General features: G+C 46.4%; 2 protein-coding genes across 3 annotated transcripts; both read right to left on the bottom strand.

Moving 5' to 3' along the window:
- Positions 1–8913: 8913 nt before the first annotated feature.
- On the bottom strand, positions 8914–72660 carry LOC139256029 (striatin-like). Its single transcript, XM_070874111.1, has 6 exons — positions 72086–72660; positions 30549–30652; positions 15755–15828; positions 11493–11571; positions 10753–10923; positions 8914–9088 (listed from the first exon to the last, which is right to left on the bottom strand). Exons 1-6 carry the CDS (start codon positions 72338–72340, stop codon positions 8929–8931), a joined length of 843 nt encoding a protein of 280 aa, XP_070730212.1. The 5' UTR covers positions 72341–72660; the 3' UTR covers positions 8914–8928.
- A 22586-nt stretch (positions 72661–95246) lies between these two features.
- heatr5b (HEAT repeat containing 5B) lies at positions 95247–258123 on the bottom strand. 2 transcript variants are annotated; one of them, XM_070874109.1, is made up of 35 exons: positions 257905–258123; positions 255660–255871; positions 252042–252150; positions 249105–249254; positions 248095–248266; positions 245359–245516; positions 242621–242870; positions 229303–229455; positions 223577–223827; positions 217149–217260; positions 214728–214880; positions 214487–214586; positions 201322–201431; positions 198507–198670; positions 164185–164360; positions 162063–162168; positions 161123–161313; positions 158375–158534; positions 158094–158283; positions 156103–156272; positions 152211–152355; positions 146088–146267; positions 145248–145499; positions 143084–143265; positions 136183–136251; positions 133919–134098; positions 132193–132430; positions 115540–115788; positions 114741–114868; positions 108351–108498; positions 105775–106047; positions 102653–102877; positions 100617–100768; positions 97316–97529; positions 95247–96055 (listed from the first exon to the last, which is right to left on the bottom strand). In XM_070874109.1, the coding sequence occupies exons 1-35, from the start codon at positions 258028–258030 to the stop codon at positions 95748–95750; spliced, it is 6156 nt and encodes a 2051-aa protein (XP_070730210.1). In that variant the 5' UTR covers positions 258031–258123; the 3' UTR covers positions 95247–95747. The 2 variants fall into 2 exon arrangements, with proteins under 2 accessions (XP_070730210.1, XP_070730211.1); XM_070874110.1 differs by having other exon boundaries at positions 100692–100768.
- Positions 258124–261437: the final 3314 nt, after the last annotated feature.

The raw sequence follows: 261437 nt of genomic DNA, 5'->3' as shown, positions 1-261437 counted from the left end.
GGGGGGGGGAGAGAGACGGGATCGAAGGGGGGGGGGGGGGAGAGACGGGATCGAAGGGCGGGGGGGAGAGACGGGATCAAAGGGGGGGGGGAGAGACGGGATCGAAGGGAGGGGAGAGACGGGATCGAAGGGAGGGGAGAGACGGGATCGAAGGGGGGGGGGGAAGAGAAAGGTGGGATTGGGGGGGGGTGTGTGTGTGTGGAGGCGGGATTGAATGGGGTGGGGGGGGAAGGGGAAGACAGGATTGGGGGGGGAGGGAGGGGAAGACGGGATTGAAGGCGGTGGGATCGAAGGGTGGGGTGATTGAATGGGGGGCAAGAGACGGGATGGGGGGTGAAAAGCGAGACGGGATTGAAGGGGGGGGTGAAAAGAGAGACGGGATTGAAGGGGGGGTGGAGGCGGGTTTGCGGGGGGGGGGGGGGAGAAAGAGAAGAGACGGGATTGAAAAGGGGGGGAGAATTGAAGGAGGCGGGGGGAAGAGACGGGATTGAAGGGGGGGGGGGGGGGATTGTCGGAGGGAGGAGACTTCCATCTTTGTTGAATGATGAGGATCCCTGAGTAATGCTAAATATTGCAACTCTGTAACTAGACCTCAAAAGAAGAGAATAGTGATTCAAACAGCCCTTCAGCCATAGGAACTCGGAGAGAATGTCAGGAACTTGGGAGGACTTGGGGAGCACAGTGAGAAAAGTCAGGGGGTGGGGTGAAGAGGGGAATGAGAGAAAGAACGTGATTCATATGGAAAGAATCACATTCTCCGGCCCTCAGTTATTAGGCCCGGATCACATTCTTCCGCCCCCACCACCTTTACACCTGCACCAAGTTCTCTGCTTAGTCCCTCACATGCGCTCCCTCCCTCTCCTCTCCTCTCCTCTCCTCTCCTCTCCTCCTCTCCTCTCCCTCTCCTCTCTCCTCTCCTCTCCTCCTCTCTCTCTCTCTCCTCTCCTCTCCTCTACCAACCCCCTGCCCCCCCCCCGCCTTCCAAGAAGGCAGCGCACTACAACCCTCTCAAGGGCAATAAATTAATTTGTAAAAAATGAGTGCATTCTGTGTTGGTACTGCAACATGCATATTTGTATTATTTGCTGGATTTGACTATTCTAATGCTCTCCTGGCTAGCCTCCCATCTTCCACCCTCAATGAACTTGAGCTCATCCAAAACTCTGCTACATGTATCCTAACACACACCAAGTCCCATTCACCCATCACCCTGTGCTTGCTAAGCTGAGCGGCTGCATAGCTGTCTGGAGGTCCCACGCTGTCCATTAAAAGGACAGCAAACCCAAAACAAAATTAGGGGGAACATTGACTACAAACACCTTGATTTTTAAAATTCTCATCATCATGTTAAAAGTCCCTTCATGGCCCCTCACCCCTTCCTATCTGACGTCGGCAGGGTGAGCGCTCCTAACCCAGGATGGTGAGTCCTGTCTGGTCTCTGAAAGCAGCAGTGTGAGCTATGGAGCTAGCCGGCAATGAAAGAATAGAATTACACATTGCAAACTACTTGATTACTCAGGCAGGCAGGATCCCATGACACATTCCAGACAAACTGCTGGGTGTGTCTTGTCCTCCAAGGGGACCAATCAGAACTCTGGTGTTACAAATAGTTGCAGCCTATTGGTAAAGGTGAGTAAACCAAAGTGTTTCTTTTTTTACTTTGTCGCCAGCCCTGCTCCCTCTCCCTATCCTCTCTCCCTTCCACCCTGCTTGATCTGAATTCTACATTTGGTCTTGATGCCCTGTATGCAAGGCCACAGGATATCGACATATTAAAATAAAATTCCCGTTAAGAATGTACACGTGAAAAATCAAATATTGTACAGTAAATATTATACTGTCCAAGCATTAGGTTCTCACTTCACAATTAAACATTAAAGTCCATTAGCTTATTGTTTCCGCTTTTCTAGGACTTGTCGTTCAATAGGAACCTCTTAGCTGGCAAGGACGGCTAATTCACAAGGTGAATCGCCATCAGTGTATTGCAAGTAAAGCGGTGGAGTCCCCAAGCTCTCTAGCATTGCCTTGGCTGCTGGCAACTCCATCATAGGGGAGATATAACTGCATCCACTGCCCATGTCCTTGTGCTGTGATCTGCGAGTTGGTCACTGCTGCTCAACTGTCACTTATGCCACAAAGTCCTTTCCAGCAGGCTGGTCAAGCAATTCTGGAAAGCACTGAGGTTTTCAGAGTTGTAAACATTAGCTGCTGGTTTCTTGAGTTGCACATTGCATAACAGCAGATGCTCTGTGATGCATCAGCATTAGCGAAGCAGCAACCTTGCAACAGGTCAACAGAAAATTTGGAGGTCCAACTGTACCTCTTGCTTGCACTGCAGACTACCAAGTAGTGTTTGAGGAGACGACCGTAATATTTGCCCGTAAAATTTCTGATGATGCCCATATCACAAGATTACGCTCAGTGACAGGCCAGGTATCTGCTGATAGGAGACAGCACAACTGCCCAGCAGCAGGAAATGTAGCACCATCCGACATGAGTCTCACTATTCGGGTGTTTCAGAAGCCTTAAATAGGTCACAGGTGATCCATCCATCCCTGGCTGTGTAATGATAAACAGAGCTGCTGGGGAAAACGGAAACAGCATTTCCCCCTCCCCCCATGACAAAGGGTCTGATTTGTGCACTGCCCTCTATTTTGCTGCACAGTAGCATAGCCACTCATTCCTTGGTCAGAAGTATAGGGTCTTGACAGGGAGCTGTGGAGATTGGGTCATTGAATATATTGAAGGTGGAGATCGACAGATTTTTGAGCGATAAGGGAGTAAAGGGTTATGGGGAGCGGGCAGGGAAGTGGAGCCGAGTCCATGATCAGATCAGCCATGATCTTACTAAATAGCAGAGTAGGCTCGAGGGGCCAAATGGCCGACTCCTGCTCCTATTTCTTATGTTCTTATACTGAGAGGCTGGTCACTGACATTTAAAAAGTCCCACAGCCTCTCCCACCAGCTATTCATGACATGTGGATCCAGGTGGCCTGCTTCACCACAGATATCTCTTTTGTACTATGGCATGTCTTCCACCTTCTGATCCACTTATTGGTGTCTTAACAGAACTTTCCACAACTGGTTTATCCTCCAGTAGCAAGCCGCTAATTGTCAGACTTTGAGGGTGTACCTAGCAAAACCAACCCAACAGGACCTCGCCCACACCTATACAGAAAGGACTGTGATTGAATAGGTTTTTTGTTATTGAGCATCATCAAGAGAGCGAGCTAGTGACAAACTGTTTTACAAACTCACTTATTTATTCTGCTCTGGCTTGCAATATTTGCATCTTCATGGGGAGAGTCTTTGTTCGCCATTTCTGATTGCCATTATCACCCGCCTCTCAAAAAATAATACTCTTGCAAAACTATCATCCCAACTCCAACCTTCCTTCCTTCTCCAAAGTCCTTCAACTTATCTCCTCCCAAATCCGTGCCCAACTTTCCGTCAACTCCGTTTGAACCCCTGCAATCAGATTCAAGTCCCTGCCACATCACCAAAACAGTCCTAACCAAAGTCACAAATGGCATTCTCTATGGCTGTGGTGCATTGTCCCTCCTCATGGCCAATCACACCATCCCCCTCCAACACCTCTCCTTTTGTCCAGCTCAGTGGGACTGCCCGCACTTGGTTCCAATCTTGCCTAGCAAATCATCAGAGGATCTGCAGTAATGGTTTATTCTTCCTGTCCCTGCACCATTACCTCCAGATCTGTCGTTGTCCCCCTCCTCTCCCTCATGTCTTGGATGAGCTGCAATTTCCTCCAGCTAAACAGGCTGACTAAAATCATTGTCTTTAGCTCTGTCATAATTTCCACACCCTTGGCACCGGTTACAAACCCCTCCCTATCCAATGTCTCAGGCTGAACCAGACTGCTGCAACCACTGTATCCTATTTTACCTCAAGCTGAGCATCCAATCCCGTATCGCCTCCATCACAAAAAATGCAAAACTTCCATCTCCTTAATATCACCCATCTCCATCCCTTCATGAGCTCATCTGTTGCTGAAATGATCACCTCCAGATTCAACTATTCCAAAGCTCTCCTGACCAATGTATCCCATCCTCCATAAAGTTCACTTGTATCCTATCCTAGATCAAATTTTACTCACCCATTAACCCGTTCTCGACACCGAAATGTAAATTGGTCATCCTAGTCTTCATGGCCTAGCTCCTCTCCATCTCAGAATTTCCTCAACACCCCCCCCCCCCCACCCCTTTGTTCCTCTGCCTGTGATTTCTTGTGCATCCTTCTTCCATTCAGTCCTTCCCTTCACCCCACTACTATTGGTCGACTACACCTCACGCTTCAATTTTCACCCTGCACCCCTCAGCCTCGCCACTTCCCTCTCTTTGATCAAGCTTTTGGTAACCCCTTATAATAGATTGTTTGGCTTGGCGTCTATTTTCTCAATTATGCCACCGAAGCGCATTGGGACTTTTTCTACATTAAAGGCACTTCATAACTGCAATTTGTTGTTGCCATAGGATAGTGCACATTCAGTACTTGGGATAGTCTTGGGTCATGTTAGCTATCTTTAGTAGGCAGTATTTCTTCTGTACCGATTTAATTTGAAGCATATTTTGTACAGAAGTCCAAAGCAGAAAATCCTCGCACAAGGAATATTTGTGAAAAGTGATTGTTATACATGGCTTCCACTGTGTACAATTCCAGTTTATTGTTCAAATTTATTAAGTTTCCACCACAGAAACATTTTAATAATTTGCCTAACAGTCTGCGTGTGTGGGGGGGGGGGGGGGTGGGGGAGGAGAAACGAGTGGAATACAGAATGTGAGAACATCAATCCTGGTGTAATAAAGCACGTCAAAATTCACACTGGCTGGGTTATTTTTGGTGTGATTGCTTTTTGCAAGTGATGACAGAGTTGGTTTGATTAATAAGCCGCTAATTAAGTGAGAGTACACTGGTGGACAAGTGTGTTTTGATTGGCTGTTTTCGAAGTGGTCGGTGTTTAAATTGATGCTCATGGTGCTCCTTAATTTGGGTTAAATAAGAGTATGCAAGCAAAAAGGCTTTTGAACGGGAGAATCCAACCGAGTGAATAGAGGGAGTGTGGGCTGAACTGAAGTTCAGCACTAAAATACAGTTGGCTTGAAGCTATTTTTATTTAGACCACTTCGTATGACAGGACAGTGGCAGCCAGTATTGCACAGAATTTGCATGATGTGGGAGCGTCTAGGGCAACCGCAGGTACAAGTTCCTCGAGGCAGACTCATTAAAGCTTAAAGTCACTGAGATTGTGAAACAGTTAGATACACTGTGTACTATAGAAATAATTTCTGGAGCGAAACATTGCAAGTGATCAACCGACAGTGAGAGAGGAATACCAAGGCAGAGCATGGGAAGTTGATCATCTGCTGGAAGGACTCTGGTGAAGACAGTACAGGAAACTCCAGAGGCTCTGAAGTAATGTGATAGGTGCTTAGATACTCGTGTTACAGACAACGACACTGACTCGGGGTGGGGGAGATCACAAGCAACACCGCTGAGCAAGGTTAGTCAGAAGGGACTGGAGTGAAGCAGTAGTAACGAGAAGAGGTAGACGTGGCAGATTCTATTATTCAAGTGGAAAAGTAACCTTTCCTGTAGCTATTAACAGAGTCCTAGATGAAGAGTTGCCTCCCAGATGCCAGGGTAAGGGCTACTGGGAAAGATTCTGGAAAGTGAGAGCGAGCAGCTATAAGTTGTGGTACATCAGATCCAATGACTTAGGAAAGAGCAAAATGAAAGTCTTCAAACCAAACTTTGAGGAGCTAAGTGCCAGGTTAAAGATCAAGGCCTCAAAAGTTGCAATCAGAGGATTACCCCAGACCATGTGGCAGTTCATTTAGAGGTAGACCAGATACAATAACTTGAAGATCGGTGGGGGAAAAGCAACTTGCAGGTAGTTTTGTTGAAGCATTGAAGATATTCAAGTGAATACATAAACAGGATTGCATAGTGATGTTCGAAGTTAACACCAGCTCCAGGACAAGGGAATATGACTGAAATTTTGTGGGAGAAAAAAAGTGAATACATGGAATAGCCTACCCAGAGAAGCAGTGCGACCACAAAAAGTTGTAACTTAAGGCGGCGAAGGATACATTTTGGGCAGACAGGACGTTGAAAAGGGATAAAGTGGGGCAAGAAGACCGAGCTTTGGAAATGGTCTTTTCTGTTCCTGTCCAATCCTGAAGGAAATTCAGATGTAGAGGATGTAACTATGTTTGGTCATGGGTAGCTATAATTTACTTAAGCTTGCTGGATTGTCTGAGAGAGTCTGGGAGGAATTTCCTATGTTTTTCCTGACTGATCCCAGTTAGCACGTCCAGCATTTAGAGGAAGGACAGGGAAGCACTGATGGAGCAGATTGTCTTTCCGTTTCCGAATATTTGGTGAAATGTATATACTGTAGCGGTTACACGGAGTAACGCTGAGTGTGTCTGAATAGTGGATTTAAAACTTGTAGAAACATAGAAAATAGGTGCAGGAGTAGGCCATAAGGCCCTTCGAGCCTGCACCACCATTCAATAAGATCATGGCTGATCATTCACCTCAGTACCCCTTTCCTGCTTTCTCTCCATACCCCTTGATCCCTTTAGCCATAAGGGCCATATCTAACTCCCTCTTGAATATATCCAATGAACTGGCATCAACAACTCTGCGGTAGGGAATTCCACAGGTTAACAACTCTCTGAGTGAAGAAGTTTCTCTTCATCTCAGTTCTAATTGGCTTACACCTTATCCTTAGACTGTGTCCCCTGGTTCTGGACTTCCCCAACATCGGGAACATTCTTCCTTCATCTAACCTGTCCAGTTCCGTCAGAATTTTATTTGTTTCTATGAGATCCCCTTTCATCCTTCTAAACTCCAGTGAATACAGGCCCAGTCGATCCAGTCTCTCCTCATATGTCAGTCCTGCCATCCCAGGAATCAGTCTGGTGAACCTTCGCTGTACTCCCTCAATAGCAAGAACGTCCTTTCTCAGATTAAGAGACCAAAACTGAACACAATATTCCAGGTGAGGCCTCACCAAGGCCCTGTACAACTGCAGTAAGACCTCCCTGCTCCTATACTTAAATCCCCTAGCTATGAAGGCCAACATACCATTTGCCTTCTTCACCACCTGCTGTACCTGCATGCCAACTTTCAATGACTAATGAACCATGACACCCAGGTCTTGTTGCACCTCCCCTTTTCCTAATCTGCCATCATTCAGATACTAATCTGTCTTTGCATTTTTGCCACCAAAGTGGATAACCTCATATTTATCCACATTATTCTGCATCTGCCATGCATTTGCCCACTCACCTAACCTGTCCAAGTCACTCTGCAGCCTCTTTGCGTCCTCCTCACAGCTCACACCGCCACCCAGCTTAGTGTCATCTGCAAACTTGGAGATATTACACTCCATTCCTTCATCTAAATCATTAATGCATATTGTAAATAGCTGGGGTCCCAGCACTGAGCCCTGCGGCACCCCACTAGTCACTGCCTGCCATTCTGAAAAGGACCTGTTTATCCCGACTCTCTGCTTCCTGTCTGCCAACCAGTTCTCTATCCATGTCAATATATTACCCCCAATACCACGTGCTTTAATTTTACACACCAATCTCTTGTGTGGGACCTTGTCAAAAGCCTTTACCTCTTGGTTGGTGCACAATTTCTTTTACTGACACTTCAGCCTTGAAAGATTGACCAGTCACTTACAACTACTCAGATGGTCAACGAGCACTATTTGAAATAGTTGTTTCAAAGCCAGGTTAAAAATTTTTAAAAGGCTGTTATAGTATGTTATATAATACAGCTATAAACAATCTTAAAATCTGCTAGATGTTGCATTTTTGTGCACAAGTTAGGTCCTCTAGAAATAAGGGAGTAAGTTTTACATCTATAGCATCAACTCCTTCACTTCTCTCGACCCCTCCACGGTCTCTAAATTGTCAGACTGCTTGTCCGACATCCAGTACTGGATGAGCAGAAATTTTCTCCAATTAAATATTGGAAAGTCCGAAGCCATTGTTTTCAGGCCATGCCTAGACACTGACTCCATCCCTCTCCCCAACATCTGTCTGAGGCTGAACCAGACTATTCGCAACCTTGGTGTCATATTTGACCCTTCCGACCATATATCTACAGTATAACTTAAGACCACCGATTTCCACATCAGTAACATCGCCCGTCTCCACCCAAGCCTCAGCTCTTCTGCTGCTGAAACCCTCATCCATGCCTTTGTTACCTCTAGACTTGACTACTCCAACGCACTCCTGGCTGGTCTCCCACGTTCTACCCTACGCACAGTTGAGGTCATCCAAGACTCGGCCGTGTTGTAACTCGCACCAAGTCCCGCTCACCCATCATCCCTGTGCTCGCTGACCTACATTGGCTCCCGGTTAAGTAACGCCTTGTTTTCAAAATTCTTCTCCGGGTTTACAAATCCCTCCATGGCCTCACCCCTCCCTATCTCTAATCTCTTTCATCCTCACAACCCTACGAGATGTCTGCGCTCCTGAACTTCTGCCCTCTGGAGTATCCCTAATTATAATCGCTCAACAATCGGAGGCTGTGCCTTTAGCTGCTTGGGCCCCAAGCTCTGGAATTCCCTCCCTAAACCACTCTGCCTCTCTACCCTCCTTTAAGACGCTCCTTAAAACCTACCTCTCTTTAACCAAGCTTTTGGTCATTTGCTGAAATTTCTTCTTCTGTGGCTCGGTGTCAAATTTATCTGTTTTTTCTTATATCACTACTATGAAGCACCTGGCGACGTTTCGCTACGTTAAAGGTGCTATATAAATAAAAGTTCTTGTTGTTGTGAACTCTTAAGAGTGCCTTCGGTAGAAAACTTTACAGAATTCATCATGCATATTTACCACAAATGCACCAACACACTACTACTTCACCATATTTATCCACGTGCCCAATCATTTAACCTACCGAACTATCAATAATTGTCCCATCTTTTCCATCATTCTCATCGTCTTCATCTTCATCACTAAATTCTGCTGCGGCATTTTCAAGGAAACTAAATGTTTCCAGCACATCTGCTGAATCAGTCGAAAGTGGTTTAACTTTCTCTCCGGAATTCCTTTAAAAAAACATTTATCATTATATTGTACAATCTTTAATTTTTTTTTGATACAAACAATTTACAACAGATTTGCGGCAAAAAAACCTTGTTATTCTGGTAAATGGTAAAAGGCAAAATTCTGTAGCATGCTGTGATTGAAATCATGCCCTTTATTTTCAATGGTTCTCTCCTCCTACCCCCATGCATCATTTCCCAGTCGATGAGCAGGTTGCTCCCAAATCTGATCATTCCTGCTTCGTAACAAAGCGTCAAGAGGTATCTGAAAAGCTTCTGGTGGGGACCTGCCCTTCAGTTTTCTTCTACTGTAATACAACATGTAAATTACCCTCCATGTATTTCTCACCTCTGAGAATGAGAGCATCAAGCTTATAGATGCAAAATAATATAAATGAGAGCCTGAAGTTTAATCAGACTTCTTGAACAGTTTTTGTTTGATTTACAAACTTGACTAAAAAGACTGTTGGCAAAAAATATAAAGCTGCAGGAATAGCTGTTTGCGTCAGAAGCATGCCACAAGATGTTCTCATCTAATCTTACAGCACAGGAGGCGGCCATTCGACCCATTGTGCCTATACCGGCTCTTTGAAGGAGCTATCCAATTAGTCCCACTTCCCTGCTCTTTCCCCATAGGCCTGTAAATTTTTCCTTTTCAAGTATATAACTCTGGATTAACGCAAAGCAAAATATCAATTAGCGAGTACCAGGTTCACTTAACAATTCTTAAATTCTTAAATTATAAATCCTTCCCGTTATAACAGGAGCATAATAATGTAGTCTCCTCACGATACAGAAATTGCACGTCCCTATGTAGTTTTCAATTGTGCAGTCCCTATATGAAGTATATGCGATATGAAAAAAAAGGAGTGAAAAATACACCCAATCCATTACTCTTCAATGTTGTGGAATTCACTTCTTGTACAATACTTAACATATCATAAACCCGCATCTTACCACGCCAGGCGCACACACTGAGTAACACCAGATCACACCACTACTTATTTTGATAAATATTAGATCAGTACCAGCAATAAAAGTAAAATCAGATGAACTTTGTTCAAACTATGGGAAAAACTGACCCAAGAAAGTTTTGGTCTATTCTGGGACTTGCTAGATTTATTCTGGGCAATTGAGTCAATAATTTTACTTTTCTTTGATATTAACGCTATAATTTTGGTTTTTGATTAATAACGAACAGAGCCAAAGATGACAGCCAATATGCAAGAGCAAAAAGAGGTCACACTGAGGTGTAACTATTCAAAGTTTTAGCTCAATGTCAAGCAATTTAGGCTTGTGGTCATTGCTCATATGATATCAAATAAAATACAGGAACACATCTATAAATCCAGTGGAAAAGGTAAAGGAATTTAACTGACTGGGCCAATATGCAAGTCTTGTCAATTCGGAGGGTAAAGCAGCCTGGTGCTACAGCACTGGAATACATCTGCCTTGGCTTATAAGGATCAAAAGTCTGTCTGTTAGACTCTGATGAAGCTTAAAAAACACCTGAATATTACACAAATGTAAAAATCAAAAAAGTGACTGAACATATTATTTCTACATTTTTTTTTTATAACGTGCAATGGATTGAACTCAAAAGAAATTAAACTGGGATTTTGACACAGAATAAATGTATACTGGTGCTATGAAGCGTCAGCACTTACCCGATCATGTCTGTTCCTTTTACTAGAGTTTCTCCACCATTTACAACAGGCTCCAGATTCTTGTTTTCCGATAGTTTATCTAGATCATCACTGGAGAGGCCAAGGAGTGCCCGTGCTCGCCTTGACTTCACGTCTATTATCGTGTCCGTGTAACCCACCTCCTGTAAGTATCTAGAGAAACACAGTTAAATGCTTAACTGCAGTGGGTACTAGCAAAAAAAGTCACTTGTACCAGCTGCAAGGTCAAAGTGTTGCGTTTCTTTCAGTACCAGCCTCTACAGTCACTAGGAAACTGAAAGCTCCCAGCACAGGGCCATTGTTAACAATTCACCATTCATTACATTGTCTGCACGAAGAAACCCAGCAGTTTCCTTGTTTAGCTTGGGGGGGGGGGGGGGGGGGGGTGACTTTCAAAAATGATCATTTACATCAAATACAGTAGCAAAAACATTAAAATATTTAAACATTGAGTTTTAATTTAGTAAGTGAACTGAACCCTCTAGGCCATTTAACACGAGAGGATAGCCAGCATCACATCCAAAATTATATTTCATTCTGATCCTGCGCACAATGATATTTAATGTTAACACTTTTAAACGATGCAGTTTAAATTAAGACCATATTCTGCCAATTTTAAACACCTGACTTTGAATAAGGAGGAACATTTCACAACTCTGACAGCACAAAGTACCAGAATCACAAAGTATTTTTGAAATAAAACAGTGACTGCAGATACTCACTGACGAAGCAGCTGCCGCCCTTGCTTCCATATTAACTGATTATTTTGTGTTGTCTGGATTTCATTTTCATTTCCTTCATCTGGAAAAGCAATGATTCAGACTAAATTCCTCACTCATATTCACCACGCTGCAGGCACAATTGGAGCCAGGCATCAGATGGAGAGTGGTGTGAGCAAACAGTAAAAGTAACACTTCCCCAATGACCCCTTTAGTCAGGGGAAAGCAGAGCTCTGGTCACCAGCCTCCTACTGACAGTTACATGGCTAATGTTAGAAAGAGCTGGTAGCAGTCAGGTCCCTTCCAGCACTACACTGTCCGGGCTTTCTTAAACTGCAAAACAGAAGTTAAATGCTCATTTTGCAGTGGTTGAGTTTATACTCAAAACCCAAATCATTAGGTTGTGTGTTCAAACCGCACTCCTGGACTTCAACACATAATCTGGACTGATATTTCGGTGCAATACAGGAGGAGAGCTGTATTGTTAGATAACTGTCTTTCAGATGGGATATTAAACAGAGTTCTTATCTGCCTGTTCAGGTGGACATAAACAATCCCATGACACTATTTGAAGAGCAGGGAGTTTTCCTTGTCCGGGCCAACATTAATCCCTCAACCAGCATCACTAAAGTAGATTGACTGGTCATTCATCTCATTTGCTGTTTGCAGACCTCGCTGGGCACAAATTGGCTTCACTATTTGCTTACATAACAGTGACTGCACTTCAAAGTCATTTATTCACCATGAACTGGTTTAGGACATCCTGAGAATGTGAAAAGCACGATATAAATGGAAATTCTCTCTTTACTACAAAGCTGCAATGGTACAACACTAGCTCTAAGGTATTTTTCATATGCAACCCCAAATGCCCAGTTGCAGTTACAATTCCTGTATTGCTACAAAGCAGACACCATTCCACAGAGAGTGCAGTAGAACTTTATTATATACAACTATATTTCCACTGTCAGAACACCCCAGTTGTTTCAGGTAATGTTCCATTGACTAGCTTAAATTTTTAACTAACCATTATAACTAATTTGAAGGTTTACACTTAATTTTTTAAACTGCTTAAATTTGTAGTTTCATATGCATTACTTCCTTGTACTTCACTCTCAGAATGCTGTATGTGTCTTTGCAAAGAAAATAAATGTATTTTTAAAAATCCTGGTGAAATTTATGCTCAAGATGATGGATGAATGCACTGGGAAATTAAACACTTTCAAAATCACCCGGTGTTGACACCGAGCGCTTCCATATTGGCTGGTTAGATGCACATTCTACTCTGCCCCATGAAAAACTGCACTAGTATGACAGTTTTTATTTCCCATGTCAGGCACCGTGTGGCTGGAGTAACACTATGAGCCTAGCTTATTTAACAGGACCTGAAAAGGTAGAGGTATCACTGGGCGCTGGGATTCTGCCCACGTAGTTCCATATATCCTGCAAGCCAATGTCTAATGGGTAGACTGGTCCGTGTTGGATAAGCAGTAGGAACCTCATCAGTGTTCTGTATTGGCAAGTAGCACTGTTTTAGCTGGTTACCACAAGCAGCATCCCTGTGCACACACGAGTTCCTGACAACTGGCTGTTGCCTTTGGATCTGGGTAAGTGGGGTGTGTTCCTATGAGGAAAGAGCATGGGCTCTTTAATACAAACAAACTCTAGATTTCTCAACAGCACAGTTTGAAGACAAAAACAGTGAGATAAATCTCTACACACATCAGACACCCAGCCGATCAAAAAAGATTTTCGGGTTGGTGTGCTGGAGGAGATGATCAAAAATGGCTGAAGGAACTCATCATCTGAATCTTGTGACCAATTTTAGTACCAATGAGTGGTGTAGCCCACACTTACTAGGAACTGGTTTGAGACAGCCCAAAGTCATTTCCATACTAACAGACAGAAGAGACGTTCATCTCATCAGTCTGGGCTGGATTCAAACCCACTTCCGAGGTGAAAGGCCAGTGTCTAATCAACTGTGGCACTTGTGCCCAAAACAGAATCATAAAACATTTACACAAGACAGCAGCTTGTACCAGTTCTTCGAAACAAGTTATAAATTATACTATCAGGTCCAACAATGTCATTTTTTTTTGGATTATAATCAAGCCTTTGAGTTTTGAGACTGGTGAGGAACATTACAAAAAGATAACGTAGCTTGCCATATTCTCTTGCAGATGCGATTCTAGTAAGGAGTGTGAATTTATCCTTACTCAGGGAAGGATTGTGAAAGCTACATTTTCACTAACAACTTGCACCATTTATTTGTTGCAGGTTTGATGTGTGTGGCAATGTGTAAGGTGCTGTGAAAGGATCGGGTGCACGGCCAAACTTTCATTTTCTTAAGTGTACCTCACATACAGGAAGACATCACAAAGTGCTGGAGAATTGTGGAGAATAAACTGTGAATTTGAAGGAAGAGGGGGAAAAAAAGAAAAATTGGGGAGGTGGAGAAAGGGGAAGGTTCTGAAATCCAGCAGGGTGGTGGCACAGTGGAGTTCAAGAAAAGAGAAGCATAGTAACTGAAAAAGCAGTTACCCACACAGTGAAGGTGGAAGAGTTAGTGGACTAAAGTGTGTTGCAGGAAGGTGGGGCAAGATCATAGAAGAAACTGAAACTGAGGACCAGGGTTCTGAAGTCAACTGGTTAGGGTACGAGGAGAGCTAGTGATGCTTGGAAAGGATGGAGCAGTTGGGACACTCTGCAGATGGAGCATTCTGAATCATTGTGGAGGCTAGGGGAAAGGAAGCGGCTAGGAGCACATTAGAGATGTTGAGCTTAAAGCAGATAAGGGTACAGCCTAAGGTTTTAATGGTGGCAGAGGAAGAGGCAGCAGCAGAGGGGGGCAAAGTTGTTGAGGTGCAGAATTGGTTAAGGAACAATTCTGGGAGATGGAAGCTCAGGGTGGGGGTCAGGCAGTGCACCAACGTTTCGCCCCTCCTGACTTAGCCAGAGGTGGCAGCCAGAACTCCGCCGACCATATATATTCCATACCAAAGCAAAATACTGCGGATGCTGGAATCTAAAATAAAAACAGAAAATGCTGGAAATCTCAGCGGGTCAAGACAGCATCTGTGGAGGGAAAAACAGAGTAACATTTCAGGTCACATTTGACAACTTTCTCCTTTAACTCCACTCATTTTCTCCAAATTAAAGGTGTTGCAATGGGAACCCGCATGGGTCCGAGCTATGCCTGCCTTTTCGTGGAACATTCTTTGTTCCAGTTCTACTCCGGTCCCCTCCCTCGCCTCTTTTTCCAGTACACTGATGACTATTCGGTGCCGTTTCCTGCTCTCGCCCCCCCCCCCCCCCAAAAAAGACCTGAAGAACGTTAACTCTGTTTTTCTCTATTCCACCTATTTATTCCAACTCATTTTGTAATTCCCATGCTGCTGCCTCAGATTTACCCCGAGTTTGATGCTGTTAGAAAATCTAACCAGTTGGCACCCAGCTTTTGAATCGAGATTGTTCATGTAAAATCAGACACAGTCCAATCTTTAGAACATAAGAAATAGGAGCAAGAGTAGGCCATACGGCCCCTCGAGCCTGCGCCACCATTTAATACGATCATGGCTGATCCGATCATGGACTCAGGTCCACTTCCCTGCCCACACCCCATAACCCCTTATTCCCTTTATGGCAATCCACTCAGCATAGGCCGTCCCTTGCCTCATCAATGTGTGGTCCCATGTTTCTGGAGCTATCACTCATGGGTAGCATATTAACGATTAAGAGGGAACCATAGATAAACCTGGGTACACCCATGGGTATAGCAGAGGTGACCGTAGAGAAGCAAGGAAAATAAGTCACTGAAAATGTTAAAGATTTTTTTTTTTTAAAAAGAGGGTACAAAAACTGAGAAAATGTAACTCCTACTGCTAAGTTTTCCTGAACTCTTACCAATATCATGTCAAACCTAAAGAACGACAAAGAATATTGCACCTTACTGTCCCACACAAATACATATTTAATAATGTTGAACCTATTCTTTTCTGAACAGAAACTCAGTATTACTATACAAAATGCTCTTCTAAACATCCTACACAATCTTCTGCAACTTCCCCCAAAGACAACTTTCAATGTAGTTCATGAATTCCTACTTACGCCAGGAGCCCAGAAACTTGAAGATTTAGATTTCACAGTCAAATCCAATGCCTTTCCATTAACACCTAGTTTCACAACTGAATTACAAAACTATTTGGTGATACTCACAGATGTGTTTGCTACCATTTTGTGAAATGCAATCTTCAGCACTCGTATCTTACCAGAGTCATAATTTGGAGGCTTCATATCCCCTTGATTCAGCTCGGTCCCGTATTTCAATTTATGGTGTTTAGCTCTGAAAGAAAGATGGAAAAAAATGTAGATTAGGTACCTAAAACACCCATAGAATTGATTTTTCATTCAAGACTAACAAGTTATGCTGAATTAATGTAGCACACACAAATCCTTCCAGGAATAAAGCAACATTCAAACCATCGACTGTGCACAAAAAAAATTACAGAGCATAGATTTGATCATGTCAAAACAAAATGAAAGAACAAGATAATTCAAACTTCAGAGAAGTGTTTTCAAAGACTGGAAGATTTAGCTAAATGAATCATCTAACACTTTGGTACACTGAATTCCATTTGCCATTTATCCACCCACTCTTATAAGCCTATTTATGTCTTCCTGTTGGAGGTGCAGTCCTCCACATTAGCTATTTCCTCCAATTTGATATCTGTAAATTTCAACATCATATTTCCAGTTTCCTAGTCCAAATCACATTTTTTTTTTTTTTACTCGTTCATGGCATGTGGGCATTGCTGGCAAGGGCCAGCATTTATTGCCCATCCCTAGTATATGGTGAACACTGATCCCAGCACAAATCCCCATGGGACACCACTTCTCGCCAGTCCAATAAACTTCCCTCAACTCCTACCCGCTGTTTTTAGCCAATTTTCAGTCTATTCTGATAACTGGCCCATGCCTTCAACCTTGTCACAAGTTTCTTTTGTGGCACTTTATCAAAGGCGTTCTGCAAGTCCATGTATATCACATCCACTGCAGTGTCCCGGTATACTCTGTTACTTCATCAAAGTATTCAGTAAGGTTGGTTCCACACAAGCTTCCTTTTAGAAATCCATGCTGATTTTTTTTTTAATTAAAAAAATGATCTCCATATGTTTTGTTATCTGATATTTTAGTAATATTTCTAGTATCTTTCCTACCACCGACATTAAGTTAACTGGTCCATAGTTCCCTGGGTTAGTTCTAGCTCCCTTTTTGAAGGTAGATTTCTATACCTATAGATAGATACATTTGTGGTCAGTCAGTCCTCTGGCACTATTCCTTTTTCTATCGAATTTTTATACATGGATACTACTGCCTCTTCTTTCTCCTCCCTCAAAGAAGCTCATGGGCTGGATTCTGTGGTCAGCGGCGAAGGAACGGCACTCACAGACATGCAGAGTCTAAACCAGGAGGTATAAAGCAGGAAATAAATTAGACTTAAGACATGTACAAAGAGCAGAATAAAGATTGGGAAAGAAAGATGCAGAGAGAGAGAGAGAGAGAGAGAGAGAGCGAGAGACTGAGAGAGACAGAGACAGATAAAAGAGACAGAGAGAAAAAGTAAAACATTTTTATTTTTTGAAAAATCTCCAATGCTAATTTATTTCTGAAGGATGAGACTCTACACTTGTAAAATCACATTTTTAGAACCAGACAGATTGTTTGGCAGTAATTATCAATTATCACATTCACTTACTCCTGAAAGCATCAGCGTTAAATGTTTATGATGTTATTAGTGGGGAACTAGTGGGCAAGTACCACAGCGTAACGCCATATCTTTCATGTCGAGTATATCAGTGAGGACAGTTACAGCGCACCTTGTGGCGGAGAAGGCTATCTCTGACAGCAACTTTCAGATTCCAATGTTTAAATGCGCATGTGCGGACGCAGAAGTTGCTGTCCGAGTTACTCCATAAAAACAGTTGTTAGCCGTACCATTATTATTATTAATGTAACATCCTGAGTATCTGTAGGTGCAATCCATCTTGACCCATGGTGAAGGCAGGGATGCTGCTGGTCTCACACACGTCTCTCAGTTTATTGAGTTATGCAAAAACAACATGCAACGGAGACCAGACTGGTATTAGTACCACTAGTTTATTGTTTGCTTCTGTGTATATTTAAATTGTAGCAAGAACTTGACTTGTAGATTTAGCCTGGATGTTATGTGGTGCTTATCTGACGATTGGAGGGAACAATTTTTGTAATGTGGAAAATTTTAGTTCTCAATTAAGGATGAATTTACCAGGTATCTAGATAAGTTAATGGTTAGAAGTAAACATATTGAATTTTAAAAAGGACAGTTGTGTTCAAGAAGCCTCAAGTTTCTTTTGAGGAGGTAACAAACATGATAGGTGGGAGAAATGTAGTGTATATGGACTTTAGGAGAGCTTTTAATGAGCTACCACATAGGAGCTTGCCAATGAAGATTGAAGAATTAGGGGGATGATAGCAAACTGTATTTAAAATTGGTTAGCTGGGAGCAAACAGAGGAAGGAGGAGGAGTTGAGGGTATTTTATCAGAGTCATTGGAGGTATTGCACAGAGTTCAGTTCTGGTGACACTTCTGTTCATTTGCATACATGCCATGATGGAGTGGTGTCCAAATTTGCCGATACCAAAATATAACCACAGTTAGAGTACTGAATGCTGTACTGGACTCCACACTATAGGAAGGATATTGAGGCTGTAGAGCGGTTTCAACACAGATTCAATAGGATGTTGCGTGGTATGAGGAAATAGAATTACTGTACAAATAAAAACTTAAAAAATGGGGCTTTTCTCATTAGAATAGAACCAATTACAGGCAATAGAAGTTTTTAGAATTCTGAAATGATGGGAAAAGGTAAATAAAAGCAGACTGTTTCCAGTAGATGAGCGGATAGATACCAGATTAATTGCAAGGGGGTAGGAAAAAATTCTTCACAAGGAAGTTGAGGCCTTTCCTCTACCTAATCTAAGTTGCCCCTTGGCGACATCATCGGAAGACATGGGGCCAGGTTCCATATCTACACTAACACCCAGCTCTACCTCACCACCACCTCTCTCAACTTCTTCACTTTCTGTATTGTCAGTCTGCTTCTTCAATATCCAGTCCTGCAGGAGTTCCAATCTCTTTCAGGTAAAAATTAGCTGGCTCAAAACCATCATCTTCAATGGCCACCAAACTCCATACATACCCTAGACACCAATTCGAATCCCCATTCCAGACACTGTCTCAGGTTGAACCAGACTGTTTTGTAAGCTTGGCGAACTATTTGACCCCGAGCCGAGCTACCAATCCCATATCACCTCCATCACAAGACCGTCCACTTCCACCCCTGCCTCAGCTCATCTGTTGCTGAAACCCTTATTCCTGTATTTGTCATCTCCAAACTCAACTGTGCCAAAGCTCTCCTAGTTAGCTTCCCATCCTCCACTCTCAAACTTCAGCTCATCCAAAATCCTGCAGCTTGTATCCTATTCCAAAATAAGTCCCACTCACCCATCATCTGTGTCATTTGTGACGTACATTGGCTCCCGGTCTCCCAAAGCTTCAAATTTTAAATTCTCATCTTCGTGTTTAAATCAATTCATTGCTTTGCCACCCGGCTCTCTAAACTCCTCCGGCCTTACAATCCCCCGCGAATGCAGTGTTTCTCTGACCTTGGTCTTGTGCATAAACCCCTCACTTCGCCCACTACGGTAAGCAGTGCCTTCAGTCGTCTAGGCCCGACGCTCTGGAATTCATTCCCTAAAGACCTCTGCCTCTCAACCCTCCTTAAAATACACCTCTTTGACCAGCTTTTAGTACCCTCCCAACATCTCCTTCATTGTCTCAGTGTCTATTTTTGTTTTTATTACACTTCTGTGAAGCGCCTTAGGATTTCTGTTCTACGATGAAGATGTTCTATAATTATAAATTGTTGTTGGTATTTAAAAAGAAAGGTACTTCAGGCAACTATAGTGTATTGGCCACAGTAATTCATCTGTAGCACTTGACACATTTAATACAAGTAGTGGCCATCCAAGATGAAGATGAAAGATTTTGTTTTGAAAAATGCCAAATTTGAATAATTATGAATAGCAAAGAATGAAGTACTGGTAGCCATTTTATAGCAAAACAAACTTTTGAGGTGGAATGGAAGCAACAACTCCATTTGTTGAGATCTGGCGCATTGTATTATTGCTTGGAGAAAACTCCTTTGAAAGATCTTCCATGCAGAGTTCCATTACAGTGCTCCAGTATTTGATAAAGCGTCCATGCAGAGCACTGAAATATTCTTCTCTAAATTCGGATAACCCTATACCTCAATGTTCACAATCACCCCGTAACCCAGAGATTCAGCTTTCTTCGCAGGGAGGAGAATACTGGACAGCACAAATTCTCCCACTGTCCACTGGGAAAATGGGTGTTGAAGGGAAAGGAAATCAGCCAGATATTCTTGGGTACTGTTCGAGACCAGGACAAGCAAGCTTGGAAGAATGTGTGTAGTGTTTACCATTTAAGATCACAAACATTCTTCAAGGAAACCAGAAATGCATATGTATGCACAGTTGCTGACTTAACTGTTGAACATCTTGAAATACCCAGATACTTGCCTGAGATTTACAAGCTTGCTCTATGCAAATTACGAGCTGGATGAAGTTCACCATTATTGATGTAAAGACTTAAAAAAAATCATTGCAATCATTCATCCAAGAGTAAATAATGTTAGCTAGAATACTAGTAATATGTATTTGTTTACTGAATAAGTTTGAAACATTACAGACATACGAGATCCATTATTGCATTCGAGCTGTGTTCACTGCCAGTGTGATAATGTGAAAATGTTTAACCTTCTCGATCGGATACAAGAGAAGTCCAAATCATTCTAACTTATTTAGAACAAAAGTAATAAAATCCACTTCCTTGTAAAGCAGGTAGCATTGCTTGGATTGCTCTGAACTGGAACCTAAAATATTTCAGTGAATTACATATTTTTAAGTATAGGGACTGCTGCACAGGCAAACATAGTAAATATTTTGCACTTGTGATCTTGCAAGTGGCAACAAGATGAATGAGCAGTTAATTTGTTACCGAGAATGTTGTTTGAGAGAGGAATGTTGGAAAGGAGAACTCCTGTGCTTTGAATAGTCCAGAGGACCAGCACCCAAACTGGTAGATGGTGGCTCAATTTGACACTAGTGCAGTACTGAGGGAGTGCTGCACTGCTGGAGGTGTTGTCCTTTGGATGAGACACCATTCCGAAGTCCCGTCTGCCCTCTCAGGTGGATGTAAAAGATCCCACGACACTATTTGAAGAAGAGCAGGGGAGTTCTCCAGATGACCTGGCCAACATTTATCTTTCAACCAACCCCATTAAAACAGTTTGAATTGTTCACTTATCTCATTGCAGTTTGTGGGAGCTTGTTGAGGCAAATTAGCTGCCGTGTTCCCCCTACACTACAACAGTAATTACACTTCAAAAAGTACTTTATTGGCTGTGAAGCGCTTTGGGACGTCCTGACATTGTCAGGGGTGCTACATAAATACACAAGTGCTTTCTTTCTAATCTGACAGCCAGCAACAGTTCAGCACACCCTCAGTAGTGCACTAGAATGTCAGTTTAGATTATGTGAGGTCCTTGATTAGGCCTTGAACCCACAACCTTCTGACTCAGATGAATCATTGCCACCAATTGAGTTTTTTTTTGAGTAGATCCAACAGAGAACAGTGACTTTAGAACTATTATGACACTATTTAGCTGTGTTTACACTGATAACACGCATTAGTGGGCATCGGGTCTGGATGTGCAGCTGGCCTAAGGTCAATGGTTGGGAACATCCACTTTTACTAAGTCTTGACAAATCCTGTTAAGTTTACCTTTGGTTACAGCTAGGTGTCCCAGACCCATCCATCAGGAGCCAGCACTATTAACACATGTCACATTATTAAAGCAGTTTTAGAAACTAGACCTGCTAGTTATAGCAAATAGCAATTGGTTTGTTGACTTATGGTAATCATGGCATTTTTACATCTCAGAGAATGTCTAATGGTCTTAGAATGTTTTTATTTGCAATTTCTTAAAAAGTAACTGGATTGTCTAAAATGTAAGAGAACATGGTTAATATGGATAGTTAAATTAATACCCAAATTTAATCTTGACATACAAAGGGGGCTTCCTGTGGGTTAGCTATAGTGAAGTCATATTATACAGATTACAATTTTACTACACCAGCACACAGAAGAAACCTCCCCTAATGTTACGAATCCTTTACCGTGTGTACCAATTACAGAATAACAAAACCAATTAGACTCCAACTTCTCTATAACAAAAAGCAAAATACTGATGCTGGAAATCAGAACTAAACACAGAAAATGCTGAAAATACTCAGCAGGTCAGGCAGCATTTGTGGAGAGAGACAAACAGGTCGATGACCTTTTGCTGCCTGACCTGCTGAGTGTTTCCAGCATTTTCTGTTTTCATTCCAACTTCTCTAAATTGGGTTGAAAATTAAGCTTAATTATTGAGGTGACCAGTTTTGCGTACATAAAGATTTGTGTGTACAGATCAGAAGCTGGGCATGCTGCGTGAGTAGTTCACCTCCCAACTCCACAAAGCCTCTCCACTACCAACAAGGGACAAATCAGGAGTGTGCTGGAATACTCTCCACTTACCTAGATGAGCGCAGTTGTAACACTCAAAGCTCAACACCATCCAGGATAAAGCAGTCAGCTTTATTTTCACCTCATCCACTAGCCTAAACATCAACCCCCTCCACTACTGGCATAGAGTGGCTACAGTGTGCACTATCTATAACATGTAGTTGCCAAGGTTTCTTCAGAGTCAGAAACCATCCTGGCTTGGACATATATCATTATTCATTCAACGTTGTTGGGTCAAAATCTTGGAACGCCCTACCTAACAGCATTGTGGGAACACCTTCACCATACTGACAGAAGCGGTTCAAGAAGAACCACATTTCGGGGCAACGAGGAATAGTCAAAAAATGCCAGCCCTGCTAGAAATCCCCACATGCCAATAATGAAGAACTTTTATAACAATACCCTAAATCAAAAACCCTCGACACTCACGAGCTGATAAAATAAGTCTAATTTTTGGAATACTATAAGGGCTAATTAGCAGCAACTTAAATGTGCACCAAACCAACCATCTCTGTGGGCCCAATTTTCCCCAATGACGTTTTTGACATACTGCCAGAGATACACCCATTTTTCTTGGCCCCAACTACTCCAAAAAAAAAGTAGCAAGTTTCCCCATTCTATTTTTTGAATTTGGCACCGCGCAGTCTGTCCTATATCTTCCGGGGGGGGGGGGGGGGGGGGGGGGGGGTGGAGCCTAACGTCTGTGCTGAAAAAACATTGAAACCAACTTGCAGAAGATTACTATGCAATGATGACCACCCCGCGGTCTGGAGGCCAGTGTAAAAAGTGGCAGGACCGTGGTCAACTAGTTAGTGTAAGCGGGGGGAAAAAAAGACGTTTTGGACTTGATTGCTTAGTACTCAGTTGCTCGCATGTCCAGTACAGCTCCCGGTCTGCATTCGGCTATTTTTAAAGAGCCAGTTATGTGTGAGAATTTTAATTCTCATTGGAAAAATCGGAGCTGCAATACAATATGCAATGCGGCTCAAGGACCAAGAATTTCTTACAGGATGAAGTGGAGGCACGAGTTACTGTAACTGAGGACAGATGCACGAGCTGGACACCAACAGAGGTCACATAAAAGTTTCACCAAAAGAAATGAAGAAACGCTGGAACCAACTCGCAGAAGATTACTGTGCAATGGTGACCACCCCGAGGTCGGGACCCCAGTGCATAAAGTGGCAGGACCATGGTCAAGTAGTTAGTGTAAGTAATATTTTCATTTATTCAATGGAATTGCAATTGTAAATGTGACCTGCTGTCTATGTTCCACCCAGCAGAAAGTCACCCTCTCTAAAAAGTTATATTTTCATCTTTGCAGAGGAAGGTGGCACATAACAAACGAGAAAGAACTCGAACAGGTGGAGGCCCGGCAAATCTGCACCCACTGACACCCTTGGAAGAGAGGGTCGCTGCTTTGATGGGTTCCACCTGGAAAAAAGCAATCAGTGCTGCACAAGCTGGGCCCACACTCGAGGGAGAGGGCAAGTCCTGCAAATTCCAGAGTTGGCTTTGCTAAGTGTTAAGTACTGCGCGGACTAGCCATGCTTCGGCTCATGAGGATGTCTTCGTCAGCTACGCTTAAGTTGATGCAATGTGCTATCATTCATCGGTGTCTTTCAAATTAGCCTGCTGCCTGAGCTGTGTGAGCCTACTCATGCCACCCTGCCCCCTCTTCTGTTGCTAACCATTTGTCTCTTCTGTTATATTTTGCAGAACTCAAGGACAACCCTGACGATGCAGAAGATTCAGATGCGGACAAGCCCGCAGAGGAGAACATCTTGCAATCCCACTTTCCAGACCAAGAGCATGGGGGTGAGGGGGGAGGTGATGGATGAAGCCCCTATTATTCTACTCATGCTGGAGGAGGTGCAGATGCTGCCCATTGAGGTACCAGCCCCTTTCCCGAGTGGGAGGTGATGCTGGGACATTCCACCGTTTCCCACAGTCCGAGGCTGGGGATTCCAGTGGGGTGCAGCGAGGCACACCCAGGGCCCCACCATCCGAGACTGCGGGGCCCAGTGGGGTGCAGCGAGGCATACCCAAGGCCCCGCCGTCCGAGGCTGAGGGTCCCAGTGGTGGGGTGCAGCGAGGCACACCCAGGGCCCCACCGCCCAAGGCTGCCGGTCCCAGTGGAGTGCAGTGAGGCACACCCAGGGCCCCACTGTCCCAGGCTGCAGGGCCCAATGGGATGCAGCGAGCCATACCCAGGGTGAGGAGGGGAAGGAGAGCTCAACAGCTCTCTCCTGAGATGCAGAATGTAATAGATGTGGTTCAGATGATGGTAATGAGTGCAGAGAGCATTGACCTTACATGATCACTCCTGGACATCATCAGTGGGGTGGGTGATGAGGTATCAGGACTGCCGGGAGAAGTAGCAACACTCACGAGAAATGGGAACTCTGTCCAGGAATGTCTCAGGCAGCGGATACAATGTTGGTGCACATGAGGGAGGGAATGTCGCAGGTAGCTGAGACACTGTCAGGGCACATGAGGGAAGGGATGTCAGAGTTAGCTGCGGCAATAAGGGTTAATGTCCAGATCCCGTGCCAATTGACTACCACTCCCACTCCAATCCCCAGACCACCTCTGAAGAGGCCCAAGCCACCCCACCCCACCCCATCAAGAAGTGCGCATTACCCGAGATGTTCTAAAGAATAAGCTTGGTACCAACACGAGAAGCACTGCGCCACCGCCTGAGGGCAGGGGTGGAGTCAACAAGACCAAGCGCAGGCTTCTCATGTCTTCAGTTCGCCTTCCACAACCCCCCCACACTTCATTTGATGCATAGTAGCATAGTGTAAGAGAGAGTGGAGAGCACCAGTTCCCACTGTCGCAGGACAGAGAGTGGAGAGCACCAGTTCCAACTGTCACAGGACAAGAGAGTGGAGAGCACCAGTTCCCACTGTCACAGGAGAGTGGAGAGCACCAGTTCCCACTGTCACAGGACAGAGAGTGGAGAGCACCAGTTCCCACTGTCACAGGACAGAGAGTGGAGAGCACCAGTTCCCACTGTCACAGGACAGAGAGTGGAGAGCACCAGTTCCCACTGTCACAGGACAGGAGAGTGGAGAGCACCAGTTCCAACTGTCACAGGATGGGAGAGTGGAGAGCACCAGTTCCCACTGTCGCAGGACAGAGAGTGGAGAGCACCAGTTCCCACTGTCACAGGACAGAGTGGAGAGCACCAGTTCCCACTGTCACAGGACAGAGAGTGGAGAGCACCAGTTCCCACTGTCACAGGACAGAGAGTGGAGAGCACCAGTTCAAACTGTCACAGGACAGAGAGTGGAGAGCACCAGTTCCCACTGTCACAGGACAGAGAGTGGAGAGCACCAGTTCCCACTGTCACAGGACAGAGAGTGGAGAGCACCAGTTCCCACTGTCACAGGACAGGAGAGTGGAGAGCACCAGTTCCAACTGTCACAGGATGGGAGAGTGGAGAGCACCAGTTCCAACTGTCACAGGACAGAGAGTGGAGAGCACCAGTTCCCACTGTCACAGGACAGAGAGTGGAGAGCACCAGTTCCCACTGTCACAGGACAGAGAGTGGAGAGCACCATTTCCATCTGTCACAGGACAGAGAGTGGAGAGCACCAGTTCCAACTGTCACAGGACAGAGAGTGGAGAGCACCAGTTCCCACTGTCACAGGACGGGAGAGCACCAGTTCCCACTGTCACAGGACGGGAGAGTGGAGAGCACCAGTTCCCACTGTCACAAGACAGAGAGTGGAGAGCACCAGTTCCCACTGTCACAGGACGGGAGAGCACCAGTTCCCACTGTCACAGGACGGGAGAGTGGAGAGCACCATTTCAAACTGTCACAGGACAGAGTGGAGAGCACCAGTTCCCACTGTCACAGGACAGAGAATGGAGAGCACCAGTTCCAACTGTCACAGGACAGAGACTGGAGAGCACCAGTTCCCAGTGTCACAGGACAGAGAGTGGAGAGCACCAGTTCCCAGTCACAGGACGGGAGACTGGAGAGCACCAGTTCCCACTGTCACAGGATGGGAGAGTGGAGAGCACCAGTTCAAACTGTCACAGGACGGGAGAGTGGAGAGCACCAGTTCAAATGTCACAGGACAGAGAGTGGAGAGCACCAGTTCAAACTGTCACAGGACAGAGAGTGGAGAGCACCAGTTCCCACTGTCACAGGACGGGAGAGTGGAGAGCACCAGTTCCAACTGTCACAGGACAGAGAGTGGAGAGCACCAGTTCCCACTGTCACAGGACAGAGAATGGAGAGCACCAGTTCAAACCATCACAGGACGGGAGAGTGGAGAGCACCAGTTCCCAGTGTCACAGGACAGAGAATGGAGAGCACACGTTCAAACTGTCACAGGACAGAGAGTGGAGAGCACCAGTTCCCAGTGTCACAGGACAGAGACTGGAGAGCACCAGTTCCCAGTGTCACAGGACAGAGAGTGGAGAGCACCAGTTCAAACTGTCACAGGACAGAGAGTGGAGAGCACCAGTTCCAACTGTCACAGGACAAGAGAGTGGAGAGCACCAGTTCCCACTGTCACAGGAGAGTGGAGAGCACCAGTTCCCACTGTCACAGGACAGAGAGTGGAGAGCACCAGTTCCCACTGTCACAGGACAGAGAGTGGAGAGCACCAGTTCCCACTGTCACAGGACAGAGAGTGGAGAGCACCAGTTCCCACTGTCACAGGACAGGAGAGTGGAGAGCACCAGTTCCAACTGTCACAGGATGGGAGAGTGGAGAGCACCAGTTCCCACTGTCGCAGGACAGAGAGTGGAGAGCACCAGTTCCCACTGTCACAGGACAGAGTGGAGAGCACCAGTTCCCACTGTCACAGGACAGAGAGTGGAGAGCACCAGTTCCCACTGTCACAGGACAGAGAGTGGAGAGCACCAGTTCAAACTGTCACAGGACAGAGAGTGGAGAGCACCAGTTCCCACTGTCACAGGACAGAGAGTGGAGAGCACCAGTTCCCACTGTCACAGGACAGAGAGTGGAGAGCACCAGTTCCCACTGTCACAGGACAGGAGAGTGGAGAGCACCAGTTCCAACTGTCACAGGATGGGAGAGTGGAGAGCACCAGTTCCAACTGTCACAGGACAGAGAGTGGAGAGCACCAGTTCCCACTGTCACAGGACAGAGAGTGGAGAGCACCAGTTCCCACTGTCACAGGACAGAGAGTGGAGAGCACCATTTCCAACTGTCACAGGACAGAGAGTGGAGAGCACCAGTTCCAACTGTCACAGGACAGAGAGTGGAGAGCACCAGTTCCCACTGTCACAGGACGGGAGAGCACCAGTTCCCACTGTCACAGGACGGGAGAGTGGAGAGCACCAGTTCCCACTGTCACAAGACAGAGAGTGGAGAGCACCAGTTCCCACTGTCACAGGACGGGAGAGCACCAGTTCCCACTGTCACAGGACGGGAGAGTGGAGAGCACCATTTCAAACTGTCACAGGACAGAGTGGAGAGCACCAGTTCCCACTGTCACAGGACAGAGAATGGAGAGCACCAGTTCCAACTGTCACAGGACAGAGACTGGAGAGCACCAGTTCCCAGTGTCACAGGACAGAGAGTGGAGAGCACCAGTTCCCAGTCACAGGACGGGAGACTGGAGAGCACCAGTTCCCACTGTCACAGGATGGGAGAGTGGAGAGCACCAGTTCAAACTGTCACAGGACGGGAGAGTGGAGAGCACCAGTTCAAATGTCACAGGACAGAGAGTGGAGAGCACCAGTTCAAACTGTCACAGGACAGAGAGTGGAGAGCACCAGTTCCCACTGTCACAGGACAGAGAATGGAGAGCACCAGTTCAAACCATCACAGGACGGGAGAGTGGAGAGCACCAGTTCCCAGTGTCACAGGACAGAGAATGGAGAGCACACGTTCAAACTGTCACAGGACAGAGAGTGGAGAGCACCAGTTCCCACTGTCACAGGACAGAGACTGGAGAGCACCAGTTCCCACTGTCACAGGACAGAGACTGGAGAGCACCAGTTCCCACTGTCACAGGACAGAGACTGGAGAGCACTAGTTCCCACTGTCACAGGACAGAGAGTGGAGAGCACCAGTTCCCACTGTCACAGGACAGAGACTGGAGAGCACCAGTTCCCACTGTCACAGGACAGAGACTGGAGAGCACCAGTTCCCAGTGTCACAGGACAGAGACTGGAGAGCACCAGTTCCCAGTGTCACAGGACAGAGAGTGGAGAGCACCAGTTCAAACTGTCACAGGACAGAGAGTGGAGAGCACCAGTTCAAACTGTCACAGGACAGAGAGTGGAGAGCACCAGTTCAAACTGTCGCAGGACAGAGAGTGGAGAGCACCAGTTCAAACTGTCGCAGGACAGAAAGTGGAGAGCACCAGTTCCCACTGTCACAGGACAGAGAGTGGAGAGCACCAGTTCAAACTGTCACAGGACAGAGAGTGGAGAGCACCAGTTCAAACTGTCACAGGACAGAGAGTGGAGAGCACCAGTTCAAACTGTCACAGGACAGAGAGTGGAGAGCACCAGTTCAAACTGTCGCAGGAGAGAGAGTGGAGAGCACCAGTTCCAATTGGAAATTGCACTCCGTTTCCATTGAGGGGTGGCAAGGCCAATTCTGCGGCGGGAGCAGGACTTCCACGCTCGGGGCTAAAATTCCCTGCCCCAGAAGGTTACCGCCCCCAAGATGGGAGCCTGTGTGGGGAGGCAGAGGGAAGTTATGGGGAGACGGGGGCGGGGGATGGAGGGGAGAGTGGTGGAGGGCGGAGAAACCCAGGGCGGGGGACAGGAGGGGCCACATTGCAGCGAAGGTCTGGGGGGGGTGGGGGGGGGGGGGCAAAGTGTGTTGGAGGTGCGGGCCTGGGGGCTCAGTGCCTCGGTGCGGGGAGTGTTCAGAGTGGGGTGGATGGGTTGACTGCGCAGATAGCGGTTGGTGGATGTGGTGTGGTTGGCGTCGCGGGGGCGTGGCTCCGGGCTCGACATCCGGGGGTGTTCGGCATTTGGGAAGGATTCTGAAGGGACGGGGCGGGTTGGGTGCGGGGGGAGTGTTCCCGGTGTTGGGTGGGTCCGGAGCCAGGGGTGGGCACGGTCTTGGGATGGGGGGTGAGCTGTTTGGGGCTGGGTTTGGGAGAGACTTCTTCACTCGGGGAGTTGTTGGCCTGTGGCATTCCCTGCCGCGGAGAGTTGTTGATGCCAGTTCATTGGATGTGTTCGGGAGGGAGTTGGATGTGGTCCTTGCGGCTGGGGGGGGGGGGGGGATGTGGAGGGGAGGTGTTGGGGTGGGTGATCAGCCATAATCTTGTTGAATGGCGGTGCAGGCTCGAAGGACCAAATGGCCTACTCCTGCACCTATTTTCTATGTAAGGCTTCTCATGCCTTCAGTTCGCCTTCCACACCCGGGCTTCTTTTCAAGCCGAGCCTGTGTCCGGGCGAGGGACCGATTCTGCTGGCCGACACTCCGACCCTCGAGCCCGATTTGGAGACATTCGGTGTTGGGGTGGCACTTAAAAAAAAAATAAAAACTTAAAGAATTCCATGAAACTTCCATTTTCTGCATCTTTAGTTTGAAAAATTTAAGCTTGATGATGCATATTAATGTGTTCTTGACTCCCTCCAAAACTTCGCCTAGAAACAATGGCGTCTTTCTGCGCCGATTTTCTTTCTTAAATGCCTAGATGATTTTTTGGGAGTGGTCACATACACTGTCCTAGGAGAAATGTAAGTTGGCCATAATTGTGCATAATTGTGAAAAACTGTCACAGACATCAGGTTACACCCCAATGACACAAAAAAAACTAACCTAAAAAAAATCGTAACTGAGTTACACTGGCGCACAATCTTTGGGGAAACTTGGATTTTTTAAATTTAGGCCAAAAAACGGCACAAATCATTCGGCAAAGTTGAGCCCTGTATCCCTACGTTATGAAACATGACGATGCAACTAAAGAGATTCTCTGCAGTACCAAAAGAACTTGAGCTTAATGTCTTGCATTTCAAAAGTTGCAAAACTGGTTTGCAGCCTGCTTCTGAATACTAAATAAAATGGAAACAGAAAAACATATAAAACCAATAGTTTTGAAATTCTTAGAGCGGATTTAAAATTTGTTTTAAGTATAGGAATACTACCACAGCCCTCAAATCATTAAACTGCACAGACTTACTATTTTTTATGATTACAAAAATAAAACTATCTATAACTCTATATTGAAACTGTTAAAACATTGTGTGGAAATCAGTTTAACCAGATATAAATCTATAGGAATAGTTTATAATATTTGTTTCACAGTATTGGGAAACTTCACCGGGAAGTATTTATAAACCAGTTTTTTACTATTGAAGTACAATTTTTAAAATTTAATTCTTTAACTAGATGACAGTGTGATTAACATGTTTAAAAGCCACACCTTTCCTGCTTTAAAGCATATTCAAGCATTTTAATTCTTCTGACCAAATCCTTCTTCAGGTTTTCTTGGCCTTTCCTCTCCCCTTGCAAGAAGGAAATCTGTGCCTGAAAGGAAAAAGCAGAAGAGGATCAACCATCTAAATTCAAAAGTCGGGAAAAGGTGCAGGTTAGCACATTTCTACATTTCAAAGCAATGAAAACATTTCACTAGCAGGGTAAAAATACACCATCTCGGGTCGAATTGGTAACAATGCACATGGTGTAAAGACAGGCCATGGTATCCGAGGTAATAAAAGATTAATTACACCGAGATTATTTGTCAACACAACTTTAGTCCCTTTCCATGGTCTAGCTCTTTTTCAGTATATATATTATATATATTCTTAAAATTATACTGACTGAATTTCTATTGGCAAGTTATTTTCGGTTAGTTTTAGGCTAGTGCACAAAGACCAGATAGTCCTTTAAACACGCTGTATACACATATACCAAATACATTAACCAAGACTGCAAATTTTAGTTGAGGTCAAATTTTAGTCACTTCAGTTGGGCACCTCCATCTACGATCAAGATTTCAGTAAAGTCTTGTTTAATTATAAGGTAAGCAGAAAGACAAGGCCATTAGTTCATGCCAATGGTGCTGTACCACCAGAATCTCGGAATAGCACTTCCTTATAGTGGAGAATAGAGTGCCTCCTCATAGGAAGGAAAACTACTGTTCATATAAATTGCTGGTAATATTTGTATAATTTGGTTCCACTTTCTTCATCAACCCACAAGGTATGGAAGGCAAGATGAAATGATTTCACCAACGGAACAGAGAATCTTTGTTTTCTATAGGATGCACATACAGCTTTAAATATACTGTTTTTTTAAAAATACACATACAAGCATTGAAAAATATATAGTTCACCAGGAACTGATACAAATTACAGTGTTGTATGGAATGACTACTGTAGACTTGGAGAAAGTGATGCATTACGTCAGTATTTTGTGCCATGATAGATGGGATCACTGGATATAGATTGTGCTTAATTTTGTATATATATTCTCTGTGAGAAGCTTTGGGTTGAGTTGAGTCATTCAGCGCAGTTCCCTCACCTCTTGCCCTGCCAATAATCAAGTATCTATGAAATAAGCCACAGTGTCAGCTGTGGCTCAGTGGGTAGCACACTCACCGCTGTATCAGAAGGTTGTGGGTTCAAGTCTCACTCCAGAGACTTGAGCACATAAATCTAGGCTGACACTCCCAGTGCAGTACTGAGGGAGCGCTGCACTGTTGGAGGTGCCATCTTTCAGATGAGACATTAAACCAAGGTCCTGTCTACTCTGTCAGGTGGATGTAAAAGATCCCATGGCGCTATTTCGAAGAAGAGCAGGGGAGTTCTCCCTGGGGTCCTGGCCAATATTTATCCCTCAATCAACAGATTATTTGGTCATGATCACATTACTGTTTGTGGAAGCTTGCTGTACACAAATTGGCTGTGACATTACAACAGTAACTGCACTCCAAAAGAACTTCTGCGCTTTGAGATGTCCGGTAGTCGTGAAAGGTGCTATATGAATGCAAGTCTTTCTTTGTATAAGTAGATGGATAATTGCATAACTAGAGCAATTCAAATATTCCTTCCTAAGGAAACAGTACATCAACCAAGCCTGACATAAATAGTAATCTGTTGCTGCCGAATCGGAATATTTATTTTGCATGAATAAAACATAGTGTAGATCAAAACTGACTCATATAAGCTTCAAACTAATTGCAAGATATAATGTATATCTGGAATAGGCAAAATTATTATATCTCGAAAAGGAGTGCATGTAAATCAGTGGCTAAAAATTCCACATCTACCTGCGACAGTGCATTTTATAACACCCGGTCATGGGCCATAAAAAGGATATTCGCCCCGCCCCAGTGACAATTCAGTGTAATTAACAGTTTACATCAAGTGCGTCAGCACCGATAATCCTCTGGGATTTTGTCACTGAGAAATTCATAATCCTGGAAGAGGCTTTTTGATCAACAGGACTCTCATTTTTGAAGGCACGCTATAAAGTGAAGTAGCTAGAAAACAATCCTTAGGAACATTCCTTTTTTCTTTCCACAATCCTCAATAGATCGGGACTGAATCCACAGGGTTAATCCCAGCAAAACCTTTGCAAAGTTTGATAGCTATCCACGATGGTTGAGGATATTTCAGACAGACTGCGATTCCAGGGGCAATAGGCAGAGGTTTTACAAGAGGCTACTAAATAGCAGGCACGATGGAACCAAGATGCAGTAACTGATCTGGTGTCACTGGAAGAGTGAGGTTTGAAATTTGCACTGTCAGCTACGTATCAGTCACTTCACTGACACAAATAAAAATGTGCCAACACTGAAAGCAACGGGGCGGTATTTATGGGTGCTAACACGGTCCCACAAGTGGCTGAGATGAATGGGGTTCTGTTACCCGAGCCCCACAAATGTGTGAAATGGATTGGGATTAACAAACTGCAAATTAATTAGGGCGAGTAGTTTAGGGAGGTTATTTCAAGAGTGTGGGACATCGGTAACAAATAATGCTGAGAAGGGGGATGTGCAATTAAGAGGAATAGAAAGATTGCCAGAGGCTCTAGGCGTTTATAGAGATTGGGAGGGGCAAAACCATGGACTGATTTAGGGATGAGAATTTTAAATTTGAGACGTTAGTCAGAGTAGGAATCGCAGGATAGCTCAGATGAATACGTGGCTTGAGCAGTGGTGCAGAAGGGAGGGATTCAAATTCCTGGGGCATTGGAACCGGTTCTGGGGGAGGTGGGATCAGTACAAACTGGACGGTCTGCACCTGGGCAGGACCGGAACCAATGTCCGAGGGGGAGTGTTTGCTAGTGCTGTTGGGGAGGAGTTAAACTAATGTGGCAGGGGGGTGGGAACCTATGCAGGGAGACAGAGGGAAATAAAATGGAATCAGAAGCAAAAGATAGAAAGGAGAATAGTAAAAGTGGAGGGCAGAGAAACCCAAGGCAAAAAACAAAAAGGGCCACATTACAGAAAAATTCTAAAGGGGCAAAGTGTGTTAAAAAGACAAACCTGAAGGCTCTGTGCCTCAATGCGAGGAGTATTCAGAATAAGGCGGACGAATTAACTGCGCAGATAGCAGTTAACGGGTATGATGTAATTGGCATCACGGAGACATGGCTCCAGGGTGACCAAGGCTGGGAACTCAACATCCAGGGGTATTCAACATTTAGGAAGGATAGACAGAAAGGAAAAGGAGGTGGGGTGGTGTTGCTGGTTAAAGAGGAAATTAATGCAATAGCCAGGATGATATGGAATCGGTATAGGTGGAGCTGCGGAATTCCAAAGGGCAAAAAACGCTAGTGGGAGTTGTGTACAGACCACCAAACAATAGTAGTGAGGTTAGGGACATCATCAAACAAGAAATAAGGGATGTGTGCAATAAAGGTACAGCAGTTATCATGGGCGACTTTAATCTACATATTGATGGGGCTAACCAAACTGGTAGCAATGCGATGGAGGAGGATTTCCTGGAGTGTATTAGGGATGGTTTTCTAGACCAATATGTTGAGGAACCAACGAGAGAGTTGGTCATCCTAGACTGGGTGATGTGTAATGAGAAGCGACTAATTAACAATCTTGTTGTGCGAGGCCCCTTGGGGAAGAGTGACCATAATATGGTGGAATTCTTTATTAAGATAGAGAGTGACACAGTTAATTCGGAAACTAGGGTCCTGAACTTAAGGAAAGGTAACTTTGACGGTATGAGGCGTGAATTGGCTAGAATAGACTGGAAAAGGATACTTAAAGGGTTGATGGTGGATAAGTAATGGCAACATTTAAAGATCACATGGATGAACTTCAGCAATTGTACATCCCTGTCTGGAGTAAAAATGAAATGGGGAAGGTGGCTCAACCATGGCTAACAAGGGAAATTAAGGATAGTGTTAAAGCCAAGGAAGAGGCATATAATTTGGCTAGAAAAAGCAATAAACTGGGAGAAATTTAGAATTCAACGAGGAAGACTAAGGGTTTAATTAAGAGGGGGAAAAATAGAGTACGAAGCTTGCAGAGAACATAAAAACTGACTGCAAAAGCTTCTATAGATATGTGAAGAGAAAAAGATTAGTGAAGACAAACGTAGGTCCCTTGCAGTCGGATTCAGGTGAATTTATAATGGGGAACAAAGAAATGGCAGACCAACTGAACAAATACTTCGGTTCTCTCTTCACGAAGGAAGACACAAATAACCTTCCGAATGTACTAGGGGACAGTGGGTCTAGTGAGGAGGAGGAACTGAAGGATATCCTTATTAGGCGGGAAATTGTGTTAGGGAAATTGATGGGATTGAAGGCCGATAAATCCCCGGGGCCTGATAGTCTGTTTCCAGAGTACTTAAGGAAGTGGCCCTAGAAATAGTGGATGCATTGGTGATCATTTTCCAACAGTCTATCGACTCTGGATCAGTTCCTATGGATTGTAAGGTAGCTAATGTAACACCACTTTTTTAAAAAGTAGGGAGAGAGAAAACGGATAATTATAGACCGAGTAGCCTGACATCAGTGGTGGGGAAAATGTTGGAATCAATCATTAAGGATGAAATAGCAGCGCATTTGGAAAGCAGTGACAGGATTGGACCAAGTCAGCATGGATTTATGAAAGGGAAATCATGCTTGAAGAATCTTTCGGAATTTTTTTGAGGATGAAACTAGCAGAGTGGACAAGGGAGAACCAGTGGATGTGGTGTATTTGGACTTTCAAAAGGCTTTTGACAAGGTCCTGCACAAGAGATTGGTGTGCAAAATCAAAGCACATGGTATTGGGTATAATGTACTGACATGGATAGAGAACTGGTTGGCAGACAGGAAGCAGAGAGTCGGGATAAACGGGTCCTTTTCAGAATGGCAGGCAGTGACTAGTGGAGTGCCGCAGGGCTCAGTGCTGGGACCTCAGCTCTTTACAATATACATTAACAATTTAGATGAAGGAATTGAGTGTAATATCTCCAAGTTTGCGGATGACACTAAACTGAGTGGCGGTGTGAGCTGTGAGGAGGACGCTAAGAGGCTGCAGGGTGACTTGGACAGGTTAGGTGAGTGGGCAAATGCAGTATAATGTGGATAAATGTGAGGTTATCCATTTTGGGGGCAACAACACAAAGGCAGAATATTATCTGGATGGCAGCAGATTAGGAAAAGGGGAGGTGCAACAAGACCTGGGGGTCATGGTTCATCAGTCACTGAAAGTGGGCATGCAGGTACAGCAGACGGTGAAGGCGGAAAATGGTATGTTGGCCTTCATAGCTAGGGGATTTGAGTAAAGGAGCAGGGAGGTCTTACTGCAATTTTACAGGGCCTTAGTGAGGCCTCACCTGGAATATTGTGTTCAGTTTTGGTCTCCTAATCTGAGGAAGGACGTTCTTGCTATTGAGTGCAGCGAAGGTTCACCAGACTGATTCCCAGGATGGCTGGGCTGTCATATGAGGAGAGACTGGATCAACTGGGTCTTTATTCACTGGAGTTTAGAAGGATAAGAGGGAATCTCATAGAAGCATATCAGATTCTGACGGGACTGGACAGGTTAGATGCGGGAAGAATGTTCCCGATGTTGGGGAAGTGCAGGACCAGGGGACATAGTCTTAGGTTAAGGGGTAGGCCATTTAGGACTGAGATGAGGAGAAACTTCTTCACTCAGAGAGTTGTTAACCTATGGAATTCCCTGCCAGAGAGCTGTTGATGCCAGTTCAGTGGATATATCCAAGAGGGAGTTAGATTGGATCCTTACGGCTAAGGGGATCAAGGGGTATGGAAAGAAAGCAGGAAAGGAATACTGAGGGAATGATCAGCCATGATCTTATTGAATGGCGGTGCAGGCTCGAACGGCCGAATGGCCTACTCCTGCACCTATTTTCTATGTTTCTATGTTTTTATGCTAGGGGGCTGAAAGACAATGTAGAGCAGCAAGAATGACGCAGGAGAGGAGGTGGTGATGAGTGAGCAGGATGATATAGGAAAGGATACAGGCAGCAGAGTTTTGATCAGCTGAAGTTTACAGAGCATGGAGCAGAGGCCAGCTCAGAGTGCTGGGTTGGCTCAGTCTGAGGTGACAGATGCCTCTATAAAGTGTTTCAGCAGATGGGTTGAGGTAAAGTTGTAAGTAGGATATGCGGTTGGAAGCTCAGCTTCGGGTCAAACAGGATGCTGAGGTTATGAACAATCTGGTTCAGCCTGAAGTATGTGCCAGGAAAGACACTGGAGCCAGTCATGGGGTACAGAGTTCATGGCGTTGGGCAAAGATGATTACTTCAATCTTTCGCTGAAGGAGGTTATGACTCAACCAGGACTGGATGTCAGACAAGCAGTCCGACAGCACAAAGGAAATGGAGGGTTGAGATGTGGCGGAGAGGCAGCACTAGGTGGCAGTTTACATGCGGAAACGGATTCCGCATGTACACTGATCCCATGTCTTGGCAGATGGTGTTACCAAGGGGCAACACATAGATATGGAAGGAATGAGGTGAAGAATAGATCCTTGAGGGACTCTGGAGGTGGCAGTGCAAGCCTGGGAAGCCAGTGCTGGAGATGCTTTGGCTACTAGCACATATACAAATGGAACCAAGTGAGGGCAGTTCCACTCTGCTGGACAAAAGAGGGACAGGTGTTGGAGGATTATGGTGTGGTTGACTGTGCTGAAGGCTGCAAACAGGTCGAGAATGATAAGGAGGGATAATAGATCACAGTCACAGAGAATGTAATTCGTGGCTTTAGTATGAGCCATTTGATGCAGTAGAAGAGGTGGATACCTCATTGGAAGGATTCAAACACGGAGTTGGGGAGGTGGGCATGGATCTGGGAAATGACATGTGCAATTCCTATGTCGGCCAAGGGGGTCCAAATGTCAATTCAGAAGATGAAATGGCGAAAGATTGCCATATATTTTCCAGTACAAAAAACCTGTCATTAAAATTCAAACAACAGTTTACCTCATCACAAAATCATGTGACATCCCTCTGTTCACATCTCATTCAAACCTCATTTATCTATTAATACTTTGTGTATAATTCAATTAGAACTTGGGCTAAAAGCTTCTTCCCCCTGGCTAATCTACATATCAACGAACTGTCTGCATCTTGCAGACAGCTCGTCTCATAGAAAATGTGGATGAATCAGTATAGTTTCATTTATTTGCCACGTCCAAAGACAAAGGAATTATGTTATAGGCAGTTATCAAAGCCAATTTGTAATTCACATTTACCCTTTCTACAGTTAGATTAAAAGAAAATGCATGAACCTTTTCATTTGAAATCTCTGCTTTCGTCATATCTCATCTAAATTATTCTATCCTGGCCTGTTGTCCTCCAGGCAATACCCCTCTTTGGCCCAGCAGCATAGGAGTAGCGTGTCATAATCTCAATCCAAACCTATTTCTAAAACCAATTACATTCACAACTAGATATTCAGGCAACTTCTTGAAAAGGAACAGTGATGATTTATATTGCAGGACTACATTCATTGGATGCACTTCAACAATACATTAAAGATGATGGTGCGCTATATTCATCCTATTTACATTGTGGGACTGCATTCAGAATGTAGCTACAAAAAGACTTTTTATATTAGCCACTCTGTTGTTGTGCCTCCTTTCCCCTTCCCCAATTGTCAAATTATGGGCAGAGATACTGATTTATGGTCTTCATATGATTTACTTGATTCCCCAAAACACTGGTTAAAAACCCTAAAATCATAAAAACGGAGCTTACTCAGCTAAAAACAACATAAATAAGTCATCATTTTATATCTAAGTTAATGAAAACATCAAGAATACAATGCCCAAAAGACCATGTTTTAAAAACAGAATTTAACAGTCATTGTAATTAGTGCTCCGGATTGAGTTTATTGCTCTCTCAGGAGTCGTAAACACTCAATACTAATTTAGCATTGGAATTATGTACAGAGCTAATTTCACAAGTGAAATAATTTGTTTATATAAAGTTTATCTGAAGGTGACGGATGGTTGAAATCAAGAATTCTATGGCTGAATTCCCTGGTACAGTGGACAGGGATGATAAGTTACAAGCATTCTGGTTACACGAGATGAATAAAAATCTTTGAGATCAATGACTTGTTTTTTTTTCTGTTGAGTTAGTCAGCAAAATATCCAAATGATCCCACTGGCAGAGATTTGAAAACCTAATAGGATATGTTTAACCTGTGCAATACTGGGCTAAACTGGTTCAGAGATATGAAACAGAGCATGCAAGAATCAGGCATCTTACTAGCTTCAAGTCATATTCCCTGTGTTGCAGTTCAGCTAGAAGTAAAAATCTGAATATACCTTTACGATAGTATTTACCTACTTACATATCTCTAGAAAGATCACTTCTCAGTTGCCTTATTGCAAAGCTGAAAACCCCAAGTTTCACCAGTCTTTTGTCTCTTTCTTGAACCACCTCGAGGATTTGAACAACTCCCTTGTACCGGTGACTCGAAATGGATATGGAATTCACTGGGTAGTCTGAGTAAGGCACTATACTGTTTGAGCTCGATTTCCTCTTGTACTCTACTGTTAAGGTTTATAGTTCAACATTCTATTTGCTCTGCAGTGCTTGGCCATGTTGATCATAGAGCCTACTAAAATCCCTAGGTACCTCAACTTCATCTTTAGCTATTTCAACGCCATTCATAAGAACACAAGAAATAGGAACAGGAATAGGCCATACGGTCCCTCGAGCCTGCTCCGCCATTCAATAAGATCATGGCTGATCTGATCATGGACTCAGCTCCACTTTCCTGTCCGCTCCCCATAACCCCTTATCGTTTGAATAAATTTAAGACAGAAATACAGTTTCTTAATGTCCCAGCTTCCACAGCTCTGAGGCAGCGAATTCCAGAGATTTACAACCCTCAGAGAAGAAATTTCTCTTCATCTCAGTTTTAAATGGGCGGCCCCTCATTCGAAGATCATGCCCTCTAGTTCTAGTCTCCCCCATCAGTGGAAACATCCTCTCTGCATCCACCTTGTCAAGCCCCCTCAATCTTATACGTTTTGATAAGATCACACCTCATTTGTCTGAATTCCAATGAGTAGAGGCCCAAGCTACTCAACCTTTCCTCATAAGTCGATCCCCTCATCCCCGGAATCAACCTAGTGAACCTTCTCTGAACTGCCTCCAAAGCAAATACATCCTTTCGTAAATATGGGAACCAAAACTGCACGCAGTATTTATTCTAGGTGTGGCCTCACCAATACCTTGTATAGCTGTAGCAATACTTCCCTGCTTTTATACTCCATCCCCTTTGCAATGGGGATAGAGTACCTGGATCACCTTTTCCTTCCTATTTTACACGGCCTTATTAAATTTCATGTGCAATTATTCCACCCATTTAGATATTACATTATAGGTATGGTAGCCTAGTGGTTATGTTGCTGGACTAATAATGCAGAGGCCGAGACTTCAAATCCCACCATGGCAGTTTGAAGTGAAATTCAATTTTTTTTAAAATCTGGAAATAAAAAACTAGCGTCAGTAAAAGTGACCAGAAAGCATCAGATGGTCATAAAAACTCACTGGTTCACTGATGTCCTTTAGGGGATGAAACCTGCCGTCCTTACCGGGACTGGCCTTGATGTGAATCCAGTCCCATGCTAATGTGCTCGACTCTGAAGTGATCAGTTGTATCAAGATGCCCAAGGGCAACTAGAGATGAGCAATAAATACCACCCTTGCCTGCAATGCCCACATCCCAAGAAAAAGTTTGACACTAGTTCCCAAACTGTCTTGGTCTTGTCTGTAAATATGATCAGTTTGCATTTAGCTTCTAAATCCAAGGCATTAGGATTCCCAACACTGAATGTTACTGGAGCTCATAGTTAAGTGTGGGTGTTTTGTGAGTAATAAATGGTTTGAAAATGTTATTGTAGCGGTGTACTGTGCGGTGAATATGAAAGTAATAGGGCATCAAAGGATTTGAAAAGAATTTTGAGAGATGTGCTCAGAAAAGTAGTAAAGTATTTTTTGATGGGTTCAGGCTTTTTCAACCCATCAGGATGTTTCCTGAGCTGATAGCGAGAGATACTGAATAACATTAATATGCAACAAGGCAACAGTTCAGTATTTATGAGGTTCCTGCTAAAGTTTAAGTCCCTATTTTAGGCATGGAGTGACAGTGAAGCTTGCAGGTTTCCACAGTAGGCAACAGAACTCGTGTACAATGAATCATCATCATCATCATCTTATTCATCGCTGCCAAAAAAACTGTGGGAGGCATAGAATGTGACAAAGTTCAAACATGCCTCCTAGTGGTTTGCCACAGAACACAGTACTGATGGCATCCACGGAAGCATTCAAGCTGTACTGTAACAGTTCACAATGTGACATCACGGGTGTGTCAAGCATTGGCGCAAGTGCAGAAAAAGTGTAAAATTAATAACTGGTGTTTATGAAAAGAATATAACATTATTCATTGTACATGCTGCAAGAAAAAGACATTTGCTAAGGTCCATACAATTTGGATCTCTCTGTAACCAAAATTTCAACAAAATTTATATGCTTCGCTATAGCAATTGAAAACCAGTAATCGTGACAATGCCACTGATCCATTCTGTTCAAGCTGCGTGTCTATGCTTTGTTAATCTTTTAGTGAACCACACATTTTATCCCACTATTTTATACAGGTTTGTGTAGTTTTAGTTGGATGGTCCATGTTCTTTGCAGCCAATATTGAATAAAAGCACAATTAAACATAGATTGAATAAACCAGTTTTGAAATAAGACTTATCTAAAATTAGTGCACAGACAGAACAACCTTATGACTATCTGCTTTTGTCTTGGCCCTCGTCATTTAACTGAATCATGAGGGGATTAGTTAATATGCACTATCCACATTTCAATAGCTAGTCATAGAGTCACAAAAAATAATTTTAGAACTATCACCATCTAGAAGACTAAGTCAATCTCTGTCTCCATTTGATCTATTTTGTTTGAACCAATAAGTGGCATTTGCCACAAAATAATCGTCAATTTCTGACAAATGTCACTTTCACCACTAAAAAATTCCGTTGCTCACAAAAGCTACAACGTTTAGAATACACAAGAACATAAGAAATAGGAGCAGGAGTTGACCACACAGCCCTGATCTCTCTTAACTGGAAGGAGGAAAGCATGCCAGGGGACCTCAGACGCTGTAATTGTGATCATCTTCAAGAAAGGTGACAAGTCTGATTGCGGTAATTAGAGGAGTTTTCCTGCTGTCTGCCACAGGGCAAGTCATTGCAAGAATCCTCCTCAATCGCGTTCTCCAATTGGTTGAAGAGGTCCTCCCAGAGTCGCAATGCAGATTCTGCCCACTAAGGGGTACAATGGACATGATCTTCACTGCGCGTCAATCGAAGAAAAATGTCGGGAGCAGCATCAACCTCTGTACATGGCCTTCTTTGACCTCACAAAGGCCTTCAACTCTGTCAACCATGAGGAATTATGGAGTGTCCTTCTAAAATTCAGCTGCCCTCAAAAATTTGTCACCATCCTCCACCTGCTTCACGACGACACGCAAGCCGTGATCCTTACCAACGGATCCACCACAGACCCAATACATGTGCAGATTGGTATCAAGCAAGGCTGTGTCATTGCACCAACGCTCTTCTCAATCTTCCTCGCTGCAATGCTCCATCTCACCCTCAACAAGTTCCCTGCTGGAGTGGATCTAATCTACAGGACAAATGGGAAATTGTTTAATCCCCGTCGCCTCCAGTCCAGATCTAAGGTCGTTCCATCCTCTGTCATTGAATTACAGTATGCAGACGCGCTTGCGTTTGTGCATACTCGGAGGTCGAACTCCAAACCATCGTTGACACCTTCACCGAAGTGTACGAGAGTCTGGGCCCAACATTAAACATCTGTAAGACAAAGGTTTTCTACCAACCTGCCCCGCACACACTACTGCCCTCCAATTTATCAAGCATCATGACGAGACCTTGGACAATGTGGGCCGCTTTCCATACCTTGGGAGCCTACTGTCAACAAGGACAGACATCGATGACGAAGTCCAACACCGCCTTCAGTGTGCCAGTGCAGCCTTCGGCCGCCTGAGGAAGAGAGTGTTTGAAGACCATGACCTCAAGCATCAAGCTCATGGTCTACAGAGCAGTAGTGATACCCACCCTCCTATATGCTTCAGAGACATGGACTACATACAGTAGGCACCTCAAAGCACTGGAGAAGTACCACCAACACTGCCTCCGCAAAATCCTGCAAATTCATTGGCAGGATAGGCGGACTAACGTCAGCGTTCTCGCACAGGCCAACATCCCCAGCATCGAAGCATTGTCCACATGCCCGATACTAGACTCCCGAAACAAGCACTGTACTCCAAGCTACATCACGGCAAGCGAGTTTCAGGAGGGTAGAGAAAACCCTCAAATCCTCCATGAAAAAGTACAACATTCCCACCGACACGTGGGAATCCCTGGCCCAAGACTACTCAAAGTGGAGAAGCATCCAGGAAGGCATCGAATACTTTGAGTCTCTTAGTTGGGAGCACACGGAAGCCAAGCACAAACAGTGGAAAGAGAGCATGACAACCCACAAATAACAGAGATGCAGCAAACCAGTCAAATGCTCAGAATAATTTTTAAACAATGCTTTTGTCTATCATTTTTAGTCCGCAGCTTGGCAAGTATGGGAAAGTTATATACACCATAGATAACTAAATTCAGCATAAAGTTTTCCATGTGTTGGATAGCTTTATGATTTTTTTTTAATGTAAAGATCTCAGCCTCTCTCAACAGCTTGAGCTTGAAATTGATATTTTGACACAGTTAGCCGATAGCTTCAGGCATATGGTGCAACCTGAGCTTGTGCAGAATTTACGTCAGTAAGATTGTCAGTGCAGTGATAGGCTGACTCATAGTCGAAGAGTACATCTCCTCATGGTGCAAAAGGATTTTTGCATTTCTCGAGTTTTTCCACATTAGAAGCTAAGGTGCAAAATTAATTTTCAGGTAAAAATTTTACAATATCAAGTGTAACATTTATCGCTCAGACAGAATAAAAGTCCAAATATATAAACAGTCCCTTGTGCCCACCACCCCAATGCCCACTTCCAACTACACATTACCCCTCCCCACCCTCTACATTGTTCACACACTCTCAACTGACCACCACACACCACTCAGAGGCACTACATCCCCCCAACTCCAATTATTCACTCGCCCAATTTGCCCCAATATATCATGTATTTAATGACTTACTGCTACTCTCTGCCGCTTCACTACTCACTCCTCTATCCCACCCTCTACTTTACCAAAGTATTCGCAATCCCCAATGCATCTAATCAATCTTAAACCACCTCGCAAACCCTTAGAAACCGAGCACACCTCAGACTGCTGATGCCACCTTGCCTACCGACTCTGATGCATGCCTGCCTGCTACTTAATCCACCAACCAATGTGTTTGCAATTGGGCATCCTACCTACCTGACTCCATTTAATCATAGATGGAAGGCGGCCTTATGGCCCATTCAGCCCGTGCCAGCTCTCTGCAAGAGCACCTCAGCTAGTCTCACTTCCCCCGCCCTTTCCCCGTAGCCCTGCGATTTTTTTTTTTCTTTCAGGTACTTATCCAATTCCCTTTTGAAAGCTGCGATTGAATCCGCCACTCGTTCAGGCAGTGAATTCCAGATCCTAACCACTCACTGTGTAAAAAAAAGTTTTTCTTGTCTCGACTTTGGTTCTTTAGCCAATCACCTTAAATCCATGTCCTCTAGTGCTCGACCCTTCTGCCAATGGGAACAGTTTATCTCTATCTACTCTGTCCAGACCACTCATGATTTTGAACACCTCGATTGAATCTCCTCTGCTCTAAGGAGAACAATCCCAGCTTCTCCAGTCTATCCACGTAACTGAAGCCCGTCATAGAATCAGAAATTTACAGCATGGAAGGAGGCCATTTCGGCCCATCGTGTCCATGCCGGCCGACAAAGAGCTATCCAGCCGAATCCCACTTTCCAGCTCTAGGTCCATAGCTTGTAGGTTACGGCACTTCAAGTGCACATCCAAATACTTTTAAATGTGGTGAGGATTTCTGCCTCTACCACCCTTTCAGGCAGTGAATTCCAACCCCAACCACCCGCTGGGTGCAAAAATGTTCCCTCAAATCCCCTCTAAACCACCCCCAATTACTTGAAATCTATGCCCCCTGGTTGTTGACCATTCTGCTAAGGGAAATATGTCCTTCCTATTCACTCTATCTAGGCCCCTCATAATTTTGTGCACCTCAATAAGGTCTCCCTTCAGCCTCCTCTGTTCCAAAGAAAACAAACCCAGCCTATCCAATCTTTCCTCAAAGCTAAAATTCTCCAGTCCAGGCACAAATCTCCTCTGTACCCTCTCTAGTGCAATCACATCTTTCCTGTAATGTGGTGACCAGAACTGCACACAGTACTCCAGCTGTGGCCTAATCAGTGTTTTATTCAGTTCAAGCATAACCTCCCTGCTCTTGTATTCTATGCCTCGGCCAATAAAGGCAAGTATTCCGTATTCCTTCTTAACCACCTTATCTACCTGGCCTGCTATCTTCAGGGATCTGTGGACATGTTCCTCTACACTTCTCAGTGTTCTACCATTTATGTATTCCCTTGCCTTGTTAACCCTCCCGAAATGCATTACCTCACACTTTTCCAGGTTAAATTCCATTTGCCACTGTTCTGCCCACCTGACTAGTTCATTGATATCTCCCTGCAGTCTGCAGCTTTCTTCTTCATTATCAACCACACAGCCAATTTTTGTATTATCTACAAACTTCTTAATCATACCCCCTGCATTCAAGCCTAGATCATTGATATATACAGTACCACAAAAAGCAAGGGCCGTAGTACTGAGCCCTGCGGAACCCCACTGGAAACAGTTTTCCAGTCACAAAAACACACATCAACCATTATCCTTTGCTTCCTGCCTCTGTGCCAATTTTGGATCCAACTTGCCACTTTGCCTTGGATCCCATGGACCCTGGAATCGAGGCAGGAAATTGTGTTTGGGAAATTGATGGGATTGAAGGCCGATAAATCCCTGGGGCCTGATAGTTTGTTTCCAGAGTACTTAAGGAAGTGGCCCTAGAAATAGTGGATGCATTGGTGATCATTTTCCAACAGTCTATCGACTCTGGATCAGTTCCTATGGACTGGAGGGTAGCTAATGTAATACCACTTTTTAAAAAAGGAGGGAGAGAGAAAGCGGGTAATTATAGACCGGTTAGCCTGACATCAGTGGTGGGGAAAATGTTGGAAACAATTATTAAGGATGAAATAGCAGCACATTTGGAAAGCAGCGACAGGATCGGTCCAAGTCAGCATGGATTTATGAAGGGAAAATCATGCTTGACAAATCTTCTGGAATTTTGTGAGGGTGTAATTAGTAGAGTGGACAAGGGAGAACCAGTGGATGTGGTGTATTTGGACTTTCAAAAGGCTTTTGACAAGGCCCCACACAAGAGATTGGTGTGCAAAATCAAACCACGTGGTATTGGGGGTAATATACTTACGTGGATAGAGAACTGGTTGGCAGACAGGAAGCAGAGAGTCGGGATAAACGGGTCCTTTTCAGAATGGCAGGCAGTAACTAGTGGAGTGCCGGAGGGCTCAATGCTGGGACCCCAGCTCTTTACAATATACATCAATGATTTGGATGAAGGAATTGAGTGTAATATCTCCAAGTTTGCAGATGACACTAAACTGGGTGGCGGTGAGAGCTGTGAGGGGGACGCTAAGAGGCTGCAGGGTGACTTGGACAGGTTAGGTGAGTGGGCAAATGCATGGCAGATGCAGTATAATGTGGATAAATGTGAGGTTATCCACTTTGGAGGCAAAAACGTAAAGACAGATTATTATCTGAATGATGGCAGATTAGGAAAAGGGGAGGTGCAACGAGACCTGGGTGTCATGGTTGATCAGTCATTGAAAGTTGGCATACAGGTACAGCAGGCGGTAAAGAAGGCAAATGGTATATTGGCCTTCATAGCTAGGGGATTTGAGTATAGGAGCAGGGAGGTCTTACTGCAGTTGTACAGGGCCTTGGTGAGGCCTCACCTGAAATAGTGGTCTCCTAATCTGAGGAAGGACGTTCTTGCTATTGAGGGAGTGCAGCGAAGGTTCACCAGACTGATTCCCAGGATGGCAGGACTGACATATGAGAAACTGGATCAACTGGGCCTTTATACATTGGAGTTTAGAAGAATGAGAGATGATCTCATAGAAACATACAAGATTCTGACGGGACGGGACAGGTTAGATGCGGTAGATTGTTCCCGATGTTGGGGAAGTCCAGAACCAGGGGACACAGTCTAAGGATACGGGGTAGGCCATTTAGGACTGAGATGAGGAGAAATTTCCTCACTCAGAGTTGTTAACCTGTGGAATTCCCTACCGCAGAGTGTTGTTGATGCCAGTTCATTGAATATATTCAGGAGGGAGTTAGATATGGCCCTTACGGCTGAAGGGATCAAGGGGTATGGAGAGAAAGCAGGAAAGGGTTACTGAGGGAATGATCAGCCATGATCTTATCGAATGGTGGTGCAGGCTCGAAGGGCCGAATGGCCTACTCCTGCACCTATTTTCTATGTTTCTGCAGCCTCTCTAAGGCCTTCACTTCCCTCAAAGTGCGATGCCCAGAATTGGATACAGTATCCAATTGAGGCCGAACCAGTGTTTTATACAGGCTCATAATAATTTCCTACCTTTTACTTTATACCTCTATGGGATCCTGAAGCCCAGGATCCCATCAGCTTTTTAAAACGCTTTCATAGAATCATAGAAGTTTACAGCACGGAAGGAGGCCATTTTGACCCATCGTGTCCACACCAGCCAACAACAGGCTATCCAGCCTAAAATTTGCGGGCAAATGAGGGCTCTTCTGGGATTTGAACCCCGTACCCCTCACAAATTTCAAACATCAACACCGAAGCGTGAATCATACCTCTCGACTAACCGCTATAATGTTTCAACCTGCTCTGCCAGCTTCAATGATTTGTGCACATACATCCCCAGGTCTCTCTGTTCACACCCCATTTAGGATTGTACCATTTAGTTTATATTTCCTCTCCTTATTCTTTCTACAAAAATGTATCACTTCACACTTTTCTGCGTTAAATTTCACCTGCCATGCTCCCGCCCATTCCAGCAGCCTGTCTATGTCCTCTTGAACTCTATCACTCTCCCCCTCACTGTTCACTATACTTCTAAGTTTTTTGTCATCTGCAAATTTTGAAATTGCATCCTGTATACCCAAGTCCAAGTCATTAATATATATCAAGAAAAGCAGTGGTCCTAGAACCAAGCCCTGGGGAACACCACTGTATACCTTCCTCCAGTCCGAAAAACAACTGTTCACCACTACTCTCTGTTTCCTGTCACTTAGCCAATTCTGTATCCATCTGCAACTGTCCCTTTTATTCCATGGGCTTCAACTTTACTGGCAAGCCTATTATGTGGCACTTTGTCGAACGCCTTTTGGAAATCCATGTACACTACGTCAACCGCATTGCCCTCATCAACCGTCTGTTACCTCATCATAAAACTTGATCAAGTCGGTTAAACACGATTTGTCTTTTACAAATCCGTGCTGGCTTTCATTAATTAATCCACACTTGTTCAAGTCACTGTTAATTTTGTCCCTGATTATTGTTTCTAAAAGCTTCTCCACCACCAAGGTTAAATTGATCGGCCTATAGTTGCTGGACTTATCTTTAAACCCTCTGCGCCATTCCATCCCCCCTCCCCCCAATGGTCAATCTGCTTTGTGGCATGAAACTGCTTTTAGGCATTTCAAGTGCATCAATATTGAATCTGAGGTCCCTGTTCTCAGTACTCCTAGAAACTGTTCCCAAGCCCCAAGAACCCATGCCAATACTCCCAGATCATGGTATCCCCCTTCCCATTGCCTCCAGAATCTGCCTTCCTTCCCTCCTCCCAAAAAACTAGCAGAGTCCAGGATTTCCTCCTCACATCATTCCACAACTTCTAACTTTGACAGGAAGAATTATGGTCACTGTGTCTGAAACAGGAAAGTGTCACTCAGCAATGCCAAAATTCTTTCAGTTGATGAGCACATTTGTTTTTGAACCTACAAATGGTGGCTTTAAAAAAAAATCTAATTACCAGTAATTTCTTATTTTAAGTGCGTTTCCCAATATGCACATGCTCCTCTTTAAACCCTTTACCAAACCAGATTCATGTTACCCCTCCATACAGTAAGTGTCGTAACAAGATGAAACTCCTTGATGCCAAATAACACTGATCAGAACAAGTCTTTGTTTAGATTCTATATGAAACAAGTAAAGCATTTAATACAGTGGACTGAACATCTGAAACAATTGATGCCAACAGGATCTGATCTCATCGAACCAACAGTTAGCTTTTCCCCTGTAATCTGGTCTGGATGCATACCAATGTACTGTACTACAGATAGAATCAGAATGGTTACAGCCAGGAAGGAGGCCATTTGACCTGTCGAGCCCGTGCCGGCTCTCTGCAAGAGCACCTCAGTTCGTCTCACTCCCCCGCCCTTTCCCCGTAGCCCTGCAAATTTTCCTCTTTCAGGTACTTATCCAACTCCCTTTTGAAATCCGTGATCAAGTCTGTCTCCACCACCCTTTCAGGCAGTGATTCCAGATCCTAACCACTCGCTACGTAAAAAAGGTTTTTCTTACGTCGCCTTTGGTTCTTTTGCCAATCACCTTAAATCTGTGTCCTCTGGTTCTCGACCCTTCTGTCAGTGGGAACAATTTCTCTATCCAGACCCCTCATGATTTTGAACACCTCTATCAAATCTCCTCTCAATCTTCTCTGCTCGAAGGAGAACAACCCCAGCTTCTCCAGTCTATCCATGCAACTGAAGTCCCTCATTCCTGGAATCATTCTTGTAAATCTTTACTGCACCCTCTCTAAGGCCTTCACATCCTTCTTAAAGTGCGGTGCCTAGAATTGAACACAATACTCCAGTTGAGGCCAAACCCGAGTTTTATACAGATTGATCATAATTTCGGCACTTATGTACTCTATACCTCTATTCATGAAGCCCAGGATCCCCTAAGCTTATTTCGCCACTTTCTCAACCTCCTGTGCCACCTTCAGCGATTTGTGCACATATTTCCCGAGGTCTCTCTCCCCCTTTAGGATTGTACTCTGTAGTTTATATTTCCTCTCCTCATTCTTCGTACCAAAATGTGTCACTCCACACTTTTCTGCGTTAAATTTCATCTGCCACTTGTCCGCCCATGCAGATTCACATGAGTGACCTGTCTGTAAGGAAAAGGCTGAGAGTGGAACAGAGAACCTAACAATATAAAAGCCAACCTTTGTCACTAACTTTCAACCTAGTTTTTATGCACCATTTTCACTAAAAGCTTGGGGGAACATTGGATAGATCCCACTTCAGCAAGATAGAAAGAACTGTGTGTTGGGGCCTAAAATAAGAGTAGAGAAATTAGGTTCCAAGCATCTCCACTCAAACTTGCGTGCCCTACGCTCGGCATGTTTCTTTGGTGAGAGAAAGATGCACGCCATCTTGAGAGTCAAAAAAAATAACTTTTCTGACTGCCGCCACCAGCAGGTATTTCATTCAAACAATTGACTCCAGAACACATACAAAAGTGATACCAATAGCCACGTGTGGTGACTGTCAAATGCTGTTTAAGTCAGGGTTATCCTTAGATGTCATGTTATTCTTAGATGTCATGTTATTAGTTATTAGATACATGCTAGTTATTTCTAGCAGTTGGTGAGCGTTTACCCAAAACATACCTCTTTTACTTGACTGAATTTTTCTTATATATTTTGTGAAGTGAAGAGCTGAAAGAATAAAAACCACTCTTCCATTATACAGCTGTGGAAGCGATTTTGAGGGTGGCATCCTTCTTAAAAGAACAATTTTTAAGCTAAGAAACTCAGTAGAAAGAAAACCCAGAATCTACAGGCAAAAATACTCCATTACTGACAGAGTACTCCCTATTTAAAAACATCTTTCTAGGCTCTTTGGCCATGACTTTTACATATTATCTTACGGTGTCTGATGCTTCTGCTTTGCAGATACCACCAACTCTGCCACAGTACCATCTACTGTGCTCTTGGCTAGCACCCATGCTTCAGCCCGATGTCTGGCTGCTCTCAAACCTGGGCTCATACCCTGCAGCCTGCTTCCAATCTGCTTCTCCCCTTTAGTACTTCCACAATCCCATCCCGATCGCGCAATTATGCCAAGAACGTTCCACCCCACTTTGCCCATTGCGCAGCCAATCCTACAGCCCACAGTTCCCAGAATTCCGCCAGAACTTCAACCACTCGAGTTTTCTCAAGTTTCACAGTCTAAGCAGTTGGCCTGACCATGGTCAAACAAAATATGGCAGGTAACTGTTTATATTGCTCTTCAGGCCATAATGCACCCCAAAGGTATGTAGAAAAGCAACTTAAAGAGGTGGCTCTTCATTCCTCTGGAAACTTTTGCACTCCTTCTTTATTTATGAGCTATTTTTACATTCAGCATGTAAATGTTGAAGTTTCTTAGACACATTTTATAAACTGCTTTCTTTAATAACTTTTGAGCTGTCTGAAGTACAAATATAGAAAAGGATTCTTTGTCTAGTGGGGAAAACTTCAGAGAAGGAAGTGGAGAGAATGTGCACATTGTCAGATATTTCACAAGTTTCAAAGTCTGTTTGTTCAAGCACCCATGGAAGGCACACCTTCAAGGAGGGAACTACATAGTTACATATATTTTAAAAGAGTGGGTGTTCTTGGTTATGCAATGCCAACTGCAATACAAACACGGTGTTACAATCTTTCGTTTAGGCAGCTATCTAACCCACAGACTGCTACAAAGCCAAATCCTCTCATCACACCAGCTCCATTCTGAACTGCAGAATTTCTGGGCGACCTTTAAATATACTGTTCTAAACCATGCATTAGTGAATAGATTCCAATTGTATCATAGGGAACCAAACAGTTTTACAGCACAGAATGATGCCATTCAACTTATCATGTCTCTGCTCAGTGGAGCAATTCAAATCTAATCCTGCATCTTTCTCTGCTCCAAATGTTTTCCTTTCAAAGTGGACTTCTCTCTGCTTTAGTGCTCCCATGGCAAATCATTTCATGTTCCAACAACTGTGAGAGGGGGGAAGTGGAAGAGAAGAGGGAAGGGTCACTACTGATCCAGACAGTGGACAGTTGGAAAAAGCTGCATCTACCAAGAGACGATGCAATTCCACATTCTGTTGTCCTTTCTACCTTCATTCAGTTCTCCTTGCATGGTGAGGCAGCTTAAAAAAAAATGCCAAGCAACTAAAGAAGACAAGAAGAAATAGTAGAATTCTTATTCGGACGCTGAGAATTTTGAAAGCGCGGTAGGGACATCCCTACAACAGGCTGAAGTTATTAAACTGCAAAAGTCCTACTTGAAGCTTGGTAAGCTTCAACAGACGTAGGACAACGGCACAAAACTCCCTACATATTGGCAATCTTAATCAGGCTACAAGGATGCCTGGTGTGAAAAATAGCAACATCACACTGGTGTAAAAAAGGCAAGTATAACCTAAATGATAAAGATCCTTAGAGGGACTGAGACACTTATGAATGAGGATATATAAATCTTTAAAAAGGTAAGAGTACAGGCAAAAAGGACATACAAAGTCAAATATAATTCTGGGTTTTATTAGCAGGTCCATTTAATATAAAAGTAAGGATGTGGTGTGGAATTTGTACAAAGCATTGGTTAGAACATGGCTTGGAAATATTACTTTCAGTTCTGAGCACCCCATTATGTGTGAGAGAGAGAGAGAAAAGAGAAAAGAGAGAAAGAAAGCAGAAATAAATGAAAGGGCTTGCATTTCTCTAGCGCCTTTATGACCTCAGGATGTCACAAGTGCTTTACAGCCAATTAAGTACTTTTGAAGTATAGTCACTGTTGTAATGCAGGGAAACACGACAGCAAATTTGCACACAGTAAGCTCCCTAAATAGCAATGAGATAAATTAACAGAACATTTGTTTTTAAATGTTGATTGAGGGATAAATATTGGCCAGGATACCAGGAAGAGCCCCCCTGTTCTTCTTCAGATAGTGCCATGGGAACTTTTACATCCACCAGAGAGCAGATGGGGCTTATTCAGTTGAACTTATTTAAAATACAGCACGACCAAAAGTGCAGCACTCCCTTCGTACTGCACTGAAGTCAAAGGTACGGTACAGCAAATGATACCAGGAATAATAGGTTATAGTTTGGAAAAAGACTGAAAAATTGGGGTTTCCCCTTACCCAAACACAGAAAGTTAAGGAGATCTAACGGAGGTTTTCAAAATTGACAAAGATTTTGAGTGGCAAAGAATGTTTCCACTGGTTGGAAAATCGGTAACAAGAGGGGTATTGGCCAAGGAAGAAGAGGGAATTTCGGGGATTTTTTTCCCCACATAGAGGGTAATTGGGATATTGAATGCTTCATTCCAAGTGGCTATGGAGACATATGTATCTAAAATGGAATTGGAAAGGTATTTGAGAAATATACAAGGATACAGGTGAAGAGTAGGAAGATGGGATTAGGGAAAGTAGCTCTAGTTGAAAAGCCAGCACAGGTGCAATAGGCCAATGATTTAGTAGGTGTTACTCAGAGGCCGGGACCGAGACATACTTACGTGGACAGAATACAGGAACTAAGCATCCATCAGTATAATAGCTGATCTGGGAGTGCAGACACTAGCCAAAGTGGAAATATGTTTCCGTTTACAGTACAGTGAAAAACACAAATCTTAAAAAAAAAAGGGGCACTGATGGGAAGGTCAGTAATAAATTGTTTCAAAAGTGCTTAAGGACAGTGTAAGCAGTTTCCATATGCATGATGAAAAAGGGATAGTAAAACTCCAGAGTCAGGCACCAACTTGTTTTCAAAACAGTGATGAGACACCCAGAGGGGTCTTAAACCATTCTGGCATGGAGTATAACAGGATACTTTATCATGGGAGTTATTATCATGGGAATTGTTTCGCATGCGGAAATTCTCATCGACACAACGCATTTAAAATTTACCAGTTGGGAGAAGAGTGCTGTTCATATTTTAAACATGTATGCACAGAGCTCTCCCCTGGAGTGGAGAGTTGGGATTCACAGCTAGGTAGCACAAACTAGTAGCTACCGGATAGTGACCTCAATTGCAATGAATTGTAACTTGATTGGAGTTTCACCACCTCCTCCCCCAACCCCTCCTTTTATTTTCTAACCACATAAAGATGGAGATTCTCACTGGGGTTGCTTGGGACACAGGCACTGGTAACATAGAAACAGACATAGAAACATAGAAAATAGGTGCAGGAGTAGGCCATTCGGTCCTTCGAGCCTCCTGTATCTCCCCCAAAAGATCCTTCTTCACGTGTGACGCTGACGGAAAGTGCTGGCAGAATATTTGGCAGCAGTCGTCAGTGAACACCAACCATGCACTGGCCAACAGGATCCAATGGCCAGCAATCAAGAACAGGAACCATGATCTGGGGCAATCACAACAACCCTGCTGCTTCCTGAACAGACATCACCTAATTCAGCACAACACAGGGGTCAATGGAAATTTTCTATTCTATACTCATATGGTATTGTGCAAGAAGTTAGTGTAGAATCAGAGAAATTTACGACACTGAAGGAGGCCATTTGACCCATCGTGTCTGTGCCAGCCGAAACATAGCTATTCAGCCTAACACCACTTTCCAGCTCCCGGTCAAGTGCATATCCATTTTTTGTCCAAGTTTATTGTTAAATAGTAACACTTTGCCACTTTAACAGATTAAATTGTGGAAATAAAGAAGTGATGCGAACCAATTTTAAAATTATTTAAAAAAAAAAAAAAAATAAAACTTGGATAAATTGATACGTGAATTAGAATTAGTTAGACCTCCTGCCCCAAACCTTTATAAAACTTGACAAGTATAATCTCAATGGCATGTGTTACAAATAATTGGATTGTGTCATTGTTAAAGTTTTGAAGTGACAGCTATATATTGGAAATCAAGAGGTCCACCCAATACAGAAGCCAAACTTTTACATTTTACCCTTTATGGAAAAAGAAATTAAACAGTGCACTGATACTCTGTCAGTTGTTATTTTCAGATATGAATAATAGTCGACCCCTTGGTGATGGACAATTAAGGTTTAATTGACACATATGGGACCATTGGGAGAAGTTATCGAGGAGAAAAAGTTTTTAAAAACTAGTCATGTAGAATTGCTTCATTTTGCACCTTTTTAAGATCATCTGGTCTATCGAGCCTGTCCCACACAACTGCGATTCTTTGTGCATACACTCCACCCCAGCCAAAACAATGTGATCTCCTGGGAGAGGCAAAAAAAGATAAACAGATTTAACACACCCAGGCCAATTTGGGGGAAAAAGTATGGGAAATTCCTCTCCAACCCGGACTGGGAGCTGGAAAGTGGGATTAGGCTGGATAGCTCTGTTGCGATGTTGTTCAGCCATTTTTTGTTATTGTACCTCTCTCCCTGTAACTATCTTCTTGTCCGTTCAGGAAATGAGGTCCAACAACCAAATCTGCAATTCATCTCAATTTACAGTCTGAAACAATAAAGCAAATAATTTCACAAAGCTACATATGGGGGTGAGGAGCTGGGTGTCAAGAGCCTTAGTTGGGAAAGACTGGGGGCTTATAGGAATTGGTTCTTAACAACCACATGCTGTATCCATCACAATATATGAATTGCCATGCACTTTGTAAGAACAAGTTAGAAGTGAGGGATGTGACATAGAAACATAGAAAATAGGTGCAGGAGTAGGCTATTCGGCCCTTCTAGCCTGCACCGCCATTCAATGAGTTCATGGCTGAACATGCAACTTCAGTACCCCATTCCTGCTTTCGCGCCATACCCCTTGATCCCCCTAGTAGTAAGGACTTCATCTAACTCCCTTTTGAATATATTTAGTGAATTGGCCTCAACAACTTTCTGTGGTAGAGAATTCCACAGGTTCACCACTCTCTGGGTGAAGAAGTTTCTCCTCATCTCGGTCCTAAATGGCTTACCCCTTATCCTTAGACTGTGACCCCTGGTTCTGGACTTCCCCAACATTGGGAATATTCTTCCTGCATCTAACCTGTCTAAATCCGTCAGAATTTTAAACGTTTCTATGAGGTCCCCTCTCATTCTTCTGAACTCCAATGAATACAAGCCCAGTTGATCCAGTCTTTCTTGATAGGTCAGTCCCACCATCCCGGGAATCAGTCTGGTGAACCTTCGCTGCACTCCCTCAATAGCAAGAATGTCCTTCCTCAAGTTAGGAGACCAAAACTGTACACAATACTCCAGGTGTGGCCTCACCAAGGCCCTGTACAACTGTAGCAGCACCTCTCTGCCCCTGTACTCAAATCCCCTTGCTATGAAGGCCAACATGCCATTTGCCTTCTTAACCGCCTGCTGTACCTGCATGCCAACCTTCAATGACTGATGTACCATGACACCCAGGTCTCGTTGCACCTCCCCTTTTCCTAATCTGTCACCATTCAGATAATAGTCTGTCTCTCTGTTTTTACCACCAAAGTGGATAACCTCACATTTATCCACATTATACTTCATCTGCCATGCATTTGCCCACTCACCTAACCTATCCAAGTCACTCTGCAGCCTCATAGCATCCTCCTCGCAGCTCACACTGCCACCCAACTTAGTGGCATCCGCAAATTTGGAGATACTACATTTAATCCCCTCGTCTAAATCATTAATGTACAGTGTAAACAGCTGGGGCCCCAGCACAGAACCTTGCGGTACCCCACTAGTCACTGCCTGCCATTCTGAAAAGTACCCATTTACTCCTACTCTTTGCTTCCTGTCTGACAATCAGTTCTCAATCCACGTCAGCACACTACCCCCAATCCCATGTGCTTTAACTTTGCACATTAATCTCTTGTGTGGGACCTTGTCAAAAGCCTTCTGAAAGTCCAAATATACCACATCAACTGGTTCTCCCTTGTCCACTCTACTGGAAACATCCTCAAAAAATTCCAGAAGATTTGTCAAGCATGATTTCCCTTTCACAAATCCATGCTGACTTGGACCTATCATGTCACCTCTTTCCAAATGCGCTGCTATGATATCCTTAATAATTGATTCCATCATTTTACCCACTACTGAGGTCAGGCTGACCGGTCTATAATTCCCTGTTTTCTCTCTCCCTCCTTTTTTAAAAAGTGGGGTTACATTGGCTACCCTCCACTCGATAGGAACTGATCCAGAGTCGATGGAATGTTGGAAAATGACTGTCAATGCATCCGCTATTTCCAAGGCCACCTCCTTAAGTACTCTGGGATGCAGTCCATCAGGCCCTGGGGATTTATCAGCCTTCAATCCCATCAATTTCTCCAACACAATTTCCCGACTAATAAAGATTTCCCTCAGTTCCTCCTCCTTACAAGACCCTCTGACCCCTTTTATATCTGGAAGGTTGTTTGTGTCCTCCTTAGTGAATACCGAACCAAAGTACTTGTTCAATTGTTCCCAGTTATGACTTCCCCTGATTCTGACTGCAGGACCTACGTTTGTCTGTACTAACCTTTTTCTCTTTACATATCTATAGAAACTTTTGCAATCCGTCTTAATGTTCCCTGCAAACTTCTTCTCGTACTCCATTTTACCCTGCCCTAATCAAACCCTTTGTCCTCCACTGCTGAGTTCTAAATTTCTCCCAGTCCCCAGGTTCGCTGCTATTTCTGGCCAATTTGTATGCCACTTCCTTGGCTTTAATACTATCCCTGATTTCCCTTGATAGCCACGGTTGAGCCACCTTCCCTTTTTTATTTTTACGCCAGACAGGAATGTACAATTGTTGTAGTTCATCCATGCGGTCTCTAAATGTCTGCCATTGCCCATCCACAGTCAACCCCTTAAGTATCATTCGCCAATCTATCCTAGCCAATTCACGCCTCATACCTTCAAAGTTAGCCTTCTTTAAGTTCTGGACCATGGTCTCTGAATTAACTGTTTCATTCCCCATCCTAATGCAGAATTCCACCATATTATGGTCACTCTTCCCCAAGGGGCCTCGCACAACGAGATTGCTAATTAATCCTCTCATTACACAACACCCAGTCTAAGATGACCTCCCCCCTAGTTGGTTCCTCGACATATTGGTCTAGAAAACCATCCCTTATGCACTCCAGGAAATCCTCCTCCACCGTATTGCTTCCAGTTTGGCTAGCCCAATCTATGTGCATATTAAAGTCACCCATTATAACTGCTGCACCTTTATTGCATGCACTTCTAATTTCCTGTTTGATGCCCTCCCCAACATCACTACTACTGTTTGGAGGTCTGTACACAACTCCCACTAACGCTTTTTGCCCTTTGGTGTTCTGCAGCTCTACCCATATAGATTCCGCATCATCCAAGCTAATGTCTTTCCTAACTATTGCATTAATCTCCTCTTTAACCAGCAATGCTACCCCATCTTCTTTTCCTTTTATTCTATCCTTCCTGAATGTTGAATACCCCTGGATGTTGAGTTCCCAGCCCTGATCATTCTGGAGCCACATCTCCGTAATCCCAATCACATCATATTTGTTAACATCTATTTGCACAGTTAATTCATCCACCTTATTACGGATACTCCTTGCATTAAGACACAAAGCCTTCAGGGGCTTGTTTTTTTAACACCCTTTGTCCTTTTAGAATTTTTCTGTACAGTGGCCCTTTTTGTTCTTTTTCTTGGGTTTCTCTGCCCTCCACTTTTACTATTCTCCTTTCTGTCTTTTGCTTTTGTCTCCTTTTTGTTTCCCTGTCTCCCTGCATTGGTTCCCATCCCCCTGCCATATTAGTTTAACTCCTCCCCAACAGCACTAGCAAACACTCCCCCGAGGACATTGGTTCCGGTCCTGCCCAGGTGCAGACCGTCCGGTTTGTACTGGTCCCACCTCCCCCAGAACCGGTTCCAATGCCCCAGGAATTTGAATCCCTCCCTGCTGCACCACTGCTCAAGCCACGTATTCATCTGCGCTATCCTGAGATTCCTACTCTGACTAGCACGTGGCACTGGTAGCAATCCCGAGATTACTACTTTTGAGGTCCTATTTTTTAATTTAGCTCCTAACTCCTTAAATTCGTTTTGTAGGACCTCGTCCCTTTTTTTGCCTATGTCGTTGGTACCAATGTGCACCACGACAACTGGCTGTTCTCCCTCCCTTTTTAGAATGTCCTGCACCCGCTCCGAGACATCCTTGACCCTTGCACCAGGGAGGCAACATACCATCCTGGAGTCTCGGTTGCGGCCGCAGAAACGCCTATCTATTCCCCTCACAATTGAATCCCCTATCACTATCGCTCTCCCACTCTTTTTCCTGCCCTCCTGTGCAGCAGAGCCAGCCACGGTGCCATGAACTTGGCTGCTGCTGCCTTCCCCTGATGAGTCATCCCCCTCAACAGCACTCAAAGCAGTGTATCTGTTTTGCAGGGGGATGACCACAGGGGACCCCTGCACTACCTTCCTTACACTACTCTTCCTGCTGGTCTTCCATTCCCTAGCTGGCTGTGGATCCTTCTCCTGTGGTAAGACCAACTTGCTACATGTGCTACTCACGTCGTTCTCAGCATCGTGGATGCTCCAGAGTGAATCCACCCTCAGCTCCAACTCCGCAACAATTTTCTAAAATTTACATACTTGGAGATAGAGGCCAAACTGCTACTTCTAACTTCTCCCAACAAGAGAGGCAGATCAAAAATCAGGGCATGTGATCACCTTGACCCGTTTTCCTTATGCTACTGATAAATTGTCACAGTAGTCTGTTTATATGCAACTATTATAGCACACGGCCTATCTAAGTTTGGGACCATTGATTTGTTTCTTTTATTTTTAACGGTCATTCAGTTTCCTTCCCATCAAAGTTTTTTCTCATCTCTCCTTTTTCCCCCTCATCATAGAATGGTTACAGCACGTAGGCGGCCATTCAGCCCGTCGAGCCCATGCCGGCTCTCTGCAAGAGCACTTCAGCTGGTCCCGCTCCCCCGCCCTTTTCCCTGTAGCCCTGCAAATTTTTTCCTTCAAGCCGTGATCGAGTCTGCCTCCACCACCCCCTCAGGCAGTGATTCCAGATCCGCACCACTCGCTGTGTAAAAAGGTTTTTTCTTACGTCGCCTTTGGTTCTTTTGCCAATCACCTTAAATCTGTGCCCTCTGGTTCTCAACCCTTCCGCCCATGGGAAAGTTCTCTATCTACTCTGACTAGGCTCATGATTTTGAACACCTCTATAAAATCTCCTGCCAATCTTCTCTGTTCCAAGGAGAACAAGTCCAGTTTCTCCAGTTTATCAATGTAACTGAAGTCCTTCATCCCTGGAATCATTCTCATAAATCTTTTCTGCACTCTCTCATTCTTCACATCCTTCCTAAAGTGCAGTGACCAGAATTGGACACAATACTCTAGTTGAGGCCGAACCAGTGTTTCATCATAATTTCCGCGCTTTTGTACTCTATACCTCTATTTATGAAGCCCAGGATCTCATAAGCTTTTTTTAAAAACTGATTTCTCAACCGACCCTGCCACCTTCAACGATTTGTGCACATATACCCTAGGTCTCTCTGCTCATGCACGTACTTTATGATTGTACTCTTTAGTTTAGATTTCCTCTCCTCATTCTTTCTACCAAAATGCATCACTTCGCACTTTTCTGCATTAAATTTCATCCACACATTCCACCAGCCTGTTTATGTCCTCTTGAAGTCTATCACTATCCTCCTACCTGTTCACTTTACTTCCAAGTTTTGCGTCATCTGCAAAGAAAAGCAGGGGTCCGAGAACCAACCCCCGTGGAACACCACTGTATACCTTCCTCCAGTCCGAAAAACAACCGTTCACCACCACTCTGTTTCCTGTCACTTCGCCAATTTTGTATCGATGCTGCCACTGTCCCTTTTATTCCATGGGCTTCAACTGTGCTCGAAAGCCTATTATGTGGCACTTTGTCGAACATCATTTGGAAATCCATGTACATCAAATCAACCGCATTGACAGATTCAAAGTACTCATTTAGCACCTCAGCCATTTCCTCTGCCTCCATACATAGCTCTCCTTTTTGGTCCAAATCAGCCCGATTCATCCTCTTTACTATTTATATGCCTATAGAAGACTTTTGGCTTACCTTTTATGTTAGCTGCTATTCTATTCTCATACCCTCTCTTTGCCCCTCTTATTTTCTTATTCACTTCTCCTTTGAACTTTCTATATTTAGCCTGTTTCTCAGATGTATTCTCGACCTAACATCTGTCATACACGCTCTTTTTCTGCTTCATCTTATTCTATCTCTTTCGTCATCGAGGGAATTCTGACTTTAGCTACCCTACCTTTTCCCCTCGACTGTACCCAAACTATTTCCTCTTTAAAGGCAGTCATTGTTCCATTACAGTTTTGTCTGCCAATCTTTGATTCCAATTTACCCGGGCCAAATCCGTTCTCATCGTGCTGAAATTGGCCTTTCTCCAATTAAGTATTGCTCCCTCGCCTTTTCCATAGCAAATCTAAACCTTATGATACTATGTTCCCTTGTTATCCATGTCTCCTGACTGTTATCCAGTTTCTGCCACTCATGCACTTTTTCCCAATTGCTAAAACCTCGTTCTTCTGTTACCCATTTGACATCCTTCTCGACCTCTGCAGCCTTTGACACGGTTGACCACACTCTAGTCTTCTCCAACGCCTCTCCACCATCGTCCAGCTGGGTGGGACTGCACTCACCCGGTTCCATTCTTATCTATCTAATCGTAGTCAGAAAATCACCTGCAACGGCTTCTCTTCCCACTCCCGCATCGTTACCTCTGGTGTCCCCCAAGGATCTATCCTTAGCCCCCTCCGAATACACATCTATATGCTGCCCTCTTGGTGACCCCTTCACGTTCTCTAAATTGTCAGACTGCTTGTCGGACATCCATACTGAATGAGTTTAAATTTTCTTCAATGAAACATTGGGAACACCAAAACCATTGTCTTTGGTCCCCGCCACAAACTTCGTTCCCTAGCCACCGACTCCATACCTCTCCCTAGCATTTGTCTGAGACAGAACCAGACTGTTCGCAATCTTGGCGTCATATTTGACCCTGAAATGAGTTTCCAATCACATATCCCTAAATCCGCCTATTTCCACCTCCGCAACATTGCCCATTCTGCCCCAGCCTCACTTCATCTGCTGCTGAAACCCTCATCCATGCCTTTGATATCTCTAGACTTGACTATTCCAACGCACTCCTGGCTGGCCTCCCACATTCGACCATAAATAAACTTAAGCTCATCCAAAACTCGGCTGCCCGTGTCCTAATGCTGTGTCTGTTTGCAGGACAAAGGAAAAGAGGAAGCTGTCCTTGTGTTTTTTATTCTTGGGTTATGTTGACCAGTGGATTAATGTGAATGGAATATGATTGGGTAGAATCCTTTTAATGGAATATGATTTAAGAGAAAATTAAACTGTGACAGAAACTTGAACTTTGCTTGATACAATTGGTGAATACTGAAAGTAAGAAAGAACCATAGTTAGAGAGAAAAAAATAAACACAAAATTAGAAAAAATGACCAATGTCTTAGATGTCACAGCAAAAAAATAGTAATTGTAAACATACGTAGATTAACAGAATATTAAAAGTGGAGTGTCCATAATATGTCGGAATCGATGATTTATCAAAGAGGTCTCCAATTAAACCCCCAGAACCTGCCTATGGCCCCTTCGAACAGTCAGATACCAGGATCCTCCAGTCTGTGGTATCATAATACAGTTTGTGACATACAGATGCCATGACAGTTTTCCATTGCCCTGTTGGCTCCAGGACCTGCCGCCTGCCCTGTGCCACATCCTATATTTCATACCTTTAGAAGAATGGACAGTTAAGCAAGAGTGTTTGATTCCCAACAAAAAGCATTTTGTTGTGACAGTTATGACCGACATACACCTTTGCCACATGATGAATGCTTTCAGACTACCTGGGAAATAAACACCCTACACACCTATTCTGGAGTACTTTTCAAATGGGATTCCATGCACCTTATGCATACTTTTTCAATGTTTTTAGCTGGCCAAGTTACCAGGTATGCATCCCTTTAGCATCATCCAGGCTTTTGGCATCTGTAACTGGAGAATTTGATGGTGTTGCTACATCAATTTCTAAATATTTTTAACGGTCTCTCTGCTTCCAAGACGTACTGTGATGCTTGAAGAATTAATTCATAATACCCTCATGTGACAGGCATGCAATTTAAAATTGTGAAACTAGCTATTTGCAGAGGACATAGGATATCCAAAACAGAAACAGGCCATTCAGGTTCCACATTCTCACCACTCTTTGGGTAAAGAAGTTTCTTCTGAATTCCCAATTGGGTTTCTTGGTGACTATCTTATATTGATGGCCTCTAGTTTTGCTCTTCCCCACGAGTAGAAACATTCTCTCTGTATCCACTCTATCAAAACCTTTCATCATTTTAAAAAGACCTCTATTAGGTCACTCAGTGCCTCTATATCCTTTTTATAATATGGCGGCCAGAAGTGGTGTACGCAGTACTCCAAAGCATGGTCTAACCAAGTTCGAAACAAGTTTAGCATAACTTCCCTACTTTTCAATTCAATCTCTCTAGAAATAAACCCTGGTGCTTGGTTTGCATTTTTAATGACTTTGTTAACCTGCGTCACTACTTTTAGTAATTTGTGTATTTGTACTCGGAGATCCCTTTGCTCTTCTACTCCATTTAGATTTGTATTTTCCAAGTAATATGTGACCTCCGTATTTTTCTTACCAAAATGTAATACAGGTACCTCATTTATCTGTGTTGAGTTTAATTTGCCAATTATATGCTGTTCTGCAAGTTTATTAATGTCTTGTAATTTGTTGCAGTCCTCCTTAGTATTGACTAACGTCGCTGCCACCCCCCTTCAGTGATACAAAGTGAGGTTACTTTATTGAACTAAGTCTAAAGGGAGCAAGCTTGTTTTTGGATATTGGTTAAGTCAAGCATCAGAACACAATTTTCCTCAAAAATCAGGTTGCCATGTTTCTCAATGACCAGATACTGGTTTGGCAATAGATTGCATGTGTTCACAATTTTGATAAATTTTCCTCATCAGTTACTTTTCCACCAAAAGGTTCAAATTAACATTGTAGCCTTGCCACTTCTGAACCAGTCACAATCCATCACCTTGGAGAACTTGGGTCCTCAGTGAGGCCAACCACTGGAAATTGGTGTTCAAGAACATTTCTGCTTTGTCCTGTAAACAAGGGTGTCTGCCAAAAATTCTCAAACATCTGGATGTTCTTTTGTTAAACTTACTATATCTCTCATGTGCATGGTAAATATGATGCAACATAAAAACCATGGAGCAAGTTGGACTTCTGTTGCAGTGCACAAAGTTTACAGTGAAAGTCGCCTGCCACTTGATTCACAAACATTAGAATCGTGGCCTCTAGTGAAAATAGTCATTATAGTACTCAAGCTAAACACTGTTACACATCTTCCACAAAGATTAAATGTCAGTTCCTAATACTTAAGAGATTTCTTCAGCCATAAAAAGATACAACTTGCTTTTACCAACATCATTTTCATATTTGTATGCAAGCAAGTGCTCACACCAACATAACAACAACTTGTATTTATATAGCACCTTTAACATAGTGAAACATCCCAAGGCGCTTCACAGGAGTATTATTTGACACCGAGCCACATAAGGAGAAATTAGGGCAGGTGACCAAAAGATTGGTCAAAGAGGTAGGTTTTAAGGAGCATCTTGAAGGAGAGAGAGAGAGAGGTAGAGCGGTTTAGACAGGGAGTTCCAGAGCTTAGGGCCTAGGCAACAGAAGGCACGACCACCAATGGTTGAGTGATTAAAATCGAGATGCTCAAGAGACCAGAATTGGAGGAGTGCAGCTATCTAGGAGAGTTGTAGGGCTGGAGGAGGTTACAGAGATAGGAAGGGGCGAAGCCATGGAGGGATTTGAAAACAAGGATGAGAATTTTGAAATCGAGATGTTGCTTAACCGGGAGCCAATGTAGGTCAGCAAGCACAGAGGTGATGGGTGAGTGGGACTTGGTGCGAGTTAAGACACGGGCAGCCGAGTTTTGGATCACCTCTAGTTTACACAGGGTAGAATGTGGGCATAAATCATCCACTGGCTCCAGTTAGCCCTTTTCAACCATCTTGCAGGCACTTTCAGGACACCTTTCTGAAAATGTTCATTGTGGACAGTAACCATATTATAGGAACATTGGAACAGGCATAGGCCATTCAATTAAATTGTGGCCGATCTGCACCTCAGCTTAATTTTCCCACCTTTGCTCCATATCCTTTACCGTTACCTAACAAAAATCTGTCAATCTCAGTCTTCAAAATTTCAATTGACCCACAGCCTTTTGGAGAGTTCCAGATTTCCACTACTCTTTGAAGGAAAAAGTGCTTCCTGATTTCACTCCTGAATGGCCTAGCTCTAATTTTAAAATGTTGCCCTCTTGGTCTGGATTCCCCTACCAGAGGAAATGGGTTTGCTGTATCTAACCTATTGAATCCTTTAATTTTAAACTCCTCAATCAGATCAACTCCCAATCTTCTACACGCAAGGGAATACAATCTTGCATAATTTAACCCTCTAAGCCCAAGTATCATTTTAGTGAATCTCCGCTGAACCCCCTTCAAGGTCAATATATCCTTCCTGAGGTACGGTGCATTAATGCAAAATGATCATGTGGAAATTTCTAATAATTGAAGATTGCTTCTAAAATAAACCCCCTCAACTTAGTGTTCTGTATTATTATTGCTTATATGTGGCCTGCAAGCCTCTACAATATGAAACGAAATACTCCATTAAGACAAAAAGTTTGGACACTCCTACATCAGGAATGCTGCTGCAGATTCTCTGCACTGGACAGACAGCTTATTACATAAACAAATAATAAAGTGCTATGGAATACTTGTACAAAGTCTACTTTGAGACTTTTTCAGTTTATAACTTTTTTTTCCTCCTGGTTTTACACTCAACTGCTCTTCAAATGCAACTTATTAAAATTTATTTAAAAACTTGAAACTTAACCCCTGAATTATTTTTCTAAGAATATATTTAAAATCCATACCCTCTCTTTGCAAGTCTACGACCCAATCCACCAAATTATCTGTTGTTCCTTCCACTGCCACTAGAATTTTTTTCTTGATTCTTCCTGTGTGGTATTCACTGGCATCTACTTTGTGCTTCAGTACGAGGCCTGCTGTACAATAGGCTGGGCACTGCCCATCTGAGCCACTTGCCTTTTAGCAGGACCTATCATAAAGGCCTGAAACACAGTGTCCTCAAGCAAGTACTCTCTCTCCCCACTGAAGGAGCAGTGCTGTGAGCCAAAGTCATTTGTTCCAATTCCCAACTACACATACTTGCTTTTCAACGAAAAGTGGCTTAAAGGGAAATGTGCATTAGCTGCATAAATCATCTGGATATGTATTATTCATATTTTACTTTGGTCCATCCATTCTGCTGCACTGGAGCAAGTTCCAATTTAAGGCTGAATTCTGTAAATTTTATTGAAATGGCTCTGCAGACTTGGGTAGTTTCATCCAATCTCACTGGGCCCTTTATTGGTTTCCCCGAAACGTCTCGTGAAACCATTCAAATCACCTCAGTTTCCACACTATTGCACAATTCTCAAGGGAATACCGCAGAGATTCTATTCCACACTTTGTATCTCCTTCTGGGAGGAGGGCAAGTGCTCTTGGTAGAAGGATTTGTATGCAGGTCTTCACAACAACACTGAGGTGACCAGTAGTATCTCAACACCCTGCTGCAGGTTCATCCTGCACCAATAGTAGAATCCATTTTCCACATCGAGGTGCAGTGGGCACAGTTAGAAGTGTGCTTTTCTGTTGACATGCACCTTAAGATCATTTCTCAGGCAGGTCTGTAGCGTCAGCTCACACTACACTGTTTACAGCCTCTCTAGAACAGACTGAGCAGTAAAGGAGGTCCAAACTTGAAGGCCTCTATGAGCTGCGGCAACTATTTTCAGTGCCTGAAAAAAATATTTCCAACACAAAAACAGTATACCATGAGGGTGATGGTGAAGGTGAACTAGGCCCATTTTTGCGGAACAAAAACTACGCTTCCTGATCGGGAAACATCTTGATTTTTAGGTATGGCTATCAGGATTATTCAACCCGACAAAAATCAGTCGTATTAATCACCGTAGAAATGAAACTTCTATGACCTTTCATGCAATTTATCAGAAAGGAGGAATCTTGTTTTTGTTGAGTAGTTACTTGGCATCATAAAATTGTATACCATGCGTCAAAAACTCGGTAAATCCCAAATCTGCCCAAGACTTCAACATTGCTCCTCCATCTGGGAAGGCCCACTAGTACTTCCCTTACATTCCTGGACAAGATATTTAATTTTAAAATGGTCTGATTAGAGACCACAGCTGAGAGAAGCATTGCCTACCCCTTTCTCAACTCTCTATTACAGGGTCACTGCTCTCATGAACATTCCTCCCGTTCTTCCTATGCGCCAAATGCAATAACAGGCATACTTTTTACTCTTGCATCCTACCTAATTTGAAAATCATCATAGGCAGTCCCTCGAAATCGAGTGGGACCTGCTTCCACTCTTTAAAAAAAAAAAGTGAGTTCTCAGGTGGCTGCACAGTCCAATATAGGAATTACAGTCGCTGTCACAGATGGGACAGTGGTTGAAGGAAAGGGTGGGTGGGGAGCCTGAGTTACTGCACGTTCCTTCCACTGCCTGCGCTTGGTATCTGCATACTCTCGGCAATGAGACTCAAGGTGCTTAGCGCCTTCCCAGATGCTCTTCCTCCACTTAGGGCGGTCTTCGGCCAGGTGCCGGTGGAAATGTTACACTTTATCAAGGAGGCTTTAAGGCGCCCTTGAAACATTTCCTCTGCCCACCTGGGGCTCGCTTGCCGCGTAGGAGTTCCGAGTAGATCACTTGCTTCGGGAGTCTCGTGTCGGGCATGCGGACGATGTGGCCCGCCCAACGGAGCTGGTCGAGTGTGGTCAGTGCTTTGATGCTGGCCTGAGCGAGAACTAACATTGATGCATCTATCCTTCCAGTGGATTTGCAGGATCTTGCAGAGGCAGCGCTGGCAGTACTTCTCCAGCGCTTTGAGGTGCTTGCTGTACATAGTCCACATCTCTAAGCCATGTAGCAGGGCAGGTATCACTACTGCCCTGTAGACATAAGCTTGGTGCCAAGACTCAAAGCATCATCATCTGCTCACAATCATCCTTCTCAAGGCTCCAAAACAGTCTCCCTCTGTTTTCTTCATTCAATTTACAGGTCTTTAATACTCGCTAGGGTTCACCAAATCACTACTTCCTGATTTACCTGGTGCCCGCCCACCCCCCCATCCCATACCTCCAACACTCATTTGAAACTTGCTGCTCTTTACAACAGGCAAGAAGATCTGTTTGGTTTCAGTTAATGAGAAATGAGATATTTGATCTTTCATCACTATTAGAGAGTGAGTGAGATATCCCAAGTGGTGGCACATGTTCTTCAGTTTCCTATTTAGCTGTGCTGTTATACAGGTTGGGAGCTTAATAAAAGACTGTGATGTTCATTACTCATCTAAAGCTTTCTGTCATGGATTCATGACTCAAAATTACTGAAGAGAACAGATGGCATAAAGTTAAGTGACGTCCTGTAATCTATCTCCTGTTCCTTTTTTGCTTCTGAGTAACAGATCATAACTTAACTTTAACTAGTCGGTTATCCTGAGCGAAATAGCCCGTCGGAGGTGACATCCCATACTATTTCTGGATCCCACTCCAAAGGAGAATGGGTTCATCATTCACCCCATGCCCTATCAGATGTTTTGCACATATAGTCGCATTTCATTTCATAGGAAGCACAGACTTGTCCCTGGAAGCTGACTTGTGTGTAGAATAATAGAGCAGGAGGAAGTAATCTGAAATATTAACATTGCCGAAGGGCCAAGATCCAAATTAAAACCAACTCTTAAATATGCAGTTTAATCAGATATCAGGAAGTACACCCTTTTTATTTAACCAATAAGGAATAGTGTTACGATGGCGCAATACACGTTCAATGCATCTCTTTCCTGCTCTTTCTCCAGCAGTATTTCTGCTGCTCTGCAGCTGCTAGCAGGCTGATATGTCGCAAGTGCATGTGTTCAGCTGGCAACACTGCCAGAGGTTACAACTTTCACAAATGTGTCAATCAGGAGCCACCAACTGCACTGAAACCAGCATCAGCAGTGCTGTACACCAGAAAGAGGTGAAATTTAACTCTCCTCTTCCCCCAATGGAGACATGAAACAGCAGAGTTCAGATCTCTCACAGCGTATCAGTCTACAGTACTGTTACCATACTTCATTGGTAACAACATGCTCCAAGGACAAATCTAACTTAAGCCAAAACTCTTCAACGTTGTGCGATACTCGTAATTTATCACCAACTGCTCCCTCTGCATCCACTGTAACCACCAGCGACTTAACTACATGGCTCAAAATTCTCAGTCCACATACAGCTTAAGTTTAGGCAGACAATGTTTACAATTGTACACAAGACCCATATCCTGCTCCCTCAACCCTATACCACTGACCACCCAACTTCCCTTCCTAGCTCCCGTGTTAGCGGATTTTGCTAACGGTTCTGTCTCTTCAGGTGCTGTCCCCCTCTCCTTTCGATCTGCCATCATCACCGCCTCCCTAAAAAAAAATGTGACCCTCGATCCTTGTAAACAACTGCCCCATCTCCAACCTTCCTTCTCTCCAAAGTCCTTTGGCGTGTCGTGGCCTCCCAAATCCGTGCCTATCTTCGAGGTGGAAAGGACACACCCTTCATAAACTTGAGGTCATCCAGAACTCTGCTGCCCGTGTCCTGAATCGCATCAAGACCCGTTCACCCATCACCCCTGTGCTCGCTGACCTACATTGGCTCCCAGTCGAGCAACGCCGCAATTTTAAAATTCTCATCCTTGTTTTCAAATCCCTCCATGGCCTCGCACCTCTCTATCTCTGTAACCTCCTCCAGCTCCACAACTCTCCAATACAGCTGTGCTTCTCCAATTCTGGCCTCTTGAGCATCCCCGATTTTAGTTGCTCCACAATTGGTGGTCGTGCCTTCAGTTGCCTGGGCCCCAAGATCTGAAATTCCCTCCTTAAACCTCTCTGCCTCTCTTTCGTCCTTTGAGACATTCTTTAAAACCTACCTCTGCGACCAAGCGTTTGGTCATCTGTCCAAACATCTCCTAATGTGGCTCAGTGTCAAATTTTGTTTGATAATGCTCCTGTGAACCGCCTAAGGACGTTTTACTATGTTAAGGCACTATATAAATACAAGTTGTTGTTGTACTGCTGGGTGTTTTCCCGACAGTTCAAACAGGCTTAAATCCTAGCATCAATGCTGAACTAGAAGAGCTTTTTGGAAGGAACAGACAGAAAAACTGGGAGATATATACGTTAGAGGCACTGAAAATACTTGTTTCCAGAACAATTACTTGAAGCGTGCTGAATTGTAGAGGTAACTCAAGAATTTGCCTATTAAAGAGTCAGTAACTGCACTTGCACTGAATACTGCTAGAGATTACAACTAGTGTTGAAGTGCCAAAACAGACCTACTTAGTATATCATAAATCTAAAATCTATGCATATGATTATAGGAGCTGTGTTCAACATACTCAAGAGGGTAAATTGAAGTCTATTAGCTTTTCATTTATTGTTACTTTAATTTATACAACTAGAATAGCTGGGATTGCTTCATATCCTGCGGGATCCTGAAAACAATACAGCAGACATATTAATAGAACCAAGTGCATCAACAGTATCCCATGGTTACTTCCTGACAATATGCAAGTGATTGAGAGCTCACTCAAGATACATGTGCAATCAAGGTCTCCTTTTTAGGCCTGTTCTAATCAAAAATACCAAAGCAAAGATTTTTTAATACTTTCTTTATAACCTTGTTCTATTTCTTAAAACTTTCAACAACCTCGTCAAGTCTATCGGCAATTTTATGTCAGTTTCTCCCCCCAAAGTCCATTTGAAGCACCGTAAAAAAAAACTGCGTTACATTAAAGGCACATTGCAAGTTGTTGAATGTACAATCTTGAATTAGAAAGATGTTGTACGACATGCAAGATTCAGCAATGTCAGCATCTCCCACCATGGCATGGAAACGGTTAGATTATCACCCAAAATTAAACATTTTTGAGTGTTTAAGAGGAAGGTGTTCCAGTTGGTGCACCTTATCAAAAATCTCAGATTGTTTTCTGGAGGGTTGATTAACTTTGGATATGTAGTTCTGTTCTGGTGCGTCGTCAGGAACCCTCTGCACTACAGCAACAGCCACTATACCAACATCTAGCTATACAGAACTGTTTTACTTCCTCTGGAATGTCATTGTGTAACCTTTGGTTACAACGATTCACTGATAACATAACATATAAAACACTAACCATAGATTGCCAACCCATTGATATTTAAATCTGTAATGAGGCCAAAGGCCACTCTCCCTCTCCAATTATCAGAATACCAACTCCTCACTCGTTTACAAGCACATTTTAAATCTCTGACGCTCACAACAAAAAGCTGATACGACATTCCAACAGATGCAAATTGACTCAGATCGATCCACACAGATTGAATTACCAAGATTGGCACAGGAAACGAAAAGTGGATTTTGGGGAGGGGGGGGGGTGTGGGGGAGAGAAAGGGGGCGATTGTTCAGCTATGCGTTTTGCTCAACACTTCATTGAATTTTTATGATTCTATGAATCATATAAGCACAAGAGGCCATTCGTGCCAGCTCTTTGAAAGAGCGATCCAATTAGTTCCACTCCCTTGCTCTTTTCCCAGAACCCTGCACATTTTCCCCCAAGAAGTAGTTATCCAATTCCCTTTTGAAAGTTACTATTGAATCTGCTTCCACCACCCTTTCAGGCAGTCCGTTCCAGATCATAACAACTCTTTTTTTTTGCTCATCCACTTCTGGTTCTTTTGCCAATGATCTAAAATCTGTGTTCTCTGGTTACTGACCGACCTGACCAACTTCCTACAGTCACCTGCCCACACATATATATATATATATATATATAAAAACACTATTTATGTGACATTTCATAGAATGAATGCAGCACAGGAGGCCATTCGTCCCACAGTGCCTGTGCCGGCCCTTTGGCTAAAATCAGACCCACTCCCCCTTCTCTTCCTTCCCCCCCCCCCCATATGTTTCCTTGTCAAGTATTGATCCAAATCCCCTTTTGAAGGCGACGACTGAATCGGCTTCTTACGAAGGAAACTGCAGCTTTGCAAGGCTGCTCTCAATGTTAAAAAAATAGCAGCGCCAAGCGGGGAGCGGCGAGGGGCAGGCCAGGCAAGGCCCGGGTGTTTGACAGGAGGAGCAGGCGGGCCCGGAGTGACCGCCATCTTAAGATGCCGCCCGCCTCCTCACCCTGTGGTGATCGGGGAGTGGACAATAACAAGAGGTGCAGGCACGAAGCGCGGCCTAGAGAGAAAGGGGGGGTATCGATTTACCTGTAACTCCGCCCTGTCCACTTCCCACTGGGTCCGCTCCACCTCGAAGCGGGCCCACTCGTGCTGCAGGAAGTGCAGGATCCCCGGGATGTTGTACTGCGGCCTCTGCGCTTCGCCCTCGGCCCCCGGCGGCTGCTGCTGCTGCTGCTGCTGGAGGAGGCTCCTGCCGCCGATCCCCGGGCCTCCGCCTCCCCCGCCCGGGCTCAGCCCCGAGTTATTGCCGAAGAACACCCCGACTCCCGGGTGCTCATCCATGGCTGGGCCCCAAAACCCTTCTTCGTCCGTCGCCTCGGCCTCCACGCCGACGGCTGCCGCCCGCGGCGACGGTGACCCCGCCGAGCCGCCGCCGTCAGCCCCGCCGCTCCGGTACTGCAGCTCAGCCGCTTCCCCTCCCCTCACACCGCTTGGCTGCGCGCTGCGGGCCGGGCCGGGCCGTTAGAATTTAAACCACGGTCTGCGTTCCATGGAAGCGGCCGGCTCCGGAAGGCGATCGATGCTGCGGCCGTGCTGTGCCGTGCCGTGCTTCACCCCCTCAGCCGGGCCGCTGCTGCTGCTACCGCCGCTCGGCTCTCCCCTCCCCCACACACACACACACACGCCCACCCACCCACCGACCGTTCGTTCGTGCGCACGCGCGCGCCACACCCCGCCCCCTGTCCCACCCCGCGCGCGCCACACCCCGCCCCCCTGTCCCTCCAGACCCCGCCCTCTGTCCCACCCCGCGCGCCACACCCCGCCCCCTGTCTCTCCAGACCCCGCCCTCTGTCCCACCCCGCGCGCCACACCCCGCCCCTCCAGACCCCGCCCTCTGTCACACCCCGCTCCCCTGTCCCTCCAGACCCCGCCCTCTGTCCCACCCCGCGCGCCGCACCCCGCCCCTCCAGACCCCGCCCTCTGTCCCACCCCGCGCGCCGCACCCCGCCCCTCCAGACCCCGCCCTCTGTCCCACCCCGCGCGCCGCACCCCGCCTCCTGTCCGTCCAGACCCCACCTCCTGTCCCACCCCGCCCCCCTGTCCCTCCAGACCCCGCCCCCTGTCCCATCCCGCGCATCACACCCCGCCCCCTGTCCAGACCCCGCCTCTTTCCCCTCCCCGCGCGCTAATCGCCGCACGTCAGACTCCTCCTCCTCCTCCTTTCCTCCCGCACGCGCTCCACCTTTTAAAAGAAATTAATGTCCCTCTCTCACTGCCCCACCCAACGTCACGCACGCAAGCCGCGCCCCGTCAGCTGTCAGCATCAGGTGCCACCCTCCCGCGCCCCGCCCCCCGCCCCGTCCCTCTCTCGGTCCTTCAACAATCTCGCGCCTGCGCAACAGCGAGCCTTGCCCCCCCCCCGCCGGGCCGCGCGTTACGCGCCTGCGCACTTCGGTACCCCACCTCCGGCTGTCCCCGTACCGCTCTGATGTCATGATCGCCGGCCCCGCCCACAACTGTCAACATACGGGTGGAGGAGGCGCGTGCGTGCGCAGATCCGCTGGACGCGCAGGCCGCCCCACCGTCACCGGGATAGAGCGGTTTCTGGTGACGTCTCACTGGCCCCTGGCCCGCCCGCCATGTTGTGTGTAAAAAGGGACAATACTGCCTTGCTCACAGCCCAAACCTCCAAATATCGGAACAGCATTGGAAATCTGACATTTTAAACAAGCCCCTCTGTCCTCGGCCTCCTACATCAGCATCATCATAGGCAATCTCTCGGAACCGAGGAAGACTTGCTTCCACTCTTAAAGTGAGTTCTCAGGTGGCTGAACAGTCCAATACGGGAATTACAGTCTCTGTCACAGGTGGGACAGATAGTCGTTGAGGGTAAGGGAGGGTGGGACTGGTTTGCCGCACGATCCTTCTGCTGCCTGCGCTTGGTTTCTGCATGCTCTCGGCGACGAGCCATAGAAACATAGAAAATAGGTGCAGGAGTAGGCCATTCGGCCCTTCGAGCCTGCACCACCATTCAATAAGATCATGGCTGATCATTCCCTGAGTACCCCTTTCCTGCTTTCTCTTCATACTCCTTGATCCCTTTAGCCATAAGGAACATCTAACTCCCTTTTGAATATATCTAATGAGCTGGCCTCAACAACTTTCTGCGGCAGGGAATTCCACAGGTTCACAATTCTCTGAGTGAAGAAGTTTCTCCTCATCTCAGTCCTAAATGGCTTACCCTTTATCCTTAGACTGTGTCCCCTGGTTCTGGACTTCCCCAACATCGAAAACATTCTTCCTGCATCTAACCTGTCCAATCCCATCAGAATTTTATATGTTTCTATGAGATCCCCTCTCGAGGTGCTCAGCACCCTCCCGGATGCACTTCCTCCACTTAGGGCGGTCTTTGGCCGGATCTTTGTCGGTGGGGATGTTGCATTTTATCAAGGAGGCTTTGAGGGTGTCCTTGTAATGTTTCCTCTGCCCACCTGGGGCCCGCTTGCCTTGTAGGAGTACCGAATAGAGCACTTGCTTTAGGAGTCTCGGGTCAGGCATGCGGACAGTGTGGCTCGCCCAGTGGGGCTGGTCGAGTGAGGTCAGTGATTCGATGTTGGGGGTGTTGGCCTGATCGAGAACACTGACGTTGATGTGTCTATCCTCCCAGGGGATTTGCAGGATCTTGCGGAGGCATCGTTGGTGGTATTTATCCAGCGATTTGAGGTGTACATGGTCCATGTCTCTGAGCCACACAGCCCAAACCCTCAAATATCGGAACAGCATTGAAAATACTGCAAATGTGACATTTTAAACAAACCACTCTGACCTCTCCGTCCTCGGCCTCCGAAACTGTTCCAACGAAGCTCATCGCAAGTCGAGAAACAGCACCTCATCTTTCGTTTAGGCACTGCACTGCCTTCTGAACTCAACATCAAGTTCAACAATTTCAGACCATAACCTCTGCCCATATTTTGTTCCCTTTCCTCTCTTTTCTTTTACAAAAACTTCCCCCCCCCATTTTTTATTTTAATTTTTTTCTGTTTCCCATGGCAGCTGGTAATTATTCTGCGATTCACACCCGATCTAGACTCATCTTTTGTTTCTTAACTTGTGCCTTTACCATTTCAATTTGGCTCATCATCCCCTTTGTCTCTCAAATCTCTCCTGCCCACTACCCTATCACAGACCTTCCCTTTTGTTTCTCCACCACCCGCCCCCCTTTTTCAGGCCCCAAGCACTTCCTTAAGAATCTGTTACATTTCGAACTATTGCCAGTTCTAACGAAGGGTCATCAACCTGAAACATTAACTCTGTTTCTCTTTCCACAGATGCTTCCTGACCTCCTGAGATTTCCAGCATTTTCTGTTTTAATTTCATTGGCAGCAGTTGCATCCAAGTTTTAACCAAATTAGGTTGACACCGACTCATTGATACAGATTCTGAATTATCTTAATGTTTTTTTTTCTTACCATCTAATAATGGATCTGCTGTGAATTTCCAAAAAGTTCTGCTCTTTATTCAAAATTTCAGATCAACATAATTTTCAATTTTATTATTTATTGCACTTAAAAAAAAAAGCAGAAAATAAAATTTCAAATTCTGGAAATCTGAACTAAAAGAAAACAGAAGGTGGTGGGAATATGCTGCAGGTCATTCAGCCGCTGTAAAAGCCCAAGTCTTACATCCAAAATGTTAACTAATGTTTTCATAGATGCTGATTTTCCTGGTATGTAATGGCTACATTTTCTGTTTTTAGACAAACACACACTCACACGCAAACTAATAAGTGCTGCGTCTACTTCTAGGAAATGAACTGGGACAAGTAGATTATGTAAGGATCTGGGTACATCTAGGTAACAGTAACCAAAACATAATTAGGTTTGTAATGAAAATTGAAAAGGAGAAGGAACAGTCAAATATCAAGATGTTTAACTGGGGGAAAAGGTCCATTTTAATTCGATATAAATGGAACTAATCCAGATAAATTGGGGGAAGAATTGGCGGGTAAAAATGTGCACAATACTGGGAAACGTACAAAAAGGAGATGATTATAGTACAGATGAGACATAGCGCCACAAGAAGAAAAGGTGGATGAGTGGAAAAAAAACATTAAAATGAGACTTATAAAAGAGGCATTTGAAAAATCTTGGGATAATAATTAATAATTTAAAACCCAAATATAGATAATGTAGAGGAGAAGCAAATCATAAGGAGATTAGAAAGACTGGAAAGAAACTATTCTCACCTCTGAGTCAGAAGTCTGTGGGTTCAAGTCCCACTCCAGAGACTTAGCACAAAATCCAGGCTGATTCCGGAGATGAGGGGGTTACCTTATGATGATAGATTGAGTAGACTGGGTCTTTACTCGTTGGAGTTCAGAAGGATGAGGGGTGATCTTATAGAAACATTTAAAATAATGAAAGGGATAGACAAGATAGAGGCAGAGAGGTTGTTTCCACTGGTCGGGGAGACTAGAACTAGGGGGCACAGCCTCAAAATACGGGGGAGCCAATTTAAAACCGAGTTGAGAAGGAATTTCTTCTCCCAGAGGGTTGTGAATCTGTGGAATTCTCTGCCCAAGGAAGCAGTTGAGGCTAGCTCATTGAATGTATTCAAGTCACAGATAGATTTTTAACCAATAAGAGAATTAAGGGTTATGGGGAGTGGGCGAGTAAGTGGAGCTGAGTCCACGGCCAGATCAGCCATGATCTTATTGAATGGCGGAGCAGGCACGAGGGGCTAGATGGCCTACTCCTGTTCCTAATTCTTATGTTCTTATATTCTTATGTTCTTATGATACTCCAATGCAGTACTGAGGGAGTGCTGCACTGTTGGAGGTACCGTCTTTCGGATGAGACATTAAACCGAGGTCCCGACTGCCCTCTCAGGTGGACGTAAAAGATCCCATGGCACTATTTAAAAAAGAGCAGGGGAGTTCTCCCCGGTGTCCTGGGACCAATATTTATCCCTCAATCACATCACTAAATCAAATGATCTAGACATTATCACAGTGCTGTTTGTGGGAGCTTGCTGTGCACTAATTGGCTGCCGCGTTTCCCACATTACAACAGTGACTATATTGCAAAGGTACTTCAATGACTGTAAAGCGCTTTGGGACATCCTGAGGTCATGAAGCATGCTATGTAAATGCAAGTCTTTCTTTCTGTCTAAAGACATACTGGGTAAAATAGTTAAGGAAAGAGCAAGTTGATTAAAGATGAAAAAGGAAATCCAATAGAGGAGGAAGGAGATTGATGAAGATACTAAATGAGGACATTGCTTCAATTTTCACAGAAGAGTGTGGCAGTGGGAATCAATTATTGCAAGAAAACAGGCCAAGAATAGCATGGCTATACCTAAGAAACTACTATTGAATGCATTGGTGGAAATGAAGGTTGAAAAGACACTGGACCTGATGTTGGGATGTTGAGGGAAGTCAGTGAGCAAATAGCAGAGGCTCTGACCACAATCTTTCAAATATTGCAAGTTGTGGCAGAGGATTGGAGGTTCGCCAATGTAACACCTTTGTTCAAAAAGAGATAAAGGTGTTGCCTTTTGTGGACTTTTACCTGCGTGGTCATAAGGGATTTTGTTCCAATTTACATTTGATATTGTTTAAGGTTCGATTTAGCTTGTAATAGTTAATGCCCAGAAGTAAAAGATGTTTTCACGTAACATTTAAAGTCAGCAGAATGACACGAGGATGATTTGATTCGTTGAACGTGAGATGAGACACCATTAGACTGTTTACTGTTGCACATTACTCTAGCTTTGAGCCAATGAGGTTCATTAGGTTTGATTCAAAGCATTTCTCACTATTTTGATAGAATGCTGTTTACTCAACATGCCCTAAGGAGTTAGGGGGCTTAGCTAAACAGAAACACCAATCCATTATATCAAAGCATTTAGCTCAAAATGCTAATTTTGAGTGACAGCTCAGTGGCCAATCTCCTCCCCAGGCACAATTGAGGGAGGGCTAGAGAGCAATCATTGTCTCTCACTCTCTCTGGACAAACAGATTCCAGGATGGTATATGAATGCATACAGCCTGCAACATTAGCTTAAGACTTGGCAGCTCAAAAGGGAGTTTACATCTGGAATGAGAGCAGAGTTATATTTTTATTGTTTCTATGGAGTGAGAAGTGGGAGGAAATTAATGTATTTCACTCATGTATTTATATGAAGTATACCAACTTAAAAAAATTAATTCTCAGGATGTGGGCATCACTGGCAAGGCTGGCATTTATTATCCTTCCCTAATCGCCCTGAAATGATGGTGGTGCACCTTCTTTTTGAACCATTGCATTTAGTGGTTTGATAAAACAGAGGGGCTTGCTAGGCCACTTCAGAGGGCAGGTAAGAGACAACCGTGTGGTGCGGGACTGGAGTCACACATAGGCCCAGACAGGGTAAGGATGGCAGGTTTCCTTCCCTTCAGGACATCAGTGAACCAGTTGAGTTTTTATGACAATTGAAAGCTTCATCATCACTTTTACTGATACCAGCTTTTTTTTTTACCAGATTTTTAAACAATTCAAATCATCAAGCTGCTATGGTGGGATTTGAACTCACATTCTCTAGATTATTAGTTAAAACCTCTAGATTACTAGTCCAGTAACATAACCACTATACTACCATACCCAATTGGACCATGTCTCATTTGAGTGCTTTTAAGTCTTCACATCCCAGAGCCCAAAAAATGAATTTGGCAGCACATGTGAGATAACGGTCGCTAGTATGCACCAGTGATCAGTGTCACCACCTGAGTCACGCTATTATTTATTGGGCAGGAAAGGTGCGCTCCAGGTCATAAAGGACACAAGGTCCACTTGCAGAAGTGGTTGGCGGCACTGAACCCAAAAGAATATTGAATGCAAGACTCACAAAATCTGCAACACCCTAGAACAATAGACGAGTAAGCCTAACATCATTAGTTGGAACACTTCAATAGGCCACATTAAGGGATTAAATTAATGCTTTGCTGGTAAGATATGGGTTAATTAAGGATGCCTAGCATGGATTTATGTGATGGTACAGCACTTTGGGACATCCTGAGGTTGTGAAAGGGGTTATATAAATGTAAGTTCTTTCTTTCTATACCTGTTCCACCTTATCATGGTGAATGGAAGGCCAAAGGCTGGACAGTTTGGAGTTGATAAGTGCAGTTGTAATAGAGTCGGGAGAGAGGAGTTCCTCAGGGCAGTGTCCTGGGCCCAACCATCTTCAGCTGCTTCATCAATGACCTTCCCTCCATCATAAGGTCAGAAGTGGGGATGTTCGCTGATGATTGCACAGTGTTCAGTTCCATTCATAACTCCTCTGAAAATGAAGCTATCCGTACCATATGCAGCAAGACCTGGACAACATTCAGGCTTGGGCTGATAAGTGGCAAGTAACATTCGTGCCACACAAGTGCCAGGCATTGACTATCTCAAACAAGCGAGAGTCAAACCACCTCCCCTTGATATTCAAAGGCATCACCATCGCTGAATCCTCCACCATCAACATCTTGAGGTTCACCATTGACCAGAAACTTAACTAGACCAGCCACATAAATACTGTGGCTACAAGAGCAGGTCAGAGGCTGGGTATTCTGCAGTGAGTGTTTCATCTCCTGACTCCCCAAATCCTTTCCTCCACCTACACGGCACAGGTCAGGAGTGTGATGGAACACTCTCCACTTGCCTGGATGAATGCAGCTCCAGTAACATTCAAGCAGCTCGACACCATCCAGGACAAAGGAGCCCGCTTGATTGGCACCCTTTCAACATTCACTCCCTCCACCACCGGCGCACCGTGGCTGCAGTGTGCACCATCTACAAGATGCACTGCAGCAACTCGCCAAGGCTTGTTCAGCCGCACCTCCCAAACCCGCGACCTCTACCACCTAGAAGGACAAGAGCAACAGGCGCATGGGAACACCATCACCTCCGAGTTCCCCTCCAAGTCACGTATCATCCTGACTTGAAAATATATCACTGTTCCTTCATCGTTACTGGGTCAAAATCCTGGAACTCCCTCCTTAAAGCACTGTGGAATACCTTCACCACACAGACTGCAGCGGTTCAGGAAGGTGGCTCACCACCACCTTCTCGGGGCAATTAGCGATGGGCGATAGATGCTGGGCTTTGCCAGCGACGCCCACGTCCCAGGAACGAATATTTAAAAAAATTTGGGAGTTGATGGAATGCACTACCAGAGTTAATGATTGGAGAAGAAACCATGCCAACATTTCAGAATAGGTTAGATAGGAGGTTGAAGCGGGTTAGAGGAACAAAACGGGCAACATGGAATTAGAATAATGGTGATGCGCAGGACAACAACAATATGGACGGTTGAGTCGGAAGGTTTGTTCATGTGTTGTAATTTCTATTTCTATCTAAGTGCAAACAAATCGACAGCTCACCTGACAACAGTGACCGGATTTTGAAAGTAGCTGATTGGTTGTGGAGGGCTTTGAGAAGTGTTCAAGTGCAACAAAGGCAAGTTCTTACTTGCAGTTTGCAGTTCTGCCCACATCTACCTGCATGATGTTGTTACAACTCATTTTTCAGATGATGCCAAACAAGCTAAATCAGAGCAGGCACCCAGGATTTACGAAATTAGTTAGATAAAATATATAAGTGCGTGCAGCTGAAATTTAATATGGGTCAGCGGGAATTACAGCGCGCAGGAGGAAATGAAGGGCAACACGGAGAATCAAGAATAGCATCGAAATAATTTTAGTGGACTCCGAACCACATCAAATGCTGAATGATAAGACAGGTACAGTACAAGTCAGGGCAAACTGTACAATGCTCTGGTCAAATCCACCTTGAGCACTTCTAGTCAGATCCACCTTGAGCACTGTGTCCAGTTCTGGTCAGATCCACCTTGAGCACTGTGTCCAGTTCTAGTCAGATCCACCTTGAGCACTGTGTCCTGTTCTGGTCAGATCCACCTTGAGCACTGTGTCCTGTTCTAGTCAGATCCACCTTGAGCACTGTGTCCTGTTCTGGTCAGATCCACTTTGAGCACTGTGTCCAGTTCTAGTCAGATCCACCTTGAGCACCATGTCCTGTTCTAGTCAGATCCACCTTGAGCACCGTGTCCTGTTCTAGTCAGATCCACCTTGAGCACTGTGTCCTGTTCTAGTCAGATCCACCTTGAGCACTGTGTCCTGTTCTAGTCAGATCCACCTTGAGCACTGTGTCCTGTTCTAGTCAGATCCACCTTGAGCACTGTGTCCTGTTCTGGTCAGATCCACTTTGAGCACTGTGTCCTGTTCTAGTCAGATCCACCTTGAGCACTGTGTCCTGTTCTGGTCAGATCCACTTTGAGCACTGTGTCCAGTTCTAGTCAGACCCACCTTGAGCACTGTGTCCTGTTCTGGTCAGATCCACCTTGAGCACTGTGTCCTGTTCTGGTCAGATCCACCTTGAGCACTGTGTCCTGTTCTAGTCAGATCCACCTTGAGCACCGTGTCCTGTTCTAGTCAGATCCACCTTGAGCACCGTGTCCTGTTCTAGTCAGATCCACCTTGAGCACTGTGTCCTGTTCTGGTCAGATCCACTTTGAGCACTGTGTCCAGTTCTAGTCAGACCCACCTTGAGCACTGTGTTCTGTTCTAGTCAGACCCACCTTGAGCACTGTGTCCTGTTCTGGTCAGATCCACCTTGAGCACTGTGTCCTGTTCTGGTCAGATCCACTTTGAGCACTGTGTCCAGTTCTAGTCAGACCCACCTTGAGCACTGTGTCCTGTTCTAGTCAGATCCACCTTGAGCACTGTGTCCTGTTCTGGTCAGATCCACCTTGAGCACTGTGTCCTGTTCTGGTCAGATCCACCTTGAGCACTGTGTCCAGTTCTAGTCAGATCCACCTTGAGCACTGTGTCCTGTTCTGGTCAGACCCACCTTGAGCACTGTGTCCTGTTCTAGTCAGATCCACCTTGAGCACTGTGTCCAGTTCTGGTCAGACCCACCTTGAGCACTGTGTCCTGTTCTGGTCAGATCCACCTTAAGCACTGTGTCCTGTTCTGGTCAGATCCACTTTGAGCACTGTGTCCTGTTCTGGTCAGATCCACTTTGAGCACTGTGTCCTGTTCTAGTCAGATCCACCTTGAGCACTGTGTCCTGTTCTGGTCAGATCCACTTTGAGCACTGTGTCCAGTTCTAGTCAGACCCACCTTGAGCACTGTGTCCTGTTCTGGTCAGATCCACCTTGAGCACTGTGTCCTGTTCTGGTCAGATCCACCTTGAGCACTGTGTCCTGTTCTAGTCAGATCCACCTTGAGCACCGTGTCCTGTTCTAGTCAGATCCACCTTGAGCACCGTGTCCTGTTCTAGTCAGATCCACCTTGAGCACTGTGTCCTGTTCTAGTCAGATCCACCTTGAGCACTGTGTCCTGTTCTAGTCAGATCCACCTTGAGCACTGTGTCCTGTTCTGGTCAGATCCACTTTGAGCACTGTGTCCAGTTCTAGTCAGACCCACCTTGAGCACTGTGTCCTGTTCTAGTCAGACCCACCTTGAGCACTGTGTCCTGTTCTGGTCAGATCCACCTTGAGCACTGTGTCCTGTTCTAGTCAGATCCACCTTGAGCACTGTGTCCTGTTCTGGTCAGATCCACTTTGAGCACTGTGTCCAGTTCTAGTCAGACCCACCTTGAGCACTGTGTCCTGTTCTAGTCAGATCCACCTTGAGCACTGTGTCCTGTTCTGGTCAGATCCACCTTGAGCACTGTGTCCTGTTCTGGTCAGATCCACCTTGAGCACTGTGTCCAGTTCTAGTCAGATCCACCTTGAGCACTGTGTCCTGTTCTGGTCAGACCCACCTTGAGCACTGTGTCCTGTTCTAGTCAGATCCACCTTGAGCACTGTGTCCAGTTCTGGTCAGACCCACCTTGAGCACTGTGTCCTGTTCTGGTCAGATCCACCTTGAGCACTGTGTCCTGTTCTGGTCAGATCCACTTTGAGCACTGTGTCCTGTTCTGGTCAGATCCACTTTGAGCACTGTGTCCTGTTCTAGTCAGATCCACCTTGAGCACTGTGTCCTGTTCTGGTCAGATCCACTTTGAGCACTGTGTCCAGTTCTAGTCAGACCCACCTTGAGCACTGTGTCCTGTTCTGGTCAGATCCACCTTGAGCACTGTGTCCTGTTCTGGTCAGATCCACCTTGAGCACTGTGTCCTGTTCTAGTCAGATCCACCTTGAGCACCGTGTCCTGTTCTAGTCAGATCCACCTTGAGCACCGTGTCCTGTTCTAGTCAGATCCACCTTGAGCACTGTGTCCTGTTCTAGTCAGATCCACCTTGAGCACTGTGTCCTGTTCTAGTCAGATCCACCTTGAGCACTGTGTCCTGTTCTGGTCAGATCCACTTTGAGCACTGTGTCCAGTTCTAGTCAGACCCACCTTGAGCACTGTGTCCTGTTCTAGTCAGACCCACCTTGAGCACTGTGTCCTGTTCTGGTCAGATCCACCTTGAGCACTGTGTCCTGTTCTAGTCAGATCCACCTTGAGCACTGTGTCCTGTTCTGGTCAGATCCACTTTGAGCACTGTGTCCAGTTCTAGTCAGACCCACCTTGAGCACTGTGTCCTGTTCTAGTCAGATCCACCTTGAGCACTGTGTCCTGTTCTGGTCAGATCCACCTTGAGCACTGTGTCCTGTTCTGGTCAGATCCACCTTGAGCACTGTGTCCAGTTCTAGTCAGATCCACCTTGAGCACTGTGTCCTGTTCTGGTCAGACCCACCTTGAGCACTGTGTCCTGTTCTAGTCAGATCCACTTTGAGCACTGTGTCCTGTTCTGGTCAGATCCACTTTGAGCACTGTGTCCTGTTCTAGTCAGATCCACCTTGAGTACTGTGTCCTGTTCTGGTCAGATCCACTTTGAGCACTGTGTCCAGTTCTAGTCAGACCCACCTTGAGCACTGTGTCCTGTTCTGGTCAGATCCACCTTGAGCACTGTGTCCTGTTCTGGTCAGATCCACCTTGAGCACTGTGTCCTGTTCTAGTCAGATCCACCTTGAGCACCGTGTCCTGTTCTAGTCAGATCCACCTTGAGCACCGTGTCCTGTTCTAGTCAGATCCACCTTGAGCACTGTGTCCTGTTCTAGTCAGATCCACCTTGAGCACTGTGTCCTGTTCTAGTCAGATCCACCTTGAGCACTGTGTCCTGTTCTGGTCAGATCCACTTTGAGCACTGTGTCCAGTTCTAGTCAGACCCACCTTGAGCACTGTGTCCTGTTCTAGTCAGACCCACCTTGAGCACTGTGTCCTGTTCTAGTCAGATCCACCTTGAGCACTGTGTCCTGTTCTAGTCAGATCCACCTTGAGCACTGTGTCCTGTTCTGGTCAGATCCACTTTGAGCACTGTGTCCAGTTCTAGTCAGACCCACCTTGAGCACTGTGTCCTGTTCTAGTCAGATCCACCTTGAGCACTGTGTCCTGTTCTGGTCAGATCCACCTTGAGCACTGTGTCCTGTTCTGGTCAGATCCACCTTGAGCACTGTGTCCAGTTCTAGTCAGATCCACCTTGAGCACTGTGTCCTGTTCTGGTCAGACCCACCTTGAGCACTGTGTCCTGTTCTAGTCAGATCCACCTTGAGCACTGTGTCCAGTTCTGGTCAGACCCACCTTGAGCACTGTGTCCTGTTCTGGTCAGATCCACCTTGAGCACTGTGTCCTGTTCTAGTCAGATCCACCTTGAGCACTGTGTCCTGTTCTAGTCAGATCCACCTTGAGCACTGTGTCCTGTTCTAGTCAGATCCACCTTGAGCACTGTGTCCTGTTCTGGTCAGATCCACTTTGAGCACTGTGTCCAGTTCTAGTCAGACCCACCTTGAGCACTGTGTCCTGTTCTAGTCAGATCCACCTTGAGCACTGTGTCCTGTTCTGGTCAGATCCACCTTGAGCACTGTGTCCTGTTCTGGTCAGATCCACCTTGAGCACTGTGTCCAGTTCTAGTCAGATCCACCTTGAGCACTGTGTCCTGTTCTGGTCAGACCCACCTTGAGCACTGTGTCCTGTTCTAGTCAGATCCACCTTGAGCACTGTGTCCAGTTCTGGTCAGACCCACCTTGAGCACTGTGTCCTGTTCTGGTCAGATCCACCTTGAGCACTGTGTCCTGTTCTGGTCAGACCCACCTTGAGCACTGTGTCCTGTTCTGGTCAGATCTGTGTCCTGTTCTGGTCACTGTGACACTGGGGAGATTGTCAAGCGCTGGAGGTACTGCAGAGCGGAGCCAAGAAACTGATCCCCAGTATCAGAGGTCTGGGAAAGTCTAACGTTCCAACCATGAAAGGAAGCGACCGGCAGGAACTCAGAAACAAGAGATAGTAAACAGTATGCAAAAAAGGATGTAAACATGGAGAACTTCTTTAAAGTAAACTGTAACGATGCGATAAAGGAGATACAGGGCGAGGCGCATCTCGGGAACTTCACACGAGTGACCAACACATGGAATGGACTTCCACAAAGAGCTGTATTGCAAATCAGAAGTGATAAATAGTAAACATTCTTGTAATCATTTAATAGTTAGATGTTGGGATAGGAGAGCGGCATTCAGGTTCATTCTGGGTTACATAGATATATGTTACATAGAATTACATCGAAGTACAGCACAGAAACAGGCCATTCGGCCCAGGTGGTCTATGCCGGTGTTTATGCTTCACATGAGCCTTCCACCTCCCCTCATCATCTCACCACATCAGCATATCCTTCTATTCCTTTCACCCTCGTGCTTATCGAGCTTCCCCTAAAATACATCTCGCTATTCACCTCAACTACTCCTTATGGTAGCAAGGTACACGTTCTCACCACTCTCTGGGTAAAGATGTTTCTCCTCAATTCCCTATTGGATTTATTAGTGACCATCTGATATTTATGGTCCTAAGTTTTGGTCTCCCCCACAAGTGGAAACATTTTCTCTGCATCCACCCTGTTGAAACCTTTCATAGTCTTAAAGACCTCTATCTAGACAAGCAAATGGGTTGAATGGCCTTCCTCGTCCGTATCTATCTTATGGGTACATTCACTTCCTCCAGCACCAGCACACTGTGGGCCACTTTCCATACCTCGGGAGCCTATTATCAGCAAGGGCAGACATCAACGACAAGGTTCAACACCGCCTCCAGTGCGCCAGCGCAGCCTTAGGCCACCTGAGGAAGAAAGTGTTCGATGATCAGGCCCTCAAATCTGGCACCAAGCTTATGGTCTACAGGGCTGTAGTGATACCCGTTCTTCTGTATGGCTCAGAGAAGCGGACCATATACAGTAGACACCTCAAATCGCTGGAGAAATACCACCAACGATGTCTCTGCAAGATCCTGCAAATCTCCTGGGAGGACAGGCACGCCAATATTGGTATTCTCGATCAGGCAAACGTCCCCAGCATCGAAGCACTGACCATACTTGACCAGCTCCGTTGGGCGGGCCACATTGTTCAGATGCCTGACACAAGACTCCAAAAGCAAGCGCTCTACTCGGAACTCCGACACGGCAAGCGAGCCCCAGTTGGGCAGAGGAAACGTTTCAAGCACACCCTTAAAGCCTCATTGATAAAATGCAACATCCTCACCGACACCTGGGAGTCCCTGGCCAAAGACCACCCTAAGTGGAGGAAAAGCATCTGGGAGGGCGCAGAGCACCTCGAGCCTCGTCGCCGAGAGCATGCAGAAAGCAAGCGCAGGCAGCGGAAGGAGCGTGCGGCAAACCAGTCCCACCCACCTTTTCCTTCAATGACTGTCTGTCCCAACTGTGAGAGAGTTTGTAATTCCCATATTGGACTGTTCAGTCACCTGAGAACTCACTTTTAGAGTGGAAGCAAGTCTTCCTCGATTTCGAGGGACTGCCTATGATGTGGCTGCAGTGTGTACCATGTACAGGATGCACTGCAGCCCCAATCAACAAGATTTCTACGGCAGCATCTTCCAAACCCTGACTTCCACCACTGAGGATGGGGGCAGCAGGCACATGGGAACACCAACACCTCCAAGTCACACACCATCCTGACTTAGCAATGTATCGCAATTCTGTCATCGGCACTGGGTCAAAATCCTGGAACTCCCTACCCTAACAGCACTGTGGCAGCTCACCTTCTCAAGGGAAACTTGTGATGAACACTAAAAAATGCTGACTTTGCCAGCGATGCCCACATCCCCGAATACATTTTTTTAAATCCACGGCTTTTGGGCGGGGAAGAGATCCAGATTGCCACTAGCTTGGTGTGAAAAATGCTTCCAGACATCACCCTGAACGGCTTAGCTCTAATAAGATTATGTCCCCTTGTTCTGGATTCCCCCACCAGAAGAAACAGTTTTTCTATATCAACCATGTTAAATTCCTTTATCATTTTAAACAATGATCACATCTTAACCCTCTAAACTCGAGGGAATACAAAAAGACTTTATGCAGCCAGTCCTCATAATTTAGCCCAGTATCATTCTAGTGAATCTGTCTTGCACCCCATCCAGCACCAATATATCTTTCTTGAGGCCTGGTGCCCAAAACTGAACACAGTACTCCAGATCGGTCTGATTTTCATAATACTGGTGAATCTCCTGCAGTGTTGCAATGGTAAGCCAGATAATGTGATCTCTCTCTTCTTTCGCTGTTTTTCTCTCTCTCCTTCTGTGCACCACGCACTTTTCTTCTTTCCTTTCACCTGTGTTATAATGTTGCAAGTAAGTAAGCAGCTGGCAGCTTCAGGCTGCACTTCACAATGTAAGTTGAGAACATATGACCATAACAAATAGGAGCAGGAGTAGGCTATTTGGCCCCTCGAGCCTGCTCCGCCATTCAATGAGCGCGTGGCCTATCTTCTACCTCAACTCCACTTTCCTGTCCTATCCCCATATCCCTTGATTCCCTTAATATCCAAATATCTATGAATTACTTAACCACTGAGCCTCCACAGCCCTCTGGGCTGGAGAATTCCAAAGATTCACCACCCCCCGAGTGAAGAAATGTCTCCATATCTCAGTCCTAAATGGCCGGCCCCTTATTCTGAGACTGTGACCGCTGGTTCTAGACTCCCCAGCCCGGGGAAACATCCTCTCAGCATCTACCCTGTCAAGCCCTGTAAGAATTGTCAGTTTCAATGAGATCATCTCTCATTCTTCTAAACTCCAGAGAATATAGACCTAGTCTACTCAATCCCTCCTCATAGGACAATCCCGCCCCCACCCCCCCTCCCCGCAGGAAACAGTTTGGTGAACCCTTGTTGCACTCCCTCCATTGCAAGCATATTGCCATGTTCTTGCCCATTCACTTAGCTTGTCTATATTCCCTTGAAGTCTCTTTGCATCCTCCTCACAACTTACATTCCCACCTAGTTTGGTATCATCAGCAAAATTGGATAGATTACATTTGGTCCCCTCATCTAAATCATTGATATAGATTGTGAATAGCTGGGGCCCAAGCACTGATCCTTGCTGTTATGTATTCAACCAGCATTGTAACCCATGTATAAACTGACCTAAGTTGTACACCGTGAGAACACTGACCACTAGGTGGGAGACACTCCTAACCTGGACCTTCAGGTATAAAAGGGGAAGCTCCACCCACCTTCATCACTTGAGTGCTAAGAATAAAGGACAGGTCACAGACTGACCTTCTCTCAAGCATGGGCCTCGTGTGCATTTATATTGTGTAGTAAGGACGTATCAATGGCGACAAGAAACTTGGATTTAAACCACGCGAGCATGGCCACTAGCAGAACAGACGAGAGGTACTGTGTTAAAGAATGGTTGGGACAGAGATTCAACATTGTTAAAGCAGCACACAGTTCTCCAGGCAGACAAGGGCAGTCAGGCATGCCCCAACATGTAGTCGAACCCAGAGGGGGAGTTTGACAGAGACAATGGCAAACTGAACAGCAATTCACGCCATTGCAAGGGACAATGCGGCCAGTAATGGGGCCATCAACACCTGTTAATGGTGCACTCAAGGACAATAACAGGGGCAGTCAGGGACGATCGACTGGCAAGGGACCTTTTGTTTCAAACTGCAACTCATGCTGGAGGCGTGGAGGCACACATTCAGCCGGAGTTTGCAGAGATGAGCAAAATACCTGCAGAAATTGCAGAAATGAACACTGGGGGAAATCGCTGGAAGCTGAATTTCAGCGAGTTCATGTGGAGCACATATACAGTTCATACACCAGGACGCCACCGATAATGATGAAAGTGCTCCTCAATGGCATCCCAGTATCAATGGAGTTAGACACGGGTGCCAGCCAGTCCCTGATGGGTATCAAACAGTTCGAAAAGTTGTGGGCATCCAAGCCCAGGAGGCCAAAATTATCGCCGATTGACGCACAGCTACGGACTTACACAAAGCAGATCATTCCGGTGCTAGGCAGCGCCACGGTAGTCGTGACCCACAAAGATTCGGAGAACAGGTTGCCACTCTGGGTTGTCCTATGGGACGGTCCCGCACTACTGGGGAGGAGTTGGCTTGCTGTCATGAACTGGAAATGGGACGATGTCAATGCAATTTCCTCTGTGGAGCGAGTATCATGCTTACAGGTCCTGGACAAATTTGACTCATTATTTCAACCCGGCATTGGCACTTTCATGGGGGCCAAGGTAGTGATTCACATAAACCCAGACGCCAGACCAGTACACCACAAGGCCAGAGCGGTGCCGTACGTGATGCGGGAAAAGATAGAAGGCGAATTGGACCGCCTGTTGAGGGAAGGCATCATCTCGCCAGTCAAATTCAGTAACTGGGCGAGCCCGATTGTGCCGGTGCTCAAGGCGGATGGGTCGGTCAGGATATGTGGCGATTACAAGGCCACCATCAATCGGGTGTCACTCCAAGACCAGTACCCGCTACCGAGAGCGGAGGACCTCATTGCGACGCTATCCGGTGGCAAACTTTTTTCAAAATTGGACCTGACCTCAGCTTATATGACCCAGGAGCTGGCGAGTGAGTCAAAGAACCTGACCACCATCACGACACACAAGGGGTTGTTTGAGTACAACAGATGTCCGTTCGGGATTCGCTCGGCCGCCGCGATCTTCCAACGAAATATGGAAAGCCTCCTCAAGTTGATTCCAGGGACGGTGGTTTTTCAGGACGACATCCTCATTACGGGTTACGATACTGAAGAACACCTCCACAACCTGGAGGAGGTGCTACGCAGACTGGACCGGGTAGGTCTGCGACTGAAAAAGGCGAAGTGCGTCTTCCTAGCTCCAAAGGTAGAATTCCTGGGGATGAGGGTAGCAGCAGACGGGATCAGCCCTACTGCATCCAAGACAGAAGCGATCCAGAGAGCACCCAGACCCCGTAACACGACGGAGCTGCGTTCGTTCCTGGGACTCCTGAACTATTTTGGTAACTTCCTTTCCAAATTGAGCACACTGTTAGAGCCGCTACACGTGCTCCTACGCAAAGGTCGCGAATGGGTCTGGGGGGACAGCCAGGAAAGGGCTTTTAATAGAGCACGTAATTTGTTATGTTCCAACAATCTGTTAACGCTATATGACCCATGTAAGAAACTTGTGTTAACGTGCGACGCGTCGTCCTATGGTGTCGGGTGTGTGCTGCAGCATGTCAATGCCAAGGGTCAGTTACAGCCGGTAGCTTATGCCTCCAAGAGTCTGTCCCAGGCAGAAAGGGGCTACGGGATGGTAGAAAAGGAGGCGCTCGCATGTGTATATGCGGTAAAGAAAATGCACCAGTACCTGTTTGAGCTGGAGACAGATCACAAACCCCCAACGTCCCTTTTAGCCGACAACAAGGCCATAAATGCAAACGCATCGGCCCGCATACAGAGGTGGGCACTCACGTTAGCTGCCTATGACTACACAATTCAGCACAGACCGGGCACCGAAAACTGCGCCGATGCACTTAGCAGACTCCCACTAGCCACCACTGAGGGGGCTACCGAGCATGGTGCTGAGATGGTCATGGCTGTTGAAGCTTTCGGAAGCGAAGGCTCACCCGTGACAGCCCGTCAGATTAAAGTCTGGACAAATAGAGACCCGCTATTGTCTCTAGTCAAGAAATGTGTCCTGAATAGGGACTGGGCAGCCATGTACAGGGCATGCCCTGAGAAATTTAAACCATTTCACAGGCGCAAGGATGAACTCTCGATTCAGGCCGATTGCCTACTGTGGGGAAACCGCGTAGTCATTCCCCAGATGGGCAGAGAGGTGTTCATCAGAGAACTCCACAATGGGCACCCGGGCATTGTCACGACGAAGGCAATTGCCAGGTCACACGTTTGGTGGCCAGGGATAGATGCAGATCTGGAACTTTGTGTTCGCAGGTGCAACATGTGTGCCCAGCTGGGCCATGCGCCCAGGGAAGCCCCCCTTAGCCCCTGGCCCGCCAAGCCTTGGTCACGCATCCATGTGGACTATGCAGGTCCTTTCATGGGGAAAATGTTTTTAGTTGTAGTAGACGCCTACTCCAAATGGATCGAGTGTGACATTTTAAATTCAAGCACATCCGCTGCCACAGTAGAAAGTCTACGGGCAATGTTCGCCGCGCACGGTCTACTGGACATCTTGGTCAGCGACAATGGCCCGTGCTTCAGGACTTCATGGCAGGCAATGGAATTAACCATGTTAGAACGGCACCGTTCAAGCCAGCCTCAAACGGCCAGGCAGAACGAGCAGTGCAGATAATCAAACAGGGGATGCTCAGATTCCAAAGGGGTTCCCTACAAACCCACTTATCACGCCTCCTGTTGGCCAATAGATCCCGACCACACTCGCTCACAGAGATTCCACCCGCAGAGCTACTAATGAAAAGGACGCTCAAAACCCGGTTATCCCTTATACACCCCACCATGAAAGAAATTGTCGAGAACAGGCGCCAGTCACAATATCACTACCATGACAGGAATGCGAGGGCGCGATGTATTGATGTAAATGATCCTGTTTTTGTCCTCAACTACGCTGCAGGGCCCAAATGGCTCGCAGGCACTGTGGTTGCCAAAGAGGGAAACAGGATTCTGGTAGTTAAACTTACCAATGGACAAATCTGCCGCAAACATGTGGATCAAACAAAAAGGAGGTTCAGCAACCCCATAGAAGAAGCAGAGGAAGAACACGATATAGAGTTCACTCCACCACCGGAACCAAAAGGGAGGAGAGCCCAGTCACTGTGGGCAGTCCGGACAGGCCTGAGGCACTGCAAACAGCAGACACTCAGGCCAGCGCCCAACAACCGGAGCCCCAACTCAGGCGCTCTACAAGGGAGCGTAAACCACCAGAGAGACTCAACCTGTGATCCCAATAAGACTTTGCGGGGGGGGGGGAGGTGATGTCATGTATTCAACCAGCATTGTAACCCATGTATAAACTGACCTAAGTTGTACACCGTGAAAACACTGACCACTAGGTGGGAGACACTCCTAACCTGGACCTTCAGGTATAAAAGGGGAAGCTCCACCCACCTTCATCACTTGGAGTGCTAAGGAATAAAGGACAGGTCACAGACTGACCTTCTCTCAAGCATGGGCCTCTTGTGCATTTATACTATGTAGTAAGGACGTATCACTTGCGGCATCCCACTAGTTACAGACTGCCAACCCGAAATGGCCTGTTTATTCATACTCTGTTTTCTGTCCGTTAACCAATCCTCAATTCATGATAGTATATTACCCCCAATCCCATGAGCCCTAATTTTGTTTAAGAACCTCTTTTGTGGCACTTTATGGAATGCCTTCTGAAAATCCAAATACATCAAATCCACTGGTCCCCCCTTATCTATTAAGAACATAAGAAATAGGAACAGGAGTAGGCTATATGGCCCCTCGAGCCTGCTCCGCCATTCAATAAGATCATGGCTGATCTGATCATGGACTCAGCTCCACTTCCCCGCCCGCTCCCCATAACCCTTTATTCCCTTATCGTTTAAGAAACTGTCTATTTTTGCCTTAAATTTATTCAATGTCCCGGCTTCCACAGCTCTCTGAGGCAGCGAATTCCACAGATTTACAATCCTCAGAGAAGAAATTTCTCCTCATCTCTGTTTTAAATGGGCGGCCCCTTATTCTAAGATCATGCCCTCTAGTTCTAGTCTCCCACATCAGTGGAAACATCCACCTTGTCAAGCCCATTCATAATCTTATACGTTTCGATAAGATCACCTCTCATTCTTCTGAATTCCAATGAGGCCCAACCTACTCAACCTTTCCTCATAAGTCAAACCCCCTCATCCCCGGAATCAACCGAGTGAACCTTCTCTGAACTGCCTCCAGAGCAAGTATATATGGAATATGGAAACCAAAACTGTACGCAGTATTCCAGGTGTGGCCTCACCAATACCTTATATAGCTGTAGCAAGACTTCCCTGCTTTTAAACTCCATCCCCTTTGCAATAAAGGCCAAGATACCATTGGCCTTCCTGATCACTTGCTGTTCCTGCATACTATCCTTTTGTGTTTCATGCACAAGTACCCCCAGGATCTGCTGTACTGCAGCACTTTGCAATCTTTCTCCATTTAAATAATAACTTGCTCTTTGATTTTTTTCTGCCAAAGTGCATGACCTCACACTTTCCGACATTATACTCCATCTGCCAATTTTTTGCCCACTTAGCCTGTCTATGTCCTTTTGCAGATTTTTTGTGTCCTCCTCACACATTGCTTTTCCTCCCATCTTTGTATCGTCAGCAAACTTGGCTACGTTACACTATTCTGCTAGTTACAACCACAAAAACGAACAGATGTCAAACATGATTTCCCTTTCATAAATCCGTGTTGTCTGCCCAATCTTATTTTATAAGTGTCCTGTTACCACTAATAATAGATTCTAGCACTTTCCCGACGACAGGGATTACATTTGCTACCTTCCAATCCGCAAGAACCATTCTAGAATCTCTTTCAATTCCTTCTTCACTCAGAGGGCGGTGAATCCTTGGAATTCTCTACCCCAGAGGGCTGTAGAAACTCAGTTGTTGAGTCAGAGATTGATAGATTTTTAGATATTAAGTTATAGGGAAGATGTGGCCCTCAATGACCCCCTTGCATTTGTTCCCTTATCACTTGCAGTCATCCACCCCTTCACTCCAATTGCATCCCCTAGCCCTTTCACTCCCTTTTCTACTGCTAAATAGCCTTTGAAACTCTGTAATCTTCCTTCCCCCTAGCTCGCACTGTCACTCACCTCTAATCCTCCATCCACTCCCAAGGGTGGATGGAAGAGAGGCCAAAATAACCCCTCAAAGAGGCTTTGTTTGCATTCAAAATTCAACTTACTTGTAAGAGTGATCAAATTAGAATGAGGAAAGACTCCATGTCTCCCTCCCACAGTAATTATAACGTTTATGTTTTTGGCCAACAAAGCACAGGTGAGATAGAGATTTTGCTTCAAAGCTGAATTTTTTGATGAATGAACTAAAATGGAGATAGTCAGCCTCTCTCAGGTTAATGTGCTTTCTGAAAGTTATAGAAAATAAAAATTACAACAGGTGTGTAATGAGTAGTCATGTGACTTTACTTCACACAGCCACACACACATTCTCTTTTACAGTATGAACCTTACCTGAACCAAGTCCTGTTCTCGCTGATTGCTCCTGGTCTGGCAACATCTCGATCTTAAAATTCTCATTGTTCTCTTCAAACCTCTCCACGGCATGGCCCTTCCCCATCTCTGGAACCTCCTCCAGCCCTACAACCCTCTGAGATCTCTGCGCTCTTCCAATTTTGGCCTTTTGCATACCCCCGATTTCCATCGCTCTCCCATTGGTGACCGTGCCTTCAGCTGCCGTAAGTTCTGGAATTCTCTCCCTAAACCTCTCTTCCTCTCTCTCCTTCTTTAAGACGTCCCTTAAAACCTACCTCTTTACCGATCTTCTGGTCACCTGTCCTAATTTCTCCTTGTGTGGCTCAGTGTCAAATTTGTTTGAAAGTGCCTTGGGATATTTTAAAGGGGCTATATAAATACAAGTTGTTGCTGTTTATGATGAATAAAGCTGTTGAAATTTGTCCTCTAGCTTTTTAAAAATAATTTAAACAAAAAGACAACACAAACTGCTATAAGCCATAGAAAAAAAATTCAGCAGTTCAACTGACTTAATGGTACTGATACATTCTGGGAAACTGCACTCCCTGCACATGCTCAGACTGCACCATCTCCTTTCACAGCTCCAGGTTAAACAATCAAGTCTGAGCCCAGGTTTGTAGGAGAGGCTGACACTTTGAAGATAACACCTTTCGCAAAGGCATTAAAAAGGTGCAAAAGACAATGTAATAGACAAGTGCAATGTTTATGAAGTGCGACATTATTTTGAATTCAAAAATTTTTTATTTTGAAACTTTATTTTAGACATTAGAAATTTCAGTTACTGGCAAGAAAATGTGGGGGAAAGATAACAGTACCACGCGACAGTGTGACAGGGAATCGTGGCAAACCACTGCGGACATTTTTATTTTTACACGGAAAGTTTTCAATAGCCCGCAAAAAAAACTGAAATATATATTATAGATAGACTAACGCACTTTTGTTAAGGTTTATAGAAGCAGATTGCTCACTGTAAACGATAAAAAGATTCTCTTTTATTAAAAAAAACGCTCTTTATTTATAACGTACCTTGCGATATAATCTTGTGATGCCTATACACGCAGTTTTTGATTAATCAACCCAAATTGTTTTTTTTTTGTTCTTGAGCAATTTACATAACTAACAGAAACCATAAACCTGTACAGAAGACATCAGGGGAGCCAACTTGCACACTCACACAGCGGGAAGCGGGAGGTGGAGCTGTTCAACAGCTTTCCAAGTCGGTGTGAAAACACCTCTGACCCTCGCTTAGAAAAAGCTGGTCTTCAGCTTGATGGTGGGCGCAGCCTGTACGGCAGGCTTGGCTTGCTGGGCCGCAGCCTTGGCCCGGGAGCTGGCTTGGCTGGCTCGGATCGCAGCTTCCAGCTTGGATTTGAGTTCGGGCGCTGCCCCCATCACCGCCTTGAAGGCGCTGGGGTAGAGGGGACCAATGCGCATGAGATCCTGCAGCGCGAGTTCATGGAGACCCTTGGAGGCCGTGGAGGCCGAGCTGAAAGTCTTCTCACTCAGCAGATACGAGATGAGAGTGGGGACCAAAAGAGCAAGCAGCTGGGTTCCTGAGAAGAAAAAGGCTTTTCATTAGGGCAATATTCTTGAGCTCATATCTTCTAATTACAGTTAGTGTATATATAGAATTACATCCAAAGTGCAGCACAAAAACAGGTAATTTGCCAGTGTTTATGCTCCACATGAGCCTCCTCCCACTCCTCTTCATCTCACCCTATCAGCATATCCTTCTATTCCTTTCTCCCTGTGTAGCGAATCTTGGCCTCCGACTGGGTTCCTACGTTTCTCCAAGACCAACAGGTAGATTCGTAGATTTTTTTTCGGGTCGGAGGTGTTCATATGAAGGAAGCCTCCGACCTCAATTTTAGGCCCAATATGTGCGAAAGGGAAACTGCGGTCATCCTGAGCATCTCTGGGACTGAATGAAACCCAGTTAGGTGAGACCCAAGGTCAAACAACACAGGCACTCGAGAGTGGTTAATAACTGCCGGATGTCAGCTGCGGCTCAGTGGGTGGCGCTCTCGGCTCTGAATCAGAGGGTTGTGGGTTCAAGCACCACTCCAGAGATCTGAGTGCACAATCTAAGGCTATCACTCCTGAAGCCAGTGCTGAGGGAGCGCTGCACTGTCGGAGGTGCCGTCTTTTAGACATGACGTTAAACCGAGGCCCCGTCTACCCACTCAGGTGGACGTTAAAGCTCCGATTCCCCTATTTGAAGAAAAGCAGGGAAGTTTTCCTTGGTATCCCTCAACCAACATCACTAAAAATAGACATTAACACATCGCTGTGCGCAAATTGGCTGCAATGTTCCCTACATCATCATCATAGGCAGTCCCTCCAATCGAGGATGACTTGCTTCCACGTTATAAAGTTCACAGGTGTTTCAATGAAGGACCTAAAATTCCTGATCCCGAACTAAATCCTGAAGGGTGGAAGACGCCTGTGCATAGATTTTTTTAATGTGGGGTGACCGTTGTACACCAGCCACCACACGGGCTTGACATAAGCTAGGTCTCGGTCGAGTGGCAAGGATTAACCAAGACAACTGGAGACCTGCTCTGCTGCACGGACCTAGTGCGCACAGATATCGCAGTGTGGGCTGGGCCCGTGCTGCCCCTGGGCCCTCGCCTCTTCTGGGCCCCGATCGCATTCCTCTACAATCTCTCGCCACTCCTTCGCCTACACTACAATAGTGGCTACACTTCTAAAGCAGTTCAATGGCTGTGATGTCTCGCAGGTGTGAAAGGGGCTCCCGAGTTGCCTGACAGACAGCTCACACAGAGGCTACTTCACAGGAGGGATCCACTTACTGTTTTGCTCCTCTGCGAGGTTTACCAGAATCTCGAGGACTTTGATTCCTTCTTGTACTGCTTGAAGCTCTGCATTGTGGGCCGGTTTCTGATTTTCCACAGCTTTTAGCTTCTCGACCACCAGTGGAGCCAAGGCGTGGATGTAAGGGGTGGAGAGGGCACGGTTCGACTGCTGGAACACTGAAAGCAGAAGCTGGTAACATTTTTTTTGAACCTACAAAGGAGAGATGAGCCACTGGTCTTAGTCTCATGTCGTGCATTAGGCTTTCAACATCTGTAAACACGTCAAACCAACATTACATGTGGAAATGGCTGAGACTTAAACAATTATTTTGCTTCGGTCTTCACAGTGGAAGACACAAAAACCATGCCAAAAATTGCTGGTCACGGGAATGTGGGAAGGGAGGACCTTGAGATAATCACTATCACTAGGGGGGTAGTGCTGGACAGGCTAATGGGACTCAAGGTAGACAAGTCCCCTGGTCCTGATGAAATGCATCCCAGGGTATTAAAAGAGATGGCGGAAGTTATAGCAGATGCATTCGTTATAATCTACCAAAATTCTCTGGACTCTGGGGAGGTACCAGCGGATTGGAAAGCAGCTAATGTAACGCCTCTGTTTAAAAAAGGAGGCAGACAAAAGGCAGGTATCTATAGTCTGGTTAGTTTAACATCTGTAGTGGGGAAAATGCTTGAAGCTATCATTAAGGAAGAAATAGCGGGACATCTAGATAGGAATAGTGCAATCAAGCAGACGCAACATGGATTCATGAAGGGGAAATCATGTTTAACTAATTTACTGGAATTCTTTGAGGATATAACGAGCACGGTGGATAGAGGTGTACCGATGGACGTGGTGTATTTAGATTTCCAAAAGGCATTCGATAAGGAGCCACACAAAAGGTTACTGCAGAAGATAAAGGTACGCGGAGTCAGAGGAAATGTATTAGCATGGATAGAGAATTGGCTGGCTAACAGAAAGCAGAGAGTCGGGATAAATGGGTCCTTTTCAGGTTGGAAATCGGTGGTTAGTGGTGTGCCACAGGGATCGGTGCTGGGACCACAACTGTTTACAATATACATAGATGACCTGGAAGAGGGGACGGAGTGTAGTGTAACAAAATTTGCAGATGACACAAAGATTAGTGGGAAAGCGGGTTGTGTAGAGGACACAAAGAGGCTGCAAAGACATTTGGATAGGTTAAGCGAATGGGCTAAGGTTTGGCAGATAGAATACAATGGCGGAAAGTGTGAGGTCATCCATCTTGGAAAAAAAAACAGTAAAAGGGATTATTATTTGAATGGGGAGAAATTACAACATGCTGCGGTGCAGAGGGACCTGGGGGTCCTTGTGCATGAATCCCAAAAGGTGAGTTTGCAGGTGCAGCAGGTAATCAGGAAGGCGAATGGAATGTTGGCCTTCATTGCGAGAGGGATGGAGTACAAAAGCAGGGAGGTCCTGCTGCAACTGGACAGGGTATTGGTGAGCCGCACCTGGAGTACTGCGTGCAGTTTTGGTCACCTTGCTTAAGGAAGGATATACTAGCCTTGGAGGGGGTACAGAGACGATTCACGAGGCTGATTCCGGAGATGAGAGGGTTACCTTATGATGATAGATTGAGTAGACTGGGTCTTTACTCGTTGGAGTTCCGAAGGATGAGGGGTGATCTTAATAGAAACATTTAAAATAATGAAAGAGATAGACAAGATAGAGGCAGAGAGATTGTTTCCACTGGTCAGGGAGACTAGAACTAGGGGGCACAGCCTCAAAATACGGGGGAGCCAATTTAAAACCGAGTTGAGAAGGAATTTCTTCTCCCAGAGGGTTGTGAATCTGTGGAATTCTCTGCCCAAGGAAGCAGTTGAGGCTAGCTCATTGAATGTATTCATATCACAGATAGATAGATTTTTAACCAATAAGGGAATTAAGTGTTACGGGGAGCGGGCGGGTAAGTGGAGCTGAGTCCACGGCCAGATCAGCCATGATCTTGTTGAATGGCGGAGCAGGCTCGAGGGGCTAGATGGCCTACTCCTGTTCCTAATTCTTACGTTCTTATGTATATATCCAACATCAATAATAACAGACAATGCTGGAAACACTCAGCAGCGGAGAGAGAAACAGAGTTAATGTTTCAGGTCGATGACCTTTCGCCAGAACTGGAAGAAGTGGATGTACATATGTACATACTTGAAGACTTTCTTCTGCTGAGGGAGTCCAGAACAAGGGGGCACAACCTTCAAATTAGAGTTGGATCATTCAGGGGTGATGTCAAAAAGCACTTTTTCCCCCACACAAGGGGTAATGGAAATCTGGAACTCTCTCCCCACAAAAGGTTGTGGATGCTGGGGGGTCAGTTAAAATTATGACTGAGATCACTAGATTTTTGTTAGGTAATGGTATCAAAGGATATGGAGCAAAGGCAGGAAAATGGAACAGAGGTACAGAGCAGCAATGGTTTAATTGAACGGCAGAACAAGCTCGAGGGGCTAAATGGCATCCTCCAGTTCAGTAATGGATGAGCAGGGGAGGCTTTTGGGGGGGGAGCAGAGAGAGCGAGGTGACATGGGGCGGGGAAAAGAGGCCCAGGGAAAGGGGGGGGGGGCACAGAGGCTTGGGGAGGGGGGGGGGTGGGCGCGGAGAGAGGGGAGGCCGTTGGATAAGTGGAGCTTGGAGGTGGAGATGTGGATGAGGATGCAGGAACCAGTGAGGGCGATGTTCGGAATTGGGATCGGGGAATACCACGATGGGGCTGCAGGCCATTTTGGTGACAGGCTGGGAGTGGGGCTGGAACCTGGGGACAAACAGAACACCGAGATTTATACACTTTTGGGTTCAGCCCAAGTGAGCAGCAGGGGGAGTGGATGGAGGGGGCGGTCAGTGTCCAGTGGGAACCGGGCAGCGTGGCTTTGGTTTTGCCGGGGTTCAGGAGCAGCAGGTCTGGCTCATCCACGACTTGACATCGGTGAGGCGTTGTAGCGACGCCATGGAACGGAGTGCGTGGGCGGGGCAGGTGAAGCTGGGCATTATGAGCGTACACACGGAAGCTGGCATTGTGCTGATGGGTGCGCTCACTGGGATGCAGCACGTACATGGGGCCAAAGATGTGAACATTGGTGCAGTCTGGGGGAGGGGCGACCATGTAGATGGGGGAGGCAAGGAGAATCCATCACCAATGAAAATATTCCCAAATTAAAGGAGCATTTTTTCCCCCCCCTGGGGGAGAGGAAACCTAATTTCTGTTTTTCGCACTTGGTGCTGCGATTAATACGCTATCGCGACAAAGAGTTATGTACGTCTTACCCAGGGGTCACAGGAATTTAAAGCACTTCCGAATCTCTCAATGCAACAATTCTGGAGGGAGGAGATCCCAATCACCTGGTCGCTGGCGGACAGCAGGAAGAGGGTAATCGCTGTCAGCATACTCACTTCATCCACACTCGGCTTGGACTCGTCTGAAAGAGAGAGGAGCGGAGTGTCAACAGTTCCGGGAGTAAAGGGCACACCACTCACATATGCACCAAACTTTAGGACAATAGTTTGAGACGTCTAGGACGGTGAGCTCATACCTTTGCTCACATATGACAGCAGATACAAGTGGGATGAGCACAAGACGAGTGCAAAGAGAACAACAGCACCCTAAAAGCACCACAAAGAAATCGCATCTCTCTAACCCCTCACCTTCAGCTCAACCACAAGCTTGTGTGCCCACAATTGGTAGAAATATTGAGTAACTCAGAGAAGGGGTGTCTACAATACCAGGCACAGAGGAATATAGGCTAACAGTGTGTTCCCCAGAAACCTCACCATCACTTTGCCATCCAATGCCACAGTGAGGCAGTTCAGCAAGAGATGAAGCAGTGTGCCCTCACCATTGACCAATCAGGATCCCAATGTGCTCTCACCATCGACCAATCAGGATCCTAATGTGCCCTCATCATCTATCAATCAGGATCCCGATGTGCCCTCACCATCTGCCAATCCCAATGTGCCCTCACCATCTACCAATCAGGATCCCAATGTGCCCTAACCATCTGCCAATCAGGATCCCGATGTGTCCTCACCATCTGCCAATCAGGATCCCAATGTGCCCTCACCATCTGCCAATCAGGATCCCGATGTGCCCTCACCATCTGCCAATCCCAATGTGCCCTCACCATCTACCAATCAGGATCCCAATGTGCCCTCACCATCTGCCAATCAGGATCCCAATGTGCCCTCACCATCTGCCTATTCCAATGTGCCCTCACCATCTACCAATCAGGATCCCAATGTGCCCTCACCATCTGCCAATCAGGATCCCAATGTGCCCTCACCATCTGCCAATCAGGATCCCAATGTGCCCTCACCATCTGCCAATCCCAATGTGCCCTCACCATCTACCAATCAGGATCCCAATGTGCCCTCACCATCTGCCAATTAGGATCCCAATGTGCCCTCACCATCTGCCAATCAGGATCCCAATGTGCCCTCACCATCTGCCAATCAGGATCCTAATGTGCCCTCACCATCTACCAATCAGGATCCCAATGTGCCCTCACCATCTGCCAATCAGGATCCTAATGTGCCCTCACCATCTACCAATCAGGATCCCAATGTGCCCTCACCAATTGCCAATCAGGATCCCAATGTGCCCTCACCATCTGCCAATCAGGATCCCAATGTGCCCTCACCATCTGCCAATCCCAATGTGCCCTCACCATCTACCAATCAGGATCCCAATGTGCCCTCACCATCTGCCAATTAGGATCCCAATGTGCCCTCACCATCTGCCAATCAGGATCCCAATGTGCCCTCACCATCTGCCAATCAGGATCCCAATGTGCCCTCACCATCTACCAATCAGGATCCCAATGTGCCCTCACCATCTACCAATCAGGATCCCAATGTGCCCTCACCATCTGCCAATCAGGATCCTAATGTGCCCTCACCATCTACCAATCAGGATCCCAATGTGCCCTCGCCATCTGCCAATCAGGATCCCAATGCACCATCATCAGTTAGGATCCCTAATCTCTTCAAATTGCTGGGATTACGCGTGGGAGACCCTGGTAAAATGGCAGCCACTCCGACACACTGCTTCCCACTGCATCTGAAACACTCAAGCCTCCATATCTCAGCGCTTGGCTGCGGGAGCAGCTGAAGGAAATGAATGGCTTCGAGCGTTGGGTTATCCATTGCAAAAAAATGGTCCCGTCCTTAACTGGCCACGGCCACCTGACAGGTGGGTGCAACAAAAGGGAGCCATAGCTTTACCAGACCAGCCAGGAGGAGCCCAGGTAAATGTCCTTTACTAAAGGCCTACTGTCAAGTACTTGGCTGCACTTTACGTGCCCTACCTGGTTTGGAATACTCCAAGATGGAAGCCAGAGAGCTGCAGACCAGAGCTTTCCACTGCTTATGGATTTGATCCGCTTTGGCGAGTGGCGAGGTTATGATAGTTTTGATCCCCTGCAGTGCCGCACTGACCGGGTGCGACACGTGGTTACCTGCTGACTTGACCGCCGTTTCTCTCAGCACTCCCGTGATCAGGAAAAGGATGGTGGGCAGTACAGTCAAACTTCCTGTGAAAATTGAACCAAATTGCAAGCCGTTTAGCAGACATCGATCTTGAGGATGTGGGTCGCCTTACAACGAGTGGCCAAAGCAGGGACTGTAGCATCTTTTAAAGGGAACTGGGTAAGTGTTTGAAAAGGAAGAATATAAAAAGACAACGGGAGAGAGGGGGGGCAGGGAAACAGGATTGCGGTACACTGGTCCAGTTGGACAGCTAGAACCAGCACAGGCACGATGGGCTGAATGACCTCCTCCCATGTGCTGTAAACATTTATGAAGATTGAAAGATTTTAAATGTCATGTTCTGATGACGAAGTTTAGGCCAGGACAGCAAAAGTTAATAAAACGTATGAACTGATGTCCATTCCAAGTATGGATCACTATGGAGTAACATGGAATAATAATTAAACTGGAAAACACTAACAACTACCACCCCTCAGTTTAAAAAGTGTGGCTGCAACAGTTCACCACTTTAAATAGGGAATGGGACAATGTGTTATTGCAAACTAAGCATCTTTTGGGGCAATGGTCCCTTGCATTTCTTCCCCTTCCTATCATTGTAAATCAGGCAATCCAACATGGGAAATTTACACAGAACGCGAACGTCCTTAAGAGATTTTATTCAGAAGGTTGTGGTTTCAAGTCCCACTCCAGAGACTGGAGCACAAAACCCAGGCCGTTACTGCAGCTCAGCGCTGAGGGACAATGTTCCTGCAAAGCTGCGCGGCCGTGCTGCAATCTGGAGGTCCCGCGCAGGCCTCCGATTGGCTTTTCATTGGTAATAACCACGCATGCAGTTAACTGGCCCTTGCACGAATAAAAACACACAGGGAACATTGCTGAGGGAGTGCTATTGATGAGACGTTAACCCGAGGCCCCGTCTGCTCTATCGGGTGAATGTAAAAGATCCCATGGCATTATTTTAAAGAGGAGCAGGGAAGTTCTCCCTGGCCAATACTTATCCCTCAATCAACATCACTAAAACAGAATGGCCCAGAAATTCCGCCTTCTCCTTCCCGTGGGCGGTTGACTAGATTTGAGAGAAAAAAAGACGCACCTACCTGAAGGTGCTGTGCCCGCTCGACTTTCCGATGCACAGGCCTCCTCTTGCTGCGCATCGCAGCGCGTGCACGGCGGGACGTGCGCAGGCCTGGACCTGGAGTCACATGGCTCTGGGCAGCCAATCAAGTATAGTATATTCTCATTCATAGTAATAGGAGTTTCGTAAGTCTGAAGCTCCTATTACTTTGAATGAGAACCCCCCCAAATACCCAAAACACTAATAAAAAATAGAAAATATACACTGCATATTTAAGATTCATTTAAATTAAAGTTACTAATGTCTTATAAAAAAATATATTTTCCCGATTTTTAAAAAAGTTTTTTAAATTATGCCTTAAAATAAACTTACTGTTGTGGGCAGGGTTTTTAAACAATAAAATATGTTTTCATAACTTTATTTTATATGTTTTAAAAAACTTGTGCCTGTAAAAGTAGACTATGCGTCTGCTTTTTCAGGCGCAAGATATTTGAGGACATTTGTATGCATAAATATCACAGATTTGCACATACAAATGTCCTCGCTCCAGATATGCGCGAGATCTGTCAAGCCAGAAACTTGACAGATTGGAAAATCTGGTTTTCAGCGCATGCGCATTGAAACTCCGTACGGGCCCGGCGACGTCGGAATTTCAGGGTCACTATCTGGTTATTATCTCATTATTGTTTGTGGGATCTTGCTGTGTTTCCTATATTACAACAGTGACTACACTTCAAAATTGGCTGTAAAGTGCTTTGAGGTCGTGAAAGGCATTATATAAACCAAAGTTTTCCTTTTCATTACGCACATGCTTTTCCTTCTCTAATTCTTTCCATCACGACAGCACAGTTTGAGAATAAAGTTCACATCTCCCTTCTTCATCTTAAGTGCAAACTAGGTTGGTTAAATCTCTTCACCGGGATAAATGATCCCTGCTCTACCAACCCCAGCAGCCTGGCCCAGCAAACAACTCGACCCAGCACACTGCATGCGAAAATCCTGACCCAGCCTCGGGGTGTAGCTCTGTGCAGTTCACAAACATGCAGTGCATTAATAATCCCATGGGTTTATAAATTGCAGAAGAGCACTGTGCTCTGGGGAGTAAATCTGGCTCCTGCACAGCCCCGCCATTCATTGGACCACACTTAACAGTCCTGTGCTCAGTTCTGATCTCCATGTTATAAAAAGAATATAGAGGCACTGGAAAAGGTGCAAAAAAAGATTCACAAGGATTTATATCAGATCTGAGGGGTTAGAACTATCAGAAAAGTCTGAACAAGCTGGGGCCTTTTTCTCTAGGAAAGGGAAGACTGAAGGGTGACCTGAGAGGGGTCTTTAAAATTCTGAAAGAATTTGATAAGAGTAGACGTAGAGAAGATGTTTCCACTTGTGGGAGCCCAAAAATTTAAGATAGTCACTAATAAATCCAATCGGGAATTCAGGAGAAACTTCTTTACCCAGAGAGTGGTGAGAATGTGGAACTTGCTACCACAGGGAGTGGTTGAAGTGAATAGTATCGATGTATTTAAGGGGAAGCTATAGGAGGGAGAAAGGAATAGGAGGATGAAGCCGATAGAATGAAGAGAGGATGGGGTGGGAGAAGGGTCGTGTGGACTAGTTGGGCCGAATGGCCTGTTTCTGTGCTGCAGACGCTATGGAATTCTATCTGTGTAAAACTTAACTAAGTTAGGTTTAAGATTAAACACAAGGAAGCCAGGTCAGTTACTATCAACCGGACAGCGGGAGTCATTGAGATGTTACAACCTGTAGATTAAATTAATTGGTTCCTCCGACTAGACATTGCAGGATCATTCTGGGTATTAAATAATACTTATTTAGCACTTGTTTTTTTTAAGCTGCTCTTACCTGTTGGAGAACAAAGCGATGGCAAATCAGCTAGGATGGAAACAGTGACGGCTACAAGCTGTGCACTCTCCTCCGCTAAGGGCTGCGTCTTACTGAGAACGTGACTGGGCGAGTCTGTCACTTTAGGATTCAGCTGCGGGAGGTGGCGGACCAGGATGAACATGAGCAGCTCCAGCGCGGCAAACACGACCGATTTACCGGGAATCAGACCCCCGCTTTTCCCTCCTTCCCCTAAAGCGGTCAGCGAATCCTCCTCAGGCACATGTCCGTCATCTAGAAAACAACCGTGTCCACTTTAAACAAAGCAGCAACATAACGTTTTACTGAAAGGTAATGAGGGATTGACAGGGTAGATGCCGTGAGGCTATTTCCCCGGACTGGTGAGCTTAGAACTAGGTGTTATGGTCTCAGGATAAGGGGCTGGCCATTTAGGACTGAGATGAGGAGAAACCCTTTCACTCAGAGGATGGTGAATCTTTGGAATTCTCTACCCCAGAGGGCTGTGGAGGCTCAGTCTTTGAGTATATTCAAGACAGAGATCGGGCGGGAAAGTGGAGTTGGTGTAGAAGATTAGCGATGATCTTATTGAATGGTGGAGCAGGCTCGAGGGGCCAAGTGGCCTACTCCTGCTCCTAATTCTTATATGAACCATAACTTTTAGTTAGAACAGGCTAATAAATTATGGGAGTGGCATTTCATTTTATAAAGAGTCAGGAATGAAGAATCTGATTATAAGAACATAAGAACATAAGAATTAGGAACAGGAGTAGGCCATCTAGCCCCTCGAGCCTGCTCCGCCATTCAATAAGATCATGGCTGATCTGGTCGTGGACTCAGCTCCACTTACCTGCCCGCTCCCCGTAACCCTTAATTCCCTTATTGCTTAAAAATCTATCTATCTTTGACTTGAAAACATTCAATGAGCCAGCCTCAACTGCTTCCTTGGGCAGAGAATTCCACAGATTCACAACCCTCTGGGAGAAGAAATTCCTTCTCAACTCGGTTTTAAATTGGCTCCCCCGTATTTTGAGGCTGTGCCCCCTAGTTCTAGTCTCCCCGACCAGTGGAAACAACCTCTCTGCCTCTATCTTGTCTATCCCTTTCATGATTTTAAATGTTTCTATAAGATCACCCCTCATCCTTCTGAACTCCAAGGAGTAAAGAACCAGTCTACTCAATCTATCATCATAAGGTAACCCCCTCATTTCTCGAATCAGCCGAGTGAATCGTCTCTGTACCCCCTCCAAAGCTAGTATATCCCTCCTTAAGTAAGGTGACCAAAACTGCACGCAGTACTCCAGGTGCGGCCTCACCAATACCTTATACAGTTGCAGCAACACCTCCCTGCTTTTGTACTCCATCCCTTTCACAATGAAGGCCGACATTCCATTTGCCTTCCTGATTACCTGCTGCACCTGCAAACTAACCTTTTGGGATTCACGCCCGGCAACCAAATTTTAATTTGATTTTACGTTTTAAAGTTTAATTTGTTTTAATTGCCGGTGCTTTTAGTGTCCCCTTCCCTTTTATAGGGGGCACTGGGGAAAAATTGTGATTTTAGTGCCCCCAAAAAAAAAAGAAAAACACAAAAAAAAAGGAAAAAAAGGGCCTTGTAAATGTCTGGTGTGTCACCCAGGTCGGGTGGCATGGTTTAATGTTTTATGTTTTGCAGGTAGACTCTAAAAGAGTTTCATGCACAAGGATCCCCAGGTCCCTCTGCACCACAGCATGTTGTAATTTCTCCCCATTCAAATAATAATCCCTTTTACTGTTTTTTTTCCCCCAAGGTGGATGACCTCACATTTTCCGACATTGTAATCCATCTGCCAAACCTTAGCCCATTCGCTTAACCTATCCAAATCTCCTTGTAGCCTCTCTGAGTCCTCTACACAACCCGCTTTCCCACTAATCTTTGTGTCATCTGCAAATTTTGTTGCACTACACTCTGTCCCCTCCTCTAGGTCATCTATGTATATTGTGAACAGTTGGGGTCCCAGCACTGATCCCTGTGGCACACCACTAACCACTGATTTCCAACCGGAAAAAGACCCATTTATCCCGACTCTCTGCTTTCTGTTCGCCAGCCAATTCTCTATCCATGCTAATACATTTCCTCTGACTCCGCGTACCTTTATCTTCTGCAGTAACCTTTTGTGTGGCACCTTATCGAATGCCTTTTGGAAATCTAAATACACCACATCCATCGGTACACCTCTATCCACCATGCTCGTTATATCCTCAAAGAATTCTGTTCAAATTTGCCACTAAGAGAAAGTCACTGAATGGTGTGGGTCTGGGAGCCTTTCCTCATCCTGAGTACGAAACATGACAAAACCTGTAATATCCTGAAGTTGCACTCCTGTCATGGAGGCTCGCCTGCAGGAGCACAATCAGAAAACCGTATGGGATTGCATTCGTACAAATCCCTGCTACGTGTTGCTGTCAGAGGTCAGTCTCCACAACTGGAGCTGCACGCAGAACATTCACCCTTCGATATCCACGCGACAGATCTTAGCACACTTAGGTTCTTTTTTGGGGCAGGTAACAGAAGCAACTGTTTTTCCTATCCAACTTACCCCGAGCCTTCTTCACCAGCCCTTGAAGGTGATCCTGAGCTGCTCGTATCGTCTGCTGTACAACCATGGTCACTTGTCGTTGAACAGAGGGAGGCCCACAAGTTAGTAACAGGCGATGCAATACGTTAAAAAGCTCAACAACCAGCAACTGCAATGAAAGCAAAGAAAGATTTCCTTAACACAGCACAGCTGGCCAATGGGATTCCAGATATGATTTCTTTTTGCTACTTAAAAGGTAGAATCAAGTTAATTTTCTGCTCGGAGTGGATATCAGGAGATTCACTGGGCTCACACAGCATTGGCTCTCTCATTGTTCTCGGGTCATCACATTTTTGAATAGTTCAGGTGTCAACCGTGGCTCAGTGGGTCGCACTCTCGCTTCACTCCAGAGACTTGAGCATATTATCCAGCTGACACTCCCAGTGCAGTAGAGGTAAACCAAGGCCCCTTCTGCTCTCTCAGCTGGATGTAAAAAGATCCCACGCCACTATTTTGAAGATGCAGTAGGGGAGTTCTTCCTGGTGTCCTGGACAATCATCACCATAGGCAGTCCCTCGAAATCGAGGAAGACTTCCTTCCACTCTAAAAGTGAGTTCTCAGGTGGCTGAACAGTCCAATACGGGAATTACAGTCTCTGTCACAGGTGGGACGGACAGTGGTTGTGGGAAAGGGAGAGTGGGACAGGTTTGCCGCACGCTCCTTCCGCTGCCTGCGCTTGTTTTCTGCATGTTCTCGGTGATGAGACTCGAGGTGCTCAGCGCCCTCCTGGATGCACTTAGGGCGGTCTTCGGACAGGGACTCCCAGATGCCGGTGGGGATGTTGCACTTTATCAGGGAGGCTTTGAGGGTGTCCTTGCAACATTTCCGCTGCCCACCTTTGGCTCGTTTGCCGTGAAGGAGTTCCGAATAGAGCGCTTGCTTTGGGAAATATTTATCCCTCAACCAACATCACAAAGACAGATTATCTGGTCATTATCACATTGCTGTTTGTGGGAGCTTGCTGTGCGCAAACTGGTTGCCACGTTTTAACATTACAACAGTGACTTCATTGACTATAATTGAGGTTGTGAAAGGCACTATAGAAATGCAAGTCTTTCTTTTTGCAAGTGTGTTTGATGGTGCTCTCCAAGTAGATCCAATACCTTCAAAAAGTTTGATGATTCCTTGCCCAGAGAGCAAGATTGAAGAATATGGAGCTGGTGGGTCCTGCCACCTTTTTATTAACTGCGGTTACCTGTGAAAACCTGATAATCGATGAGTCCTTCACCGCAATATTTGTTTCACATGGGTTAAATTTGGCCGGCTACAAAGGATAGAGAGCTATTAAACTGGGCTTGAAGTTATTGCAGGCTTGTTCCCGTCTCGCTGCAAGGCTAACAGAGGACCGTCTGTGGTTCATCTCTCACCTAAAGCTTCTCATGGATGGATGATGAGAAGGTACTGAAGGAAATTAGAAGATATCTTGACTTTTATTGTTTTGGAACTGCTCCGAAGTACTGGTGAAAAACTAAGTATTCTATAACTAAACTTATTCTGCTGATTAACCCATTTTTGGTTTTGTGTTTTTCTGTCCCTTAATAAAAGCTAATTAGTAGCATGAGTCAGAGGTCCATCAGCATGAGTTTTCTGCTGATTTTGGCGCCGTTAGAAGTTCTTTCTCTGTAACCTCCTCCAGCCCTACAACCCTGCAAGAACTTATGTTCCCCCAACTCTGGCCTCTTATGCATTCCCCACTTCCTTCGCTCCACCATTGGCGGCTGTATCTTCAGCCGTCTAGGTCCCAAGCTCTCGAATTCCCTCCCTAAACCTCTCCACCCTGGTCTCCTCCTTCAGGATCCTCTTTAAAACCTCCTCTTTGACCAAACTTTTAGTCAGTCACCTGTCCTAATATCTCATGTTGCTCGGTGTCAATTTTAGTTTGACAACGTTAAAGGCGCTATATAAAGTCATGCTGTTGTCATTGGATAACCCATACTGATGCCACTGTACATACCACTGTTGGACAGGGTTCAGCGTTCACTCCGAGCACTCTACATAGGGAGTTCAGCAGCTCAGATTTTGGTTGGTAGCAGTGAAGGCCTACTTTTCGAAGCAGCCTTCTGTGATGGCTACAAGTATCAGGAAGAGCTTGAATCATAGGATTACATAGGATATACGACACAGAAACAGGCCATTCGGCCCATCCAGTCCATGCCGACATTTATGCTCCACTCGAGCCTCCTCCCATCTTTCCTCATCTAAATCTATCAGCATAACCCTCTATTCCCTTCTCCCTCACATGCTTATCCAGCCTCCCCTTAAATACATCGATACTATTCGCTTCAACCACTCCCTGTGGCAGCGAGTTCCACATTCTCACCACTCTCTGGGTAAAGACGTTTCTCCTGAATTCCCTATTGGATTTCTTGGTGACTATCTTATATTGATGGCCTCTAGTTATGCTCTTCCCCACAAGTGGAAACATTCTCTCTGTATCCACTCTATCAAAACCTTTCATAATTTTAAAGACCTCTATTAGGTCACCCCTCAGCCTTCTTTATTCAAGAGAAAAGAGACCCAGCTGTTAATCCTTTCCTGATAGATATACACTTGCATTTCTGGTATCATCCTTGTAAATTTTCTCTACACCCTCTCCAGTGCCTCTATATCCTTTTTATAATAAGGCAACCAGAACTGTACGCAGTACTCCAAGTGTGGTCTAACCAAGGTTCTATACAGTTTAGCATAACTTCCCAACTTTTCAATCCTATACCTCTGGAAATAAACCCTAGTTCTTGGTTTGCTTTTTTTAATGGCCTTTCTAACCTGTGTCGCAACTTTTAGTGATTTGTGTATTTGTACTCCGAGATCCCTTTGTTCCTCTATCCTAGCTAGACTTGCATCCTTCAAGTAAAAGTGACCTCCCTATTCTTTCTACCAGAATGTAATAAGGGGTACATCACAGTTATCTGTGTTGAACTTCATTTGCCAATTATATGCCCATTCTGCAAGTTTATTAATATCCTCCTGTGTTGACTACTGCCCTCAATTTGGTGTCATTCACAAATTTAGAAATTGTGTTTTTGATTCCAAAGTCTAAATCGTTAACATAAATTGTGAACAACAGTCCCAGCACTGAACCCTGTGGAACACCACGACCCACCTTCTGCCACAGTGAATAGTTACCTTTTACCCCTACTCTCTGCTTTCTCACAATAGCGACTACACTCCAAAAGTACTTCATTAGCTGTAAAACGCTTTGAGATGTCCGGTGGTCGTGAAGGTGCTATATAAATCCAAGTCTTTCTTTTACGCTGCTTTCTGTCTTGAAGCCAGCTAGCTGTCCATTCTGCTACTTGTCCCCTGACTCCACGTTCTCTGACCTTGTTCATCAGTCTATTATGGGGTACCTTATCGAAGGCCTTTTGAAAATCTAGATAAATTACATCTACTGCATTACCATGGTCTACTCTCTCTGTTATCTCTTCAAAATATTCAGTGAGGTTGGTCAAGCAAGTCTTTCTCTTTTAAAATCCATGCTGACTATTCATGAATATATTTCTGGTTTCTAGATGTTCTTCTCTTTTCTCCTTTAGTAGGGATTCCATTATTTTATCTACCACCGATATTAAGCTGACTGGTCTATAATTCCCTGGACATGTTCTTTCCCCATTCTTAAATACAGGTATTACATTAGCTATCCATCAGTCCTCTGGCACTACACCTTTTCCTACGAATTATTAAATATGTGTAGTAATGCCTCTGCTATTTCTTCCCTAGGTTCTTTTAAAATAAGTGGATGCAATCCATCCGGACCAGGGGTTTTAACCTCTGAGTTTGATTAGTTTATTTAATATATCCCCTCTTTTTATTTTAAATGTACTTATCTCATTAGTAATCTCATCATCCAATGTTCACCTGTTCTCATCATCATAGGCAGTCCCTCGAAATGAGGATGACTTGCTTCCACACCAAAAAAAAGGATAAGTTCACAAGTGTTTCGAAAGAAGAACCCGAACGAAATCCTCAAGAGTGGAAGATGCCAGTGTGTGGATTTTTTTAACGTGGGGTGACCGTTGCACACCAGCCATCACACGGGCTTGACAGAGCTAGGTCTTGGTCCAGTGGCAAGGGTTACCCGAGACGACTGGAGACCTGCTCTGCTGCACGGACCTAGCGCACACATATCACAGTGTGGGCTGGGCCCGTGCTGCCCCTGGGCCCCGAACTCGCGCCTCCCCTGGGCCCCGATCACATCCCTCCACAGTCTCTCACAACTCCTTCACCCTGATCTCATCACTCCTTCGCCCTTGCTGCATCTGCCCAAGATCCAATCACCGACCTGGACCTTGCTGACGTCACTCTTCACTGCCGCTGCCCTCCTGTACCAGCTCGCACTGTACCTTGTAATGGCCTGCCTCCACGCTGCTCATGGACGCCGCACACTGCTCCTTTTATGGCCCTAACCTGCCGCTGATGTTCCCTCGCAGGTTGGGGCCTCCACGCTGCTCCCTGGGCCGTACGTCGCTCCTTTCATGGCCCCGACCTGCCGTTGATGTTCTACCTGTTCACCTGTTCTATATGTTCACCTGTTCTATATGTTCACCTGTTCTATCTTCCTGGTAAATACTGAAGCAAAATAATTATTTAGTATTTCTGCCACCTCTCTGTCGTTGCCTGTGGTATTATCCTGTCTATCCCTTAATGGCCCTATTCCCATCCCAACCTTCCCTTTTTTATTGATGTACTTGTAAAATATTTTACTATTTTGTTTTATGTTCCTTGATAATTTAATTTCATAGTTCCTCTTTGCCGTCCTAATTGTTTTTTTGACTTCTCTCCTAAGCTTTTCATATTCTCCCTTATCATGCACTCCCCTGCTGTATATTTACTTAATCTACGCCTCTTTCCTTACCCTCAATTGTTCCCTTATGGCTTTATTCATCCATGGAGACACATTAGTGTTTTGTTTGTTCTTTCCATTTAGTGGAATATATTGTTCCTGCACTCTGTTGAACACAGTTTTAAATATTTCTCATTGCTGTTCCGTGCTGCCCCGGGCCCTGAACTCACACCTCCCCTTTTTTGCCCATTTTATTTTCCCCAGTTTTATTCTCAGCCCCTTTTCTCCAAACAATTACCCTGGTTTTCATCATACTGATGTCCTTCTCAATTATCATCTTAAAGCGATATTATGGTCACTATTGCCTAGATGTTCCCCTGCTTTTACTTCTCTTATCTGCCCTGGTTCATTCCCCATTACTGGATCCAATAGTAAATCCTCCCTTTTTGAGCTTTTTACATACTGGGTTTGGACGGAGTCCTGTACACATTGTAGGAACTCCATTCCCTTATCCCCTTCCATCCAATTAATATCAGGGTAATTGAAATTCCCCCATGATTATTATTCTATGTTTTTTTACTAATTTCCCTAATTTGCCTCCACTTCCCTTCCACTATTAGGTGGTCTGTAGACTACAGCTATCAGTGCCTTTGATCCTTTATTATCTTTTAACTCTATCCATAGGGATTCGTGCTGATAGCTGCATAACATGGTGAATACAGAGGGTGGCTGAAATGGGATGGGTGGGGAAGAGATGGTATCAAAGAGTTAACAGTGTTTTCTATAAAGTCATGCAATGCGTTATCTCTCATGAGCCTGCTGTTAATGGATACCTAGCTGGGTAGCACCTGGGCTACCTATCGCTTTTGGGATCTGCATTGGATTGTAGACCAGGCCGATGAGATAAAATTATTTTTCCGGCAGTTGAAAGGGTTGTGTTGGCAATGAACTTGTTGGTCTCAACCTAGGTCCCAGTGAGCACAGGTTGGCAACACAAAACTGTACCACCCCCAGCATCGAAGCATTGACCACGCTCGATCAGCATCGATGGACGGGCCTCATTGTCTGCATGCCCGATACCAGACTCCCAAAACAAGCGCTCTACTCAGAGCTCTGACACGGCAAGCGAATCCCAGATGGGCAGAGAAAATGCTTCAAGGACACCCTCAAAGCCTCCTTGATAAAGTGTAACATCCCCACCGACACCTGGGAATCCCTGGCCCAAGACTGCCCAAAGTGGAGGAGAAGCTTCCGGGAAGGCGCCGAACACATCGAGTCTCTTTGCTGGGAGCACGCGGAAACCAAGTACAAACAGCGGAAGGAGCGCACGACAAACCAAGCACCCCACCCACCCGTTCCTTCAACCACCGTCTGCCCCACCTGTGACAGAGACTGTAGATCCTGCATTGGACTCATCAGTCACCTGAGAACTCATTAGTGTGGAAGCATAGTCATCCTCGACTCCGGGGGACTGCCTGAGAAGATAATTCAATCCAAAATGGGCTTTCCCCCACAGGTTAAGTGGCACACTGAAGGAATTGACAATAATTTCCACATTAAAGCCATACCTGATCTTCTCCGATGTACGCTATAGCACACGGGGAGTCCAGCAAAGTGTGAAGAGCCTTCAGGCAAGATGTAACATGTTCCAGGGGATTCTCAGGCCGAGGAGAGCACAGGAACTCGATACTAATACCTGCAAACACAAGACCCAATTATTTTCTGGTCTAGTTTTCTTAAATGTACAAAGAATAGTTTAAGAATTATCAAGGTTTTGGAGAGGATACAGAAGAGGTCTACTTGAATGGTACAAGGGAGGAGGGACTTCAGCTCTGTGGATAGACTGGAGAACCCTGGGATTGTTGTTCTTAGAGCAGAGAAGGTAAAATGGAGATTTAATAGAGGTGTTCAAAATCATGAAGGGTTTTGATAGAATAAATAAGGAGGATCGGTAACCAGAGGACACAGTTTCAAGTTAATTGGCAAAAGAACCAGGGGGGAGATGAGGAGGAATTATTTTATGCAGCGAGTTGTTACAGTCCAGAACACACTGCCTGAAAGGGCGGTGGAAGCAGATTCAATAGTAACATTCAAAACGGAATTGGATAAATGCTTAACTCACTTTTAGAGTGGAAGCAAGTCTTCCTCGATTTCGAAGGACTGCCCATGATGGATGATGAAAGGGGAAAAATTTGAGGGTTATGGGGAAAGATCAGGGGGAGTGGGATTAATTGGATAACTCTTTCAAAGAGCCAGCACTGGTGCGATGGATTGAATGGCCTCGTTCTGTGCTGTAAGAATGATCAGATGCACAAATGCTTTTGATTTGATGTGAAAATGTGCATCACCCTGAATTCACTGACTTACCAAAAATAAGGTGGAGTCGGTCTGTGTTGATCTCTTGCAGTGTTTTGGTGGAAGCTCCAGATGCCTGGCCGAGAAAGGCGCCTGTTTGGCTTTTGTGCCCACTGTGAACTGGTGGACACGTTGGCTCGCATGCAATCGTGAATCCTATGCTGTGCAACCAAAGCGCCACTGCATGCAAAATCGGGGCCCAAGAAGTGCGATAGTGCAACCGGGCACTGTCAATTGTTTCCGGAGTATAGAACGCACCTCCTGTAAAAAAAAAAAAAATGCCACAAATATCAGAGCGACAACTTGCATTTATATAGAGCCTGTAATGTAGTACAGGTACCTGTAAAATGTCCCAAGGCGCTTCACAGGAGCGTCATCAAACAAAATTTGACACCGAGTCACACAAGGAGATATTGGGGCAGGTGACCAAAAGCTTGGTCAAAGAGGTAGGTTTTAAGGAGCGTGTGAAAGGAGAGAGAGGTGGAGAGGTTCAGGGAGGGAATCCCAGAGCTCAGGGCCTAGACAGCTGAAGGCATGGCCATCAATGGTGGAGCGATTAAAATTGTGAGTTACATATATTTATACCATCGTCTCTATTTTAATTACTTATGCACAACATTTGCCTGCCTTTTGGGACATTTTCTAGAGTAGATTTGCAGGGAACATAGGAACAGGAGGCGGCCATTGAGCCCCTCAAGTCTGTTCCGCCATTCAATGAGATCATGGGTGATCTGTGACCTAACTCCATATACCCGCCTTTGGCCCATGTCCCTTAATACCATTGGTTATCAAAAATCTTATCAATCTCAAATTTAAAATTAATTGATCTAACATCAATTGCTGTTTGCGGAAGAGAGTTCCAAACTTCTACCACTCTTTGTGTGTAGAAATGTTTCCTAATTTCACTCCTGAAAGGTCTGGCTCTAATCTTCGGACTATGCCTCTCGTCCTAGACTCCCCAACCAGCGGGAATAGCTTCTCTCTATCTACCCTATCTGTTCCCCTTAATATCCTGAAAACTTCCATCAGATCACCCCTTAACCATCTAAATTCAAGGGAATACAACTAATTTGTGTAATCTCTCCTTGTAACTTAACCTTTGAAGTCCGGGTATCATTCTGGTAAACCTACGCTGCACTCCCTCCAAGGCCGATATATCCTTCCTAAAGTGTGGTGCCCAAAACTACTCGCATTGCTCCAAGTGTGGTCTAACCGGGGCTTTGTACAGGTACCTGTACTACATTACAGGGCTTTGTATACTCGTTCTCTGGATATAAAGACCAGCATTCCATATGCCTTTTTGATTATTTTCTGGCCCTGTGCATGACATTTTAATGATCTATGTACCAGGACCCCCAAGTCTCTGGACCTCCACTGTTTTTAACCATTCACCATTTAGAAAGTACCCTGTTCTATCCTTTTAAGGTCCAAAGTGGATGAACTCGCATTTGCCTACATTGAAATCCAAATGCCACAGCTTTGCCCATTCACTTAATCGGTCACTATCCCTTTGTAATTTTGTGTCATTTTATCTACACTGCCTAGAATTCCACCTATCTTTGTGTCATCGGCAAATTTGGATATATGGCTTTCTATTCCATCATCTAAGTTGTTAACAAATACTGTAAATAGTTGAGGCCCCAACACAGATCCCTGCGTTCCTGTCGATCTGAGTACCTACCCATTATCCGTACTGCCCGTCTACTGCCGCTCAGCCAATTTTCTAACCAGGTCAATAATTTGCCCTCAATTCTGTGGGCTTCTACCTGAGTTAACAATCCTTTATGTGGGGCTTTATCAAATGCCTTCTTGAAGTCCACGTAAATAACATTAATAGACATTTCCCCAATCTAAAAGGTACGGTTTCTGAATCGAGAGAACTTTGGAAAAATATGGTTTGGACATCTGCAATGTGCTATATACTTCCTTTAAAGCTCTAGGATAGAAAATATCTGGTCCTGGGGATTTGTGCTATTATTTAACTTATGTTAGTCCCTGTCCCTGATACAATAGTCTCCTTGGATTTCTAGCATACTATCTGCTTTAAATACTGACGCAAAGTAATTATTCAACATGTCCGTCATTTCCTTATCATTGATATCACCTTATTCAGTTTTTAAGGAGCCAGGATTGTCATGACCACCCTCTTTTACCTAATATAATTGTAAAAATTCTTTGCTTTGATTTTGATATCCCTTGCAAGATTCTTTTTGTAGCTTTGTCTGTTTTGTGACCCTTACTGTTCTTTGTATTTTTCCCCATTCGCCAGGATAAGTGCTGTTTTTTGCATTTCTGTATGTTTTTTTTATTTTGGTTTTATTCTGTCCCTTTTGCGGAAAGAGCAGGGGGAGTGGGACTGATTGAATAGCTTTTTCAAAGAGCCGGCACGGGCACGATGGGCTGAATGGCCTCCTTCTGTGCTGTGCGATTCTATGGATTAAGCCACATCTTCCAACTGTGTTTTCTCTACAAACCACAGACTAGAAATTCTAGCTAGTTTCCTGGAAGTGGAGCAGAACCTAAACCTGCCCCTTGGACATGACACAGGTCCACCCCAAGTCTCGCGTTGCCACAAAATAATTGGGCAAGCCGGAAAGCTTGAAATTAATTATTTTTTTATGCCGATCGGCCCGGCAAGCCTGCTCCGCCATTCAATGAGATCATGGCTGATCTTCGACCTCAACTCCACTTTCCTGCACTATCCCCATATCCCTTGATTCGTTTAATAGCCAAAAATCTATCGATATATGTCTTCAATATAAAAGTCTGAGTCTCCACAGCCCTCTGGGGCAGAGAATTCCAGAGATTCATCACCCTCTGAGTGAAGAAAATTCTCATCTCAGTCCTAAATTGCCGACCCCTTATTCTGAGACTGTGACCCCTGATTCCAGACTCCTCAGCCAGTGGAAACATCCACCCTGCATCTGTCAAGCCCAGTTATGTTTCAATGAGATCACCTCTCATTCTTCTACACTCTTGGGAATATTGACCTAGTCTACTCAATCTCTCAGAGGACAATCCCCCTACCCCAGGAATCAGTCTGGTGAACCTTCGTTGCACTCCCTCAATGACAAGTATATCCTTCTTTAGGTAAGGAGACCAAAACTGTACACAATACTCCAGGTGTGGTCTCACCAGAGCCCTATATAATTGCAGTAAGATGTATTTACTCTTATACACAAATCCGCTTGTAATAAAAGCCAACATACCATTTGCTTTCTTAATTGCTTGCTGTACCTGCATGTTAACTTTCAGTGATTCATGTACAAGGACACTTGGGTCCCTCTGAACACCAACATTTCCCAATCTCTCACCATTTAAAAAATACCCTGCTTTTCTATTTTTTCTACCAAAGTGGATAACTTCACATTTCTCCACATTATATTACATTTTCCATGTTCTTGCCCACTCACTTAGCTTGTCTAGATCCTCTTGAAGTCTCTTTGCATCCTCCTCACAACTTACATTCCCACCTAGCTTTGTATCATCAGCAAACTTGGATATATTACATTTGGTCCCCTCATCCAAATCATTGATATAGATTGTGAATAGCTGGGGCCCAAACACTGATCCTTGCAGCAGTCCACTAGTTATACCCTGCCAACTCAAAAATGACCTGCTTATTCCTACTCTGTTTTCTGCCCGTTAACCAATCCTCAATCCGTACTAGTATATTAACACCAACAATCCCATGAGCACTAATTTTGTTCAATAACCTCTTGTGTGGTACCTTATCGAATGCCTTCTGAAAATCCAAATACACCACATCCACTGACACCCCCCACCCCCCACCCTTATCTATAATGCTAGTTACAACCTCAAAAAACTGCAACAGATTGGTCCCCTAGAGGATGAGACTGGTGAATTAATAATGGAGAACAGGGAAATTGCAGAGACATTGAACAAATATTTTTTATCGGTCTTCACGGTAGAAGACACTAAACACATCCCAATAGTGGATAATCAAGGGGCTATACGGGGGGAGGAACTTAATACAATCACTAAAGTAGTAGTACTCGGTAAAATAATGGGACTAAAGGCAGACAAGTCCCCTGGACCTGATGGCTTACATCCATGGGTCTTAAAAGAAGTGGCTGCAGAGATAGTGGATGCATTGGTTGTAATCTGCCAAAATTCCCTGGATTCTGGGGAGGTCCCAGTGGATTGGAAAACAGCAACTGTAATGTCCCTATTTAAAAAAGGAGGCAGACAGAAAGCAGAAAATTACAGACCAGTTAGCCTGACATTTGTGTTGGGAAAATGCTGGAGTCTATTATTAAGGAAGCAGTAGTAGGACATTTGGAAAAGCATAATTCAATCAACCAGAGTCAACATGGTTTTATGAAAGGGAAATCATGTTTGCCAAATTTGCTGGATTCTTTGAGGATGTAACGAACAGGATGGATAAGGGGGAAACCAGTGAATGTGGTGCATTTGGATTTCCAGAAGGCATTCGATAAGGTGCCACATAAAAGGTTACGTCACAAGATAAAAGTTCACGGGGTTGGGGGGTAATGGGCCCCAAGTTTCGGGTGGAGTTGTTGGAGCAACTAGTTTAGTTTGGAGTATCTCAGAAATTGCAATTCTCGGCTTTAAGTTTACTCCAGTTCTAGTGAGTTAGTTTAATTTCGTTTTAGTTCAGTTTTTTTTCCAAAAGGGGGTGTGTCCAGCCACTTAGGCCTGTTTAGCAAGTTTGAACTGCAAAAAATTACTCCAAACTATCTTAGAACGGAGTAAGTGTCCACTATTGTAAGTTCTGAAAAATCTTACCTAGAGTTAAGTTCAGTGCAGGCACAGCCAGAAACAGGGGGTGGGATGCATTAAACACAAAGGACTAAATCATGAAACACACCACTTAAAAATGGCCTAAAACCGCTTGCCTTATATCTCGCTGAGTGAGGACAGTTGTTTCTCTTTTTATAAATAAGCAAGTGTCGGCTCCTGGCTGAGGCAGACACATCAACACCTAATTGTGGCTAAGTTAATCCTTCAGAAAACATCATACCCCATTAGTCCAACCTATTACTTGAATAACTCACCTCGGACTAGATTATCTCTCATTTGTAAGAACTAATCGTTTGGCAGTAACGTGCCTCTGTCAGGGACTGACCTAACATGGTGTAACCCACCCTAACCCACCACTGTCTTGTCTTGATGGGAGCCAAAGTTCCTCAGTGAAACATTGCATGTCTTTTTACACTATTTTCTTTTATTGTCTAGTTCTTGCTGAACGTATCTGTACTGGGTGTTTTATGACCCTTAGATCATTGAACAGATTGGTGGACACTTAGGACTTGGTACATTAACTGTAGCCTTTGTTGCACAAGCCTTTGACGTCTTATCTCTTGCTACTTCGACAGTGAAATGAACCTATTCCCTTATTTATACTGCAGTAATTTCCTTCTTTTACACTCTCCCCTGCTGTGATAAAAAAGCCAGTGTATTAACCTAACAACCCTTTTAGCTTCCTAATCTATCATTAATGCCAACTAGCCTGCTTATTTAATAATCTACTCAGAGTACAATGTCTTTGTCCCCGAAATGAATCCTTTTCAAAAGTTATCAGTGTCATTGAGGGGCAAAGGTAGAATTTGTAAGTGCACAATTTAAACCAGCTCTTCCTACATTAGTTGTTATGACATTTTTCTGTATTAGAATAATGTAAAAACATAACTATATTCTTACACCTCTCCCAGCAGGTTACATGGCGAGTGGGAGTGGGCGGTGGGTGATAGGGAATAGAAAGTGTCTAGTCATGATGCTCCAAACACTATGAGCGTGGTGAAGGCTTGATGGACCAGTTGATCTTTTTCTGCCTATCATTCATCTATATTTTGCAAAAATGGTGTCATGCCCCTTTAAGGGCACACAGGCTCAGTTGTCTGGCCAGGGTACTTTGCAGATTGGAATGTGGTTTTCAGTTTCAACCAGCATTTTAGGATCGATTTGCATCTGAAATAAAGCATGATACATGGAGTGTTGGAGCGTGATACAGGGAGCGTGATCTCTCAAGTACAGGATAGACTACAAGAGATAGGCCAAGTTAAAAACAGTTTAACTCCCCCTTAGAAATACAGTTTTATTCATTTTACATCTATTAGGAAAGCATTATCATTTGAACACTTCCTTAAATATACTCCAAAGAATTATGCAATACTTTATATAACTGATAGTTTCAGGTTGATGTTTTCAAGAGTGACACTTGATTGGAAGGAGATGTTTTCCTTCTGAAAAACCTTCCCGACACTTAAGGAAATCGGCGCAGAGAAGGCAAAATCGGCAGAGAGAAGATGCCATTGTTTCAGCCGAGCTGAAGCCACAGGGTGGGGGGTGCGGGGTCCCTTCGGCCCGGGGTCCTTTCGGCCCGGGATAGGTGCGGGTCGGCGGGGCCTTTCGGTCTGAGATAGGTGCGGGTCGGCGGGGCCTTTCGGTCTGAGATAGGTGCGGGTAGGAGCGGGGTCCTTTCGGTCTGAGATAGGTGCGGGTAGGAGCGGGGTCCTTTCGGTCTGAGATAGGTGCGGGTCGGCGGGGCCTTTCGGTCTGAGATAGGTGCGGGTAGCAGCGGGGTCCTTTCGGTCTGAGATAGGTGCGGGTCGGCGGGGCCTTTCGGTCTGAGATAGGTGCGGGTAGGAGCGGGGTCCTTTCGGCCCGGGATAGGTGCGGGTAGGAGCGGGGTCCTTTCGGCCCGGGATAGGTGCGGGTCGGCGGGGCCTTTCGGCCCGGGATAGGTGCGGGTCGGCGGGGCCTTTCGGCCCGGGATAGGTGCGGGTCGGCGGGGCCTTTCGGCCCGGGATAGGTGCGGGTCGGCGGGGCCTTTCGGCCCGGGATAGGTGCGGGTCGGCGGGGCCTTTCGGCCCAGGATAGGTGCGGGTCGGCGGGGCCTTTCGGTCTGAGATAGGTGCGGGTAGGAGCGGGGTCCTTTTGGCCCGGGATAGGTGCGGGTAGGAGCGGGGTCCTTTTGGCCCGGGATAGGTGCGGGTCGGCGAGGGGTCCTTTTGGCCCAGGATAGGTGCGGGTCGGCGGGGCCTTTCGGTCTGAGAAAGGTGCGGGTAGGAGCGGGGTCCTTTCGGCCCAGGATAGGTGCGGGTCGGCCCAGGGTCCTTTGGCCCCGGGGTGGCAGCGGCACTTGGGACGGGGAGGTCATTTGGCCCGGGATGGCAACGGTGTCATTTTCCATTTCCAGCCCATCCTCAGCCCTTGGTCAGTTTCCATTCCCAACATCAGCCCTTCAGAGTGCCCATGTTACCCTGGCAACATCAGTTTTTGGCACACGCCTTAAGCTCCACCCACAGAGCTGAAGGCCAATGTGTGTCGTGCCAAATTCACAGATAATTCCGGAGAAACTCAGAACATTTTTTTCTGGCGTAGTTGGGCCACAAAAAAAAAAATCGGACGTACCTCTTCAACTTCGCCGTTCTAGTGGATATCGGAAACTTGGGCCCAAAATATTAGTATGGATAGAGGATTGGCTAACTAACAGAAAACAGTGTCGGGATAAATGGGTCATTTTCCGGTTGGCAAACAGTAACTAGTGGGGTGCCACAGGGATCGATGCTGGGGCCTCAACTATTTACAATTTATATTAATGACTTGGATGAAGGGACAGAGTGTAATGTAGCCAAGTTTCCTGATAATACAAAGATGGGTGAGAAGGACACAAAAATATCTGCAAAGTGATATAGACAGGCTAAGTGAGTGGGCAAAAATTTGGCAGATGGAGTATAATGTGGGAAAATGTGAGATTATCCACTTTGGCAGAAATAATAGAAAAGCTAATTATAATTTAAATGGAGAAAAATTGCCAAGTGCTGCAGTACAGAGGGACCTGGGGATCCTTGTGCATGAAACACAAAAAGTTAGTATGCAGGTACAACAGCAAGTAATCAGGAAGGCAAATGGAATGTTGGCCTTTATTGAAAGGGGGATGGAGTATAAAAGCAGGGAAGTCCTGCTACAACTGTACAGGGTATTGGTGAGGCTACACCTGGAGTACTGTGTGCAGTTTTGGTCTCCGTATTTAAGGAAGGATATACTTGCATTGGAAGCTGTTCAGAGAAGGTTCACTCGGTTGATTCCGGAGATGAGGGGGTTGACTTATGAAGATCGGTTGAATAGGTTGGGCCTATACTTGTTGGAGTTCAGAAGAATGAGAGGTGATCTTATCGAAACATGTAAGATAATGCGGGAGCTCGACAAGGTGGATGCAGAGAGGATATTTCCACTCATAAGGGAAACTAAAACTAGAGGACATAGTCTCAGACCAAAGGGCCGCCCATTTATAACTGAGATAAGCAGGAATTTCTTCTCAGAGGAGAGGCAGCGGAGAGGCGGGAGCTCGAGGTGCGTCGAGAGGCCTATAAAGGCCGGCGGCGGCAGAGAAGAGGCGAGCTTGGGTGAGGCCTATAAAGGCCCAGCCGGTGCAGCTGCAGCGGGGGAGAAGGCAAAAAAGTAGAAAGAAATCGCAAGGTGACATCACAGCCAAGGGGGTAAGTGATTGGTAAGTAGTTTTTCTTTTTCTTTTCTGTATCAGTAAGTAACATTTAGCATTGCTGTTGCCAAATTAAGTTTATCTAGGGGTTAAGTCATGGCAGGACAGCTTGGACACGTGTTATGCTCCTCCTGTACCATGTGGGAAGTCAGGGACACTTCCGGTGTGCCCGACTTAGTGTGCGGGAAGTGCATCCGCCGCCAGCTCCTGATGGACCGCATTGCGGCACTGGAGCTGCGGGTGGATTCACTCTGGAGCATCCACGATGCTGAGAATGACGTGAATAGCACGTTTAGTGAGTTGGTCTTACCGCAGGTAAAGGGCACACAGCCAGATAGGGAATGGATGACCAACAGGAAGAGCAGTGCAAGGAAGGTAGTGCAGGGGTCCCCTTCGGTCATCCCCCTGCAAAACAGATACACCGTTTTGGGTACTGTTGAGAATGACGACGCATCAGGGGAGGGCAGCAGCAGCCAAGTTCATGGCACCGAGGGTGGCTCTGCTGCACAGGAGGGCAGGAAAAAGAGTGGGAGAGCGATAGTGATAGGGGATTCAATTGTAAGGGGACTAGATAGGTGTTTCTGTGGCCGCAACCGAGACTCCAGGATGGTATGTTGCCTCCCTGGTGCAAGGGTCAAGGATGTCTCAGAGCAGTGCAGGGTATTCTGAAAAGGGAGGGAGAACAGCCAGTTGTCGTGGTGCACATTGGTACCAACGATATCGGTAAAAAACGCGATGAGGTCCTACGAGACGAATTTAGGGAGCTAGGAGCTAAATTAAAAAGTAGGACCTCAAAAGTAGTATTCTCAGGATTGCTTCCAGTGCCACGTGCTAGTCAGAGTAGGAATCGCAGAATAACTCAAATGAATACGTGGCTTGAGGAGTGGTGCAAAAGGGAGGGTTTCAAATTCCTGGGACATTGGAACCGGTTCTGGGGGAGGTGGGATCAGTACAAACCGGACGGTCTGCACCTGGGCAGGACCGGAACCAATGTCCTCGGGGGAGTGTTTGCTAGTGCTGTTGGGGAGGAGTTAAACTAATATGGCAGGGGGGATGGGAACCAATGCAGGGAGACAGAGGGAAATAAAATGGAGGTAGAAGCAAAAGATAGAAAGGAGAATAGTAAAAGTGGAGGGCAGAGAAACCCAAGGCAAAAAACAAAAAGGGCCACATTACAGCCAAATTCTAAAGGGGCAAAGTGTGTTAAAAAGACAAGCCTGAAGGCTCTGTGCCTCAATGCGAGAAGTATTCGGAATAAGGTGGACGAATTAACTGCGGTTAACGGATGTGATGTAAATGGCATCACGGAGACATGGCTCCAGGGTGACCAAGGCTGGGAACTCAACATCCAGGGGTATTCAACATTTAGGAAGGATAGGCAGAGAGGAAAAGGAGGCGGGGTGGCGTTGCTGGTTAAAGAGGAAATTAATGCAATAGTAAGGAGGGACATTAGCTTGGATGATGTGGAATCGGTATGGGTGGAGCTGCGGAATACCAAAGGGCAGAAAACGCTAGTGGGAGTTGTGTACAGACCACCAAACAGTAGTAGTGAGGTTGGGGACAGCATCAAACAAGAAATAAGGGATGTGTGCAATAAAGGTACAGCAGTTATCATGGGCGACTTTAATCTACATATTGATTGGGCTAAGCAAACTGATAGCAATGCGGTGGAGAAAGATTTCCTGGAGTGTATTTGGGATGGTTTTCTAGACCAATATGTCGAGGAACCAACTAGAGAGCTGGCCATCCTAGACTGGGTGATGTGTAATGAGAAGGGATTAATTAGCAATCTTGTTGTGCGAGGCCTCTTAGGGAAGAGTGACCATAATATGGTAGAATTCTTTATTAAGATGGAGAGTGACACAGTTAATTCGGAAACTAGGGTCCTTAACTTAAGGAAAGCTAACTTCGACGGTATGAAGTGTGAATTGGCTAGAATAGACTGGTAAAGTATACTTAAAAGGTTGACGGTGGATAAGCAATGGCAAATATTTAAAGATCACATGGATGAACTTCAGCAATTGTACATCCCTGTCTGGAGTAAAAATAAAACGGGGAAGGTGGCTCAACCGTGGCTAACAAGAGAAATTAAGGATAGTGTTAAAACCAAGGAAGAGGCATATAAATTGGCTAGAAAAAGTAACAAACCTGAGGACTGGGAGAAATTTAAAATTCAACAGAGGAGGACTAAGGGTTTAATTAAGAGGGGGAAAATAGAGTACGAGAGGAAGCTTGCAGGGAACATAAAAACTGACTGCAAAAGCTTCTATAGATATGTGAAGACAAACGTAGGTCCCTTGCAGTCAGATTCAGGTGAATTTATAATGGGGAACAAAGAAATGGCAGACCAATTGAACAAATACTTCGGTTCTGTCTTCAGGAAGGAAGACACAAATAACCTTCCGGATGTACTAGGGGACAGTGGATCTAGTGAGAAGGAGGAACTGAAGGATATCCTTATTAGGCGGGAAATTGTGTTAGGGAAATTGATGGGATTGAAGGCCGATAAATCCCCGGGGCCTGATAGTCTGCATCCCAGAGTACTTAAGGAAGTGGCCCGAGAAATAATGGATGCATTGGTGATCATTTTCCAACAGTCTATCGACTCTGGATCAGTTCCTATGGACTGGAGGGTAGCTAATGTAACACCACTTTTTAAAAAAGGAGGGAGAGAGAAAACGGGTAATTATAGACCGGTTAGCCTGACAGCAGTAGTGGGAAAAATGTTGGAATCAATCATTAAGGATGAAATAGCAGCGCATTTGGAAAGCAGTGACAGGATCGGTCTAAGTCAGCATGGATTTATGAAGGGGAAATCATGCTTGACGAATCATCTGGAATTTTTTGAGGATGTAACTAGCAGAGTGGACAAGGGAGAACCAGTGGATGTGGTGTATTTGGACTTTCAAAAGGCTTTTTTGACAAGGTCCCGCACAGAGATTGGTGTGCAAAATCAAAGTGCATGGTATTGGGGTTAATGTACTGATGTGGATAGACAACTTGGCAGACAGGAAGCAGAGAGTCGGGATAAACGGGTCCTTTTCAGAATAGCAGGCAGTGACTAGTGGGGTGCCGCAGGGCTCAGTGCTGGGACCCCAGCTCTTTACAATATACATTAATGATTTGGATGAAGGAATTGAGTGTAATATCTCCAAGTTTGCAGATGACGCTAAACTGGGTGGCGGTGTGAGCTGTGAGGAGGACGCTAAGAGGCTGCAGGGTGATTTAGACAGGTTAGGTGAGTGGGCAACTGCATGGCAGATGCAGTATAATGTGGATAAATGTGAGGTTATCCATTTTGGGGGGAAAAACACAAAGGCAGAATATTATGCCGGCAGATTAGGAATAGGGGAGGTGCAACGAGACCCAGATGTCATGGTACATCAGTCACTGAGAGGGGGAATGCAGGTACAGCAGGCGGTGAAGGCGGCAAATAGTATGTTGGCCTTCATAGCTAGAGGATTTGAGTATTGGAGCAGGGAGGTCTTACTGCAGTTGTACAGGGCCTTAGTGAAGCCTCACCTGGAATAGTGTGTTCAATTTTGATCTCCTAATCTGAGGAAGGACATTCTTGCAATTGAGGGAGTGCAGCGAAAGTTCACCAGACTGATTCCAGGGATGGCTGGGCTGTCATATGAGGAGAGACTGGATCAACTGGGCCTTTATTCACTGGAGTTTAGAAGGATGAGAGGGGATTTCATAGATGCGGGAAGAATGTTCCCGATGTTGGGGAAGTCCAGAACCAGGGGATATAGTCTTAGGATAAGGGGTAGGCCATTTAGGACTGAGATGAGGAGAAACTTCTTCACTCAGAGAGTTGTTAACCTATGGAATTCCCTGCCGCAGAGTGTTGTTGATGCCAGTTCATTGGATATATTCAAGAGGGAGTTAGATATGGCCCTTATGGCTAAGGGGATCAAGGGGTATGGAGAGAAAACAGGAAAGGGGTACTGAGGTGAATGATCAGCCATGATCTTATTGAATGGTGGTGCAGGCTCGAAGGGCCGAATGGCCTACTCCTGCAACTATTTTTTATGTTTCAGAGGGTTGTAAATCTGTGGAATTCACTGCCCCAGAGAGCTGTCTTTAATGCGGAGCTAGATAGATTTTTGAGCGATAAGGGAATAAAGGGTTATGGGGAGCAGGCAGGGAAGTGGAGCTGAGCCCATGATCAGATCAGCAAAATGGCGGAGCAGGCTCGAGGGGTCAAATGGCTACTCCTGCTCCTATTTCTTAAGTTCTTATGATTTCCCTTTCATAAATCCGTGTTGACTCTGCCCAATCCTATTACTATTTTCTAAGTGCCCTGTTACCACGTCCTTAATAATAGATTCTAGCATTTTCCCTGCTACTGATGCCAGGCTAACTGGTCTGTGGTTCCTCGTTTTCTCTCTCCCTCCTTTCTTAGTTAGTTCGACGTGTTCCTGCATGTTTAGGCTTTAACATTTTTTGCCCCAAAGCTGCTGTGAGTGCGAGCTGATCGTGGCGTAGTGAGGCCAATAGGGCACCTGGGACCTTGATGTTGGTGAGGAGGACTTTGCAGGGCCGACTGGGCTGGGTGTGCCGTTGTCATGTCCGAAGCCAGTGCCGTGGTCGATGCCGGGTGGTCTGTCCGGTTTTATTCTTATTATTGTTTTCTGTCGCGGTTTTGTTACAACTGAGTGGCTTGCTCGGCCAGTTCAGAGGGCAGTTAAGAGTCAACCACATTGCTGTGGGTCTGGAGTCACGTATCGGCCAGACCGGGTAAGGGTGGCAGATTTCCTTCCCGAAAGGGACATTAGTGAACCAGATGGGTTTTTACAACAATCGAGTAGTTTCAGGGTCACCACTACTGATACTAGCTTTTTATTCCAGATTTATTTAATTAACTGAATTTAAATTCCCCAGCTGCCGTGGTGGGATTTGAACTCACGTTTCCGGATTATTAGTCTAGGCCTCTGGATTACTAGTCCTGTAATTTAACCGCTATGCTACCGTTCTTGGTAATTCGCAATTCACGGGGTATCGCTTCCTCACCACAAGTTGCTGGCCAATTTGCGCATTAGCAATGGCGCGTGTCATTCAGACCCTGTTACTTGTTCAGCACAAGCTAGCCCATTGTGTTTGTCCTCTCCCTGTCCCAGAGGAAACATGTGCCCATGGGCAGCAACCGAGATCAAGGCCAAATGATCCTTCACTCTCAGTTCAAACATTGTCGAGAGGCGTTGGGCTCGTGTTTTCAGCAACTCAATAAGCAAAATCTTATCACCGTTAAATCACCTCCACCCATATTCTGGATATCTTTTGGAAGTCACACATGATTGGCCACAGAAGTTTCTGAGCTTGGGATGAGGAAATCAGCTAACTTGCTGCCGATCACACACCCGAACAAGTTCCAGAAAGCCCTTTCACAACATACAGGGTTGCCAAGCAACAGATTGGTGCATAAAATTGTACGGGGAAACTGAAAGCACTTTAGTTTCATCGATACCAAAATAAAACATCAAGTCCATGCAACTACAATAAAAGCACTGTGTGACTGATTGCACACTGTACAATAAAACTGGGCCAAGTACAAATAGGATAAAAATATACTGCAGTCTCGGTATGTAAAACAAAGGAGGGCTAAATTGGATAGCCAACTTCGTACTAGAATGATTGCTGCACACAGCCAGCGCTAGCCGCGCTGTTCATTGGCTGCACACAGCAGTTGGGGGCCCAAAGTTGTAACTTCTTAGTATTTCTTAAATCTAGCTGACACTGCTAAAGCCAGCCTGCACCTCTTAAAGGGGAGGTGCACTGTAGCTGGAACAGGCGCTGGGAGTCATGCAGGAAGTAAATCTGAATCGGGAAGAACAGTACAACTCCAAGATTTTCGGACAATGCGCTGGAGGCTTTGACGGAGGAGGTGGTAAATAGGAGAGATGTCCTATATCCACAGGGGACCAGGAGACCCTCCAGACACACGCTCAAAAGGCAGTGGGAGCAGATAGCCATGGAGGTCAATGCTAGGAGTCAGGCCCTGAGAACCTGGATGCAGTGCCGCCAGAAGATCAATGACCTCACGCGAGTGGTCCAGGTCACTGAATGCATCTTCCAATGCCATATCCCACCAACTGCACCACTAGCCTCAGAAACTGCTCAAATCACCACAACCCATCACTCACCTACCAACAATCTCAATCAATCAGGCCTCAGACCGCACCTTCACACACTGCTGCAAGCCTCACACCCACATCGCACAGCTTGCACACACTGCCAGCTATTCAACCATGACAGCCACATCACCCAAACACATTGCATGACACTCACTGACCCACCTCCCCCTCTCTTGCAGGACAAAGTGGAGCCTCATATCTCATCCCCCTTCTCACATCCTACACTTCCCCCTCATTCCCACAATCTCTTCTGACTTATAAGCTGCAGATGGTGTAAGCATGCACCCTCTCACTTTCCCATCATTCCCACAACCTTACTCTTTCTCCTTTCAGATGCCCAAGAATTGCAACCTGGCCAGGCAATGGAGGAACAGCAAGAAGACAGTGATGATGAAGATACAGCCACCAGCTGAGTTACTGACACTGTGCCTAATTTAGAGGATAGCATAGAGGATGGGATTTGCACATGCGGTATGTAGCCTCTGCAGTAGCACTGCGTAGGAGCACTCAGATAGGCAAAGGCACACGGAAGACAGGCACTAAGGGAATGTACAAGGGTGATTAGTTTACATTTGTTTGCAAAATGGCACGATTTCATTTACAAGTTTGGTTTGTAATGTTTATTTTGTGCTTTTATTTTTGAATTGTGGGCAAGTGAGTGCTGTGGTGATCAGTGACCGAGGGAAGGTAAGGAGTGTGGGACTGTGGGTGAATGGGGAATGGGGAATTGTGGGCACTGTGATGATCGGTGACCGAGGGAAGGTAAGGAGTGTGGGACTGTGGGTGAATGGGGAATGGGGAATTGTGGGCACTGTGATGATCGGTGACCGAGGGAAGGTAAGGAGTGTGGGACTGTGGGTGAATGGGGAATGGGGAATTGTGGGCACTGTGATGATCGGTGACCGAGGGAAGGTAAGGAGTGTGGGACTGTGGGTGAATGGGGAATGGGGAATTGTGGGCACTGTGATGATCGGTGACCGAGGGAAGGTAAGGAGTGTGGGACTGTGGGTGAATGGGGAATTGTGGGCACTGTGATGATCGGTGACCGAGGGAAGGTAAGGAGTGTGGGACTGTGGGTGAATGGGGAATTGTGGGCACTGTGATGATCAGTGACCGAGGGAAGGTAAGGAGTGTGGGACTGTGGGTGAATGGGGAATGGGGAATTGTGGGCACTGTGATGATCGGTGACCGAGGGAAGGTAAGGAGTGTGGGACTGTGGGTGAATGGGGAATTGTGGGCACTGTGATGATCGGTGACCGAGGGAAGGTAAGGAGTGTGGGACTGTGGGTGAATGGGGAATTGGGATTGCAGTTACTGGTATCTTCACGTACAGCCCGGCAGAAAGGTGTCGTCTAGGTTGTCGCCTCCCTGCCTCTTCTAGCAGCTTGTCCTGCTCTGCATGGCCTCTGCCCATTCTCCCAGTCATGCTCTGCTCCAACAACGGCATTACCAAGCCCAATTTCACACCCATTGAGAGATACCAAGAATGTCCTAGAACAATCTAGGAATAAAAAAAAGTTTGAAAAACAGAGAACTTGCATTTATATTGCGCCTTTAACCTAGTAAAATGTCCTAAAGTGCTTCACAGGCGTGTAACCGGGCAGCATTTGACACTGAGCCACAGAGAGCGGTTAGGGCAGGTGGCCAAAAGCTTGGTCAAAGAGGTAGGTTTTAAGGAATGCCTTAGAGGGGGAGAGAGAGGTAGAGATGTTTAAGGAGGCAGCTGAAGGGACAGCCGCCAATGGTGGGGTGATGGAAATCGGGGCTGTGCAAGAGGCCAGAATTGGAGGAGCACGGAGATCTGGAGGGTTGTAGGACTTGGAAGAGGTTAGAGATGGGGTGTGGTGAGGCCGTGGACTTGACAGAGTCAAGTGCTGTACTGTCAGAACTGATCAGCATGGATTCACCAATGTAACTGGGCTGGACTTGAGGCTAAATCCACAGTACATGGACAACTAGAAATGAAGGAGAATGTAAAGAAAGCAATTTTAAACACATCAGAACCAAATCGGAGCTCAGGTACAGCACAGCACTGCTTACCATCAGATGGCAACTGGCTGGCAAATTCAGCTGGCAGAGTTAAGAGGGCGTAGTCCTTCAGCGCAGCAAGCCAGAGACGGCTGAGAATAGGCAGCTCCGGCTGGACTAATGTGATCAAGCTATCTGGAGGGAGCTCATCCATGGCATCAAAATCGTCATCATCGTCATCCTTATTTTTCACTGGTGTCACCGGTTTGGTCTCTGCTTCCTTCTTAGTCTTCATCGCTACAACGTAGACCTGGAGAGAGGAAAGACAAGTGTCAGGTTAAGCGAAAGGAGGAATGGTGTTCCCGAGGCTACTTAAATTCATTTGCTCAATTATATTTGACATCGCAGTTCTTGAATTAAGTAGACAGAAGAGAGGGAAATGATTCTCACAGATTAACCCTAGTTTTAAAAATATAGGATTAGGAAAAAGATTATGAAGACAGGTGGATTATTACAGGGGCATCTTATCTCAGGGTGATTATATGGTTAAAATCCCAGCTAGCAGGGAGGAGCTGCATTCAAAGGGAGCACAGGTGATTCACTAAAAGACTTGTATTTATATAGCGCCTTTCACGAACACCGGACGTCCCAAAGCGCTTTTACAGCCAATTAAGTACTTTTTGAAGTGTAGTCACTGTTGTAATGTAGGAAACACGGCAGCCAATTTGCACACAGCAAGCTCCCAAACAGCAATGTGATAACAATAAACAGATTATCTGGTTATTATGTTGATTGAGGGATAAATATTGGGCCAGGATACCGGGGATAACTCCCCTGCTCTTCTTCGAAATAGTACCATGGGATCTTTTACATCCACCTGAGAGAGCAGACAAGGCCTCGGTTTAACGTCTCATCTGAAAGACGGCACTTCTGACAGTGCAGCCGCTCCCTCAGTACTGCGCTCAAGTGTCAGCCTAGATTTTTGTGTGCAAGTCCTGAAGTGGGACTTGAACCCACAACCTTCTGACTCAGAGGCGAGGGTGCTACCCACTGAGTCACTGACTGACACTAACCCACACTACCCTTTACTGGGAGCACAGGATTGCTGAGATGACCTTGTAATAAGTAATAGACACTGTGCAACAAGATAGATCTGAATGAAACGGTGGCGTGTTTATTAATGTACAGCTGTCGAGGCAATCCACTGTAAACACTTTGAACAATGAATTACTCTGTCACTGCTACCTCCCATTGGCAAAAAATTGCTATAGCAAGGAATATGATTGTTGCAGGGATTAATGTCACAATGAAAGAACAAAGCTTGTACTGCACGAATTAAGCAGTCAATACAGTGAATATTCCAGTATGTTTTAGGCTCAAACACTGAAGCTGCAGTTAATTAAACACGTGATTCCCGCTACAGGTTAAAACAAACAGACAAATTCATTCTAATCTCAGCCAGTCTGGAATTCCCTCCATAAACCTCTCTACCTCTAACAAAATCAGCCAGGGTTCTGGCTCCTGGTGGCTGTGTACCGACTCCTGTTGGAACGTGGCGTTTCAGTTCAGGGCAGGATTGCGCCTGGCAGTGATGCACTCCACAGTCAAATAACCAGCTGCCTATGCTCCACTGGGCAAGGTACTGCAGAGATGCTGGCACCTGTGGGGCTGAGCCCCGCATAAGCCTCTCTGACGGGTGGGGAGGGAACAGAAAGGAGTCGCATCTGCGCTCGGACATTTATTCTGCTGAATTGATCGTTTTAATCCATACCCCGGACCCCCTCCCTGCCGAGCTTACCTCTGCCCATGCTTTAAGCACGGCCAGCTTCTCCATCGTGGTCGCACTCTCGCTGTATAGTTGGCTCAGGGAGCCCTTTCCAGATTGCACCTTGTCTAACGAAGATACCAACAGGTTGTGAACTCTGCGCAGATCGTTCAGGTCACTAACCACTCCACTTCCAATCCAGGTGCTGCAAACCTGCAACAGGCAGTAACCACAGTCCATTCCGGGGCAAAGGCAACAAACACAATTTTAATGCACTAAATAACTTTTCGACAACGGCATCAACTTGCATTTATAAAGCGTCTTTAACGTAGTAACGCTGAGCCACATAAAGAGATATTAGGACAGGTGACTAAAAAGATTGGTCAAAGAGGTAAGTTTTAAAGAGCACGTTAAAAGGTGGACAGAGAGGCGGAGAGGTTTAGGGAGGGAATTCCAGACTTTAGGGCCCAGGCAACTGAAGGCACGGCCACCAGCAGTGGAGCGATGAAAACTGGGGATGTACAAGAGGTCAGACTTGGAGGGGCGCAGAGATCTCGGAGGGTTGTGGGGCTGGAGGAGGTTACAGAGATAGGGAAGGGCAAGGCTATGGAAGGATTTGAATACCAGGGTGAGGATTTTAAAGTTGAGGCGGTGCTGGATTTTACGAAATATTTCACAGACTTAAACTTACCACTCAGAATGTGGAAGCTTTATGACAGACCAAGGTTATTGTGAGGCCTGTTAAGGTAGAGAAGATGACTTTAGGTTATCCATTTTTGCTGAGGTCCAGAAGCTAGAAAGGAATTTGTTTAAAAGAGGTAGTCGCCCCTCCCTCAATCTCTCAGGAGTAAAGATCAATTAGCCTGGGTCTTTTCTTTGTTAAGAGAAGAGAAGACGGAGAAGGAAAGATGACAAATCTTTAATATTCTGAAAGCTTTGGTCAAATTGGATCCCAGTAATAGCTCTTCTGCCATGTACAGAATTTAAGCACAAGGGGTCATATTTACAGATTAAGGACAGATTGTCAGCATGTGACAAGCGGTGTTCCCCAGGTATTATCTGTTCTGGGGCCTCAGCTTTTCACCATCAATAATAACGACCTGGATGAAGGAATAGAGTTGTATATCCAAAGTTTGCAGAAGGTACGAAGTCAGAAGGCATCGTAAATTGTGCAGATGGCAGCAGGAAGTTGCAGATTAAGTAAGGGGGCAAAACTGTGGCAGATGCAGTTCAAGATGCAAGGTCTTTCATTTTGGATCCGTGACAAACAAATAAGAACATTTTCTTAATGGCTGTGGAGGGGCAAAGGGATTTGGACGTCCATGTGCACAAATCTCGAAAGGTTAGAGCAGAGGTACAAAAAGCAATCAATAGGCTAGTGGAATGTTGCCCTTTATCTCAAGGGGTACAGCGCACATTCACCAGAGCGATGTCAGGGCTTAAAGGGGTACACCGAGGACACGATGCTTAATCTTGGCTTGTATTCACTCAAGTTCAGAAGGTTGAAAGATGACCTCTATTTAAAATGTTAAAGGGATTCAATTGGGTAGGTAAGAGGAACCATTTCCTCTGGTGGAGAAATCCAGAACAAGGGGTCACAATCTGAAAATTAAAGCTAGGACGTTCAGGGGTGGTGTCAGGAAGCACTTCTGCACACAGAGGGTCATGGAAATCTGGAACTCTCCCCCCCCAAAAAGCCATGGATGCTGGAGATTTGAGACTGAGATTGATGGATTTGTGCTGGGTAAGGGTATCAAGGGATATGGAGGAAAGGCGGGTAAATGGGATTGAGGTACAGATTAGCAACTGAATGGCAGAGTAGGCTCAAGGGGCTGAATGTTCCCATGCTCTGAACAAAATAAAATAGGAAATGCAATGCAACCTGTTTTACTAAAAGGGTGGTTAAGTATGTGCAACAAATTACTGGCACAGGTGGTGGAACAAGAAAACGCAATGGGGTTCAAGAAGAAATTAAGACAGGTTCTCGTCAACAAACGGGATTCACGAGTATTCGAAATGGTCCAAGGGAATAAATAGTGTGGATAGGTTGTCTAGATGGGCCGAAGGGGCTCTCCTGCCTGAAACCGTTACTATGTTAACTATTAACCCATGCGATATAAATGCAAGTGGTTGTTAACCAGACGGGTCATCGCGGAGTCTATTATCAGAAAACACAGGACTGAGTTCTGGAAACAACATTCAATAATTGCACCTAGATACGGTTCGCTTTCAGTGACGTCTGAGCATGTTAATGATCAGTTATTTCATTGTGGATTCCACAGTGGCTAACTAATTACCTGACAGGCTTTAGCGGTGATGTCGGATGGAGTATCCTGGGAAAAGGCTGGTCTCAAAGCTGCTCCAACCTGAATGAAAACAAAACTGCTACTGAAAGTACCGCTGATACAGCACAACATTCCTGCCAGCAGAACACCATCATTTTACTGCAGGCACGACCATCCTCGTTCAAGCTTCACAATCGAATAGAACTAGGGCACCATGGGCAGGGGATAAACACCCGATACAGGGTAAGTTCACCCGCACCGCACTCCCGTATTGTGACAGGGATAAACACCTGATACAGGGTAAGTTCACCCGCACCGCATTCCCGTATTGTGACAGGGATAAACACCCGAGAATACAGAGTAAGTTCACCCGCACCGCACTCCCGTATTGTGACAGGGATAAACACCCGAGAATACAGGGTAAGTTCACCCACACCGCACTCCCGTATTGTGACAGGGATAAACACCCGAGAATACAGGGTAAGTTCACCCGCACCGCACTCCCGTATTGTGACAGGGATAAACACCCGAGAATACAGGGTAAGTTCACCCGCACCGCACTCCTGTATTGTGACAGGGATAAACACCCGAGAATACAGGGTAAGTTCACCCACACCGCACTCCCGTATTGTGACAGGGATAAACACCCGATACAGGGTAAGTTCACCCACACCGCACTCCCGTATTGTGACAGGGATAAACACCCGATACAGAGTAAGTTCACCCACACCGCACTCCCGTATTGTGACAGGGATAAACACCCGAGAATACAGGGTAAGTTCACCCACACCCCGCTCCCGTATTGTGACAGGGATAAACACCCGAGAATACAGGGTAAGTTCACCCGCACCCCGCTCCTGTATTGTGACAGGGATAAACACCCGAGAATACAGGGTAAGTTCACCCGCACCGCACTCCCGTATTGTGACAGGGATAAACACCCGAGAATACAGGGTAAGTTCACCCGCACCGCACTCCTGTATTGTGACAGGGATAAACACCCGAGAATACAGGGTAAGTTCACCCACACCGCACTCCCGTATTGTGACAGGAATAAACATCCGGGAATACAGGAGAAGTTCAACCCCACCCCGCTCCCGTATTGTGACAGGGATAAACACCCGGGAATACAGGGTAAGTTCACCCGCACCCCGCTCCCGTATTGTGACAGGGATAAACACCCGATACAGGGTAAGTTCACCCACACCGCACTCCCGTATTGTGACAGGGATAAACACCCGAGAATACAGGGTAAGTTCACCCGCACCCCGCTCCCGTATTGTGACAGGGATAAACACCCGAGAATACAGGGTAAGTTCACCCGCACCGCGCTCCCGTATTGTGACAGGGATAAACACCCGAGAATACAGGGTAAGTTCACCCGCACCCCGCTCCCGTATTGTGACAGGGATAAACACCCGAGAATACAGGGTAAGTTCACCCGCACCCCGCTCCTGTATTGTGACAGGGATAAACACCCGAGAATACAGGGTAAGTTCACCCGCACCCCGCTCCTGTATTGTGACAGGGATAAACACCCGAGAATACAGGGTAAGTTCACCCGCACCGCACTCCCGTATTGTGACAGGGATAAACACCCGAGAATACAGGGTAAGTTCACCCACACCGTACTCCCGTATTGTGACAGGGATAAACTCCCGGGAATACAGGGTAAGTTCACCCACACCGCACTCCCGTATTGTGACAGGAATAAACATCCGGGAATACAGGAGAAGTTCAACCCCACCCCGCTCCCGTATTGTGACAGGGATAAACACCCGGGAATACAGGGTAAGTTCACCCGCACCCCGCTCCCGTATTGTGACAGGGATAAACACCCGATACAGGGTAAGTTCACCCCCACTGCGCTCCCGTATTGTGACAGGGATAAACACCCGATACAGGGTAAGTTTACCCGCACCCCGCTCCTGTATTGTGACAGGGATAAACACCCGGGAATACAGGAGAAGTTCAACCCCACCCCGCTCCCGTATTGTGACAGGGATAAACACCCGGGAATACAGGGTAAGTTCAACTCCACCATGCTCCCGTATTGTGACAGGGATAAACACCCAATACAGGGTAAGTTCAACTCCACCGTGCTCCCGTATTGTGACAGGGATAAACACCCGGGAATACAGGGTAAGTTCAACTCCACCATGCTCCCGTATTGTGACAGGGATAAACACCCAATACAGGGTAAGTTCAACTCCACTCCGCTCCCGTATTGTGACAGGGATAAACACCCAATACAGGGTAAGTTCAACTCCACTGCGCTCCCGTATTGTGACAGGGATAAACACCCGGGAATACAGGGTAAGTTCACCCCCACCCCGCTCCCTTATTGTGACAGGGATAAACACCCAATACAGGGTAAGTTCACCCCCACTGTGCTCCTGTATTGTGACAGGGATAAACACCCGAGAATACAGGGTAAGTTCAACCCCACCCTGCTCCCGTATTGTGACAGGGATGGTGGTTAAATTCAGCGATGCCATGCTCCCAGGATAGTGCTAGTTGCACAATTCAGCACTGTTGTGTTGCAGGCCCATCTCCGAGCTGGACTCCCCCCTAGAACATGGCAAACCGATGAGTTTATTCTTTAGTTGCTCTAACAAACTTGCCTGGATGTTCAGATGTGCTTTCCCCATCATACTGTAGAAGCCCTAGTTCTGAACCAAACCTGGGCTCTTTATAGTAGTACTAAATGTACGACACGAATTGCACTGTAGTATTAAATGCATGGCACTAATTGTTTTGTAATAAATGTATTGCACTGTAGTACAAATCGTCATGCCACATATTCTCAATCTAATATAGACCTCGGGTACCCTGGTTCCGAAACAGATTTTAAACAGCATTTTAATCATATTTGTACATTGAGTCTGAATACAGGATGATGTATTTATCAAAAGCAAACTATTGCGGATGCTGGAATCTGGAATAAAAAGAGAGTATGTTCTTAGAGAGGGTCAATTCTCCAACCCTCGTTCCCTTTGGACAAGGCCCCCACTGGGCACCTGTCCTTGGGTATGTGCATTGTTTTTTTACATAAGAAAAGAACAGGCGGTGTAACAGCATGCCTGTGGGTATCCAGTGGCAACTGTGAGGAAGAGCCATGTCTGAGCAATTTTATCTTGGTACATTTTGGGAATGTGAAGAAATCAGAGAAATTATACAATTGCACTAAATATACTGTCGCACTAATTGCAACATATTTAGTGTAGCGGAGCACTAATGGTAATGTATTCAATATAGTGCATTTAATACACTACCACTCAATGGAATCTACAGTAATCATTGTATGGTACTAAATGTACATCAGTAATAAATGTAATGTATTGTACTATTTGCGTAGTACTAAATGCAATATATGAATTACACTGTAGTACTAACTCCATTGTACGAAATGTATTGCACTAATTGCTTTGCAATAAATGTATTGCACTAATCGTACTGTAGCACAGTTTGTCATACCACATATTCTCATAATCTAATATAGGCCTCAGGAATCCTGGTCCGAAACAGATGTTTAACAGCATTTGAATATCTGCGCTGCTGTGTCCGGGATACGGTTCCACAAACACAACAGCATGAAGCGTTCCTGCTTGTACTCTGTGCCCAAATTTTTGAATTGATACAGAGTAGGGAGGTGGAGCTACAGCGGCTTGTGTGTGCCGGGCATCAGTTTAGAGGAAAGGTGCATGGTGACGTCAAGAGTCCAGTGCACTGTTTTGAATTCCTGAAGCAACATCTCAGAACTTGGAAGAACAGGTTTGCTCAATGGCGGAGTGACCTAGATACCTCTGCTATTGTTTACCCATCACTCTTTGGGTAATAATCGACCTCTTGGCTCAGGTATTTGAAACTCTGTGTGCACTGAACTGGGAGTTGGAATGTATGACTAAGATTCAAAGCCATAATCCAGTATTGATGAAATTCCGCACTGTGCAAACGCCTCAACACTACTCCTCTTAGCTCGGTCTTGGTGTCCCTTCCTGGCACCAATCCCAAGTCTGAAACACGGGTGCAAAACCCCCAAAACGCCTCTGTAATTCATGAGAGAAAGAAAGAATAGAGCTGTCATTTTGAGGGTCTATGGCTGGAACAGACCCTCAGAATATCGGAGCGATAACATTACAGCCTGATCTCCAACCCACACTCGTATCAATTGAAGTGGAGTCCCACTAAGTGAGTCTTTAGGTGCATAATTAAACACAGAATTACACAGATTACAAAACAGAAAAAGGCCATTCGGCCCATATTGGTGTTTATCCCCACATAACCAGTATCCCATGTCCCTGCTCTGTTCCTGTATCCCTTTATCCCTCTTTCTAACAACCACTTATCTAACATTCTTAAATGTTGACATAGGCTCTGCTCCAATCAGTCACTCCAGTAATGCATCCCACTGCCCCTCAACCCTCTGTGCAAAATACATTTCTCCTGCTCTGTGTCCACACCCCTTACATTTAATCTTTTATTACATTCTCCTGTTTTAGACCCCTCAATCACCAGAGAGAGTCTGTTTCTATTTACTCTCTCATCACTTCACGATTAACAAATCACCTCATAATCTCCCGTTTTAATGTAACAGCCCAATTTATCAAACCTGTCTTTGTATTTTTATTTCTTCACAACAGGCAGCTTCCGAGTGAATCTGCGCTGTAGTGTAGAGCCTAAAACTGCATACAGTGCTCCATCTGTGGTCTTACTAAGGTTTTATATAGACTCACTATTGCATGACATTCTATAGCTCTAGCCACAATACAAGCAAAACATCAAAGTTTTATGTGCTTTGGTTCAATTCTTTTGCAATTCATGAATTGCGGAATTGCTGGGACCCCAACTATTTACAATCTATATTAGCGACTTGGAAAAGGGGACTGAGTGTAACGTCACCAAGTTTGCTGACGATACAAAGATGGGAGGAAGGGTAATGTGTGAGGAGGACATAAAGAGACTGCAGAAGGACATAGACAGGCTAAGTGAGTGGGCAAGAATTGGGCAGATGGAGTATAATGTCGGAAAGTGTGAGATCATGCACTTTGGCAGAAAAAAATCAAAGAGCAAGTTATTATTTAAATGGAGAAAGATTGCAAAGTGATGCAGTACAGTGGGACCTGGGGGTCCTTGTGCATGCAACACAAAAGGATAGTATGCAGGTGCAGCAAGTGATCAGGAAGGCCAATGGAATCTTGGCCTTTAGTGCAAAGAGGATGGAGTATAAAAGCAGGGAAGTCTTGCTACAGCTATACAGGGTATTGGTGAGACCACACCTGGAATATTGCATGCAGTTTTGGTTTCCATATTTATAAAAGGATATACTTGCTGTGGAAGCAGTTCAGAGAAGGTTCACTAGGTTGATCCCGGGGATGAGTGGGTTGACTTATGAGGAAAGGTTGAGTAGGTTGGGCCTCTACTCATTGGAATTCAGAAGAATGAGAGGTGATCTTATAGAAATGTATAAGATTATGAGGGGGCTTGACAAGGTGGATGCAGAGAGGATGTTTCCACTGATGGGGGAGACTAGATCTAGAGGGCATGATCTTAGAATAAGGGGCCATGCATTTAGAACTGAGATTAGGAGAAATTTCTTCTCTCAGAGGGTTGTGAATTTGTGGAATTCGCTGCCTCAGAGAGCTATGGAAGCTGGAACATTGAATAAATTTAAGACAGAAATAGACAATTTCTTAAACGATAAGGGGATAAAGGGTTATGGGGAGCGGGCAGGGAAGTGGAGCTGAGTCCGTGATCAGATCAGCCATGATCTTATTGAATGGCGGAGCAGGCTCGAGGGGCCATATGGCCTATTCCTGCTCCTATTTCTTATGTTCTTATACACTTAATCTGAAGATATCTTGAGCATCTCAGTGCGCAGTTACAATTATTTTGCTTCACACCCCACTAGTGTAAAAATGTAGTTGGGGCTCAACACAACTGCGGGATGGAGCAGGAGTCGTCTCCTGGGGGGAGGGGGCTCGCTCCCTCCCCACTTTGCCCTGGAGTCTGCCAGACCTTGGCTCTCAATGTCCAGCACAGCACTGCACACAGTTGCCCAATTGCAAACAGTAAATCGTACACAGTGAGCCGTCATGCCCGATACCCAGTCTCAGCGGGTGAGGTTCCCTCAGTCAGGGGCTCGAAGTTAGAAAGACACCCCTAATCGAGAGCTGCGATCACTTTATGAAGCTAACAGATCGGTGTGCATCTCCTGTTGTCTCACTGTGCCCAAAATTACAAGCTCCGATGCACCTTGCACACCTTTCTACAAATTTTGACAATGTCTGTTGATGAAAAACATGTTAATAGTAAGTGCACGTGATTGATAAATTGCAACTAAGTCTAAGCTAAGTGCGCCTGCATTCAGTGCCACAGTAAGACGACTAACTGATCTCCCATGAATTGCACACTGGCAGCAACTTGTATTTATACAGCACCTTTAATATACGTCCCAAGGTGCTTCACAGAAATATTATGAGATAAAAAGCAGTCAAAACCAAATACATCATTTGGTGAAGCAAGGTTAGAGGGCAAATAACATTGAACAAGAGTGCACCCACATATTTCAGTCCCCATTTAAAATTTATAAAATCTGTCCTTATTTCTATATTTTCATTAATTCCCATGACCACATTTGTGTTGGAAAATGCTAACTTGTAATGTTGTAAATATACCTACCTGCCAAGACGCTGCAGCAACTCCACTGGTGGGAGGGTATAATTGCAGCATGACATATTTACATGGGCAGTTCCCATTAAGGTGGACACCGGAATTTATAATGGCAAAAGTTGGCTGAAAGTGCACATAGACACCTCCTCATTTAAATGCTGATTCATTCATACTATAATTGTGCGACAAATTAAGCACAAATACATTACAAGCCTGCGCTTTCTGGCGGCGCTAATCTTACATTTGCCTGATACTGTTCCAAGATCACATGGCCTGGAAACTCAGGCTCTGGGACAGATGCAAACTCCTTGATGATATCCTCGAGTGCCTGAAGTCCGGCCATTCTCAGCTGGTTGCTGTGGTCAGTGGCAGCCATGAACGCCATGCGAATAAGGTCAGAAAGATGCAACACCAACAGGTCACCTGCATAACGGTCAAAGAGAGGAGACTAAAACACTGGCCATCTGGGGAAATACACACAATGTCAGAATTCCTCCACCACCCACCCCACCACCAATTACCTGGGCTGTTACAAAAGCATTTGCTTTGATGATGAAAATAACCTGTTTTAATTTTTGCTCTGCATATTTTATACAACAACTTGCACTCATAAAGCATCTTTAACGAAGTAAAACGTCTCAAGGTGCTTCACAGGAGAGTTAACAAACAAAATTTGACACCGAGCCACATAAAGGGATATTAGGACAGGTGACCAAAAGCTTGGTAAAAGAGGTAGTAAGGAGCGTCTTCAAGGAGGAGAGAGGTAGAGAGGCTTAGGGAGGGAATTCCAGAGCTGCAGCTGAAGGCACGGACACCAATGGTGGAGCGATGAATTCAGGGATGCGCAAGAGGTCAGAACTGGAGGAGCGCAGAGATCTTGGAGGAGCGCAGAGATCTTGGAGGATCGTAGGGCTGGAGGAGATTACAGAGATAGGGAGAGTTGTAGGGCTGGAGGAGGTTACAGAGATAGGGAGGGTTGTAAGGCTGGAGGAGGTTACAGAAATATGGAGGGTTGTAGGGCTGGAGGAGGTTACAGAGATAGGGAGAGTTGTAGGGCTGGAGGAGGTTACAGAGATAGGGAGGGTTGTAGGGCTGGAGGAGGTTACAGAGATATGGAGGGTTGTAGGGCTGGAGGAGGTTACAGAGATAGGGAGAGTTGTAGGGCTGGAGGAGGTTACAGAGATAGGGAGGGTTGTAAGGCTGGAGGAGGTTACAGAGATAGGGAGGGTTGTAGGGCTGGAGGAGGTTACAGAGATATGGAGGGTTGTAGGGCTGGAGGAGGTTACAGAGATAGGGAGAGTTGTAGGGCTGGAGGAGGTTACAGAGATAGGGAGGGTTGTAGGGCTGGAGGAGGTTACCGAGATAGGGAGGGTTGTAGGGCTGGAGGAGGTTACAGAGATATGGAGGGTTGTAGGGCTGGAGGAGGTTACAGAGATAGGGAGGGTTGTATGGCTGGAGGAGGTTACAGAGATAGGGAGGGTTGTAGGGCTGGAGGAGGTTACAGAGATAGGGAGGGTTGTAGGGCTGGAGGAGGTTACCGAGATAGGGAGGGTTGTAGGGCTGGAGGAGGTTACAGAGATATGGAGGGTTGTAGGGCTGGAGGAGGTTACAGAGATAGGGAGGGTTGTAGGGCTGGAGGAGGTTACAGAGATAGGGAGGGTTGTAGGGCTGGAGGAGGTTACAGAAATAGGGAGGGTTGTAGGGCTGGAGGAGGTTACAGAAATAGGGAAGAGTGTAGGGCTGGAGGAGGTTACAGAGATAGGGAGAGTTGCAGGGCTGGAGGAGGTTACAGAGATAGGGAGAGTTGCAGGACTGGAGGAGGTTACAGAGATAGGGAGGGTCGTAGGGCTGGAGGAGGCTGCAGAGATAGGGAGGTGTGTAACGCTGTAAGAGGTTACAGAGATAGAGAGAGGGTTGTAGGGCTGGAGGAGGTTAGAGAGAAAGGGAGGGACTAAGCCATGGAGGGATTTCAACACAGGGAAGAGAATTTTGAAATAGCTTTGCCGGACCGGGAGCCAGCGAGCACAGGAGGTGATGGGTGAACGGGATTTGGTGCGGGTTAGGACACAGGTAGCAGAGTTTTGGATGAGCTCACCTTACAGAGGGTGGAAGGTGGGAGGCCGGCAGGAGAACATTGGAATAATCGAGTCGAGATGCAACAAAAACGAAACACTGCAATTTAAGCAAAATGTACAAAGAGACTCATAATTCTTATGTTATAAACGTCGGTGCATGATGGCTGACATGTCGCTGAAACACAGGCACTTTCAACTCGATGCGATTGCTTTGTGGAATTACTGGCGACACAGTCACCAATCTTCGAAGCCACACCAAGGGAATGCGACTTCGACCTGTGGGGAAAGGACAGCAGCCAACCGAGCCAACGAGCCGAGCACTGGACCTACTTTTGGGACTCTGCAGCCTCGCTGCCCGAGCCTTGGCGAGATCGAAGTGTGCCTTGTCCGTGTTCTCGCACAGCAGGATGATACGGCACAGGCACTCGGCGGCAAACACACGGGTGGCCCACCGAGGGGCAACACAGGGCTTGGATTTCTCATCGTCACCCGTGCCAGTGAACATAATCTCATCGTCCATTTCGTCCTTTTTCTCTCTATCTTCATCCCTCATCGCTTCCAACTGGCCCGTTGCACTTGCATCTGCAAAGTCATGAAAAGATCCCGATTAGAACATCACCTTTTACTCTGGCCTCGGAGTCAGAAGGTCGTGAGTTCAAGTTCAAGACTCCAGAGGCTTGAGCGCATAAATCTAGTCCATCGCAGTACTGAGGGAGGGCTGCATTGTCGGAAGTGCTGTCTTTCAGATGAGGCATTAAAACCAAGGCCCGTCATCACCTGAGAACAGCAGAGCCAATGTTGGGTTTCGGCCCTTCATGAAAACATTTTCGACAAATGGTCTATGACCCAAATTCAACCTAATTTCTTATGGATGAAATTCCTGTCGCACCGGTAAGGGTATTAAGGGTTACAGAACCAAGGCTGGTAGATGAAGTTAAGATACAGATCAGCCACGATCTAACTGAATGGGGGATGGGGAAGCATGCTCGAGGGGCTGAATGGCCTCCTCCTGTTCCTATGGTCCTAATTCTCTGACCTGCACCCTGTGAAAGCGAGGCTCTCTCGGGTGGGGTTGGGGTGGAGGGGAGAGAATAGAAACAAACAGCAGGCACAAAAACATAAATTGTTTGCCGGGAGCTGTACTCGCTACATACAGATTTGATTTCTTACCAGTTGATGCAGCCAGGACGTCTTTACATAGCTTCAGCCAATGGGAAAGCTTTTGAACTGCCAAGGATGAAAGCATGTGGCCCAAAGTGTCGTGAATGTCAGCACACAGCTTGCGGTCAGTCTCGCGGTCCAGCATTCCAAACAACACTCCTTCCAGCCCAGTCTCTGTGATATTTACATCTGAGGTGGAAAATGCAGATTTTAATCATCTCACCACTGCAAATGTTGAAATTCCTGTCGCACCGGTTTCTCAGAATACTTCTTGGGTTCCATGGCTTTAAGACAGAGACAGACATCCGTGCAAGAGTGCCTTATCGACCCTCTCCAGAAACATCTCGACGAACTTTGCATGCAATGAATTACACATGTTATGATAGAGGCCTGTATAGAATTTTAATCAATCATCATCATAGGCGGTCCCTCGAACGAGGATGACTTGCTTCCACAAGAGTTCACAGATGTTTCAATGAAGGATCCAATGTTCCAGGTCCTGAACTCCAGTTGAGGGGGTGGAAGATGCCTGTGCGTGGATTTTTTTTAACGTGTGGTGACCGTTGCACACCAGCCACCACACGGGCTTGACAGAGCTAGGTCTTGGTCCAGTGGCAAGGGTTGAACCAGGATGACTGGAGACCAGCTCTGCTGCACGGACCTAGTGCGCACACATATCGTAGAGGTGTTCAACATTATAAAGGGCTTTTTAATAGGAGTAGATTGGGAGATTCTGTTTTCAATGGCAGGAGAATCAATAAGTCGCGGACACAGATTTGATAATTGGCAAAAGAACCCGGGGGGGGCGGTGGGAAAGAAAAGATGAAGAAAATTTGTTTTATACAGCGAGTTATTATGATCTGAAATGCACTGCCTGAAAGGGCGGTGGAAGCAGATTCAATAGTAACTTTCAAAAGGGAATTGGGTAAACACTTGAAGAAAAAATTTGCAGGGCTACGGGGAAAGGTCAAGGGGAGTAGGATGAATAGGATAGCCCTTTCAAAGAGCCGGCACAGACACGATGGGCCGAATGGCCTCCTGTGCTGTAAGATTCCATGTGAAAAGGCAAATGCTCTGTGGTTTTTAACTCCACGCTGCGTCACACTCTCACTCACTTACTAACCATCTCCAATGAAGCTTTCCCAAGGCACTTGGCATTTTTTGGAGTTGGTGCAGAACCCCGTTCGGGTAGCAAGGCGAGAGTAAGGTATAAAGGATATGGACAGCCTAAGTGAGTCGGCAAGAACATGGCAAATGGAAAATAATGTGGAGAAATGTGAAGGTATCCACTTTAGAAAAGCAGAATATTTTTTAAATGGTGAGAGATTGGGAAATGTTGGTGTTCAGAGGGACCTGGGTGACCTTGTACATAAATCACAGAAAGTTAACAGGCAGGTACAGCAAGCAATTAAGAAAGTAAATGTTATGTTGGCCTTTATTACAAGAGGATTTGAGCATAAGAGCAAAGACGTCTTACTGCAATTATGTAGGGCCCTGGTGAGACCGCACCTGGAGTATTGTGTACAGTTTTGGTCTCCTTACCTAAGGAAGGATATACTTGCCTTAGAGGGAATGCAACGACCAGACTGATTCTTGGGATGGGGGGATTGTCCTATGAGGAGAGATTGAGTAGACTAGGCCTATATTCTCTAGAGTTTAGAAGAATGAGAGGTGATCTCATTGAAACATACAAAATTCTTATAAGGCTCGTCAGGGTAGATGCAGGGAGAATGTTTCCCCCTGGTTGGGGAGTCTAGAACCAGGGGTCACAGTCTCAGAATAAGGGGTCGGCCACTTAGGACTGAAATGAGGAGAAATTTCTTCACTCAGAGGGTGATGAATCTTTGGAATTCTCTACCCCAGAGGGCTGTGGAGGCTCAGTCTCTGAATATATTCAAGACAGAGATCATATATTTTTGGATATTAAGGCAATGAAGGATACAGGGATAGTGCAGGGAAGTGGTATTGAGAACATAAGAACATAACATAAGAAATAGGAGCAGGAGTAGGCCATTCGGCTGCTTTGCCATTCAATGCGATCATGGCTGATCTTCTACCTCAACCCAGGTCCCTCTGAACACCAACATTTCCCAATCTCTCACCATTTAAAAAATACTCTGCTTTTCTATTTTTCTACCAATGTGGATAACTTCACATTTCTCCACATTATATTCCATTTGCCATGTTCTTGCCCACTCACTTAGCTTGTCTATCTACATCCTCTTGAAGCCTCTTTGTAGCCTCCTCACAACTTACATTCCCACCTAGCTTTGTATCAGCAGCAAACTTGGATAAATTACATTTGGTCCCCTCATCCAAATTATTGTTATATTTTGAGAATAACTGCAACAAATTTGTCAAACATGATTTCCCTTTCATAAATCTATGTTGACTCTGCCCAGTCTTCTTATTTTCTAAGTGCAGTGTTACCACGTCCTTAATAATGGATTCTAGCATTTTCCCTACTACTGATGTCAGGCTAACTAGTCTGCAGTTCCCCGTTTTCTCTCTCCCTCCTTTCTTAAATAGCAGGGTTACATTTGCTACCTTCCAATCCGCGGGAACCGTTCTAGAATCTAGGGAATTTTGGAAGATGACAACCAATTCATCCACTATCTCTACAGCCACCTCTTTCAAAACCCTAGGATGTGGGCCATCAGGTCCAGGGGATTTATCGACTTTCAGTTCCATTAATTTCTCCAGTGTCATTTTTTTTTTACTAATATTAATTTCTTTTAGTTCCTCATTCTCGCTAAACCCTTAGTACTCCACTACTTCCGGCAATTTTTTTGCGTCTTCTTCCGTGAAGACAGACACAAAGTATTTGTTTAAATGTCTCTGCTATTCCTTATTCCCCATTATAATTTCTCCTGTCTCAGCCTGTAAGGGACCCACATTTACTTTTACTAATCTTTTCCTTTTTACATACCTATATAGAAGCTTTTACAGTCTGTTTTTATGTCTCTTGCTCGTTTACTCTCATATTCTATTTTCCCTTTATCAATTTCTTGGTCCTCCTTTGCTGGATTCTAAAATCCTCCCAATCCTCAGGCTTTTTGCTTTTTTCGGCAACATGATAAACCTCTTCTTTTGATCTAATACTATCTTTAACTTCTCGTTAGCCACGGTTGGACCACTTTTCCTGTGGGGTTTTTGTGCCTTAAAGGAATGTATATTTGTTGTAAATTATGTATTAATTCTTTAAATGCTAGTCATTGCTTGTCTACCATCATACCTTTTAATGTAGTTACCCAATCTACCGTAGCCAACTCACCCCTCATACCAAGTAGTTTGCTTTGTTTAGATCGAGGTAGAAGATGAGCCATGATCTTATTAAATGGCGGAGCAGGCTCGAGGAGCCGAATGGCCTACTCCTGCTCCTATTTCTTATGCTCTTATAAAGTGGAGGCCCTGACCTGCATGAGAACTCCAGCGGCAGATCGGGGCCATAAAAGGAACGGCGAGCGGCCTCGGGAGCAGCGAGGAGGCCACTTCAGGGTGCAGCGCGAGCTGGTGCAGGAGGGTGATGGCATCAGAGTGACATCACCAAGGTCCAGGTCGGTGATTGGAGCGTGGGCAGATACAGCGGGAGCAGCGAGGTCGGGGCGAAGGAGCGGCGAGAGACTGTAGAGGGACGTGATCGGGGTCCAGGAGAGGCGTGAGTTCGGGGCCAGGGTCAGCACGGGCCCAGCCCACACTGCGATGTGTGTGCGCACTAGGTCCGTGCAGCAGAGTTGGTCTCCAGTCGTCCTGGTTAACCCTAGCCACTGGACCAAGGCCGAGCTCTGTCAAGCCCGTGTGGTGGCTGGTGTGCAACGGCCACCCCACGTTAAAAAAATCCACGCACAGGCATCTTCCACCCTTCAGGATGTAGTTCGGGATCCGGAATATTAGGTCCTTCATTGAAACACCTGTGAACCCATCCCTCTTTGGCGTGGAAGCAAGTCCTCCTCGATACGAGGGACCGTCTATGATGATGATATATGCACAGAAATATTCAACAACTCTCAAAAAAGTCAAGGGCAACCATCCCACCCCCCCCCCATTGCCTTCTCTCCCGCCCCCCCAACCGTTACACAATATTGCTGAACAACCAAGATACAGCAACCCTGCTAGCACAGAGCCCCAGGCCCACTCACACCCCTCTACTCAACACTCTGGGCCAGCTGAGGAAATAGACACAGTCAGAGTGAGAGATAAGCATACAGAAGGCACAGGGAGAGAGAGTGAGGGAAACATCTGGGGACAGAGTGAGGGAAATAGTTGGAGGAGAGACAGAGTGAGGGAAACATTTGGGGGAGAGAGAGAGAGTGAGGGAAACAGCTGGAGACAGAGTGAGGGAAACAGCTGGAAGTAAGTCATCCTCGCTTCGAGGGACCGCCTATGATGATGATCTTATAAAACAGGGAGCTGCAGATTGGGTGCAATGGTAGCTGGATCACTGGGGGGCCAGGGGGAAATCAGGGGAAAAAAAAAAGACTAGTGACGTCAATTCTTTGCAATTAAAAGTGAGGGGCAGCAGCCTGAGCTGGTGCTCCACAGCAGTGTGAACGGGTGGTGACGATACTGCTCATCTCTCTCTGTGGAAACACGACTGACGCATGCACAGTCAGAGCTCATCAGCTGTTTCCGTGACAACTGTGCGATGGGGGGGATTTTCGAAGTACGATCTGTGGGCGGCAGGGTCTCAACTGGTGGCAACAGACACACCGAAAGAGAATGTCGCGAGACCACATGATGTAAAACACACCCTTCTCTGAACAAATGCAGAAGGATCAGCAGCTTGAAATGACTGTGGCTGGTATAGGTGGATGAATAATCGGTATGACATTTCTCTCTCCGCCATTTTGAGAGTTAACCCAATTTTTATTTTCCAGTGAATATTGACATCACTTTGTCAGGCAGGAAGTTGGAGCCTGGGAGGGATTGGACTTGCGATTTTAATTTACCGAAATCATGGCACGAACTACAGCAAACAGAGTCACCCGAGTATAACAGGATTATTTCTCCAGCAAAATGCAGAGAGTGGAAGAGTTACAGCCATATTGCTGCAAGCAACGGAGTGATTTTACACACAATTTATATTATCCTCCACTCACTGCATGTTGCTGGAGAAATCACCCTGCTTTTATCGGGAGAAGTTGCTGTAGTTTTGGTCATGAGTTCGGTTTGCTGTAGTTCGTTGAGACTCTTTTTAAATAGGCTCTGTAAGCCATTTGCTGTAGCGCTCTGTTTAAATCGACTATGTTTCATATAGAATCATAGAAGTTTACAGCACGGAAGGAGGCCAGTTCGGCCCATCGTGTCCGCGTCGGCCAACAAGAGGCTATCCAGTCTAATCCCACTTTCCAGCTCTTGGTCCGTAGTCCTGTAGGTTACGGCACTTCTGGTGCACATCCAGGTACACCTTAAATGTGGTGAGGGTTTCAGGCAGTGAGTTCCAGACCCCCACCACCCTCTGGGTGAAGAAATCTCCCCTCAAATCCCCTCTAAACCTTTGACCAATTATTTCAAATTTATGCCCCCTGGTTGTTGACCCCTCTGCCAAGGGAAATAGGCCCTTTCTATCCACTATATCCAGGCCCATCATAATTTTATACACCTCAATGAGGTCTCCCCTCAGCCTCCTCTGTTCCAATGAAAGCAAACCCAGCCTATCCAATCTGTCCTCATAGCTTAGATTCTCCACTCCCGGCAACATCCTCGTAAATCTTCTCTGTACCCTCTCCAATGCAATTACATCCTTCCTGTAATCCGGTGACCAGAACTGCACGCAGTACTCCAGCTGTGGCCTAACCAGTGTTTTAGACAGTTCAAGCATAAGTAAATCATGAGTAAATAGACTGCTTGCTGTGAGTCCTGCCACATCTCCAACTCATTGGTTGACACGGTGGTGTCAATAGACACACTGGGTAATCCCCCCATCAACCATGCCTGTGGACCACACCAATCATATCCATTCCGGCCGGTATGTGTGGTGTCGCCTTTCCATTTTTAAAAAAATAGGGGTCAGACGAGCGCAACACAAGCGTGAGAAGCACATGCCTGCTATTGTCACCAGTGATTGCTAGCCTTAAATACTCGCACTGAAAAGTTTCTCTCTTCCCCCGCCCCACTCTGCTCTGTACTCACCGATGCTACTGCTTTCCTTGTCTCCGGCACTCCGCGCGAGAGTCATGGCGTAGGCACACACCTCGGCTGCTTCCCTCTGAGCCAGCTGACGGAGGCAGGCAACCGCTGCTCTACGAAGCAGCAGGTGAGAGCTGCATAGGTGGACCTGCGGAAAGGTCAGGGCCAATGTGAGGTCAGGTAAAGTATCAGGGGGCCGTCGGCAAAACTGTGACTTCACCACAAACCCAGCGGGTAAAGGGTCTGTGGGCACGCAGGCCGCACTCTGCCTGAATGTCGATTTGGAGTCTGATCATGTCACCTTACAGTCTAAATTACTCATCCTTCACTGCTACAATCTTACAGCATCGAAAGAGGCAATTCAGCCATCCTACTTCATCTCAGTATATCCTTCTATTACTTTCTCCCTCGAGCTTCTATCTAGACGTAGGAAGAATGTTCCCGATGTCGGGGAAGTCCAGAACCAGGGGCCACAGTCTAAGGATAAGGGGTAAGCAATTTAGGACCGAGATGAGGAGAAACTTCTTCACCCAGAGAGTGGTGAACCTGTGGAATTCTCTACCACAGAAAGTTGTTGAGGCCAGTTTGTTAGATATATTCAAAGGGAGTTAGATATGGCTCTTATGGCTAAAGGGATCAAGGGGTATGGAGAGAAAGCAGGAATGGGGTACTAAAGTGCATGATCAGCCATGATCATATTGAATGGTGGTGCAGGCTCGAAGGGCCGAATGGCCTATTCCTGCACCTACTTTCTACGTTTCTATGTTTCCCCTTAAATGCATCTGTGCTATTTGCCTCAACCACTCCCTGTGGTAGCAAGTTCCACATTCTCACCACTTTCTGGCTAAAGAAGTTTCTACTGAATTCACGATTGGATTTATTCGTGACTATCTTGTATTTAATGTCCTCTTGGTCTCCCCCACAAGTGGAAACATTTTCTCTACATCTACCGTATTAAACCCTTTCATAATGTGTTTACCTAACTTCCCCTTAAACGCATCGAATCGATTCGCCTCAACCATGCCCTGTGGTAGCTGCTGTACAAGGACAGACACAATGAGGTCACTATCGCATCCATCACTGTACTTCATGCTAAGGGAACACAGAAGCAGGTAGTCTTGCTCGTTAGGGAGAATTCGCCAAGTAACACGGGTCACCACTGTCAATAGTGAGTCCATCTCTTACACCATCAATGATTTCCTGCATTACTGTCACCGGCAACAACCGTAGTCCCAATGTGGTTAGGTCTCCTGTGTCACAGGACCAAAGATTAGAAACCACACCACTAAACCTGCACCATTATCAAACGAAAAGAAAACCACTCAGAAAGTAGTGATAATGGGCTCAATTTTCCCCGGTGATTTGTGCCGGTTTTTTTTGAGCAGGCTGCTCTTTTTGGCCAAAGTTGAAAAACCAGTTTCCCCGGTCAATTTGCACCAGTGTAACTCAGTTAGTTACAATTTTTTTAGGTCAGTTTTTTTTCAGACAAAGGGGGCGTAACCAGCCACCCGTGCCAATTCTGGCCATTTAGGGAAGTTTGGCCAGCTGAGAGTTACTCCAGTTGTGCTTAGGCCAGCGTATGTGGCCTCTCCAGAAAAACCTTCCGGAGAGGTAAGGAAATCGGTGCAGCAGATGCCCAGACACACTAAAAGATCCAACCCCGCCCAAAGGCCCTGTCGGGTCAGTCCGGTCCCATTCTTGGTCCGCGGTTCTCTCTCACACACGTACAGAGCCCATTCCCGGTCCGAGAGAGAAGAGAAGAGAAGAGAAGAGAAAAGAGAAGAGGAGAGGAGAAAAGAGAAAAGAGAAAAGAGAAAAGAGAAGAGAGAAGAGAAAAGAGAAGAGAAAAGAGAAGAGAAGAGAGAAAAGAGAAAAGAGAAGAGAAAAGAGAAGAGAAAAGAGAAGAGAGAAGAGAAGAGAGAAGAGAAAAGAAAAAAGAGAAAAGAGAAGAGAAGAGAGAAGAGAAGAGAGAAGAGAGAAGAGAAGAGAGAAGAGAAGAGAGAAGAGAAGAGAAAAGAGAAAAGAGAAGAGAAAAGAGAAGAGAAAAGAGAGAAGAGAAAAGAGAGAAGAGAAAAGAGAGAAGAGAAAAGAGAAGAGAAAAGAGAAGAGAAGAGAGAAGAGAAAAGAGAAAAGAGAAGAGAAAAGAGAAAAGAGAAAAGAGAAAAGAGAAGAGAAAAGAGAAGAGAAAAGAGAAAAGAGAAAAGAGAAGAGAAAAGAGAAGAGAGAAGAGAAAAGAAGAGAAAAAAGAAGAGAAAAGAGAAGAGAAAAGAGAAGAGAAGAGAAAAGAAAGAAGAGAAAAGAGAAGAGAAAAGAGAAAAGAGAAAAGAGAAGAGAAGAGAAAAGAGAAAAGAAAAGAGAAGAGAGAAGAGAGAAGAGAAAAGAGAAGAGAGAAGAGAAGAGAAAAGAGAAAAGAGAAGAGAGAAGAGAAAAGAGAAAAGAGAAAAGAGAAAAGAGAAAAGAGAAAAGAGAAAAGAGAAAAGAGAAAAAAGAGAAAAGAGAAAAGAGAAGAGAAAAGAGAAAAGAGAAGAGAAAAGAAAAGAGAAAAGAAAAAAGAAAAGAAAAAAGAAAAAAGAGGAGAGGAGAGGAGAGGAGAGAGGAGGAGAGAAGAGGAGAGGAGAGGAGAGGAGAGAAAGAATTGAGAGAGAGAGAGAGAGTTGTGTCCGGGGACCAAGAATGGGACTGGACCGGGAGAATGGGGACCGAGAATGGGACCGGACCAGGAGAATGGGGACCGAGAATGGGACCGGACCGGGAGAATGGGGACTGAGAATGGGACCGTGGACTGAGAATGGGACCGGACCGGGAGAATGGGGACTGAGAATGGGACCGGACCGGGAGAAGGGGGACCGAGAATGGGACCGGACCGGGAGAAGGGGAACCGAGAATGGGACCGGACCGGGAGAAGAGGGACCGAGAATGGGACCGGACTGGGAGAAGGGGGACCAAGAATGGGACCGGACCGGACAGCCTTCAGGCAGGGTTGAAGGTAAGTTGCTGCTGTGTTTTTCAATTCTTTTCAGGTGTTGGGAGCTGGCCGTATGCTTCACTTTGCAGCCTCAGCTCACATTGTGTCCCTGGTTACCATGGCAGCTCGATCTTTTTGGCGCAAATCAAGGATCCACCCCCAAAACTAAAGGTCGGGTTAGGCCACGCCAAAATGAACAAATCCAACGGGGAAACTTAGAATATTTTTTTTTGGTGTACTTAGGCCCCCCCAAAAATCGGGCGTAACTCTTCAAGTACGCCAAAAAAAATGCTTTGGGGAAAATTAAGCCCATTTGCTGGGATTATTGAACATAGTGTGATAAGCTACTCGGGGAACACCGGCTATTGTGTGTTGCTCAGTTGCATTGTACCTTATTGTTTGAACTACTGAGCCCAAAGGCAACCTGAGGTCAACAGTCCAGGATGTTTTATGGGAGATCTATATTCTACTCTGGACTGCAACTTCAAGATAAAATGAAAGACTTGCATTTCTATAGCACCTTTTACCACCTCGGAAAGTCGCAAAGCGCTGCACAGCCAATAAAGTATTTTTGAGTTGTAGTGACTGTTGGAAACGCAGCCGCCAAAAATGCACACAGCAAACTCCCACAAACAGCAATATGATAATCACCAGTTCATCAGTTTTAGTGAAGAAGGATAACTATTGGCAGGACAGTGAGGGGCACTCCCCTTTGAATAGTGCCATGGGATCTTTCACATCCACCCGAGTGGAGATGGGGGCCCTCCGACAGTGCAGCACTCCCCTCAGTAATGCACCAGGAATGTAAGCCTGTATTATGTGCTCAAGTCTCTGGAGTGGAACTTGAAGCGAACCACCTTCTGACTCAGAGGCAAGCGAGCGACACTGCATCTGCACCGAACCGCGCTGGTTTTTCTCGATTCCACTTACGCAGAGGCTGGGGACTAGACTGGACAGATTGACGTGGCGTGGTGCAAACATATGTAGCTGCTGCAGGCAAGATATGGCTGCCGCCTGGGCGAGGGAGTCAGAATGGTCTTGCATGATGGCACAGCCCACAAGGCATGAAGAGCGTATTGTAGACGTAGAGGCTCCATTACCTAGAAGGAATCAAAACCGTTTAGTGGCACAGGTAGAAATTCCTGGAGTTTTAATGAGCCAATCACCGGGTTACACCCAAAACCCAATATCCAATCATAAAGATGCCAGGTCCGCAGCACTTTGGCTTACGCAGGTTCTAGTCTTATGTCACCCTTGCATCAACTTTGACCATCAAGACTCATATCTGGGGTAGTTATGGCAACACAAAAGGAACATGTCTCTATAGTGTAGAGATATGGTATGCTTGCTGTTTCTGCGAAGGGTCTATGGTTTTAATTCACTGCAGACATTGTAACATTCCAACACAGCAGCAGCTATACCCGGCTTTGCTTCCCAGGCTGGCTGCACTCCATGTTGGCTAATATCCAACTTTCGCCTAAAGCAATCCTCTTTCTCACCCCAGCCTGCCTGGTTACAGCTTACTCACAGACTTTTAATTATAAGCAAAAGGGTTACATGTCATATATAATTCAGGTTATCATTGTATACAATTGGTGATTACAGACTTTTATAAGAACATAAGAAATAGGAGCAGGAGTAGGCCATAAGGCCCCTCGGGCCTGCTCCGCCATTTAATAAGATCATGGCTGATCTGATCATGGACTCAGCTCCACTTCCCTGCTCGCTCTCCATAACCCTTTATCGTTTAAGAAACGGTCTATTTCTGTCTTAAATGTATTCAATGTTCCAGCTTCCACAGTTCTCTGAGGCAGCGAATTCCACAGATTTACAACCCTCAGAGAATAAATTTCTCCGCATCTCTGTTTTATATGGGCAGCTCCTTATTCTAAGATCACGCCCTCTAGTTCTAGTCTCCCCCATCAGTGGAAACATCCTCTCAGCATCCACCTTGTCAAGCCCCCTCATAATCCTACACATTTCGATAAGATCACCTCTCATTCTTCTCAATTCCAATGACTAGAAGCCCAACCTACTCAACCTTTCCTCATAAGTCAACCCCCTCATCTCCGGAATCAACTTAGTGAACCTTCTCTGAACTGCCTCCAAAGCAAGTGTATCCCTTTCGTAAATACGGAAACCAAAACTGCACTCAGTATTCCAGGTGTGGCCTCACCAATACCCTGTATAGCTGTAGCAAGACTTCCCTGCTTTTATACTCCATCCCCTTTGCAATAAAGGCCAAGATTCCATTGGCCTTCCTGATCACTTGTTGTACCTGCATACTAACCTTTTGAGTTTCATGCACAAGTACCACCAGGTCCCGCTGTACTGCAGCACTTATATTTAATTCTTACACACAATTATAAATCCATTACTGATAAGGTAAGAAGATACTGATGATTATAAGATATTAAAACAAGTATTCTAAAAACCAACTAATCCATGATAATCTTACAGGAGAGAATGAGCTACAATAACGGTATTAAATAGTTGCCTCCTGTAGCCCCATCGATAAGATGAACAGCTGCTTTTTGCTCTTATGAAACCAACTTTTTCGTACAACTGAGACGGCGATCTGTGCAATATAACACACAAGTTAATGGCATTGGAGCATTTCAAGTTCCTAGAAAACATTTTAAAAGGTAGTTATCTCAGCGGGTCAGGCAACATCTGTGCAGAGAGAAATAGAGTTAACATTTCAGGTTCTGATGAAGGGCCAGCGACCTGAACCGTTAACTCTGTTTCTCGCTCCACAGATGCTGCCTGACCCACTGAGATTTCCAGCATTTTCTGTTTTTATTTCAGATTCCAGCATCCGCAATATTTTGCTTTTGTGTTAAAAGTCAAGTTAGATGTAGCCATGTCCAGTAACAGATGCCCTGGCCTTTTACATCCCACCACATGCCCTGCCGCCTTACCTTGAAGCTCTGGTCCAACAGTGGTGATCAGCGCTCCCAAGCAACGGCCCAAACACTGGTGCACTTCCGTGTGTGACGGGGGCACAGTCAGCAGCAGCGTCAGGACGAGCGACAGCGTGGGCTCCACGTATCCACGGTACATGGGACCGCTCGAATCCACAATCAGAGCCAGCGAGTGAAGAGCCCAGGTCTGAAAGATGTAAACACGTCCAAACCCGTCACCGCCACTGAACAATGCGAACCAACAGAGCAGGAGTTCAGACTGTGACTGAGCGATTTACCTGCACTTCAGGGGATGTACCGTCCTGTGCGAGAGCCAAAAGGATGCTGACACTTGTTTTCAGATGCTGTCCGGAGCCGATGCCACCAACATATCGATGAAGGCAGCCAAGGGCAAGTGAGTGACCCGTCCTTGACACCACATCTCGAGCAGATTTCAATCTATCAAAATAGAAATCCATTCGGAAACACACTCTGACAGACCTAATAACTACACCCAGCAGCACACAGAATTTGCCTAGTTCTGAAATGAAGCTGGTTCATTCAGACCAGAACTGCATTGTCCAGCTTTTGCCTGTCCTCGGTAAGACTGTACTAACAATATGAAGAGAGTTCCTGTTCATGGGGATAGAATAAACTTGCAAGGAACATAAAAACCGACTGCAAAAGTTTCTACAAGTATGTAAAAAGAAAAAGATTAGTGAAGACAAATGTAGGTCCTTTATAGTCAGAAACGGGAGAATTTATAATGGGGAACAAGGAAATGGCAGAACAATTAAATAAATACTTCGGTTCTGTCTTCACGGAAATAACGTCCCAGAAATGCACCGAATTCAAGATTTAAACAGATGAGTGGAATGAGAGAAATGGTTATCATTACACAGAAAGAAAGTGGTCAAAATGGAGCCCTGTTTTAAAGGAACACAGGAATAGGAAGAAGCCATTCAACCCCTCGAGCCTGTTCCACTATTCAATTACATCAGGGCTAATCTGTATCTTAACTCCATCTACCCGCCTTGGTTCTGTAACCCTTAATACCCTTACCCAACAAAAATCTATCAATCTCAGTTCTGAAAGTTCCAATTGACCCCCCCACCCACCCTCAACAGCTTTTTGTGGAAAGAGTTCTAGATTCCCACCACCCTTTATGTGAAGAAGTGCTTCCTGACATCACGCCCTAACAGCCGAGGTCTAATTTAAAAGTTATGTCCCCTTGTTCTGGACTCCTCTCACCAGAGGAAATAGTTTCTCTCTATCTACCCTATCAACTCCTTCAATCATCTTAAACACCTCAATTAGATCACCCTTTAATCTTCTATACTCAAGGAAAAAAAACTCAAAAAGCCTTTCAACCTAACTATTTAGTGCCAATGGACTCAGACACCGACATCAAGCGACAGATAAAATCTAACAATGAAATAAGCAAGTTGTTTTTACGGTGATTATTACTGCAATTGCACGGTTGCTTTGAGAATACTTCCTATAAATGAGATGTGGCCATTGCAGCTTAGCGCATAATTTATGCTTTTGTTGTCCACCCTGTGTTCGCTGACCTACATTGGCTCCCGGTCCGACATTGGCTCAATTTTAAAATTCCCACCCGTCTCTTCAAATCCCTTCACGGCCTCACCCTTCCCGATATCTGTAACCTCCTCCAGGCCCGACAACACTCCGCGATCTCTGGGATCCTCTAATTCTGGCCTCTTGCACATCCCAGATTTTCATCATTCCACCATTGGCAGCCGTGCCTTCAGCTGCCGAGGCCCCAAGCTCTGGAATTCCCTCCCTAAACCTCTCCCACCTCTCGCTCCTCCTTTAAGATGCTCCTTAAAACCTCTTTGACCAGGCTTTTGGTCACATGCCCTAATATTTCATGTGGCTCAGTGTCAAATTCTACTTGATGACGCTCCTGTAAAGCACCATGTGTTCCAGGTGCTGTATAAATGCAAGTTATAGTGCTGGATGAATACGTTCCAGTATTTTTGTTCAATTCCAAACACAGTGGTGCTCTTGGGAAATCTATATGACTTTTAAAATCAGTTTCTAACAAGTCATAGGTATCTTGAAAGAACCAGCAATAACCTCCCACTGATAACCAGAATAAATAAATCCCATTCAGGGAACATTTGCACAATGAAATGTAGCGATGCCTACCTGGAACGGAGAGGGGTGGAGGAAAGAGTGAGTAAAGTGGAGGATGAAATAGGTAGAATGTTTCCAGTTTTGTGGTTGGGGGGGGGGGGGGGGGGGGGGGGGGGGGGGGGGGGAAATACAAGACTGGAGGCCATAAATAAAAGATGGGCACTAATAAATCCAACAGGGAATTCAGGGGAATCTCTTTACCCAGAGTGGTGAGAATGTGAAACTCACTACCACAGGGAGTGGTTGAGGCGATTAGCATAGATGTTTTTGAGGAGCTGGATAAACAGATGAGGAGAAAGGAATAGAAAGATATGCTGACAGGGTGAGATGAAGAGGGGTGGGAGGAGGTTGGAGTGGAGCATAAACACCGGCATGGACCTGTTGGGCCGAATTGTTGCATTTAAGGGGAAGCTAGATAAGAACATGAGGGAGAAAGGAATAGAAGGATAAGCTGATAGGGTGAGATGAGGTGGGGGAGGAGGCTTGTGTGGACCATAAACACCGGCGTGAAGTAGTTGGGCCGAATGGCCTGTTTCTGTGCTGTACATTCTATGTAAAAAAAAAGTTATCTGGTCATTGTCACACTGCTGTTTGTGGGAGCTTGCTGTGCGCAAGTTGGCTGCTGCGTTTCCCACATTACAACAGTGACTATACTTCATTGGCTGCAAAGCACTTTGAGACGTCCGGTGGTCGTGAAAGGCGCTATATAAATCCAAGTCTTTCTTTCTTTTCTTTCTAATGTAATTCTATGTAAAACAGTGACAATGAATGACGAAAAATAAAGGGGTCTGTTGAAAGGAACTGTAAGGTTAGTTGGCAGACGAGCAAAAGGGACAAGACACTGGGAATGACAATAACTGAAGCTCCACTGCCATATCAAGCCATACTTGTCAAAACTGTGCTGTGCCATCCTGGCGATGAAGGTGGCCTCTCCAACCACCTGCGCCATCCTCCCCAGAGCTTCACCTGCGGCACATCGCAAAATCGGATTGGGGTTGTCAAGAGCACCCATAACCAGTGCCAGTGCAGACTTCCGCACCTCATCAGGGCCCAGGGTACTCTTGTTCTCCGCTAGTCCCTGCAAAGGAGAAGGATACCTTCAGTAACAGTGCTCTCTGCTGCTTGGCTTCCATAGATAAAAATGTACAGGGCAGGAAACAATTATGGCTGTACATCAGTCAGCGATCGTCATTGTAATAAAAGCGGACTTGCGATGTACGAAATGTCCCGCAGGGATACTGTAGAAATATCCTAATCGTCACACTCTGCACTGAACTCCAGGTGTAGACCCGTGTTGGGAATCAGACAGGTGACAGCTGGAGCTCAGTGGGTAGCACTCTTGCCTCAGAGTCAGAACGTCGTGGGCTCAAGCCCCACCTAAGGCTTGAGCACATAATCCAGCCTGACATCCCCTGTGCAGTGCTGAGGGAGTCTTTTGGATGAGGCTTTAAACCGAGGTCCCATCTGTTCTCTCAGGTGGATGAAAAAGATCCCATGACACTATTCAAAGAAGAGCAGGAGAGTTCTCCCTGGTGTCCTGGCCAATATTTATCCCTCAATCAACATCACTAAAACAGATTATCTGGTTGCTACCTAATTGCTGTTCGTGGGAGCTTGCTGTGTACAAAATGGTTGGTGCGTTTCTGACATCACAAGTGACTGCACTTCAAAAAAGCACTTCATTGGCTGTAAAGCACTTGGGGACGTTCTGAGGTTGTGAAAGACGCTATATAAATGCAAGTTCTTTCTTTCTACTTAAACTCTGACAAATATATCATAAGGGGACACTCTTTTAAAGCTTGTCGGGACCCCGATGAAAGAACCTACCTTCAGTGCGCTGAGCACAGCGGTGAAGATGTTGATCTGTACGGCCTGCTGACGCACTCCCTTTGCCTGCTTGATGCATTCGGCAAAATGATCCAACATCTGGAGCCTGTGGAGGCACGGCAAGTTATCACAAGTGGCACCTTTGGGACTGGTGTCTTACAGTTACAGGTGAATTTAAAACGATCAACAAATGAATGAGAGGGATTCCACAGTGGTTTTATTTAACCACAGCTCACATTGGCCTAGAATGCTAGAATGCAGCACTGCACCTGCAATTGGTAAGGGACGCAAGTTTATGATGGTCCGTATCACCCACAGCAAGTTTCCAATCTCAGTCACAACAGAACAGAGACTTCGTGACCATGGCTCACCTGTCCAAATAATCAGGTGTGATATGGAAATGAGATGGGGCAATAAAAAAAATGCAAAAATCATCCCAGTTTGTTCCTCCTGCCCTCACTGTCTTTTCTTAACCTCCAAGTTTCCTCCTGTGTTTCTGCGTTGCCTGCCTCTCTGCAATATTGTAAACCAGTCCTTCCAGGAGAGCATTCTTCACTGCACTCGAAGCTGCGGTATCAGATCTCCATCACAACACAAATCAGCCTTTTGACCATGGCCAACATGTCAGCAGTCGGAGAAGACCTTTAGGCTCAAACGTTTCACCCATCGATCCCATCCAGCCACCTTCTCACAAGCCCTCATTACCTCTCGCCCCAGAAACCTATCTTATTCCCTTGTTTCCATTTCTGTTGTCTGCTTTATTGCCCTTGCTGGTCACTATGGCACATCCCTATTACCCTTTGGCTGAAATTCCATTTGATTTCCTTTCTTAACTGTAACTATCTTGTTTTTGACGTGTTTGAACCCCTTCACCACACTGAACATTTTACCAGGAACAATTATGTCAATTCTCTTCACAATCTTGAAAATGACCCAAATGTTTGCTCGTCTAACAGTCTTCCAATGCCTGTGAAGGGCTTTATGATGTCCTGAAGATGCGATAAGGTGTGATTATAAATGCAGGTTCTTTCTCTCTTCTATTAAGTTATGCCAAAGGCTCCTCTTTTTCAAAGAAACAAGCCCAAAAATTGTTCCCCAATTCAACAAGGTGCCCATGACCTTAAGTGCAGCACGGGGTCACTGATGCTGGCAAGACACAAAAACTCTCAACACCTTTCGAGCTTTCACCCCCACACTCCCAAAACACCACCGATCTGTAAATACTGGAGTGAATGGGATTTGCACCCCCCCCCCCATGCCACTCTTTAAGCAGACACAATCTCCTCCTTGACTTTGTGAAATCCTGCCTCTTTCCAATTCAAAGCAGGGGACTTACAACCAAAGGTATTTTTATTTCAATAACAGAATAAAACCAGCAGCTTAACTATCTAGCAAGGAGTGAAGGCGGCAATATAATGACTGATTTGAACAATAAATCATTGTGCTGACCTTCCTCTGATCAGATTGTAGGGGTGGGGCAATGTATATTGCTACAATAATAGTTATTCGTTAAGATAGTTGTGCCGATTTCCAGGAGTAGGATCCAGAAGCCATTGGAACTGCCTTGCACAATACAATGAGTAAGAAGGGTTGCCAAAGATCCACTGAAGATGTGTGAATGAATCTGTGCAAATGTTTAGAAAAATTAAACAGGCTTCATCGCTGCAATACAAGGAAAAACAGGAAGTTTGTGACTACATTGCTCAGTGTGGGGGAGTGAACTGCCCAAAATAGTTGACGTGCTAAATGCGGTATAAGCGACACCGTTGTAATTGACGCATGTGGCACTGGCAAATGGTGAGCACCAATTGCCTGATATAGGAGGCTGCCCATGCTCAGCGTGGATGGTGCAAGTGGTGGGGACCGCATATTTAATAATCGTGGAAGTACTCCATGGACTTCCCTGTCTGAAGTGAAATTTAAAAGCACATCTTGGAAGTGCATCCTTCTACTCCTCTTGCACAAAGAGCCAAGACGATCGAGGCTGGTGCTCATTCGTAGGTTACAATTTACCAAGATAGGAAATCGGTGGGCAGGAAAAGAGCACCCGGCCCATCAAGCCTACATACTCCCAAATTCCAAGTACACAAGTACCTGCTTCGATAAACGGCAGAGTGCTTACCGATGTTTGAAAGAGACGTGAGGAAACACCACACCGAAAAGGGCAACCGAGGCATCGATGACTGACACACCGAGTGGCAGAGGTCCGGGCACAGCTTCGCCCACAGGGATACGCAGGTAGATCGACGATGGGTCATGCTCCAAGGCCCCACTTCCTGACGCACTGTTTGGCTGAAGCTGAAAAGGAATTTGAGGGAGTCTTAATAAAACAAGCTCTTCCGTTAGCCGTTTTCCCATCAACTAAAAAACATAGTCCTTATAAGTTTGACAACACTGTTTCAGAACAGGTTCTATTGTGCTAGGTTTCAGCACACAGAAATACATTGATCAGAAAGACACAGCCCTTCGCTCAATGTTCCTTACCTACCCTTCATGTTTCCCCGGGCTGGAGAGTCTAGAACTAGAGGTCACAATCTCAGGATAAGGGGTTGGCTATTTAGGACTGAGATGAGGAGGAATTTCTCCTCAGCATGTTGTGAATCTTTGGAATTCTCTACTCCAGAGGGCTGTGGATGCTCAGTCGTCGAGTATATTCAAGGCTGAGATCAATAGATTTTTGGATTCTAAGGGAATCAAGAAACATGGGGATAGGGCGAGAAAGTGGAGTTGAGGTAGAAGATCAGCCATGATCTTACTGAATGATGGAGCAAGCTCGAAGGGCCGAATGGCCTACTCCTATTCCTATTTCTTACATTGCAAAGAATCTCAGTCATTAGGTTGATTGGAGCAGTTATTGCAATGATACCCAATCACTACGACTTGACAAAAAGGTAAAAACAACTTGTTTTTATACAGCGCCTTTCACGATCACCGAACATCTCAAAGTGCTTTACAGGCAATGAAGTACTTTATGCAATGTCATCACTGTTGTAATGTAGGAAACATAGCAGCCAATTTGCACACAGCAAGCTCCCACAAACAGCAATGTGATAACGACCAGATAATCTGAGGGATAAATTTTGGTCAGGACACTGGGGAGAACTCCCTTGCTCTTCTTCGAAATAGTGCCATGGGATCTTTTTACTCCCACCTGAGAGAGCAGATGGGGCCTCGGTGTAACGTCTCATCCGACAGTGCAGCTCTCCCTCAGCACTTCACTGGAATGTCGGCATGTTTTTTTGAGTTGAAGTCTCTCAGTGGGCCTTGAACCCAGCGCAGTTGGTGAAAGGCCCGAACCTCTCATATCCTCAGTAACGATCGCAGGGTCTCAGCAAAGACCGACCTCAGCTTTCCTCGGGCAACCTGCACAGGTTGCATAAGGCTGCCGAACTCAGCAAGCCCATCAGCCAGAGACTACCAGACTTGAGGGCTCTTGGCTAAAATTGAACCTTTAATTATATTGAAATTCAAAACAAAATCTATTAAAAACTCTGAATAGTACTGTAACAGACGGCAACCATCAACAGCATGCAGGTTTGTCTAAACTGGTTTAGACAGTGGAGAACAGAATAGAGTCCCAACACTTGGAAAATACAGTATTGTACTGGAACAAATTAAACAGGGTTAAATCTAGTATTCTACACTGCGCTTAAACTTTATCTGTGAACATTCTCATATTGCCTCCTCCCTATCCACTGTGTACAAGCAGGATATGCCTTGTCCAACCTATTCACGCTTGTGTAACCTGAATTCCCTCTGCGCCCATACCCATGCTCCGGACCCGATTCCATTACTTCCATTTCCTTCTTCCCCCTAAACGCTCGGGGCCCTTCACTCCTGTTTCCTCCGTTTCAACTCATCCAGTCACGCCACCTTTCATCTCTTTCCTCTTGGCTACTTATCGCCTCCAAAGTTCCCTCAATGGCACGGACAATCGTGCGGTCCCACGCAGGCCGCTCACCAGCTCCTGCCGCTGGAAATGACACAGCAAATGGCGCAGCAAATTTAAAAGGACTGCTCATCCTCAAATAATAATTAGAGGCAACATTGACCTATAAGCTCCAACCCATTACTATCCTCCACCTTCCGAATCTCCATGTGCCATCCCAGGCTGGAATCATCCTCCGATAAGCTCACACAGTTCCACTGCAGGACATACAGGGTATTGGTGAGGCCACACCTGGAATACTGCGTGCAGTTTTGGTTTGCATATTTATGAAAGGATATACTTGCTTTGGAGGCAGTTCAGAGAAGGTTCACTAGGTTGTTTCTGGAGATGAGGGGGTTGACTTATGAGGAAAGGTCAAGTGGGTTGGGCCTCTACTCATTGGAATTGAGAAGAATGAGAGGTGATCTTATCGAAACGTATCAGATTATGAGGGGGCTTGACAAGGTGGATGCAGAGAGGATGTTTCCTCTGAATTTGAATTCAGAATTTAAAAAAATCTGGGAATCAAAAGCGAGCATCAGTAAAAGTGACGATGAAACTGCCAGATTGTCATAAATGCTCAACTGGTTCACGGATGTCCCTTTAGGGAAGGAAACCTGCTATCCTTACCCGGTCTGGGCCGATATCTGACTCTAGTCTCTCACCAACGTGGTTGAATCTTAACTACCCCTCTGACAAGGCCAAACACGTCACTCAGCTATCAAATTGCCACAAAGAATATATAAGAACATAAGAAATAGGAGGAATAGGCCATACGGCCCCTTGAGCTAGAACTAGGGGGCATAATCTTAGAATAAGGGGCCGCCCATTTAAAACTGAGATGAGGATAAATTTCTTCTCTCATGGAATTTGCTGCCTCAGAGAGCTGTGGAAGCTGGGACATTGAATAAATTTAAGACAGAAATAGAGTGTTTCTTAACCAATAAGAGAATAAGGGGTTATGGGGAGCGGGCAGGGAAGTGGACCCGAGTCCATGATCGGATCAGCCATGATCTTATTGAATGGCGGAGCAGGCTCGAGGGGCCGTATGGCCTTCTCCTGTTCCTATTTCTTATGTTCTTATATATTCTTTGTGGCAGTTTGATAACTGAGTGGCGTGTTCGGCCTTGTCAGAGGGGCAGTTAAGATTCAACCAGGTTGGTGTGAGACTAGAGTCAGATAACGGCCCAGACTGGGTAAGGATAGCAGGTTTCCTTCCCTAAAGGGAGATTCGTGAACCAGTTGAGTTTTTATGACAATCTGGCAGTTTCATCGTCACTTTTACTGATGCTCGCTTTTGATTCCCAAATTCTAAAAAATTCTGAATTCAAATTCTCGAACAGCTCATGGTGAGATTTGAACTTGCTTTCTCTGGATTATTAGTCCAGCAAAAGAAGCACGGCACCGCTGCACTCTGTCGTGTAGGGCCCATTGTGATGAAGTAAACCGCACTCAGACTGGCAAGGACAAGTCACATTCACACACCAGTCCTCATTCAGATCAGGCACAAGTCACATTCACACACCAGTCCTCATTCAGATCAGACACAAGTCACATTCACACACCAGTCCTCATTCAGATCAGACACAAGTCACATTCACACACCAGTCCTCATTCAGATCAGACACAAGTCACATTCAAACACCAGTCCTCATTCAGATCAGACACAAGTCACATTCACACACCAGCCCTCATTCAGATCAGGCACAAGTCACATTCACACACCAACCCTCATTCAGATCAGACACAAGTCACATTCACACCAACCCTCATTCAGATCAGACACAAGTCACATTCACACAACAGCCCTCATTCAGATCAGACACAAGTCACATTCACACCAGTCCTCATTCAGATCAGACACAAGTCACATTCACACCAGCCCTCATTCAGATCAGACACAAGTCACATTCACACCAGTCCTCATTCAGATCAGGCACAAGTCACATTCACACACCAGTCCTCATTCAGATCAGACACAAGTCACATTCACACCAGTCCTCATTCAGATCAGACACAAGTCACATTCACACCAGTCCTCATTCAGATCAGACACAAGTCACATTCACACCAACCCTCATTCAGATCAGGCACAAGTCACATTCACACACCAGCCCTCATTCAGATCAGGCACAAGTCACATTCACACACCAGTCCTCATTCAGATCAGTCACAAGTCACATTCACACCAGTCCTCATTCAGATCAGACACAAGTCACATTCACACCAACCCTCATTCAGATCAGACACAAGTCACATTCACACACCAGTCCTCATTCAGATCAGGCACAAGTCACATTCACACACCAGTCCTCATTCAGATCAGGCACAAGTCACATTCACACCAGTCCTCATTCAAATCAGACACAAGTCACATTCACACACCAGCCCTCATTCAGATCAGGCACAAGTCACATTCACACCAGTCCTCATTCAAATCAGACACAAGTCACATTCACACACCAGTCCTCATTCAGATCAGGCACAAGTCACATTCACACACCAGTCCTCATTCAGATCAGGCACAAGTCACATTCACACCAGTCCTCATTCAAATCAGACACAAGTCACATTCACACACCAGTCCTCATTCAGATCAGACACAAGTCACATTCACACACCAGTCCTCATTCAGATCAGGCACAAGTCACATTCACACACCAGTCCTCATTCAGATCAGACACAAGTCACATTCACACCAGTCCTCATTCAGATCAGACACAAGTCACATTCACACACCAGTCCTCATTCAGATCAGGCACAAGTCACATTCACACCAACCCTCATTCAGATCAGGCACAAGTCACATTCACACACCAGCCCTCATTCAGATCAGGCACAAGTCACATTCACACACCAGCCCTCATTCAGATCAGGCACAAGTCACATTCACACACCAGCCCTCATTCAGATCAGACACAAGTCACATTCACACACCAGTCCTCATTCAGATCAGACACAAGTCACATTCACACACCAGTCCTCATTCAGATCAGGCACAAGTCACATTCACACACCAGTCCTCATTCAGATCAGGCACAAGTCACATTCACACCAACCCTCATTCAGATCAGACACAAGTCACATTCACACCAGTCCTCATTCAGATCAGGCACAAGTCACATTCACACACCAGCCCTCATTCAGATCAGGCACAAGTCACATTCACACCAGTCCTCATTCAGATCAGGCACAAGTCACATTCACACACCAGCCCTCATTCAGATCAGTCACAAGTCACATTCACACCAGTCCTCATTCAGATCAGACACAAGTCACATTCACACACCAGTCCTCATTCAGATCAGGCACAAGTCACATTCACACACCAGCCCTCATTCAGATCAGATACAAGTCACATTCACACCAGTCCTCATTCAGATCAGACACAAGTCACATTCACACACCAGCCCTCATTCAGATCAGACACAAGTCACATTCACACCAATCCTCATTCAGATCAGACACAAGTCACATTCACACACCAGCCCTCATTCAGATCAGACACAAGTCACATTCACACCAATCCTCATTCAGATCAGTCACAAGTCACATTCACACCAGTCCTCATTCAGATCAGGCACAAGTCACATTCACACACCAGCCCTCATTCAGATCAGGCACAAGTCACATTCACACCAGTCCTCATTCATATCAGGCACAAGTCACATTCACACACCAGTCCTCATTCAGATCAGACACAAGTCACATTCACACCAGTCCTCATTCAGATCAGACACAAGTCACATTCACACACCAGTCCTCATTCAGATCAGTCACAAGTCACATTCACACACCAGCCCTCATTCAGATCAGGCACAAGTCACATTCACACACCAGTCCTCATTCAGATCAGGCACAAGTCACATTCACACACCAGTCCTCATTCAGATCAGACACAAGTCACATTCACACCAGTCCTCATTCAGATCAGACACAAGTCACATTCACACACCAGTCCTCATTCAGATCAGGCACAAGTCACATTTACACACCAGTCCTCATTCAGATCAGTCACAAGTCACATTCACACACCAGTCCTCATTCAGATCAGTCACAAGTAACATTCACACACCAGCCCTCATTCAGATCAGGCACAAGTCACATTCACACACCAGTCCTCATTCAGATCAGGCACAAGTCACATTCACACACCAGTCCTCATTCAGATCAGGCACAAGTCAGATTCACACACCAGTCCTCATTCAGATCAGGCACAAGTCACATTCACACCAACCCTCATTCAAATCAGACACAAGTCACATTCACACACCAGTCCTCATTCAGATCAGACACAAGTCACATTCACACACCAGTCCTCATTCAGATCAGACACAAGTCACATTCACACCAGTCCTCATTCAGATCAGGCACAAGTCACATTCACACCAGCCCTCATTCAGATCAGACACAAGTCACATTCACACCAGCCCTCATTCAGATCAGACACAAGTCACATTCACACCAGTCCTCATTCAGATCAGGCACAAGTCACATTCACACACCAGTCCTCATTCAGATCAGACACAAGTCACATTCACACACCAGTCCTCATTCAGATCAGGCACAAGTCACATTCACACACCAGCCCTCATTCAGATCAGATACAAGTCACATTCACACCAGTCCTCATTCAGATCAGACACAAGTCACATTCACACACCAGCCCTCATTCAGATCAGACACAAGTCACATTCACACACCAGCCCTCATTCAGATCAGACACAAGTCACATTCACACCAATCCTCATTCAGATCAGTCACAAGTCACATTCACACCAGTCCTCATTCAGATCAGGCACAAGTCACATTCACACACCAGCCCTCATTCAGATCAGGCACAAGTCACATTCACACCAGTCCTCATTCATATCAGGCACAAGTCACATTCACACACCAGTCCTCATTCAGATCAGACACAAGTCACATTCACACCAGTCCTCATTCAGATCAGACACAAGTCACATTCACACACCAGTCCTCATTCAGATCAGTCACAAGTCACATTCACACACCAGCCCTCATTCAGATCAGGCACAAGTCACATTCACACACCAGTCCTCATTCAGATCAGGCACAAGTCACATTCACACACCAGTCCTCATTCAGATCAGACACAAGTCACATTCACACCAGTCCTCATTCAGATCAGACACAAGTCACATTCACACACCAGTCCTCATTCAGATCAGGCACAAGTCACATTTACACACCAGTCCTCATTCAGATCAGTCACAAGTCACATTCACACACCAGTCCTCATTCAGATCAGTCACAAGTAACATTCACACACCAGCCCTCATTCAGATCAGGCACAAGTCACATTCACACACCAGTCCTCATTCAGATCAGGCACAAGTCACATTCACACACCAGTCCTCATTCAGATCAGGCACAAGTCAGATTCACACACCAGTCCTCATTCAGATCAGGCACAAGTCACATTCACACCAACCCTCATTCAAATCAGACACAAGTCACATTCACACACCAGTCCTCATTCAGATCAGACACAAGTCACATTCACACACCAGTCCTCATTCAGATCAGACACAAGTCACATTCACACCAGTCCTCATTCAGATCAGGCACAAGTCACATTCACACCAGCCCTCATTCAGATCAGACACAAGTCACATTCACACCAGTCCTCATTCAGATCAGGCACAAGTCACATTCACACACCAGCCCTCATTCAGATCAGTCACAAGTCACATTCACACCAGTCCTCATTCAGATCAGACACAAGTCACATTCACACACCAGTCCTCATTCAGATCAGGCACAAGTCACATTCACACACCAGCCCTCATTCAGATCAGATACAAGTCACATTCACACCAGTCCTCATTCAGATCAGACACAAGTCACATTCACACACCAGCCCTCATTCAGATCAGACACAAGTCACATTCACACCAATCCTCATTCAGATCAGACACAAGTCACATTCACACACCAGCCCTCATTCAGATCAGACACAAGTCACATTCACACCAATACTCATTCAGATCAGTCACAAGTCACATTCACACCAGTCCTCATTCAGATCAGGCACAAGTCACATTCACACACCAGCCCTCATTCAGATCAGGCACAAGTCACATTCACACCAGTCCTCATTCATATCAGGCACAAGTCACATTCACACACCAGTCCTCATTCAGATCAGACACAAGTCACATTCACACCAGTCCTCATTCAGATCAGACACAAGTCACATTCACACACCAGTCCTCATTCAGATCAGTCATAAGTCACATTCACACACCAGCCCTCATTCAGATCAGGCACAAGTCACATTCACACACCAGTCCTCATTCAGATCAGGCACAAGTCACATTCACACACCAGTCCTCATTCAGATCAGACACAAGTCACATTCACACCAGTCCTCATTCAGATCAGACACAAGTCACATTCACACACCAGTCCTCATTCAGATCAGGCACAAGTCACATTTACACACCAGTCCTCATTCAGATCAGTCACAAGTCACATTCACACACCAGTCCTCATTCAGATCAGTCACAAGTAACATTCACACACCAGCCCTCATTCAGATCAGGCACAAGTCACATTCACACACCAGTCCTCATTCAGATCAGGCACAAGTCACATTCACACACCAGTCCTCATTCAGATCAGGCACAAGTCAGATTCACACACCAGTCCTCATTCAGATCAGGCACAAGTCACATTCACACCAACCCTCATTCAAATCAGACACAAGTCACATTCACACACCAGTCCTCATTCAGATCAGACACAAGTCACATTCACACACCAGTCCTCATTCAGATCAGACACAAGTCACATTCACACCAGTCCTCATTCAGATCAGACACAAGTCACATTCACACCAGTCCTCATTCAGATCAGACACAAGTCACATTCACACCAGCCCTCATTCAGATCAGACACAAGTCACATTCACACCAGTCCTCATTCAGATCAGGCACAAGTCACATTCACACACCAGTCCTCATTCAGATCAGACACAAGTCACATTCACACCAGTCCTCATTCAGATCAGACACAAGTCACATTCACACCAGTCCTCATTCAGATCAGGCACAAGTCACATTCACACCAGTCCTCATTCAGATCAGACACAAGTCACATTCACACACCAGCCCTCATTCAGATCAGACACAAGTCACATTCACACACCAGTCCTCATTCAGATCAGGCACAAGTCACATTCACACACCAGCCCTCATTCAGATCAGGCACAAGTCACATTCACACACCAGTCCTCATTCAGATCAGGCACAAGTCACATTCACACACCAGCCCTCATTCAGATCAGGCACAAGTCACATTCACACACCAGTCCTCATTCAGATCAGGCACAAGTCACATTCACACACCAGTCCTCATTCAGATCAGACACAAGTCACATTCACACCAGTCCTCATTCAGATCAGACACAAGTCACATTCACACACCAGTCCTCATTCAGATCAGGCACAAGTCACATTCACACACCAGTCCTCATTCAGATCAGTCACAAGTCACATTCACACACCAGTCCTCATTCAGATCAGTCACAAGTAACATTCACACACCAGCCCTCATTCAGATCAGGCACAAGTCACATTCACACACCAGTCCTCATTCAGATCAGGCACAAGTCACATTCACACACCAGTCCTCATTCAGATCAGGCACAAGTCAGATTCACACACCAGTCCTCATTCAGATCAGGCACAAGTCACATTCACACCAACCCTCATTCAAATCAGACACAAGTCACATTCACACACCAGTCCTCATTCAGATCAGACACAAGTCACATTCACACACCAGTCCTCATTCAGATCAGACACAAGTCACATTCACACCAGTCCTCATTCAGATCAGACACAAGTCACATTCACACCAGTCCTCATTCAGATCAGACACAAGTCACATTCACACCAGCCCTCATTCAGATCAGACACAAGTCACATTCACACCAGTCCTCATTCAGATCAGGCACAAGTCACATTCACACACCAGTCCTCATTCAGATCAGACACAAGTCACATTCACACCAGTCCTCATTCAGATCAGACACAAGTCACATTCACACCAGTCCTCATTCAGATCAGGCACAAGTCACATTCACACCAGTCCTCATTCAGATCAGACACAAGTCACATTCACACACCAGCCCTCATTCAGATCAGACACAAGTCACATTCACACACCAGTCCTCATTCAGATCAGGCACAAGTCACATTCACACACCAGCCCTCATTCAGATCAGGCACAAGTCACATTCACACACCAGTCCTCATTCAGATCAGACACAAGTCACATTCACACCAACCCTCATTCAGATCAGGCACAAGTCACATTCACACACCAGCCCTCATTCAGATCAGGCACAAGTCACATTCACACACCAGTCCTCATTCAGATCAGTCACAAGTCACATTCACACCAGTCCTCATTCAGATCAGACACAAGTCACATTCACACCAACCCTCATTCAGATCAGACACAAGTCACATTCATACACCAGTCCTCATTCAGATCAGGCACAAGTCACATTCACACACCAGTCCTCATTCAGATCAGGCACAAGTCACATTCACACCAGTCCTCATTCAAATCAGACACAAGTCACATTCACACACCAGCCCTCATTCAGATCAGGCACAAGTCACATTCACACCAGTCCTCATTCAAATCAGACACAAGTCACATTCACACACCAGTCCTCATTCAGATCAGGCACAAGTCACATTCACACACCAGTCCTCATTCAGATCAGGCACAAGTCACATTCACACCAGTCCTCATTCAAATCAGACACAAGTCACATTCACACACCAGTCCTCATTCAGATCAGACACAAGTCACATTCACACACCAGTCCTCATTCAGATCAGGCACAAGTCACATTCACACACCAGTCCTCATTCAGATCAGACACAAGTCACATTCACACCAGTCCTCATTCAGATCAGACACAAGTCACATTCACACACCAGTCCTCATTCAGATCAGGCACAAGTCACATTCACACCAACCCTCATTCAGATCAGGCACAAGTCACATTCACACACCAGCCCTCATTCAGATCAGGCACAAGTCACATTCACACACCAGCCCTCATTCAGATCAGGCACAAGTCACATTCACACACCAGCCCTCATTCAGATCAGACACAAGTCACATTCACACACCAGTCCTCATTCAGATCAGACACAAGTCACATTCACACACCAGTCCTCATTCAGATCAGGCACAAGTCACATTCACACACCAGTCCTCATTCAGATCAGGCACAAGTCACATTCACACCAACCCTCATTCAGATCAGACACAAGTCACATTCACACCAGTCCTCATTCAGATCACGCACAAGTCACATTCACACACCAGCCCTCATTCAGATCAGGCACAAGTCACATTCACACCAGTCCTCATTCAGATCAGGCACAAGACACATTCACACACCAGCCCTCATTCAGATCAGTCACAAGTCACATTCACACCAGTCCTCATTCAGATCAGACACAAGTCACATTCACACACCAGTCCTCATTCAGATCAGGCACAAGTCACATTCACACACCAGCCCTCATTCAGATCAGATACAAGTCACATTCACACCAGTCCTCTTTCAGATCAGACACAAGTCACATTCACACACCAGCCCTCATTCAGATCAGACACAAGTCACATTCACACCAATCCTCATTCAGATCAGTCACAAGTCACATTCACACCAATCCTCATTCAGATCAGACACAAGTCACATTCACACACCAGCCCTCATTCAGATCAGACACAAGTCACATTCACACCAATACTCATTCAGATCAGTCACAAGTCACATTCACACCAGTCCTCATTCAGATCAGGCACAAGTCACATTCACACACCAGCCCTCATTCAGATCAGGCACAAGTCACATTCACACCAGTCCTCATTCATATCAGGCACAAGTCACATTCACACACCAGTCCTCATTCAGATCAGACACAAGTCACATTCACACCAGTCCTCATTCAGATCAGACACAAGTCACATTCACACACCAGTCCTCATTCAGATCAGTCATAAGTCACATTCACACACCAGCCCTCATTCAGATCAGGCACAAGTCACATTCACACACCAGTCCTCATTCAGATCAGGCACAAGTCACATTCACACACCAGTCCTCATTCAGATCAGACACAAGTCACATTCACACCAGTCCTCATTCAGATCAGACACAAGTCACATTCACACACCAGTCCTCATTCAGATCAGGCACAAGTCACATTTACACACCAGTCCTCATTCAGATCAGTCACAAGTCACATTCACACACCAGTCCTCATTCAGATCAGTCACAAGTAACATTCACACACCAGCCCTCATTCAGATCAGGCACAAGTCACATTCACACACCAGTCCTCATTCAGATCAGGCACAAGTCACATTCACACACCAGTCCTCATTCAGATCAGGCACAAGTCAGATTCACACACCAGTCCTCATTCAGATCAGGCACAAGTCACATTCACACCAACCCTCATTCAAATCAGACACAAGTCACATTCACACACCAGTCCTCATTCAGATCAGACACAAGTCACATTCACACACCAGTCCTCATTCAGATCAGACACAAGTCACATTCACACCAGTCCTCATTCAGATCAGACACAAGTCACATTCACACCAGTCCTCATTCAGATCAGACACAAGTCACATTCACACACCAGCCCTCATTCAGATCAGACACAAGTCACATTCACACCAGTCCTCATTCAGATCAGGCACAAGTCACATTCACACACCAGTCCTCATTCAGATCAGACACAAGTCACATTCACACCAGTCCTCATTCAGATCAGACACAAGTCACATTCACACCAGTCCTCATTCAGATCAGGCACAAGTCACATTCACACCAGTCCTCATTCAGATCAGACACAAGTCACATTCACACACCAGCCCTCATTCAGATCAGACACAAGTCACATTCACACACCAGTCCTCATTCAGATCAGGCACAAGTCACATTCACACACCAGCCCTCATTCAGATCAGGCACAAGTCACATTCACACACCAGTCCTCATTCAGATCAGGCACAAGTCACATTCACACACCAGCCCTCATTCAGATCAGGCACAAGTCACATTCACACACCAGTCCTCATTCAGATCAGGCACAAGTCACATTCACACACCAGTCCTCATTCAGATCAGACACAAGTCACATTCACACCAGTCCTCATTCAGATCAGACACAAGTCACATTCACACACCAGTCCTCATTCAGATCAGGCACAAGTCACATTTACACACCAGTCCTCATTCAGATCAGTCACAAGTCACATTCACACACCAGTCCTCATTCAGATCAGTCACAAGTAACATTCACACACCAGCCCTCATTCAGATCAGGCACAAGTCACATTCACACACCAGTCCTCATTCAGATCAGGCACAAGTCACATTCACACACCAGTCCTCATTCAGATCAGGCACAAGTCAGATTCACACACCAGTCCTCATTCAGATCAGGCACAAGTCACATTCACACCAACCCTCATTCAAATCAGACACAAGTCACATTCACACACCAGTCCTCATTCAGATCAGACACAAGTCACATTCACACACCAGTCCTCATTCAGATCAGACACAAGTCACATTCACACCAGTCCTCATTCAGATCAGACACAAGTCACATTCACACCAGTCCTCATTCAGATCAGACACAAGTCACATTCACACCAGCCCTCATTCAGATCAGACACAAGTCACATTCACACCAGTCCTCATTCAGATCAGGCACAAGTCACATTCACACACCAGTCCTCATTCAGATCAGACACAAGTCACATTCACACCAGTCCTCATTCAGATCAGACACAAGTCACATTCACACCAGTCCTCATTCAGATCAGGCACAAGTCACATTCACACCAGTCCTCATTCAGATCAGACACAAGTCACATTCACACACCAGCCCTCATTCAGATCAGACACAAGTCACATTCACACACCAGTCCTCATTCAGATCAGGCACAAGTCACATTCACACACCAGCCCTCATTCAGATCAGGCACAAGTCACATTCACACACCAGTCCTCATTCAGATCAGACACAAGTCACATTCACACCAACCCTCATTCAGATCAGGCACAAGTCACATTCACACACCAGCCCTCATTCAGATCAGGCACAAGTCACATTCACACACCAGTCCTCATTCAGATCAGTCACAAGTCACATTCACACCAGTCCTCATTCAGATCAGACACAAGTCACATTCACACCAACCCTCATTCAGATCAGACACAAGTCACATTCATACACCAGTCCTCATTCAGATCAGGCACAAGTCACATTCACACACCAGTCCTCATTCAGATCAGGCACAAGTCACATTCACACCAGTCCTCATTCAAATCAGACACAAGTCACATTCACACACCAGCCCTCATTCAGATCAGGCACAAGTCACATTCACACCAGTCCTCATTCAAATCAGACACAAGTCACATTCACACACCAGTCCTCATTCAGATCAGGCACAAGTCACATTCACACACCAGTCCTCATTCAGATCAGGCACAAGTCACATTCACACCAGTCCTCATTCAAATCAGACACAAGTCACATTCACACACCAGTCCTCATTCAGATCAGACACAAGTCACATTCACACACCAGTCCTCATTCAGATCAGGCACAAGTCACATTCACACACCAGTCCTCATTCAGATCAGACACAAGTCACATTCACACCAGTCCTCATTCAGATCAGACACAAGTCACATTCACACACCAGTCCTCATTCAGATCAGGCACAAGTCACATTCACACCAACCCTCATTCAGATCAGGCACAAGTCACATTCACACACCAGCCCTCATTCAGATCAGGCACAAGTCACATTCACACACCAGCCCTCATTCAGATCAGGCACAAGTCACATTCACACACCAGCCCTCATTCAGATCAGACACAAGTCACATTCACACACCAGTCCTCATTCAGATCAGACACAAGTCACATTCACACACCAGTCCTCATTCAGATCAGGCACAAGTCACATTCACACACCAGTCCTCATTCAGATCAGGCACAAGTCACATTCACACCAACCCTCATTCAGATCAGACACAAGTCACATTCACACCAGTCCTCATTCAGATCACGCACAAGTCACATTCACACACCAGCCCTCATTCAGATCAGGCACAAGTCACATTCACACCAGTCCTCATTCAGATCAGGCACAAGACACATTCACACACCAGCCCTCATTCAGATCAGTCACAAGTCACATTCACACCAGTCCTCATTCAGATCAGACACAAGTCACATTCACACACCAGTCCTCATTCAGATCAGGCACAAGTCACATTCACACACCAGCCCTCATTCAGATCAGATACAAGTCACATTCACACCAGTCCTCATTCAGATCAGACACAAGTCACATTCACACACCAGCCCTCATTCAGATCAGACACAAGTCACATTCACACCAATCCTCATTCAGATCAGTCACAAGTCACATTCACACCAGTCCTCATTCAGATCAGGCACAAGTCACATTCACACACCAGCCCTCATTCAGATCAGGCACAAGTCACATTCACACCAGTCCTCATTCATATCAGGCACAAGTCACATTCACACACCAGTCCTCATTCAGATCAGACACAAGTCACATTCACACCAGTCCTCATTCAGATCAGACACAAGTCACATTCACACACCAGTCCTCATTCAGATCAGTCACAAGTCACATTCACACACCAGCCCTCATTCAGATCAGGCACAAGTCACATTCACACACCAGTCCTCATTCAGATCAGGCACAAGTCACATTCACACACCAGTCCTCATTCAGATCAGACACAAGTCACATTCACACCAGTCCTCATTCAGATCAGACACAAGTCACATTCACACACCAGTCCTCATTCAGATCAGGCACAAGTCACATTTACACACCAGTCCTCATTCAGATCAGTCACAAGTCACATTCACACACCAGTCCTCATTCAGATCAGTCACAAGTAACATTCACACACCAGCCCTCATTCAGATCAGGCACAAGTCACATTCACACACCAGTCCTCATTCAGATCAGGCACAAGTCACATTCACACACCAGTCCTCATTCAGATCAGGCACAAGTCAGATTCACACACCAGTCCTCATTCAGATCAGGCACAAGTCACATTCACACCAACCCTCATTCAAATCAGACACAAGTCACATTCACACACCAGTCCTCATTCAGATCAGACACAAGTCACATTCACACACCAGTCCTCATTCAGATCAGGCACAAGTCACATTCACACACCAGTCCTCATTCAGATCAGACACAAGTCACATTCACACCAGTCCTCATTCAGATCAGACACAAGTCACATTCACACCAGTCCTCATTCAGATCAGGCACAAGTCACATTCACACCAGTCCTCATTCAGATCAGACACAAGTCACATTCACACACCAGTCCTCATTCAGATCAGGCACAAGTCACATTCACACACCAGTCCTCATTCAGATCAGGCACAAGTCACATTCACACCAGTCCTCATTCAGATCAGACACAAGTCACATTCACACACCAGTCCTCATTCAGATCAAACACAAGTCACATTCACACACCAGTCCTCATTCAGATCAGGCACAAGTCACATTCACACCAGTCCTCATTCAGATCAGGCACAAGTCACATTCACACACCAGTCCTCATTCAGATCAGGCACAAGTAACATTCACACACCAGTCCTCATTCAGATCAGGCACAAGTCACATTCACACCAACCCTCATTCAGATCAGTCACAAGTCACATTCACACACCAGCCCTCATTCAGATCAGGCACAAGTAACATTCACACACCAGTCCTCATTCAGATCAGGCACAAGTCACATTCACACCAACCCTCATTCAGATCAGTCACAAGTCACATTCACACACCAGCCCTCATTCAGATCAGGCACAAGTCACATTCACACACCAGTCCTCATTCAGATCAGGCACAAGTAACATTCACACACCAGTCCTCATTCAGATCAGGCACAAGTCACATTCACACACCAGTCCTCATTCAGATCAGGCACAAGTAACATTCACACACCAGTCCTCATTCAGATCAGGCACAAGTCACATTCACACACCAGCCCTCATTCAGATCAGGCACAAGTCACATTCACACACCAGTCCTCATTCAGATCAGGCACAAGTAACATTCACACACCAGTCCTCATTCAGATCAGACACAAGTAACATTCACACACCAGTCCTCATTCAGATCAGGCACAAGTAACATTCACACACCAACCCTCATTTAGATCAGGCACAAGTCACATTCACACCAACCCTCATTCAGATCAGGCACAAGTCACATTCAGACACCAACCCTCATTCAGATCAGGCACAAGTCACATTCACACCAACCCTCATTCAGATCAGGCACAAGTCACATTCACACACCAGTCCTCATTCAGATCAGGCACAAGTCACATTCACACACCAGTCCTCATTCAGATCAGGCACAAGTCACATTCACACACCAGTCCTCATACAGATCAGGCACAAGTCACATTCACACACCAGCCCTCATTCAGATCAGGCACAAGTCACATTCACACACCAGCCCTCATTCAGATCAGGCACAAGTCACATTCACACACCAGCCCTCATTCAGATCAGGCACAAGTCACATTCACACACCAGCCCTCATTCAGATCAGACACAAGTCACATTCACACACCAGCCCTCATTCAGATCAGGCACAAGTCACATTTACACACCAGCCCTCATTCAGATAAGACACAAGTCACATTCACACGCCAGTCCTCATTCAGATCAGGCACAAGTCACATTCACACACCAGTCCTCATTCAGATCAGGCACAAGTCACATTCACACACCAGTCCTCATTCAGATCAGGCACAAGTCACATTCACACACCAGTCCTCATACAGATCAGGCACAAGTCACATTCACACACCAGTCCTCATACAGATCAGGCACAAGTCACATTCACACACCAGTCCTCATTCAGATCAGACACAAGTCACATTCACACACCAGCCCTCATTCAGATCAGACACAAGTTACATTCACACACCAGCCCTCATTCAGATCAGGCACAAGTCACATTCACACCAGCCCTCATTCAGATCAGGCACAAGTCACATTCACACCAGCCCTCATTCAGATCAGGCACAAGTCACATTCACACCAGCCCTCTTTCAGATCAGGCACAAGTCACATTCACACACCAGCCCTCATTCAGATCAGGCACAAGTCACATTCACACCAGCCCTCAATCAGATCAGGCACAAGTCACATTCACACACCAGTCCTCATTCAGATCAGGCACAAGTCAAATTCACAACAGCACTCATTCAGATCAGGCACAAGTCACATTCACACCAACCCTCATTCAGATCAGGCACAAGTCACATTCACACCAACCCTCATTCAGATCAGACACAAGTCACATTCACACACCAACCGTCATTCAGATCAGACACAAGTCACATTCACACACCAGCCCTCATTCATATCAGACACAAGTCACATTCACACACCAGCCCTCATTCAGATCAGACACAAGTCACATTAACACACCAGTCCTCATTCATATCAGACACAAGTCACATTCACACACCAGCCCTCATTCAGATCAGTCACAAGTCACATTAACACACCAGTCCTCTTTCATATCAGACACAAGTCACATTCACACACCAGTCCTCATTCAGATCAGACACAAGTCACATTCACACACCAGTCCTCATTCAGATCATACACAAGTCACATTCACACACCAGCCCTCATTCAGATCAGGCACAAGTCACAGTCACACACCAGCCCTCATTCAGATCAGGCACAAGTCACATTCACACACCATTCCTCATTCAGATCAGGCACAAGTCACATTCACACACCAGCCCTCATTCAGATCAGACACAAGTCACATTCACACACCAGCCCTCATTCAGATCAGTCACAAGTCACATTCACACACCAGCCCTCATTCAGATCAGACACAAGTCACATTCACACACCAGTCCTCATTCAGATCAGTCATAAGTCACATTCACACCAGTCCTCATTCAGATCAGTCACAAGTCACATTCACACCAGCCCTCATTCAGATCAGGCACAAGTCACATTCACACACCAGTCCTCATTCAGATCAGGCACAAGTCACATTCACACCAGCCCTGATTCAGATCAGGCACAAGTCACATTCACACCAGCCCTCATTCAGATCAGGCACAAGTCACATTCACACACCAGTCCTCATTCAGATCAGGCACAAGTCAAATTCACAACAGCCCTCATTCAGATCAGGCACAAGTCACATTCACACCAACCCTCATTCAGATCAGACACAAGTCACATTCACACACCAGCCCTCATTCAGATCAGACACAAGTCACATTCACACACCAACCCTCATTCAGATCAGTCACAAGTCACATTCACACACCAGTCCTCATTCAGATCAGACACAAGTCACATTCACACACCAGCCCTCATTCAGATCAGACACAAGTCACATTCACACACCAGCCCTCATTCAGATCAGACACAAGTCACATTCACACACCAACCCTCATTCAGATCAGGCACAAGTCACATTCACACACCAGCCCTCATTCAGATCAGACACAAGTCACATTCACACACCAACCCTCATTCAGATCAGTCACAAGTCACATTCACACACCAACCCTCATTCAGATCAGTCACAAGTCACATTCACACCAACCCTCATTCAGATCAGACACAAGTCACATTCACACACCAGCCCTCATTTAGATCAGACACAAGTCACATTCACACACCAGCCCTCATTCAGATCAGACACAAGTCACATTCACACATCAGCCCTCATTCAGATCAGACACAAGTCACATTCACACCAGTCCTCATTCAGATCAGGCACAAGTCAAATTCACACCAGCCCTCATTCAAATCAGACACAAGTCACATTCACACACCAGTCCTCATTCAGATCAGACACAAGTCACATTCACACACCAGTCCTCATTCAGATCAGACACAAGTCACATTCACACACCAGCCCTCATTCAGATCAGACACAAGTCACATTCACACACCAGTCCTCATTCAGATCAGGCACAAGTCACATTCACACCAGCCCTCATTCAGATCAGGCACAAGTCACATTCACACACCAGTCCTCATTCAGATCAGACACAAGTCACATTCACACACCAGCCCTCATTCAGATCAGACACAAGTCACATTCACACACCAGTCCTCATTCAGATCAGACACAAGTCACATTCACACACCAGCCCTCATTCAGATCAGACACAAGTCACATTCACACACCAGCCCTCATTCAGATCAGACACAAGTCACATTCACACACCAGCCCTCATTCAGATCAGACACAAGTCACATTCACACACCAGTCCTCATTCAAATCAGACACAAGTCACATTCACACACCAGCCCTCATTCAGATCAGACACAAGTCACATTCACACACCAGTCCTCATTCAAATCAGACACAAGTCACATTCACACACCAGCCCTCATTCAGATCAGACACAAGTCACATTCACACACCAGTCCTCATTCAGATCAGACACAAGTCACATTCACACACCAGCCCTCATTCAGATCAGACACAAGTCACATTCACACCAGTCCTCATTCAGATCAGACACAAGTCACATTCACACCAGCCCTCATTCAGATCAGGCACAAGTCACATTCACACACCAGCCCTCATTCAAGATCAGACACAAGTCACATTCACACACCAGCCCTCATTCAGATCAGACACAAGTCACATTCACACCAACCCTCATTCAGATCAGACACAAGTCACATTCACACACTAGTCCTCATTCAGATCAGACACAAGTCACATTCACACCAGCCCTCATTCAGATCAGGTACAAGTCACATTCACACACCAGCCCTCATTCAGATCAGACACAAGTCACATTGACACACCAGCCCTCATTCAGATCAGGCACAAGTCACATTCACACACCAGTCCTCATTCAAGTCACGTTCACACTGCTGACAGCCGTGAGGGTTCGAACAAACCAAGTGAAACAAGGTCAGCTTGTAGAGCATCGCCATGTTATAAAAAGGATATGGAGACACTGGAGAGGGTGCAAAAAGATTTACAAGATTGATACAAGAAAAGCGAGGGTATACAGATCCAGAAAGAATGAACAGGCTGGGCTCTTTTCTTTTGAAAAAAGAAGGCTGACCCAATCGAGGTCTTTAAAATGATGAAAGGTTTTGATAAGAGTGGATACAGAGAGAGTGTTTCCACTTTGGGGAAGAGCATAACTAGAGGCCATCAATATAAGATAGTCACCAAGAAATCCAATAGGGAATTCAAAGAGTGGTGAGAATTTGGAACTTGCTACCACAGGGAGGGGTTGAAGCAAATAGTATCGATGCATTTAAGTAAAAGCTAGATAAGCATATGAGGGAGAAGGGAATAGAGGGTTATGAGTTAGATGAGGAAAGACAGGAGGAGGAAAGGGTGGAGCATAAACGTTGGCGTGGACTGGTTGGGCCGAATGGTCTGTTTCTGTGCCGTATATCCTATGTAATCCTATGAATGAGGAGTCATCCTCGGCTTGTCTGCGATGTGTCAGCAAAGCATGCAATAGACAGTGCAGCCAAAATATGCTTGATTGTATGAAGATTTCCCAGTGGTATTACAATTCAATCCAATTGTTGCCTGGGGCTAGGACCACGTGAAAACTTTTGGTGTGTCGATATTTTTGACACATCCAAGACTGATATATGGAGACTGTACTGCCCTGCCATGACACGAGGAGAAATGTTGAAATTTCTTACAATCCTGGGGACTTGAAGCAGCTCTGGCCGCACCTGTACACCATTTGGAGCACCATGGCCATCGCTCCTTCACATCCAACTGGACATACCTGTGCTGAGCTCCGACAGCAAGCTGCACAGTTCTCAAAGTCACAGCACTGAGAACGAGGACTGTGGCAGTAGTTTGGTTGGACCAGCTATCTATTGCCACAACAGGAGGGCCAGGAAATGCTGATGCACCTGAGGAATTGGTTGGGCCAACACTTTATACAACATACTCCCAAACAAAACACTTCGAACCACATAGTAGTAACGTGGGAACTAAAGCTAAAGTTAAATGCACAAGACCCCGACCTTAAATCAGCCGCATCAGGGGTACAAAGAATCTGTCTTTCGCAGGAGACATGAAACCGAGGCCCCGTCTGCCCTCTCGGGTGGACATAAAAGATCCACGACACTATTTTGAAGACAAACTGCAGAGTTCTCCCCAGTATCCTGCCCACTATTTATTCCTCAACACACATCACGAAAACAGATTATCTGGTCATTATCACTGTTGTGTTCCTGACACAGATGAGACTGCACACAGGGAGGTTAAAGTAACAGTGACCTCAGTCTTTATTAAGACACTCCAGAGTGAGCAACAGGCTGAGATACAGTGCTCCCAAGGGATGCCGGGATCCCTTGGGACTTCAGGGGATGCACTCCCTGGTGGTGGAACATGGGAGTGAATGCTTTACAGATACACAACATCACTCCCCCCACAAAGTCAAAGTGAAAACTATTTACAAGGTGAGGCGGTCGGGAGCCTTTCTTTCCCTGGTGGACCGCCTCGGTACAAATGTCTGTTCTGGTGTGTTGGCTGTGCCCTCGCTGGGCTGGCGTGTTGTTGGCCCTGCAGGGCTGCTGGGTGAGCCTGGCCTTGCTGGGCTGTTGGGCATGATGGGTTCAATTTCCTGGTCCGGGGTGGTGTCATTGATCCTTTGGGTGTGTGTTGTGGGCTCGAAAAAGGTGGTGTCTGCTGTGGGTTGTTCAGGGCGGTCTGTGAACTGCAGCCTCGTTTGGTCCAGGTGCTTTCTGCAAATTTGTCCATTGTCTAGTTTGACTACAAACACCCTACTCCCTTCTTTAGCTATCACCATGCCCGCAATCCACTTGGGACCATGTCCATAGTTTAGCACATACACAGGGTCGTTCAGATCAATTTCCCGTGACACAGTGGTGCGACCAACGTTTACATTTTGTTGCTGCCGCCTGCTCTCTACCTGGTCATGCAGGTTGGGGTGAACCAGCGAGAGTCTGGTTTTAAGTGTCCTTTTCATGAGTAGCTCAGCCAGGGGCACCCCTGTGAGCGAGTGGGGTCTCGTGCGTTAGCCGAGCAGTACTCGTGACAGGTGGGTTTGGAGTGAGCCTTCTGTGACTCGTTTAAGGCTCTGTTTGATGGTTTGTACTGCCCGCTCTGCCTGCCCATTGAAGGCTGGTTTAAACAGGGCCGAGGTGACATGTTTGATCCCATTGCGGGTCATGAATTCTTTAAATTCGGCACTGGTGAATCATGGCCCGTTGTCACTGACCAGTATGTCAGGCAGGCCGTGGGTGGCACACATGGCCCTCAGGCTTTCAATGGTGGCGGTGGTGGTGCTTCCCGACATTATTTCACATTCAATCCATTTTGAAAAAGCATCCACCACCACCAGGAACATTTTACTGAGAAACGGGCCCCATAATCGACATGGATCCTCGACCATGGTCTGGAGGGCCAGGACCACAAACTTATTGGTGCCTCTCTGGATGCTTTGCTCAACTGAGCACATATGCTGCATTGCCGTACACAGGACTCTAAGTCAGAATCAATACCGGGTCACCTAGGATCTGGCTATCGCTTTCATTATTACTATACCCGGGTGTGTGCTGTGGAGATCCGAGATGAACGTCTCCTTGCCCTTTTTGGGTAGCACTACGCGGTTACCTCACAACAGGCAGTCTGCCTGAATGGATAGCTCGTCCTTTCGCTGCTGGAACGGCTTGATTAGATCTTGCATTTCAACAGGGATGCTGGCCCAGCTCCCATGCAGTACACAGTTTTTTACTAGAGACAGCAGAGGATCTTGGCTGGTCCAAGTCTTAATCTGGTGGGCCGTGACAGGTGATTTATCATTTCCAAATGCTTCCATGACCATCAACAAGTCTGCGGGCTGCGCCACCATCAACAAGTTTGCAGGCTGCGCCATTTCCACCCCCGTGGTGGGCAATGGTAGCCGACTGAGAGCATCCGCACAGTTCTCGGTGCCTGGCCTGTGGCGGATGGTATAGTTATACGCTGATAGTGCGAGTGTCCAACTTTGTACGCGGGCTGAGGCATTAGTATTTATGCTCTTGTTTTCAGCGAACAGGGATATGAGGGGCTTGTGATCGGTTTCCAGCTCAAATTTGAGGCCAAAAAGGTACTAATGCATTTTCTTTACCCCGAACACACACGCTAATGCCTCTTTCTCACTCATGCTGCAGGCACTCTCGGCCTTAGACAAGCTCCTGGAGGCATAGGCGACAGGTTGCAACTTCCCCGCAACGTTAGCTTGTTGTAATACACACCCGACTCCATACGACGACGCATCACATGCTAGCACAAGTCTTTTACGCGGGTTATACAATACAAGCACCTTGTTGGAGCATAAAATGTTTCTGGCTTTCTCAAAAGCAATTACTTGGTTTTTTTCCCCATACCCAGTTCTCACCTTTACGCAATAACACATGGAGGGGCTCTAAGAGGGTGCTTAATTCCAGTAGGAAGGTACCAAAATAGTTGAGAAGTCCCAGGAACGACCACAGCTCCTTGATGTTCTGTGGCCTGGGCGCGTTCCTGATAGCCTCTGTCTTGACGTCTGTGGGCCGAATGCCGTCCGCCGCGATCTTTCTCCCCAAAAACGCCACTTCTGTTGCCATGAAGGACGCATTTCGACCTCTTCAGCCGCAGCCCTACGCGATTCAGTCGCTGGAGGACCTCCTCCAGGTTTTGTAGGTGCTCGACGGTGTCCCGACCCGTGACCAGTATGTCGTCCTGAAAGACCACCGTGTGTGGTACCGACTTGAGTAGGCTCTCCATGTTTCTTTGGAAGATCGCTGCAGCCGACCGAATTCCAAATGGGCACCTGTTGTAGATGAACAGTCCTTTGTGCGTGTTGATGTAGGTGAGGCCCTTCGAAGACTCCTCCAGCTCCTGCGTATTGTAGGCCAAAGTCAGGTCGAGCTTGGTGAACGACTTGCTTCCTGCCAGCATTGCAAATAGGTCCTCTGCCTTAGGTAACGGGTATTGGTCCTGTAGCGAGAAACGATTAATAGTTACTTTATAATCGCCGCAAATCCTGAGCGTGCCATCACTTTTGAGTACTGGAACAATCGGGCTGGCCCACTCGCTGAATTCCACTGGGGAGATGATGCCCTCACGTTGCAGCCTGTCCAGCTCGATTTCCACTCTCTCCCTCATCATGTGAGGTACCGCTCGGTCTTGTGGTGAATGGATCGTGCATCTGGGACCAAGTGGATCCGCACCTTCACCCCGGAAAAGTTTCCAATGCCAGGCTCAAAAAGGGAAGGAAATTTGTTGAGAACCTGGATACATGAGGCCTCATCGACATGTGATAGCTCTCGGATGTCATCCCAGTTCCAGCGGATTTTGCCCAGCCAGCTCCTTCCAAGCAGTGTGGGGCCATCGCCCGGGACAATCCAGAGTGGCAGTTCGTGCACCGTGCCCTCGTAGGTGACCTTGACCATGGCGCTGCCCAGGACAGTGATAAGCTCTTTAGTGTACGTTCTCAGTTTTGTGTGGATGGGGCTCAGGGCTGGTCTGAGTGCCTTGTTGCACCACAGTCACTCAAACATCTTTTTACTCATGATGGATTGGCTAGCGCCAGTGTCCAGTTTCATGGTTACGGGTAAACCATTCAATTTTACATTTAGCATTATAGGTGAACATTTCATCGAAAATGTGTGCACCCCGTGTACTTCAGCATCTGCCTCCTCTCTCTGAGGCTCGAAATTGCTTTGATCCACCATGGACCGATCTTCCTCTGCCATGTGGTGGTTAGCAGGTTTTGCAGAGCTTGCAGCTCGTTTGCAAGCTCGTTGGAGATGCCCCATTGTTCCACAGCTCTTGCAAACATACCCTTTGAAGCGGCATGAATAGGCTGAATGGAAGTCTCCACAATGCCAACAAGGTGTGAATTGCCTTGCATTCATCCTTTGTTGCGGAATCTGAGTCATCTGGGTCACCTGAGGCCTGCTGGCGGTTGCAGACTCGTGGTTTCTGCCCTGTACATTTCTGCTCGCAAACACAGTTCCAGTTAATTTATGAACATTGCTAGCACTTGTGTGCTGAGAGATTTGTTTGGTGTTATCACTGGTGGACATAAACACCTGTGCTATCGCAATGGCTTTACTGAGGATCAGTGTCTCTACAGTCAAAAGTTTTCGTAGGATGGTCTCGTAGCCAATGCCCAGTAGAAAAAAGTCTCTGAGCATTTGCTCCAGGTAGCCATCAAACTCACATTGTCCTGCAAGTCGCCACTTCCTGACCTTCAGATCGCGGGCACGTGTAGAACCGATACCTCGCCATCAGCACGCTCTCCCTCGGGTTAAGATGCTCCCGAACCAGTGTACACAGCTCCTCATACGACTTATCTGTGGGTTTCACCGGAGCCAGAAGATTCTTCATGAGGCTGTAGGTTGGTGCCCCGCAGACTGTGAGGAGGACCGCTCTCCTTTTTGCAGCGCTTCCTTCTCCGTCCAGCTCGTTAGCTACAAAGTACTGGTCCAGCCGTTCGACATAGGCTTCCCAGTCCTCACCCTCCGAGAACTTCTCCAGGATGCCCACTGTTTGCTACATCTTTGCGTTGGATTCGTATACTTGTCGCCAGTTGTTGTATTCCTGACAAAGATGAGACTGCACACAGGGAGGTTAAAGTAACAGTGACCTCAATCTTTATTAAGACACTCCAGAGTGAGGAACAGGCCTTAGGGGCTGGCTTATATACAGTGCTCCCAAGGGATGCTGGGATCCCTTGGGACTTTGCACTCCCTGGTGGCGGAAATGGGAGTGCATGCTTTACAGATACACAACAATCACATTGCTGTTTTGTGGGAGCTTGCTGTGCCCATATTGGCTGCCGCATTTCCTACATGACATCAATTACTATACTTCAAAATATATGGAGCATGGAGTATGTTGTACATTGAAACGTTAACTCTGTTTCTCTCTCTCCACAGATGCTGCCTGATCTGCCAAGTAGTTCCAGCAATTTTCTGTTTTTATTTCAAAATCTATTTCATTGGCTTTAGATAGCTTTGGGATAACCTAAGGTCGTGAGAGATGCTACAGGAATGCAAGGCTATCTTTCTTTTCCTTTGCAAAAGGAATTGAGCCAGATTCTCAATAATTTACTTCCAATTCTAGCCCTTCGAACAACTTTTCTGCCACATCTCCTCACACCAAGCATCTAACATTAATTTGTATTGCACAATACACCACAATAACTGTAGATTGTGTCCTCCACTTCAACAGCTATTAAAACAGACCAGCACATGGGACTAGCCGTCTTCAAAATGAAATTGCTTGGCAGGGATAGAATATTTTCACTTTTTCACTGGAACCTATAACGGAGTAGGTCACTTGGCCCATTGAGCCTTCTCTGCCATTTTGTTAGCAATAGCTGATTTAATTATTGTTTCAAACACAATTTTCTGTCCACTCTTCGTATCCTGTACTTCACAAAAAAGGCACCCATCTCCTCTGGTGGGGGAATCCAGAACAAGCTATTATAGCTAGGGGGTGATGTCAGGAAGCACTTCTTCACACAAAGGGTATTGGAAATCTGGAACTCTCTCCCTCAAAAAGCTCTCGAGGCTGGGGGTCAATTGAAAATTTCAAAACGGAGATAGATAGATTTTTGCTAGCCAAGGGTATTATGGATTACAGAACCAAGGCGGGTAGATGGAGTTAAGATACGGGTCAATCAGGATCTAATTGAACGGCAGAATCGGCTCGATGAGCTGAATGGCTTCCTACTGTTCTTATGTTCCTTTTGAAACACCTCAATTTATCCCACATCAAAAGCTTCCTGGGACAGTGTGCTCCACATTCTCACAAAGAAATACTTCTAATCCTAAAATAATGTTCCCTTGAGCTGCTTGACCATTCCAGAAATGATAACCCATGGGCTCTTCATAAATCACAAAGTGCAGTAACCCTTCTTTCAAGTTCCTCGAAGGGTTTATTATTGTTCAGACACAACACTTTAGACTCAATAAATCTGCCTCAATGATTATATTGAATGATGCTTCAGTCGGTGTGGTAATCTGCTACAGACTGCCAGTGAATCAACTCTTTATCTACTCAGAGGTGTGGCAATCACCCTCTGCCCTCGGACAGAGGTTGGGTGGGGGTGGGGGGTGGGGGGGGAGGTGGCGCTATCTGCACTGCCTCAGACTGAAAGTTCACTGAAAGTGCTGCCAACATCAGAGCAGGTCAGGCAGCAACTGTGGAGAGAACGGACAAGCTGATATTTCAGGTGTGGATCCCTCATCAGAACTGGGGACATTACAGATGGACAGCATTAGAGAGAGAAAGAGGGCGAGAGCGCGAAAAAGAGAAAAGGCGAGAGACAGAGGGCGAGAGACAGAGGGCGAGAGACAGACAAGACAGAAAGACTTGGATTTATATAGTGCCTTTCACGATCACCAGCTATCTCAAAGCACTTTACAGCTAATTAAGTACTTTTGGAGTGTAGTCACTGTTGTAATGGTGTAAAAAGGAAAAGAATATGGGAATGGGTGTGGGTGTGGGGTAAGAGCACATATATGCACAAGAAAGGAGAAAGAGAAGTGATCTGTAAAGTGCTTGATGGTGATGGTTAAATGGTAGGAGTGATATTAGCACCACAGTGATATAAGGCCACAGGAGGCAGAATGAGAGAGAAGAAATTAAAGACATTTATGTGACCAAAAGAAGGTAAGAAGGGGGGACGGAGGCAGGTTCAAATGAATTCCTAGTGTCCTAGAATCATAGAAGTTTACAACACGGAAGGAGGCCATTTTGGCCCATCGTGTCCGCTCCAGCCGACCAAGAGCTATCAAGTCTAATCCCACTTTCCAGCTCTTGGTCCATAGCCCTGTAGGTTACAACACTTCAAATGCACACCCAGGTACTTTTTAAATGTGGTGAGGGTTTCTGCCTCTACCACCCTTTCAAGCAGTGAGTTCCAGACCCCCACCACTCTCTGGGTGAAGAAATTTCCCCTCAAATCCCCTTAAACCTCCCCGCAATTACTTTAAATCTATGCCCCCTGGTTGTTAGGGAAATAGGTCCTTCCTAACCTATCTAGGCCCCTCATAATTTTATACACCTCAATAAAATCTCCCTGCAGCCTCCTCTGTTCCAAAGGAAACAAACCCAGCCTATCCAATCTTTCCTCAAAGCTAAAATTCTCCAGTCCAGGCAACATCCTCCTAAATCTCCTCTGTGCTCTCTCTAGTGCAATCACATCTTTCCTGTAATGTGGTGACCAGAACTGCACACAGTACTCTAGCTGTGGCCTAACTTGTGTTTATAAAGTTCAAGCATAACCTCCCCTCCCTGCTCTTGTATGCTATGCCTCAACTAATAAAGGCAAGCATTCCGTGTGCCTTCTTAACCACCTTATCTCCCTGACCTGCTACCTTCAGGGATCTGTGGACCTGCACTCCAAGGTCCCTCTGTTCCTCTACACTTCTCAGTGTCCTACCATTTAATGTGTATTCCCTTTCCTTGTTAGCCCTCCCCAAATACATCACCTCACACTTCTCTGGATTGAATTCCATTTTCCCACATGACCAGTTCATTGATATCTCCCTGCAGTCTACAGCTTTCTTCTTCATTACAACACACGGCCAATTTTAGTATCATCTGCAAACTTGTTAATCGTACCCCCTACATTCAAGTCTAAATAATTGAAATATATACCACAAAAAGCAAGGCACCCAGCTCTGAGCACTGCAGAACCCCACTGGATACAGCCATCCAGTCACAAAAACACCCATCAACCATTGCCCTTTGCTTCCTGCCTCTGAGCCAATTTTGGATCCAACTTGCCACTTTGCCCTGGATCCCATGGGCTTTTACTTTCTTGACCAGTCTGCCATGTGGGACCTTATCAAAAGCCTTTCTAAAATCCATATAGACTACATCAAACTCACAACATCAACCCTCCTTGTTACCTCCTCAAAAAATTCAATCATGTCAGTCAGACACGACTTTCCCTTAACAAATCCATGCTGACTGTCCTTGATTAATCTGTGTCTTTCTAAATGAAGATTTATCCTCTCCCTCAGAATCTTTTCCAATAATTTCCCACCACCGAGGTTAGGCTGACTGGCCTGTAATTACTTGGTCTATCCATTTCTCCCTTTTTAAACAAAGGTACAATGTTAGCAGACGCCCAGTCCTCTGGCACCGCACCTGTAGCCAGAGAGGATTGGAAAATGATGGTCAGAGCCTCTGCTATTTCCTCTTTTGCTTCTCTTAACAGCCTGGAATACATCTCATCCAGGCCTGGGGATTTATTCACTTTCAAAGCTGCAAAACCCCTTAATACTTCCTCTCTCACAATGTATATTTCACCTAATATTTCACACTCCTCCCTGATTGCAATGTCTGCATCGCCCCTCTCTTTTGTAAAAACAGACGCAAAGTATTCATTAAGAACCATACCCACATCTTCCGCCTCCATATACAGATTACCCTCATGGTCTCTAATAGGCCTTACTCTTTCTTTAGTTAGCCTCTTGCTCTTAATATATTTATAAAACATCTTTGGGTTTTGCTTGATTTTACTTGCCAAAAATATTTCATGCTCTCTCTTTGCTTTCCTAATTTCCTGTTTAATTTCACCCCTGCACTTTCTATACTCCTGCAGTATTGAGCCTTTGGTATCGGTAATAAGCCTCCCTTTTTTTCTTTATCCTACCCTTGTTAGTCCCATCCTTTTTCTTTAAGAGAACATATTGCTCTGAACCCTCAGGCTCTCCTCCTTCAATGTCTCCCACTGCTCTGACACTGATTGACCTTCAAGTAGCTGTTTCCAGTCCACTTTGGCTAAATCACATCTCAGCTTAGTAAAACTGGCTTTCCCCCAATTGAGAACTTTTATTCCTGGTCTATCTTGTCCTTTTCCATAACTACCCTAAATCTAACTGAACAATGATCACCAGCACCAAAATGCTCTCCCACTGATACCCCTTCCACCTGCCCAGCTTCATTCCCTAAAACTAAGTCCAGAACCACCCCCTCCCTTGTTGGGCTTGCTACATACTGGCTAAAAAAGTTCTCCTGAAAGCATTTTAGGAATTCCGCACCCTCTATACACTTCACACTAATTTTATCCCAGTTAATAATGGGATCGTTGAAACCCCCAATTGCTGCCCTATAGTTTTTGTACTTCTGAAAAATGTTCCGACATATTTGCTCTTTTATCTCCCTCTGACAGTTTGGGGGTCTATAGTACACTCCCAGCAGTGTGATCACCCCTTTTTTGTTCTTCAATTCAACCCCTATGGCCTCATTTGATGATCCTTCCAACATATCATCCCTCCTCGCAGCTGTAATTGTTTCTTTAATGAATACTGCGACCCACCCTCCTTTTTTTACCCCCTCTCTATCCCGCCTGTAACCAGGAATGTGGCTGGCCACACCTACCCTTCGTTCAGAGTAAGAACACGCCAGTTACAAGATTGACCTGATTGCCCCTCGCCAAGGGGCTCCCTAATCCCCCTCTTCCTCACAATGGCGAGAGGTCGTGTGTCACAGGCTCAAAAGCCTCATCATCTCTTTTTGTGCATCACTTCTTAGCCCTCCAATCAATGACTCACATTGTCTCGACACCACATCACTCAGCAAGTTTACACACCACACACACAGCACCTCTTTATGTGGTTTAAAACCGTTTTCTCAGCTTTTTCTTTAAAAGAAAAGAGCCATCAGTCAGTGAGGGAGCCACGTACACTGCTGGTTAGATCAGAAATCACTGACTTACCACAAATTGTTACAGTTAAGAGCTACTACAGTAAACATACATAAAATAATAGTTACTCATCATAAATATCCACACTTTGGAATTCCCTCCGCCTCTCCATCTCCTTTAAGGCATTCCTTAAATCCCATCCCTTTCCCATCTAATATCTTCTTCTCCGGCTCAGGGTCCATTTTTTTTCCTTTTGCCTCTGAAGCACCTGGGGGCATTTATCGACATTAAAGGCACTATTTAAACACATGTTTTTGTTTATGATATTTCATCTCAGCAATAGTTCTTTTAAAAAAAAGGGAGAGATTCACTCTGGTAAACGAGTACAATTAACGGTTTGGTGTTCAACCCAATAATGACCATTGTTGAAAAGTGACTCATTTTTCATGTGGTGCGATCAATATCGGTGCCAACCTGGCTCAGCTGGTGGCACTCGTCGTGTGAGTCAGTAGGTTGTGGTTATAAGTGCTACTCCAGAATTTGAGCACGTAGCCTAGGCCAACACTTCGCGCAGTATTGAGGGACTGTTGCACTGTGTGGAGCTGCGATCCTTTGGGTGAGAACATTAAACCGGTCTGCCTGTTCAGCTGAGTATAAAAGGTTCCATGGCACTATTTGAAGTACAAGGATTTCTCCTGCGCCTAGGTCGACATTCCTCTCTCAACCGACATCACTGAGAAAAACAGATGAGTTAGTCATTCATTCCACTGCTACTGGCAGGAATTTGCCTTGTGCAAATTGGCAGCTATATTTGCCTCCATAGCAGTAGCTCTTCAAAGTAATTTACTGTGGGTGATGTGCTTCCTACATTGTGTCAGCTGTGGCTCAGTGGTAACACTCCGTCTCTGAGTCAGAAGGTTGTGGGTCCAAGCCCTACTCCAGAAAATTGAGCAGAAAATCAAGGCTGACACTCCAGTGCAGTGCTGAGGGAGTGCCGCACTGTTGGAGGTGCCGCCTTTCAGATGAGACGTTAAACTGAGGACTTGTGGGCGTAAAAGATCCTATGGCACAATTTGAAGTTCTCCCTGGTGCCCTGGCCAATATTTATCCCTCAACCAACATCACAAAAAACAGATTATCTGGTCATGATCTCACTGTTGCTTGTGGGAGCTTGCTGTGCAGAAATTGGCTGCTGCGTTTCCTATACATTACAACAGGGACCACTTCAAAAGTGACTACACATCAAAATAAGTACTTCATTAGCTGTAAAGCTCTTTGGGAAGTCTAGAGGTCATGAAAAACTGGAGAAAAAGGAAAAGAGGGTGAGCTGAGTTAGATTAAAGTTGGGAAATACTAGCCCCATCCCCCCACTATAATTTAGGATTAAAGTGTCAGTGATTAAGCTCCTCCTTACCCGTCAGTAACTTCATTACTGTAACAGTGATATTTATTTTGGTATCGCTAGGGTTTGTGAGCTTTCTTTCCCAACAGGGAGCCGCGCTCCTTGGGAGTGTATCGGAGGGCACTCCACACAACTTACAGTACTCCCGCTTTTCCTGTCAATAACCAGGAAGCAGAGCCATGGAAAATATAACCTGCCGAGCATGACAGTTCTGGAGAAATTCCTGACTATTGGGGCCAATTCGAGCTGAAAGCACTGCGCTCTCTTCCCTCTTTTTAGTTTTCCGTCTTCATGTACAGACCCCTGGCTGAAAGGTCTCTCTTGAACCGGCCAATAGCAGTGGTGGGAAATTGCCACGAGGTAACCCACAATCCAGTTTTATCTTTCTCCCCCTTCATGTCTGCACTGGCTACTTGCTAACAGGCCAATGCTGGAACAACTAAAACAGATGATCACATTGCTGTTTGTCAGATCTTGCTGTGTGGAAATTGGCTGCCCCGTTCCCTACATTACAGAAGGTAATGGGTTCAAGTGCCACTCCAGATACTTCAACACAACTTCTCATCTGAAGACGGCACTGTCAGAGGTGCTGTCTTTCGGATGAGTCGTTAAACCGAGGCCCCGTCTGCTCTCTCAGGTGGATGTAAAAGTTCCCATGGTACTATTTCGAAGAGGAGCAGGGGGAAGTTATCCTCGGTGTTCTGGCCAATACTAATTCTCAATCAACATAACAAAAATAGATTATCTGGTCACTGTCACATTGCTGTTTGTGGGAGCTTGCTGTGCGCAACTTGGCTGCTGCGTTTCCCACATTACAACAGTGACTACACTTCAAAAAATTACTTCATTGGTTGTCAAGTGCTTTGGGACGTCTGTTGGTCATGAAAGGCGCTATAGGCGCTTTTGAACTAAATTGAACATTTAAAAGACATTAGAAAGTACAAGTACAAGGTCTCAAATCCGGCTGTCTGAAAATCGGAATTGTCCGAAAACCGGACATTTTTGGGAAAATCCCATTTGATATACAGTAAAATAAAATCAGGGATTATTGTCCAAAAACCGGCAGACTGGACTAGTTATCACAACTTCTATCTTTATATGTTTATCTACTCTTGAGGGTCACTGTGGGCACCTGCATCGTGCTCTCCCTCAGCAAACAAACGGCTGCAATCGTTGACATTAATTCAATCAATGCCCTCCTAGCAAATGTGACGTTTGTGAGCTCAACTGGTTTGGTCAATAAGAGAAAACATAAAACTGGCTGTTTGGAACATAGGCCCTTTCACCACTCACCTGATCCTCGATTGACTTATGGTCAGTTTCTTGAAGCCAGGAGCCAAGAAGGACACTGTCATCATAGTGACAGAGTGACCGCAGTAGGGAAGTCGTTGTATTGGCAGAATTGTCAGTCAACGTAAATTCTGCCACCAGTTCTCTGAGCAGAGCGTTGAAGCTTCCTGTTAGGAAGGAATTACAATTGAGTGGTAAGGATTATCTCCAGACTTTCACAAGACAGTGACAGAAATGTTGGCATATTATTTAATTTGGTCATGTAGCCACAATCATAGGCAAATTCTATGGTGGTCTTTTCTACGTAGCTGTCGTATCACACAGCCAGGCCGATATCTGCCAATTCAGCATCGGTAAGTGCCTAGCGTGAGCAGGTTTTGAACTAAATTGAACATTCAAAAGACATTATAGAAGGACAGATACATGGTCTCAAATCCGGCTGTCTGAAAATCAGAAATGTGCTAAAACCGGACATTTTTGAGAAAATCCCATTTGATATTCAGTAAAATAAAATCCGGAATTATTGTCCAAAAACCGGCTGGCCGGACTAGTAATCGGTTTCGCCGCTATGTTTAAAATGGCGTGCGATCGGTCCGAGCCTTGCCGAATGACTCTCGACCCGGCCCGACCTGACCCACGTCACCATTAGTACTTTGTCTGCCTCGGTAGCATACCTACGCTTGATTTTCTTGTCCGAAATCTGAAAAAATCCGAAAATCGGCACGGTCTTGATCCCGAGGTCGCCGGATTTGAGACGTTTCCCCTGTACTGCTACAATAGTAGCAACAGCTGTGCAGATACAGACAGCTAGCTTTCAGCAACGGTGCACAGAGAGTGGATCAATGATAGCAAAGCTAACTGGGGAGCCATTAACTTGCAGAATGTTAAATTCAAACTCAGCACGCCCACATACGGCAACATATATGATGGTAAACTAGTTAGTTTAATCCTGTACGCAGTTCTGGTATCCATATTATAGAGAGAATATAGAGAGAATATAGAGCCACTGGAGAAGGAGCAAATACGATTTACTTGGATGACACCAGAACTGGGAGGTTATACCCAAAGGTTGAACGGGCTGGAGGCTGAGGGGTGACCTGATTGAGGCATTTAAAATTATGAAAGGTTTTATAGAGCAGACGTAGAGAAGATATTTCCACTTGTGGGCGAGACCAAAACTCGGGGCTCGAAATTGATGATGGAGCGCCACCACCCGTTTTTTGACGGTATTCCGGCAGTATGAGGTTTTTTACTGCCCACATACCGCAAAGATCGAGGACTGCTAATTTGGTGACTTTTTTCTGGGCGGTAGCGGGCACTGTAGTCGATCGAGATCGACTTTTTTCTCGATCGTGAAAAGAACAGACTTCTGCGCATGCGCGATTTTTTTTCCCCCGAGGTTGTTTTTCCCGCAATTTTTTTTTATAGCTAACGAACGGTCTCTATTCTGAGGACTTCCAATGATTAGATTCATGCCAGTTTTCCATGTTCAACATTGTGATGAAGAACAAGAGCCCAACAATCAGCAACAGAGTAAAAATAACTTGAAGGGAAAATGATCAGTGTGGAATCATTTTGTAAATTCAACATAGTGACACGGCGAGTGGGGAGTGTAGAGGGAGTTGTTTAATCATCGTTATGAGTGAAAGGGCCTTGAATGATAAACTTTAAACTGGATAAAGAAAACAAAACAGAAAAATAAATTCCAGTTTCTGAGGTCGCTAGATACTAATCTTAAGCAACCTTTCGTCAAATGCTCCCGTTTCCAAAATGGCGTCCATACCATTCACTTAACATCTGGTAAGATCAGGTAAGACCTGCTTTTTCAGGGTGGTATTTAGGTTTGGCAGTAAATGGATCTTAGTGAGGAAATTACCATTTTGGGCGGTATTTTGGCCTTAAACGATGGGCAGGCAGTATCGAATATCGCCGGTGGTAAATGACTGATGAATTTTCCGCCCTCAGTGTTGTGGGTGGTAAATGATTTTTATAAATGAAATTTGCATTTCTGGGCAGTAAATGGGCAGTAATATGATGAATTTTGGGCCCTAGGGGTTATAAATATAAGATGGTCACAAATAAATTCAATAGGGAATTCAGGAGAAACTCCTTTACCGAGAGAGTGGTGAGAATGTGGAACTCGCAACTAAAAGTAGTTGAGGCGAATAGCATAGATGCTCTCAAGGGGAAGCTAGTTAAGCAGGACTCCAGTTGTGCTGGTTAATCCTTGCCACTGGATAAAGGCCGAGCTCTGTCGAGCCTGTGTGGTGGCTGATGTGCAACGGTCACCACACGTTAAAAAAATCCACACACAGGCATCTTCCACCCCCTTAATTGGAGTTCAGGACTGGAATATCGGGTCCTTCATTGAAACATCTGTGAACTCTTGTGGAAGCAAGTCATCCTCGTTCGAGGGACCGCCTATGATGATGATGAGTTAAGCACATAAGGGAGACAGGGATAGAAGGGTGAGATGAAGAGGGGTGGAAGGGTGAGATGAAGAGGGGTGGGAGGATGAGATGAAGAGGGGTGGAAGGGTGAGATGAAGAGGGGTGGGAGGATGAGATGAAGAGGGGTGGAAGGGTGAGATGAAGAGGGGTGGAAGGGTGAGATGAAGAGGGGTGGAAGGGTGAGATGAAGAGGGATGGGAGGATGCTGGTGTGGAGCATAGACACCTGCATGGATCAGCTGGGTCGAATGGCCTGTTTCTGTAGGCTCTATGTAATTATTTTCCTTAATTCATATAGATGGCACCCCCAATATAATACAGTTGTAATAACATACTGCTTCAAAACGGGAAGAATTGCACTTCATTTACCTTCGTAGGTTTTTGGAGGCAGTAGAGCCAGAATGTCATAGAGACGCAAACGCACCATTGCTGCACTAGCCTTCAGCTGAGCTCCGTAGGCCTTTATGACTGACGGGATGCTGGTGAACAAACAACCTGCGGTTACAAGAAAGGATTTGCTTCTCCTGAGTGTTGCCACCCAGCATTTCAGCTTCTATTTTTAGTCATTCTTGGGGCTTTTAAAAGGAGATATAGATTCCTCCGACCTGCCTGCCCTTTAAACATATCTAGTGCCGGGTCGTAAGCTACTTCAATATCAAACATATAGCGTGTAAAACAAAGATCATCGTTAGTAAGCACAAGCAATATTGCTCGATCTGGGCTGTAGATTATAAGGTAAAGACATCGTCTCTGACCGCTGCCACGAATTCCGCATCCTTACCCCCGAATACATCCCCTTCCCTGGCACTGTCTCAGATGTGTGTGCAATCTCAGTGTCCTGTTTAACCCGAGCTCAGTTACTGACCCCGTATCCTCTCATCACAATAAATGCCGACTTCTACATCCGTAACATCCTCGTCTCCCCCTCTCCGTGCCTACCTTGCCTCATCTGGCACAGAAACGCTCAAACATGCCACCTTCAGATTCCACTGTTCCAATACTCTCCTGGCCGGCCTCCCATCCTCCATCACTCCTCATGTCAGTCCTCCCATCCTCCATCACTCCCCAGGTCAGTCCTCCCATCCTCCATCACTCCCCAGGTCAGTCCTCCCCATCCTCCATCACTCCCCAGGTCAGTCTTCCCATCCTCCATCACTCCCCAGGTTAATCCTCCCATCTTCCATCACTCCCCAGGTCAGTCCTCCCATCTTCCATCACTCCCCAGGTCAGTCCTCCCATCCTCCATCACTCCCCAGGTCAGTCCTCCCATCCTCCATCACTCCCCAGGTCAGTCTCCCATCCTCCATCACTCCCCAGGTTAATCCTCCCATCCTCCATCACTCCCCAGGTCAGTCTTCCCATCCTCCATCACTCCCCAGGTCAGTCCTCCCATCCTCCATCACTCCCCAGGTCAGTCCTCCCATCCTCCATCACTCCCCAGGTCAGTCCTCCCATCCTCCATCACTCCCCAGGTCAGTCCTCCCATCCTCCATCACTCCCCAGGTCAGTCCTCCCATCCTCCATCACTCCCCAGGTCAGTCCTCCCATCCTCCATCACTCCTCAGGTCAGTCCTCCCATCCTCCATCACTCCCCAGGTCAGTCCTCCCATCCTCCATCACTCCCCAAGTCAGTCCTCCCATCCTCCATCACTCCTCAGGTCAGTCCTCCCATCCTCCATCACTCCCCAGGTCAGTCCTCCCATCCTCCATCACTCCCAGGTCAGTCCTCCCATCCTCCATCACTCCCCAGGTCAGTCCTCCCATCCTCCATCACTCCCCAGGTTAATCCTCCCATCCTCCATCATGCCCCAGGTCAGTCTTCCCATCCTCCATCACTCCCCAGGTTAGTCCTACCATCCTACATCACTCCCCAGGTCAGTCCTACCATCCTCCATCACTCCCAGGTCAGTCTTCCCATCCTCCATCACTCCCCAGGTCAGTCCTCCCATCCTCCATCACTCCCCAGGTCTGTCCTCCCATCCTCCATCACTCCCCAGGTCAGTCCTCCCCATCCTCCATCACTCCCCAGGTCAGTCTTCCCATCCTCCATGCTCTACAAATTCAGTTAATCCGAAACTCTACTGCCTATATCCTATCTCATACCAAGTCCACTCGCCCATCATCCCTGTCCGTGCTGACCTATCCTCCCAAAATCTGTTTCCCTGACTCCAACCTCATGAGTCACCCACTCTCTTCGCTCCATTATTGATGGCCATGACTTCAGCCTTTGAGGAACACAAGAACAAGAGGCGGCCATTCATCATCTGTTCAGAACTTGTTCCGTTGGAGGGGCCGTGGCCCAGCATTTAATAGCGTTGGGGTTGGGGCCCAGGGGAGGCGCAACAGAGCTTGGTCTCCAGGCATCCTGGTTAACCCTTGCCACTGGACCAAGACCTAGCTCTGTCAAGCCCGTGCGGTGGCTGGTGTGCAACAGTCACCACACATTAAAAAAATTGACGCACAGGCATCTTCCACCCTTTAAGATGTAATTCATTGTAACACCTGTGAGCCCATCTTTTTTTGGGGTGAAGAGCATCATCCTCATCACAAGGTACTGCCTAGTCGTAGTAGAACCTCTTCCACCATTCAATGAGATCATGGCTTATCTGTATCCAAAGTCCATCAACCACCTTGGCTCCTTATCCCTTAATACCCTTGGCTAGCAAAAAAATCTGTCGATCCCAGATTTAAAATGATTAATTGAGTTAGCACCTACAGCTACTGCCTTTTGTGGGAGAGAGTTCCACACTTGTCCCACCCTCTGTGTGAAGAAGTGTTTCCTAACTTCTCTCCTGAATGGTCCAGCTCTGATTTTAACATTATGCCTCCATGTCCTGAACTCCCACACCATTGGAAAAAGGTTTTCTCCAGTTAGCCTATCAATTCCATTCAAAATTCTAAAAACATCAATCAAATCACCCCTTAACCTTCTATATTCCAGGGAATAATAATGTGGAACCTTATCCCATGCGTTCTGGAGTCTATATAAACCACATCCATTGACATTTTCCCTGTCTACTGCTTTAAGTTACTTCCTCACAAAATTCAAATGGTTTGTTGAACATGACCTGCCCGTTCCAAATCTATGTTGGCTCTCTCTAATCAGCTCCAAGTGATCAGTCACTCTGTCCTTAATTATAGATTCCAGTATTTTCCCAACAACAGATGTTGGGCTAACCAGTCTATAATTTCCAAGTTTCTCTCTCACCTCGCTTAAATAATGGAGTTACATTTGCAGTTTTCCAATCAAAGGGACAATTCCTGAATTGAGAGCCCTTTGGAAGATTATGGTTAAAGCACCTGCAAGTTCCTCACCTACTTGCGTAAAGACTCTGGGTAGAAACCATCAGGACCTGGGGATTTATCAGTCTTTAGTGCCATTATTTTTTAGATAATATTGTTTCTTGCACTATGTTAACTTGAAATGAGTTCCAGACCTTGATTAATTTAATTTCCCTGGAATGTCGGGCATATTATCTCTTCCTCTACTGTGAAGACTGACACACAGTAATTATATAAGTCTGCCATTTCCTTATTTCATTTGCAATATTACACACATCTATTTTTAAAGGGCCCACATTACCCAAGACTACCCATTTTCTTCCAATATAATCGTAAAAACTTGTTTAATCTTGAGGATCCTAACACATTTCATTTTGTGTGCCTTTTGGAGATCTTGCTATCCATTCCATCTTCCATTGCACTTTATATATACCCCAGTCCCTGGATCTACATTACCCATTGCACTTTATATATACCCCAGTCCCTGGATCTACATTACCCATTGCACTTTATATATACTCCAGTCCCTGGACCTACACTACCCATTGCACTTTATATATACCCCAGTCCCTGGATCTACATTACCCATTGCACTTTATATATACCCCAGTCCCTGGACCTACACTACCCATTGCAGTTTATATATATCCCAGTCCCTGGACCTACACTACCCATTGCACTTTATATATATCCCAGTCCCTGGACCTACACTACCCATTGCACTTTATATATACCCCAGTCCCTGGATCTACATTACCCATTGCACTTTATATATACCCCAGTCCCTGGACCTACACTACCCATTGCACTTTATATATATCCCAGTCCCTGGACCTACACTACCCATTGCACTTTATATATACCCCAGTCCCTGGATCTACATTACCCATTGCACTTTATATATACCCCAGTCCCTGGATCTACATTACCCATTGCACTTTATATATATCCCAGTCCCTGGATCTACATTACCCATTGCCCTTTATATATATCCCAGTCCCTGGATCTACATTACCCATTGCACTTTATATATATCCCAGTCCCGGGATCTACATTACCCATTGCACTTTATATATATCCCAGTCCCTGGATCTACATTACCCATTGCCCATTATATATATCCCAGTCCCTGGATCTACATTACCCATTGCACTTTATATATATCCCAGTCCCGGGATCTACATTACCCATTGCACTTTATATATACCCCAGTCCCTGGATCTACATTACCCATTGCACTTTATATATACCCCAGTCCCTGGATCTACATTACCCATTGCACTTTATATATACCCCAGTCCCTGGATCTACATTACCCATTGCACTTTATATATACCCCAGTCCCTGGATCTACATTACCCATTGCCCTTTATATATACCCCAGTCCCTGGATCTACATTACCCATTGCCCTTTATATATACCGCAGTCCCTGGATCTACATTACCCATTGCCCTTTATATATACCCCAGTCCCTGGATCTACATTACCCATTGCCCTTTATATATACCCCAGTCCCTGGATCTACATTACCCATTGCCCTTTATATATACCGCAGTCCCTGGATCTACATTACCCATTGCCCTTTATATATACCCCAGTCCCTGGATCTACATTACCCATTGCCCTTTATATATACCCCAGTCCCTGGATCTACATTACCCATTGCCCTTTATATATACCCCAGTCCCTGGATCTACATTACCCATTGCACTTTATATATACCCCAGTCCCTGGATCTACACTACCCATTGCACTTTATATATACCCTAGTCCCTGGATCTACATTACCCATTGCCCTTTATATATATCCCAGTCCCTGGATCTACATTACCCATTGCACTTTATATATACCCCAGTCCCTGGATCTACACTACCCATTGCACTTTATATATATCCCAGTCCCTGGATCTACATTACCCATTGCACTTTATATATACCCTAGTCCCTGGATCTACATTACCCATTGCCCTTTATATATATCCCAGTCCCTGGATCTACATTACCCATTGCACTTTATATATACCCCAGTCCCTGGATCTACACTACCCATTGCCCTTTATATATATCCCAGTCCCTGGATCTACATTACCCATTGCACTTTATATATACCCTAGTCCCTGGATCTACATTACCCATTGCACTTTATATATATCCCAGTCCCTAAATCTACATTACCCATTGCCCTTTATATATATCTCAGTCCCTGGATCTACATTACCCATTGCCCTTTATATATACCCCAGTCCCTGGATCTACATTACCCATTGCCCTTTATATATATCCCAGTCCCTGGATCTACATTACCCATTGCCCTTTATATATATCCCAGTCCCTGGATCTACATTACCCATTGCACTTTATATATACCCCAGTCCCTGGATCTACATTACCCATTGCACTTTATATATACCCCAGTCCCTGGATCTACATTACCCATTGCACTTTATATATATCCCAGTCCCTGGATCTACATTACCCATTGCCCTTTATATATACCCCAGTCCCTGGATCTACATTACCCATTGCACTTTATACATACCCCAGTCCCTGGATCTACACTACCCATTGCACTTTATATATCTCCCAGTCCCTGGATCTACATTACCCATTGCACTTTATATATACCCCAGTCCCTGGATCTACATTACCCATTGCACTTTATATATACCCCAGTCCCTGGATCTACATTACCCATTGCACTTTATATATACCCCAGTCCCTGGATCTACATTACCCATTGCACTTTATATATACCCCAGTCCCTGGATCTACATTACCCATTGCACTTTATACATACCCCAGTCCCTGGATCTACACTACCCATTGCACTTTATATATATCCCAGTCCCTGGATCTACATTACCCATTGCACTTTATATATACCCCAGTCCCTGGATCTACATTACCCATTGCACTTTATACATACCCCAGTCCCTGGATCTACATTACCCATTGCACTTTATATATATCCCAGTCCCTGGATCTACATTACCCATTGCACTTTATATATATCCCAGTCCCTGGATCTACACTACCCATTGCCCTTTATATATACCCCAGTCCCTGGATCTACATTACCCATTGCACTTTATATATATCCCAGTCCCTGGATCTACACTACCCATTGCACTTTATATATATCCCAGTCCCTGGATCTACATTACCCATTGCACTTTATATATACCCCAGTCCCTGGATCTACATTACCCATTGCACTTTATATATACCCCAGTCCCTGGATCTACATTACCCATTGCACTTTATATATATCCCAGTCCCTGGATCTACATTACCCATTGCCCTTTATATATACCCCAGTCCCTCGATCTACATTACCCATTGCACTTTATATATATCTCAGTCCCTCGATCTACATTACCCATTGCACTTTATATATATCCCAGTCCCTGGATCTACACTACCCATTGCACTTTATATATATCCCAGTCCCTGGATCTACATTACCCATTGCACTTTATATATACCCCAGTCCCTGGATCTACATTACCCATTGCACTTTATATATATCTCAGTCCCTCGATCTACATTACCCATTGCACTTTATATATATCTCAGTCCCTCGATCTACATTACCCATTGCACTTTATATATATCCCAGTCCCTGGATCTACATTACCCATTGCACTTTATATATATCCCAGTCCCTGGATCTACATTACCCATTGCACTTTATATATATCCCAGTCCCTGGATCTACATTACCCATTGCCCTTTATATATACCCCAGTCCCTCGATCTACATTACCCATTGCACTTTATATATACCCCAGTCCCTGGATCTACATTACCCATTGCACTTTATATATACCCCAGTCCCTGGATCTACACTACCCATTGCACTTTATATATACCCCAGTCCCTGGATCTACATTACCCATTGCACTTTATATATACCCCAGTCCCTCGATCTACATTACCCATTGCACTTTATATATATCTCAGTCCCTCGATCTACATTACCCATTGCACTTTATATATATCCCAGTCCCTGGATCTACATTACCCATTGCACTTTATATATATCCCAGTCCCTGGATCTACATTACCCATTGCCCTTTATATATATCCCAGTCCCTGGATCTACATTACCCATTGCACTTTATATATATCCCAGTCCCTGGATCTACATTACCCATTGCCCTTTATATATACCCCAGTCCCTCGATCTACATTACCCATTGCACTTTATATATACCCCAGTCCCTGGATCTACATTACCCATTGCACTTTATATATACCCCAGTCCCTGGATCTACATTACCCATTGTACTTTATATATAACCCAGTCCCTGGATCTACATTACCCATTGCCCTTTATATATACCCCAGTCCCTGGATCTACACTACCCATTGCACTTTATATATACCCCAGTCCCTGGATCTACATTACCCATTGCACTTTATATATACCCCAGTCCCTGGATCTACACTACCCATTGCACTTTATATATACCCCAGTCCCTGGATCTACATTACCCATTGCCCTTTATATATACCCCAGTCCCTGGATCTACATTACCCATTGCACTTTATATATATCCCAGTCCCTGGATCTACACTACCCATTGCACTTTATATATACCCCAGTCCCTGGATCTACATTACCCATTGCACTTTATATATATCCCAGTCCCTCGATCTACATTACCCATTGCACTTTATATATACCCCAGTCCCTGGATCTACGTTACCCATTGCCCTTTATATATACCCCAGTCCCTGGATCTACATTACCCATTGCACTTTATATATACCCCAGTCCCTGGATCTACATTACCCATTGCCCTTTATATATATCCCAGTCCCTGGATCTACATTACCCATTGCACTTTATATATACCCCAGTCCCTGGATCTACACTACCCATTGCACTTTATATATATCCCAGTCCCTGGATCTACATTACCCATTGCACTTTATATATACCCTAGTCCCTGGATCTACATTACCCATTGCCCTTTATATATATCCCAGTCCCTGGATCTACATTACCCATTGCACTTTATATATACCCCAGTCCCTGGATCTACACTACCCATTGCCCTTTATATATATCCCAGTCCCTGGATCTACATTACCCATTGCACTTTATATATACCCTAGTCCCTGGATCTACATTACCCATTGCACTTTATATATATCCCAGTCCCTGGATCTACATTACCCATTGCCCTTTATATATATCTCAGTCCCTGGATCTACATTACCCATTGCCCTTTATATATACCCCAGTCCCTGGATCTACATTACCCATTGCCCTTTATATATATCCCAGTCCCTGGATCTACATTACCCATTGCCCTTTATATATATCCCAGTCCCTGGATCTACATTACCCATTGCACTTTATATATACCCCAGTCCCTGGATCTACATTACCCATTGCACTTTATATATACCCCAGTCCCTGGATCTACATTACCCATTGCACTTTATATATATCCCAGTCCCTGGATCTACATTACCCATTGCCCTTTATATATACCCCAGTCCCTGGATCTACATTACCCATTGCACTTTATACATACCCCAGTCCCTGGATCTACACTACCCATTGCACTTTATATATATCCCAGTCCCTGGATCTACATTACCCATTGCACTTTATATATACCCCAGTCCCTGGATCTACATTACCCATTGCACTTTATACATACCCCAGTCCCTGGATCTACATTACCCATTGCACTTTATATATATCCCAGTCCCTGGATCTACATTACCCATTGCACTTTATATATATCCCAGTCCCTGGATCTACACTACCCATTGCCCTTTATATATACCCCAGTCCCTGGATCTACATTACCCATTGCACTTTATATATATCCCAGTCCCTGGATCTACACTACCCATTGCACTTTATATATATCCCAGTCCCTGGATCTACATTACCCATTGCACTTTATATATACCCCAGTCCCTGGATCTACATTACCCATTGCACTTTATATATACCCCAGTCCCTGGATCTACATTACCCATTGCACTTTATATATATCCCAGTCCCTGGATCTACATTACCCATTGCCCTTTATATATACCCCAGTCCCTCGATCTACATTACCCATTGCACTTTATATATATCTCAGTCCCTCGATCTACATTACCCATTGCACTTTATATATATCCCAGTCCCTGGATCTACACTACCCATTGCACTTTATATATATCCCAGTCCCTGGATCTACATTACCCATTGCACTTTATATATACCCCAGTCCCTGGATCTACATTACCCATTGCACTTTATATATATCTCAGTCCCTCGATCTACATTACCCATTGCACTTTATATATATCTCAGTCCCTCGATCTACATTACCCATTGCACTTTATATATATCCCAGTCCCTGGATCTACATTACCCATTGCACTTTATATATATCCCAGTCCCTGGATCTACATTACCCATTGCACTTTATATATACCCCAGTCCCTGGATCTACACTACCCATTGCACTTTATATATACCCCAGTCCCTGGATCTACATTACCCATTGCACTTTATATATACCCCAGTCCCTCGATCTACATTACCCATTGCACTTTATATATATCTCAGTCCCTCGATCTACATTACCCATTGCACTTTATATATATCCCAGTCCCTGGATCTACATTACCCATTGCACTTTATATATATCCCAGTCCCTGGATCTACATTACCCATTGCCCTTTATATATATCCCAGTCCCTGGATCTACATTACCCATTGCACTTTATATATATCCCAGTCCCTGGATCTACATTACCCATTGCCCTTTATATATACCCCAGTCCCTCGATCTACATTACCCATTGCACTTTATATATACCCCAGTCCCTGGATCTACATTACCCATTGCACTTTATATATACCCCAGTCCCTGGATCTACATTACCCATTGTACTTTATATATAACCCAGTCCCTGGATCTACATTACCCATTGCCCTTTATATATACCCCAGTCCCTGGATCTACACTACCCATTGCACTTTATATATACCCCAGTCCCTGGATCTACATTACCCATTGCACTTTATATATACCCCAGTCCCTGGATCTACACTACCCATTGCACTTTATATATACCCCAGTCCCTCGATCTACATTACCCATTGCCCTTTATATATACCCCAGTCCCTGGATCTACATTACCCATTGCACTTTATATATATCCCAGTCCCTGGATCTACACTACCCATTGCACTTTATATATACCCCAGTCCCTGGATCTACATTACCCATTGCACTTTATATATATCCCAGTCCCTCGATCTACATTACCCATTGCACTTTATATATACCCCAGTCCCTGGATCTACGTTACCCATTGCCCTTTATATATACCCCAGTCCCTGGATCTACATTACCCATTGCACTTTATATATACCCCAGTCCCTGGATCTACATTACCCATTGCCCTTTATATATATCCCAGTCCCTGGATCTACATTACCCATTGCACTTTATATATACCCCAGTCCCTGGATCTACATTACCCATTGCACTTTATATATATCCCAGTCCCTGGATCTACATTACCCATTTCACTTTATATATACCCCAGTCCCTGGATCTACATTACCCATTGCTCTTTATATATATCCCAGTCCCTGGATCTACATTACCCATTGCACTTTATATATACCCCAGTCCCTGGATCTACATTACCCATTGCACTTTATATATACCCCAGTCCCTGGATCTACATTACCCATTGCACTTTATATATACCCCAGTCCCTGGATCTACATTACCCATTGCACTTTATATATACCCCAGTCCCTGGATCTACATTACCCATTGCACTTTATATATACCCCAGTCCCTCGATCTACATTACCCATTGCACTTTATATATACCCCAGTCCCTGGATCTACATTACCCATTGCCCTTTATATATACCCCAGTCCCTGGATCTACATTACCCATTGCACTTTATATATACCCCAGTCCCTGGATCTACACTACCCATTGCACTTTATATATACCCCAGTCCCTGGATCTACATTACCCATTGCACTTTATATATACCCCAGTCCCTGGATCTACATTACCCATTGCACTTTATATATATCCCAGTCCCTGGATCTACATTACCCATTGCACTTTATATATACCCCAGTCCCTGGATCTACATTACCCATTGCACTTTATATATACCCCAGTCCCTGGATCTACATTACCCATTGCACTTTATATATATCCCAGTCCCTGGATCTACATTACCCATTGCACTTTATATATACCCCAGTCCCTGGATCTACATTACCCATTGCACTTTATATATATCCCAGTCCCTGGATCTACATTACCCATTGCACTTTATATATACCCCAGTCCCTGGATCTACATTACCCATTGCACTTTATATATACCCCAGTCCCTGGATCTACATTACCCATTGCACTTTATATATACCCCAGTCCCTGGATCTACATTACCCATTGCACTTTATATATACCCCAGTCCCTGGATCTACATTACCCATTGCACTTTATATATACCCCAGTCCCTGGATCTACATTACCCATTGCACTTTATATATACCCCAGTCCCTGGATCTACATTACCCATTGCACTTTATATATACCCCAGTCCCTCGATCTACACTACCCATTGCACTTTATATATATCCCAGTCCCTGGACCTACATTACCCATTGCCCTTTATATATACCCCAGTCCCTGGATCTACACTACCCATTGCACTTTATATATACCCCAGTCCCTCGATCTACATTACCCATTGCCCTTTATATATATCCCAGTCCCTGGATCTACATTACCCATTGCACTTTATATATACCCCAGTCCCTGGATCTACATTACCCATTGCACTTTATATATACCCCAGTCCCTGGATCTACACTACCCATTGCACTTTATATATACCCCAGTCCCTGGATCTACATTACCCATTGCACTTTATATATACCCCAGTCTCTGGATCTACATTACCCATTGCACTTTATATCTACCCCAGTCCCTGGATCTACACTACCCATTGCACTTTATATATACCCCAGTCCCTCGATCTACACTACCCATTGCACTTTATATATACCCCAGTCCCTGGATCTACATTACCCATTGCACGTTATATATACCCCAGTCCCTGGATCTACATTACCCATTGCACTTTATATATATCCCAGTCCCTGGATCTACATTACCCATTGCACTTTATATATATCCCAGTCCCTGGACCTACATTACCCATTGCACTTTATATATATCTCAGTCCCTGGATCTACATTACCCATTGCCCTTTATATATATCCCAGTCCCTCGATCTACATTACCCATTGCACTTTTGTATGCGATTTCCTTTCATTTTGTTATCTCACCTTTGTTGTCGACTATGGCTGTTTTTTTTCGTAAGTTGGATATATACTGGTCCTGTGTTGAGCTACATTCTTTTTTGAACACCTCCCAATGTTCATCTGTAGTTATACCCAAAACAGTTTTGACCAGTTTGCTGTCTTTAATCTGTCTCATCCCGTTAAAGTTAGCCGTACCAAAATCTAGAATCTTAGTAATGGTGTTAAATTTCTCCTTTTTAAAACCATGAACTCATTGAATGGCTGTGCAGGCTAGAAGGGCCGAATGGCCTACTCCTGCACCTATTTTTTATGTTTCTAACATTGAAGTTAATCATATGATCAGTGTGAAATAAATTTTCCCTTACTGTTAGATTATTAACCAAGTCTGGCTTGCTACTCATTACTAAATCTTGTATGGCCTGCCTCGTGTTATGGAAATCCCTCCCTAAATCCCTCCATGACCCTCCTTAAAACCTGTCTCCTTTGGCCAAGTCTTTACTCATCCCTCCTAATCTGTGCTTCTTGATTGGAGAGACAGCGAGAGGGTTACAGATACAGTGAGAAAGAGAGACAAACAGAATGTGAAAAAGATGGAGAGAGTGTGTGGGAAAGAGAGCCAGAGGAAGAGAGAATAACAGAGTGAGATGCAGAGACAGAGAGGCAAGACAGACAGAGAGAGAGAGAGGTACACGGACGGACAGAGAGAGAGAGAGAGAGTGAGAGTGAGAGACAGAGAGAGAGAGAGAGAAAGGGAGAGGCAGACATACAAGAAGTGAAATCTCATTGATTTCATTATGCATGTTTGAAGCACCTTCAGCAGTTTTTCTACATCAAGGACACTGCAAGTGTAAGTTGTAGTTTAGTCTCAGCACTAGGATTTGCTCCATCTGTGGCGAGATGTGCTGTGAGATACTCACTGAGACAGCATCAGCATGGCACATTCAATGGGGGTCATTAGTCTGCGAATCACATCTTCGGTGAGAAGCTCAGGACAGTGAGCAACAAAACTCCTCATCGCTGCAGGGAAAGAGCAACAGGTCGATTGTTGGTTTTCTTAACTGTACATTTTCTGGGAAATTATGTAAGGTTTTTCATTGAATGATCCTTTTCTGCATTACACATTTGTAGATAACCATCCCGTGTGAAGTTGGCCCTTACCGCACAATGCACCAGCTCGGCCCTCCAGGGTCACTTGCCACGTGAAGGAGTCCCCTCGCGCCTTCTCTGCCTCCAGCTCTTTTAGGGAACGCGGAAATACATTGCGCCACAGCAGCAGCATCTTGGGGAGATGATAGCGAACTACCGAAGGACCTGGGGGAGAAGGTTAACATTTTCACTTCAGCACACCACCCACTGAAGCTTTCAACCAGTCCGATCATGAACTTTAAGCCATTCAAACCCCTAGAGGTGACCAACAAGCCCTGCGCACACCCCCCCACAAAAATAAACAGCGGAGTCAAATCACACCCCTCTCCCCACCCCCACCCCATCCCCGCCCGATTACCAAAGACATTGAAGCAAAACTCCTGGGTATTAATCCAATCTGTAGCAGGAACAGCCGAAGAGCTGCACCTTGAAACAGTGACATCGACTCACTCAGAGCCTCAAATACTCTCCGGGGACACATAGCATTGGCTGTGAAATAGCAGCTGGGGTCTAAGTGAGTCTCCGTCACGAATGCAATTGCTACACCTGCGAGTTGAGTTCAGAGGCTCTGACTCCAACCTGACTCAGTGAGGTGAGGGGGAGGTTGGCCTGGCTGCTGATGGACAAAGGGGGAAATGTTGAAATTGCCAAGTACCTAGTCAGTCTTAAGCTCAGCTGACAAGGTGCTTATGCTCCAAAACCAATGTTCTGGATGCAGCTGCACTTGGGATAAGTTATCTTTTCCGAAGAATCAAACCCCAGCAATTGCTGGTGGGCATTCAAACTGCCTCATCACTCTTGGGGGGGGGGGGGGGGGAGTGACATGAGTGGAGCTGTGGCTTAGACCGTGGCTATTTAACTCTGGGACCAGTCTGCTGAATACAAGGGTCCTTGGTGAAATGAGTTTGGCCAGCCTCATTCCACTTCCTATTGGCCCCGTAATTCTGCCATAGATGCCAGTGCCACTCAAGACCTCTCCTGGGATGGTTTTTGTGAGAAATGGAAAAGATGCCATAGTCGATGGGTGCTCTTGAGGTTGGGGCAGATGGGGCGCCCAGCCCGCCGGGGGCACAGGGGCCCGAATCCACACCGGGAGCACAGGGGCCCGACGCCAGGCCGGGAGCACAGGGGCCCGAAGCCACGCCGGGAGTACAGGGGCCCGACGCCACGCCGGGAGCACAGGGGCCCTACGCCACGCCGGGAGCACAGGGGACACAGGGGCCCGACGCCAGGCTGGGAGCACAGGGGCCCGACGCCACGCCGGGAGCACAGGGGCCCGATGCCATGCCGGGAGCGCAGGGGACACAGGGGCCCGACGCCAGGCCGGGAGCACAGGGGCCCTACACCACGCCGGGAGCACAGGGGCCCGACGCCACGCCGGGAGCACAGGGGCCCTACGCCACGCCGGGAGCACAGGGGACACGGGGGCCCGACGCCAGGCCGGGAGCACAGGGGCCCGACGCCAGGCCGGGAGCACAGGGGCCCGACGCCACGCCGGGAGCACAGGGGCCCGACGCCACGCCGGGAGCACAGGGGCCCGACGCCAGGCCGGGAGCACAGGGGCCCGACGCCACGCCGGGAGCACAGGGGCCCGACGCCAGGCCTGGGGCACAGGGGCCCGACGCCACGCCGGGGGCACAGGGGCCCGACGCCACGCCAGGGGCACAGGGGCCCGACGCCACGCCGGGAGCAGAGGGGGCACAGGGGCCCGACGCCACGCCGGGAGCACAGGGGCCCGACGCCACGCCGGGAGCACAGGGGCCCGACGCCAGGCCGGGAGCACAGGGGCCCGACGCCACGCCGGGAGCACAGGGGCCCGACGCCACGCCGGGGGCACAGGGGCCCGACGCCACGCCGGGGGCACAGGGGGCACAGGGGCCCGACGCCACGCCGGGAGCACAGGGGCCCGACGCCAGGCCGGGAGCACAGGGGCCCGACGCCACGCCGGGAGCACAGGGGCCCGACGCCACGCCGGGAGCACAGGGGCCCGACGCCAGGCCGGGAGCACAGGGGCCCGACGCCAGGCCGGGGGCACAGGGGCCCGACGCCAAGCCGGGGGCACAGGGGCCCGGCGCCAGGCCGGGAGCACAGGGGCCCGGCGCCAGGCCGGGAGCACAGGGGCCCGACGCCACGCCGGGAGCACAGGGGCTCGACGCCACGCCGGGAGCACAGGGGCCCGGCGCCAGGCCGGGAGCACAGGGGCCCGACGCCACGCCGGGGGCACCAGGTCGCGCTGCCAGGGCAGAGTTGAGGGAGCTTGACTCGTCATCTGGCTGTGCTCTGCTCACCGCCGACACGAACATCTCTCACAAAAGAAAAAAGATCCAATTCTTCAGAGCACTAAGCAGATGAAAGGTCATTAAACGAGAATTGGTAAGAGTACTAAGTGCTGCTCCAGCTCTTCGGGTCAGTCAGCATCCTCCGTATACAAACCTAAGCTCATCAGGGCTCCCAGGAGAAGCCACCCGGCCTGCGTGCGCTGCAGTGACAGGCGGCTGTTCTGAGAAGCCGTGCGCAACAGGTCCTCCGCAATACTCACCACCATCTACAGAGAAAGAGAATGGAGAAAATCAACTCACACCAACAGAACCACAGTACCGAAAACTAAACCGAGCCTACATCGGAGGAGATTTAACCACAATGGTACCAGGGATGAGGGACTTCAGCTATGTGGAGAGATGGAAAACTGGGATTGTTCTCCTTGGAGCAGAGAATCTTAAGGGAAGATTTAATAGAGGTGTTCAAAATCATGAAGCGTTTTTGTCGAGTGGATGGGGAGAAACGGTTTCCACTGACAGGAAGGCCGATAACCAGAGGACACAGATTTAAGTTAAGCGGTAAAAAAGCCAGGGGAGAAGATAATTTTTTTTACGCAATGAGTTGTTAGGATCTGGAATGCATTGTCTGAAAGGGCGTCGGATTTAATAATAACTTTCAAAAGGTAATTGAATAAATACTTGAAGGGGAAAAATGTGAGGGCTTTGGGAAAAGGGCAGGGGGAGTGGGACTAACTGGGTAGCTCTTTTAAAGATCCAGCACGGGCATGATGGGCCAAATGGCCTCCTCCTGTGTTGCCACTGCATGGTGGAACCAGGAGAGGGAGATCAGCCAGAGTTCCTGCACTGTCAGAGATGTCCTTCCTATCTGTGGTGGTTCTTACTCGGGAGCCTCTTATCAACAAGGACAGACAGTGACAACGAGATTCAACATCGCCTCCAATGCGCCACTGCAGCCTTCGGCTGCCTGAGGAAAAGAGTGCTCGAAGATCCGGCCCTCAAATCTACCACAAAGCTCGTGGTCTACAGGGCTGTAGTAATACCCGCCCTCCTGTATGGCTCAGAGACATGGACCACGTACAGTAGACACCTCAAGTCGCTGGAGAAATACCACCAACGATGTCTCCGCAAGATCCTGCAAATCCCCTGGGAGGACAGACGCACCAACGTTAGCGTCCTCGACCAGGCCAACATCCCCAGCATTGAAGCACTGACCACACTCGATCAGCTCCGCTGGGCAGGCCACATTGTTCGCATGCCAGACACGAGACTCCTAAAGCAAGTGCTCTACTCCGAACTCCTTCACGACAAGCGAGCCCCAGGTGGGCAGAGGAAACATTTCAAGGACACCCTCAAAACTTCCTTGATAAAATGCAACATTCCCACCGACACCTGGAAGTCCCTGACCAAAGGCCGCCTTAAGTGGAGGAAGTGCATCTGGGAGGGCGCTGAGCACCTCAAGTCTCATCGCCGAGAGCATAGCATGCAGAAACCAAGCGCAAGTAGCCAACCAGTCCCACCCAACCTTTCCCTCAACAACTGTCTGTCCCACCTGTGACAGGGACTGTGGTTCTCGTATTGGACTGTTCGGCCACCGAAGGACTCATTTTTAGAGTGGAAGCAAGTCCGAGGGACTGCCTATGTTGATGATCTATGGTGGGCTCCCGCTGCACGGTGGAACCAGGGAAGGGGGATCAGCCAGGGATCCTGCACTGTCACAATTCGATGATTGTGAAATCCAGACAGTCAGCAAACAAATAGGGATAAATTTGACTTAAAGGATTTATGCGCGTGCACACGTTTACCAAGTAGAATGGAGATGAGCCTTCAGATTTTTCTGAAACAAGTTGTTCGGGTTTGAATAAGACTAGCAGAGTCTTTAATGGAGCCAGGTTTAATTCTCTATCGACTGATAACTGCACCACAAAGCAGGAGTGTCCAGGCCTTTGCTGGTCACACATGATGCCCTGAAACCACAGACAATGTTTAAATCAATGTTCCCTCCCTTTAATGAATTGACAGCGAGCTGTAGTCCTTGGCATTCTGATGTAGGATTGACCCAGAAATCAGCCAACAACACTGAACGCAGCCCTTTCCGAATCGCCTGGCCCACAAAATGCAAACAGGATGGATCGGAAAATCAATGCGATGTAATCAGGACAGAGTAGCCTGGACTAGAGGATTCTCGGGCTGTAGCTTACACTACTGCGATCAAGTGTTCAAAATGGGCAGGACTTTACAACATCTCATTCTGTTTAATATAAATGTATGTGCAATGCTAAACATTAATTTGGAGTCTTACTGAATGGCAATTCTTTTTTTTTAAATTGAGGGGAAGAAGGGGATTGTCTTGCAGGTTGAGATTTATTTAGGGGTTCCGTGCCACCTCAATTGCAGCCCTCCATACAACCAGACTTCACCTAGTCAGGAACCTCTGACAGGCAGTTCCACCATGTACTGGGAGCCCATCACAGATAGGACATTTCTGATAGTGCAGGAACCCTGGCTGATTCTCCCTCCCCTGGTTCCACCATGCGGTGGGAGCCCATCACAGATAGGCCATCTCTGACAGTGCAGGAACCCTGGCTGATTCTCCCTCCCCTGGTTCCACCATGCGGTGGGAGCCCATCACAGATAGGACATCTCTGATAGTGCAGGAACCCTGGCTGATTCTCCCTCCCCTGGTTCCACCATGCGGTGGGAGCCCATCACAGATAGGACATCTCTGACAGTGCAGGAACCCTGGCTGATTCTCCCTCCCCTGGTTCCACCATGTAGTGGGAGCCCACCACAAAGAGGACAAATCTGACAGTGCAGGAACCCTGGCTGATTCTCCCTCCCCTGGTTCCACCATGCAGTGGGAGCCCATCACAGATAGGACATCTCTGATAGTGCAGGAACCCTGGCTGATTCTCCCTCCCCTGGTTCCACCATGCAGTGGGAGCCCATCACAGATAGGACATCTCTGATAGTGCAGGAACCCTGGCTGATTCTCCCTCCCCTGGTTCCACCATGCAGTGGGAGCCCATCACAGATAGGCCATCTCTGACAGTGCAGGAACCTGGCTGATTCTCCCTCCCCTGGTTCCACCATGCGGTGGGAGCCCATCACAGATAGGACATCTCTGATAGTGCAGGAACCCTGGCTGATTCTCCCTCCCCTGGTTCCACCATGCGGTGGGAGCCCACCACAGATAGGACATCTCTGATAGTGCAGGAACCCTGGCTGATTCTCCTTCCCCTGGTTCCACCATGCAGTGGGAGCCCATCACAGATAGGACATATCTGACAGTGCAGGAACCCTGACTGATTCTCCTTCCCCTGGCACCATGCAGTGGGAGCCCATCACAGATAGGACATATCTGACAGTGCAGGAACCCTGACTGATTCTCCCTCCTCTGGCACCATGCAGTGGGAGCCCACCACAGATAGGACATCTCTGACAGTGCAGGAACCCTGACTGATTCTCCCTCCCCTGGCACCATGCAGTGGGAGCCCACCACAGATAGGACATCTCTGACAGTGCAGGAACCCTGACTGATTCTCCCTCCCCTGGTTCCACCATGCGGTGGGAGCCCACCACAGATAGGACATCTCTGATAGTGCAGGAACCCTGACTGATTCTCCCTCCCCTGGTTCCACCATGCGGTGGGAGCCCACCACAGATAGGACATCTCTGATAGTGCAGGAACCCTGACTGATTCTCCCTCCCCTGGTTCCACCATGCGGTGGGAGCCCACCACAGATAGGTCAAATCTGACAGTGCAGGAACCCTGGCTGATTCTCCCTCCCCTGGTTCCACCATGCGGTGGGAGCCCATCACAGATAGGACATCTCTGATAGTGCAGGAACCCTGGCTGATTCTCCCTCCCCTGGTTCCACCATGCGGTGGGAGCCCATCACAGATAGGACATCTCTGACAGTGCAGGAACCCTGGCTGATTCTCCCTCCCCTGGTTCCACCATGTAGTGGGAGCCCACCACAAAGAGGACAAATCTGACAGTGCAGGAACCCTGGCTGATTCTCCCTCCCCTGGTTCCACCATGCAGTGGGAGCCCATCACAGATAGGACATCTCTGATAGTGCAGGAACCCTGGCTGATTCTCCCTCCCCTGGTTCCACCATGCAGTGGGAGCCCATCACAGATAGGACATCTCTGATAGTGCAGGAACCCTGGCTGATTCTCCCTCCCCTGGTTCCACCATGCAGTGGGAGCCCATCACAGATAGGCCATCTCTGACAGTGCAGGAACCTGGCTGATTCTCCCTCCCCTGGTTCCACCATGCAGTGGGAGCCCATCACAGATAGGACATCTCTGATAGTGCAGGAACCCTGGCTGATTCTCCCTCCCCTGGTTCCACCATGCAGTGGGAGCCCATCACAGATAGGACATCTCTGACAGTGCAGGAACCCTGGCTGATTCTCCTTCCCCTGGCACCATGCAGTGGGAGCCCACCACAAAGAGGACAAATCAGACAGTGCAGGAACCCTGATTGATTCTCCCTCCCCTGGTTCCACCATGCAGTGGGAGCCCACCACAGATAGGCCATCTCTGATAGTGCAGGAACCCTGGCTGATTCTCCTTCCCCTGGCACCATGCAGTGGGAGCCCATCACAGATAGGCCATCTCTGACAGTGCAGGAACCCTGGCTGATTCTCCCTCCCCTGGCACCATGCAGTGGGAGCCCACCACAGATAGGACATCTCTGATAGTGCAGGAACCCTGGCTGATTCTCCCTCCCCTGGTTCCACCATGCAGTGGGAGCCCACCACAAAGAGGACAAATCTGACAGTGCAGGAACCCTGACTGATTCTCCCTCCCCTGGCACCATGCAGTGGGAGCCCACCACAGATAGGCCATCTCTGACAGTGCAGGAACCCTGGCTGATTCTCCCTCCCCTGCCACCATGCAGTGGGAGCCCACCACAGATAGGACATCTCTGACAGTGCAGGAACCCTGACTGATCTCCCTCCTCTTTGGGCAGGAGACACCGAAGCACACTGCAGTGTCCCCCTACCCCAGTGCCCTGTCTCAGATCAGCTACCTCAGGGTAGCATGTGAATCAAATCTGGGATCATCCTAGCATCTCAATACCGATAGTGTTCAGCCACTACACCACCAGCGAGATTGGTTGTGGGATAACATATTGTCCAGGACACCGAGGGAGAACTCCCCTGCCCGTCTTCGAAATAGTGCCAGGGGATCTTTTACACACACCTCGATTTAACTTCTCATCTGAAAGATGGCACCTCTGACAGTGACAAACCCCCTCAGTACTGCACTGGAGTGTTAGCCCCCCCAGAACTGCCAGTTTAAACATGCTACAGATCGACAATATTGGGAAAATTTAGCTCAAGGCAAGGGATGTTAGTGCCAGTACCCAATGATGGCAACAAGCACTCCCAGGTCAGGTACAGCACAGCCAGATGCAGAGTAACGCTCACTCCACTCTGTCCCAACAATATTCCTCCGCCCCAACCTCAAACGAAAATTCATTGCCTGCTGCACCAGTGGGATATTTCATACATCAGCCACCCCTTAGGCTCGACAAGGTGGATGCAGAGAGGATGTTTCCACTGACAGGGGAGACTAGAACTAGAGGGTATGATCTTAGAATAAGGGGCCGCCCATTTAAAACTGAGAAAAAAATTTCTCCTCTCAGAGGGTTGTAAATCTGTGGAATTCGCTGCCTCAGAGAGCTGTGGAAGCTGGGACATTGAATAAATTTAAGACAGAAATGGACAGTTTCTTAAATGATAAGGGAATAAGGGGTTATGGGGAGCGGGCAGGTAAGTGGAGCTGTTTCCACGATCGGATCAGCCATGATCGTATTGAATGGTGGAGCAGGCTCGAGGGGCCGTATGGCCTACTCCTGCTCCTATTTCTTATGTTCTTATGTTTGTGCGGGAGCGTCAATCATCACTGAATTTGGTGCAATTCTGTGCTGCAAAGCCCATACCCTCAAGGAACTGGATTGAGACAGCCCAAGATTCATTTCAGTTAGGACCCTCAGAGCCAGCCGTCAGAAGAGCGCTTCCTCTCCTCAGTCTGGGCTGGATTTGAACCCTGGTCCGAGAGATGAAGAGCCAGCCTCGAACCCAATTCACCACCCTTTTCCCTGGACACACCAGTTTACTTGCAGTTCGACTCAGTGGTCGCACATCCGCCTCTGAGTCAGAAGATTTTGAGTCCCACTCCCGAGACTTGAGCACATAATCTAGGCTGACATTCCCAGTGCGGTGCTGAGGGAGTGCTGCACTGTGAGGTGCCATCTTTCGGATGAGACGTTAAACCGATGCCCCATCTGCCCTCTCAGGTGGACATAAAAGATCCCTGGCACTATTACGAAGAGCAGGGCAGTTCTCCCCTGTGTCCTGGTTAATATTTATCCCTCAAGCAACATCACGAAAACAGATTATCTGGTCATTATCAGATTGCTGATTATGGAATCTTACTGTGCGCAGATTGGCAGCCACATTTCTGACATTACAACGGTGACTACACTTCAAAAAGTACTTCATTGGCTGTAAAGCGCTTTGGGATGCCCTGAGGCTATGAAAGGCGCTATAGAAATGCTTCGCTTACCTTGCCTTTGGTGTGAGGAATTCCGAGGGGGCACTGGTGCACGCTGCCCAGCAACGCTGCCATTGCGAAGCTGTATCCAGTGACGGCTTCTGGCGACGTCTTCAGACTGTTGATGCGCTCCGCACACCTGTCCAACAGTGGAGTCAGCTGGTACGGCAACGCCACCGCTACACAGCGCAGGCACCAGGCTGCACCCAGCCTGGCCGCCATACTAGGATGGAGCAGGACGGAGGTCACCGTCTCCAGAAGGCCTTCCAAGAAGAAATAAAAGTCTGAATACAAGAATTTACGATAAAATATCTCAGCACAGCTTTTCTAAACACAGGAGCATCTTAGTTTGGGAATTTTTTATGGTGTAACTTCTCAACATTTGTTCTACTAATTTTTCACCTTCATTCTGAACCAATTCTTGCACCAAACCAACGGTGACTGAAGAAATTAGATGCGAATGGGACGCAGCCCTCCCGTCAGCAGTCTAACTGCAATCCATTAGGTGGCAGGATGCACGTTTTGCTGCAGTGCAGGTGATGGAGGAAACGGTACTTAAATCAATCACATTAACAGCGACAAGTTGGAAGTTCAGTTTCAAACACTCGTCAGTCTCCTTGCCATCAGATTTTTGGGTGATTGCTGAAATTTCAGATGCCTAGGCTCCAAGCTCTGGAATTCCCTCCCTAAACCTCTCCGCCTCTCTCTCCTCCTTCAAGACGCTCCTTAAAACCTACTTCTTTGACCAGGTTTTTGGTCACCTGCGCTAATATCTCATGTAACTCGGTGTCAAATTCTGTTGTGAAGCACCTTGGGACGTTTTGCTACATTAAAGGCGCTGTATGAATACAAGTTGTTGTGTGTGTAGCATATGGCTAGGTTTTATTTATTTTTTTTAAATAGCGTGAGCATTTTTAACGAAACACATCACCAGACAACAGGATCAGTGCAGATGAAGGAACTCCTTCAGCTTTGATCTTGCCGTTGCAGGATACCGGCCCCGACCTACTCCACGTTACAGCATCTGGCTCGTGTTTATATCAGACTGGTAGCCTGCCCTCAACCACCAATCCCTGGCAGCCTGGTCCAGCTGATTACCCACTGCCTGGAAAAAAAAAAACACTTCCTGGTGTCTGTCCTAAACCAATCCTTAGTCGGCACCATAGTGTTCTGCTGACTCAGCATATCTGAACCAATCGTTGCCGGCTCGCTTTAGAAACATAGAAAATAGGAGCAGTAGTGGGCCATTCGGCCCTTCGAGTCTGCACCGCCATTCAATATGATCATGGCTGATCCTCTATCTCAACACCATATTCCTGCTTTTTCCCCATACTTCTTGATGCCTTTTGTGTCTAGAAATCTATCTATCTCCTTCTTAAATATATTCAGTGACTTGGCCTCCACAGCCTTCTGTGGTAGAGAATTCCACAGGTTCACCACCCTCTGAGTGAAAACATTTCTCCTCATCTCGGTCCTAAATTTCCTACCCCGTATCCTGAGACTGTGACCCCTTGTTCTAGACTTCCCAGCCCGGGGAAACATCCAGTTTATCCCGCCCCGATAACAAGTTAAGAACCCATCTGCCATGTCTCGTATTCGAGTTCAAGGATCCTAAGCTCCCCAAGTCTTTCCTGGCAGCCCATCCCTCTGACAGCAGCAATCAATCAGCCTCACTGCTCTCCCCGAAAGCTCTGCTCGGGCCTGAATGGCCCTCTTACAATGGCAGTGCTCTATCTGCAGCCCGACGAGAGCGCTGTCCTTTTGGGAATTAGAACTCAATCGCTTTTTGCAACCTATTCGTTTATTGTTACCGCACACTGTTTACACACAGTGAGCAACGGATCAACCAACATCGCCCTCAATGCTCCCTTGACATGTTGGTTGACTTGGCTTTGCATAGTACCATCTACAAGATGTACTACCATAACTCGCCAAGGTTTCTTCAACAGCACCTCCCAAACCTGTGACCTCTAATACCTAGAAAGACAAGGGCAGCAGGTGCATGAGAACACCATCACCTCCATGTTCCTCTTCAAGTTACACGCCATCCTGACTTGGAAATATATCGGCCGTTCCTTCGTTGTCGCTGGGCCAAAATCTTGGAACTCTGTCCCTAACAGCACTGTGGGAGTACCTTCACCTCATGGACTGCAGCGGTTCAGGAAGGCGGCTCACCAGCATCTCCTCGAGGGCAATTAGGGATGGGCAATAAATACAACGCCCAGAGCCCAGCAACAAATATTTTTTTTAATGTTATGCTAAACCTTTACAGATCTCTGGTTAGGCCTCGGGTGGAATTTTTGTGCGGAATTCTGGACATCATGCTTTAGGAAGGATGTCCCGGCTTTGGGAGAGGTTACAGAGGAGGTTTACCAGGATGATACCAGGGATGAGTAACTTCAGTTATGTGGAGACATTCTAGAAACTGCATACTAACCTTATGTGTTTCATGCACAAGTACCCCCAGGTCCCGCTGTACTGCAGCACTTTGCAATCTTACTCCATTTAAATAATAACTTGCTCTTGGATTTTTCTGCCAAAGTGCATGACCTCACACTTTCTGACATTATACTCCATCTGCCAAATTTTTGCTCACTCACTTAGCCTGTCTATGTCCTTTTGCAGATTTTGTGTGTCCTTTTCACATATTGCTTTTCCTCCCATCTTTGTATCGTCGGCAAACTTGGCTACGTTACACTCAGTCCCTTCCTCCAAGTTGTTAATATAGATTGTAAATAGTTGGGGTCCCAGCACTGATCCCTGCGGCACCCCCACTGGCCAACCCGAGAATGAACCATTTATCCCTACTCTCTGTTTTCTGTTAGTTAGCCAATCCTCTATCCATGCTAATATATTACCCCCAACCCCGTGATCTTTTATCTTGTGCAGTAACCTTTTATGTAGCACCTTGTCAAATGCCTTCTGGAAGTCCAAATACACCACATCCACTGGTTCCCCCTTATCCAACCTGTTTGTTACATCCTCAAAGAATTCCAGCAAATTTGTCAAACATGACTTCCCCTTCATAAATCCATGTTGACTCTGCCTGACCGAATTTTGCTTTTCCAAATGTCCTGTTACTGCTTCTTTAATAATGGACTCCAACATTTTCCCAACCACAGATGTTAGGCTAACTGGTCTATAGTTTCCTGCTTTTTGTCTGCCTCCTTTTTTAAATAGGGGCATTACATTTACAGTTTTCCAATCTGCTGGGACCTCCCCAGAATCCAAGGAATTTTGGTAAATTACAACTATCTGCAAACTTCTAAATCATACCCCTATATTCAAGTCTAGATCATTGACGTATACCTCAAAAAGCAAGGGACCCAGTACTGAGCCCTGCAGAACCCTGCAGCCTTCCAGTCACACAAACACCCATCAACCATTACCCTTTGCTTCCTGTCTCTGTTCTCCATAAAGCAGAGAAGACTAAGGGGGACCTAATGGAGGTGTTCAAAATGATGAGGGTTTTTGTTGAGCAGGAAGGGAGAAACTATTTCTTCTGGCAAGTGGGTTGGTAACCAGAGGTCATAGATTTAAAATAACACAGTTAACTATTTGTACTCCAGATGCACGCGCAGAAGCGAGAGTTAGGACAAATATCACCCCCCCCCACACCCAGCGCAATTCCCACTAATCGCATGCTTCCTCCCCCAGCAGCCCCGAGTCTCTGCTCAGGCAGCGGGCGGCCAGGACCAGTTTGCGGAGAGCAAGAGGCGGGGAGAGCAGCCTGGGGCGGAAAGTGGACTGGCCCGTTGGGGGGGGGGGGGGGAGGAGAAGAGAGAGAGAGAGCTTGGGGTGGGGGGGGGGGGGAGAAGAGAAAGAGAGAGAGAGAGAGAGAGAGAGGGGGGGGGGGAGAGGAGGAAGAGAGAGCTTGGGAGGGTGGGGGGGGGGGGGGAGTGAGAGCGAGAGCTTGGGCTGGGGATGGGGGAAGAGAGAGCGAGCTAGGGGTGGGGGGGAGGGGAAGAAAGCTTGGGGTGGAGGGGAAAGGGAGAGAGAGCGCGCGCTGGGGGGGGGGGGGGGGTGGGGAGGAGGGAAGAGAGAGAGATAGAGAGAGAGAGAGAGAGCGAGCGAGCGAGCGAGCGCGCTTGGGGGTGGGGTAGGGGGGAGAGAGATGGCTTTTTGGGGGGGGGAGGACAGACAGACACAAGTTGTGGGGGGGATTGGAAGGGGAGAGGGAACTCAGACGACGGATCACATTCTTCCAACCCCCTGATACGTGCAAGCTCGGTGCATGTGTTACAAGGGACCTGGTTGGGTTGGATGAAATCCAGAAGTCACAACACTGTCAGTATTCACTTCATACCCAATAAACCTGTTAACAATCCGCACACAATGCCCCATCTGAGAGGGTGGAGGGGGGGGGGGTGGGTGGGGTATAAAGTCTTGCGCTTGGGTAAGGGTCTTCAATTGGGGGAGGGATGCACTTGTTCAGGGGTAAGGGACTTCAGCTGGACCTTGGTGGCTTTTGGGGAAATCTATCCTCTGGGTTCTGAAGTTAAAATGGATCGAATTACAAATTGGAAAGTCACTCTGAAGGCTGGGTTCCAGTTACACATTCCAGAGAAACTTCAGGGTGTGGCTTACCCTCCAAGGGACCAATTAGCAATAGGTCTGGAGAGCCAATCAGAGAAACGGCTGCATTTCAGTTCGTACAAATAGATGCATCTTTAAAATAATCAGAAGGGAATTGTGAAGAATTTTACTTCAAATATGCAGTAACCTGTACTTGTGCATTGAATTTCATTGCGGCTGATCACCCTTCTCCCCCCAACCCCGATACGAACCCTGTCCAGTATTTGTGGGATCTCAACCACCTCAGTCCCCAGTCTGTCTGCCCGCCCTTCGCCCAGCGGTTTGGTGCCATCTGCAAACCACTCAAACTGCAACACACTGGGAACAGGAAGGGCCCCCTCAATAGCTCTCCCCCTCTGTATACAGCCACCCAAGCCCACGCCTTCCTCTTAATTTCCACTGAGTTTTAAAAAAAATGAGTGACTGACTTCCCTCGCCTCCTCCTTTGGTGGCCGTGCCTTTAGCTACCTAGACCACAAGCTTTGGAATTTCCTCTCTTAACCTTGTCCTTTAAGGCACTCCTTTAAACCTACCTCTGACTAAGTTTTTGGTCACCTGCCCTAATGTCCCTTTCAACCGCTCGGTGTCAATTTTTGTCTGATAACGCTCCTGGTGAAGGCAGCAGCCGTGGGCTCAGTGGGTAGCACTCTCGTCACTGTGTCTGAAGGTTCTGGGTTTGAGTCCCACTCCAGGGACTTGAGCACAAAATCTAAGCTGACACACCCAGTGCAGCGCTGAGGGGGTGCTGCACTGTCGGAGGTGCTGTTTTTCGGATGAGGCGTTAAACCGAGGCCCCGTCTGCCCTCTCAGGTGGACGCAAATGATCCCGTGGTACTATTTCAAAGAAAAGCAGAGGAGTGATCCCCGGTGTCCTGGCTAATATTTATTCCCTCAATCAACATCACGAAGAGAGATTATTTGGTCATTATTGCTGTTGGTGGGAGCTTGCTGTGCGCAAATTGGCTGCCGCATTTCCTGTATCGAAAGTACTTCAATGGCTGTGAAGTGCGTTGGGACATTGTGGAAAGCGCCAACAGAAATGCAAGCCGTTCTGTTGAGTGCCGCGGGATGTTTTACTACGTTAGAGGCGCCCGGTAAACGCAAGCTACGGTTTTCGTCAATGCACTTGTCTGTAACCTTGCAGCATCTGCCTGGCCACATACCAATGGAGGGCTCCTGGAGAAGCGGAGAAGCTGTAGCACTCAGACTCTGCACCAGGCTGCCAAGTTCCTGCAGGGCACACACCATCACGTGCTGACTGGCAGACACATCGGCGGCTCCCGACTTGTCATTGTTTGCATCGTTCACCACAGATTCTGCCGGAAGAACACACAGACGTGGGATAATTAACATGGTCACACATCCCAAATGTTGGTGCTCTCAAAAACAAATCAGAAAGAGACAATTTTCTTTTTGAATAGCATTGCGCGAAGTTGGCATGTTGCAAATCACGAGCATTGGATATTTTAGTCTTCATCATCCCAGGCGGTCCCTCGAACGAGGATGACTGGCTTCCACGAGAGTTCACAGATGTTTCAATGAAGGACCCGATGTTCCAGTCCTGAACTCCAATTGACGGGGTGGAAGATGCCTGTTGCGTGGATTTTTTTAACGTGGGGTGACCGTTAGCACACCAGCCACCACACGGGCTCGACAGAGCTAGGCCTTTATCCAGTGGCAAGGATTAACCAGGACGACTGGAGACCTGCTCTGCTGCACGGACTGTGATGTGTGATTTTAGTACAGTGGCTTTGTTTCCATAACAGAACAGTAATGGAAAATGAGAAACATCGACAGATGCAGTTGCACTCGTGGCTTTCTAGGCCACTTCAGAGGGGAGTTCAGGGTCAGCCACGTGCTGTGGGACTGGAGTCACGAGTAAGCCCAGATCGGGTAAGGATGGCAGCTTTCCTTCCCCAAAGGACATCAGTGAACCAGTTGGGTTTTTAACCACAATCCAACTGTTTCATGGACACTTTTACTGGTAGTGGCTTTTTATTTCCAGATTTCGCTTTTTAAAAAACTGAATTCAAATTCCCAAACTGCCGTGGTGGGATTTGAACTCATGATCTCTGGATTATTAGTAAATGCTTCTAGGATTACTAATGCAGTAACATAACCAATACACCAACGTACCCTGGCGGGGACAAAAAGAAACTTTCACCCGAGCAGTTTGCTGATTCACGGAAATGAAATGAAATGAAGTGTCCCACAGCCCCTTGATTCCAGTTACAGCACAGAAACAGGCCACTGGGCCCAGCCAGTCCGTGTCAGTATTTACCCTCCACACGAGCATACAGCTCAAATCACATTTCTACACCCAGTTCCCGTATGCCTTCAACCCATTTCCCTTCATCCACCTCTCCGATCTAAATGTTGACATCGTTTCTGCCTCAACCACTAACCCTGGGAGTGAATTCCACAGCCTCGCAACTCTCTGTGTGAAGACGTTTCTCCGGCCCGCTGTTCTACATCTAATCTTTTATCTCTGGCCCCACGTTCTAGACCGCTCAGCCACTAGAAACAGTCTGCTTCCATCAACATTACCCAACCTTTCAGAATTCCAAACACTTCTATCGTGTCTGTAAACCAAGTTGTTTCAACAAAAAAAGCCCCAATTTTTCAAATCTTTCTTCGTACAGGGTATTTGTACTTCCTCCAACCAGGCAACATCCCAGTGAGTCTGCGCTGTACCCTCTCCTGTAGAATTTACCAATATCTCGCAAAGATTCCAGGTACCTTTCCCCTGCAGAGGAGAAGAATCCCTTTCTGGGCTTTTAAAATGAGTTTAAAGGGGCAGACGAAGCCTGCGGGGGATAAAAGGGGATGCATTCATGGAGACCCCCCCCCCCCCAGTGTTTGGACTCAGAGGAAAGGGAATTCAAAATGGACCTAAATTACAGAAGCTTGAGATCCCCTAAACATCTATGGGAAGGAGCAGATCAATTTTAAGATTCTACAACATTTTGGCTGCGAAAAAGAGTTATCAAATACAGGAGGTGGGGCCAACCTCTGAAGCAAATTCGTGTATTAAGGATCCCAGGCTATTCACCCCCTAAGAGGTAATCGAATTACCCAGTCAAGCACAATAGAAATCATGGTCAAGAAACTGGACAATCCTAAAACAATGCAAAACCAGTGATAGCACATTCACACACCCTAATCGAGTTACGGCTGACAAAGTAGACATTTGAAAATCAATGGACAGAACAGTTTAAACAGAGCCCAAGAGATTTGATGGGAGATAACGGAGCCTTTTTTTGGGATATATCTATCCCCCAGTTTTACAAGCAAAAACTAGCAGAACACAGACTGGAAATTGCACAGACTCGAACAGAACACAGACTGGAACTCGCACAGACTCGAACAGAACACAGACTGGAACTTGCACAGACTCGAACAGAACACAGACTGGAACTCGCACAGACTCGAACAGAACACAGACTGGAACTTGCAGAGACTCGAACAGAACACAGACTGGAACTCGCACAGACTCGAACAGAACACAGACTGGAACTTGCAGAGACTCGAACAGAACACAGACTGGAACTCGCACAGACTCGAACAGAACACAGACTGGAACACAGACACAGACTCGAACAGAACACAGACTGGAACACAGACGCAGACTCGAACAGAACACAGACTCGAACAGAACACAGACTGGAACTCGCACAGACTCGAACAGAACACAGACTCGAACAGAACACAGACTCGAACAGAACACAGACTCGAACAGAACACAGACTCGAACAGAACACAGACTCGAACAGAACACAGACTCGAACAGAACACAGACTCGAACAGAACACAGACTCGAACAGAACACAGACTCGAACAGAACACAGACTCGAACAGAACACAGACTCGAACAGAACACAGACTCGAACAGAACACAGACTGGAACTCGCACAGACTCGAACAGAACACAGACTGGAACATAGACGCAGACTCGAACAGAACACAGACTGGAACTCGCACAGACTCGAACAGAACACAGACTGGAACACAGACACAGACTCGAACAGGACACAGACTCGAACAGAACACAGACTGGAACACAGACGCAGACTCGAACAGAACACAGACTGGAACTCGCACAGACTCGAACAGAACACAGACTCGAACAGAACACAGACTCGAACAGAACACAGACTGGAACTCGCACAGACTCGAACAGAACACAGACTGGAACATAGACGCAGACTCGAACAGAACACAGACTGGAACACAGACGCAGACTCGAACAGAACACAGACTGGAACAGAACACAGACTGGAACAGAACACAGACTGGAACAGAACACAGACTGGAACAGAACACAGACTGGAACAGAACACAGACTGGAACAGAACACAGACTGGAACAGAACACAGACTGGAACAGAACACAGACTGGAACAGAACACAGACTGGAACAGAACACAGACTGGAACAGAACACAGACTGGAACAGAACACAGACTGGAACAGAACACAGACTGGAACAGAACACAGACTGGAACAGAACACAGACTGGAACAGAACACAGACTGGAACAGAACACAGACTGGAACAGAACACAGACTGGAACAGAACACAGACTGGAACAGAACACAGACTGGAACAGAACACAGACTGGAACAGAACACAGACTGGAACAGAACACAGACTGGAACAGAACACAGACTGGAACAGAACACAGACTGGAACAGAACACAGACTGGAACAGAACACAGACTGGAACAGAACACAGACTGGAACAGAACACAGACTGGAACAGAACACAGACTGGAACAGAACACAGACTGGAACAGAACACAGACTGGAACAGAACACAGACTGGAACAGAACACAGACTGGAACACAGACGCAGACTCGAACAGAACACAGACTGGAACTCGCAGACTCGAACAGAACACAGACTGGAACTCGCAGACTCGAACAGAACACAGACTGGAACTCGCACAGGCTCGAACAAGGACACAGACTGGAACACAGACACAGACTGGAACACAGACACAGGCTCGTACAAGGACACAGGCTCGTACAAGGACACAGACTGGAACACAGACACAGACTGGAACACAGACACAGACTGGAACACAGACACAGACTGGAACACAGACACAGACTGGAACACAGACACAGACTGGAACACAGACACAGACTGGAACACAGACACAGACTGGAACACAGACACAGACTGGAACACAGACACAGACTGGAACACAGACACAGACTGGAACACAGACACAGACTGGAACACAGACACAGACTGGAACACATAGAAACATAGAAACATAGAAAATAGGTGCAGGAGCAGGCCATTCAGCCCTTCTAGCCTGCACCGCCATTCAATGAGTTCATGGCTGAACATGAAACTTCAGTACCCCCTTCCTGCTTTCTCGCCATAACCCTTGATCCCCCGAGTAGTAAGGACTTCATCTAACTCCCTTTTGAATATATTTAGTGAATTGGCCTCAACTACTTTCTGTGGTAGAGAATTCCACAGGTTCACCACTCTCTGGGTGAAGAAGTTTCTCCTCATCTCGGTCCTAAATGGCTTACCCCTTATCCTCAGACTGTGACCCCTGGTTCTGGACCTCCCCAACATTGGGAACATTCTTTCTGCATCTAACCTGTCTAAACCCGTCAGAATTTTAAACGTTTCTATGAGGTCCCCTCTCATTCTTCTGAACTCCAGTGAATACAAGCCCAATTGATCCAATCTTTCTTGATAGGTCAGTCCCGCCATCCCGGGAATCAGTCTGGTGAACCTTCGCTGCACTCCCTCAATAGCAAGAATGTCCTTCCTCAAGTTAGGAGACCAAAACTGTACACAATACTCCAGGTGTGGCCTCACCAAGGCCCTGTACAACTGTAGCAACACCTCCCTGCCCCTGTATTCAAATCCCCTCGCTATGAAGGCCAACATGCCATTTGCTTTCTTAACCGCCTGCTGTACCTGCATGCCAACCTTCAATGACTGATGTACCATGACACCCAGGTCTCGTTGCACCTTCCCTTTTCCTAATCTGTCACCATTCAGATAATAGTCTGTCTCTCTGTTTTTACCACCAAAGTGGATAACCTCACATTTATCCACATTATACTTCATCTGCCATGCATTTGCCCACTCACCTAACCTATCCAAGTCACTCTGCAGCCTAATAGCATCCTCCTCGCAGCTCACACTGCCACCCAACTTAGTATCATCCGCAAATTTGGAGATACTGCATTTAATCCCCTCGTCTAAATCATTAATGTACAATGTAAACAGCTGGGGCCCCAGCACAGAACCTTGCGGCACTCCACTAGTCACTGCCTGCCATTCTGAAAAGTACCCGTTTACTCCTACTCTTTGCTTCCTGTCTGACAACCAGTTCTCAATCCACGTCAGCACACTACCCCCAATCCCATGTGCTTTAACTTTGCACATTAATCTCTTGTGTGGGACCTTGTCGAAAGCCTTCTGAAAGTCCAAATATACCACATCAACTGGTTCTCCTTTGTCCACTTTACTGGAAACATCCTCAAAAAATTCCAGAAGATTTGTCAAGCATGATTTCCCTTTCACAAATCCATGCTGACTTCGACCTATCATGTCACCATTTTCCAGATGCACTGCTATGACATCCTTAATAATTGATTCCATCATTTTACCCACTACTGAGGTCAGGCTGACCGGTCTATAATTCCCTGTTTTCTCTCTCCCTCCTTTTTTAAAAAGTGGGGTTACATTGGCTACCCTCCACTCCATAGGAACTGATCCAGAGTCAATGGAATGTTGGAAAATGACTGTCAATGCATCCGCTATTTCCAAGGCCACCTCCTTAAGTACTCTAGGATGCAGGCCATCAGGCCCTGGGGATTTATCGGCCTTCAATCCCATCAATTTCCCCAACACAATTTCCCGACTAATAAAGATTTCCCTCAGTTCCTCTTCCTTACTAGACCCTCTGACCCCTTTTATATCCGGAAGGTTGTTTGTATCCTCCTTAGTGAATACCGAACCAAAGTACTTGTTCAATTGATCCGCCATTTCTTTGTTCCCCGTTATGACTTCCCCTGATTCTGACTGCAGGGGACCTACGTTTGTCTTCACCAACCTTTTTCTCTTTACATACCTATAGAAACTTTTGCAATCCGCCTTAATGTTCCCTGCAAGCTTCTTCTCGTACTCCATTTTCCCTGTCCTAATCAAACCCTTTGTCCTCCTCTGCTGAGTTCTAAATTTCTCCCAGTCCCCAGGTTCGCTGCTATTTCTGGCCAATTTGTATGCCACTTCCTTGGCTTTAATACTATCCCTGATTTCCCTAGATAGCCACGGTTGAGCCACCTTCCCCTTTTTATTTTTACGCCAGACAGGAATGTACAATTGTTGTACTTCATCCATGCGGTCTCTAAATGTCTGCCATTGCCCATCCACAGTCAACCCCCTAAGTATCATTCGCCAATCTATCCTAGCCAATTCACGCCTCATACCTTCAAAGTTACCCTTCTTTAAGTTCTGGACCATGGTCTCTGAAATTACTGTTTCATTCTCCATCCTAATGCAGAATTCCACCATATTATGGTCACTCTTCCCCAAGGGGCCTCGCACAATGAGATTGCTAATTAATCCTCTCTCATTACACAACACCCAGTCTAAGATGGCCTCCCCCCTAGTTGGTTCCTCAACATATTGGTCTAGAAAACCATCCCTTATGCACTCCAGGAAATCCTCCTCCACCGTATTGCTTCCAGTTTGGCTAGCCCAATCTATGTGCATATTAAAGTCACCCATTATAACTGCTACACCTTTATTGCATGCACCCCTAATTTCCTGTTTGATGCCCTCCCCAACATCCCTACTACTGTTTGGAGGTCTGTACACAACTCCTACTAACGTTTTTTGCCCTTTGGTGTTCTGCAGCTCTACCCATATAGATTCCACATCATCCAAGCTAATGTCTTTCCTAACTATTGCATTAATCTCCTCTTTAACCAGCAATGCTACCCCACCTCCTTTTCCTTTTATTCTATCCTTCCTGAATGTTGAATACCCCTGAATGTTGAGTTCCCAGCCCTGATCATCCTGGAGCCACGTCTCCGTAATCCCAATCACATCATATTTGTTAACATCTATTTGCACAATTAATTCATCCACCTTATTGCGGATACTCCTTGCATTAAGACACAAAGCCTTCAGGCTTGTTTTATTAACACCCTTTGTCCTTTTAGAATTTTGCTGTACAGTGGCCCTTTTTGTTCTTTGCCTTGGGTTTCTCTGCCCTACACTTTTCCTCATCTCCTTTCTGTCTTTTGCTTTTGGCTCCTTTTTGTTTCCCTCTGTCTCCCTGCATTGGTTCCCATCCCCCTGCCATATTAGTTTAAATCCTCCCCAACAGCACTAGCAAACACTCCCCCTAGGACATTGGTTCCAGTCCTGCCCAGGTGCAGACCGTCCGGTTTGTACTGGTCCCACCTCCCCCAGAACCGGTCCCAATGCCCCAGGAATTTGAATCCCTCCCTGCTGCACCACTGCTCAAGCCACGTATTCATCTGCGCTATCCTGCGATTCCTACTCTGACTATCACGTGGCACTGGTAGCAATCCCGAGATTACTACTTTTGAGGTCCTACTTTTTAATTTAGCTCCTAGCTCCTTAAATTCGTTTCGTAGGACCTCATCCCTTTTTTTGCCTATGTCGTTGGTACCAATGTGCACCACGACAACTGGCTGTTCTCCCTCCCATTTCAGAATGTCCTGCACCCGCTCCGAGACATCCTTGACCCTTGCACCAGGGAGGCAACATACCATCCTGGAGTCTCGGTTGCGGCCGCAGAAACGCCTATCTATTCCCCTCACAATTGAATCCCCTATCACTATCGCTCTCCCACTCTTTTTCTTGCCCTCCTGTGCAGCAGAGCCAGCCACGGTGCCATGAACTTGGCTGCTGCTGCCCTCCCCTGATGAGTCATTCCCCTCAACAGTACCCAAAGCGGTGTATCTGTTTTGCAGGGGGATGACCGCAGGGGACCCCTGCACTACCTTCCTTGCTCTACTCTTCCTGTTGGTCTTCCATTCCCTATCTGGCTGTGGACCCTTTCCCTGCGGTAAGACCAACTCACTACACGTGATACTCACGTCATTCTCAGCATCGTGGATGCTCCAGAGTGAATCCACCCTCAGCTCCAATTCCGCAACGCGGACCGTCAGGAGCTGGAGGCGGATACACTTCTCACACACGTAGTCGTCAGGGACACCGGAAGCGTCCCTGAGTTCCCACATGGTACAGGAGGAGCATAACACCCGACCGAGCTCTCCTGCCATGACTTAACCCTTAGATACACTTAAACTGGTAATAACAATGTTAAAAGTTACTGACCAATATAAGAAGAAAAAGAAAAACTACTCACCAATCACCAGCCAATCACTTACCCCCTAGGCTGTGACGTCACCTTTGTTTTTTTGCCTTCTCCCTGTAGCTGCACCGGTACGCCTCTCGCCGACCCTGGACTCGCGCTGCTCCGAGCTCCCGCCTCCTCGACTGACTGCTCGAACTGCTCGACTCCCGCTGGCCTTTATAGGCCTCTCGCCGACCCCGGACTCGCGCTGCTCCGAGCTCCCGCCTCCTCGACTGACTGCTCGACTCCCGCTGGCCTTTATAGGCCTCTCGCCGACCCCGGACTCGCGCTGCTCCGAGCTCCCGCCTCCTCGACTGACTGCTCGACTCCCGCTGGCCTTTATAGGCCTCTCGCCGACCCTGGACTCGCGCTGCTCCGAGCTCCCGCCTCCTCGACTGACTGCTCGACTCCCGCTGGCCTTTATAGGCCTCTCGCCGACCCCGGACTCGCGCTGCTCCGAGCTCCCGCCTCCTCGACTGACTGCTCGACTCCCGCTGGCCTTTATAGGCCTCTCGCCGACCCCGGACTCGCGCTGCTCCGAGCTCCCGCCTCCTGGACACAGACTGGAACACAGACACAGACTGGAACACAGACACAGACTGGAACACAGACACAGACACAAGCAGCCTGCTTCCTCTACAGTGAAGAAATGGAATAGTGAAGGAAACTACCAGAACTCATCAGGAACTGACCGAGCACGAGGCCCAACAAAATTGACAACCGCTCTACAATCTACTTCTGAATGACCCAACGGGGGAGAAATTACCAAAAGGGACTAACTAAAACTATTCCTCACCAAAGAAAGTGGGTACTTACCCCATACATCCAAAATGCAACTTAGCACATCAATGGACGCACCCCAACTGAAGACTACGCAGTCCGAAGTCCTCTCCTCCGTCCGGGGTACGGCTCGCCTAGAAGGCCAAGTGCAGCGAACCCCGAAACCATGATTCACCGGCAACTGTCGAAAGGGATTGGTGAGCATAGCCCCTGAACCCCCAGAGCTATAACTTAGTTAGGGGAATTGGGAGGGGGGAGGCTGGGATAACTTGTGTAAATATATCTGCATTCTCCTCTTTACCCCATTTAGAGTTTAAGCTGTATTCTTTTCCCCACAGGCTGTAATTTGACATTTTATTCAATGTGTTGTACCCCTCAGTGTGTATTGGTCTGTGTGTGTTATTAAAGGTGTGCCTTTTACTTCTTTTTAAACACAATAAAGCCATACCTGCTTCCTACCCTGAAACCGATTGTCTGCCCAAGTCTGTCACAGTCCCTTCATAATTCCAGTGTCTGGAACGAAGGGTGTGGGAGCGATTCGGAACTGCTCATATAAGGTCAGAAGGGAAAGCTGACCCCCTGAAAACCACCCCTTACACTCCATAGCCTCAATATCTTAACCTGTAGTGTGGAGCCCAATACTGCAGTACTTTGATAAATAAATATCACTTATAGATAAATATCACTTCTGCAAAGGTTTTGTTAGGAACATAGGAACAGGAGGAGGCCATTCAGCCCCTCAAGCCTGTTCTGCCAGTCAATTAGATCATGTATGATTTACTACCGTGGCTCCATATCCCTTAATGCCCTTGGCTAGCACGGTGAGTCTGTCGAATTCACTTCCAGGGCTGGTGGTTCCCTGGGTCACTGAATCCACAATTCCAGCTTGGATACTGACTTTTTCACTATCCTTCGACTATCTAATCAAAATAATCAAACTGTTCCCCAACAGTCTCCCATCTGCCCGGCCCTCCAAAAAAACCTGTCTAATCATTATACAGGGAATAAACAACTCGCTTTGCAGCTACAATAACATCTGCCAACCACCTCATTATATGCACATAAGCCAGACTTAGTGGGCAAGGTATGTCGCTTGGCTACTAAAAATCTCACTGAAATTTTTCTCTGAAACAAACTGCTCAGCAGGCAGAAAGCAAAGCACTGTGGATGCTGGAAATCTGCAGGGCCAGGCCTCGATTCACACAGCCAGTGAGTGAGGGCCTCGATTCACACAGCCAGTGAGTGAGGGCCTCGATTCACACAGCCAGTGAGTGAGGGCCTCGATTCACACAGCCAGTGAGTGAGGGCCTCGATTCACACAGCCAGTGAGTGAGGGCCTCGATTCACACAGCCAGTGAGTGAGGGCCTCGATTCACACAGCCAGTGAGTGAGGGCCCACATTGGGAGCACAATCTTGTCAAATTCAAACCACTGATCTGTATATTCAAGTATAAATACAGAGCATAATGAAGGGATTTGAAAACATTATACGATTTGGGATACTTTCAGTGAGGTTGTGAAAACAGTGAGACTCAGCCAAAGGGCATACCACTCCAGGGAGCAGCGCGAGCTGGTGCAGGAGAGCGACGGCTGTGAAGAGGGTAACTTGATTGGACATCACCAAGGTCCAGGTCGCTGACTGGAGCGTGGGCAGGTACAGTAGGAGCGGCGAGGTCAAGGCGAAGGAGCGGCGAGAGATCGTGGAGGGATGTGATCGGGGCCCAGGGGAGGCGTGAGATTGGGGCCCAGGAGAGGCGAGGGCCCAGGGGCAGCACGGGCCCAGGGGCAGCACGGGCCCAGCCCACACTGTGCGATATGTGAGCGCACTAGGTCCGTGCAGCAGAGCTGGTCTCCAGTCTTCCTGGTTAACCCTTGCCATTGGACCAAGACCTTGCTCTGTCAAGCCCGTGTGGTGGCTGGTGAGCAACGGCCACCCCATGTTAAAAAAATCCACGCACAGGCATCTTCCACCCTTCAGGATGTAGTTCGGGATCCGGAATATTAGGTCCTTCATTGAAACACCTGTGAACCCATCCCTCTTTGGCGTGGAAGCAAGTCATCCTCGCTTCGAGGGACCGCCTATGATGATGATATATGCACAGAAATATTCAACAACTCTCAAAAAAGTCAAGGGCAACCATCCCACCCCCCTCCCCATTGCCTTCTCTCCCGCCCCCCCAACCGTTACACAATATTGCTGAACAACCAAGATACAGCAACCCTGCTAGCACAGAGCCCCAGGCCCACCCACACCCCTCTACTCAACACTCTGGGCCAGCTGAGGAAATAGACACAGTCAGAGTGAGAGATAAGCATACAGAAGGCACAGGGAGAGAGAGTGAGGGAAACATCTGGGGACAGAGAGTGAGTGAGGGAAACAGCTGGAGATGGAGAGTGTGAGGAAAACAGCTGGAGACGGAGAGAGTGTGAGGGAAACAGTTGGAGGAGAGAGAGAGTGAGGGAAACAGCTGGAGACGGAGAGAGTGTGAGGAAAACAGCTGGAGACGGAGAGAGAGTGAGGAAAACAGCTGGAGACGGAGAGAGTGTGAGGAAAACAGCTGGAGACGGAGCGAGAGTGAGGGAAACAGCTGGAGATGGAGAGAGTGTGAGGAAAACAGCTGGAGACGGAGCGAGAGTGAGGGAAACAGCTGGAGACGGAGAGTGTGAGGAAAACAGCTGGAGACGGAGCGAGAGTGAGGGAAACAGCTGGAGATGGAGAGAGAGTGAGGGAAACAGCTGGAGATGGAGAGAGAGTGAGGGAAACAGCTGGAGATGGAGAGAGAGTGAGGGAAACAGCTGGAGATGGAGAGAGAGTGAGGGAAACAGCTGGAGACGGAGCGAGAGTGAGGGAAACAGCTGGAGATGGAGAGAGAGTGAGGGAAACAGCTGGAGATGGAGAGAGAGTGAGGGAAACAGCTGGAGATGGAGAGAGAGTGAGGGAAACAGCTGGAGATGGAGAGAGAGTGAGGGAAACAGCTGGAGATGGAGAGAGAGTGAGGGAAACAGCTGGAGATGGAGAGAGAGTGAGGGAAACAGCTGGAGATGGAGAGAGAGTGAGGGAAACAGCTGGAGATGGAGAGAGTGTGAGGGAAACAGCTGGAGACAAGAGCTGACAAGTGTGCGAGAGGCCCCAGAAAGGAGAAAAAGTGAGACCCAAGGAGTAATAAACGAACAAAATGACAAAGACAGACAGAAAGTGTTAAGAGTATGGGACAGAGAAACAGCTACAAAAGAGATACACAATTTTTTGTAACGTTTTTGACGAGCATTGGGATAGAAGATCAATTATAGTATTGAAGAAAATTCACTTACTGCGAAAGAAAACGATGCCAGAACAGCTCTAGTTATCCAGCTGGACATTACTACACTAACCTTGTTGCAAATTGCCAGGGATGGGAAAATAAGCAGCACAGCTGATGGCAAATAGGCTGCTGCTGGAGTCTGGCTGAGATCTGAACCACAGGACTCACAGGGTCCATTAAAGACCAGCAAACCATTTAAGATCACTGAGATGCCAAAATAAATCTTCTCGGGTCCCTCACCCATCCTGTCTCGGGCGGGACTGTGGAGGTAGCAGAGTGAGTATTAAAAGGAATAATTTAGCGGAAAGAGTCATAGGCAGTCCCTCAGAATCTAGGGAGACTTGCTTCCACTCTTAAAGTGAGTTCTTAGGTGACTGAACGAGAACCACAGTCCCGGTCACAGGTGGGACAGATAGTTATTGAGGGTAAGGGAGGGTGGGACTGGTTTGCCGCACGCTCCGCTTGATTTCTGCATGCTCTCGGTGATGAGACTCGAGGTGCTCAGCGCCCTCCCGGATGCACTTCCTCCACTTAGGGCGGTCTTTGGCCAGGGACTCCCAGGTGTCAGTGGGGATGTTGCACTTTACCAGGGAGGCTTTGAGGGTGTCCTTGTAACGTTTCCTCTGCCCACCTTTGGCTCGATTGCCATGAAGGAGTTCCGAGTAGAGTGCTTGCTTTGGGAGTCTCGTGTCTGGCATGCGGACAATGTGGCCCACCCAGCGGAGCTGATCATGTGTGTTCAGTGCTTCAATGCTGGGGATGTTGGGCCTGGTCGAGGACGCTAACGTTGGTGCGCCTGTCCTCCCAGGAGATTTGCAGGATCTTGCGGAGACATCGTTGGTGATATATCTCGAGCTACAGGGGGGAGCGGTTCTAAATCAATAGCTTTTTCAAAGAGCCGGCACAGGCACGATAGGCCAAATGACTCTTTCTGTGCTGTGTGATTCTATGATTGAGGCAAATTTTACATTTCATAAGACAGGGATGTATCGCTAAATCCAATATGTAACCATCAAAGCTTTCCTCTTACCCACTGTCTTCATCTGTTTGGCTATAGCCTGGCAGATCTCCTTTGCGGCTGCAATCTGAGCCTTCTCTCCGAGGAGGCAGCCCACGGTCGCCCGAAGGATGAAGGAGACGCAGCGCCGCGAGTACACCGCTTCCACGTGGCTTTGGGTGGCCCGGGGGTGGGAGACGAGCTCCAGCACGTGGGTGAGGAAGGTGGCAAAGTTACGCTCCAGCCACTGCCCCCCGAGTGTGGTGACAAAAACAACATACGCCTGCAACACAGAGAATGAGCACACAAAAAAAACGGGTCGCTTTAGACAAAGGATTGCAACGGTTATCATTCCCATACTGTCCCCGCCCATCTCGAGGAAATGGCGAGAACCGTGTATCATTGCCACTGAATTCCACAAGAAAGCTGTGGCTTATGACACGTAAAGCGCTCCGGCTATTTTGGGCAGCACGAATCCAACTAATGGTTATTGGAGTACATGGCCAGAGACAAGACATGGGAGTTGGAAGCTTCGTCCTGAAATATTAATAATCTGCCTTTTTAGCACGTTCTCCTTCACAGTGTACATGTCACACGGCCAGAATTGTTGCAACATGGGAAATTACAACAAATAATACAAATGCAATTATACAGGGCCCTGGTGAGACCGCACCTGGAGTACTGTGTACAGTTTTGATCTCCTTACCTAAGGAAGGATATACTTGCCATTGAGGGAGTGCAACGAAGGTTCACCAGACTGATTCCTGGGATGGGGGGATTGTCCTGAGGTGAGATTGAGTCGACTCAGCCAAGGATGAGGTGCGATCTCATTGAAACATACAACATTCTTACAGGGCTAGACAGGGTAGATGCAGGGAGGATTTTTCCCCTGACTGGGGAGTCTAGAACCAGGGGTCACAGTCTCAGAATAAGGGGTCGACCATTTAGGACTGAGATGGGGAGAAGCCTCTTCACTCAGAGGGTGATGAATCTTTGGAATTCTCTACCCCAGAGGGCTGTGGAGGCTCAGTCTTTGAGTATATTCAAGACAGAGATCGATAGATTTTTGGATATTAAGGGAATCAAGGGATATGGGGACAGTGCAGGAAAGTGGAGTTGAGGTAGAAGATCAGCCATGATCTCATTGCATGGCGGAGCAGGTTCAAGGGGCCGAATGGCCTACTCCTGTTCCTAAGTCTTATGTTATTTGCCATTTAGAAGCGCGGTTACAATTAGGTTCAGGCTGTGAGGGGAGGCTGATAGAATCATAGAATGATACAGCACAGAATGAGGCCATTCGGCCTATTGTGCCTGTGCCAGCTCTTTGAAAGAGTTATGCGATTAGTCCCACTCCCCATAGCCCTGCAAAGTTTCCCCCTTCAAGTATTTATCCAATTTACTTTGGAAAGTTACTACTGAATCTGCTTCCACCATCTTTTCAGGCAGTGTATTCCAGATCACAACTTGCTGCATAAATTCTTTTTGATCTTTTCTTGTTAAAGCAGGGTGTTTAATTAAAAGAATTTCAATAGTCAATATTATGCGTGGATACAAGTTTTCGTACTGAATTGATTAGCTCTATAACAAAGACTTGGAACACTTGCTCTCTCACCAATTACCGACCACTTCTAACAGCAGGCAAATCACGCTAACACCAATGCCCCACTAGAAGTGCTGGGGACTGTAATAATTTGGCCACAACTTATAAACCCCAGTGGTAATAAAGGTGTTGGAACAGGCCAGTATGCTGCCCCCCTTCCCGGGTCTCGTGGCACTGGGAAGTTAAGTTAATTGTACCACAGCCCGCAGTCCTGACTGTGCCCACGAGGAGACAGGTGGTGGAGAAACCCATTAACAACGAAAAGGTCGAGTTTGAAGGAGCGGCAGCAATGGTGGAGTGGGGCTGAAAGGTTGGCCACTGGGGAGCGAGGAGCGCTTTCCATTTCTGATTTCAGTCAGTCAGTCACTTTGGGCAGAGGTCAGAGGCCTGTGCAGAAGCTGAAGAGAAGACAGAGTGGACTTTACAACAGTGCATTTTCCAAACTGGGGAGATGGTTGGGGTGGGCGGAGGGAACAGAGGGCAAGGGTGGGGCAACAGGACTAAAGGACATGTACAATATTCTCGAGCATGATTAGAGGCTGCAAAAAAAAAAAAACTGGCGGAGAGGGGAGGTGGTCCAGACGGAAACCATGTCCGTTAAGACGCAAAACAAAAGCAAAATAGTGCAGATGCTGGAAATCTGAAATTAAAACAGGAAGTCAGAGTTGGGTCTCTGAGCCGACTAAGTACACTCCTCTGATCCCACTCCAGGGACTTGAGCACATAAGCCAGGCTGACACTCTAGGGCAGTGCTGAGGGAACGTTGCACTGTTGGAGGTGCCGTCTTTCGGATGAGACGTTAAACCGAGGTCAAGTGGATGTAAAAGTTCCCACGGCACTATTTCGAAGAGGAGCAGGGGAGTTATCCCCGGTGTCCTGGCCAATATTTATCCCTCAATCTGCATCACTAAAACAGATGATCTGATCATGATCACATTGCTGTTTGTGGGAGCTTGCTGTGCGCAACTTGGCTGCCCGCTTCCTACATTACAACAGTGACTACACCCCAAAAGTACTTCATTGGCTGTAAAGCGCTTTTAGATGGCCGGTGGTCGTGAAAGGCGCTACATAAATGCAAGTCTTTACTTTGCTTTCTCGTTTTAAAACTCGTCCCGGCAGCAGGAGGCAAATGCTGCGGCTGTGTTCGGCTCTGCCAACACAAGGTACTCACCTGCGTGACGCCGACTCGCACCTCGCGGCTGACGGACCCTCCTCCTTTCAGTATCTCTCCGCCGCTCCGCAGGAATCCCGAACCCCCGCGCAGGAATCCTGTTGCCATCAGCTCCAACACCTCCTCCAGGGTGGCACGCTTCACATTCTGCCGCATCACTGCATCAATTAAAATATATATAATATAACCATCGGGAAAGGCTGAACCAGGCTGGGTCTCCTTTCTTGAGAAAGGAGGAGGCTGAGGGGTGACCTGACAAAGGTTTTTAAAATAATGAAAGGGTTTGATAAGGTAGACGTAGAGAAGGTGTTTCCACTTGAGGGGGAGATCCAAACTGGGAGCCATAAATATAAGACAGTCACTAATAAATCCAATGGGGAATTCAGGAGAAACCTCTTTACCCAGAGAGTGGTGAGAATGTGGAACTCGCTGCCACAGGGAGTGGTTGAAGTAAATAGTATAGGCAGTCCCTTGAAATCGAGGAAGACTTGCTTCCACTCTAAAAGCGAGTTCTCAGGTGATTGTACAGTCCAATACGGGAATTACCGTCTCTGTCACAGGTGGGACAGACAGTGGTTGAAGTCCGGGTGGGGAGTCTGGTTTGCCGCACGCTCCTTCTGCTGCCTGCGCTTGGTTTCTGCATGCTCTCGGTGACGAGACTCGAGGTGCTCAGCGCCCTCCCGGATGCTCTTGCTCCACTTTGGGTGGTCTTGGACCAGGGACTCCCAGACGTCGGTGGGGATGTTGCACTTTATCAAGAGGGCTTTGAGGGTGTCCTTGGAACGTTTCCTCTGCCCACCTGGGGCTCGCTTGCCGTGACGAAGCTCCGAGTAGAGCGCTTGCTTTGGGAGTCTCGTGTCGGGCATGCGGACAATGTGGCCTCAGCTCCATCCCACAGTATGCTACCTGCAACCATCTCAGCACAACACCGGCCCGGCACGAGAAGAGGCCATCCGTCAGCTGAAGAACAAGACATCAGGAGCAGATGGAATTCCTGCCGAGGCACTAAAGAATGGCAGAGAAGCACTACTGGCACGAATTCATGACCTCACCTCTCTTATCTGGAAGGAGGAGAGCATGCCAGGTGATCTCGTAATCGTGGGCATCTTCAACAAAGGGGACAAGTCCGACTGCGATAACTATAAGAGGAATCTCCTTGCTGTCGGCCACAGGGAAAGTCATTGCAAGAATCCTCCTCAATCGTCTTCTCCCTGTGGCTGAAGAGCTCTTCCCAGAATCGCAATGCAGATTCCATCCACTAAGGGGTACAACAGACATGATCTTCACCGCGCGACATCTACTAGAGAAATTCAGGGAGCAGCACCAACCTCTCTCCATGGCCTTCTTTGACATCACAAAGGCCTTTGACACTGTCAACCGTGAGGGATTATGGAGCGCCCTCAAAAATTTTTCACCATCCTCTGCCTGCTCCACGAAGACATGCAGGCCGTGATTCTGACCAACAGATCCACCACAGACCCAATCCACATTCAGACCGGAGTCAAGCGGGCTGCGTCATCGCACCAACCCTCTTCTCGATCTTCTTTGAATGGCTGAATGACTCTCACACTGTCTAGCATCTTGTTTCTGTGGAGACATCCTTTGCTTTGGTCCAAACTTCAATACACTCCATGCTCATCAGAAAAGCTGCTTAAACCGCTAACCCAGCATGTGTCGCCTCAGACTGCGCCATAAAGCGAGGTATTCGGAAAATACGGGCTGTCGCTCCCACACAAGCCATTCTTTTTCTTTGTCAAAATTGGAGTCAATGTCACAGGATAGCATGGGGGTGGAAGAAATCAGGCAGGGCTCCCGAGTCCCAGCATCATCCAGTGCCTGGAAAGTGCATGGACGCGACCCTCAGTTGAGGTCAGGACTGGGCTTGGCTGCAATGACCCACATAGCTGAACAGACACCAGCCAACAGACATTCACCATCTGGAGGGTTGGGGACTCGGGCGGAGCCTGACACACGTGCAACTGGGAAGGGAAGTGGAGCGGAGAGAAACAATAAAACATAGTGACATCGACTGCACTAGACCCCAGGGCTCCTTAGTGCAACTGAGTGTCTACTGTGTTGGCATGGGTCATGGGCAGGAACATTTATCTGCCAAAAGGTCCAATACTTTAAACAGTATTGTACAAGCAACACATTCAAAAGAATTTTTTTTGCATTCAATGCTTCCAGTTAATATTTGTATTTTTTATAGTGCCTTTAACATAATAAAACATCCCAAGATGCTTAAGTCTAAAAGTACTGCACACATTTCCATAATAAAAGTTCAGAGTTCAACCTCCCATTTATATTAGCTTTCCCACATTGTTATTTGTGGGAGCTTGCTGTGCGCAATTTGGCTGCCGGTTCCCACATTACAACAGCGACGACACTCCAAAAGTACTTCATTGGCTGTAAAGAGCTTTGAGATGTCTGGTGGTCACTGAAAGGCGCTATATAAATGCAAGTCTGTATTCCTCTCCTCTTATAGAATCATACAGCACAGGAGGCCTTTCGGCCCATTGTGCCTGTGTTGGCTCCTTGAAAGAGCTATCCAATTAGTCCCACTCGCCTCTTTGCACTTTCCCCAGACCCTTGCAATTTTTTCCTTTTGAAGTATTTATCCAACTCCCTTTGCAAAGTTGCTATTGAATCTGCTTTCAGGCAGTGCATGATTTAGCAGACCTTTCAGACATGTTTTAGGGTGCCGAACCAACACATGACTTTCTGGGACACACGCACCTGCTGCTTGTTTCGGTGTTAAAGCTGTTGCCATGACCGTCCCGAGTAACTTGGATACCGCAACACGGACTCCATAATTAGATCCCTCGAGGGCCTTGAAGCAAAGCGTAGCCAAGCTCTCCAGCTCCGTGGTCCACATGAACACCGATTCCTTCTGCAGTTCCAGGAGGCACTAGGATAGAAACAGACACAGGAATGCACGATGCTCTCAGGAACACGGATGGCCAGAATCAAATACCGACTGTGGCGGAGGGAGCCCTTATCTCCAACCAAGTCCCATTTTCGCCTGTGGGTTTGATTCCGATTGTCCACAGAATTATTTTGTGTACAGTTAATGGTATTGCACATCCTGTTGTATCAGCCGCAGCTTAGTGGGCAGCACTCTCGCCTTCAGTCAGAAGGTTGTGGATTTAAGTCCCACTCCAGAGACTTGTGCACATAATCCAGGCGGATACCCCCGCTGTGCCATCTTTCATTGTTATTTCCACAATTTTAAAACCAGAACAATCAGAATCCATTGCTAACTACATGTTTTAGCGCTTACCAGAAAAGATGACCAATTCTTTTTTTCAAATGCTGCACGATCGATTGCCATTAATTTACACAATGGCCAGCCTTGCTTAAATGGTAGCACTCTCACCTGTGAGTCAGAGGTCGTGAGCTCATCGCCCACTCCAGAGACTTGAGCACATAATCCAAGCTGACATTCCCAGTGCAGTCCTGAGGGAGTGCAGCACAGTCGGAGGTGGCGTCTTTCAGAGTCGTTAAACCGAGGCCTATTTAAAGATCCCACGGCACTATTTCAAAGCAGAGCAGGGAGGTCTTCCAGTGTCTTGCCCCATATTTATCCCTCAACCAACACCATTAAATACCGATTAACTGGTCATTCACCTCAGTTTGTATCACCTTGCTGTTGGCCATCACCCTTCCTCATGCAACAACAATGGACGTGAAACACTTTGGTATGTCCTGAAGATGAGATAAGGAGCAAAAAAAAACAAACTCCTTACCTTAGCTACTGCGCACCGTACAGCCATGGATCGGTCAGTCAAACCTGAACGGGCATTTTTGTAGATATCTCGATGGCAGGAGGCAGCTGCACCTCCCAAACCATTCAGTACCTTCTGCAGACTCAGCAGAATCTCGCTGCGGCCCTGTGACTGTTCAAAACAGACAGACAGACTTTAGAAAACAGAAGACCACCCGTGGCTTTGCACCCGCAGAGTCAAGACCAGGCAAAGCAGGGTTAAACGGGCAAGGGAATAGTTGCATTAGGACCGGCAGGCATAATTCAGTCCTTAAGTTAAAGTGATAGATTCTGTCCGGATATTTAGAATGGGCATTAGAAATCCCTATCGCTGCTTTTAAGATGGAGACTTCCGTTGACAATTTACATGAGCGCAAATGCAAAAATCAAGTCAAGATCATGGTTTTAGACTTTATCGGGGGTCAATTGGCACACGTTGATTCACCGGCTGGCAGCAGACTCCCAGTGGAGATTAGTCTTGCTGAGCATTTGGAGTCTAGTCTTGCTGAGCATTTGGAGTTAGTGGGCAGTACTCTCACCTCTGGGCCAGAAGGTCGTGGGTTCAAGTCCCACTCCAGAGACTTGAGCACAAAAATCAAGGCTGACACTCCAGTGCAGTACTGAGGGAGCGCTGCACTGTCGGAGGTGCCGTCTTGTCAGGTGAGACATTAAACCGAGGCCCTGTCTGCCCTCTCAGGCAATGACTACACTTCAAAAAGTACTTCATTGGCTTGGGAAGCCCTGAGGTCAGGAAAGACACTATATAAATGCAAGTCTTTCTTTTTTCTGTCTCAAAATTGGAGCCAATGTCACAGGATAACATGGGGGTGGAAGAAATCCCATCATCCAGTCACTGGAAAGTGCATGGACACGAGGTCAGAATTGGCATTCCGAGAGCGCCATCTAGGGGCCCAGCTGAGAACTACCACGCTTGTTCAAGGAGGTGGCTGGATTTCCCTAGAGTTGGGGCAAGGATGCTTTCTCAAGTTTAAACAGTTTCAAAAATAATTAACCCTTTTGCAAATCGTGGTTAAGAAAGCAGTGTTGATTCTTTTGACAGGAGCTCTGCAAATTACAACATGTTAGCACCCAGAAAACCAGCACGTCACACAATTGAGGCAAGTTTTTTTTTATAAAACTCATCGGGGTGGAAATCCGGTCGCGCCCCATTTGGGGCGGTAATCCAGGCGGAGCGGTAATTTTAGCGCCTTGTAAAGGTTTGCGCCCTCTGCCCAGAAATTGGTCAGAATCGAAGAGCCGACAGGGGCACTAAATCAGCCGTTGCACTGGGGGGGATGCTAATGAAAGTTTGGTCAGTAAATTTGGCGGGCACATTGACATGTGCCAAACTCCAATTCAGATCCCGGGAAAAGCCAAGTCTTAAAGGTGCAGCATAGTAATGCACCCATTAAAGTTTTTAAAATCACTTTTTTCTCCAGCTGAACTCTTATTTCTGTCTGCCGCTGCAAACTCGGAGGCTCACGCACCGTGCTCTGTGTAAACTGACTGTGACCTCCGAGGGAATCGCTTCCTCATCCCTTTAAGTAGCCAGACTCTACAAGCCTGGACCCACTGTTTTTCCAGATGTTCTTGGTGTCCGCTCAGTGGGTAGCACTCTCTCCCTCGAGTCAGAATATTGTGGGTTTAAGCCCCACTCCAGAGACTTGAGCACAAAATTCAGACTGACACTTCAGGGGAGTTCTCCCCAGTATCCTGGTAAATATGTATCCCTCAACCAGTACCACTAAAAACAGATTACCTGGCCATTATTGCACTGCTATTTGTGAGAGCTTGCTGTGCGCAAATTGGCAGCCACATTACAACAGTAACAACATGTCAAAAGTAGCTACAAAGAGATTTGGAACATCGCAAAAAGCACTTTTTTCTTCTTTTCAAGTGCCGAACTGAGGGAGAGCTGCATTAACAGAGGTGCCGTCTTTCAGGTGGGAAGTTAAATCAAAGCCCCGACTGCTTGTTCGAAGGGAAATAAATGATCCTATGGCACTGACAGAAGATTATGGAGTTCTCCCATTGCCTTGGCCAATATTCAACCTGTGCTGCCTATAAACTATTTGCCGCGTTTCCTGACAAAACACTTAACTGGCTGTGTTGAGTACTTTGGAATGCTTCGTCTTTCAAGAAAATCGGTGTTTCAGTTCCCCACTCAGCCCCACTCCTGTGCCTCTCTCAAAAGCAGTCCTCCCTCAGTGCCGCTCAGTCCCATGGCAGAGGGGCAAACGCAACAATCAGAGTGGGAAATATAAGAGCTACACTTTAAATAACCAGCTTACTTCTGCACGTTTCAACTGAAGAGGGCACGAGCCGTACTTCCATGACTGAAGAACCTCATCCATAGCTTGATACACTGCGTCGCTGACTTCTCCGTCAATGGGACTGAAGGATCTGTTTCAGGGCTATACTGGAATAAATCGCAGGTGGAGCTGACTGAAAGGTGCAAAAGGGGACTGGGTAATTGAGAAAGCTCAACTCTGCTTGTTTGTGACCTATAAAACCTACTCCTTGCTCATTGACGGAGTTGTAGCCTTGTTTGGCAAGCTGCAGAGAAAGACACTCTGTGGCACCTGGACTCACTGTAGACCAAGGGAACATGGGTATGATTAACTTACACCAGGTCACAGTCCATCCTCTGTAACGTGCAGTTATGTTGCCAAACTTCAAGTCCACCGAAAGGTCGCAGCCATGTCCAAAGTCAGAACAGTCATATTCTACGCTACATCGTCAGGACTTCCTATAAAAATGTGGCGAATCGACAAAATCTGCTCGCTTACGCTTCTAGTACAGCACAGACACATCTTACTTAGCAGGCGACACCTGGAGGAATGATGCAATTCAGTGTCTGCTGGGGTATACCAATCAACGGGGCTTCAGCCTGCATGAGATTTTTAAACAAGCTGCTTACCTCTGCACTTTTCAAGGCCTTTAAAAGGTTGCTGACAGTTTCGGGAAAGGAGCTGCCCAACATTCGGCCCATCTTCTCGTAAAATGCTCCGATGCAGGCCACGGCTGCCCTGTCGATGACAAAACCCATCTGCTGTTAGTTTTATTCCCTCCCGACGCGGGAGTGAAACACACTGGGACAGGAGTGGGCCATTCAGTCCCTGGGCCTGTACTGCCATTAGATCAAGGCTGATCTGTATCTTAACTCCATTTACCCACCTTGGTTTCTGTAACCTTTTGCTCAACAAAAATCCATCAATCTCAGTTATGAAATGTTCAATTGACCCCCAACATCAACAGCTTTTTTGTGGGAGAGAGTTACAGATTTCCACCATCCCGTGTGTGAAGAAGTGCTTCCTGACTTCACCTCTGAACGGCCTGGCTCTAATTTTAATGTTATGCTCCCTTGTTCTAGGCTCCCCCCACCAGAGGAAATACTTTCTATCGACCTTAATCATCTTAAACACCTCAATTAGATCACCCTTTAATCTTCTAAACTCGAGGAACAGAAGCCTAGTCTGTGCAAGCTGTCCTCTCATAAGTTAAGCCATTCAACATGGCGACTGTGAAGCCTTAAGGGAAATATGGTGGTGAAAAGGCCACTTGGTGCAAGTGGAACGTTTTTAAGGGGCGGCTGAAGAGACTGCAAAGTGAAGTACAGCACATGGAGTGAGAAGGTGTGTCGAGAACAAGATCTAAGTGGGGAACAGTGACATGGAAAGGAAGGAGGAAGCAATGGCTTAAGAAAGTAATGGGAAGAAATTGGAGGTACAGAAAGATTTTAGTCAACTGGGGATGAAGAGAGAAATATGGATAAAAAAAAAACAATGAACATCGAGGAGAAGGAGAAGTTATGCAACTGGTTTGGAACAGGTAAAGCGTTGGGAGCACAAAGCCCAGAGGGAACCAAGGGTAACCAAAGAATGTGTGGGAGGCTTGGGCTGGGTACCTCTTCGAAAAGTCATACACAGCTCTTCGGAATATGGGCGAAGAGTAAGAAAGCAGCGAGTGGAAGTCAAATCAAAGACACAGGGATCACGCTCAGAGTTAGAAACCACTCCTCTTGCTCCTACTGCAGAATGTCCCTGCACAGAAACCAGACCTTCAAGCCCGCCTCAGTGTTACTCTCCAGGGACCACCCAGGCGAATCCCACCCCTCCTGCTCACTCTCCAGCAACATTTTCTTCCTCAAGCAATAATTCGTCAGAGAATCATTTTGGGGAGAACAAAGTAAATCAAAGTATGGGCTAACAATCGGGAGGTTTGTTTAATAAATTTCCTGGCATTCCTCTCGGGAGTTATCCTCGTCTCAGCAATTTTTGTAAGCAAAATTGAAGCCCATGGGATTAAAAGGGCAGTGGCTGCGAGGATAGGGGCAGAAGGCAGAGAGTAGATGGTGAGCGGCTGTTTTTCAGACTGGAGGGAGATAGGCAGTGGTGTCCCCACCCTAGAGGTCGGTGTTGGGACCACTGCTCTTTTTGATGTATACGAATGACCTGGACTTGGGTACACAGGGCATAATTTCAAAGTTTGAAACTTGGACATGTAGGAAATAGTGATGCGGATAGTAACAGACTTCAGGAGCACATAGACAGAATGGTGAAGTGGGAAGACACGTGGCAGATGAAGTTTAATGCAGAGAAGTGTGAAGTGATTGATTTTGGTAGGAAGAATTAGGCGAGGCAATATAAAGTAAATGGTAGAATTTTAAAGGGGATACAGGAACAGAGACCCCTGGAGGAGTATGTACACAAATCTTTGAAGGCGGCAGAACAAGCTGAGAAGAACGTTAAAAAGGCATACGGGATCCTTGGCTTTATTGATAGAGGCATAGAGTATAGAAGTAAGGAAGTTATCCTAGACCTTAATAAAACACTGGTTAGGCCCATTTGGAGTACTGTGGCCAATTCTGGGAACCACACTTTAGAAATGATGTCAAGGACTTAAGAGATTTACTGGAATGGTACCTGGGATGAAAGAATTCAGTTATGTGGAGAGACTGGAGGAACTAGAGTTTTTCTCCTTAGAGCAGAGAAGGTGAAGGGGAGATTTGATAAAGGTGTTCAAAATCATGAAGGAATAAAAAAGGAGAAAGTGTTTCCAGTGCCACAAGCGTCAGTAACCAGAGGACACAGATTTAAGTTGATTGCCAAAAGAACCAGCGGTGACATGAGGGAAAAAAAATTTAGGCAGCAAGTTATGAATATCTGGAACGCGCTGCCTGAGACAGCAGTGGAAGCAGATTCAATAGTAACTTTCAAAAGGGAATTCGATAAATACCTGTAAAGGAAAAATTTGCAGGGCTATGGGGAAAGAGCGGGGGGAGTGGGACTAATTGGATTGCTCGTTCAAAGAGCCGGCACAGGCACGATGGGCCGAATGGCCTCCTTCTGTGCTGTATCATTCTACGATTCAGTGATTTACACATCAGAAAGCATTTGACAACCCCTAGCAAAGCTGAAAGCTCACAGGCTCAGTGGGCAGCACTCTTGCCAGTCAGAAGGTCATGGGGGTCAAGCCCCATTCCAGAGACTTGAGCACGTCATCTAGGCTGACACTCCTACACGATACCGAGGAAGTGCTGCACTGTCAGAGGCGCTGCCTTTCTGATGAGAGGCCAGTCGGGCCCCCCCCCCCGCCTGCCCCCCCGCCCCCCCCTCCGTCTCTGTTCAATTATTGTGCTCTGATCCAACCTGCGCTTGAAGGGGGGGAAATTCAAAACTAATCTGTGAAAACAATATTTCAGTGAGCGAGTGGTCAATCTATGGAACAGTGAGATGACAGAAGCAGTTAGTATTGGTTCATTCAAATGCAAATTACATGGGTAACATTTTGGGACGCAGCATGGGAGTAATTTGAGATGTGTCATGTGATCCATGCTCGGGAGGAAGAGGTGACTTTGGACCTCTGGTTCCCAAAGCTCTCCACCCTGGGATTTTCCTCGCCTCGTGTCTGGGTCTGTGCTAGACTCATTGGTAGAGTTTGATTGCTGTGATTGGTCAACAATCCATTATCGTTTGATTATGCAGCTACCAGGATGGTAGAAGGGGAACTAAAAGGACCTTGGGTCTTTTTTCGTTAGCAATTCCTATGTTCCTAAAATCAATTATTTGCCAATTTTTCATTAAAAGAAGAATCTCACACTCACACGGTTAATGGAATGTGTCACTGATGGAGACATTTCTTTTATTCATTCTCAGGATGTGGCCATCATTACTAACTTTCAAATGGGAATTAGATATATTCTTGAAAAGAAAAGATTTGCAGGGCTATGGGGAAAAAGCAGGGAAGAGGGCTAAATGCTGGAAAAGCTGGAGGACCAGCCTTAATCATATTGAAGGCAGTGCAGATTCGAAGGGCTGAATGGCCTACTACTGCTCCTATTTTCTATGATAGCTCTTTCAAAGAGCCGGCACAGGCACGACGGGCTGAACGGCCTCCTGCTGAGCTGTAGGATTCCATGATTCGTGCAATCTGCCCTGCCAGCTCTTGTACTGACTGTTTACACCATTTAAACTAGTCAGGCCGGGTACACCCAGAAGTACTTTTCTCCTCAAATGTTTCCATAGCTCGCACTTACAATTTGGTGGGCAGGTAGGCAGATGTGTCATCCTTACTCTTGACGATGTCATTACATTTGTCCAACGTTTGGAAGACAGTGAAGGTATCCCCGATGCTGTAGAGGGTAGCGAGATTCTTGGCCAGAAGCTTGCGTGTGGGAGGGCCTGGTGAACTGCTGATCAGGTCAGTCAGTTGCTCGACCAATTTCTTTTGCTTTTCTTTCACATCCACCTTAAGTCACCAAGCAGCGATTGGGAAAGAAAAAGAGAAATCAGTTGAGAATGATCCTCAGACAGCACTCCTCGATCTAATCTTACTTGCTGACCTGTTCAGTGGTCTATGCAGCTGCACTGCTTCATTTTACAAATGCCTGCCACTTGCCATCCTAGCACAGTCACCTGTGGAGTTGCCCAAGGATTTACCCTGATTCCCTGCACTCTGCCCTTTGGTGAAATGATGGGGTCAGCTTCCATATACATGCTCGACATCCAACTCAACCTCTCCAGAGCCATGGCCACCTGTGCACTGTCAGATCGACTGCCCGACATGAAGCCATAGATGAGTCACAATTCCCTCCCGTGGAACACCAAGAGGCTGACGCCATCACTTTTGGCTCCTGCCATCAACTTGGCTCCCTTGCTACCGACTCCATCCCCTCCCCGGGTGAAGCAGACCATACGAAACCTGGGAGTCCTGTTTGACTTGCAGCAGAGTTTCAAACCTCTTGTCCCATCCATCGAGATTGCTGATTTCCACCTGAGCAGTATTGCCCATCTCCACTCCTACCCTAGCCCCTCTGCTGCTCAAACCTCGATCCACAGTTTTGTCACCGCTAGACCCTTATTATTCCAATGTTATTCGCGCCAGCCCTCCAATTCGCCATCCTTCATAAACTCCAACCTGCCCAAAACTCAGCCACCTGTGTCTGGTCCACTCATCCATCACCCCTGCCCTCTCTGACCGACCCTCCTCACGTCTCCCAACATTTTAAATCCCCACCTTCCACTCTGGCAAAGCCCTCACCCCACCCTCCACCCTTGCACTCCCCGCCCCCACAATCCTTTGGTCCTCTGACGACGGTGAAGCGAATGGGAGAATCCCAATTTTTCTCCAGGATTACGACTTGTTAATGAAATAGTACGTTTCATAGGTGGACATTGCCACAGTTTCATTAATGTTTTAGTAATTATGAAACGGAGCAAACACTCTCCATTGAGAGAGAAAGTTTGGGTCCACAATGTTAGAATGCTGTTGAATAACTTTGATTTCTTGCATACATCTTGTTGCAAATAAAAATGATTAAAATCTCATTTTATGTATTTTACAAGGGTGTTCATTAACGGATGAAAAAATGATTAGTAAGGGGGAAAAAATCCATAAATTCTAACACCACAAACATTTCATTTTCCTGGCACTTAACTTTATATTTTCCTCACAATCTTACAATTCTGTATTCCCTTTAAAGTAATAGAAAGACAAGTTAAGGTGACACATTTATGAGGGTAATCTGCATTTAAAAATTAAATCAATTCTTTAACTTAAAAAAACTGAAAGCTGGACGGGCTAACCATTTACAATTCATGTTCGTGCTTCCCCAATCAATTAATATATTACAGCTGCATCTCTAGTTCCAACTGCTCCTTAGCTTGTTCTTTTTGGAACTAGTTTCACAAATCCAGAATGTTTAGGCCACAGCTAGAGTACTGCGCGCAGTTCTGGTCACCGCATTACAGGAAGGATGTGATTGCACTGGAGAGGGTACAGAGGAGATTTACGAGGATATTGCCTGGACTGGAGAATCTTAGCTATGAAGAAAGATTGGATATGCTGGGTTTGTTTTCTTTGGAATAGAGGAGGCTGAGAGGAGACCTTACTGAGGTGTATAAAATTATGAGGGGCTTAGATAGAGTGGATAGGACGGACCTATTCCCCTTAGCAGAGGGGCCAACAACCAGGGGACATAGATTTAAAATAATTGGTAGGAGGTTTAGAGGGGATTTGAGGGGAACTTTTTTCGCCCAGAGGGTGGTGGGGGTCTGGAACTCACTGCCTGAAAGGGTGGGAGAGGCAGAAACCCTTACCACATTTAAAAAATACTTGGATGTGCACCTGAAGTGCTGTAACCTATAGGGCTACGGACCAAGAGCTGGAAAGTGGGAATAGGCTGGATAGCTCTTTGTCGGCCGGCGTGGACACGATGGGTTGAAATGGCCTCCTTCCGTGCAGTAAATTTCTATGATTCTATGAGCTGGGCTTTTACGTACCTTATTAGCAGCCACAAGCACTTTGTTTAGGAAACGCAGCCATTCAAAGATAAACACAGGCCTCTTTGCCTCAGTTATTTGTGCCAGGGCTTCCTCATTTAACAATAAGCTGTGGGCCAGCTCCATCCCAGTAAATAATTCCGGCACGAGCCCACAAACACGCAGCAACAGTCAGACCGAGTATTCGGCCTCCAATAATGATTCCAGGGTAAGAATTCAATCCTGTTGTAAAACAAAAAATTCCAATTTATTTAGATCATCACTGTACAGGTGACAAATTACACAGACTATCCAGAAAGAACACGTTAAAAATTAAGCATGCAATTGCAAAGAATTGCAAAGAAAGTCTAAAAGCCTATTAGTCATGTTTATTTGTCTGATCATAGCTGCCAGGTTAATAAGGCCATAAAAACGCAAACAAAACACTGGGATTCACTTCTAGAGGGATTGAATTGAAAAGCAGTTAACCTTGTATCGAATCTTGGTTAGTGCTGTGAACAGTTCTGGTCTCCATAGTACAAAAAAGATATTGAGGCACTAGAAAAGGTGCAAATACAATTAACAAGGATGAGACCAGAACTGAGAGGTTACATCTATTGGGAATGACTGAACAGGCTGGGTCTCTTTGCTCTAGAAAAGACTGAGGGGTGACTAAATGGAGGTTTTTAAAATTATGAAGGGGTTTGATAGGGTAGAGAAGATGTTTCCACTTGTGGGGGAGACCCAAACTGAGGGCCATAAATATAAGATGGTCACTAATAAATCCGCTCTGGAATTCAGGAGAAACTTCTTTACCCAGAGAGTGGTGAGAATGTGGAACTCGCTGCCACAGGGAGTGGTTGAGGCGAATAGTATAGATACATTTAAGGGGAGGCTAGATAAGTACATGAGAGAGAAAGGAATAGAAGGATATGGTGATAGGGTGATATGAAGAGGGGTGGGAGGAGGCTCGTGTGGAGCATAAACACCGGCACGGACCAGATGGATTGAATGGCCTGTTTCTATGCTATACATTTAATGTAATTATATGGTCTAACAATGCCGACAGTTCAAACACAAAAAAACACCAGCCATTCACAAATGTAAAATTGGACAACATAAAAGTTAGCTTTACAGAATCCTGACATCTGGGAACAATCCCTAATAACATGAGCTTTATTTTCAAACATTCTCCAATTTTAGTGAAGACACACATAACCAGGGTAGATGGAGAGAAACTATTTCCTCTGGTGGGGGGAGCCCAGAACAAGGGGACATAACCTTAAAATTAGAGCCAGGCCGTTCAGGGGTGATGTCAGGAAGCACTTCTTCACACACAGGGTGGTGTGAATCTGGACCTCTCTCCCACAAAAAGCTGTTGAGGCTGGGGAATAACTGAACATTTCAAAACTGAGATTGCTAGATTTTTGTTCGATAAGGGTTAGATATGGAACCAAGGCAGGTAGATGGAGTTAAGATACAGATCAGCCATGATGTAATTGGATTGCGGAACAGGCCCGAGGGGCTGAAACCCAGATAAATATAGGGATACTAACATACTAACAATGATGGGCAGGAGAAGACCATCTGGTCCATCGAGCCTGTACCAATGAAAAGTCATCGACCTGAAACGTCAATTCTGTTTCTCTTTCCACAGATGCTGACCCATGTTCCTATATTCCTACGGCCAAAAACGCAGTTTTGTACTCACATAAGAAATAAGAGCAGGAGTAGGCCATTTGGCCCCTTGTGCCTGCTCCACCATTCAATAAGATCATGGCTGATCTAACCCTGCCCTCAACTCCAGTCCCTTTTCGTTCAAAAATCTGTCTTTCTCCACTGTAAATATATTCAATGATCCAGCCTCCACAGCTCTCTGGGGCAGAGAATTCCACAGATTGATGACCCTCAGAGAAAAGAAATTCCTCCTCATTTAAATGGGAGGCCCCTTATTCTGAGACTATGCCCCCCAGTTCTAGATTTCCCCACGAGGGGAAACATCCTCTCTACATCTACCCTGTCGAGCCCCCTCAGTAAGTTTCAATAAAACCACCTCTCATTCTTCTAAACTCCAATGAGTATAGGCCCATCCTGCTCAACATTTCTTTATAAGACAACCCTTTCATCTCAGGAATCAACCTGGTGCACCTTCTCTGAACCGCCTCCAATACAAGTATATCCCTCCTTAAATACAGAGACAAATAAGGACACATCTACCATTTTATTAGTGGAGAAAGGAAGATATTTCAATCATTTCCTCACACCTCTGTATTACTCAACAGGCACTTATGAACAATAATGAGCTGGCGCCTTAGTTAGGGAGGAGTAATTATTGCCTAGGACTCGTGCTTGTCAATATCCAGCTATCTCCGCCGAAAGTAATCATGTATGAACAGGCCTATTGTGCAAAGAAATTTCACCGACACTCTCTTCTCATTAAATTGATGACCACCTCATCACTGATTCCCCAGCAAGGAATGCAGAAAGCTAGAGGATTGAAGTGGAGGGGGGGGGAAGTGGAGGTGGAGGGGGAGGGGGAGGGGGAGGGGGAGGGGGAGGGGGAGGGGGAGGGGGAGGGGGAGGGGGAGGGGGAGGGGGAGGGGGAGGTGGAGGGGGAGGTGGAGGGGGAGGGGGAGGGAGAGGGAAGGGGGAGGGGGAGGGAGAGGGAAGGGGGAGGGGGAGGGGGAGGGAAGGGGGAGGGGGAGGGAAGGGGGAGGGGGAGGGGGAGGGGGAGGGGGAGGGGGAGGGGAGGGGGAGGGGGAGGGGGAGGGGGGGGTGGAGGGGAGGGGGAGGGGGAGGGGGGGGTGAAGGGGAGGGGGGGGTGAAGGGGAGGGGGAGGGGGGGGTGAAGGGGAGGGGGAGGGGGGGGTGAAGGGGAGGGGGAGGGGGGGTGAAGGGGAGGGGGAGGGGGGGGGTGAAGTGGAGGGGGGGGGGGAAGTGGAGGGGGAGGGGGGGGGGAAGTGGAGGGGGAGGGGGGGGGGAAGTGGAGGGGGAGGGGGGGGGGGAAGTGGAGAGGGGGGGGGGAAGTGGAGGGGGAGGGGGGGGAAGTGGAGGGGGGGGGAAGTGGAGGGGGGGGGAAGTGGAGGGGGGGGGGGAAGTGGAGGGGGAGGGGGGGGAAGTGGAGGGGGAGGGGGGGGAAGTGGAGGGGGAGGGGGGGAAGTGGAGGGGGAGGGGGGGGAAGTGGAGGGGGAGGGGGGGGGGAAGTGGAGGGGGAGGGGGGGGAAGTGGAGGGGGAGGGGGGGGAAGTGGAGGGGGAGGGGGGGGGAAGTGGAGGGGGAGGGGGGGGGAAGTGGAGGGGGAGGGGGGGGGAAGTGGAGGGGGAGGGGGGGGGAAGTGGAGGGGGAGGGGGGGAAGTGGAGGGGGAGGGGGGGGAAGTGGGGAGGGGGGGGGGGAAGTGGAGGGGGAGGGGGGGGAAGTGGAGGGGGAGGGGGGGGGAAGTGGAGGGGGAGGGGGGGGGGAAGTGGAGGGGGAGGGGGGGGGGGAAGTGGGAGGGGGAGGGGGGGGAAGTGGAGGGGGAGGGGGGGGGGGAAGTGGAGGGGGAGGGGGGGGAAGTGG

Source organism: Pristiophorus japonicus, unplaced genomic scaffold (assembly GCF_044704955.1).
Source record: "Pristiophorus japonicus isolate sPriJap1 unplaced genomic scaffold, sPriJap1.hap1 HAP1_SCAFFOLD_679, whole genome shotgun sequence".
In the NCBI taxonomy this organism is placed as follows: domain Eukaryota; kingdom Metazoa; phylum Chordata; class Chondrichthyes; family Pristiophoridae; genus Pristiophorus; species Pristiophorus japonicus.
Note: the sequence above shows the minus strand (reverse complement) of the source record. Positions and strands in the feature narration are given on the sequence as shown.

Bases quoted from the DNA above. Each gene is read 5' to 3' on its own strand.
- heatr5b (XM_070874109.1), bottom strand. From the start codon at position 258,030: ATGGAGCTGGCCCACAGCTTATTGTTAAATGAGGAAGCCCTGGCACAA. The intron at 198,671-201,321 runs GTAAATGAAGTG...CCTTCCTAACAG, and splicing joins GCCTCCAAAAACCTACGAAG to GAAGCTTCAACGCTCTGCTC. The intron at 162,169-164,184 runs GTAAGCACTCTG...GTGCCTCCACAG, and splicing joins CACGTCTCTTTCAAACATCG to GCTCCAGATGTTGGATCATT.
- LOC139256029 (XM_070874111.1), bottom strand. From the start codon at position 72,340: ATGGATGAGCACCCGGGAGTCGGGGTGTTCTTCGGCAATAACTCGGGG. The intron at 30,653-72,085 runs GTAAATCGATAC...TTTTCCTTTCAG, and splicing joins TGGACAGGGCGGAGTTACAG to GCACAGATTTCCTTCTTGCA. The intron at 9,089-10,752 runs GTAAGTGCTGAC...GTTTTTTTAAAG, and splicing joins AAAGGAACAGACATGATCGG to GAATTCCGGAGAGAAAGTTA.